The 263,999-nt window shown below is 34.8% G+C and overlaps 16 protein-coding genes across 22 annotated transcripts; 8 read left to right on the top strand and 8 right to left on the bottom strand.

Annotated features, from left to right (window-relative positions):
- Positions 1–30,987: 30,987 nt before the first annotated feature.
- LOC142979299 (insulin-related peptide 4-like) lies at positions 30,988–31,357 on the top strand. The gene has a single exon (XM_076124144.1). It carries the CDS (start codon positions 31,033–31,035, stop codon positions 31,303–31,305), a length of 273 nt encoding a protein of 90 aa, XP_075980259.1. The 5' UTR covers positions 30,988–31,032; the 3' UTR covers positions 31,306–31,357.
- Positions 31,358–36,240: 4,883 nt separating this feature from the next.
- Positions 36,241–36,530, bottom strand: LOC142979303 (insulin-related peptide 2-like). Its single transcript, XM_076124149.1, has one exon. The coding sequence runs from the start codon at positions 36,511–36,513 to the stop codon at positions 36,250–36,252; it is 264 nt and encodes an 87-aa protein (XP_075980264.1). The 5' UTR covers positions 36,514–36,530; the 3' UTR covers positions 36,241–36,249.
- Positions 36,531–36,941: 411 nt separating this feature from the next.
- Positions 36,942–37,223, top strand: LOC142979301 (insulin-related peptide 2-like). Its single transcript, XM_076124146.1, has one exon. The coding sequence runs from the start codon at positions 36,960–36,962 to the stop codon at positions 37,221–37,223; it is 264 nt and encodes an 87-aa protein (XP_075980261.1). The 5' UTR covers positions 36,942–36,959.
- A 1,882-nt stretch (positions 37,224–39,105) lies between these two features.
- Positions 39,106–39,399, bottom strand: LOC142979300 (insulin-related peptide 2-like). The gene has a single exon (XM_076124145.1). It carries the CDS (start codon positions 39,367–39,369, stop codon positions 39,106–39,108), a length of 264 nt encoding a protein of 87 aa, XP_075980260.1. The 5' UTR covers positions 39,370–39,399.
- Positions 39,400–39,773: 374 nt separating this feature from the next.
- LOC142979302 (insulin-related peptide 2-like) lies at positions 39,774–40,037 on the top strand. Its single transcript, XM_076124148.1, has one exon. It carries the CDS (start codon positions 39,774–39,776, stop codon positions 40,035–40,037), a length of 264 nt encoding a protein of 87 aa, XP_075980263.1.
- Positions 40,038–43,374: 3,337 nt separating this feature from the next.
- On the top strand, positions 43,375–43,730 carry LOC142979502 (insulin-related peptide 4-like). Its single transcript, XM_076124436.1, has one exon. The coding sequence runs from the start codon at positions 43,439–43,441 to the stop codon at positions 43,706–43,708; it is 270 nt and encodes an 89-aa protein (XP_075980551.1). The 5' UTR covers positions 43,375–43,438; the 3' UTR covers positions 43,709–43,730.
- Positions 43,731–45,691: 1,961 nt separating this feature from the next.
- LOC142979601 (uncharacterized) lies at positions 45,692–49,173 on the bottom strand. Its single transcript, XM_076124631.1, has 3 exons — positions 48,854–49,173; positions 46,488–46,648; positions 45,692–46,164 (listed from the first exon to the last, which is right to left on the bottom strand). Exons 1-3 carry the CDS (start codon positions 49,122–49,124, stop codon positions 45,742–45,744), a joined length of 855 nt encoding a protein of 284 aa, XP_075980746.1. The 5' UTR covers positions 49,125–49,173; the 3' UTR covers positions 45,692–45,741.
- On the top strand, positions 46,380–46,726 carry LOC142979501 (insulin-related peptide 4-like). The gene has a single exon (XM_076124435.1). The coding sequence runs from the start codon at positions 46,410–46,412 to the stop codon at positions 46,680–46,682; it is 273 nt and encodes a 90-aa protein (XP_075980550.1). The 5' UTR covers positions 46,380–46,409; the 3' UTR covers positions 46,683–46,726.
- Positions 49,174–82,064: 32,891 nt separating the features above from the next.
- Positions 82,065–84,265, top strand: LOC142979600 (ommochrome-binding protein-like). The gene is made up of 2 exons (XM_076124629.1): positions 82,065–82,069; positions 83,446–84,265. Exons 1-2 carry the CDS (start codon positions 82,065–82,067, stop codon positions 84,263–84,265), a joined length of 825 nt encoding a protein of 274 aa, XP_075980744.1.
- Positions 84,266–92,617: 8,352 nt separating this feature from the next.
- On the top strand, positions 92,618–93,056 carry LOC142979126 (tubulin polymerization-promoting protein homolog). Its single transcript, XM_076123883.1, has one exon. It carries the CDS (start codon positions 92,667–92,669, stop codon positions 93,036–93,038), a length of 372 nt encoding a protein of 123 aa, XP_075979998.1. The 5' UTR covers positions 92,618–92,666; the 3' UTR covers positions 93,039–93,056.
- An 11,358-nt stretch (positions 93,057–104,414) lies between these two features.
- Positions 104,415–105,402, bottom strand: LOC142979330 (oxaloacetate tautomerase FAHD2A, mitochondrial-like). The gene has a single exon (XM_076124188.1). The coding sequence runs from the start codon at positions 105,340–105,342 to the stop codon at positions 104,476–104,478; it is 867 nt and encodes a 288-aa protein (XP_075980303.1). The 5' UTR covers positions 105,343–105,402; the 3' UTR covers positions 104,415–104,475.
- Positions 105,403–113,752: 8,350 nt separating this feature from the next.
- LOC142979340 (uncharacterized) lies at positions 113,753–165,419 on the bottom strand. 2 transcript variants are annotated; one of them, XM_076124199.1, is made up of 9 exons: positions 165,068–165,419; positions 129,226–129,405; positions 120,517–120,677; positions 120,182–120,284; positions 119,672–119,860; positions 119,110–119,283; positions 118,603–118,724; positions 116,808–117,023; positions 113,753–115,220 (listed from the first exon to the last, which is right to left on the bottom strand). In XM_076124199.1, exons 1-9 carry the CDS (start codon positions 165,249–165,251, stop codon positions 115,014–115,016), a joined length of 1,536 nt encoding a protein of 511 aa, XP_075980314.1. In that variant the 5' UTR covers positions 165,252–165,419; the 3' UTR covers positions 113,753–115,013. The 2 variants fall into 2 exon arrangements, with proteins under 2 accessions (XP_075980314.1, XP_075980315.1); XM_076124200.1 differs by having other exon boundaries at positions 116,808–116,987.
- Positions 165,420–170,275: 4,856 nt separating this feature from the next.
- On the bottom strand, positions 170,276–199,717 carry Dlg5 (MAGUK family member discs large 5). The gene is made up of 29 exons (XM_076124693.1): positions 199,546–199,717; positions 199,089–199,143; positions 197,915–197,964; positions 197,199–197,500; positions 196,589–196,704; positions 196,197–196,322; positions 195,790–195,907; positions 193,955–194,100; positions 191,874–191,997; positions 191,380–191,492; positions 191,006–191,112; positions 190,502–190,641; positions 189,966–190,061; positions 188,330–188,491; positions 187,778–187,941; positions 187,094–187,272; positions 186,532–186,611; positions 186,183–186,316; positions 185,120–185,228; positions 184,144–184,234; positions 183,622–183,695; positions 182,422–182,485; positions 179,568–181,513; positions 179,016–179,290; positions 178,412–178,632; positions 177,785–178,014; positions 177,164–177,380; positions 176,787–176,872; positions 170,276–176,678 (listed from the first exon to the last, which is right to left on the bottom strand). The coding sequence occupies exons 3-29, from the start codon at positions 197,955–197,957 to the stop codon at positions 175,902–175,904; spliced, it is 6,240 nt and encodes a 2,079-aa protein (XP_075980808.1). The 5' UTR covers positions 197,958–197,964; positions 199,089–199,143; positions 199,546–199,717; the 3' UTR covers positions 170,276–175,901.
- Positions 199,718–200,537: 820 nt separating this feature from the next.
- chico (insulin receptor substrate 1 chico) lies at positions 200,538–242,332 on the top strand. 5 transcript variants are annotated; one of them, XM_076124443.1, is made up of 13 exons: positions 200,538–201,085; positions 201,182–201,609; positions 212,424–212,607; positions 216,794–216,919; positions 217,446–217,570; positions 219,504–219,605; positions 223,193–223,486; positions 224,739–224,840; positions 230,773–230,878; positions 231,964–232,155; positions 232,448–232,673; positions 232,933–233,503; positions 233,894–242,332. In XM_076124443.1, exons 2-13 carry the CDS (start codon positions 201,237–201,239, stop codon positions 234,088–234,090), a joined length of 2,598 nt encoding a protein of 865 aa, XP_075980558.1. In that variant the 5' UTR covers positions 200,538–201,085; positions 201,182–201,236; the 3' UTR covers positions 234,091–242,332. The 5 variants fall into 5 exon arrangements, with proteins under 5 accessions (XP_075980558.1, XP_075980559.1, XP_075980560.1 ...); XM_076124444.1 differs by having other exon boundaries at positions 200,538–201,609; positions 232,945–233,503; XM_076124445.1 differs by lacking the exon at positions 219,504–219,605 and having other exon boundaries at positions 200,538–201,609.
- Positions 242,333–242,464: 132 nt separating this feature from the next.
- Positions 242,465–248,984, bottom strand: LOC142979507 (serine/threonine-protein kinase VRK1-like). The gene is made up of 6 exons (XM_076124448.1): positions 248,622–248,984; positions 248,463–248,532; positions 247,638–247,834; positions 246,028–246,247; positions 245,540–245,713; positions 242,465–245,415 (listed from the first exon to the last, which is right to left on the bottom strand). Exons 1-6 carry the CDS (start codon positions 248,832–248,834, stop codon positions 244,667–244,669), a joined length of 1,623 nt encoding a protein of 540 aa, XP_075980563.1. The 5' UTR covers positions 248,835–248,984; the 3' UTR covers positions 242,465–244,666.
- An 819-nt stretch (positions 248,985–249,803) lies between these two features.
- On the bottom strand, positions 249,804–263,798 carry spz4 (Spaetzle domain-containing protein 4). Of its 2 annotated transcripts, XM_076124377.1 has the most exons (7): positions 263,642–263,798; positions 255,039–255,224; positions 254,456–254,789; positions 254,014–254,242; positions 251,206–251,367; positions 250,553–250,810; positions 249,804–250,193 (listed from the first exon to the last, which is right to left on the bottom strand). In XM_076124377.1, coding segments are annotated over exons 1-7 (1,200 nt in total). In that variant the 5' UTR covers positions 263,672–263,798; the 3' UTR covers positions 249,804–250,192. The 2 variants fall into 2 exon arrangements, with proteins under 2 accessions (XP_075980492.1, XP_075980491.1); XM_076124376.1 differs by having other exon boundaries at positions 254,014–254,789.
- Between the last annotated feature and the right edge of the window lie 201 nt (positions 263,799–263,999).

Here is a 263,999-nt window from a genome sequence, read left to right as displayed (position 1 = left end):
ATCCTTTAACTTGATACCGTAGCGATGAAAGGGTAAGATCGTTTTGAAATAAGTAGGAAATGTTAAGTGGGCTGTTTTTATGTTTTGTGTTGCCTAGCAACGCGCATAAAAGATTCCTTAAAAATCATGTCTAAATTTTGGGACCCTCGATGTTTTATAAATATGTATAAATGTGTCGATTCTTAATGTTTTATTTGTTGAGGTTTTGTGGATGATTGTAAGCATTTTAAAGGCAATTATTTTCAGTTTTCCTTTTCAAGGTAATAATTTTGACGACTTGTTTTATAACTAGTGCATTGTTGTCAAATGCCTTGCTAAAGTCCAAGTTTGGACACAAATTCTGGATAGCAAAGAAGGTTCTATTATACTAGTATTTCTTTGTTTCTTTAGTTTCAAACCAAAATTGAAATGTAAATCAGCAGTTGTTGCTGGATTTCTTCGTCTTATATTTGGTTCCTTTGACAATCTTTAGTTTCTATCACGAGTTTGATTACGAGAAACAAAACTTGACCTGATTTACCACTTGTTTTATTGTCTGTGCCACAAAAGATATATTAACAACCAATATCTTTATATATATAATTCTTCTGTAAGTGTGTATGTCACTGAACTTCTCTTAAACGACTGGACCGATTTTGATGAATTTTTTTGTGTGTGTTCAAAGGGATCTGAGAATGGTTTAGTTTGCCGGGTCAGCTAGTTTTCTCTAAAATCCTATATTTGCTTACCGTCATTCACATTGCCTCAACATCAACTTATTACCATATCGAAACTATCAATTAATTTTATTAATTTCTATACAAAAATAACGCATAAAAAATCTATTATACGCATAAAATGCAATAAATTTTAATGTTTAGATAGCACAGCATTTGCGTTGTAAAATGTATTTTGTATATAATTTAAGGCGTTAGTAAAAAAACTGTATTATAAATTCTGAATGCAACTAATTTTGGTAACTGATTTTCTACGTACCAATTTTTTCCTAGGGGCAAAGATCAATAATACGAGAATTTCTGAGCAAAAACGGATTACCTAATGAACAGAATGCCTACTATGGTTCGTGAAAACGAAATTTTGTAAAATTTGAAGGTGTTTATGTCCTTACTCTATTTTATTTCGACACGGAGTTAGCAGCAGCAGTATTATTGCCACATAGTAAGACCGACATTTTATTTTACGAACAGAATTGTGTTAATACAAATGAATTAATGTTCAACGAATTTTCGTTTTTGTTGATTATAGTAGGGCCTCAGAACCTTTTCAGACATAATATAAAGTAATACGGAGTAATTAAAAATGAAAGCCTTGAAACTCAACAAATATTTGCTAATGGCGTCTATACGAATAAAGCTGGTTGTACAATGTACTGTGACGGTTATAGAATAAAGCCGGGTGTTTAAAGGCGCGTGTAGACAGCGGATGAATTTGTTTGAAATAATCATGTGTGTAAGACTTAATTTATAAAGAGTCGTGCATTTCATCTATCACGTATCTCAGAAGACCACTATTTAAAAGCCACTATGCAGTACAATGCTTTTTCTCTTAGATAATAGTGACTAATACGTCACACCAAAGCAGCAATGTACTAAATAGTGACCATCAATCACGTACACTTGTTGTCAACTGAGATATATAATAGGTACGCAGGCCTTTAAGCATTTGGAAAATTAGCAAAAGTTTTCAGATTCACACAGTCTATAATCGTCATATACACGTATAAAAAGTACTATAAAAAACTAAAACAATAAACGGATCTATTTTTGGTCTGTGACCTTAGGAAAAAAATGGTTTCAGTCTGAAGGTTGACTCCGAATGTCAGAATCAATTTGAGATTGGACTTAGATCGTGAACTTAAACTTGAGTGTAAGGTTACATGTCGCAGGTGTAAGGTTACTCAAGGTTATAGAAGGCTGTATCAAATTAATTAGTCAAAAGCTTCGCTTGATATCTCGAATGTTTTTACTATAGTTGATCAATAAGTTCAATCGAACAACATGGGCAAAATGACTTTGATGATGTCAGACTAGAAGCAATCGTTACGGTTTTTGTTATACTAAAAATGAAGGTCTATACTTAACAGTGGGTACAAGTGGTTCGAGCAGATGGACAGGAATCGAAATACATGTAGATTTATTGAAGTTGTACACATATTTGGAAAAAATCATGGAATAAATAGACTTTTAAACACACAAATTTACTTTGAGTTTCACAGTCGGTCTAAAATATTATTGCATTTTTCACCATAGTGGTAGTTGTTTATAGTCGTAAATCGTTTTGCCCGAAATATTCAAGAAAATACAAAATTCATCTTTATGATAGCTAAAACAAATCATCTTAAAACTTCATCCTAACATTGTAACAATCCCACATCGTATCCCAAAACTAACAGAGAACAATAGCGTAACCCTTAACCCTGTGTTTTCACTACATGTACAGTCTGCAACAAAGGTTATTAAAGGTCGCAGTGCGAAATAAATTTTCAAAACCAAGAAATTTGTAATTTGTTGGCATTCAAATTTTAACGAGGTGACAACGAAATATTAGTTATAGCTGTGAGGTAAAACTCGTTTAGTTCAGAATTAAAACCGTTTTTTTTTTATTGTAAACGTTAAACTATGTAACCAATAAACCAAATAATTGTACAAGCTTTTGCCGTCAGCTTCACCCTCATAGACGCATGAAAGTGTTGATCACATACAAGTCTACTTTCGTTATTTTAATAATTTTCATTCCGACAGTTAAAATATATTTGTAAGTTTAATTCTAGCTCACAGTTTTGGATGCGCTCATATTGCGTACAGCAGGGTACAATACTTAGGCTCGAAAATATGAATATGTTCAATGACTTTTGTTGTCAACTGTCCTTACAATCGTAGGGTATAACTGGTAGAACATTGTGTCAGCGGTCAATGACCTTATTTTGTAATAATTTATGACCTCGCCCGACCTAACAAGGCTGCGTTGGGTATTCATCAGCTGTTCTGTTAAAATTCATATAAATTACCCAGAGGCCCTTTCGGTGTTAGGGCTCGGAATGATCGTATGCGACAAGCGCGATCTATTATAAAATTTGTGAAGAAATCAGTATCATTTAAAAAATTGTGACAGTATATGAAATCAAATTACATATATTGTTGGTTATATTTCAGGCAGCATACATTCTTTTTAATTTCTTTCCTCTTGAGGAAACCAATTTACTTTCTGCGGCAAACTATAATTCACTACTGGCTTTGAGATTTCCTTTGGAATGACGCAAACATGTGAGGCCTAAAACCCATCACACTAGCCCAGTATTGGGTACTTTCTGTCGTATGAGAATCGATTTAATTCTTCCAACTAAAATTCTAATTAAAGTAACACCCAACTGCAAATAAGGTCTCATTTACACTTAAAAATTTAAAAAACTGGACACTATCCAAATAACTTCACCTATTGTGTTGATTAGCCAACATTATTAAGTTGGCAAGCGAAACGTGTAGCCGCGAAATAAAACTTAAAACCAACTTTATCAGGAACTGCGGCATATAAATTACTTTGTTCTTACCTTTGTGCTGTTTTATTGCGGTAACTATTAGAAGCATAAAACCGTAACAATTGCTAAAAGTTATGACATAGTTCAGTCGTTAGGGAAGAAATATTACGCCTTAATAAGCTCAGTTATTAATGTTTTTGCTGTTGTCTTACTTAATAATGTTGCCGCGAACATAACTGCACAAATTGTACTTCTAGAATTTCCAACATATAACTATAGCGAGCCTTTGACTTTTAAATTCCTTAACGCAAATAGTTTTTGGAAAATACACTAGAGGCGCGTCGACAGCTACTCAATTGTCGAATGAAAGAAAATGGCCCGTAGAGGGTGTTTTCATCATCTGAAATAGGTAAAATCTTTATCGGTGACTCAATGCACTTGGATATAATCGATAATCATGCTGAATGCACAAGCGAAGCAGCCCAAGCATTAATTTCAAAGCTGCTTCAAATATAACGTGGTTAATGGAAGTCCCTCAAATTCACGATCTCTGTCCAATCTGTATAGTATTTAACATAAAGGCTCCGACACGTAGCGTAGTTATTTTCTGCTAATTTATGCTAAATATATATGTAAATAAATTTTAAAAGCGGATTTAGCGGACCACGGACAAAAACGTTTTATACTTAATTATTTAAGCCTACGATTTTAATCGCAAATTGAGTTCGATATCGGTAATTATAAGTTCGGTTTTTGCAATAACTTAAATATGAGATAGGATCTTTTTTAAAGGAATAATCGCGATTAAATAGCCCGCGATTTTAAATTTAAAAGCACCTACGTACATAATGTTAATCAAATCGAATATAATTTTAATTTTATTGTTAATTAAATATATTTTATACGAACGTTATTTTTTATGAAATTCTATATTTCGGACAAATATGTATTGGTATTTAGTTAAAGTGTGAACAAACAATTTTGATACTTTCAAATAGTCTTATTTACGAAGAGAAATATTACGAAACGATAAATTCAAACAAGTAAAAAATCTTCAAATAATTTTCCTTTAATTTGAAAGTATTAAAATTAATTTCACATCTAAAACCAAACGCTAAATTGTAAGCTGTATTATTTGGTTATTATGTAAAATACTGATGGTATACCAGTAGCGTTTTCCAACTGAGACACAGTGTTCAACACCGTGTCATTTAGTATGAAATTTTGAACCGCATTCGAAGTCTCCCACGACACGGTGAGACACTGTGTCTGTTTTGGAACACCACACAAGCAATGACGTAGGTATAAGGCTTTCACAGTGAGTAAACAGGGCTTTGATGTTATTATATAGCGTTCTATATATACATATACAATTTTGAACAATACAAAAACAAATTATTTGAAATATTGTTCATTAAACATGTGAAATTATATACTTGTTTCATTCTATTTACCCCAAAACATAGCTCAAAGTACCCAAAAATATTAAAAAAATGTGCATCAGACAGTTGCAGTAATAAATAAACGAAATATTACAAAGTACCTATGGCACTAAAATTATTCTTAAAAGTGGGTAGTTTGTTTCTTTTATGTCACCTTAATTTCTTTGGCTTTTAGCCAGTCTTATTTATTTCAGGACTATAATTTTTAAAATAATACCTAGTCGTTATTTAGGCAAAAATGTCAGCTACTACAATAAAAACATATGGGTCTCTAGTCCTAAAAAACCCTTTATAAACACTCTATCATAATAATTGACAAATTCATTTTATTAGTCATTTCTTCGCCAGCATAGCAAATCAGCATAGTAACATCCCACACTTGAAACTAAAATTAGATTTAATTTAGGTACCTACCTGACAGGGCTAGTCATAAACAACGGCAATACTGCCGTAAAGGGCCTATTACACGGAATGTTTGGATAGATAAGACCCTAATAGTTTATATATTTAGTAGCCTACAATTTGAATATTTCAAGTCTGTCTTCTACTAACTGGCTATATAGGATACTGTCGTAATATTCAAATGTTGAATTTAAAATTTTCAAATCAGTGTCTCCCAAAACAGGATTCATAATATTTTGCAAAGAAAGGCCTACTTGATTTATGATTTCTTTCCTTTAGTATCTGCCCACCCCTATCGAAAAAAAGCCATGATTTTACGTATGTATTTGTATGTATATTTGTACATGTTTTCAATCGTATGCTGCTGTTTTAATTTTATGAGATAAACTAGGGTAAATGAACTTCCAGAACAATGTTTGTTTTTGCCACTTTATGCTGACCCAACCAGACACACAATACCTACTACTACTTATGTTTCAAGAAGAACATCAATTTCTTCATCGATAGATAATAAAATAAATAAATTTATAAATTTAACCCATTAATGTCCCACTGCTGGGCAGGGGTCCCCTCCCGTAATGAAGGAGGGGTTAGGCCTTGAGTCCACCACGTTGGCCAAGTGCGGGTTGGGGACTTTGCATGCCCTTAATAAAAAGATAGCTTTCATTTATACGTCACTTCGCTGTTAGAGACCATCTACAGAAGACTGGACAGCACTTCGAAGTCGTGCCTTCGTGATGTAAGTAAAGCAACTTCATTAGCACAATAAAACAATGCTACTACGAGTACTATCTTCAAGGAAAACATAAAACAAGGCTCATTAGTCCACTTCTTTGGTTTCCTTTCTCGGACAATGATAGCCAGTTTTTATGTTGATAAAGTCTGCAAGACAGCAGTACTATGCCGTTGAACTAAATTAACAGTTTGTTGCAACACGCAACAACACGGACTTTTGTATGGTAATTACAGCTCCTTGTAATTGCGATACAACAGTATTAAAGTTAAATTCAATATAAAGTGGTACATCAACTCCGAATAATCAAAGATGGATCTAATACCACCAAATGTAATGCGCAACATTGTCTGTCTAAAAAAAAATATGTTCTCTGACCATTTGTTTGGCTCTCCTGTATGTATTTATCGTCAATTAATTATTTAAATATATATAACTCAAAGGTTACTGACTGACGTAGTGATCTATCAATGCATAGCCCAAACCACTGGACGGACCGTGATGAAACATTTTATTAACAGATGTTCGAGTGTGGTGTACATAAATCAATGAGTTTTCAAGAAGTGCACAGAGATGATAGATAAATAAAATCTATGAGCTTATAACCTTACAAGATCTAAAAATAACTACAAACGTGTACTCCATAGGTATTGAAAGTATCATGTCAATTCGTTCCCGACACAATCAGGTGAACATCGTTAGTCTCACGAACTATCCGCTGCAATCTTACTTGTCGGGCGACCGTCGTCGTGCCATCTGGTCTACACTCGGTTATACTTTGTGAGATGTAGGGTTAGCGACTGAAGATATTTTTCTTTTAAAAAGACTTACAGCTCCTGCAGTTTTTTCTGCAGTAAATGCACTCAAGGCCATTCACTCTCTAATGCTTATGCCTTTATGGAAATCCTTACGCAGCAATGGAACAATAATGGGTTAAATTTATTTTATTTTATTTACTGTACTAAGATCTAGTCTTGTCTTAAATACTTTTACTTCCTAACTTTGGGCAATATCCTAAAAAATCTTAACAGTACAACTCAGAACAGATTTTTTTACCCTACCCATATTCGAACTCGAGACCTCTGCACGCACGGCAGTCACATGAACTACCGAATGCGCCATTGAAGCAATCAATAAATTACTAAAGCAACTAAACAAAATCTAACTAAATCCATATAACATTTTACTACTAACGGCTATATTCAAACGTTTCTAGAATATTCCATTATGACGTCATTTCCAAGATCGTTCGATCTAGATTATAATCAGGTGTGAACGTCAAGTCTCGCAAACTGTCCGCTCCTCGACGACCACGCCATCTGCCGGTTATAAAGTTAGTTATACGAGTGGATTTACGCTAGGGCTGCGACTGCATTGAGCTTTATGATGATAATTTTGAAATTGTGTTTGTGGACATGTTTTTTGTTTTTCAGGAAATTGGAATTGATGGTTTTATGGTTTATTCTGTTACAGTTGTGGTATTACTCCGTAATGTTTATTTTGTAGTAAGTAGAAAAGTGTTTTTCTTAAAAAAATACTGAAAAAGCAAAGTAAATAGATTTATTGTTAAAGAAACAGACACTTAGATAGTAATATGGTACACGGTAAAAATAATTACTTTTAGCTACAAACCAGATTTATTGAAAAGGTAACAAAACTAAGGTACATAATCCTTTTGTCAGATAACGGAAGGCCGTGAGTTTCTTGCTAACTCTTCTCATAAGGCTCTACCCCCTTTCCGAGCTAGTGGTTGATCCAGTATTTGTAACGACTATCAAAAGTGTCAATATTTAATCTAAATGAATAAATGATTTGATTTTCATTTTGAAAAAGTGTGCCAAGATTTTTCTACGAATTAAAATGAGCAACAACTTAAAAGCACACTATGAATGTCCTGGCAGCCCTACACTCGGATAAGGCCGTCATTCAACTAAAACAGTGCAAATGATCGGATTCAGTAAGTACCCGTAGTTCACAATGTTATAACCGTAGCCGTGTCATAACTGCTACATTATCTACCAAATTACTACTAACTACTAAAATTACTTGAGAAAGATTTTCCTACAAAACCGTATTGATTGTGCCATTCAATTTTAAACCCTGGAATATTATTGGCTGCTGATCATGAAGCCTCGGGTCAATCATTACTTGGTCGGATAAAGGGCTTTTGGTCTTTAGAAATAAATATTAGAATATTTTCTAATAGTAGAGTGGGTTATGGTAACGTGCCCGGTAAATAGCACTAGGAAGTAGGAGTACTAGTAGGTGCTAACATTTTTAATGGGAAAACTTGGATTTTACACCCCTCTGTTTACACCGTTGGGTAGAAGCGTGATATTATCTATTGATTTAAGTAAGTTTTGGTAAGTTGTCCACTAAATGGACATATATGCTTAACCCCTGTTACATAGTACAAAAAAAAAGTGGAATTTATACGCCTAAGTTACACACACAGTAGTAAGTTACAGTTTACACTTTTGGGAACAAAGGCGTGATTTTGATATTACGTATTTTATGTATTTGTATATTTTCTTTAAAGCAAAAGGCTATGGATGATGTTTGGATTATGATTGAATACAAGATGTCAACCAAAGCCCCCAATCTTTCATCTCTTCATTAAAAAAACCTAAAACAAAGCCTCTATTCCCCGTATTGATCAAGTTACGTATAAAAAGCGAATTACCTGTAAATCCACGCCTCACTGAGATTATCCCACCGAGCTGACAGCTTGTCGGCTGCTTCCGTTGTCTTCTGTAATTGGATGTTGCTCTCCTTTTTTCTTTGATAGAAAAAGAGAGGGATGGAAGCATTGTATAGAGTAAGTTGTGTTGACTTACAAGAAAGGCGATTTCAAGGAAGAGTAAATGGATGCTGTGTTGTCCACACTCGCATATTTTTGTTATAAATGGTCCGGGAACGTTTGTCAGCCTGTCCGTAAGCCTGACTAAACTACCAAACCGTTTTCCATAAATGCCCGCAAAGAGATATTTTCAGACATAATCAGATCAATAAGATCGAATATAATGTGACCAGAAAAAAAATATCATGCTGACGAACTCGAGACCGTAACAAAACTTTGCAGTTGCGTTTGGCCAGAAGTGGAAAAATAAAGGGTTCTTAATTGTCTCACTGTTTCTTCATGTAATGAGAGAAGTTAGATTGATTCCACTACCTTGTCAAGTCTAGATTAAAGACTTCACATTCTTTCAAAAACCCAACATTTACTCAGCCAAATTTTTGGACTCTAGACGAAATCCTATCTCAATTTGGTAGAAGATTCTTGCCCAGTAGAACGGTAATAGATTTATAATTTAAAACTGAAGATCGATAGTCCATGTGAATTAGCCGTTGGACATCAAAGACATACAAATTAGCAAGTAACAACCACTTCAACTTACAAATTGTATAATGCAGTAACTAATTGAATAACATCTGTTATTAAGTTCTTGAAGGCTTTTAAACTGTTATGAAATATAGAATTATAAAAAATGTGTCAATGTGAGAACAAAAATACTAAATATGTACAAAATGTGCAGTTTAAATGCGTGCAAAATATGTTACTATTGGAACCATACCCATCTGTTCTACTGTTACAATCGGATGTTACCAAGGTGAAAAAATATGGGCTTGTTGCAGGGTCCTGTGTTCGAACCCATGGGGTTTGATTTCCAGGGAGAATATATTTGTGCAGTACACGTTTTAGTTGATGATCACTTAAATACTTTTTATTTCAGTTTTATTTTTATTTGTTCATTGTACTTTATAATTAGAACTTAGAACTAGTACAGGAAATACTCGCCAAACGTTATTTTTACTGTTGACAAATAAGTCAACAGTTTTTCAGCCATGCTGTAGATTTTTGAGCGACTTAAACAACTTCCGCATTAAAGATTGAACACTAACTAAACAAAACGAGAAAGAAAAATCATTTTCCCACTGGTATCTTTGCCTAAACCGCCTTTTTACATACAGATTAATATTCACCCCGCAGGTAAAAACTCCCAAGTAGCAAACTTCCCAAAACGAGAAGCGTCGATTTATTATAATCTCAAACATGATGTTCACTCATGTTTCTAACTTTTCAGGGAAGTCGTATATTAGAAATTTTGAACTCACGGGAAGATATCTAAAGTTTAATCTCGACGTTCGTGTAATAATTTGTTTTACGTAAATTGGACAAGTTGTTACTTTTATGTTGGGAAGGTAATAGGTATTGGTAGAACTGCTCTCTTTTGAATATTGGTATTTAACTTTTATTTTTAAGGTTAAAAACATTTGAACTGCTTCATGTTTTGATTATCCCAAAACATAACAAAGATAATCATTAGTAAGTTAATTTCAAAATTCTGTTAATTTACTTCTGCTACCTTTTTTATAATGTGTGTGAGTATATTTGGGACTAACCTATAGCATGTCCTTCGCCAGGATTTATTGGCACTAAGCAAAAAAATGTCTATTCAATCGGCTCAGTTGTTTAGCTGTAAAAACTTCATAAACAGACGGACCTTACTTTTACATTTAGAACGGGAATGATTTTCACGAGACTCGACCAATATCTAGTAAAACGTCAATTAAATAATAAATTAGCATTAAAGACAGACGGAGAGATACTTTTGCACTGATAAGGACATTTAGATCGGGAATGATTACTACAAAAACAAAAAAAAACAATTATTACCAAATCAAGCGTCAATTAATTATTAAATTACTCTAATTCCCAATAAAAATTACAACCCTTAACCCTCAAATGTTCGATTCAACCCCTAAACGCATCAATCATTCCGACACGAGGCTACAACTTTCTTAGAGGTACTTCCCACCCCTAGTTAATTGGTTTTTAATCAACGCAGTTATGAAACTATCTGGCTTTGTCAGTGATTATAAGTGAACTAGTTTGTTTATTTCTATAAAGGTGTAATCATTTTCTAAGTCGGGAAACTTGTTATTTTGTAATGTCATTTCTTTGGTAAATCATGGTCTATAAAAAGATTCAATGGTGTTACTTGTAATATCATTGTAATTTATACACTAAGAATACGATTACGTTTTTTTATTTATTAGAACACGCTTGTATTACCCAAAGGTGTAGGCAGTATAGGATAAACCCAAGTTACGCCATTTATAATCTCAATCCCATGTAATAAGGGGAACCAATCTCTATACACTCGGCACGTTACCAAAAAACCGGCTGGAGTTGAAAAATATTCATAAGAAAAACCAATGTTACTAAGCAGGATTCGGGAATGTAAGCCGATACTTGATTCCTATACAGACCACAAAAACAGTTTCTAAACTTATCGGTTAATATTATTAACAAGGAAATGAAATGCCTGAATTTCGTTTGGAAGCACTAAGTCAACAATAGAACAGGGTAAATTATTGACAATCTCAAGCATGATAATTTCCGTATTATTTATACAAACGTATACAGCAGAATTATATCGCCCACTACCTTTTTCCATTATAGAAAAGCAACCAGTACGGAACGGTCATTGCATGAGCAAAGCCGGCACAGAACAAATATTGTTACAGCCTGCAGCTATTTGTTTAGTCTCACTGTAAAGCCGTGGCTTGTAGCCGTTGTACTATGGGGTTGTGTAGGGTGGAAAATGGGTGTATACAATTTTAGTTGTAATTATTGTTCTGGGTAATTTGGGGTGATTTAAATGTCAGAAAATGGTGGAAAAGTAAGTGACTCTACAATAATTATGTTAACTTTGTAACAATATAGTTCAAGCCATTTTATCACTGATTTTTATTTGGAAATATTCATTTCCACAATGTTCTTGTTCTTGTGAAAAAAATCCCTTACATTCCTATTTAGTACATTAAAAAAACATTGTTTTAAGAAATTACTATAATAGTCTCAACACACCTTTTGCATATAACGTCAACGAACAACAAACAAAATTTCATTTATATCGATTTATACAAATTACTAATATACTAGACTATGACTATGATTTTGAAATTTCCAACCTTGTTTGCTTTCAGACACTTTTTGCTCTACCAAAAAAATATCAAACAAAAAAGCATTTAGAACCTCATACAAAACTGAATCCCATAACCAAATATCAATAAAACCCCACACAATGAAGTGCGGTTGTTATTTCAATCAGTTGTAACAACAAGCCTTGTACTTGTCTCAAGAAGGCTTCAAGTCGAGAGCCAACATTTTTGCGGCTACCACAATTTTGTTGGCGGGGTTACTTACACCGTTTACTAAGGTTGAACGCAGACTTTAGTTAAGAAGAAGATAGACTATTGCTTTACAAAATATCTAATTTAGTTATATAGTACACATAAAGCTAGGGGAGAATTCTCTATCTTATAAGAATTCTCTATCTGAAACAAGTTTGTCTTGCGCTCAAACTAACAGAACCACCGATATTCGTTGAATGAATTGAAACCTGAAGACGTTGTTATTTTACCGTATGGTTTGTGATTAAACTAGTGTCAAATTTACTCTAGCCTTCCGGAATTCTTTAAATGCTATCAGAAGCGCCGGTTTGTGATAGCAGGAAGCGAAACTGCTTAGTTTTGCTTAAAACTAAGCAGTTTCGCTTCCATATACAAAAAAACATAATATTAATGCGATAGTTTATCTATCTTATCTAAATTCACGACTAATTGTGCTGGAATAGAGATACTTAGAATTGAGTACCAAAGCTACGTAATATTTGAAATTCAACCCCTACAGTGTTCAAATAGGGTTTAAAATTTTCAAATCATCTCAAAAAATTTCTATTGAATTCTAATTTACAAAAATTACAATCACATTTCCCCCACCTACCCATATGATACCACTACAAATCCACATAGAAATATTCACAAGCACAACAAACCTCCACCTATATTGCGTGCACACCAGCGCCCCCTTTGAAATGTACGCTAAACTACGCATCCTATAAACAGAGGGTTGTTACAGTTAGCGTGACAAGAAAGGGGGTCAGGTAGCAGTGACGTCATAATTATAAGTCAATTGTTTTATTACAACAGTGTGTTGAGGAAAGTGGGTAATGCATTTTGTTTTCGTATTTTTATGGAAATACTCGTTGTAAGAATGAAAGGTAGGACAGTTTCAATGTTTACCCGACAAGTGCGAAAGCAATGAGAGTTATTAATTTGATTTCAACAAATAGGAATCGTTCCAGTCTGCTTTTGTGAGCACAGCGGTACTCTGCAATTGCTGATTACGAGTTAATTGGTTATGGACCATTACTGATGGAATTTATTCTAACAACAGCCTAGAGAAGATGAATAATTCATTTCCTTTAAACACGTACACCCTAAAACACTATTATCAACCCGGGAGTCAAACCCAACACTTCATGATCCGAAATCCCATACAATACCTGTTACACCAAAGTCCGAGGTACATAAATGATTTCGAATGATCAGGATCCTAATCTTAACACAGGAAAGAAAAATAAACACAACAGCTTTAAAACAAAATACTGACTTAAAACACGAAACTGCAGTTTCTCGTGTAATCTTATAAAACAGCGTAAGTAGAGAAGAAAGTGAACCAACGGAAAGTGCTCTTTGCTTGCAATTCTTGTTTTGTCTACTTGAATTGTGCCACAGGAAATGTGTTCAGTACTGACTTTGCAGTGTGTTAGCTTGTATGAGACGAAAACGGGATTATGTGGAGCTGATACTAAGAAATGTTGTATTGTAGGAAGATAATGTTTACTTCGTTCATTTAGTCTGAAGTTTTAGAACCGATTATCATGCAGCTAAAGCTTAATAAACTCGCAATTTAATTGATAAATATGATTGAAAATGTCGAAAATTAATATCACGTTTTATATCACGGACTCTAACTAGGTCGACATTTGTATAGTTCCGCGGACCTCTTTAAAAGTTATAATCGATATAAATAAACATTTCAAAAATAAAATCTGGGACACCACTTCTAGTAATACGTAACAATTAACAAATTTAAACATAAATAATAAAAAACTGCGTATTTAAATGAAACAAAGAAAAATATTTAGTCATTCAATATCGACAAAAAGACGATACAATAGATTACAATAAAAAAAGCATTCTACCTACTTAACCACGTCATATTATTGCATAACTAAACATATTTAACTTTACAAAAAATATCAGATTACAAACAGAACAAACATTCACAACAACACCCAATAGCCCTAGTTATAAAGCCACGTTGAGGTCATCGAGTGGAGAGCGATTGATCGGTTCAAGCCCACTCGCTTGTTCGAGTGCTTGGTACAATTAGAATCTAACCACTGTAACCAGCGTGCTAGAAACTTGATAAACACTACTTTATAGATGCTTTTCGAATTATACCATATGAAATATACCTATAAAAGGTAACATGAATAAACTTAAACCATTGCAATGTCCCACTGCTGGGCAAGGGTCTGCTCCCGTAATGAGGAAAGGGTAAGGCCAGGTAATAAAATTTGAAAGCAATGATAGCTGAGTGGTATAAGTGGTACCTCCCACGTAAGTGGCAGAGAGTTTGAACCCGAGGCAACATACCAATAACTTACCGAAGTTAGATGTGTATAAGATTAATTTTCTTTTGTTTCAACGGTGAAAGAAAACATCAGGAAATGTTGCTGTTAATGTGTAAATGACAATAGACCCTATTACATGAGACTAACATTGCAAACGGTGAAACATGAATGTATTTCATACATCTCTGCTAAACCTTCGGCTATAACAGGCGTAATATCTTATTAAACAAAAATGATTTAGCTGCGAACACTCACAATTACCTATTACAATAATCGCATTATATTTGTTACCTAAACCCACAAAGGGTTTGTCTCTAACATTATCCTTTAATCTTAATTAAACCAGCATTTTACAAACAAACAAACCGATCGATCATAATTTCTCAAACATTTGATTGATCATAATTTTTCCATGTTATTGTTTAACTTATAAATTTCGTTTAGTGTCCATCAATCAAACTGGATTTAATATGATCGACTTTTTCATTAATAATTCATGTTTATTGTTTGTGTTTTGGACAATGATTGAAGTGAAATATGAACCAATAACCAAGGACCAATTATCAAAGATATTAATGGAGATTCATTTCGGTATCAATGGATCATATTTCCGATGTATTTTTAGGGTTCCGTACCTAAGTGGTAAAAACGGAACCCTATTATTTAGCCTCAGCTATCTGTCCGGCTGTCATCAGGCTGTATCTCATAAACCGTAATAACTGAAGCTGAAATAATCACAAATTTTGAAAAAAAAAAAAAAGAAATACTATGATCATTTTTGTATTTTTTTTTATGCTACGGAACCCTTAGTGTGTGAGTCCGAGTGGTACTTGGCCGGTTTTTAAACTCTACGCTCGCTATTTCATACGTCAGTTTAGTAAACTTGAAGCTGGAATTTTGATGACCTTTAAGAACCGCAGCTTAATAAAGAATTAAATTAAGTTTTATTTTTGTTGGCAGTTAACTAATGACAAAAATATACGTAATTTTAGGCCACTCCTCGATGATTAGTACACAATAAAGTTAGTGTTCACGTATTCAATTTATTAACAGTATCGATATAATGTAACGTTAAATTTTATTGTGCAATAGATGCAAACTTAGTGCAAGATATTTTTGCAGGGCGACCGACAGTGTGATCAAATTTCAATAGGCGTAATCAGTCTAATATTTTGTGCGTTGTACACATATAATACATTATGGTTAATATGAAAATATGCGGATATGCATTATTTTGTATCAACACACAATGCAGCCTGACCAAAACTTCAAGCAAACCAAAATAAAAATAACTTCGCAAACGCTATAATATGAGACAACTGCAGCACATAAGTTCAAAAGTTATTACAACCGTGGTTTCTGCAAGTGGTCCATTTTCCTGTTTACCCAAATATTCAGTTCGTACGGCTCTTTTCTCAAAAACTTTTCAACTTAACTCAAATAGAAACGGTTGCACGTTTCGGTGTATTTGATAAGTTTTCTCCTTACTTATTACTTATGCACTGCATGTACTTCCGTAACTGGTTGGAGCAAACATTTTGGAGTTGTTTTGCAGTTCATTTAACTTTGGCAAGTGATGTCATGTTTGCGAAATGTATGATTCACACACATAGGATATACGTTTATATTTATATAACACTATGTTTTGTATATTTTTTATTCTGTCAATACCGCACTTGGTTAGCATGGTCCGAAGTAGCACCTTGCCCAGCAGTGCTACAGTAACGGGCTAAAAAAATCTATCATCTATCAAAAAACCTTATTCTCATAATATCAAAACGATATCAAATCTCAGGGCACCATTGGTATAATCCTGCATCACTTTGACTTATCCAAGTATATGACTTGAGACCTCATGATCAGTAAATTAGAACCCTGCAACAGCAGTAATCAAATGATTACATGCGATCTTTATCACAAAACTCTATTATGTTTATATCTGCACCAATATACATATAGCCAGCCAAACTGAACACGGAAGTAATAGACGGTTAGAAAACACCACCACTAACCACTAACTTTACCAACCAATACAGGAAACAAACCACTAACGATCCTAAAATTCTATTCCATACACATTACAAGAAAGCAACTACAAAGATTTATTAAGACACGTCTTCTAAGTCGTTAGTCAAGACAATTGCCTCTTTATTCGTGCCATCAAACAACAATTAGGCACCTAATCCCGTTCTACGAAGCAGTTTAGAATTAATTAAAGCCATTCAATTCGTAGACATACCTGTTATGGCTTGTGATTCATTTGTTTTGATTTTATACTTGTTTCCCGTGATTTGAGATTGAGTCGTTTAATTAATGAAGACGGTGAAGTTTTATTTATTATTACAAGTACTAGGAAAGTGTTGAATAAGATTGGAGTACGACAGGGGTCGATGCTGGGACCGACATTAAACGTATGATAGAATACTAATGCATTCTAGTCAACGTCTATGTTTTTAAATAAAATTATAATATGTGAGCTTTTGAAAACAAAATTTACTTTTAAGATGACGACTAATTAATGTATTATGCATAGGATTCAGAAAAACATATTATTATACCTGAAACAATTTTCTAACCTTCAAGAACAGATTACAATCTGAAAATTATTCGCTTGGTTGCTCTCTACCTTCTTATATAACCCTAAAGGTAGTATTCTCGACTATCAAGCCCAAAATCTCGATCTAATTCCATAAAAATATGTATAAGATTATATCTGGACCTTCCTATTATGTAAAGTTTAACCAGAAGTATAAACGTCCCATATTCTATTTTGATGCGGGGAACCATAAAAATAGATTTTACCCTACCTATACGTTTTAATAGTTTTGCTTCACTACGTGGTTCACAACGCCCATTTTGTTAAGAGTTCAAAGATAAGCCTCTCGAATGGTTTGCGAAGTACATCAAACAGCACACGCAAAACCCAACCCTATTCCCCAAACATAAAGTCCAAAATTCTTTGTAGTTACATCTCTGATCATTTTCAGGAATCAAGGTGAGATGCCATTCGAATTTGAACTTTATGTCCTATAGATAAGGGTTATATGGTATTTGAAGGAAAGTGGTAGAAAGGTAAATCTGGAAGGCGGAAGGATTTGGAACTTTTTCATCGAAACATCGTACGGCGGCGCCAATGTTCGCGTTATCTGACATGTGTAGTTGCTATCAATATCGTGTTTTCTTTGAAAAGTTTTGTGTTCGATATAATGATGTTACAGTTATTAATGTTGCTGGTTTAGAAGATTTTGGCCTTGTTTACTGAGGATGAGATATGGTACTAAGAAGTGATGTTTTGAAAATCAATGATAACGGTTATAATGTAGGTCGAGAACCGAGGGGGCAGGCTGATTAAGTACGATTGAACTTTTAAAAAATATATTAATGGAATGAAACTAGTTTGTTTAAAGCTAGTTTTATTTACCTTAATAAGAGAGAAGTGTTGGTAAAAAAAAAAAGGATATTAACAAAATGATTACAACATAATTACTAAGATACAAAATTGACTGTTTATTTGGACAAGTTGACATTTGTTTATTAAGTCTGTTGTTCAGCTACAGTTACTGTATTAACTAGCTCAAACATAAGGTCCGAAACTTTACGAAAGTGGTGTAAGAATATTACCTAACCTAAATCTGTGACCTTTCTTCTACGTCTATGTTTGGTATACTTTATAAACGAGTGCTGTAGTTAGGTCAGCCCACTCAAGGGAGACCGCAGTGTAATTTAATAAATAACTCTATTACTTCGTCTTTGAGGATACTAGCATCCATGACGATGTATGACTTGGATGTATTAAAGGCTTAACTCCTGGCTTCTGATGTACATTTAGGGGCAGTTTATCTATTCAATAGCGTTAAAACTCATACAAAAAAAAACGATAAACTGCCGCTAAATGTACCTCAGAAACCAGGAATCTTCTTAATACCCAATTGATGTGTAGAATGTAGACAGAGCCGACTGCAAGCGCTAAGTGATTTGTGCGTAAAGTAGCTGTTTATATGGACGTTTTATAGATGGGTGGCTACTTATTACAACTTAAACCAAGCGTGCGTTAGACTGGGTCACGGTTACTGTCATTTGATATATGTATGTAACTATTTTCAAGCAAAGGGAAAGTTTATGACCTTTTTTAACCCTTTACTGACCTACTGCCGGGAAATAGTCTCCTCCCAAGCAAGGGAAGTGTTAGGCCTTGAGTTGACTAAACTTACAAAAACAAAAATATTGTAAGGTTATTAACTACTACCGTAATTTTTAGTTTTAAATGCCGATATTCCTATGGCAATGTAATGTTTTCTACTGCATAAGGTACAACATTACTTACAAATAAACCTTATTAACTGTAGCACTTAAAGTCATAACAACAAAATTCGAAGAGACCCTAAAAAATAAGGCGGCCATTCGAAACCCATAATCCCTTAACTAATGCTCGAAGAACAATCAAAAGTACATAAAAACAAAGACATTTTGAAATGAAATAAAACAAACAATTCACTAAACTCGTTATTTGTTTTAAATGACAACGCTTTTCTTTAATTTCCACCGTTTGTTATAAGGCTTTGATGTCTTAGGGGCGAAAAATTGAGTCTTAAATGGTTGACTTTAGGCTATCACTGCATTTTGCTTCCGTATTTTATGTAGTAACTAATATAATATGAACTATTTCATGGAACTTTCGAGCACCCACATTTTAATTTGGTGTTGTTAACGTGGTCTTGGTATTTAGCACGCCGCGCCGCATGGGATAGGTTTTAATCCCATGCTGGATTTGTGTGATAAGCACGAGTTCTTTTTGTAAGTACGGATGTAAATATATCTGTTTAAGTATGAGTTTGAAATTATAGTATAAGTTAAAAAAAAAAAAAACATTGGACAACTCACACACGGTCATTTGATTCCAAACTAAGCAGAGCTTGTACTATGGTAACCAAATAACTGATAAACATACTTATATATTTCTAAATACATACTTATATAGATAACTAAGTAAGTAAGTAAGATAATGATAAGTAACTTTATGCGGCCAGGTAACCATAGTACAAACTCTGCTTAGTTTAGAATAAGATGTATCATTGATATTCATAGTAAACAATAGTATTGTGGAGGAATTACTGCTTATAAATTACATCTTTCAATATCCAAATTGTTAGAGGCATACTTGACTTTAAAAACTCTGCCAATCTGTTACCCATAATTCGGTAAAGTTTTCCGTTCATCGAACTTTGAAACTATTACTGTCAATATCACTTACTGCTATTGTATCGAGACGCTCAATTTCTTAGCCAATAATAATTTCCGCTTGGTTTCCCCCACACTTGGAACCAAACATATTACAATAGACACTTGGCGAAGACCCAAAAGTCGAATAAACTTGATAAAAACATGAAATAATGAAAGTTTCACGGTAAACTAGAATGAGAAGTTTAACAAACAAAATACTGATAAATGGTAAATAAATGTTTTATAAAGTTTTCTTTTGAACGTTTAAATTAAACTAGGTTAACTGTAATATTATAATGTAACGGGTCTTAATCGCGATTGAAAATTAAAGGTTAGAATACCTTATATGTTCACCCGACGTTTCGATCGCATTACAACGACCGTGGTCACGAGCTGACTGATGTGGCTGCTAAGCGTCGTCTCCTTGTGTCTCTTATGTGTACAAGTCGCGACAGTTTAAAATCGTTAGGTTAACTGTTTTTTTTCTCTGCTTTTCATTGTTATTTATCTGTTTCATCCGAATATCTTATGATATCTCATTTGTTTGATAAGAATTTGAAATAAAATACACGTATATTTTTAAAAGACTACTGAATTTCAGTGTTCTGCCGAGAAAATGCCACTTTAACGAGGAATCCCATGGGAACTAGGTATACAGCAACGACATCATTTCAGTTTTCAGTGTATTCTGTTCATAAAATTCTAGCTCAACTGTTCAAATCTGCTCTTGTGTCATTGGCAAACAAATATTTCTGTAAAAGTATCTAATTGATATTTGATCCAGAGCTTTTTACAACGTACGTACTCGTACGTATTACTTTTTTTACGGTTTTTGGTTACGCTGTTTGACCATAAAATATTACAGACAAGACTTATAATATTATTTACAGGCTTATAATATAGGTATGTACATTTAATTATGTACTACTGTAATGCGATTCGCTACTGTCGGTACTATCGAAAACCGAGAGATTGTCATTCAACGAGATAGAAATTTCTCGATAGCTAGCCGGTTGTCGATAGAGGTAGGGAATCAAGCTACTTGTATGGTAGGTGGTGGTACTACTCTAAATATTAAATAACAATCACTATAATTGCAACGATAATATCCTACCATTACAGTCGGACCCGAAAAGGTAAAGAAAACTTAACTTCAAAAGAAAGGGGTGATTGAGAATAAATATCGTTTACGAAGTGATTCAACGACGTAGAACATAATTAACAAACGTTAATTAGTTCAGAAAAAATACGCGGACGCTTGTAATGTTGCTAAGGGAAATTAATGTCTTGTTTTTATTTCATTTTGGAGGATTGCGGTTTAAAAATCTTTAAAAAACCTAACCCATCATGGTCCCACTGCTAGGCAAAGGTCTTTTCCCATAACAAGGAAGGGGTTGGGCTTTGAGTCCACTATGCTGGCTAAATATATGCCCCTTCAAGTCTCTCTTTTTAAAAGCCCCTAAATGTAATGTAACTAGAATAAAAAATAAAAATGTCTTGTTTGAATCCCGGATAGCTAGACATCTGTAATATAATAATATACAAGTAGAGGTATTTAGTCTTAATCCTGGATAATAAAAAGATATTCCTAAGATTATCGTCATAATAATAATAATGAAAAAACATTATTTATGTTTTTGAATACTACCCAAACTTTCACCTTTTATGAAACACACCGAATATTCTAGTCTACAAGTTTAAGTACATAAAACCATAAGTTGACTCTCCCGAGACAAACTAGATAAAGGAATAAACGAAATAAAACTCGTGCACGAGATATTTCTACTAAAGTTTCTGGTGATGCCAAAACATACGTTTCATTTTCGTTAAAGTCAACACGATATTTTATAAGAGTAAGGCTCTTAAAATTTAATATTAAAAATGCGAAATTGTATCGTTCTATTACGCTTTTGCTGATGAGCTGATGACTGTAGCTAATGATGAACTCTTGTAAGATAATGTAGTATAATGTTTTGTAAATTGTAGATACATATATGCTATTTAATCTAAATCACAAGCGAACAGAGCAGACTCGTAGCGCCATTCTGTATAATCTGCACTGTTGAGTATCGAGAGTCTGACATTTATAATGTACTACCAAAATAGTTTCTACCCGCTAGAAGCGCTGATCAGATTTTCATATAACATTTCTCGATTACAAGCCGGTAGTCGATAGTAGTAGAGACAAGACGAGACTTCTGACAAAAAATACTAAATTTTATTACTTAAATTAGTACAGTAGCAGAAAGTAGATTTTAAAACTTCAAAAATATGTCTATCCTAGAAAGATGTTACAGCACAAAATTAACACCGTAGTTATACTCAATCATTACTACCCACTATTATACTCTTACAAAGAAAAATATCTACATGCAAGTATGTAACCAAAATTCTTGTTCTCCTATATCAATCGATGTTACGAAATCTGTGCAATTTGTCTTGCCTGTACAAGTCACAATGACAAATAGCATCCGGGAAGTGTCCCATACATCGTCGACGGAATCGGTCACGACTTTTGATGGACACTCGAAATGTACTCGCAGTAATGATGTGTTCCATCATTGTTGGATTATTGTGTCTTTTTTGGTATTCTGATGTTGGGTGAGAGGATTTTTCGTGGAAGAGGAGTGGTGGTTTTGTATTTGTTTCTAGGAAATGTGATTTTGGTTGGTAGAACTTGGAAGCTACAAATGAGGTGGATAGAAAGAATTTCAATCAAGTTTTCGGTAGTTTCATATATTTATGGTTGAAATACAGCTATAAAAACGATTTTTTAGAACGTCAATATATTACGTTGGTTTTATCGGACCCTTAACCTAGACTAACGATAGAGTACGTGATAATTTCAGTGAGTAAGTTGACCAATTTTATTTAAAGGAAAACAGATGAAATAAATTTACATTTACATACCACCAATTCGATGTTTACTAAACCTAAGATCAGAATAATAGCTTAAATCATCGGGTCTTACGACATCTTTTATATGTAAAGTCAACTTAGTATCAAAGTATCCAAGTTACTTTATAAGTAGATCGACGCACTTTTTTTTTGTCATAGACCGGGATCAACTTTGAACCCACTCTTTAGCTTAAACCTTCGCTCAAATGCCACAAAATGCCTAACTATCCTACATAGTGTTAATAAAGAGCATTACTACCACAAACCAAAACTTCCTACAATCCGCAGGTATATCCCTATATTCCATTACAGTCGAGATTAGATACCAAATAATGTAAGGACATGCCCTCTCCACACTGCCATACTCCATAATGCATGGGACGGAAACGTATTGACCCGAAAGAGGTGTGATGTATGGAAACTATAGCTGTACGATGTGCGTGTGTTGTATGCAGTCTGTGTGCTTGACCTATAAAACTGCTGAGCTGATTTTGTTATAGTTTTGTTGGTGTTTTATTTGAATTCATTGTAAAGTTTTCCATGAATAGATCAAATATTGATAAATTCAGGTCTTGTCACAAACAGTTCAATTTTATTTTGATTTTAGTTTTTGTTCTTTTCTTTTGGCCTTTGACTTTGGCATGCTTTGACCTTCGTGGCCTTCAAAGCTTAATAGTAGGTACTCTGAGCAAACCCCAAGCTGGAACCCACCCATCTTTAAGGTGTTCACGCAAAAAGTTCCTTGATCAACTAATCGTTTACCTGTTTGCATAACTTATCGCGAACACATTTTTCTTAAGCAAGCAAAACGGAACGTGTTTAAAGTCATAACGCATGTACTGTCACGCATATGCAAAAATACAGAGTACTGTTTTCCTAAAAAAATCTGCGTAAACATAGCCTTACTGCTGCGAAAGCTAGTATTCAATTAACCCAAAATAAAATAATCTAAGCACTTAAAACAAATCCTGTTAACACTCCCCTACTATGTTAAGTGAAATCTCTCGTAGATAAGAGATATATTTGTTATCATGTCGATAACGTAGTTGATTGATAAACAAACATTGTGACATGCTGTCGCCAAATATTGAAGGGTTTGTGACGTCACTACAGATAATACAGGCACTGTTTTACTGGTAAGAGATAAATAGAAATTTGGTTTGAGAGTGTTACATTTTTTGAGTATTTTCCGTAACTTACTTTGTAGTAATACTTATAATAATATACAATTAAACAGTTATATGAAAATAGTAAGTAATCCAGCTTCGCCTATGTTAAACTGGTTCAACGTTGACAAATTATACTTTTAAGCTTTTTTTAAGAATCACTCTATCTATTGCTGAAAACCGCATGAAAATCCATTCAGAAGATTTTGATTTAAAGACACACAGACGCAGCGACGAGTCATTGTAATAGAATAATATGTAGAGATCGAAACAAAACCTAGCTGCTTTGAGTGTGCGATATACTTATCATAACTTATTAGTAATGAAGGTAAACGATGTGACCAAACTTTGCACTCTCATTTACAATTCTTGAGTAAATATGAATTCAAGAATTTCTTAAAACGAATAGTTAAAAATAAAAATACAAAGTAATATTAATGTCCAAATAAAGTACCAAACTTCATCATCCATCCAAAACACAGGCCAGTGACGTCACCCGGGTATGATAGTAATAATGAAGGGAGCTGTCGTGTAACACAGCTCCGGGGACACGGCGCCACGGTTGTGTTCTATTCTAGTGGGGAATTAACGGCAAATTGGTACTAGTTAGCTTCGTTCATCGGTGGACTGAGTTATGAGAGCTAGCGGTTTGAGATTACGTTTCAATTGTGAAGTAGAATTTACTTAATCAATACCATAGACGATTTGGTACAAATAACCAGCTTTATATACAAACTAGACATTTACATGTTTCGAAGGTAAACAAAAGGTTTGTCTAGTTGTACCTATTGCCTTTTAGGCGATGGTCATATTATGGACCTACTCGGTAATAAAGTTTGGCGTGTTACAGAATATATTCTAATCAAAATTAAAAAATTGTTCTAAAAATTCGTAATAACTTCAATTTTTGTTTACAAGCCAAAAAAATATCGTTTTTATTCGTAAAGCTAGAATAATATTATTTGAGATATTTTCTTTACATACATTTTATTGTAATAGCTCACCACTTGTTCCAATCTCCAAGGAGCGGGTAGTGCGAGATCATTATCTTGGCAGAATAGAAAAAGTAAGTGGTTTAACGGCAGCAAATAGAATGTTAGCGCAATATCGAGGACAATAATTTCATCAGTATTGTGCAAGCAACAGCCTCGCGCTGCAGAAAATTGAAAACGTGATTCTTATATTGAGACCTTTAGTTGGCTTTGAACCAAGAAATAGGCTAATAATGGGCTTTAAATTAGTAAATAGATATTTTTGTAGTACCAGTCATTGTTTTGTAAAATTATGTAGCTAATGTTTGCCCAAAAGTAACCATTTTCCTTTAAAATTCATACCATATTCTAAATCCCACACGATATGTTTTTTTATTTGTAATTTTTTTTTTATTTAAGATGAGAACATAATCTCAGAGCCCTATTGCTATTTTATAACCCTAATTTAGATTAGTAATCACCAGTATGGGCATCTATTATAATAGATGCAATAGATCCAAACATATGAGCATATGGATAAGTAAAAAAAAATAAAACAAAGCACATAACCCGGAAATATTGTCAGTATAAAAACCCAAGAACCCTTCCAAACACCTTCAAGTTGACAACAAAATGAACTTACCGCACAAACCACAGCTCAATCTAATTCATATCGAAAGAAAAGCAGTGCTCAGAACTCAGGTAATAATGGGTTAAACATTATTCAAAGAACAAGATCATTTTCTTCACCAAACAAGCAGTTGAAAAAGTAAAGAACTTGAAGCTATCTGTGAATAAAACCCTCTTCGAGTTTTCAGTAAAAAAACATTTTTATTTGACTTAAAAAAGTTTCAAAAGTTCGAGAGCTGTTTCAGTTTTCAGGGATTTTTTTCCTTCGCCCCTCAACCACAATTATTTAAAAGGGATTTCTGTTCCGTGCTGTATTAAAAAAGTTATTTTTTGTGTAAAGGTAAAAATGGTTTCCGTGGTAGATTAAAAATAATGATGCCAAATTATGATCACGTTAATATCTTGTAAGGAAACCCTGAAACACGGTGTTGTAGTGTACCCTTAAAGGTTAAAAATAATTTATATTTAAAAACAATATGGAAATACATCCTTTTTTTTCGAAGATAATAAAACACTACCTAACTAATAATTTCATGTTATACCTGTAATTTTTTACCGACCTCACAAAGGTGGCAGTTCTATGTTTAAAATATTGTTTTTTTCACATGTATTATCGCGACAGAGTAAGCAGAAGAAGAAATCTAGTCAAACCTTAGTACCCAAAATAAACCAGCTTAATTCTAAAACTTTCATCCCAATAACTTAACCCTTATCTCGTAATAAAACACCTCATTCTATTTTAAGTCACAAATAACTTTTAAGTTTTCCTCGCGACTCCGATTTCAGTTTCAGATAACATTTATAGGAATCGGTATCTTTTGAAAATGAACTACAAAAGGGTTTTGAAAATCACACTTAATGTAGCCTCTACCCTCACAATATTGCTTATAATAACCAGTTTGTAAGGGACAACACTAATGATATCGATATATTGAATAAATATCGATAAGGTCTTGTTTGCGCGATACTGTATAGGGTGTAGTGTGGGGAAAATTATTTCTATTATATCGATGTATTAGTTTTAAGTGCAAGTGGTTTCTTTATTTACCATGATGGTGATTGAAAGTAGTGCATACGACTGCCGCGCAAGAGGTCTCGGGTTCGAGTCCCGGGTCGGGCCAAAAAGTATATTCTGAGTTTTCTGTTAACAAAAAATTAAGTTCGTAGACCTCCGTGCCTCGTAAAGTCCTTTTTTGTTAGCCGTCCCACCGGGCTATGAGAGTGAAGGAATAGAGAGTGTAACTGTGTTTTGCGCACTCATTTGGTCTCTATAAACAAAGTCCTGCACAGTGTTTTCAATGAAACTTTGAATGAAAATGGTTTTCTAGCTACAATATAGAATTCTATTGACACTCAGATTAAGATTTGTGTATCCACGTTATTAATTCTATCGACACTATCCCCTCCCTAACATAACGATAACGATTCGCCACAGGTCCAGATGTTCGCACTCGACACAAATAATTTGTATGAAATGTTCAAACATCGACACATTCATTATTTTGAATGTATTTGCAATATTACAAGTACTTAGATAAAATCGATACAAGGTAGAAGAGAAGTATAGGTAAGTATTTCGAAGTACCAAGTTGATACTATCTGATTGTGAATCCTGTTCAAATGGTAAACGGTCAATAGGTTAAGTAATCTTTAGCGCGAACATCCCATAGATGGGTGACCGCTTAGCGGCATGTGAATTAAGTGTCACGATATTTAGAAGCTCTGCGTAAAAAGTCGGTCTTGATTGTAAAGATAATTTGTAAATAAGCCACTTGAAATGTTTTCCGATAGCTTAAACAATAATTTCACACTAAGTTAACCACTCAGTCATCATTGGTATAGCTGTAGAGGGTACGCTCTAGATGGTTAAGAGAAAAACGCGATTAAAGTACCTCAAAATGCCTAAATAGATAATAATATTGCTTTTTTTCACATTTGTATTCTAAAGAAAAATAAGCACGTATCCTTCCAATTTACGCTGTAATGATAGTGCCACAAAACTTCGTGAGCTATCGGCTGAACTCGGCAACGTTCGTCACCGCTCGGAGGGTTTGCTGTCACTCTCAATAGACTGCAGTTTGGACACCTTGATTGATTGAAGTATGGATGCGGCTGCAATTTTTGATAGAAGGTGTATTGCTCTTTTCGGTCACATGAAGTAGAAAGACTGGTCTAGTGGTATGGAGTAGTTCAATGCAACTATATACATTCATACATAATATTATGTATGTCACTTAAGTATTACATGGTAGACCATCAGCTAATGCAATAGGTATAAGATATGAAGATACAGCTACAAAAGCCAATTATAGGTCTACAAAAATATGAAACAGAATATTATTTAAATCATTATTATTAGTTACACCTGGAGATTTAAGCAAAGGTGCATAAAATGCACCCGCGCGCGTGGCTATCTTACTGTGTTAGTCCCATGTAATTGGGGCGACCCTAAAGCCTAATAACTTCATAAGGTTTGCAATAAAAGGATATTATAATAGGTGCATTTTATAATAGTTGCTGCATAATGGTCATTGATACAATGTCAATCTTTATCGTAGCTCGTAGCCGAAGTGCTACGCCTCGTAGCCTTTTCGTAGGCTGCGGCTACGAGAATCATTTTTAATATATAACCCAGATTTTAGTATTCATAAAATATACACGAAAAATATTCGTTATTTTTGACAGGATGGTCAAAAATAAAACAGATGCCGCATCTATTTTTAGTAAATTCGTATGAATCGCCGAATACTGGTTGCAATAGAAGATACGCCGATTGTTTGCAATTGAGTACGTTGTTTGGACAACGCCACGGTTTTGTACTATGCAATATTTGAGAGCACTACAAATAAAAATAGTTTTTTTGCCTTTTTTCTATGGGTTTGTTGATGACAATGAAAGAATTTAACTGTGGACTATTGTTGCCTACGTAGAACATTTACACATGGACTTTTTTTGGTTGTTACGAGGAAAATTGTGAACAAACACAATTTTATACATTTATTTTTAGTACCGGTTTTCACCAATTGACTGAAAAAACAATTTTTGGTTCACGAAAATATTTATGCCATGCGAGAATTGAATTCACGATATCCAGTTCACTAACAGAAGCCTTGCAACAATTGCAACTATATCACAACTAATTATAATGGTTATGTACAATAAAAGCATATACATCAGGTGCAAATTTTGAGTAAGCGTTAACGAAATCTATACTAATATTATAAAGCTGAAGAGTTTGTTTGTTTGTTTGTTTGAACGCGCTAATCTCAGGAACTACTGGTCCGATTTGAAAAATTCTTTCAGTGTTAGATAGCCCATTTATCGAGGAAGGCTATAGGCTATATATCATCACGCTACGACCAATAGGAGCAGAGTAACAGTAAAAAATGATACATAAAGGGGGAAAATTATGATTCTCTTATGTGACGCAAGCGAAGTTGCGCTTTTGTTGGGTCAGCTAGTAATTTAATCGAGGCGAGACAAACCACGATTCTTGGATCCTAATGAGACCGTCTACAAACACAAATTAAAACGCATGTAAAAAGTTCACCTGCATGCATGCAACTTACAAGCATGAGACCACATGTCACGCATACATGTACGCGTATATTCCCTCTACACGTCCATCCTAAATCCTGGCAGGAATTAGCCAGCGTGTTTACGCCACAGCTTGCCAATTCCCTTTGACCCTTTGTTGCACATTGACATAGCGGTGAAGCCTACGTAACAAAGGCATTGATAACCAATAGATTGATCTGCTTACTCGCTCTGTTCTATCTCTGTCTCGCTTTACACTTTGATGAGGTTACTTTGTTGCTAGTCTTGCTTTGATGGTTGATGAATTACTGTTACTGTTGATGTGATTGGTTCTTTACTGGATTAGTGCTGCATTGTTATCTTACCACTTTAGGGTAAGTCATCTATAGAAGTTACTTAACCCAGTTCCGGCTAACTATTATATTGTTTTGTTACCGTTTTCTAACTGGCAAGTCGTAGGTACTCTACTCTAAGATCAAAAACTTGATACATCTTAAAACTCCTCGCATTTATAAGCAAAATTATGAGTACATACAGGTACCTTCATTCAGAAAATTCTGTTTGAAACACTATTTGTTTTAATAAAATATAGGAAATATTTTATTGTTTCTTCTAGTGTTTGATTGCAGTGGGTTTTTTTGTTTACTTAATTAGTTGCACTGTGTACATTTGGTACTTTTATTTGAAAGGTTTTTTATTTTATAATCTATACTAATATAATAAAGCTGAAGAGTTTGTTTGTTTGATTGTTTGTTTGTTTGTTTGTTTGAACGCGCTAATCTCAGGAACTACTGGTCCGATTTGAAAAATTCTTTCAGTGTTAGATAGCCCATTTATCGAGGAAGGCTATAGGCTATATAACATCACGCTACGGTCATTAGGAGCGGAGTAGCAACGAAAAATGTTACAAAAACGGGGTAAATTTTGACCCATTCTCTTAGGTGACGCAAGCGAAGTTGCGCGGGTCAGCTAGTTTTATTTATATTGCGGTAAGCGGATGAGAACAGAAAATATTCAAGCTTTTGACAATGCGTTACTTTATAAAATGTTATATAATTCTGACTTCCGGCATTTTTTATTAACTGGATACCTTGAAAGACTATCTATGTATATACTATCATGTACTCGTACGAAGAAAATTTCTACTATTCTTTTTAACATAAACTCAAATAAATGGTACAGGAGTAGCAAACATAACCTACGTAAGTTCTAAGGCACACGAGACATTAAGAAGTGAAAATATTTATAATCTCGAGATGTATTTCTCGTCTTACAAGCACCTGTAGAAATACAAGCTCTAAACCTAACATAGTAAGCCTATTGTTGCTTATTAATAAAGATATAATAAGTACTACAAAATCTCCTCAAAGAATATGACTGTGTACATATATTAAGGCTCGTTTGATGTTAATGCGGAAACTTTATATACCAAAATGTAGGTTTGTCTGTGTGTCTGTTCTTATCCTATGTAAAAAAACATCGAATAATATAATACATATGCAACAACGAATATAGACATATAGTGCAGTGATTAAGGGTGTGTTGTATCGTGGTGGATTCTTAATTCGATTCGTCGAAAGAATATACATAGAGGTATATCCACAAAAATTCACAATCAGCGCGAGATCCCTATTTTTCGTAGCACCTTTCAAACCTCACCTCCAAACTTGCCTGACAACAAATTGACCCACAACGCTTTTCCAGACTTTATGATTTCATATTAAATCACAATTTCGAAGTAAGTCCCACCAATAACTACGTCATCACAAGTGCTTTAATATACATGACGATATGAACCCACCCACCACTCATTAAAACTCATGAAAAGATCTCGAACATCCCACATTAAAAAATGGTAACACCTTTTGACGACATACTTCCAATCGCCTATTCATTGACTCGAATAATCAAGGTTGACATTAAATATATTCCATACTTAGCATTAGTCTGCATATTAATGAACCCTTCAGGTATAAAAGGGCCACCTTCCAAGGTACAATCACATTCAAACCAGACCTCTGGAGCTGTAACTACACAGTACTTCAACATCAAAACTATCAGACATCATGAAGCTGTCCCTGGTACTGGCTCTGGTGGTAGTCGCGAGCGTGTTCTCTGAAGCTCAAGGATCCGGCAACGTGTACTGCGGTAGAAGACTGTCGAACATCCTGGCGGCGCTGTGCTACGAGGAGTCGTCGAACATGGTGAAGCGCGACGGCGGCTGGTGGCTGGACGCGGCGGGAGTGCGGGCGCTGGGCGGCGCGCGCGGCAAGCGCGGCCTCGTCGACGAGTGCTGCAACAAGCCCTGCACCATCGACGAACTGCTCACTTACTGCTAATATGACCCACTAACAAGACTGTATAATGTATTTATGAAAATAAATATGGGCTAACTGCAACGTTGTTTTTCCGTACTCAACTTTTCCTTGCTCATTGGTTAGTAACTCCTGTCAAGTAGTTTACTTTCTTCCTTTCGTCAATTTTTAATTCGTTTTGAAATAGGAATACTCTTGAATGTCCTTTTCGTATTTTTATTCTTCGATAATATTGACTTCCCACATGGCTTAAACAGTATGTATATACAACACGAGATCTCACTTATTTCTATTATAACTCTAGGTATTATAACAATGCAGGAGTGATAAAAAATATTCTGCAAGCATACCCAGAAGCAACACTAAGCGAAAAAATCGAATAATTTACGAGTGAGCCCAATCTCTTCATCCCATCTAATAAAGGAGGCTGGACAAACAGACAAACACCGTTATGTTATATTTGGCCACCATCTTTGTAAGGGACCGTCGTTGTCATCTACTTTATTAACGTTGATGAATATTAGGGATCCGCAGGAAAAACCCCTACGATTTTCGCTCTTGTTACAATGAACTGGTGAAAATGGTAACGAAACGAAGTGCTTTTTGATTGTAATCATTTTGCTTTGATTTAATTTTTCTATATGCCTTTATACTTAAAAGAGTACAGTAAAATGAGTAAGAATGCACTCAAGGTTTGCTGTATATTAAATGAGTCATTATCGTCACATAATTAACAAGCTGGCAAGCATCGGTTTATAGAAAATATCCCACACTTAATTGTGCACTTTACTTGAATCGAGAATTTATCCACAGATCTTGTGATCTGCTGAGTGCTACGAACCAAGTTTATTTTATTTATAACATAAAATTGAATCTTATCTTATCAATATAGAGAGAGTATAAGAGTTGCTCGATAAAGATTTCATAAAGAAAATTTATATTTCTATTCTGATATATAATCGCTTTAAAATGTAAAGGTATAATAACTGTTCTCACGGCCTCCATGTAAACAAAGTTACCGGCGTCAATTAGTTTATGTCAAAATTAATTATTCTCTAATTAAAACTTTCAGAATAACTGAATCTGAATTTGATGAATTAATTCGACAAGGAAAATTAAAAAGTTTTGTTATAACACTGAGAGGGTAAACGACAATATTTATCAACTGTCGTCATATTTACTGAAACTAAGAAAAAGGAGAATGCTCAAAATGTATGGGAAAAAAACCCAGGCCGTACACAAACGGTGTGTAACTCAGAATTTTAGTGATACTGAGTGATTCAATTCCAGATATTCGCCTCTATCAAATTCGATGGCTAAATACAATTTTTTGCTATTATCTACTATTTAAAAGTATTTAGTAAAATTTATTTATTTTTCGAACATTAATCACAATGATTGTTTTTTGAATAATATAATTGTATAAGTAAATATCTAATACCTACTAATAAATAAATAATTTTAATGGAACTGTGATTTTTAAAAAATAATTAACTATAAAATAATTATATTCTATAACTACATAGTACATAGAAGGTGCCAGCTGCATTTCTTCCCGTGCATACTGCAAAAGTCAGTAGAGGGATGGAAGGGTTTGGTGCTTCATAGGCTATAGGCTAGTAATCTACCACCATGACAACACTTTTCTACCTTATAATAGCCCTCCAATTGTCTGCCAACCCGCATTAGACCAGTGTAGTGGACTAAGGCCTGATCCCCCTCTTTGTTAAGAGGGGAGGCTCGTGCCCCTCAGTGGGGACATATATGACCTGGTGATGATGACTCATTTTTCAAAAATATATTTTTTAATTTGTAACTCAGTTACATACCTATATTAAAAATGTGTGACTCAAAACAGATTAAACATTTATATAGGTAACTTATTTAAAAAATATAAAAATATACTGAAAACCCCTACTGAAAAGTTATAGCAAAATAGTATGTTCAGCCATCGAATTTGATAGAGGTAAAACATTGGGAATTCAATTACACAGTATAACTAATTTTTTGAGTTACATAACTTTTGTGTACAGCCTGGGTTTTTTTTGAGCATTCTCCTTTATTGTAAAGAAATCTTATTTGACTTTTCAGCGCAAATTACACTGGTCGTCCATCAAACTCCCATTATTGTTAGATATTATCATAATGGTCATTAAATAAGCAAAAAATCCCCTAATAGAGATACAATAATATGTAACTGGGTGAACAGCAGAAAAAAAATATTAGTGATGCTGATATAAAATATCACTAAGCGGCCAACCATCTACGAAAATCGAAGTGTAAGTTTTCTTAATCGTTTAGGAATGTTGAGTGTAACTTGCTATGGGTGCCTCTTTCATTCACAAAAATCTAGACCCTCATTAGTATTTTTTTTATAATTTATTAGCTACCGAATTAAACCTAAATATCCCTTAAAAAAAACAAACAAGACGGAACAATGTTTTACAGCTACAATAACCCAGACATTTCACCTTAACCTTGCAATACTGTTATACGTTTCAAATAAAAGATAACATCTACAATGGATGGCCGTATTTTTCATACACTTTTAAATACGGATGTTTCATAAAACGTCAAAAATAATTTTCCCATTAAACATTATAAATGGCGCCCCGATACTTATTTGTCAGAACCGTTATTGTTTATGAATGTCAAAGATCCTATCCTGGAGGCCTACTAGCGATCTTCGAAGTAAAATTCCGATAAACGAAACGGTTCGACTTATAGCATAATCATAAGTTATAAGTGAGATACGGACATATTATCACGCTTTTTTCCAGGTTTGGTTAGGCAAAGATCAAATAACGCCACTTGCTGCGATCTTACAAATTTCCCTTGCCTCATTCACATCTATACAACATCTTCTCGTATAGGATCGCCAGCTAAGAGTACTACGTACCTGACCTTATTGCAAGATCGGAGATAAGTATCATAGTTCTACCTATTGGTCCTCGTTAAATTAACTAAACTGAAAATTATTTGAAAGGTTTGCCGTGAGTTTCCCGCCTCTCTCCTTTTGCCCTAAAAGGAAATTCCATAATTGTGACTACTACCATAGGTGTTAACATTCCATTTAAATTAATAAATAAAAACGTGAAATTATAATATAGAGGTATATATGGTATTGAAATATTTTCTCGAATGGAATGGTGGTAACAAACTCACAAACATCTATCAAATATTCGTTATTCGTGGAATCAGAGTAGACCCCCTGTTTACTTCTGCCGTGAAAATGTAGATGATAAATGATTTTGTCGTCGAGGGCTTCAATGGGGCATTTTTATGAATAATTCCGTGAAAAGCTTCTATGAGAGTGTTAATGAGAGGAATTTGATTATTAAGTTATAGCAAGCCGGGGCGAATGGAGACAAATAAACATACATAGTAGTAGTTAATTACCTATTTTTATCTAAAAATAATTGAAATTTCATCAGAGTTTTAACATTGCTATTATACGAATACTTATATTTGTCGGGGGCACGGTGTGTTGTGTGGGGTCTGTATCCTGACAATCCACTTCTGATATCGAAGGCATATGGGGTACCTCACTATCAGATTGGTCAGTGATGGTGAATAATCCAAAATAATACGCACTAGACTTAGCTCACTGGTGTATTTGTCCATTACAATAATCACAGTACAAAAATAGACTAGGATTCAAACGATTTAACTGGATGCAAGACAGAAACGCGGAGAGTTCGGTACAACGTGGCAATGACCGTCTTCCCTTGAGTTCGAATGTTGAATTCTCTAACCACACTAACGTTCCAACCATTATACCTCTGAATGACAGCTGTCTATTGTCACATGCCAACCGTCATCTGCCTGTGTTGCCAACATTGTACCGACCACACCCAAGTGTAAACACTTGACGTTTCCGTTACATTAAATTATTTCTTAACAATCAAATCAAGCTAATTTTAATTAGATTGTTAGAAGATATAGCGCCTCGATGCTGACGCTCCAACATATTTTATACAACTCTACACTAAGGCGATGGTTTTAGTTAAACAAATATCAATATGCGTGACGTCGTAGTATAAATGATTCTTTTTAAAAATATTTAATAATGTGATCTAAAAATCGCTTTTTTCGCAAACTAAATGGACTTGGTTAGTTATAAATATGTGTATATGGATGTGAATAATGCAAAGGAAGTTTGTAAGGATCGTACCATGTAGCGTTCTCTGGTCTCTTCTTACCCCTATGGGAAGAACGCGTGATTTTATGTATGGACGTACATGATTGTACATAATATATAAATGTGCCACAAAAATTAACCAATGTCTAAGCTTTTAAGAAATGTATATATATGTATGTAAACTTTACATAACAAATTCAAACAACACGTAAAATACATATTGTAACTACAACATATTGTAAAGTTTCTCATACATTACATTAAGTTTACTGCCGGCCAGTGTTGCGTCGAATCCCTCGGCGCGATAAAAACTGTGCATTAATCATTTGGGATCACATAAAATCGAATGGGTTTCCGTATCTATACTTGAATAAATCAGACGTAAGAATATTTTATCCTGTATTTTTTGTGTAACTAGTATTGTACTGAAATAAAGTATAGAGGACTGAGTTTCATCAGTTTTTCCACAGAAAAAAAATGAATGAACTAATACTTTATAGGGTAAAATATATTTTAGTTTAAAACATTTTATTATATCTAATGTCGGGAGGAGACCCATTCCCAGCACATTGATACGTTTAGTGAGTAAGAAATTGTCAAATATAAATAATAATCGTGACAGAACGGATTTTTTTTCTAACTTCTCAACAAGTCAAAAATAACAAGGCTCATCTCAAATTGAATCTTTAAAAACTTCAACAACAAAAAACTATAATTTCTAGATAATTTTACTCTAAGTAACATCTGAATAAAAACAATAATTTTATCTATTTAATAAGCGTATATTTACAACATTTTTGTACAATCATCACTTTAACCAAAGCCAATCAACAGTATGTGAGTAGTTCATCAACAGTACAAGGTTTGTAGCAGCACTCATCGACGAGTCCGCGCTTGTGTCGCGCGCCGCCAAGCGTCCGCGCTCCCGCCGCGTGCAGCGCCCAGCCACCAGCGCGCTTCACCACGTCCGCGTTCCAGCACAACACCGCCAGCGCGTTAGACAGACGCCGCCCGCAGTACACGCTACTGACTTGTGCTGACACACACACTAATGATACTAACACTAATACAAGAACTAGGGAGAACTTCATTGTTAGTTTTGTGTGTTGTTTGATGATGAAGACTGAGTTTTGTGTGTTGTTTGTTGATGAAGTCTTGATTGTTGCTGCTTGAAGTTTTCGGTTGGAATGTGCCTCTGTAACAGGTTTTTCAGCTTTTATATCCAAAGGTAAGTTCATTAATATGTAGACATATTTCGAAAGTGGGATGTGTGTGCGTATTATTTGAGTCATCTTGATTGAGAAGAGATTTCAAGCGAGAAGAAGACATTTTTGAATGATAATTAAGGCGTGGCTCTAGCATTTTCGTAATAATATATGTGGTGACTCCCACATGATGAGTTTCAAAAATGTCTGCATATTAATGAACTTCCTTCTCATATAAAAGCTGAAACACATTAAACAATAGCACATTCCAACCAAGAGCTTTAAGCCGTAACAATCAAGACTCCATCATCAAACAACACACAAAACAAACAATGAAATTCTCAGTAGTTCTTGCTTTAGTGTTAGTATCATTAGTGTGTGTGTCAGCACAAGGCAGTAGCGTGTACTGCGGGCGGCGTCTGTCTAACGCGCTGGCGGTGTTGTGCTGGGACGCGGACGTGGTGAAGCGCGCTGGTGGCTGGGCGCTGCACGCGGCGGGAGCGCGGACGCTTGGCGGCGCGCGACACAAGCGCGGACTCGTCGATGAGTGCTGCTACAAACCTTGTACTGTTGATGAACTACTCACATACTGCTAGTTTATTGTCGATGTCGATATGAAATGTTATTAATTAAGCAATAAAATGAAAAACTAGTCGCTGTATTTATTTTTATTGCGATTTGGGGAAGTTTGGTATGCTATATTGTAAGAAAAAATGTAAATAAAATGAAAGACTTCTTTAAGAAATGTTCGTGTTTTATATTAAATTCTTATTCATTTGCGTGTGAACTGCTATTTTCTCTTAGCTATGGAACCTGCTTTAAGGATAAATTTAGTTTAGATCAGAGCCACGGACTTTACTATAAAATTATTCTAGGAGTTAGTCTGTTTTCAGTGGTACAAATGCATTAACATTTGTTTTACGATAGATCACACACATTGACCTACAGCAAACGTCCAAATACAGTGTTATAATAAGTTCTGGACGTAATTTTCAGGATTTCAGTGTGTTAAAATCAAATACATGTCAGGAAATCTTATTCAAGGAGGCGATGAGTATCATAGTTAATTAATACCTTTCCCATTATTTTTCGTAGAAGACCTACTTAATATACATATTATTATGTACATACGTACATATGCATACGTGTGTATAATATTATCACGCCTTTAATGCCCAAAGGTGTAGGCAGAGGTGTATGAAATATATCCCGTTTCGTAAATACGCCATATACCGAGCACGAGACCTAACTTCGGACTACTATAGTGAGTAATCTAATAGAAAATAGGATAATAACAATAGCACTTTGTCCGACCTGGGAATCCACCCCGTGTCCTTGAGGTTGGCTCATCTAAACAACCTTTTTTCTTTTAACCACTGCTACAAAGCTGCTGTAAGTTTCATAAAGTCTGAATACTACGGGATAATTGTTATGTTATGCCATTTAATACACGATGACCTTCATATAGTTTTTATATTTAATAGAAACTTCACTTGATCTGTAAAGATTTTGTGTTTTGTTTGCAATAAATAGACACAAATTACACAAGACTCAATTATTATTATCAGCATCACTAAAAAGTCGTGAAACGTGGTCCGTTTCGAAATGTATCGGTCTAGCCATACTTCCAACTATACTGGGGTCAGCAAATTGTCTTAATGGATGTAGATAAATACCAGTACTTTACATGGAGCGAATGCCTACCGGACCTCCACAACCTAAGTTACTTAGGTTATAACACGATACTTTTCGGTAAGGCTGGTTGTCAGACTTTCAAGCTTCTGACTACAGGTAACTACTGATAGAGATCTTTGAAAATTATAGCCTTGACCCACTATTTAACGTGCCTTTTAAAACGCAAAGGAACTCAGTATGTAAAATATGGTCACTGGTAGCTAATCCGGAGAGATAATTTCACGTTTTTTTTTCTTTAAAACCATAATTCACCCGTATTACTTGATAGAAGTCCATTGTTGAAAGCTGTAACTCTATAATTGTTCCAAGCGGGCCTTAAAAAAGAATATAAAAAATGGCATAATGCAATTAAAACGCGTATTTTACTCTCTCAAGTTTTTTAGAAATCATGGCAGATCTTTGCGTTCTGGCACGCTAGAATTGTGTAAAACTCTAAACCATTTCAAAGATTTAAGCGATGGCAAAAATTATGAATTTCAACGTCAAACGACGTTTATTCTATTTTTATGAATTGTGCCATTGACTTCTGGCAGACTAAAACTAAACACCTATTTCTAGATGGAGAGGAATTTTCTGAAATCAGCTAAGAAAGAGTAATCTCAGGATTTATACTTCAACGTGAAAAGGTATAGATTAAAAAAGGGCTTTTTAAGATTAATTCATTTATTTATTTACGTATCTTCAACTTAAAAATACTTTTTACAAACCTCTTTATCTTACAACATTTTTTTCTATTTACACGTATTAATTTACATCATGAATCATAATTTCAACTGTATCTTATTAGCAATAAGTAAGTAGTTCATCAACAGTACAAGGTTTGTAGCAGCACTCATCGACGAGTCCGCGCTTGTGTCGCGCGCCGCCAAGCGTCCGCGCTCCCGCCGCGTGCAGCGCCCAGCCACCAGCGCGCTTCACCACGTCCGCGTCCCAGCACAACACCGCCAGCGCGTTAGACAGACGCCGCCCGCAGTACACGCTACTGCCTTGTGCTGACACACACACTAATGATACTAACACTAAAACAACAACTACTGACAATTTCATTGTTAGTTTTGTGTGTTGTTTGTTGATGAAGTCTTGATTGTTGCTGCTTGAAGCTCTTGGTTGGAATGTGCTTTTGTTAAATGTGTTTCAGCTTTTATATGAAAAGGAGGATCATTAATATGCAGACATTTTTGGACCACGCCATGTGGGAGTCACCAAAATCATTAGGTATTATGAAAACGCTACTTCAATTTTCTTCTCCTAACTTAAAATTTCTTTTCAATCAAGATGACTCAAATGATACGCACACACATCCCACATAACTTTTGAAATATGTCTACATATTAATGACTTTACTACCTTTGGATATAAAAGCTGAAAAACCTGTTACAAAGGCACATTTCAACCGAGAGCTTCGGGCAGCAACATTCAAGATTCCATCATCAAACAAGACACAACTCACAATGAAATACTCACTAGTTCTTGCTTTAGTGTTAGTATCATTAGTGTGTGTGTCAGCACAAGTCAGTAGCGTGTACTGCGGGCGGCGTCTGTCTAACGCGCTGGCGGTGTTGTGCTGGGACGCGGACGTGGTGAAGCGCGCTGGTGGCTGGGCGCTGCACGCGGCGGGAGCGCGGACGCTTGGCGGCGCGCGACACAAGCGCAGACTTGTCGACGAGTGCTGCTACAAACCTTGTACTGTAGATGAACTACTTACTTACTGTTGATTCGTATTAATTAAAAGGACGATTGTACAAAAATATTGTAAATATACGCTTATTTAATAAATAACGTTGTTGTGTTTTGAATAAGTTTACAACTTTCTGCTAGCTAATAAACATGATGATTGTAAATAATAATTTTAAATAAATAACTTGTATCTAACGAACATATTTATTATTACTTCTAACCTACTCGACATAAAATAATATTTAAACATGCACAATTAAAAAAAATGAGCCAACGAAGGCAAATAATGTCATAAATATCTGAATCAAACTGGCTGAGACCCTTGAATGGTACAAAGTCTTTCCTATTTTTCTGAAATAACTATTTACTGAATATTTCAAATTGTTTTTGGTGCCAATGTGGCTGGCTAATAAATTTTATTGCCATATTAAACTGGTGGACTATGAACAAATATCAATCAATCAATCTTTGTTAGGTGTCGAGATATGAATAGACCCTGAAATAAAAGTACGTATTTGTTGCTGACATAGCTGATACGTCAGTTCTTGCTAGTATGAAAAATATGTTTTTGTATGAAAAAATATAGTTTACGAGTAGTGTGTGCAGTTTAATGCCAGCGCTAGACGCTCAAGTAGACTTGCACATCTCTGGATAGGGATGCTTGTATTGAAACGTAATAGTTCGATCCAATAAATTTTTGTATCGATGCAACAATATTCGATCCGCTGGTGAATCAATGGCATTTTGATACTATTAATAAATTTTTTAAACGATTCGCTATGCATTTGGATAGATTATTGTATCAACTTAAGGAACATGAGGTAACTGAAGTGCGAATGCGCTAATTCATATAGAAAACATCTTTAAGGTCCTACAATGTATCGTGTATACCTATGTAGCGAAAGTTTGGAACTCGGAAATAATTTAACTGTACAGTATTCAGCAGTATTATAAGTGTAGTTCTTTCGTTACACAACAGGGTCGCTTATCAGATTTACACGTAAAATCTGAGTCTTGGCTTTTTGAGAGAACAATTTGATATGACTATTTTGTGGCAATGGCAATATCACATTCTCATTCACATATTTGCCACAGTTTAAGAAACACATAGTAGGTAAAAAGAACGATAAAGACCAATAATCAACAATTCATTTAATATATTTCTGCAGGGCAATTTTGAGAACTATCAATATATATTTATAATCTATACTAGCTGACCTGGCAAACGTTGTTTTGCCATGTAAATTAAAAAAAACATATTGTCACTTAGGGGTATGAAAAATAGATGTTGGCCGATTCTCAGACCTACTCAATATGCTCACAAAATTTCATGAGAATCGGTCAAGTCGTTTCGGAGAAGTATGGAAACGAGAACTGTGACGCGAGAATTGTATATTTTATATATATGTTACTGTAAAAGCCCAAACTGTGGTAAATCCTAAGATTTTCCGGTAAAACCTAAGATTTACCAACTCTCAATGGTAAAAGTCCGAACAAGCCAGAGTTTAAAAACTATGTTACGATATATAAAAAAATCCTCCTTCATAACTATGTTTATAACTATTTCACGGTATAATTATATACTGTGACATAGTTATAAAGAAGGAGTTTTGGGCAAAGCGACATGGGTAGGTTAGGTTAGAAGGCTAAGGTGGGAGCGAGCAAAGCGAAGCTCCCACCTTAGCCTTCGTGGTTATTTTTTTTTAACCACCCAGAAGGAGGAGCCCCGCGAAGCGAGGCTCCGGCGACATCTCGACATCATCAAGTGAATGTAGGTAAAAGTTCGAAATAAAAGAATTGTTCGGACTTTTACCATTGAGAGTTGGTAAATCTTAGGTTCTACCGGAAAATCTTAGGATATACCACCGATCGGGCTTTTACAGTAACATATATATTTTAAAATCTAAACCATTCTCAGATCACCTTGAACACACACAAAAAAATCAGTCGTTTAAGAGAAGTTTAGTGACATACACACTCACAGAAGAATTATATATTATATAAAGATTTTTAAATCTAACAGAAGTCCCTTATCTCGTCATCATCACAACTTTGTTTGCAGCACAGCGTCGAAAGACCATCAAGACGTTTGCTCCGGTTATCTTTACGAGCCAAGGTCTTGGCTGGACACCAGTTACCACGCTTACTTATGTAAGCTTCGAAACACACCATGCTATGTTTCATAGCCAATCGACGGCCGCAATACACTCGTTTATGAGCTATACGAAATTAATGGCTGTTGCCATAATGAGGAATAATGAGAGCTTCATTGTTAAAGTATAATAAGTACACTCAGTACACTCTAGTTTCTAGAAAAGTTAAATATAAGAGTGGAGATGCAGTTGATGCAATGCCGCTTAATAAAGATGCTTCTTCAAGAATGCAAGCTTTTATACTAAGTTACTAACTTAAGTTTGTAGTTTTGTTCGCGAGAAATGATTACAATTGATAAAAGTAACAATTTTAATCAAACCAAGCTATAAATAATTGGTATGCCATTATTTTGTTGGTCTATTCTGATTCCTCAAATTCGAAATTTTGTTATCAGTTTTTCTCGGTTTTGATTCCACCTGCATACCTACGGGGCTAATGATACCGAAAGAGTATTACAAAATATGTTTGTATCATGTATACGAACGAAATTTCGGTAAATTGAAGTTGTGATAATAACATGATTAAGTTGAATTCGAGTAGTTAAGTTGCTATTTTTACGTGATATACAGACATAAATTAGTATAAAAATACTATGCAGACTAGGGCTCCATATTCAGGCTAAACGTCACCTGGATTATTCACATGAATGATTACGTTGTTGGTAGGTGTTCTGAAGACATAGTGACCTAATCTCTACCCTTGTTCTTCAGTATTAATATTAATGAATTCTATTTTAATAACGCGTGTCGTTTTACTGTAGAATGGCCGTGAAGTTTGTAGAAAAAATTAAACATGCTTATATTATGTTACACTGAATTAGAATTTTTACATATATACATGTGTACATACATAAAATCACACCTTTTCCCATATGGGGCAGATTTATTCAGACTTCCAAACATGAGAAGCAGAAAAAAAAGATGACAGTTTTTTAATTTTTTTAACAACCTTGAGGTTTACATACAAGTCTCATCTTAAGTTCAAGATTTTTTAGATGTGGAAGGTTATTTTTTAACAGCTATACAATCCATGACACCACATGAGAAATAAAGACGTTCTAACTTATGAAGATGTTTATTCGGTATTTTGTTACCAGTAAAATCTACCAGTAAAGGTTGTAGGTCGTAGGTGTTAGCACATCAGCTTGAATACTAATGAGCTAGATTGAAGTATAAAAGCTTATCATTTCGGCGACAATAGCACATTCAACATTTGCTCCTTGAAGCAACTACAACAAGAACTTCTTCGCTTCAGAATCATCATACTTGGAAACCAAAAAGTCATCATGAAGTTGTCACTGGCTGTAGCTATGATTGTCGTCATGTGTGGTTACGTGGCAGCTAATACTGCTAACGTGTACTGCGGTAGAAGACTGTCGAACATCCTGGCGGCGCTGTGCTACGAGGAGTCGTCGAACATGGTGAAGCGCGACGGCGGCTGGTGGCTGGACGCGGCGGGAGTGCGGGCGCTGGGCGGCGCGCGCGGCAAGCGCGGCCTCGTCGACGAGTGCTGCAACAAACCCTGCACCATCGACGAACTGCTCACTTACTGCTAATATGACCCGCAAACTGTATATCATTTCCAGTAAATAAATATTTATGAAATGCAGTACTATTACTAACTTTTCTTTTAAAATATTTTCTATTATATCCTTGGTAGATCAAGATCAATCTTGTTACAGCTTATGTTTCTTTGCCTAAATCGTATTAATCAAGCTATGCAGCAGACGTATTTCTAACATTTTTTACATTATTTTTATTATTTCCTGGGTAGATTATTACCAATTATGTGACAGCTTATGTTTCTTTGCCCAAATCGTATTAGTCAAGCTTTTTAAAATAAGAATGAAGACGAAAAGGTCAGGGTACATTATGCAAACACGTCAACGGCACCGCTTCGACCAATCTACTAATCAATCTAATTTATGTTCCACTGCTGAGCTGAGGTTACTTGCCGAAAGGACTAGGAGTTTTGGACTTGACTTGTTAGACCTGACAGTGTCTACCACACCGGCCAAGTGCGGATTGGGGACTTCGCATTCATACAGAAACTGTGTTAAAAATATGCCTATTTATTTATGCAGGTTTCCATCAATGTATTTCTTCACCGTTGGAACAACTGATAATATTTTTATAATACACAAATAAATTCAAAAAGTTATTGGTAGGTTGCCTTGAGCAAACCATAGACCATTTGCGTAAAAATTGAATGCTTAGACCGCTTGGCTATCACTGCCCAAAATTTTAATCACCTCTATTAAACTTTTATTTGTACGTCCCCAAAATTTAGAATACATTAATGATTTTATATTCTTCTACATAATAAGCAGATCAATTTTTTTCTGTGAATTTCAATCTCTACGAAATGTAAAAAAAAATATATAATCATGGATTATTATCACATAATTAAATGCATAATAAGTATTAATTTAGGTTAAATAATCAGACAAATCATGTGACTAGTAGCAAATGATGAGACTCATTAGGAAATTGAATTCCTAGAATAACCCTTTTCATTAAATTAGGAAGACTCAAAGCTTAATCCCTCTCTCATTCCGGGAAGAGACCGTTACCCTGGAGTATAGCGTTAATGGGTGGTATTTATTCATTAAATACCAGTACAAAAAAAACCAACAAGGTGTCTTTCTTTGAAAAAGTTTGAAGGAGTCCGTAGCAAGTGGCGTTCCTTGGTCTGTACCTTCTTCCGCGGAGAAAAAGGCATTTTTTTATGTGCATATGTATATAAAAAAAAACATATTACTTACTTATTTGAACAAACCATATTAAAGAAGGACTACGGGATAAAATGCAGTTTTAGATTATGTTATATTGTATTGTAATATGGTGTCGCCCAAGGACTAAAGCTAGGACCGCATTTTTGAACTTCTTCTAAAGAAATTACTAGGTAATTCAAACAACTAATAGAGATATTATCTGTTTAGCTATTTAATAGATCTGTGGCAATATGACGTGTCTTTCCAATAATTGTCAGCGCCAGCTCTAGCCTATGTTTTAGATCTATCCCACTAGTTAGAAAAACTAAATTTAAATATGTATAAGTGTCTTACTTCTAAGCATCAATCAGTCCTAGATGTATAAACAGATAATAATTTAGCACAAAATATTGACTGCTTCTGTGGCACATTCCGTAGTGTAGGTGACTGCCGCGCAAAGGTCTTCGGTTCCAATCCTAGGTATTTTTATTTTTTTTCCTGTTAAGAATTTCAATTCTGGGATTGATTAGAAAGTTGAAGTCGTAGACCTCCGTGTCTCGGAGTGCATGGAAGCCGTCGGTCTTGCGCCTGATCTCTCACTAGTCGTGTCGGTTTGGGCGTTCCACCGGGCTACTAGAGTGAGGAAATAGAGAGTGTACCTGTGTATTGTGCACACACTTAGACACTATGAACAAAGTCCTGCACAGTTGACTATTCAGTGAAACTGACCGCCTCAGCCGAATATCGACATTATAAGCGAAATATTAGCAAAGAGGTCTCAGAAAACCAATAGAAGTATTGCAATGAAAAATTATATAGCAGTTAATAAATATTTATTTATTTGTAGTTATGTACAGTCTTAGTAGTGGGTCATTTTAGCAGTAAGTGAGCAGTTCGTCGATGGTGCAGGGTTTGTTGCAGCACTCGTCGACGAGGCCGCGCTTGCCGCGCGCGCCGCCCAGCGCCCGCACTCCCGCCGCGTCCAGCCACCAGCCGCCGTCGCGCTTCACCATGTTCGACGACTCCTCGTAGCACAGCGCCGCCAGGATGTTCGACAGTCTTCTACCGCAGTACACGTTGGCAGTATTGGCTGCCACGTAACCACACATGACGACAATCATAGCTAGAGCCAGTGACAACTTCATGATGACTTTTTGGATCCCAGGTTTGATGATGATGAAGCGAAGAAGTTCTTGTTGTGGCTGCTTCAGGGAGCAAATGTTGAATGTGCTATTGTCGCTCAAATGATAAGCTTTTATACTGAAATCTTCCTCATTAGTATTCTGTCTCATCAAAAACTGAACGTATAAAATAAAATCAGTACTTATTCACCTTGAACGTCACCTGGATTATTCGTATGGATGAACAAAATAATGAAAGGGTATTCTAAAGAGACAGGTTTCTATTTTATTTTCGCACATCGTTAATACTTAACATAATTAGTATGAATATTAATGAGCTATCTGGTATAAAAGCATGGTATTACTATGGACTAAGCACATTCAAAGTTCGTTCGTTAAACGATCTTCAACTACAAATCATCATGAAGCTGTCCCTGGTACTGGCTCTGGTGGTAGTCGCGAGCGTGTTCTCCGAAGCTCAAGGATCAGGCAACGTGTACTGCGGTAGAAGACTGTCGAACATCCTGGCGGCGCTGTGCTACGAGGAGTCGTCGAACATGGTGAAGCGCGACGGCGGCTGGTGGCTGGACGCGGCGGGAGTGCGGGCGCTGGGCGGCGCGCGCGGCAAGCGCGGCCTCGTCGACGAGTGCTGCAACAAACCCTGCACCATCGACGAACTGCTCACTTACTGCTAACGATTATTTTGACACCAGTGCTATTGTATAGTATAAAGAAAATAAATTAATTGTATAACTCTCAAACCTATTTTTCAATTTGGTTTCTCACCTAAAAAATACATTCAATATCAATCCTATTTTTCATAAGGGTTGGTAGAGTTACTTTCTACGCCACTAGCTGCGATTATTTAAAACTTTCCGTATTTCATTTATGTCCATTCGTCTTGTTATATATGACCACCTGTTATGAGTACCACTACTATTATTTCATACTTTAAAGTAACTAATTCTTGCTCACAAAAAGAAGTATTTTTTAATACTAGTACATTATAGATATATCTAGTTAATAGTTTATATGAAACACTCAATTATGCATATTATCAACTAAGTGTAGCATTAATCACTTCTGAGAATCAATTCAAAGCTATAATCCTCTTAATTTCAATAAGTTACACTGAGCCTAGGCTTTGTGTACACTGTACAGTCAGTTTCGAAAGTTACTTCAGAACTTTATATTTTCAAAACCTTTTTATTACAAAATACTAATAAATACCTGGGGGCCGCTTTGCTCTACATTGTTTTCTCCCTTAGACTATAGTGATTTACACGTTACGTCAAAGCAGCAATGTATTAAATGGTGACCATCAATTTTATGTACACTAGTTTTCAACTGAGATGCATGATAAGCCCACTGGACAAAATCAGGTAGAATTAGTTGGAATTTAAACCTGTCAATACTGTCCATTGTTTTTTTTACAGTAAATAATAATATGCCCACTTCAGAAGAAAGGGGTTCGAAAGTTTCAATAACATGTTCAGCGACTTTTGGAGTTGACTGTACATTGTGTATCCTATGCTTATTGTTAATTCATTCATGAAATGGTATGGTAGTAAAACATATATTATGAAGATAAAGTTGCATTATGTATTGGTAGTAAAACTCATTTAGTTGGACATAATGCTTGTGTTTAGATTTTTCTCAAGCTTCTCAAAATAATTTTAATATTTTTGACCAGTACCCGATGGTAAAAAAAAACTTACATACATATTACTACGCTTGTTATACCTGAAGGCATAGTTAATGCGCATGGCAATTACCGAGAAATATTCTAATTTAAATCAGAGAAGATTAATAATACTGTCCTGATCCGAGCACACACTAGCTCCTAATCTATACTAATATTATAAAGCTGAAGAGTTTGTTTGTTTGATCGCGCTAATCTCAGGATTTACTAGTCCGATTTGAAAAAATCTTTCAGTGATAGATAACCCATTTATCGAGGAAGGCAGGCTAGCAACGAAAAATGTTACAAAAACGGGGAAAATTATGACCTATTCTCTCTTATGTGACACAAGCGAAGTTGTGCGGGTTAGCTAGTTAATCATAAGAAAAAATATTATGTTCAAAATGTGCAGCTGAAAACTAAAAACGATGGAAGAGTAGTATTTGAGCGGCGTAGCTGACAAGTATTTTTTTTTATTGTTTAACTTCCATCAGTGTCTTTTATCTCAGACAACGCCTTTCCCGTAGATTTCCAGTGGCTTGTTTTTTCTTGCCATCCTTCTAGGAACTTGTCCAGATTGTCCCGTCATCTCCATCAAAGTATATTATTACGCCAATAGACGTGAAATCAGAATTATTTGATGTCAGTTTGACCTTGTCAAGAGCCATTTACCAAGCTTTGTATTTCGGATAAAGACTGACATAAATTGTTGTAATTATTACAAGAATAGCTATAAATAAGGTGATTTTAAACGTAAGTATTGACCGAACTCCATTGTGGGAACAATAATATAATAATCACAAGACCTTATCCCCCCGTTCACGATACGATGACGTGACGAGAAGCTGGTTTATCTACCACTATTCACTATTCCAAACTAACTAGCTTTCGACATGTATATAGTATGACTAACCTAATCAGCGCCGTCAACGGGTGCCTCATGAACTAATTTTTCAGTACAATTTAAAGTGTTGTAATAAGAAAAATTGTTCGTCGATGAGTTCTTCGGTCTACTTTTTTTGGTAGGTCTGACATGATAATATCACAAAAAAATGGATAGTTATGAAGTCTAACTTCTCAATTAATTGTTATCTTTCCTAGGAATGAAAATATAAAAAAATGTTATTAAATATATGAATTATTTATTCACATCAGGTAAAATTTTAAATAAATCATCAGGCATTTAGCAGTAAGTGAGCAGTTCGTCGATGGTGCAGGGCTTGTTGCAGCACTCGTCGACGAGGCCGCGCTTGCCGCGCGCGCCGCCCAGCGCCCGCACTCCCGCCGCGTCCAGCCACCAGCCGCCGTCGCGCTTCACCATGTTCGACGACTCCTCGTAGCACAGCGCCGCCAGGATGTTCGACAGTCTTCTACCGCAGTACACGTTGCCTGATGCTTGAGCTTCGGAGAACACACTCGCGACTACCACCAGAGCCAGTACCAGGGACAGCTTCATGATGTCTGATAGGTTTGATGTTGAAGTACTGTGTAGTTACAGCTCCAGAGGCCTGGTTTGAATGTGGTTCTACCTTGGAAGGTGGCCCTTTTATACCTGAAGGGTTCATTAATATGCAGACTAATGTTCTCAAGCCATGTAGAATAAATATATTTTCACCTTATGTCAGCCTTGATTATTCCACTGAATGAACAACATACTGGAAGTGTGTCATCGAAAAATTCTTACCTGTTTTTTACTGTTACGTACAAAGTTTTAATGAAAAAGCTGTATTAACAACGCCTGTACTTCCTCCTACACAAAACCTTACGCTTTTCAGTTACATATTATTGTGTACCTTTAATTCTTATGTGTACATAATACAATAATATAAAAATTTATAGCCAGTCAGCCAGCCCCACCAGTTAGTTACTAAGCTCAGTGCAACATTTTGAAAATAATACTTACTGAAATACTTTAACTTATGGATACATAAGATGTGTGACTTTCTCCACAGTTAATCCGCACCTTTAGTGTAATTTATAAGAACTACATTTTCTCAAATATAATGTTTAATAATGTCCTTCTAGCCGTTATCCAAGAGGCGAGTTCTTTTGAAACCGCTTAACAGGGCACGACCTTGTTAAGTTGCCAAGTGTGCATTTGAAAATACCATATACAGAGAACTGAACTCTTCAAAATAGACAGCAAAATATCTATTTATTCAACAGTACCAAGTATTGGTAACGGGGCTATCCAAAATATCTATAAATCCCTTATTCTTCACTAAAAATAGCCATAATATCATGAAATACAAAACGTAATTCCGTAAAGGTGTAACGGATGCGTATTGGAGGGTTGGAGTCACTCAACCAGGGGAAGCATTCACACTTGACTGCGTCGGTCGGAATCTGTGACGGTCTTCGCAAGTTATCACAGTGCGTTACATGGGGTAAGGATACACGGGTTATATAATAATATATGAGGTTTAACAATTATGAAAAATGAAGAAATAGTATTATTTTCCAACAGCCTTTAAAACAGTAATTTGAGATAAACTTTCTGTCGTTTTCTACAGTTTCCATTATTGCCTATGCCTCAAAAAAGTCATGGTTTTATGTATTAAGCCTATGAGGGGTGCCCTCAAATACACTGGTGCTGGTCTTGAAAGAGTAAAGTGGATGTAGAAATTGCGATCTATGATAAGATGTGTGTATGTAAGTGATGCTTAAAAAGTTTTTAGATATTATATCAAGCATTACTAATAGACACATTTTTATTTAGTGTTTTTGTGATTGTTTAAAAAAGTGGTTAATAAGCAGGTAGAATATGTAAGTTAACTGCAATTTCCAGAAGACATATTTTTCTATAAATGACTTTTGTGAGTCTGTGTTAGTGATATTGTAGCTTTTATTAGTTTTTATTTACTTGCCATTTGTTATTAAAATCATAAATACTCGTACTACTTATCTCTTTCCTTCGCCATGGCCATAAGCAACTTTGTCATAATACTTGCAGATATTATCATGAAATATTCAAGAGTTTGTTCAGAATCTGATTGAAAGTACTAACTTTGCGCTCGCTTATAAAAAATGCAAGCGATGCCGCGGTCGGGAAACTAGTTAGCGAGATATACAAACATAGCAAGAGATATATACATACTATATGTACGTACTTACGTAGAGATAAATTCATTATTATTTTGGTATTAATGACCAAACTGCATCTGAAACTGAAAATATTCAGATTTAACTCCTAGACTTCCATGAGTTAGGTTTCGCACAAGGCATCGTAATGAATACAAATTTACTTAATTTAATCTCTGCATCACTCTAAGATAAACTAGGAGAAAATAACCTCCGGCACTAAGTCCTGCAGCATGCAACTGAATAAGACGCATGAATAAAATAAATATTTTTTAATAATGACTCAAGTACACGCGTAAAGGGTTAAATTATCTGTCTGTAACCGTTAAGTCAATAATATTTATATTATTAAAAGAAAGCTTTTACTTAATCAAGTAACAAAACCCAAACACTCCCACACAATTTCACACAATTCCAAAAGGACACATATCTCATCAAAGACCCAACACATAAGCCTTTTCAAAAATACACAACTAAATTAATTCAAACTTCAATCACTAAACAATGACAATAAGTATTTCAGATCCATACAAAGGATCGGAGCGTTTTAAATCTAAGGCGTAATGAAGATTGCGGAGCGACAATCACAAAAGCGGAATTTCCAATAAGACGTCGAGAAGCCGGGGTCTTAATGAAATAACCGACGACGTTTACAGCTCACTCTGTGAATCTTTTTGCTAGTATTTAATAGTATTGTAGGGGTTTTTAAAGGGTTCAAACTACGTTCGGGGTGAGTTTGAGGAAAATTTGGGGTTGATTTGATAACTTACGTGCGGATTTTTCTTTAGTGCACAATTTTTTTTTTCTCATTGTCTTACTCCTCCTTCGTCTGGAAGGAGACCCTTGTCCAGCAGTGGGGACGGTAATGGGTTTAAATAAAAATAAATACACTTTCTTCGGTCCGGCAACCCATCTATGGTAGTAAAGTTGAAGGGCCACTGTGACGCAGAGGTTAAAGGTAAAATTTTTTTTTTTTTGGAAATAAGAATTATTCTATCTATATAGCGTACCACATACTGCACTAAATTTCATTAAGAGCTTGCGCGCATGTTTGACTATTTCCACCGTGACTGCAGTTATACATAAATAAATAAATAAATATTATATATTGTTGGACAACTCACACACGGTCATTTGATTCCAAAGTAAGCAGAACTTGTACTATGGTAACCAAATAACTGATAAACATACGGATACTTATATATGTACATACATTACCATCCAGGCTCAGAACAAATACTCGTGCTCATCACACAAAGATTTGTCCCGGGTGGGACTCGATGTTTTTTTATAAATTTTTAAATTATTGAACAATGGTTAAGTTTTTTCTAAAATAGCCCCTTCCCATTCCTTTGATTCCCACTTAATTAAGTAAAGTAAAGAGTTTAAAATAAAATGCGAACTAAAGTAACTGACAGACGTTTTGTTAAAACGCTAATTAACGCTTTGAAATGCCTTCTGTAATGGTAGTCTGGCCGTTACTGAAATAAGCTGGCTATTTCTAGTTCAGACCAAAACTGTATTTTTAATTTAGAATGCGAATTAGTGCTTTTTAACTGACTTTTATATGAATAATGTAGTAATATAAAATTTAACACATAAAAAAATCATAGATTTATCACTGGCTAAAACAGTAAGTTCAAGAGGACTCAAGGGCTAAGGCAGTTGTGCCCAGCAGAAATAGGTTGATTTTTTTATATTTAGTCATTTACACTTACAGTTTGGTCCGGAGTTTATACGGCACGTGGAAATCCTTGAAATACAGAGGTTAAAGTCACAGTACAGCTTTGTGTTCATATTCACATTTAGACATTGAAAATGGGAATCACTATTCTAAGGTGTTCATTTTGAATTAGCAACATTTTTGAGAGCCTAATATTAAAAATCTTAGTGGTGCATTCAATAAAATACGCATATAAACCGAAATATTCCAAACCTATGCTAGTAGAGAAGTATCCGAGCAGCAGAGATGAATGTTACGATACGCCACGACGATTGACGATACCATTTGGCACACACAAATGGTGAAATGTTGCTACAAATCAGGCAGTTTCATCTTTGTAGGCTATTTGTATTGGCTATTTCTAACTGTAGTGGGATTTTAGTTTGACTTTCTATCTAGAAACCTTCAGCGCATAAGGTCGTAACACCTTTTTTTATCGAAAATATTTTTTTTACTCTATCGTAGTTTAATAGATCGCTGAAATCAGAATGGTAAAATTTTAACTAACGAGGTTTATAAAGGCATATGGTGCTATATTTTAAAAGTTACCGCGCATAGGGTGGTTTTTGGAGGTTCGCACTTCTGATTTAAGAGATTTATTAAAGTCGTACCCGTAATTACGATCGATAGAGTAATAAATGGATTTTCGATATAAAAGGTGTTACGACCCCATGCTCCTAAGGATCTATCTATTCAGCCCGTTTCTATCCACGGTTAAATATAGGCACCCGCCCCTTGATACGGTACTTGACTGGAATGCAATTATTTTTACTGCTATACCGTTGTTAATATTTTGTAGCACCACTGGAGAGTTTGTTGGTTTTTTTGAACGCGCTAATGTTAGGAACTACTGTACGAATGAAGAAAATATTGTTTGGTTGAGTAGTCTATAACATTGTATAACGTCACACTTCCAGGGAAACGGGAAAACTAAAGTTAACGGAAGATAACGCCTTTGGCCGCTAGTAGAAAATAAAAGTAGATCAATATAAAAAAGACTGTTACAACTTTTAGGTATGCAAGATTTCATCACGATGTTTCTTCACCATTAGAGCCAGTGATAATTATTTCTAATACACTCATAACTTCGAAAATCTAGTCTTGGTCTATTGCCTCGAGTTCGGACCGTCGACCACCTGTGTGGGAGTTATCACTGCTTTTTACAAAACAACATGACATCCCCTTTCTTCCAAAACAGAACAAAATAATATATAATTTTCATCAAACATTTCGAATCTGAAGTTCGTATTTGTAAATGAGAATGTCTGTTTAATTATGTATGTAGAATCCATTTCGTTTCGCTTCCATTGAGACACATTTACAGTGGTTCCTGAGTGGTTTCGTGTACTACAGATGTATGATATTTGCATGATGATTTACAAGAATATTTAGGAGTCGATAACTATACGAAGTTTGTGTTACTGAGGTTTTTATGCGTATAACTTATGCACCACATTTGCCTGCGTTTTTTCTCTTCTTAAAAAGTGATCTATACTTTTCGTTTTAAAGAGAAAGAAGGACATACAAACATACAGTGCTCTCCAGCTTTCTTTAACTTGATATCTCTCTAAAGGTCCTATAGTCCAACAACTTAGTAGAGAGTTGCATACAAGGGTCGCAACTGAAGGAGGTATACAAAATTCAGAATTTAGAACATCAATTATTCCCAGGCCTATGCCGCTGACGGTGGCCTGTTTAAAACAGTTACTTTGTTATGGAAATACACAAAACTATCATTTATAATCTAGATTTAAAGCTCTCTTTAAAGTTGTCGAAACATAGCGCATGGCGCATTTTCTTCAAATCATTTGAAATGTCAGACGTTTGCTATCGACAATAGTAAACCAGGTCTATGAATAGGAACCTTAAACATACAGATAATCAAAGTGTTATGACGTAATAATCGCATGATCTGCCACGATACTTTAAGCCTACAGTGACGTGAGACGCCCACGAAGGCCTGCTTCCATTTTTAGAATAGACCCACACACAATTTTCATATGTTATACATATATTTTTGCTTTGAATGCTCAAAGTGTATTGTATAATTTTGTACCGCAATGAAACGTTCGTTTGTGTTCAAAAAAATATAGTTTAGGAGCTTTCAGCATATTTTTTTGGACCCTAGTATCAGCTATATGTCAATATACTTGGTTTGTTTAATCAGTATATGATTATAGTCCCTCGATAATGCCAAGAAGATTTATAAAAAATGTCAAATTGTTAACGTGTAGTAGATCCTTTAAACACACAAATTTTAGACATAATTAGACCATCACTTAAAATAACACTATAGTATGTACGCCATTTATGAATTATCTAACTAATACAAGTAGTCTATAAATGTCTATAACCATAAGAAAAGTTAAAAACTAACCCTAGGTCCTACAATCCATAAAAAGAACTACTAAGTAAAACTTTAACAATACAACAGTAACAGACGTTAGCACAAGTTCCCGCGAGTATCAACTATAAATCCATCGCATACAGTCACGCGGTACGTTTAACATGATGGCAGAACACTGTCATATTCATAAAAGAATATGTCCTCTACGGGACTCGCAGACTCGGTAGAATGGGCATAGGCAACAGTTAAAGCGGAGAGCGGGGACAACGAAAAAAATCTGTTGCTGTAGAAAATCAAGTCCAAATGAAAAAAAGAAATAACCTTGTTTAACTACAGAAATGTTGTCTCTAAAGAGATTTTTGCAGGTAATTTATTACATTCTCCGTGTAAACCTTTATCGATTTGTTACGCTCGTATCCAGAAATGAATGTGCTGAACGGCAAATCAAACATTGACAAAGATAAGTTTTGTATTTGTAACCTTAACTGAACTGAACTAAGCATCTTTAGTGTTTAAATAAATAATAAGACATTACAGTCATCCACGTCAAAGCCCTTCGGGCGGCTTGAACAACTTTGACACTAGGTTGACCACTAACCATACGATAAGAAGAAGACAGTCATTCACCATTTAACTTACTAATTTCAAACTTCTGCGCTACAGCACTATAATATAATGATAATTGTAATATTGTGAACATACATACACACTTTAAATCACGCCTTTTCTTGTAAAGGCTAGTGATAGAAACCAAAAAAAGGGTATTGGGAGCAAAAACTTAATTTACCATTCAGCTCAAACTCAGATTTAACAAAACAAATCAAGCTCTCCACAAAAAAATATAAAAAACGCTCTTTCCTCCGCTCACCGCTCACAATCGCACCTACCCTATGCATCAAAGTAATGGCACCATTACATGACATTAGGACATCAAGTTTCTAATCTCGAAGCCTCATGCGATGACTTCCGCTCTCTTCCGTCTTGCTTCACAAAAAACACTCTGTTTCCTTACATTCATGGTAGTGAGTAGATGTATGTATATGTATAGGGAAAACTCTTTAAAATAATGACTCCTTTATTCATATTTTGGTGTTATTTGTTTTTTGATTTTTTTAAAATGGTTTAAGGTAATTTGGATCAAAAATAAGTTCAAATAAATTGAGTGTGTCTGATCACCACAGTACATGGTCTTCTCAGTTTGAAATCAGATGACCAAGTGTGGGTTGTCCAAAAATAATTATATAAATGCATTTAAAAATGTCGTTAGATTATACAAGTAATGTAGTTAGATTACACAAAGATTTAAAACATTGAGGTCGTTTGTAACACGAATTAAATCCAAAGTATTATTTTTTAGCCTTTTATAACAGCTTAACCAATTCTAGCTATAGAAGAATTTTTTGAGTAGTTATACTACAATTTTTAACAACAAAAACATAATTATTTCTCTTCAACCTTAGGCAGTTGAAACTGCTAATCGCTTCTCGCTATCAATAACACCCATCCCAAACTAAGGCCATCTAGTACAGTGGCGCACAAAACACACCACGATATTAGTTGCGTCATCCTAGCACGTGTATGCACAACTCCCTAGAGCACAGGTATGGACGCCACTGTACATACGAATGTATGAAACGATAATAGTGTATGAAGTATAATACATGTATGTATATGTATGTATGAATTGTAAGTGGTTGTTATTCCTTTGAAGTGTTTGAGTGTGAAATTTAATGGTAGATACGATGTTTGTAGTAGATGTGTGGAATTTGAGTGCAGTTATCGTTTGTACAGTATAAAACAGTATTTATTGATTGGTAAATTATTTTAGTATCGTTTGATACTTATTCAAAGTGAATGTTTGAGCTCAAAGTTTTTTTAATACGAATTTTGCTTGAATTTGTTTCAGAATAGAGCGAAAATATTCTGTAGCAGACTGAATTATCATGTTACCAACAATAACGCAAATCGTTTTTGTATAACTTAAGACTTAAATCTAAAATAATTTTAGTGTGATTATAAGCTCCAATTCTATCCTTTAAGACTATTATTTAGTCAAGATAAATAGACAAACGATATGCTCTACGTATTTAGTATCCTAGTAAATTTCATTAACATTACTTAAAACGTACAAGACACTATGAAGACAAAGTAAGGGTATGAACAGGTTAAATATCGTATTTACGAATAATTTATTTGTCTGTCAATTGAATCCAATATGACATTGTTCGAGTGTAACATTAAGTGTCTGAATATAGTAGCAAGCCGCTGAAGAACTGAAGAGTATTGAAGCAGCAGGCATAAAAGAGGCAAACATAAGAACAAGAGACGGAGAAAAGAAGTTCATGTGACAGTTCTGTTATATTCACTTCTGTTCTACATTTTGGCTTACTGCTCAATTCAGAGACACAAAGATATTTGGCGTATGCGCACAAAAGGCAGCACCAGGCTTTTTTGTATGAAAACAGTAAAAATTATGGAAATATGGCTTCTGTCGACGCTTACCCTAGCTGTCCCTATTTTCATTAGGATTTCAAAAGAGTACCGCAAGAATGTCCAAAAATTTTACAGAACAATTCAGAACCGTAAGATTTATAACGGAGGCAGGTAACAACCTCTTTTATACACCCTCAAATAAATCCATACATTGGTCATCCAAACGGGTTCAAACAGAAGGCATGAATAAAAATATTTTTAGCAACATATGCCTTTTTAGCCGAAACGTTTGGTTTAACCTGGGTATTTTTGAATAAGTTGTGGAGAAACATTGAAAGAAAACCATACCATCCATTTTGCTTTTTGTTTTATATTGTAAGAATTATGACAAGTCGTTGTAAGGTAATTTAGTTGTTTATATTTTTTATTATAATTATTCTTAATTATTATTTACATTAGTTATCGTATAATTACTAGCAATCTAGTTACCTACATTGTTATTGAAACTAGCTGGAGAACACGTGTTCTTCGGCTAGTTGCTTTTGGCTGTTATGTTTTTGGCAGTAAATGAAAAAAAACAAAAACTTTATTTTTCATTTTCAACGTGCCCTCGTTCAGAGTAGTAGCAGTGTCCGAGCCATTCAACTGAAGTAACACTAAGCAGTCACCATAATCGTCAATTTGTCGACACATGTAATACCATCGACTTCACTGTCTCTTACAACAAAATTATCTTGGCGATGGCTGACTTTGAAACAAAGTCGCCTACAATCACGTATTGGTATGTAGACTCTTTAATCTATCTACATATCGTATGGTTAGTGGTCAACCTAGTGTCAAAGTTGTTCAAGCCGCCCGAAGGCCTTTGACATGGCTTAATGACTGTTATCTTAATTGACAACAACCGGGACCGACTACGTGCCCTCCGAATCACGAAGGCGTTCAGTTCAAATACTGCTAGGCGGTCACCCATCTATAGAATGGCCACGCCAATGGTTCCTTAACCCACAGGTCGCTTGCCGACCGGTGAGCACAGCTGGCTTTGAGCGCCTCGCTCTATATTAAAACGCACCTTTTATGTAGCACCCTTTCACCCTTAGCATCAGTTAATTTAACACTGTTACACCACCACCTGTTACATGACACGGTGAACTGCCAACATGAGGCAGAAGCTGCCAAACCTCGAACAATATCTAACACTCAATTAAAATAGCTGTTCGTTACTGAACATTTCTGAATGTTTTTGACGATAAAAATATATCTACAATTAATTCACCCTGGTAAATAAAGTGAAATATACATTTTAAATACAAAAGGAGTAAGGTAAGACAAACTTATTTTAGTTACAATATTGTTTGAGTTTGTTAATAGCTGAACTGCATAACCAATTCTAATGGATTTTTTCTTGGAGATAGTTTGAGGCAGTTGGAGTAGATAAGCTGAACTATAAACTGTATTACCACTATCATTATTCTGTTAAAAAGTAATAAATATATATTTTTATAATAACAGCAGCGTATTCGCTATCGTAATTTGAGACTATTTTTATCCAGATGTAAATATCTAAATAAGTTACATAATGAACATAAATGTAGGTATACTAAATAGGTACATATCTAGTTCTAAAATAATACTGTCATATTAAATCAGTAGAGACAAAACTGCGTGTCTCAGAATATATTTTCTGTTTCACTTAGCTCCCATTTAGGTCCCCATCAATCAAATCCAGTTGAAACCAGGTCACAAATATCTTTACATTTTCAGTCTACAGTTATAAATGTTCTCTAGACAACACGCACACATAGAATAAAGATATCTACGCAAAGAAATAAAATAGGAATGTCTGTCAGTGACTTTATAATACTATATTTTCTGAAGTGCTTATAATATTTTACATGCAGCAATAAGCTTCTCTTAGAAACTCTGTGCGACAATTTGTCTAGGTTATCTTTAGAAAAACATAACATGTTTTTATGGGACTTTTATGTGAAGATATTCCTCTATGTGCAGTATATATTTAAACGATGTTTGATAGTTAAAGGGTTTCAGTAACAGTCCCTAATCCAGACCACAGTCTGTAATTATGATGGACCAATTGAAGAAGTTTTCTTTATATAAGGCACTAGCTGACCCGCGCAACTTCGTTTGCGTCACATAAGAGAGAATGGGTCATAATTTTCCCCGTTTTTGTAACATTTTTTACTGGTACTACAATAGGAGCACCTATTGGTGGTAGCGTGATGACAAATAGCCTTCCTCGATAAATGGGCTATCTAACACAATTCTTTTTTAGAATTTTTCAAATTGGACCAGTAGTTCCTGAGATTAGGGCGTTCAAACAAACAAACTCTTCAGCTTTATAATATTAGCCGTCTAATGTTTTCTTTATATATTTATATAAAGAAAACATTAGACGTCTTGCACTACATGCCTTAAAATTTTAAATATTAATTTGTGTGGCAGAAAATGCTACAATGGTCTTCGCTGAATCTGAATAAAGCCGCAGGAATATAGTTGAGCAAATATACACCCACATACATACACATCACGTTTTAGTATTACTTACACATACAAGTCACAAAGCGATTCGATGAAAAATTGTCTCACATTATATCGAAGAGAAGTCGTGCGTGCATACTGTGTTCAAAACTGAAAAATACTTTTATATTTACTATTACAAATATGAGGAGTAAGTCATATCAAAGTATATAACTTTTATTTGGATTAAAGAGTTATATTTTAATTTTAAATACGAATAATCTTTTGCCAAATAACGTCAGATTTTGACCCACACTTTCATTGTTTTTTCCACCATTGATACTACATATTTCTAAGTAATTTTACAACCGTTGGCTGTTGACCACCGGCATTCATTAATTACATATTTTAATGCAAAAAAGTACCATTGAAATAAGACATATTTCGCTTTGTGCCCGTTAGATACTAAGGGCAAGAGTCCTCAGTAGGTTTAGTTAGTCCTTTCATTTATAAAAGAACTAGCTGACTCGCGCAACTTCACTTGCGTAACATAAGAGTGAAAAAAAAAATCCCCGTTTTTGTAACATTTTTTACTGGTATTCTGCTCTTATTGGTCATAGCGTGATGATATATAGCCTATAGTCTTCCTCGATAAATGGTCTATCTAACACTGAAAGAATTTTTCAAATCGGACCAATAGTTCCTGAGATTAGCGCGTTCAAACAAACAAACAAACTCTTCAGCTTTATTTATAATACTTTAATATTAGTATAGATTTGTTACACACTATGTGTAGTTATCTTACTGTATTCGTTCTTTATCATTAACAATATTTATTTCAAATCTCACACTCTCTCAACGGCTTTTCCTTCACATAATATACTCGTATAATATTATATAGAGATATTGTATCCCTACACCATTATACAAAACCACACACTATCAACACATTTCGTGTCCATTGTCTTACCAAACAAGCACCGCAGCGGTATTTGCCAATATTGAATCCGCTTTGATTTATAACTATGGTATTCTACGGGCGATATTGTGAGCTCCTATATTGTAGAGTGAATGGTAAATATCATGAAATTTAGATACTGAGACGATATTATATCAAGCTTGATTTTGAATAGGAGTAGATGTATGAAGAGGTTCGCAAAATTGTTGTAGTAGTGGCCAGATTTAGGATGATAGGACTAGACAAGTCTTTTGTTAAATTTGTTTTAGTTACTTAGTTAAATTACTGTTATAGGTAATACATTACCAATTACTACACTATCACGCTAGCTCACTTCTCTCCCACTATCGACTTCTGATAACCGGCTAGTTATCGAAAAATTTTGTATGAAAATTTTATCCGACGTCGTAGGAAGTATTTTGGCAGTACATTTTAAAAGTCAAACGTTCGATACTAGACAGTACCGACTGTAGAAAATCGCGCTACTATGCCTGAGATACAGCCTAGTGACAAAAAGACGGACAGACGGCAAGCAAAGTTTCAATAGTAGGGTCTCATTTTTACCTTTTGGATACGTAACCGTAATTATCGTGGTAATATTAGAGAGTAATGCAATTCCATACAAAACAGCGAAACTGACATAATACTAACGCACACCATCAAAACCAATCACCAAACACCAATGAAACCGAACATAACAAATATACCACCATCTTCACCATTCATATCCTAACACGTGTAACCAATAAAAGGCCCACCCCACTGCTTACTAAAGATTGACACTATCAACTAAATCATCCACATCTCCATTCCCAATATTCAACCGCCAATAAATATACCCGGTTGAATAAATCACTGTAGGTGTCAAAGTGACCGGATATCGGCTGGCGTCAAATCGGCCATCTTATCCGTATAGTAAAGTTCTGTAATCGGATTATAGGCTGTAATCTTATTGGAGACTTGGATGGACTTTGGTTGAAGCCTTGTCTTTTGTGATTTTGTTCAAGTTAAATGTTATTCATGAGGGTTAGATGTTTGTTCGTCAAAGTTCGGTTTATTTCGCGATTTACTTTCTTCTAAGTACTTTCAGGTATGCAAGATTTCGTAACGATGTTTTGTACCACGATAATTTTGAAATGTCAACGGTGGCAGAGCTTTTGCTTGGGTTTTGATCCATCGTGGGAGGTAATTACTTATACATAAATGGATGTGAATCAGGCAAGGGAAGTTTGTATAGATCGTACCTGCTTTACCCAATATTATTTTAACCTACATATCATGACTTGTTTACATGCGGTTCTGCAAAGAATCCTACAATTTCTGCAAACTTCTTTTGAAGATACTCAAAATATTCCCTCGAATCTTATTTTAAACGTACAATTTATTGTAATTCTAGATTCAATAAATTTTGTTCATTAACCTATATCCAATTTGAGTCAAATTAACAAAAAAGTAGATTTAAAAATCCATATATTTCAACCTCAAATTCATTACGACTACAAAACCCGTAGTGAACTCACAACTATGTTCACAACAGAACACTGTAGCACAATATTTTTCATTAATAAACTCCATTGAAAACTCCGCATTGTTTTCAGTTATTCGCACAATTTGAACTCATTCTCTCGCTGAACGAAACGCCGCCTTTAAAAGCTATACGTTGCTTGAATATTCATTTAATAAAAATACCGCGGGGTAATGATTCGTTCAATATGTAGGTTCCTACCTGGGTAACGGTAGCAGAATACGTTTCTTGGAATATTTAGGTTTGATTACCTAGTTATTTTACTATTAAATTTTTATTGTAAGTACTTACATGTCTGACAAAATGTATGCGAGTGTATTTCAAAAATAATGTAGAGATGGAAATGACATTTTATGTTTTCACTTCACTATACCATTGTGCATAGTAAAAGCTAAATAAAATATCATAAGAAAAACCTTGATGACAAAAGTGCTGTATGGCGTAAACGTGTTGTAATCAAAGCAAAGAAATAGATTGTTAAATCTTTAGAAACGTTTGTTAGCATCGGATAGACATCCCTCATGGGAACAAGATGCGATTTCATGCGTTTTTGCTCACAACGACGTGGTAGTGATGAAAAAATCTACTCATATACCTTTTTTTCGGTAAAAACAATTCCCGCACTAAGAATTGCACTTGTGTAACGGGAACTTTGACAAACGATCACATAACGAAACAATTATTTGTGGATTGCACAACAATTGTTCCTTGTGGGTATCGAACCCACTACCTCCCGATGATAGCTACGTGGCGACCTAAACCACTGCGCCACGGAGGCAGTCAATATATCTATTAGAATTTTAAAGCAAATTCGTATATTATATTCTCTTCGTTTCGTTCAGTACTAACGCAGCACGAACGCAATGTAAAGAATGTCTGTGCACGTGCCGCTGACACGTGTAGCGATGTATTGTACGCGCTATTAGTTCGTCTACCGGTAGCGACGTAATTGGGCTTTAAATTAAGAAATAAAGAAATTCAATCTTATTTTGGAACTGGTATTTTAATTACAGAAAACAAAAATATTAAGATAAACTAGTCTATAATATATTTACGCGCCAACTTCGCCATTGAATAAGGTTGCATTCTTGTCGTTGTGCTTTCAAAAGGTATAATATATCAACCCGTTGAATTTCAGCTATTTCAGTTCAGTTATTAACACACGAAAGCGTAGACCGCTTCCCGATTATCAATCTGTCTCCTAAATTAAAATTGCAATAATAAATTTAGATTACATGGGCAACTACACCACATCGAATAAAAAAGTACCCCCGATACCTAGGGCAATGCCATTTTTTGTTAAATATCGCTAGAAGTCTATATAGTTTTAAATCTTCCTACAAGATTCGTGAAAATCAATTCATTCATCCTGTTTTAAGTGTACAAAAGCACTAAGAGATGATATTAGGACATCCCCCCACCCTATAGGGGGTGAAATTCGCGGACGGAAAGCCAGTATACTATAGCGTAATAAATATAGACACACTTCTGCAATTAGAATATTGAGTCCAATATGGCTCGATCAGGAAAAACTCGTCTTTTATCGTCATCGGTTCATTGAGTTCTAGATATCACCGTTTAAACTTGAACAGTAGTAAGAAGTTTTCAAATGTTAGAAAGTTTCTGCATGTTTAAAAGTTTCTCGTTCACTGGTACTGATAAACTGTATATACCTCGGTCCTTTCCAGACTAGCTGTGCTCCCGATTTCATTAGCTTGGCTGTCAAAAAGTAACCTTGACACAAATTCGTCAACTATCTCACTGCCTATTTTCATCAATATTAGTTTAGAAAAAAGTCCATAAAATGGTCTCATATAAAATAAAATGGTACACAGTTAGACTTAAACATTTATTATATTTAATATATATTGTTTATCGCATTTTATAATCGAAGTATTTCATAACACGTCTAATATCCTGAAATTCAATCGGTTCTTTCAGAATAAAAATAACTCTGAAATATAATTTTAACTGAAACGGGAAGTCAAACGCGTTTTAAAAAGGATCGCAATTGTATTCAATGAAGTTTCAACTTTATTTGCTGACTACAGAAACTAATGGAGCTGAATTTTCTTTAAAGTTTTTTTGAATAAATAATTACAGCATGCATACTCATTTCAGTAATTTTGTTATAACAGTGTTGCTGCCAGTCAAATATTTTCCAAAGTTCAAACCAAAAAAAGACACAGACAAACGGCCATTATCTATATTTATAAAGTATTGGCAATGCTCACTTTACACAGCTTAAACATCCATACATACCTACAGAATGACAACAGAAATGAACAAAGAAGCTTAGTGCATTTGAGTTTACAACCTTCAAACCATAGAAAAATCGAATACCTACATCATAATAGTTATATTTATTATATAACCTTTTCAACTTCAAATAAACAAGCGTCAACTTGTGAACATCGTGTAACAATATTTATACCGTTCAAACGAAACTAATAAAAAGTTTCCATCACAACAAACTCCACGCCACTTGTGTCAACGTACAAAGTTAGTAAAAAGTCAACTCTATATATTTTTGTTTCATTTTTGAAACGAACATTATATCAGAATATAGCAGCCGCCCGCGACTTTGTCCGCGTGGACCAGTCCAATTAGTAGAAAGCCTTGTGTGTAAGGATATCGGCTGACGCAGGTATACAAAGTTAAGAAATTAGAACATTAGTGATCGGCAAGCTGATGCAGTTATCGGTAGCTTGTCTTATACAGTAACTAGCTTTTGTAACTATACAGAATTTTTAATTATAAGTTTGATAAATCGTGCATACGCAGACTCTCTATTAAGATATCGGACAAAAATTTTCCCGTTTGTACAACATTGTTGTTGCTGCTTCTCTTATATTCATACGTGATAAACTATAGCCTTCCTCAATAACGTCAAAACTATTTTTCAATTTGAACTACTGGTTTCCTGAGATTAACACGTTCAAACAAACAATCAAACAGTCATAAAAACAAGCTCTTCAGCTTTATATTATTAGTATAGATTGCTGTGTGTCTGTTCTCGATACAAAATTTATATTTTATTTTGTACGATGGTTACAGCAAGGGTTTTCAATTAATCGACGCAACGGCGTGTGTTAGTGCAGTATTTTATTGAGTGACTTTTTTTTCTCTTTGTGCATTGATTTCCAATATGAAGTACATATTTGTGTGAGTCTATCACGTAGATAGTTTAATTGGATCCAGTTTTATTTTATTTTTTGACACAAAAGCAGATCTAATTACTTATTATTTCTTATCTCTTGAATTAGTGATATATATTTGTACCTGCTAAAAAACTTATTTTAAACGCTAGAGGCACTGCTATTTTTTTAGTCAACAGCAATTGAAATATAAAAAATTTAAGAACTTAATAAAAAGGCCTAATTAATTATTTTAAACAAACTAATAGATTTTGTTGCTCAATAATGAAAATGTGATAGACACGGACAAAAGTACAATGTACCGTACTAGCCTTGCATGTGGCGAAAGAAAGACAAAATAAGAAAGGTGGTTTTCAAGTGGTATTTTTACCCCTAAAATTTATTTTTTTTGTCTAAATTTATAAGTCATCTTAATTTCGAGGCGCATATATGAAGCTACTCACAGACTTAGATCGGAACCAAAATAAGCTTTGAAGTTTGGCCAATGTGTGAAACTTGGCCGCAAATATTATATCCTACATTTAACTACTACACATACAAGCATAAGTATATAAGTACTATACAAATAAGTACATAAGAAGTCAGCCAAACGGTTATCAGGAAGTTTGGCACGGTGTCTGTGTATTTTTCACCTGCCAACTGTAGATTATGACATAACACCGACTGGCTGACTTCCAACACTTTAGATCGGGGAGACTCGTTAGCTTTGTTATGATAAAGGATTCTGCTTCTTTATACCGTATCTATATGTATATTTTCTTCAAAAATCGTAATTATACTATGAATTTTTCAATTTTTAGGTTAACTAAAAGGAAAAAATTGCAGAGCGCGACGGCGCTTGGTGAACATTCAACCAAGAGACCCCGTTCAGTTTGCTTCCTAAAACACCTACTTGATAAACTTTACTTTATTTGAAGAACATGCCGATGCATGCGAGCAAAGATAAAATAAAAATTAGAAAATTAGGGTGTAGCTGAATAACGCCGTTTTACATTTCTGAAAAATATAGTAGCCTATATTTAATTCCAGATAATCAAGTATGCTCTTACTAAACTGCATAAAAATTGGTTCAATAATTTAGGTTAGAAAGCGTAACAAACAGTCTTCGGCAACTTTGCATTTAAAATATTAAAAAAACAACCGCTGAACAGACTTAAGCGACAAAGCTATATATGAACGGATCCGTATAGATCAACATTTTTCAAATAAATCCTAAAATATATCCTCACTAAAGCATACTAAATAACTTTAAAGTGCAGTACTAGCGTTAAATACGTTAATTATAGCAGCTAATTACTAAATACGTTCACCTGTAGCTGTAACTGAAATAAATCTGGTCTGTGCTACAATTTGTCGACGAAACGTTTAGATTTATCTGTTAATGGATGTAGTACTGATGTTTAGGGTTTAAACTCATTGCCGTACGTTCTGCACTTTACTGAACGATATAGAAACTATCTTTGCGTTGTTTTGATATAAATACATACATGATATACCAGAAGGTGTAGGTAGAGGTTTAATACACCCACGTTTCGATGTTAGTACCATGTAATAGAGGGTGAGCCTTGCCTTAAACCAGGCACGTTACCAAACTCCGGACCACTATTGAGGAATATTTTATTTATTTTGATATATAAGGTGATAAAATTAATTTTACTTGTTATTTTTAAAAATATACTTTTATAAATAGCAAATATTCATTAAAAGTGAGTTAAAGACAGGCGGATGCTAGTATCCAAAGCAGAGGCTTGGTATATAATTTCGAGCTATGTATGTAGAATGATTCATGTTTTTTTTAAATTAAAACAATTACTAAAAATATCACATCGGTCTTTTTAGTGAACAACAGCAACGAGATACCATTCATATAACAAAACAAAAAAAATAAAATTGCTTAAAGATGCTTTGATGAATTTGTTGAACTTCAGGAAGTTTTGTTTTCTTTTCTTTACGTACAAAAACTATTTGATACAAAGATAGAGTTAAATTAGTATCTAAGGACATCAGTAAGTACACTGTAAAGACACGTTCTAGTACAAACTTACTTAAAGTTATTACTAGACTACATTGTCTAGAGTTACGTCATCACAAATCGGAATAACATACATCATACTTAGCGAAACTAAAGCACTTCGCTTCGGTAAATTGGTCTTGTTACTCAAATATTATCTGCTTGATATATTACCGGGATTTCCTTTAGAAAATTATTTGAAATTACTCGTCCTTGAAAAGTATTGGTGAGGTACCAAATACAAATTCAGTTATTTTTATTTTCTTACATGTATTCAAAATAGTAACAGCATTTGTAATATTCACGCCTAAAGGGAATAAAATAGGGGATGAAAGTTTCTATAAATCTTTTTAGATTTTTGACTGATTTAACTACGGGCAACCTTTTCACGTGGACTAAGTTGCGGCCGGAAGCTCATTAAGACATAAAGTTTCAAATTAACATTATAAATAAAGAACGCTGGTATGAATAAATTATTACAATCACATGGTTCATTCTAGTACAGATTTTTACTATAAGTGCAAATTTACCTTCTGTACGAAACATTTTGTGTCGCTCCGGTCAGCTTGCATCTGCAACACCATCTGTTCCGTCCAACGTCATAAACTACACGATGACATTGCACATATTAGCTATTTTCATCTCTCCGCTATTGCGTTAAGGTGTGATTTTGAATAGCAAATATATGTAAGAACTTTTGCAGTAGTAAAACTCTTATGAGGGTTCGTTGAGTGTGGAGATATGTAGTGTTTGGTTAAATACATACGTTTTGTATATTTTGTTGAAGTAAATTGAGTGACTACCATTTCATGGAGTGTATTAGTGGTTCAGATTTTTATTATACATATATGTTAATCATATCATATTATTTCAGATACTATAGTATATTTCTGGACCTAGTATGGTTGTTCTTTGCCATAACGCTAGGCTTGTCATCAATTTCCTACAAAGAGTTTGGTTGAAAAAATAGTTCCTCTTTAGGCTTATACTATGATATTTTTTATGATATGTTACTGTTGCACGATTCTCTGCACTTGCAACCATCGAGTATTGACATTACCTACATTAATTACATTTACCGAGTTATTACATTTGAAATATACTGCAAAAATTGTTTCTAATACGTCAGCTAGAGGCGCTCAACCGGTACAGATCAGATTTACGTAGAAATTTTCTTGATAGCTAGCACGTTGTCGGTGGTAGAGAATTGAGCTATAGGTATAGGTACCCATTATTTCGAGTCCATCTTTTATAATCAATAAAGATAGGAACCGAATACAAGAGGTAGCACCTCCTCTTACCCTCCTACCTCAGTACCAATATACAAGTTAGAGCAGTTGTTAAGTCGTGTCGCGAGGTTAACGTTGCAGTAAACGACTGCAAGTTTGACAATACGACGTAAAATGTAACTGCAGCACGATTCTCTACAATTGTAACCATCGAGTATCGAGAGTTTGACATTTAAGTACTGCGAAAATAGTTTCTACAACGTCCGCTAGAGGCGCTCTACCGGTGCTGATCAGATTTTCGTGCAAAATTTCTCGATAGCTAGCCGGTTGTCATCGGTGGTAGTAGAGAATCGAGCTCTAGGTACCCATTAATTCGAGTCGAAAGTTAATATCACTTTATTATCAATAAAGATAGGAACCGAATACAAGAGGTAACACCTCCTATTCTCCTCCTACCTCAGTACCACTATACAAGTTAGAGCAGTTGTTAAGCCGTGTTGCGAGGTTAATGTTGCAGTAAACAGCTGCAAGTTTGACAATACGGTGTACAATGTAACTGATACTGTGATGTATTAGTTAATGGTATTCACTTTGTTTGAACTTTAGGAAAATATTCTTGGTAAAATGTAGAAGCAGGTTTTGCGATATTTTGATATTGCATCAAAATATCGTAAAACCTACTTCTACATTACAAAGATGTATGATAAAGTTAAAACTCAAGTACCTAAATAAACCAAAATATTATGTGTGTGCTAAAATAGATCGGTAGTTCACAGTGCGTGTAATTTCGATGAAGCCTATTTTTGACAACGGTTCTAGAAATTTTGTGATAATGATTTAAGTGTTGACGATGACTCAGAATTTATTGATATTATAGCATGTGTGTTTTCGTGTTTTGGTTTTGTTGCATGCACGTTCTGGACTGATTTAGATGACAATTCGATATCAAATTGAAAAAAGCATAAAAAACATATCACACAAATTTTCTAGTAAAAAACACATATTTTATATTACACTACACAATATTTTATAACCTTAAGCTTCTTACTCCCACTGAAAACCAAGCCTAAAGCGCTTGTCAGTCAAAACACTAAACAATAAATCCTAACAAACTAAAACGTCTAGAAATTAGTCTTCCCACTTGTTTTATTGTTCTTCAAGCGTCAGAACTTTCTGGAATATTCGGGAAGTTTCCTTAACGGCTTCGGGCCAAAAACTTGGTCCAAATGAGTGTAGTTATCGTGGTCAAAGTGTACATATATCTGTTTGGAAGTTGGTCTTGAGATGTTTGCGGCTTGGTATGTTGGTAGGTATGTTGGACGTAGTTTGTGGATGATACTTTTGTTTAATGTTCCGTAGGGTAAATTATATTTCAACATGATACATACCTATGTTTTTTAAATGATTTTAACATCAAAATTACTGAAGCGCGATTCTGTACAGTCGGTACTGTCGAGTATCGAAATTTCGACATTTAAAATGTACTGCCAAAACATTTCCTACGACTCCCGTCAGAGGCGCTGATCAGATTTTCATACAAAATTTCTCGATGACAGGTTGGTTGTCGGTAGTCAATAGTAGTAGAAAATCGAGCTACTGTTACCGCTATTTTACCTAAGTTGATGGGGTATATTTATTTATTTCCCAAAATGTATCCTTTATATGTCATAAAATAAAATAACAATTCTTTGAGCAAAATTATGCCACCGACAAGTTTACCTCAAGGTCAATCAACCAGACCGTAATACATTATTAAATTAGATAATAAAAATATAAAATTATCCACTCCCGATCCCACAGATCCTTCCACAACAGTAAGAAAGTAATGTGTCACCCCATTGCCTCTCTAACATTCAAGAAGGCAAAATCATCTTGGAAACAATTCTACAAAAAATCTAACACGATTGAATCCCACCTGAACTGTTACGAACTTGTACAAACTAAAACCTAGAATCCTAGTGGTGAGCCCACTAAATCTATCTAGACCCGCGCCACAAGCTAGCTTAATTTGCACCGAAGTTTACCTATCTTGTACGCGCTGAGAATACTAAGTGAATAGCCAACTTAGGTGCCCTATTCTTGATGTGCTTAGGCGATTCTAGTGTTATCGTGAGAGAGAGAGACAGCGTGAGGGGTAAATAATAGTATCTCTTTTTAATTGTAAAGCGTTTCAGGTTTTACAATTTACAAATTTAGCGTTAACGATAAGTATCAAAGATGGATATCGATAGTATAAGATGTAAGATATAAGATTTTGATAATAACCGATCATGATTTTGATCGTACTATTAAATATAGTTACATAAAAAAACTTGGATCGTGCTCGGATCGTATCATTGAAATAACAAAAAATGCTTTAATCATGCCATTGAACGATAGGAATATTTTTCACGGATAAAAATGATACTTTAAACATAAATTGTACTTTAAAACTAACGAAGACATTGCATGTTTTTAGTTTAAAACGCTAATACTATTATCTACCCTGAAAAGTATTTTTTTTTCTAACGGTGTAACTAACATAGTTTCAACATGTCAGAATAAGGCTCCAACTGTTAGAACATTGCTGGCATCGCAAAATAGTTCCGACTACTAACTTCACTACAAATAAGAAGTCTACGAATTAAATGAGCTTTTCAAGTGTAAAAGTTGAAACGGATTATTTGCTTTTTAAGTCAGTTTCTCGAAATGGTTCAGGAGTTTTAGCTAAATCTTAGGTACTACATTTTATTCTGTGTTTGTTTGTATGTGTTTTTTTAGTTTCATTAAGTAAATACACACTTATCTCTATAAGAATCTATAATCAAAATAATAAATTCATCCAATTACTATCTCACTGCTAAGGAGGGTCTTGCCTTGGTGGACGTCATGCTTTGAGACCACCTGGGCTGGATCAAGCTTGGGACTTTTATCTCTCTAAGAACTGTGTTAGAACTCGAAGACATGCAAGATTTACGTAAAATGTTTTCTTTTGTCAAAATATAAAATTGAAAATATATCAATGTGTCAGTCCTTTAAAAATACCTACAAAAATCAAAAGTCCTACAAAAATATCTCTATTCCTAAATCCTAATTTCTAACTAGACTGAAGCGAAACCCGTAAAATCTTTACCAAAACACTAATTACCATTAGCGTTGTGAAGACAATTAATCAGTCAAACGGCTTAAGGCGTATTCTTGAAGGCAGCTGCTGAAAGATGAATTACTTTCGCTAACAATATTCTCATTAATTTTCGCTTACATCACCTCTTTTTTATGATTTATACCGCTTGTAATACCCGAAGATGTAGGTAGAAGAGGGCATGAAAAGCATCCACATTTCATAAATTTCAATAAATCCGTGCTTATTATTAAGATCCTAATGATACTTTATCCGACCAGGGAATCGACCCCGAGACACCGGGACCAACAGTGGATGCGGGATGGCATAAAATACCATCCACAGCATAAACATTATTTCTAACATAAGATAAAAAATATATCTTAAAAGAGACAACTGTAAAATCTTTAAAGAATGGGCGATTCGTGTTGGAATGCTGCAATTATTGAGCCTGCGAAGGCTTTTTATTTAATATTCGGCAAATAAGAAATACTATACTATATATTAGCTTACTAACGGCCAGTTTCTTCATACATATTATATCTAAAGGTGACAGCTTAAGCCGTTGACTTCTATTTGATATTTATTTAAATTCGTGAAGAAAAAATTTTAACTGACCTTTTTAATTTTCCCCTATACTTTGGCTGTTGTTTTTGATGAATAAACTGGCCGTTCGTAGTTCTTTAACAACAAAAACATACTGTTAGTAGAAATACAAGGGAAATATTACGTATTTAAGCAATAATTCAATACAAAACTGCAGGCTTTAACTCAATAACAGGTCAACACGTAGATCGTTGATCCGACATAATTAGCGGTTAAACATTTTTGTGCATATTTCGTGAATTAATAGTTAACTAGCTTTAAACTGCGAGTTTGTTCGCGCGGCTCTTGAATTATGTAGAAATTAATAGATTAGGGAATTACTATTATAAGCTGTAGAGGTGAATGGAGGTACTAAATGAAAAGGTAAAAGAAATATTACAAAAATTGCAGAGTCTATATTTGTTAGTTTAGAGTGAGCATAAAAAATCACACAAAATTGTATTTTACGGGGTTTCTAATTAAATACAAAAGTATTGCCTATTGTAAACATTATTTGTATTTTACAAATAAAATACATAAATAAGGTTTGATTCTCGGTTGATTTCACATTTTAAAGGAATTATCTACAGGATACTATTAGAAATTGAATTTTAATTTGCTTCAACAAAACAACAAATTTCAGGAAAATTAACAGACAGACAGTATTACACTCTCGTATTAACATATTGGATAATAGTGAATATTATCGGAAATAAACCACAGATATTGTAAACAAATGTTTGCTGAACGTGCTTCATCACATTTACTAAGTATTTATGTTTATATGTTGTGCGTGTTGTGCAAGTTTAAAATGAATGATATTCATCGGAATTGCGTTGGATGAGGAAAATAGGATCGTTTTCAGTGAATATGTGCTATAGTACCTCATTGAAATTTTAGCCTGTTTTCAATGTCAATTGAAATTATTTCTGTCAACGAAATAGTGCTCATATTTAACTTAAGTGGGGCCTACTTTAGTATGAATAGTGCATAAATAAAAATAAAGTTTTGTAAAATGTTAATTTTTTATAGTTCTTTAGTTATTTGGTCTCTCTTCCTTACCTTTGTATCGCTTTGTAGTTGGTGGTGGAGTTAGCCATCAAAATCACATCATTTATTCATTGAAGACAATTGTTAACACTTACCATTGATGTTACGATTACTGAATCTACTATTACTTAGGAAAAGGGAACAACCTATTCAATTTCCTTTCACTTCGTCATAAAAAGATATCAAAAAATTATACGCATTCTTTTTACCACATTACCTATTTAATTCAACTTAACCCCTACTCACTCAAGCACAGAACCCCACACAAATACTTTCCAAAAATACAATTAGCAGTAATCCCTTTAACTCAACGACAAACAATTAAGTACTCGTAGTAAAATCTCCAAACGGCTTGTAATTGGGACACAAAGGCCGCCATTTTAATTTAAAATGATCTAATTTGATGTGCACGTTGTGTGTGAAGTTTATTAACGGCCTGAGGGTTATCTTTTGGGCGTTATAGGGTTAAGGATTGAGATATTACGATGTAGATTGTGGGTACTTAAACTTTTGTTAGCTGGAGTAAGTGGCCTTCACTAGAATGGGTGTAAAGGGAAGCCTACTTCCTGTGAAATTTTTAAAACATTTTGCTTTAAGTAGGTTCTGCTTTAACGTCTGTGGTCTCGGGGTTTGGTGTCTGGTTTATAACTAGTGTAGTTTCTTTTGTAGGAAATGAATCATAACAGCTCAAATTTTTCCTAGAGTTTCAAGGGAAGCGCTTTTGAAAACAAAACTGGCTGTAGATGAAATAGCATCGTTATCCAATTCCGTACCAATCTAACTAGTTTTTATTTTCGAGAACGTTTCCCCTACACTGTGTATACATGTACATACATGGTCGTTTTTCGTGTCTAGTTCGGTAAAAATCTCTGCAATACAGGATTTTTAGTCCATAAAACATGACCTCCTAGGAAATCCATATTTTTCAGTTCCACCTAAATGTATAAAACGCCATTACGAGGTGACATTACATTCTGAACTTAATCTTAATTTTGAAGAGATTTAATTACTTAAACACAATTTTTCATGAGAAATATTCAATTTAACAAAATTCTCATTAAACCTCCACATTATACAACTAACGAACACAAAGTTAAAATTAAGACATAAGCCGGATTAGTTTGTGCAGTAAATTATGCATAATTAAGTTCAAACTTGCAGTTTTTCAACTCAATTATAAACAAGATTTGAAGTAAGTAAGTTTACAAGAACCTGTACATAGCATGGAGGAAAGTTTTGTAACTAAAGAAACGTTTACACAGCAAGTACTATGAATACTGTGAGACTTACAGTGTGGGTCGTTTTTTCTCAGTCATGCAATAAAGTTGAGAATAATACGGGATAATCAGTAAAAAACTTATATTGATTCGTATATTTTTTTGAAGGTCAAAACTTTTGTCAGTACTAAGCGAGGGCAGTCTTCTACTAAGTATAATCATGCAAGCATTCGAGAATTAAGTACTGAAATTATACAAAACTAATATTATTAAATTTTAAAGTCAAATATCGATGAGATTATACCAATGTTGTAAACTGCGCTTAAGAGGGGCGATTATGCACCAACATCGACGGCGTACTACAATAGAAGACTATGGAAAATCAATGGAAAGCTATCGACAAATTTTCTTTGAAAAGCTGATAAGCTTGCGGATTCCAAAAGAACTGGTTTTCCTGACGTAGTCAAAAATGTCAAGTGCTCACTTATATTTGATACTACAGGTCATACAAGATCGTGCTATCACTCAGGTGGTAATATAGTAAGTGGCATTTAGCTTTGTACGCTTAGAAGAAAAAATATAATACATGTAAACAGTTCTTAAACACTAAAACATATTTTTGAAACACTCATAACTTTTACAAAACGGCTTGAACTACGTAATTACAGACATTCACTACTTGAATAAGTAAACACACTTTTAAACTATTCAATAATAAAAATTCTTACTAAAATATCTCACTAAACGGTTCGCGAAAAACACAAAAAGACTAGTGAAAATACGACTTTATTTTAAGAAGTGTAAGGTTTATTTTTATTTGACCGTTTCGATGTTATAAATTGCTAAGTGGACATTTCAAAGAATCAACAGCGCATTTTATAAACACGCAATTATGAGTTTAAAATACTTAAATATTTACAAATAAAATGCATTTGCTGGCATTTTTATTCGTCTATTTTTTATTTGTCAGTTACGTTTGGTAAAACTATAAGTATTTAAGAAAGGCTTTGTTTTATCTATGAAAGTTTTGTAGTTGAAAGTAGTAACGAAGAAAACTCCTCTCACAGTCTTCTTCTTAACCTCTCCCGTAGAGTAGACCCTAGCCCAGCATTTGGAAGTATTCAATTATTATTCTTTGACATGTTTTCATCTCGTCGTTTCGCTTACCATTATGTTATTACGCAACTAAGCATATGCTATTTCGAGACATTTTTTCTTAATACGCCAATATTTTCAATTAAGTCTTCTATAATAACCAAGTCAAAAAATAAACAAACCAGGACTAAGCACAGAAGTCATATATTTAAAAACAACTGCAATAAAGTTTTAAAAGTTGTTCGAGCGAATCTTCAAAATGACTTGTGAAATGCAACAAAATATAGTACTCCGGGTATCACACGGGCGAGTCAGTCGTCCAGAAACATGAAACTTTTCACTTGCCTCGAGAATACCACCATTTGCAACTCCATACGTGCACTGCGTTTAAATTCTGAGAGTTACTCGAACTTGTGTGGTGATGTTTTGAGTAATATAAACAAATACAAATGTTAAAATAACGTATTAGAGGAATATGTTTTACTACAGATCATATCGGTGATGCAAAATTTTCAAGTGTGTAGTACTCGTTACCAGCGGTCTAAGATGAAGAAAGCAAAGGAAGTTTATAAGGATCGCACCAAGTGGCATCTTCTAGTCACTGCCTACCCCTATAGGAAATATGCGTGATGTTATGTATAATTTTTTTAGTAGCTATGATTTAAACGATTGTACTTAAAATTGAGAATCACAAAATCCTGATGTATTTTCCTATTTTTCGCTAAACTGTAAAGGCTTTTATTAATTTTCAGTCAATGAAAAACTACCAAGTACCCCTAGCGGATGCCGTGGGAATAAAATTCAAGTACGCTTTTAAATATTAAACTATCGATAAGCACACATAAAAAAACGACAGAACCACTGAAAAATATTTTCTCAATAAATTCCGCACGCTGAATTAAAATCGTGTTTAAAACAGGTCAAGTGTAAATTAAAATAAACTCAAGCCGCAAGTGATCGGCTATGTAATTGAACCGAACTGATCAACTGCATAATTGAATTGCATTTCAACCGATATTTTTCCTAGTAATAAGAAAAGATGGAGAAATAACGATCGCGCTATTAGCAGAGTTCCAACGGTAAAATAATATTTTATGAAAGACAATTTGCAGAAACTAAGGTTCTTTACTAAAGACTTTTGTTTGAAAAAATAATTGACGGATACTTTTATTATACATCACTTTTAACTTTTGCTTGCTTCTGTTGTCTAAATAGTAGTGTAAACTGCTACTGATCACAAGGCCTCAGGTTCAATTCCCGAGTCGGGCATAGTTTTGAAATAGCACCCGGAGACTGGCAATGTTCGCGGTATATGGCATTAGCTTCGCCTCCAAATGTTAAAATACATATAAAAAATACTATTATTTTTTATATGTATTTTGCCCCAAGTTTCAATACATGTCTATAGAAATAAACACTAATCATATGGTTTTTAGTAGAAATAAAAGACTCAAGATCAATAAAACGCGTAGTTAGAATTTATATTGCCTAAAATTGAGATTTTTTTTAACGTTATTTGCTTTTCGTTACACGATTTTTCAGCAATATTTTACGACTAAATTGGCTCATAAAATGTTCCACTTGAAAGGTTTCACACGTAAATATGAAGACATTAAGTTCTAAAATAATAAACATTTCTGATTTCGTATTCCATTTAAGTTTACATCATTTAATCAAAGTGACTGTAAATTGGCACTTTAAATTGTAATTTATTTTTCTTGTTTATTTGAAAAATGCCAAAAGAAAATAGACTTAACTGCATATTTATTTATGTTTTTGAAAGCAAAACAAGCACAACTTTAATATAAAAAAATAAGAATTGGCGTCCAATTTTTGTGCACGCAAGTGTATTTAAGTAAATATTGCGTTTAATTAAGTTTTTTAAAGTGCCTTTAATGTAATAGTAATTATAACAAAGTGGTACATTACACGGAGTACATGAGTATTTTAATAAAAGTAAATATGATAGGGTCGATCTATAAATAAATAAATAAGAAATTCCCGATACTTGTTAGTACCATTTCATTAGCCTAGCCTTTCTTCCAAACTATAATATGTTGGAGTCGGCTTCCAGTCTCACCGGATGCAGCTGGATATCAGTATTTTACATGGAGCGACTGCCTATCTGACCTCCACAACTCATTTACCTGGGTTATAACACGATATCCTTCGGTAAGACTGGTTATCAGACTTTCAAGCTTCTGACTATTGTTAACGACTATCAAAGATCGAAAATGATTGCTGATACTGGTTAGTACCAGTACAGATATTTGACAACAATTAGACAAAACCTTGTCAAAAGAATATCAAAGTGCAAATTTATAAAAATGCCTTTTATTACAAAAACAAAGTACATACACATCTATTATAATACACAATTACTTATTCTAGTTCCAACGCATTGGTCTCAGTGGCGCGGCGACAAACAAACCAATCTAACTTGTTCGACCTGCCGCTGTGAATGTGTTACATAGATGCGTAACATAATGCTAGGAATTGTAGAGCTATTGTGTTGCATATAATATGATGTTCAACAGGCGTTTCTAATAACCATGCCATGTATTAGATATAGTGCATAATATTATAAATCACTAAACGCGAAAGTTTGTTTGAGACTCTCTCAGTCTACCTGGTATGCTGTTTTTAAAAAATCGGTCAGATATGTATCATAATCCAGTTAAAAGCCAAAATTAAGGATATGTTACCACTTTTTAAAAGCGATTCCTATGGGTCTGAAATTGAGTACTAAACGTGTGTAAAGCCACACTGGTTGGCTAGTTTAACATACTTTGCCGAAAAATATTAAGCAAACAAAATAAAATTTCTTTAATCTTTCAAATTATAAACAAGCGTTGCAATTTTTTTCGGGTCCGGCCATTACGCTCTCATTCCACGACGCCCTCGGCCAGGACGCTCTCGAATAGAAAAAAACTGTTGGTCCACCACGCTCTCGGCCAGCACGCTCTCACTTTTTATGTTTTTTGGTAGGACACTTGAGTAAGTACAGTTTAGAACAAAATTGTAAAGAAGTTTTTAGTGTGTAGTAAGTAATAAAATCCTACTACTATTATAAAGGCGAAAGTTTGTAAGTATGGATGTATGGATGTTTGTTACTCTTTCACGTAAAAACTACTGAATGGTTTATGATGAAATTTGGTATGTAGATAGCTGGAATCCTGGAATAACACATAGGCATACTTTTTATCCCGGAATTCCCACGGGATCGGGAATTACGCGGGTGAAACCGCGGGGCGCAGCTAGTAATAAATAAAACCGTCTTTTTTTCTGATTGTATAAATATTTATTTTTTTGGCACACAGAAGACAGGATAATTATAAATTCTAATAATAACAAAACTATACGAGCGTGCAAAATCATCAAATAAAAACAAACTAATGACTTTTTAAAAATCACAGTTTTTGCTTATTATATACATAACGGATAATTTCTAATATTAAAAACTAAGTAATTGACTTTTTAAAAATCACAGTGTTTGCTTAAGTTGATATCGCGTCATTCACAATAAAAACTGATTATTTTATACGAAGCAGTTTGATTTATAAGTTCAATCCCTTTCATAGATGCATGTAGTTAGTATTTCACAAATGACGAGGCGTATCCTCTTTTCTCCCTTACCGGGGACGATGGCACTTGATTTGTGTCAACTGGCCCGGTAAACATATCACCGGGCCAGTTAAAACTTATTTTCCCATGTAGCCCGGCGCCGGGCCAAGTCACCGGGCCAGATGGGATACAGTCTTAATTTTAAGTAAAATAAAATTAGAAGCAATATATTCAAAATTAAATTAAATTAAAGAAACACTTTCGTTTTTAACAGTACTTGCTTCAGCATCCTATTAAAAAAAGGTTTATATAAAAAGTGAGAGCGTGCTGGCCGAGAGCGTGGTGGACCAACAGTTTTTTTCTATTCGAGAGCGTCCTGGCCGAGGGCGTCGTGGAATGAGAGCGTAATGGCCGGACCCTTTTTTTCCTTATAAAAAACTCACCTAAGTAATGTTCCGTTACTAATCGTCGTATCAATATCAACTCTAGCTCGAGTCATCAAGCAATTTAGTATTTAAATCTGTTCAACGCCTCTAACGGTCGTCGTAGAACCTATTTTGGCAGTACATTTTAAATGTCTAACTCTCGATACTCGACAGTACTGACTGTAGAGAATCGCGCTACTGATTTCTGTTTGTAGTCAATGTTACAACACGGTGTAAACGCAGTCCATACTGAATGTAGTTGTATCAGGGACCCCTGCCCTGATACAACTACATTCAGTATGGACTGCGTTTACACCGTGTTGTAACATTGTACGTGTTGCGTACAAAATGTACTACATCTATTTTGTTCATAAATTCTATTTGCACTCGTTTTAAAATTCTTCTCACAATTGACTGAGATAATATTTCAGAGCTGAATCGTAATGTGAGACGGTGGGGTAAGTTGGGGTTAAGGGTAAAAGGTTGGGAGTTAAAAAGTGTATTCAATTTACTTAGTGTTACATACATAATATACATAAAATCACGTATTTTTGCTATAGGAGTAAGCAGAGATCAAAGATCTCCATTTACAAGTACTACGCACCTGACCTTTTTGCTGCAGTATTTCGATATTGTAAGTGCTGTTTTATATTAATAATTTCAATTCCTGCTTGCTTTTCTGTAAGAAGTAGTTGTCTTCCTCGGTTTCATTCACGTATATAGTGATAAAACTTAATTTTCAAAGTTATAAGATATTACATGAGTCTTTCTCAAAAATAAAAAAATGTAGTGGATTAGCGCTTTAAAACAAGCATTGAATATATTAGCATCGATTAACGTACGACCGAATTATATTTATCTTTATAGTCATCGATCAACTTGTGAAATTGAATCCAAATCAATTCGTATGTTCTGTTCTGAAAGACGACTTTATAGTAGTAGCAGAGTAAATGATAAATTCAGATATAACCTGTTACAATATCCCAATGTATATTGCCTGCAACAATATATTTATATAAGACTACATATTGATATACATACTAGCCTTCTACGCTCATATAACGTGAAATAGATATCCACAAACACCACAATCAGCTTAGTCTGATTGAGAGTATCGCACGCTGTATGTAGATGTTGTAGATACACAGCCTCAACCTGTACGTCTATGAGATTATCAATAGATTGGTTTGATTGATCCCACTGCGTAATATTGATGTGTATTAAGATATGGTCCGTTACTGATTCCTTTTGTAGTGTTTTAGTAGTGTATGCTATAACTGATAACTGTGTAGAGATCGCAGACACAAATCACGGGTCTAGCTAAAAAAAAATCTCAAATTTTTCCTTGCCGGTTGTTGATTGCTGAAAGAAATAGGAGTTCACTAGTGACCGTGCCTTTAAAAGTACGAAAAGCCTTTTGCAAGAAATCACCGATAAATAAATTCTATTAATTTATCTGGCAATTTGCCTGAAATTAAAAAACGTAAACCACAGACTTCGTTGTTTGTTAAACGGCTATTGTCTATAGATATTCGTAATATTTTTTAACAAACTATTTCTACAACCATCAAATATCATTCTGACAAATTATTGAAACATTTCCATACATGTAACTATTAATCCATTACATCGCTATAATTTAGTAATGAACAAGCTACTTAGGACGTAACTACTCTGAATAATATTATGTATAATATACACTACACGTATATATAGACCATGTCATGTTTTATCCAACAAACGGGATTCGTAAACCCGCAATCACGATGACGCGAAATTATGTGCGATTTTCTGTCGCATAATCACGTAGGTCTAATTTAAATAACTAACATTATAATTATAGTTGGTTTCGCTTTTTATTGTTAAAAACTGTCTCTAATCAAATGGAAAAGTGCAAAATTCTATGGAGAGCGCTGATCAGACAATCATATAAAATTTTGGTTAGCTAACCGGTTGTCGTTTTTTTTTGAGAATCGTGCTACTACAGCTTCATTCTCTACTACTATCGACAACCGGCTAGCTATCAAGATCTTTTATACAAAAATCTGATCATTACCCTAGCGGGCGTCGTAGTAACTATTTTTTCAGTACATTTTAAATGTCAAACTTTCGATACTCGACTACACCGACTGTAGAGAATTGAGCTACTGATATATTTCTGCACTACATTTTAAACGTCAATCTCTCAATACTTTATAGTATCGTGTAAAAAGAATTACGCTATTGATCAAACAAAAACTAGTTGTTGCAACGGTAACCAATCAATAATTGTTAGCGATTTTCCGTCAAAGAGTACTATCATTTGATCCCTTCAGTCATATCAAAGAGTCGCATAACATCGTGTCAATACAAACACAGCTTTACAATGTTCTTGTGATAATTACAATCTCAATTTAATTCGGCCGTGAGTTACGAACATGGGGTAAGTATAACACCCTCTGAGAAAGGTAATAAGGTACCCAATCTACCTTAAGATTCCCGTAAAATTTCACAAAGTGGATTATGTTTGATAGAACATTATTTTTTGTGAACAGCTTTTGATTGAAAGAAAAATTAGGCATATGACTTTTTTTAAATTACTTTTTTGTTGAATACATTTTAGTTTAAATACTTTATGGGATAAGCGGCTATGTCACATACTGTTGCTTAATTGGTCAGTGGTCACGGCTTTGATACCCCAGCCTGACAATTTGTAATAGTAGACTGTTGTATATAAGCAAATAAAAATTTAAAATAAATCCGGTAAAAGTTAATAATTACGTGTTTAATATCGAAGTCTATATTAAGACAATTTTAACTTGCAGAATATAGCTATATTTTATCGTAAAAGAAGAAAGAATTAAATACGACTGCTGCAACATAATAATTACCGTGTAATAATTCTTGCTACCATACAATTATGAATCCACATAAATATCAATCTGCTAAGTAGATAAAAGACATGCAAAATTATAGCTCAAAACATTTTGTTTTCTTTAATTAATATTCAGAGAGTTTTGATTCCGAAAAAGCAGTAACAGCCGACTGATACACGCAATCGTTTCTCATGTAAATGGTAAGGAAACCACTCAATATATTTGTACCTATTAAATATACGGATCACGTTATTTCAATTAACTGGCTGAGGTAACTCAAAGGCAAGACACCGATGGCTTTCCTAAATTTTGTCTATAAATAATAATCACTCCCTTTAACAGAGAAAGTTGATATTAATGCATAGATTAAAGTTTTTTAATCCCTTGAAGGAGTCGAAAGTACTCATTGGTAATCAGAGTGTTAAATTTATTTTATAAAGGACTTTCCCAAGAGTGAGACAATCAAACAAAATAAAAGAAAATGAATGAATGTTCACATGTTACGTTCTACGCAGGAAATGCTCGTACTCTTTCGATACAACTCATCTCAATAGCCATAACACCAATGACACAAAAGAATTATTCATTTCCATCCGTTGTTTTGTTTCAAGCGACAATCTTATAACAAATATTATTTAACACAATATTTACGAATACTTTCATTGTTTGGATAAAACTACCGTTATTATGAACCGACACTTGTTACAAAGTCATTGTACGGCTGTTACTCGAACTGTGAACATCAAAAGTGTAATAAAAATAAATTTTATTCAACAAAAGGAAAGAGACACGTTTCAAATGAAAGATAAAAGAAAACTGCGGCTGCGATTTTGCAAGCTAATTTAAAGTTACCAACTCATTTTAACTTAGAAAGTGCAATCGTGTAAAATCTAGATTTCGCTGAAATGAAAATGAGGTTATATCATTTAATCTTCTTGATCAGAGTCGTAGAAGCGACTACCAGACGTAAGTACTGTGATATAATATCGAATGATCCTGGGAAGCACTGCTACTTGAAAGAGACTCTGACGAAGATCCCCCACAGTCCGAACCAACTATCTGTGGATAGAAGCACCAACACCTTGTACTTCAGCTTCGACTTCGGCCACGGGGAATACGTACCAGCTATTTTAGAACTGGATACTAAAAGCATAAACATTTTGAAAGGAGTCAAAGACGCATTTGCGATCTCAACTGATAATTCTACAGGAGACGTATATTTCGGCGGTAGTCATGGAATCTACAAGTATAATGCAAAACAGAAGAGCTTGCAGCGGTTAAACGTCAGCAATCTAGACATCTGGTGGCTATTTGTTAAAAAGCACATATATTTTATAAAATTTCCAAGTCTCAATGCTTATTATTATGAAGATAAGGTGATCAAACCTTTGCCGGAGCTGAGAGACAGTATAGTCCACCAGTTCGTGATTGACAAAGACGAGAATATTTTCTATATTAATGGTACTGGGTTGTTTGGTATCAAGCACGGTTACCATACATCAATTTTGTTAAAAGACCAGCCAAGATTTGTTGGTATGATGACGGATAACAACGGCCACGTCCATGTTTGCAGTGAAGACGGTATCTACGTAGTTACAAAATTAATCCAGAAAGTAAAAAAAGTGTTTCATTTACAAGGTATCTTAGGTTTCACGTTTGATCAATCAAATAATATAATTTATTCTAATTCTCAAGAGATTGTTAGGTTAGTTCCGGTTGAAGATGGTTTTATAAGAGAGCCTGAGGTTGAATATGTTGAATAAATGTATTTTTTTATAGTTCGACATCTTAGTAGAGAGTCTTATGCAAGGTGTGCGTGTGGCGAAGGTATACGAAATACAGAATTTAGAAACGTTTACCCGCAGACGGTTTTCTGTTTACTACAGCTACTTTTTTAAAATATAAATCAAAATCTTAATCATAGTATTGCTCATTTGTGCACTCCAAGGCTCTCTGCTAAGTTGTGGAACAAATCATATTTTTTGAAGTCGACGTCGCGTTGGTTTGAATATAAAGTATGAATGGTTATTGTTATTTACATTTTATACAATAAAATCAGTATGGAGATCGAGTTGGCATTTTTTATTACTTAAAATAATAAACCTTCCATTGTCGAAATAATAGTTGCTCATCAATATATTGCCTTCCTGTCTTTTCTTTTGTGAATTTAGATGCACAATATTTCTTTTTTACATTCCAGTGTAACTCAATATTGCTCCAAAGAATAAAATATTATTCTTTCTTGCCATTTTTGATAAACTACAATTTATATTTAAACTAATTGGCGTACGATCATTAAGCTTTCGCAAAGTTACTAAATCGTTAACTCCAAATATATCTTTTGTATATTTTACAGTGCATTTATATTTTGCGAAATATCGTTCCTAAGTGTACGTACATAACAGCATATTTTTATAAAAAAAAATACTTGTTAATCATTGCTATCGTGCTGGGTCATAAAGAAAAGCTGTCCTCCGTGATCTGAAAGTGTAGGATTCTATATCTCGCTAAAACAAAATGGCTTTAAGCTGTGTCTTTTGTAATATATTAACAGCGTGTCTATATGGCAATAATCTTAGCCCCAATTACACGGTAATGGGATTTTCAATAGTAGCAAATGGATTTATTTTATGTAGCTCTGCCTGCACTTTCAAAGTTAACAATTCCAAAAACTGGAAGTAATGCACTTTATGCTCGTTCCCCGACAATCAGTAAGTTTAGTATAGACATACCATTATAACACACGCTATATCTTCACGACCATACATCAGTAAGTACAAACACTTTCTACAAAGAGCGTATGACACACACGCACGGTCGTTATGCCAATATTCTAATATACGCCTGCTGAATGTTTCCGCATTACAAATAAACAGAACGCACTATTTATGCACTGCAAAACATTACGTGAAATCACATTGTATTTCTATATGAGGGGTACTAACGGTTTCGCAACTCGGAGATGTTTTCAATTCTGCGAAAGTTCAGTGAAGCAAAAGTCGAAATTGTAATTTTAGTAATGCTGTTTTCAGTCTCAGGTTTCCCTTTGAATTGGTTACTGCTGTTTGATACACATGAAATGCATTTTTGTTGTTTATATTCAAATTATTCATTCTCTTACATCAAATACTGACTAGCTATGGTTGCCAAAGTAACAGTCGTCGGTTTACCACTAGTTTGGGAGATAGAGCCAATTGGAAGAGCTGGCAAGATGCTTTGGGCCACTCTATTTACTCCACAGGAGTCATTTTCTTAAATTTTCACATTTAATATGATAATTTTCTAGGAACAATGGTATACCTCCACTACAAAGTGATCAGTAGCGTGTTTACAGGCACTGTCGACGCGGTTATTGCGCAGGCGCCTCTAAATAAACACCCTATATCACTACTCGTGTGTGTTCGGGAAACATCGGCTCTGTTTACGATTTAATGTCAGTGATGACAGTGAGGCGAGGTGATGCGAAAAATTCCATTTGACATGAGTATTAATAGTTTTTGAGACACAAAAAGAATACTATTTTAAAGCTAACCCCCACAGAATTGATCATGTGATGCGGAAAATAAAACTTTGAAACAACTATATATTTGTGGATCATTTTTTCTTTTTGGGATTCGTACCCTATCATTGCAAAGGGAGTAGCACGTTAGCCGTTCTAATTACTACGATAAATTTTAATTATTTCACCATTACAGTTTATGAGATACAGCGTGGTAACAAACAGGCAGAGAAGGCTTAGTAATGGGGTTCCGTTTTTACCTTTGAGGTACGGAACCCTAAAAGTGTAAAACAATACAATATTTAAGCCCCGCGGTTTGCTTTCAATATCGACATTTATTCTCTGAAACGATCCGTTTCATGCCAGCGACCGACTTTGTCGGAATTTCACTAATTAAAAACCTGTCGACCGGAATATATTTTAAATTTTTCATGTAGTTATTATTTTATATTGCTTTCCGTGATTGCCGCATATTATGCATACACGACACTATATAATGAATTTTATTTTTATACCTAAGCAAAAATATAATTCTATAAGATTTCTACACACTCATAAAAAAATCTATTATTAAGTTTACTTTCTTATCTGCATAAGTATTATGTATCTAAGTTTCCACCCGTTTGGTAATTTGCTTAAAATAATCATAAATTATACGATATTTCACCTAGTTCTTTTAGAAACCTTTCCTTTGGAGATTTCTAACGCTTATATATCAAACTTGATTATAGTAACTTCGAAATTACAGGCATAAAACGTATAACTTTTGGATTTCCAAAATCATAAATAAAACAATATATTATTAATACGTTACACAGTTCTGACATACAAACACACCATACCAGACCAAGAATAAACATCAAATCAAATAAAAGTAATTTCACAACAGTAATATCCTCGCAACCACTCTACCAATTATAACTGCATCAGCCTTCAACATACGGTTTAAATAAATAAATGATGAATGTTCGTGATCAGTGAACAAACTGCAATGAACTGATCGTGTCATATCTGATCCGTGGAGTATTAGCGAGTGTTGACTGTACAAATATCGATTATTGTGAGTGCAAGGTATTATTTATTTGGATGCCAAGCTTTTAATATTAGTGAGTAATAATAATAATATGTCAAAACTAGCTGATCCGGCAAACGTGGAATTGCCGGCAAAATAGTGTCACTTAGGGGTATGAAAAATAGAGGTTCGCCAATTCTCAGACTTACTCAATATATTCACAAAATTTCATGAAAATGAGTCAAGCTGTTTCGGAGGAATACGGTAACTAACATTGTGACATAGAAATTTTATACATAAGATAAGTACCAGTAGGATGTAATAAAAAATAGTCATCAGGCTTGGGACGACATGGAAAGCATCTCCTTTAAAAAAACATATAAATCACTCTAGAATCGCTCTCAGATCAGGTATAAGATAACAAACATAAAAAAACCAGACAACTTGAAAACTTCTGTCTTTTGTAAGTCGGTTAAAAGTAACAGATTGGTCCTTATACGTTTTCCCGTTTATGTCAATCGTGAAAAAAAAGTATAGACAACCACGTTCCACGGTAACTGTTGACAAATGCAGGGATTATTTCAATTAATGTTCTCTTTTTTTATTTAAAACCGAATGACCTTTAAGGACAGAAAACCTACAATGTTAAATACAATTGGTCTTATAAGAATTCTGAGTAAAGATAAAGCATTCTTCTTATACGTGAATCATTGCTTTCGTTATTTTAAACAGAAATGCTTTGCATCGCCCTACATAGAAGCTTGAACTTTGTATAAAATTTGTTTCGATGTAGTTTATTGCATGATATAACAGCTTACAACTTATCGAGTACGTTTCGTGCTTGACACAAATTCAACGAAATACTAACAATTAACTCTGCATACTTTCCAATCTAAATCAGAAATAGATACCTTATCTATTTAAGTAGGTAAAATGCTGACAGACTTGACTAGAATTAATAATATTTAATACCGGTTGCAATAACCATCGGTTAACTTATGAGGGAGATTCTTTTATATATTTGATATCATTTTATTTATTGAAAAGGTCATTTGACACTCAAACATTTTTAAAATTTATTTATAATATTAAGGTTCCGCATCGAATAATCGATTTGTACTACATCAAATGTTAAGGTATTTTAAGGTAAAATGCGTGTTCGCGTTAATTCCCGCATCCTATTATATATTAAACATGCAACGCGAAAGTTCAAAAGTTATGATCACCCATCATTTGATAATAACTTTTAAACTCTCAAAGGATGGATTCTCTTTTTGGATAGTCGACTGTCTGTCTTTTTAACTTCAGTCAATGGAAATAATGGAATCAATCGAATATTGGCAGTCTATCTTCGTCCATCTCATCTGCCTCAATCAGCTTATATAATATTAACATCCTAAAAACGACCGCTCTACAAATTTTTCAACGAACAATAATTTCACAAAAATAGTTTCCTCCTCAAAAATATTTATTACAGCAATTTTAATACGAAATTTCATTTTAAAACTATTCAGTGAGAAAAGAGAAGTATTTGTACAAAAAACAATGCGCCGTGCAGCGGCTAAACTTTCAACTTTTAATATTAAAATTCATAAGTAAACTGAACTGAGTGAAACTCATTTACATTGTTGTAACTACTTTGTTTTTTCACCCTTTTACGAGAAGAAACCTACTCGGTGTATTGCAGTTCAAGTTTTATATAAGAATATGTTAGCAGTTCATGCGTTAGTTAAGTATAACTTAGAAGCGTGATTTTCTAGAGTCGGTACTATCGAGTATCAAGGGTTTGATATTTCAAATATACGTAATGTATTTATGTTCAGAAATTTATTACAATAAAACTTAACTATAAGTAACTTTTTAAAAACTAAACTAAACTAGAAATAATTTAAAAAAACAAAATATTTACAATTATACAATATATTTACAATATAAAATATGGATACAAAAGGAGAGCGTCACGCGTCGTAGAATTTCTCCTCACCATCGTCGACTGGTAACGTACCCAGAATGCTGGCAGCATTGCCACGTTGGATGGCAATGCTAATTCTTTGACCAAAGTAAAGGCCAGCATTCTGGTCACGCGTAGCATCGACGAGACGCTTCGCAATCTCTCGGTAGAGACTACGAGCACTCGGTCGGGCCCCACGGTCCCAAGGTTTCAACCCCAAACGGCACAAATACGTAATTACCAATAATGTTACTATATTTGCGCCGCTTGAGGTTTTCTGCTGATGCGGCAGCAGCGCCCGCAATGCCCACCGTACCTGGAATATGGGAAGGCGCCAAGGTGTCGACACAGGTTGCATCCCAAACCAAGGGCCTGCCCATACTCCAAGGCAACAACGACATACCGTCCGGCCTCTTCCCATCGTCGCGCGCCAGCCCATTGGGTTCTAATAGAGCTGGAACACCCGCGGTGGCAAGAGACCGGCGAATTATGTCGTTTAGGTGGGCGTGACGCGGGAAACGACCCGCACTCTTATTACATGATAGACCATGGTGCCCGAGCTCGCCGACAGCTTCCCCGCAGTGACAACGATGCGGAGAAACACACGAGGCTCCTAAACGAAGACATGTGGCGATGCGGAACGTGGTATCATCGAGCATGGTACCTACGTTAAATGAAGGGAGAGCCTGAAGCCAAAGCCCCGATTCCCATTCTCCCACAGCCAGAAGGCGAGCACGCTCAGCAGAAGTGGAAGATGTTAATAAAATATTTTCCTTAATCAAACTGCTGAGCGGCGCGTCCCACTGTCTCTGAGAGAACAAGTTTCGAGGTAAATCCGTGTTTGGAGCGGCCATTTTCCAGGCGTTCATGGCATCGGTCTTACACGACACTTCAGAATTAACCAGTGTAGGAGCTAAAATTTTCCTGGTCAATTCTTCCGTGCCGTGGACCGAGGACAGGAACGCAGGCAAACTAAATCTGAAATTTTGCGGACGCCGAGGCCTCCTAAACGAATAGGCAAGGAAGCCTGAAGCCATGCACGGTCGTCCAAGGCCACATTGAGAATTTTGGTGAGTGTATTTCTAATGATATCATCAATTTTGAGAAATGGAACCGAGATTTTCCAAAAAGGCGAAGCTCTAAGGGCATGTGTAAATTTTGGGACGAAAAGACAAAACCGAATGATAGTAAATGCAGAATGAATATTAATTTTGATGAGGCGTTCCGAAATTTCATTAAAATTTTGAATTTTTTCCTCTATAAAAGGTTCAAAACCGTCTTCTAAAATAGGGGACCCAAGGAGGCGAAGAGAGTTTTGTTGCATAATTTTCAAATTAGGAGCCAAAGTAGTGAATTTAGAAAAAGCCAAAGATTTGTCTGGTAAGTTATTAAAAAAAATTTCGCATTTATTTGAATTAAGTTCTAAACCAATTCGTTTGAATTCATTTTTTAGGAAAGCCAAATCATTAAAAACGGTATCTACATCGCCCCCAAGGGTACCATCATCCAAATACCAAACGTTAAATTTTGAATTTAGACGCCGAATAATGGGGTTAATAGCCAAGCTAAAAATGACCGGTCCAAGAGGGTCACCCTGTTGACAGCCTACTGAAGACTCCAAAAGATTATCCTTAAAGAGTAATTTAGAAGGGTGCCGATAACATTGCCAAAGAAATTTAAATAATTTAGGTGTTTCTAATTTTGCCTGTGTCAACAGAGTGTCCCGATTCACAGAATTGAAGGCATTCTTTAGGTCAACCTTTAGGATGACCTCACCTTCACTGCAGCGAAGGTACGTCCTCAGCGCGTGTATGGCAGCCTCACAGCCCCCTTTTGATCCGAAACCGAGTTGAAGGGGCTGGAATTTTGAAGCCAAATGTTCTTTATAAAATTTACAACCAATTTTTGCTGCCATACGCCGATAGGTACACCCGACGGCGATGGGGCGAATGCCGCCATCCGACTTTCGCAGGGCGCATAAATTGGCGCCATACAAAACGTCAACGACGGCACCGGCCACACCGCCGGAGAGCATCAAGTTAATCAGAGCGGTGAGCTCCTTCAGCAGTTCGCAACCGGCCTCACCGGCGCCCGGACTCACAAGGTCTTTCAGGTGTTGGGGCGTTAGCCCGTCGAGACCGCCGGCCGATCCACTCCTGAAAGAGCCCACAGCCGCGAGGACGTCCTTCGAAGTAGTCAGGATATGATCCATGTCTGGATCGGGCGGATCTGGGAAAATGAGGTCATCAGGCGGCGTCGGATGCTTGCTCTGCAGACCAGCAAGGGTGTCTGGAGAGCAAGGCGCCACCGAATCTGTGCTGAAGAGCAGTCTAGACGCACCAGAAATATCACCCTCCCTCAATTTGGCCTCTACATGTCGAAAGACCGAATCATTGTTGTATGTGTATGTGTTTGTATATTTTAAAAATGTTGGGTCGAAATGATTGTTAGATTTATTACAATTTTGTTTAATTTTTGCTGTCAAAGTTTTAGTACTTCGGTCTTTCTGTACATGTAGAACCCTATAGGGGAAGGTTAAAAGCTGCTCCCAGGCACTAAAAGAGTTCTCCCGGACGGCGGAGCCCACACAGTGAGCCAAGTTTTGAGCCACTGCAGGTCTCGCAGCCCGGGGAATGCGCTTTAAAATTGGGACCGAATGTTTAAGATTTGCAAGCTTTTGCCAAAAGGGAATTTGTGGGGAAAAATTGGTGTGATCAGAATTGTCGGGGCTGGAAAGCACATTCTGGGTTTTATGGACTTTGCCAAAATGTACTTTCAAGCCCCGCTCGCCTTTAAAGTAACGAGCCTGGGAGCATTGGGGGCAGCGCACTAGACCGCGCGATGACACAGATGGTTGACTGGCACTCACTTCTGCATCGCCACTGTCTCTGCACTGTGACATATACTTACCTCTAAATATTTACACTTATTACTAAAATAATTATAAAATTAAAACAATATATGTAAAAAACACCGAAAAAATGTGACAATGTCACAGATTGACAGCATAATAATAAAGCGTTGCCGGGGGCACCGCGAGCGTCGCGTCGTCCGCCGTTGCTCGGGGCGCCGCCGCCGCGCCAATCGGCGCGCTGGCCGAGGCGTTGCCTAGGAGCCGGCGGCGCCGCGTCCTGTCAGGGACAGCGACGCAATCACGCCGTCCCCGCCAAATCCAATTTTCGCTTTGCAAAATGTAAGTCCGCTTTTCAGTTAAACATTAATACGAATCATATTTGATTGCTCGATGTTCGTCGTATCGCAACCAGATGCTGTGACTTGACACTTTTGGCTTTTTTTTAGCTTTAGGTAGGTTTATTATTTTTTCAAAAACTAGCCCTCAAAGCGTTCCTAATTATTAAAAGACGTGCTCGAAGTTTTATTTTTTTTTTCTGGTTCAATTTATGTTTAATTTAATTTGGAGTGGTCAACAACGTACCACTCGCGATAGTCACAGAAATTCAATTTTCAGAATATTAAGGTAGGGATTGAAATATTTAGCGCGAAATAACTTCAATAATTTTCCAATAAAAAGTCCGATCTATTTACAAAACTTATTTTTAACAAATTATTTTTCAGATACCAGATACCATTAATTACAATTTGACATGTTTGGAACACGCATTCTGTCATATTACAATTTGCACCGACGAAAATATACTCGAAGAGGACATTTTCTTTTGAATAAAGTAGAAAAAAGCCGCCATGGATGAAGAACAAGCTACTTTAGACGGTCAATTTATAGAATTCAGTAAATTCATGGACAAAGAACGAGACGGGACCACCATCACGCTCTGGAGGTCAGACTTCTGGATGCGCCAGTCCAAAATCTTAGAAGACAGGAAACTGACTATGACTGAAACTGGAATCCTATGGTTCAAGTACTGGAAAACGGAGTTAACTTTCGACGAATGGCATGAGTACCTGACAGATTTGTGTCAAACGAAAAAATTGGACCAAGAGGCGATAGAACTAGTTATGACAAATTGTGGGATTCCAGGAGTTTCTCCAGTCAATATACCACAGTTTAGAGACTTTTTTGATACTTTCAAACCTCGGTCTAAAATGATGTTTTAGTTTAATTTATGTTTATGGATATCTAAGCTTGTATATAAGACTATTAATTATGATTAAATGTTAATATTAAAGTGTTGTATAAAACAGCGTCTGTTATATTTTTCATCATTATTTGATGTCAATTATCGTGACACTGACTAATAGTAAAGGTAGTCCCTTCATTAAAATTGTTTTTGCAACAAAATTATGGAATCATTAAGATACTACTTACTACGATTGGGTTGCGGGAGTTTTTAAATTGTCTGTCTTGAGAAATATTCTGATGGCAGTTCAGTTAAACCCATGTGCTTCTATGTTTTATAAGATCAAGTAACAAAATACTAATTCGGTAAGACAATGGACTGATGTAGATGTGGAAACAGCGGGTAACAAATAACGTATTTAATTTTCAATCACGATGAGCACCCGTTGCATTATATTAAAAGGAGATGGGCCACAAGTTTAGTGAAAACACAATAGCAATATCAAATCATTTTAAATAAATAACACGGACTTTTTAAACCAATGACAGATATACAGAATTCACTGCTACCTATATGCTGAAATGCTCTTGAAAAACACAGCCGAAATCAAACGTCCTTTTACACAAAAGACCTATTCGACATAACATTGACACCTGCAGAAAAGGGACCATAACTCCTAATATCAAAATAGGACCTCACAAACGGCACTCCTAATAAATTTTTATATTTATGAGAGGTCTTTAATTAAAACACCATGACGTAGCGTTTTACGGTCGCCTTTGTTAAGTCCTTTGCAAATGGCGGATTTTAAGTGCGGGTATTAAAATTTGTGTGGATGAAGGGTTTGGATGGACTGTGTGGATGATTGTTAGGTGTGGATGTTGACAATAGGCTGTGTTAGGTTATCGGAGGGTGCCTGAAAATGGTGAATTGGTTTAGTATTTTAGCGGGCTTTATATTTATTTTAGATTTTTTTTTTTTGGGATATTCTGTCTGGTTTGCATGTGGGTTGGGTTATGCATCTACTGATCTAGGTTTTGATTTTTATTTCATGATTTCAAAAAGGGTAGGTATTTGGAATAATGTTTAAGCTTGATATTTGTACCGGGATGGAGTTATAATATGTTACAATATCTTTTTAAAGACTATATTTTGAAATAGTTTACTTAGAAACTATGAATAAATAACTATCATACTATAAAAAGATTTACAATGATGGGGACCTAACTGACATAAGGTCTAGGGGCTACCGACAAGGTAACTAGTCTAGCAAAGTAAGTAAGTAAATCTTTATTGCATTGACTGAGTATAGGTACAGGGGTTACAATACATAAATAATACGTTCTTGTATCAATCAGCCTGTTCAAGGCATACAATATTTTAACATAAAATAACTCCAATATTTTATCAAAAAACCATACTAACAATTTATAAAAACAAAACCATGCACATTTTTCTACCATTCTACTTAAAAGCTAACTACATTCAGAACTACCGTCACGTACATCAATAACATACATAACTACGCGTAACGCCGCGCTGTTCGCCGCAATTCCGCGTATTTCCGCACACAACGCGTAATTTCATCGGGCGCAACGAGCTAACGCAAATGGGAACAAGAAATGGAACGTTAGCTAAGGTATAGCTACACGTAGTCATACGTGCTGCGTTGCGAAAGATGTCTGTATTATAAGATATATTCGTTTGGACGAAATTTTGATATGTTGAGAAATACTGCTGCATTTTTAGTAGAATACGATAAATAGTACAATAAATCATATTTAAACTATTACTGTCTTGCTGCTGGACAGAGAAGAAGGGGTTAAGACATTGAGTCCAGCATACCGGTACCGAGTTGGCGCAATAAAGCAGTCGAGCAAAATTGGAGTCCTTGAACTATTGTATAAACGATTGTAAGTGCAAAAATTTGAGTTTCTTTGTGGTGAAGAAGCTTACCAATAACTTACTTTCTTGAGTTCCTGTAAAACAATAACCACGTCTGTTCAGCTCAGAAAAGTTTTGTTTTAGGTATTATGGGTTACTGTCCCGTCCAAAAAAAATATCGATTATTGTTTAAGTCCCAATGAAACTTTCGATTAGTTTTGATCCATAATTTTCATTATAAAAAGCCTTCATAAGTAAAGCAAAGCAAATAATGGGCTTTCCTTTTTATCCTGTCTTTACAATTAAATTATTTTTCAGAAGGAACAACACGACTTAGCGACAGCGGCTTCCCTGCGGCAGTACGTATCGTCCCTAAGCAGCGACGCATTACGAGATAATGGCGGCCAGAGTGATGCATTACGTGTAAAATAAAGTCGCCTCCGTAGACAACAAGGCAAAGACGGTTTTTTACAAAACACTGTTGCTATGTCAGAATAAGTTGGCCACAAATAAATGCTATATAGATTTCTAGACGGGTATTTTGAGTTACTGTTAATATTCAGTTGAATCGCAAATTAAATGCCCATAAATCAAATCAATTGTTGCTATGATAAAAGCATTTTTAACGATTGTGAACAACTTGTTTTTCCCGGAGATAATATTAAGTATCCTATACGTTCATCCAGGTTATAAACTACGTGTGCTAAAATTCATCGAAACCTAATTCTTGGGTAAAAGGATGACAAACATACAAACACCTATCAAACCCCCAAAATTTTTCGCATTAATAATATTAAAATAATGAGCATTTTAAAATAAATAAATTTCACTTCTTCATCGAAGCTCAAACGTTTAAAAAAGAAGTAAGCTCACATTGGTAACGCAATGGATGGCAATGATATAATTGTGAAAAGATAGTTCTAAAGTACAATTAACTACTATTTTCCTGAACATAGATATCCCATCAGTAACTTAGTTTACTACATAATAGTCTAATCACATTTAATAACCAATACCTATTAAATAACAAAGCATTATCTTGTATAATACGAACTATATCGCAGCCAATCGGCTTACCTCCCACGTCGAATATAAACCGATAGCCAGTATTAACCTCAATAGATATTATTATCAAGCCATTGAGTTTCTTTCAACATTTCCAATAAAGATTACATGTGGTAAGCCGAACTGTGAAACTAAAGCGCATAGCACACATGCAATTCTTTCGTAAGTAAGTAATTAGCTTTACTTTAGTTTTCAAATCGTATTTTTACATTTTCACATGCAATATCTGTAAAAAACGTTTAGCAAACGATGGGGAAAAGAATTTATGTACAATGTTCTTAAATCTTTGAACTTGTTCCTAATTCGTTTCGGGTACACATACCTGACATTTCTCGTTGGCATTAGCTCTATCTATCTATCGTAGGGTTATTGGTCAACCTAGTGTCAAAGTTGTTAAAACCGCCCGAGTTTTACCTAGTTAGGTTTTGTAAGTAGAGACTTTGAATTCAATCAGCGATCAAAGATAATTGCGTTCCCCAGCAAACATGTCGACATGATGAATTGGTATTTCAGTTTTGTACAAGCAAGGCTAAGAATGATTCGGTTATGATCAGTTTTCAAGAGGATTTGTGTGCTACGACCTTCACTCCAAGGTGAAAGTTTCGATAATAAAAGTTGGTCCGGATTTTAAAGTCGATTGGAAAATGGTTCGGGAACAGAAATAATACTTGTTTTATTCTACTATTCCATTGTCCAATGTTCAAGAGCTTTATCTCGGTGTGAGAGGAAATAGGATTTAGTCCGGTAACGACCATTTTCATCTCAGCATCTCTCTTATGGGATAAGATTACTTCAGGCTGGTTTTAAGAGCTACATTGTTGTATTTGAAGAATAATACTGTATTTAGACTCTAACAAGCCTATTTTTTCCCGTCATTTCATACCTGAGTGTTTCATATACATCCAAAGTCAACAATAACCAAGTATAATACAGACTTCAAACATCACTAATGAGATTTGGAGGCCTATTTATGTTTAATTATTGCCATCATTAATTGTCTCCCAACATTGTAACTGTTTCGTTCCCGAATGAGGGATTCGGGATGGAGGCCCTTGAGCTCATCACGCTGGCCAAGTACAACCTGCAAAAAGTAAAGACTGCATAGCATTAAGAACTGATTTAGAACACTTTCAGGCAAGCATAATTTTACCATAATATTTTCCATCACCGTTAGAACAAGTGATAATGATTTAACACACACCTCATTACATTTACTGCTACATGATTAATTGATTTAGTAGTCAACTTAGTGTCAAAGTTGTTCAAGCCGCCCGAAGGCTACTATTAACTTCATTGCAGTAAAGCCACAAACTGCAAATAAATAACCGTTCCTTCTCTAACTACTTACACGAACTACCTTTATAAGTCAGTAAGTTACTGCAGAAGCCTAAGACTTCCCCATGAAAGTGGGGATCGGTGTTAAAATGAAATATAGCGAACCTTACTACGTTGGTGGGTAATATATATGTGCAATTTTTCCTCAAGAGTCCCAAGCTTTGAGTAAAAGAGAAAATATGAAGCCGTTCTGTTGCTCAATCGGTTTTTTGACGACAAATACGAGGTGTTTTTTTGTTTGTCGAATGCGTATAGTTCGGTGTATGGAAAGGTTTTGGATTGTGTAGTTATTTCTGTGATTAGAGTTTTTTTTTCATATCTGTCTAACAGAAATTGCTACGTTATTGTAAGAAAAACTAGACTAATAAATTAGTCCTTAAAAAACTCTTACTTTGAAGTCCTTGGGTTGCACAATTGTTATCTAATACAATACTGGAAATAGAGTAAACTGTTATTTAACACTAGCTGACCCACGCAACTTCGCTTGCGTCACATAAGAGAGAATGGGTCAATTTTTTCCCCGTTTTTATAACATTTTTTACTGGTACTCTGCTCCTACTGGTTGTAGCGTGATGATATATAGCCTATAACCTTCCTCGATAAATGGGCTATCTAACACTGAAAGAATTTTTCAAATCGGACCAGTAGTTTCTGAAATTAGCGCGTTCAAACAAACAATCAAACAAACAAACTCTTCAGCTTTATAATATTAGTATAGATTAGTATAGATTTTACCTCGATTTGTTGGACGTCTTCATGCAAAAAATAAATCATATTCATTCAAATATTACAAAAAAATATCCTGCATCAATTTGCAAGTCAATGTAAGACAGGAAACTTGGGGAAGTGCAGGCAAACGTCGTATATTTTCAACTAAAATTAACAGAGTAGCGCTGACTGTTAACTATGCATACATAAATATGAATTACATCTTGAGCCGAATAATTAGCCGGAGCGGAACGTCCGACTAAGTGTGGAATCAAAGAGAATATCAAACTTGGATGTTTAAGCTATGTATTTTATTTTAAGGCGAGTGATAGCAGGACGTCCTTAGCATTCGCCCTGAACGGTTAAGAATCCAAATCAGATGTTATGAGTGAATTAGAAATAATTTTCACTCATTTACCTACTTATCCAACAAGGAAGGGAAATCCTAACAATTAAGGAAAACATACGTGAAAAATCTTTACATTCTTAAGAGCTTCTGAAACCAGTTTCTAGGATGCGAAGTGACGAAATCGCACTTGCTCAGCGTTATGGAGTCAAGGCCCGACCCATCTCCGCGTAATTATAAAACGAGAATCTTGAAACTTATCTCAGTCGTGGGAGAATAGTGAGATTATATTCATCACTATATATTAAAAACTTTACATCTCAATCCAACCTTTACGGTAACATGATGACAAAATCAATTAGTTCAACTGTAACTTTATACGGACATTCGAAAATAGGTCACTACAAAGCCTATGCCCAAGAAATAGTAGAAAATATAGGAAATAAATCGCTATACAGATCGTGGTACCTTTGGTTCACAAGTCGATAAATTCAATATCCGTTGCAGACGTCAACCGCACGCGACGTATGCACCACTTTCTGTTAGAAATATGTACTATTTAGATAAAAAAACTACTTATATACGAATGATATAATGGCTGTTTTTTGAATTACAAAAATCTTTTTTTTCATCGGCACGAGGATAAGTCTACAAGACTACAATGCAATTATTTGGTTGTCCAATGAGCTTTGGGTCATGTAGTTTTAGCAATAAGTTCAGCCAGCATTTAGAGTTTAAGGTATAACCCTTGTCTCAATTCAGGAGGAGACCCCTGCACCGGCTTTATATTACGGAATATTTTTGTCAATTTAGATAGAAACTAAAGTTAAGTTTAATTGTGCAATCAAATAAAAAATCTACAGCTGTATCTTCCTAACTCTACACTTTCTCAATTAATTCCTTGACACTAAACCTCAGGAATACATTTATGAATCAACTTGGGATTCGAATTCGATACTTTTGCGCGGCAGTTACATATGCCAGCGGCCATAGAGAAAGTCAATTATAATACTACAGATGTATAAAACAACTGCATGTTATAAACTTATAATAACGTTCAGGTTGCAATTCGAGCGTCCGAGTATTCTGCTCATAAAGTTAGTATCAGAAAGTTATATTACTGATTTAACTTTGCCATCTGATTTTGCGATGTTCATGCATGAACTCGACCTGTTTGACTTCATGTAGTTATACTAAAACTATTATTTTTATGTATTGGTACTCGTTTCAAATCTAAAGAAAGGCATGATCCTGCAGCTACATAGACAGTGTTAAGCTATCGAAGAAACCTATATTGTCTAAAGAGGTAAGATCTTTGGCAAGACAAAAATCTAAAGATAGTTGCCAAAGATAACGATGACCTAAGCTTTATGACAGCTCACCTTCTCAGCTGTGTTGGGTGCATGTAATGAGACTTTTAGTTTACGAAATAACGAAAATCTGTCAATCACGGGCTCTAGATATACTACAGATATAGAGTGATGATAAAGCCTGTAAATAAACTAGGTATAATGGCGTAAAATGAAGCTTATTGCTTGTATTTCGTATCTCAGGTGTAGTACGCAAACATAAAAAATATTACTAAGCCAAAATAATCATTGACTTCACGGCAGGAGGCGAACACCCCTTGGCTAAGTCACGCTATGGGGAGAACATTAAGCCGTCGATCTCAGTCCTAATATCTAAGACAACGATCTATACCCGGCGGGGGCTCAAGCGGCTTGAAAATTGATGGTCGGATTGCTCAGTAATCCTGCTTCTATCAATTCAAGGGATTGCAGTCGCATCTAAGATTGGTTTATCTTATTATTAGAAACTGGCTTCCATACAATGTTCATCACAACATACTCGCCAATATAACGGTTGGTTGGATATGGCGTCAAAGATTGGATCAACATGATTATACTATTATGTAGAAAATTTCAGGCTTTAAATAAACCAGCTATCTAAATAATATTACGGAATATGTTTTAATCAAATAACTAGCCTCCTAATTATTGATGCTCTTCGACAAGTAGAATTATGTGTAAGCAGCTCGTCAGGCTCTCTCAAGGCTTGACAGAATTGTAACTACTTTTACTAATAGAACTACTACTATAACCTTTACTAAGATAAAGAAAAAGAAAAATGACAGTCAAATTGTTGACATTTTCGTCACCTTATCTATAAAATAGCGTCCCAAAGTGGCAAAACCTACACACATCCCAATATTTTTAGAAGAAACATAAAAAATACTTTCCCAAAGTAAAATTCCACGTGTTCACTATCTAAGTACTCTCCATTACTCAAACATGAGCTCACCTGCCCCTTAAACTGGAAATGTGGGAAAAAAACTGTCACGCCGACGCATTTCATCAACGAGCGTGTCACATGGTCACGTCCAAACATTTTATTTGACGGAGCGTGACCGGCGGCCGTCATCAAAAATATATATTGACGTGCTTCAAAAATGTTTATTTTTGTGCGTAAAGCTGCGTTATGCAATGTTTAGAGCATGAGCACTTTTGTTTATATTAATGGATGAAGAATCGCCTCACGTTGTGGTAAAAATAGGTGTACGAACTTCTGTCTTTTTAGTTTATAATAATATAACTATATCTATTTACTTTCAGCCTTCGTCTAGACTAATATTTACATTGACATTTGTAGCTCTTTCTAAATCCTGCTCAAAATGTTAACTTTGTAAGCAAAAGCGAAGCAGACAGAACGACACGTACGCATTAATAATACTTATATGTAAAAGTATGTATAATTTAATGCAGAAGTCTAGACTTTTCTTTTACATACAAGTACATGTAGCGTACATACCTACAATGAAGCATTAATAAAACGTGTACAAATAGATTTAAATCCTTTGTGCACCTGACTGTGTATAGTTCGGTGTTGCAAATATAACGAGAACATTAATGGCCAACCCAATATATTGTTAATGGAAATATCACGTATTGATGCACCCATAAAATACGAATGTATTTTTTGTTATTTTAAATATTTTTTGTTCGAATATAATTCGTAATATGTTTCGTCCCACTAATGGGTGAGCAATGAGTTTGGTTTTTCATTCAATAAATGTAGAATAATTATGTACTAACTATTTAGTAAGTAACTGAAAAAAGAAACCACATTAACGACTTTCGAAAAATGTTTTTAGTAAATTTATGGCAAGACATTTTTTTTGTAGATTTATCAACAACTTTAGTTTAACAAATAACTAGAGAGCCTTACCTACTGTGATTAGGTTTATAAAGTTCGATGCTGATGAACCACAAGCTAATGAAGTTGAAGTTGGTCTATTTGATGCAGCTACTTTATTTTGGAAAACACATAAGAATTAATTATAATCTCAGTAAATCGAGCGTGCTCTTTACAAAACTTTCGGACAATACATATAAAAAATATGCTAGCTAATGTAATTTTAAGACTCAATTCAGTATTCCACATTAATCTTAATAATTTCTTTACCATCACATTTGGCAAGTTTATTATTCACACAGATATTTGCATGCATATCGTACCAAAAGCTAAATTATTCATGCATTCCTTCTCTAGCCAAAAAGACATATAACTTTGCAATTATCGCGTTGCATCGTACTTGGAACATAAATCACAGTTAATAATGCATAGCAACGCGCTTTGATGCATCTTGCTATTTTAATAGTGCAGGCGCTAATGTGAATTCGAGAAATTGTTTGGTTTGCTATTAATTTTGTGTTTGAGATATTATTTCATGTATATATGATTCATATTCCTATATAACTATGTAATGCATGGAGAACAAGGACCATGAAGAGTTACTATTAGGAATGGCAAGGTTTCCTTTAATGATTGTTAAAATAAGCTAATGTAAATGTTAATGATTTAAGAGGATCGGCAGTTTGATACCTACCACTGTTTTTGAAGTATTTAGAAGCGTATAATTTTGAAAGAATGATTATAAGTAATCGGGTCGCTGGTCCTGTAGTAGGTTGGTCGGACCTGTATTGATTGGAACCTTAACGACTGTGTACGAATTTTCCAAAAATATTTTATGTAAATTGGTTCTCTACCCAAAATGTTCCTATCATAAAATAGTAGATATCTATCCGTGAAACTATGTGACCTCGTCAACCGCCTCTACCGCAGGCTTATAACTGTAAAACTTATACTGAGTCTACAGAAATAGTTTCAAATACAAAAATGCATAAAGCTCTGTATCTCGACCTACTTCAAAACTTTGAAACATGAAATTTTCAAGCTAAAATTGTCTTCGAAATACAAAGTGGTTGCATGTATAGATGGTACAATGGTATGGATAGCCATGTTTTTCCATAATTTCTATAAAAAATGTACTCTATTAGTATTTTCAGCATGGTAAATTACGGCCTATTTTATTACCATGTTTTTGTTAGAATATGTTTTTGTATTCCACTATACCTACATATTTCGACGCTAACAAAAATTTATTTAGTTAATAGATGTGTATACCTTTTAATCTAAAAGTAGATAAGTGTTTATCAGATACCTATATGGTTACAAATTCTGCTTAGTTTAAATTTAGTTTTCCAAACATACTTATTACTATTCTGTAATTAAATCTGCTGAAAACTTATTTATCTTATTTTTGTCACTCAAAATTCCTTTTAAACTCTACACGTTGACAAATACTCATAACAATAATATTTTTAATGCTCCATCTTAACAATTTTTCATTCTAGAATCACAAAAATATACCTGTAAATAAGCTCGTTCCAGTAATTGTGAAAATTCGCAATTTTCTCATTAGACTCGTAAAGTCGTAAAGGTCTCTAAACCCGTGTCACGTAATTGCGTTTAAGCGCCTGTGATTTTAATGGCTGCAAGATAAATGTTTCCATGCTGGGTCAAAGTGGAATAAAAACATAATTTTATAAATGCTTGCTTAGTTAGCATAGAGCATTTTATTTATGCGCTACTCGCACAAACCTATAAAATGTTCGTTTTCATATTTTTTTTTCAAAAGAATCTAGATTAAAGAGTAGCTGGTTTGATTTGCTGTCCAATACCTCTTTTAATAGATAATATTGTTACAAGAAGCAAACATGTTTATCATTACGAAACAATACGTTCAGATAGCACAATGGCTTTTAATGAAGTATAGAACTTAATCTTTAACGAAAGTAAATGTAATATCAGATAGCTAAATCTCAGTATTCTAACAATTCGGCGACCTAAAAACCTTAAAGACCAACTAACTAATTGTTTACTATACTATAATATTAATATTACTACTAACGCAAAGTAAAGAAACAATGGCCGAATAGATAAAAGTTAGAACAATTTGATATAGGAATTATAGGAACAAGAACTACGGTTATGATTTCCCCCGGGACGTACGAAATACCTCGTAACATAATGTACCACTTCAAAAATTAATGACAGTACATTTTAGCTAAATTACTTCACAAGTTGGGCAACAGAGTTTGGAAGGGAATGTTCTTTAAAACATTAAATTGCGTAGAATTAGATCTCTTGTACTAACTATAAATATTATTATATTCATTTGTGTTCTCAGAAACGTACCGATGATATAGTAGTTATCACATCAAAGTAATGAAGAACAATTCTTGGCTGCTATCAACTAGCGACAACCGGATAGCTATCGAGAAATGTATAAAAATTTGATCGGGGCCTTTAGCTGTTGCCTTCGGAACAGTAAATTTTAAATGTTAAATTCTCGATACCCGCTAGTACTGATAGTAGAGAATCGCGCTACAATAGTTGTCAACTGAGATACGCCAATCAGTCTGTGTTTCAGGCTACGTGTGTATTTACATTTTATAATTTATTTTAATATTTAGTTATTGCTAATAATCTCTCTGAAATGGGACTCGTTAACAATATTCATTTCCGTTAATCGAAATATCATTACTATTTGATTTGTACAAATTGGATTTGGTTTTCTGATAGACCAAATTGTTTAAAACATCATAGTTAACCATTTATGTGCTCTACTTTATTAATGGAATACACAGCAAATTCTTGGCAAGTAAAAATGGATGATGAATAAATAAATATTGTCACTTAGAAACAAACACATGTTATTACTGAATAAAATATTTATTTATACAGTATAATACAATGAAAACAAGCATTAATACGTTTCTTTATTGCAAATCAACTAAAAATTCTCAACCCTAGTGATCAAAACTCCAATCTTTTCAATCTCACTGGCGATCACGTCACCTGCTTGCAAGAATTCTGGAGGATTCCTATACAGACCTACACCTCCCGGAGTGCCGGTCAGAATAATATCACCAGGTAACAAAGTAAACAGATTGGACAATCTTTCAATAACATCAGGAATTTTATGAATAAATTGATTTGTATTACTTTTCTGTTTCTGTACTCCGTTGACGATGCAACTGATGTTCAATGCTTGTGGATCTCCAATCTCATCACTGGTAGTTATACAAGGGCCTACGGGACAGAAAGTATCCATAGCTTTCCCAAGTAGAAGTTGTCCCATAGCTTTATTCTTCTCCCAATCTGTAGCACCGATGTCTTGAGCGATCGTATATCCTAGAACGTAGTCATAAGCGTCAGCTGCTTTCACTCTACTTGCTTTTTTACCAATAACGATAGTTAGTTCGACTTCGCAAACGACTTTATCAGATACTTCAGGTTTCAGTTTGACTGATTCATCTTGCCCGACCACAGTGCTTGGGAATTTACTGAATATGAAAGGCGTTTCTGGAGCCGGGAACTTCTGTTCTTCACAATGGTCTTTATAGTTGAGTCCCACGCATAGTACTTTATCGTTCCCGTGGATCGGAGCTTTGATAGTCACAGTAGATACTGGTATAGACACAGGATTGGTGGTCCGAAGTTTCTTGACCCTTTCGATGTCTCCATTCTTCAGGATTTCTATAAGAGTGCTAGGTATTGTTGGATCAGCTTTATTTATGTCTACTACATTTTCTTCCACTAAGTATCCGACGCGGATTTCTTGAGGGTTGTTTTTGTAAACGAACTGCACTAGTTTCATTTTGAGAGTTATTGCACTAGACGTGTTGTATATCTTTGTTATTGAGACTGTGAGTGGGTGATATAGTGTCTTGTATCTGTTATCTAGTACTGTTTATCAGTGATATGTCTCTTATGTAGATAAGATTACATTGTTATGTAATATAGTGTGATGAGATGTTTTTATCAGTAAATCTTGATAGGAAAAATTCGAAAGGGCTACCGATATTTTTATGAAATATGAAAAAATGTTTTTTTTTTATATATGCTACTACTGTATACACCTGAACAATCTAGGACACAAGCCGATAATGATGAGGAACATACTATTATTTAATACATCCGAAATAAGTATTTCTTATTGCAATATTTTTTCGAATCAGATATATTCCAATCCAATATTTGTTTGACCCATAGATAGTTATTTCAAGTTTTGCAAGAATCTCAGTCCGACAATATTTATTCCAAGTGCGGGCATAAAAAGAAAATATATGATACTTTTGTAGAATATCAATTCGAATATTTTCTTTTCGTTTCAAAATTCTATTCGAATATTAAAATAAAATACCATTATTTCTGTTTCTAGGATGAATTAAAGTTTTTCTTAAATAAATATAGTTTAGCATATTTTTTTAGTCAAACCTGAAATTATGCCTATAGTTACGCTAGATAGATTTTCGCCTGTTCCTAAGTAAGATATTATAAAATTATACTTACAAATTCTTATATTAAAGATCAAACAAGGCAGTTTAATTAATTCCTCAGTACTTGGATTTCTCGGTACTTTATTTGATTGTATAGAAAAATGTATTTTAATTATGTTTACTTTTGATAAAGAAGTTCTTTGTAGATTATGTGCCAACGTTATGTATAAATCCCTTTTTTATATTATTCATTTTCTAATGCTTGTTTAAAGAATAGGAAGGTCATATATGTAATGTACATTAATGTATATGTGGGTATACCGTACGTAATAGGTACACCCGAAAGTGTAGGCAGAGGTATACAACAATCAGCTACAAGGGTATCAACTATACGCAATCAAATATATCAACTTCAACGCAGAGCCCAAGGTAGAGGGCAAATCATGTGACGAACAAAACAATGACATAACGTTGCCTAATTTAAAAAATAACATAAACAACCAAATAATATAATCAAACAGTATTACTCTGTAACAAACATTCATGCCTATCATCTCGCCACGACTACAAATTATTCACTTACCTGTACGCTGAAGCAGCATCGGCAACGTAGCGAGGCAGCCTCGCGAGCTCGGCGCCGCCGCGCCGCCGCCGCGCCGCGGGTGCGTCTCGATCCTGTGACGACACTGACACTTCGTGCGGGTAGTTCAACATATCAATTATAATTCTTAATTAATATATTATTTACTGGTTACGAGACATTATCACTGAGGTGATATTACTTATTAACTACCACTAATCACTTTGAAGACTTAGACATCGCGAAAACAACACAAACACTCACTACCCATTCTACCTAATAAATAAAACTACCCGCAACGCACAACACAACACTTATCGCAGCACATTTACTAAACTATTTATTTTAATTGCATTAAATAACTAAAGCAAACAAATTACACTCAAACTTTCTGGTCGCGAAAATATAACCTAATATCAATAATGATTAACATTATTATAGGGACGCCGTCAACAACACTATGGCGTCCTTATCACAGTAGGCAACCACTTAAACATTATAATTAAAACGTATTTTTTCACAAATCACTAACTAGTTATGACTACATAATTACACTAAAGACTTTATCAAAAACAATAAATAAGCGTCCCTTATTGCAAAAAATCACTTAAAATCGAGTTTTTAGCGCGGGTAGTTTCGGTAACTATGTCAAGGGCGCAGGTGCACGCGGCACTGGCCATCTTGCGGGATGGAACAAAGTCCATCGAAGCAGCGTCGCGTGCGCCAACCAATAGCAGTGTTGCTAGGGAAGAGGAATTTTCTTTACTGTTTTCCTATTGGCAGGTTCCTTATTTGTAGTAGTATTCTTTTTTATTTTAAATATGTTGATTTGAATCTTATACGACACAAGTCCAGTGAACGAACTTTATGCTTTAGTTGATTACGAACAGGCTGTGGAAATTTGATTAGAAGACATTTTGTTAATTTTATAATTTGATAATTAATAATACAAATTGTTGTATTTTATATGACTACGAGGACCTCTAAGTCTTACATACACGTCAAAGGATCGATGCCTAAGAAACGACTCGTTGTATGAAACCAAACTTTAAAAACTTCAGTTTCCTAGTTTTAGTACAAAATGCATTTTTTTCTTATTTTGCGATAGATATTGAGAATATTATTATATCAAACCTAAAATAAATCTTCAAATAATAGCGTGTATTTCAACTTTGTCCTGTTTTATGAACAGATAATGATGAAATCAATACTCTTATATTGAAACTTAACAAAGAAATAATTAAATTAAAAGTGTATATCAAATTACATTGCGCTTTGATTCACAGAATTAATTCCCGTTGCTAACACCGGGTGTTTGCAACTTTTTAATTGTACACAAGGTGAATCATCCAGTTTTCGGCCATCGATGGTCCCGATTGATTCATTTCCAAAGATCTTTGACAGTCGTTACAAGTAGTCAGAAGCTTGAAAGTCTAACAGCCATTATCTCTGTAGTGGTTGCCAGACTTACCCCCTAGATACCACTCTAGCTATCGTGTTATAACCCAGACAACTGGTTTCTGGGAGTCCAATAGGCAGCCGCTCCATGCAGCCATATCGCTCCGCATAAAATACTGGTATTCAACAATATCCTTAGACCGGGAGCCGACTCCAACAAAGTTTTTAAGAAAAGGTAGGCTGGTGAAAAAATCGCGAACAGAAACGAAATATCAAAATCAGTATCAAATCATTAAAAGTAATTTTACTCAAACTAATACTTTTTTAAACGTTTTACATCTAAAAACTGGTTGTTTCACCTTATTTACAAATTACCGAACGAGTACACTGAACAGATGGATTCTGTGAAAACATCTGAAAGTTTCAGACGCTCGAACAGTTTTGTTATAAACGTCTTACAACAGACTTAGAATACTTAACGCGGAGACAAGCATTATTGCGAGAATTATTCAATAGAATATTATAAGCTTCTGCAATGAGCGATATAACAGACTGCTGATCATGGAGTTTTTGGTTTGATTCTCGGGTCGGAAAATTCCATAGAATGATTTTCTTACGCTTATAGAGGTATGTATGTAACACTGTGATATCGATATTTCAAAAATCATCCCCTGATGCTTCTAATCCTACTCCTCCTGTGACGTAGTGCGGTAGTGTATTTAACTGCTGATCAAGAATCGGTGAACGATTCATGGGTTAAGCAACCCTTGGCGCGGTCATTCTAAAGATGGGCGCCCGCATAGTGGTATTTGAACTAGACCATGTTGAAGGTCTTTCGGGCGCCTAAACCACTTTAGATCCAAGCTAGTAGTACATTCAGTAATTTTATCGACAATCATTATTGTCAATATTTAACCTAATAAATGATCTGATATAAATGTTTGTTTCTAAGTCTTTCCTAAACCATACGCATGCTACCGTATCTTTTACAAACCTAGTTTACTTAAAAGATATCGTGCAGTAGCTAAACTTATCTTAAGTTATATAAATTTCTGATAGCACCGTTATAACGTAATATTAAGATGATTTAACTTCCGATAGGTGCTTTAAAGGGTCGGCTTGAGAGGAAAAAAGTGGTAGGCAGGTTTTGGAGAGCGTTGTCGACATTATAACGACCCACTTGGTAAGATTGCAAAGGGCTATGTCAACTTAAAGTTTAGGATTGGTTAGTTGGGATGTATACTTGGTTTTGTATCTTGAATAGGTATTGAAAACTAAATAGTCAAGTGTGTATTTAATACTTCAGGATACCTCTTACAAATTTTAAATGTAGTGTGCATATTATAATTAAATAAAAAGTTTCTTGGAACCAAAAGTATGTAGGTAGTATTAGTAGTACCAGAAAAGAAAATTGATGCAATACTTATCAATTTTCATCGAGCTAATTCAAATCCGGTTGAATGTTTATGTAACACCCCCAAATATTTATCTTTTTTTTTTCACAAATAAAAATTACGCTGTTCTGTTCTGGGCTTTGTCAGTATTAACTTAGTATCCAAAATGCATGATATAATAAACTCATTACTACAAGCACTAGGTATTATCGTGACAACCTATCCATCATTGTCACTATAATTATTGTTAATCATAGCTCAGTACATTCCTGAGGTAATTATTATACCTAGGCTCACTCCCTTTCAATCAATTGAACGTAATTTGTCTACTTAAAGTGTGGATTACATTTGAAAATGTTTTATAACATGTTATTAACATTTTGCATTAGAAAATAAGCATTAGCTTCCTGCTAAGTTTTCCACAATAAGTTGTTTCTGTAGTGAATGAATAACGAACAACTTTGCTTTTCTTCTATAATATTATAATTAGTTTTTTGTTTTTTCGGAAAAGAACCCAACGTCACCCAAAAGAATCCAATTTTTTGTATTGTGCGTCTGCTTAACGTTTTGAAAATTGCTTTAAAATCAAATTATCGTACACTATAACCATTTGGTTTGTTAAATAAATAACCACATTTCAAAAACCAATTTACTAGTTTCTAATTAAACACATTATTTTAAACACACCTATTGCATAGTAAAATTTTCATGAATTTCCATTACTACATGTTAATTAAACATCGTTAATTACCAATAACTACAGTCAGTTTCAGCCAGTTTCAGGCTACACAAAGCACTAAATTAATACGTAGCTGTCATTATTTTCAACAACCAATTAGTGGTTCGGATATGTTAATGTGTGTAAATCACTATTGTATTCTATTACAAAATTAAAGTTACCAAATTGTGAATATTGGTGAGTACATTTTGTTAAATTGGTAGTTGTTTTATAGAATACTAGCTGACCAGCGCAACTTCGCTTGCGTCACATATGAGAGAATGGGTTATAATTTTTTCTCGTTTTGTAACATTTTTTACTGGTACTCTGCTCCTATTGGTCGTAGCGTGATGATATATGTATAGCCTGTAGCCTTCCTCGATAAATAGGCTATCTGACACTAAAAGATTTTTTCAAATCGGACCTGAGATTAGCGCGTTCAAACAAACAAACAAACAAACTCTTCAGCTTAATAATATTAGTATAGATAAAACTATGCAGCTCTATTAGATGCATATGTTTTTTTGTCTAAGCCGGTTTACATCCTCAGTGCCACTGCTAAGCAAAGATCTGTTCCCTTTTCTTCCAAATCACCATATACATTTCATCGTATAATAGTAGTATACGTTTTACTAATAAGACTGCCTTGTGCCTAGTGCATGTACACTCAGTCTTTTTTGTAAAGATAACTCCCCCACCATAAAAGAAATAATTAAAAACTAGTTTTTGAATCGAATCCCGCTTGCAGAGAAAACCCATACGGCACAACATAATGAACAATAACATTATCATCATCATAATACAAAGTCAAGCGCTTGTACTATTCTTTGTGTACAATTTCCTATTATTTAATATCAAAATAAACAAACTTTAAAATATAATTCTTACTATTCACCCGCAGTAAATAATTTACGAGCAATATTTCTGTACGCCGCAGAAGTAGTACAATAAATTATAAGTTTAACTCATGAATATTAAACGTTACTGCAAGTTTTGTACTCATTAATGCTGTGAGGCTTCAAGACCTTATTGTTATTACAAACATTAAAAAGAAAACTGAAAGACAATGCCTATAAAATATGTTTAATAACTTTTGCTTGAACTTTTCAGATGTACCATAAGTTAAATATATCTGACAGGAATAGGCAGAGGCACAAAATATGACAATACGAATTCTAGTTCAAAGTAGGTACAAGTAAAATTTAACAAAAAAATTGCTTGACATAAGGATCACTTCTTCTTCTTATCGTATGGTTAGTGGTCAACCTAGTGTCAAAGTTGTTCAAGCCACCCGAAGGACCTTGACGTGGCTTAACGACTGTTGTCTTGATTGACATTAACCGGGACCGGCTATTTACGAACCCTCTGAAGCGCGGACACCCAGTTGTTTTTTGAAACAAAGTATTATCGGTCTCTACTATTTCATATTAAATAGATTAATTTCAATACTAGGCCGTAGATTAAGTAACAACAGAGATGGATTCCCATGTTCCCCAGTTTACAATGCTTTTCACACAACACTACCTACAATTCGGGTATAACATGACATTATGTATACAGAGATAGAATAATAGTCCAAAAAAAAAAAAAAACAATTTCAGCCGGCAACGTCACCCAATAATCCATGTCAGCAATACATTGTTAGATAACTATCAGAGACCGTGCAACAAACGTGGTGCTAAGCAGTGACGCCATGACGCAGAACGTTATTGTCAGAGGTCACGAAGTCTCAGGTTCGATTCCTGGACAAAGTGCCAATTTTGATGCCGTGCCCGGTATATGTCGATTCGCTAGTCCTCTATTACATGGGATTAACATTGTAATAAATCTGTAAACGGCGTTAAAAGGGTGCATTTCTACTCTATCTACAATTCAGGTTAACAATAATATGTTAGATGTGAAAGTAGAACTATCTTTGTAAACACAATTATAGATTGTCTCTTCCAAAAAAAACACAATTTCGGCCAACAAACGTCGCCAAATAATCCATGTCAGCAATACATTGTTAGATAACTATCAGGGTCCGTGCAACAAACGTGTAGCGCTAAGCCGTGACGCCGTGACGCTGTGACGCAGAACGTTATTGTCCGAGCGAATCCAATATCCATTGCGTTATTGCAATGTGATTGGAATGATAACATGGGTTATTCATGAATGCTTTATGTATGTAGGTTTGGTTAGATATTTTGGAAATGTCGTTGGTAATTTATTTAAAGGTTGTATTTAATTCTAAGATAGATATTTTTTACATCTGATGCCTAGCCTCGTGTTTACCACGCTTCTGAAGTTAATTTAAGAGTTTTAGCAGTTGAAGTCGTCTTATCTAATTGACCTAATATTTTGATCAATAAATGCATGCAGCTGAAGCCTAAAGGAAACCTTTCAATTTTATTTTATACGAAAAACTTTCTTGGTATAAATTGGCGTATGTCGTAAAGAAGAAGTTAAGATTGCTTTCTTTGAAAAGACGGACACCGAAACCAATGGCGACCACAACACAGATATTGCCACTATATCCACTGTCGTAGAATTACCATGAAAGCCGATCGTACAGGAACGAGAAAGTTTGTTAAGATAAGGAAAGCTTTTACTCAGCAGTACGAAACGATACAGGCTGAAAAAAATATCAACAACAAAAACTCAAACTCAAAAACACATACTCCATTTTACCTGGAAAAAAACATTACCTACCACCCATTGGTATAAACGGTTCAATAACCGAGCCATAACTGTCAGTTAACGCACATTGTATCATTGATACTGGCAGTAAGCAGTTAGTATCGTCGTTACACAATCAGATACACACGTTATGTGGTACTGATGACTTGCTGATCGGAGTAATGTCTTGTAATTATGGCAAATTAGGATATATATGGTGTGAGATATGATTTAGAAACTCAAGAAAAAACTTTGGTAAGCTGCATATAGTCTTAACACTCTCATATCATACACCATAAACACACTATAAACCTATTTTAGTTAAAAAGCTACTATAATATGTTTTCTCTTTTTCATTTCGATAAGGAGTGAAAGAAACAAAACACTTTCATAACTTCGTGTATTTTTATGAACACATACACACACGGTTAATACATACATGTAATACCATATTGTGAAAGCATTTTTATTAGTTTTTTACCCCAAAACAGGTAAACTGATTGATTCAATTTGATGATAGGGTGCATCCCATAGATATTAGCATTACTGATTGAAAGAGAGCCGGGACTCTGCTAGCAGAAAAAAATATTTGTTATGAAATAAATAAACATATTTGTAAATAATTTATTTTGCATGTTCTCAATAAAAATATGCACAATATAATCAAATCAGGAACAACATCAAAATTTCTACTAAAAAATTAAAAAATATACCTTTTTACAAATAAATTTGATAAATAGCTAACAAAATAGACAATTGATCAAATAAACATTTAGTAGACTTTACACAAAAATAATTATTATTTGGTTATGCAGTATTTTTCTACGATGGCACAGCTACTAAAATAAATAATAGATATCAAAAACCTAGTTAAGGTACAATAAATTATGACAAAAGTTATAACAATTACTTTAATATTTATTTACAAAATGGCTTTGCCAAAACGCAAAATACGCTACACTAAAATAAATAACTTAGGAACCGAAATAACTTAAAACTATACAAGAAATAAATCGTAAATACTATTTTAATTTGACAGATTACAGAATAATCTACAAAATGTCACATGTTTGAAGAAATAAAATCAAAAAAAGATATACAGATTTGGGCTTAACAGCCAGACCCAGTCAGGGTGTGTTTCCACGGAAGCAGAGGGTAGCGTTCATAAAATCGACCGATGACAATTATGACATGTTTGATGTTTCTAACAGTGCCGGTGCGAAGAAGAATTTTCTAGCTTACTTTTCATCTGCTGAGATTTTTTCTAAATAAGAGACCTGCTAGTTATCCTCCCAAACGAGGGAAGGGGTTGGAATTGAGTCCACTACGCTTGCCAAGTAAGGGTTACGACTTTGCATGCCCTCAAAAAATGCAACAAAGTGAACAATATTTTTTTTAAATATGCAATATTAACTGACTTCAAAAACATCGGTCACAAAATGCATGTACTATGCTGCATGTCATTCATTATTTGAATTACAAATATTTCCGTTTACAAATCAGTCAAAATCGACAACTATGATTTGAATAGAACGACAATAGTGTAAATGGATCTCTAATAACAGGGTGGAAGTGATTAATTTGTAGTCAGTTAGGATTGTCCGAACTGCGGGCGCGAATTAATTCCTTCATTCAATTACAGGGTTCATGGTTCATTGTATTGTGTTCCAAGCCTTTGAATATACCTACTGTTGACAATTTCACCATTGAATACAATCTTATGTTTATCAGAGAACTAAAATTCATGGTCCAGCAACTTAGTAGAGAGCCAGTGTGCAAGGTTCCAGGTCAGAATTTAGAACATCGATTATTATTTTCGATGACCGACAGGGTTCTGTATTTGACGTGACTTTTGATACTACTTTATTTTGCATCGTGCATGCCAAAGCTTTCTACTAAGCTGTAGGGCTATAGTCATTCGTCATCATCATAATACCGACGAGAGCTAAATTCGTTCTTTCCCATACTTTGGAAGCATGTTACCACCATTACTTATACAGGTCTTTTTTGCGATCACACAACTATGAGCGTTAAATTATTCAGCAAATCTTCGTTAATATAATTTTACTAACTTCACAAAAGTCTTACTAACACCAATTTAATACTAAAGTATTGTATTACTGTATCACGAGCTCTCCACACGTTAGCGCTTGCCTTCACCAACTTGGGCGAGTCAGCCCGAATGATGGCGAGGCGAATACACTATTCACACACTCATGTTGGCCGTCACTGGCCAACATTGGCCGATATTCATATATTCACTGTCCACACATTTATTTCAAAACTCACTACTACATTACACTAAGATTCACAAGGTAACTGAGTATACCTCAAACACATGCCGATGTTTTCTTCCGGGCTGTTCTTGTGGGTCGGAGGGCCGAATTTCACGGACACCGCGAAGGGAGTGATAGAGGTCTCGACACGGCAGTTCTTGTGTGATTGGCCTGGACAGAAGTTGTCGCCGCAGTGGTGCGGGTCGCAGACTCCACCGCCTAGGTACGAGCTCTGATAAAGAAAAACAGGTGAAAGGCATTTTTAGCTGATATTTTTGTAAGGAGGGTTAAAATAAAGGGAATGATATTGTTTTTTTGCTGGTAACGACAAAATTATAGATTTCAATAGATTTAATATTGGGCCTTGTAATAGAATTAATATGTTTTGAAAAAACTTGAGAGTGTTTTCATAATTAAAATTAATTTAATGTAAGAATACAGGCACTATTTCAAAGATCATTTCCTAAATATAGTTAATTGTTTTTAAACCCAAACCCGTCCCATTGCCATACCCAAGGGTCTCCCCCAAATAATGTGATAAAAATCACCTCTATTACGTACTATTTGAACTTTTACAATAAATGCATCTTAACTCAGTAAGCTAACGATGCAATGCAGTTCATGAGTGTGTTGCAAAGAATTTAGTGGCAAAACTGCTCCCAATAGACGCACACGTTTGAAAGTTCATGCTCCAAGGGATTTGAGGTTACCGAACATAAAACTGTGTGATTTAAGTTAGTACACTTTTGTTTTTAGTGTAGTACCGGACTTTACATTTTCCAGTTTTAAAACCAAAAGCTGGAAACAACGCAAAAATGTTTTACACAAAAATTTTATCACATTTCTTCTTTATAACGACGCTAACTATCGGAAAAATGAAACGAAAAAACTGAATATTCTGTTAGGTATTGTATTTTTCCCGAAACATTAATAATATTCCTAATATTTTTGTAAAAGTAACAATCACCTCGTTATTAACCACGTTAAATTTTCTTTTAATTTCTGCATTATTTATTATGAGTTCATAAAACATAATGTGAAGGTTTTCCTTCTTCTAAGAAGAAACCCTTACCCAGCAGTGGGACAGCAATGACTTAATTTTTTATTTACAGAACACAACTAGTCTTCCAATTATTTTTAGCCATAGTAACTAAAAACTTATGTATTTGTCACATATTATTTATTGAGAAAAATATGCTAATCCAATCTTATTCGCTTATAAAAGTCATAGAAACAAACGCGTACAACACAATATTCCACATCAAACCGAGAGTCAGCGCTCCTTAGCAGTTCATTCTTAAAACTTTAACAATATTACTTCCGTTCTGATTATTAACTCGACGAGCGCCCTCCAAACTTTCGGTTTTATGCCAGCTTTTAATGGAAATACTAAGCTTTGTGCTAAAAGTAGGCTCTTCAAACTTTAATTCTTAGCTTTGATGACTTCAAATAGGTGGATTTATGGTGGAATTGCGAAGTTTTAGAGATCATTCTACTATTTATGGGTTTAGAAAAATCGTTTTCATACGAATAAAGCGCGTTTGACACATTTTCTGAAGTATTCACATGGTCTTTATAGTTACACTGGGCATTTTTTGTACACATAGTCATATTTTTTATCCCCGTATATATCTATAATTACGAAGATTCTACAAACTATCAAAATGTAATAAACAAAGTAGAATTTGCGGCTAATGTGTCACACTCTCAGAATTAAGACTTTATTTTTTTTATAATACAAATACTATAAAACGCAAATATCCAAGTCTTTTTGAACCTGTTCGACCACAAAACTAAAAATACTCTATAACAAACTCACCGAAACAAAATACTCGTTCTCACAAGGTATCGTGACTCTGTCATCACACCGTTGTCTTCCGAAGCCCATCAGCCTGTAGCCGTAGTTCCCATAGCCAAAGTACCGGAGCTTGTCATCTTCAGTGTACTGCTGGCTAAAGTGCTGCGTGTATGGAGACCACCTCCAGGTCGATGACCTCGCCTGACCCCACATCCAAGACCAGATATACGTCCAGATCTATGTGAGGTTAGAGGTTAGACTAGCTACGGGGTAAGCTTGGGTATAAGGGTAGATGAATTTGATATTATTATTTTAGATTGAAATTATTTTTTTAAAGATATTTGACAGTCGTTATTAGTAGGCAGAAGCTTGGAAGTTTGACAACCAGTCTCACCGAGGGGTATTGTGTCATATCCCAGGTTACTGGGTTGTGGAAATGCAAAAGGCAGTCGCTCCATGTTAAACACTGGTATTCAGCTGCAACCTGTGAGACTGAAAGCCACCTCCAAAACTCCAAACGTAAAGAATTTCTTTCCTTGCTTGGCTGATGATGATTGACATTTATTAAGCTTTGTATACTGAATTATTTAATTTATTCTTCGATCTTAACTGCATACCAGTTAGCGACTGTTCCAAAGTATTTTATATGTTTAAAATGTATTTTTATACAATAATATCAAACTTTTCCATTACGCTGTAAATAAATATCACATAAAGATTACATATAAAGGTATAACATAATATTATGAGTGTAGATACGTAAAATCATTTGAGAATGAGTAAATATGTAAGATTATTATAGGATCAATTAATCATTTTAAAAGTGTGTTTTGGATCGTAGCATTATAATTTTAATTGGGTACATTAATTAATTAATTAGGATAAGATACGCATTCAAATTTATATAATAAGGCTTCAAATTATATTAATGGGAATTAGTTGCACACACACAACAATCTTGTAACAGTATAACATTTCCAGTACTAACAATTAAGGTATGAAAAATCGAAAGACTGTCACTAATTCACTCAATAATCGTATTCAAATCGTACCTCAGTATCGAATTATACCAAACCTTCGACAGTATCTTATTATCCTAGCGACCAAATAATATTTATATGCAAAAACTCTTTTCAATTGAGAACACTAAAGAAATCGAAAAAATAACAGCGAAAAATAGTTCACGATAAGTCTCAGTCGGTAATTTTGAAAATAAACTCAAGCGACAAAGTTTCGATATAAACGCTATCTACGTTTTACGTGCAGTGTCTGGAGACCGATAAATTATGGAGACCAGCGCAATGCACCTGCTTTACGATGTGCTGACTTCAGAAATATGCATAACAGAGAAGATTGTGGAATTTGTTCGTAGCGAAGTAAAATTGTAAATGCAATTTGATTCAAACTGTGTAGTTGCGAGGATTGAATGCCAATTCATTCTTGGTTTCAGAAGGTTTATGATAAAAGTGTTCGTGCTGAAGTTGTAGTTAAATTATTGAGTAAGTCTTTCGATTTCTCTTGGCTTGATATTTTTAGCAAAAACTAGATTTCGTAAATCTTAACAATAACGAGATGAGAAGTAGATTCGAACTACTGTTATTATTGTTTTCTTATATTGGAAAAACAAATAATGTTATAGTCCAAACTTAACCAAGATGCAGTACTTTCTTAGCTCATAACTATTTTTACAATACGTCACTAAACATGTCTTCACAAATATTAAATAAGGTTACTTCAATATGAAAAGTTGAGTACATAAAAGAAGTTTTGACTTTAAACGACATTTACTCAAAAACCAACAGCGATTCTCTCTTACCCTGGATATGATGCCAGGTTCTGATTTAGCTGGCTCCATTCCCGGCTCGTCTCCTGAGCCTTCCATCTCATCGTCTTGCGTCACATCGTCCGCTGGCATCATCTGGTCGTCGTCTGGGTTATCTGAATATTTAGAAATGTTAGATTTAAGTTTATATAAGTTGGCTTTTGAGAACTAAATGTTAAAGTACACAGTAGTATTTTACGCGCTAGACAAATAAAATACGCCACTATAGATTCTATTTACTACACTTCATAAAAAGTGCTGTTAAAAGCTTACACGAACTTAGCCTTATATGTATAGCCGTGTTCTTAATGACTTTGTTTTCATCTTTTAGAATAGCCTGCGAATTATTATAATCAAAAAAGGGACGACTAATAAAATACGGAGTTGTTACTTCTCAACACTTTGGCTTCAATTTACAAAGAGTATTCTATTATTTATTACAGTCTAATAAGGGACAACTTACGGTAGTTTCGTGACCTATAATTACGAGTAAATTCTTACCAGCTGGGTCCGTAACAACCGGCTCCCCGCTACCAGGTCCTATCCTGAATGATCGCTGATCGCATGGTGTGTATCTGACTGAACAGAATCCGGTGTTTTTTCTGATACATGCTCTGTAGTCTTGTGATGCTAAGTGGCGTCCGTTTGTCGCAAAGTTAAAGGTTTTTATTGTACCTAGAGGAATAAAGATACTGTAGTAAAATATAAGGTTTCTGGAAATCTTGAGGATGTATAAAAAGTGTATTGATTGTCAATATTATTGATGGTATGTTGTTAGCTATACACACAGATTATACAATATTATTACACATTTAATATTACGAGTAAACAAATAAAAAATACACATAACTACCTATAATGGTCTCGATGACTATAACTGTCGTTTAATGGAACATTTCGTAACGACGAAATACTTGAAAACTTTTTTGTTGGTATTTTTGTCAATAAGAATGTTTCTTACAGACGTATTATTTTTTATTTTCAAGATTGAGGCAATATTTTTTTAAAGATTTCCCTACAGAGTAACCTCACAAAAATTGCTACAAAAATAAAGATGTTTTACCATTATCACTACTATAATACTGCAAGCACTGATGAGGTGCTGTATTGGCTAGAGGCATCTGCGCCAGGCGCATGAGCCAGAGCCGCGGCATGTCTCCGCCGCGCATGCGCATTGATAGCTTGATGCTCTTCGTTCCTGCCAGCTCGTCTGCTTCGCGTTTCTCGTTCGTTGTCGATAGGGTGTAGTATACTGGGAAAAAGTTAACAAGAATAACATATTTAGTAAAGTATCATAGCTTGTTATAATATGGATCATATCAACCTAGCCTTTCTTCCAACTATGTTGTAGTTGTCTGCCAGTCTCACCAAATGCAGCCGAATACCAGTGTTTTGCGTCAAACGACTGCCAATCGGACTTCCACAACCCAGTTAGCTGAGTTATAACACAATTCATCGGTAAGACTGGTTGTCAGACTTTCAAGATTCTGACTACTGTTAACGACTGTCAAAGATCTTTCTTGTTATCTTCTTCGTTACTATTGAGAACTAAGAATACAAATTAATATCTTACCATGTTGTCCATGGTTCTGTCCACATAAAGTAAACTTGCTGTCTCCGTCTCCCAGTATCATGGCATCTTCGTCGCAGTCTCCTGTACTTCTGTTTGGCTGTCCCTATAATATTTAAGATCATTTAAATTTGTGAAGCAAATTGAGGGCTACTAATCAGTACATTGCTGATTTGACGTAACGTGTCAATCACTATAATCTAAGGGAGAAAACAATGTACAGCATAGTGGCTTACAAATAGTTGTCCATTGAGATACGTGATAGGCATATATATATAAGGCCCACGTTTAGAAACTTTTGAAGCAATATAGGACTGTGTTGATAACTTAATACTCACAATGGTAAAATGCACAAAATCAATCCTGAGCTGCATGATGCCTGCGTGGGTCTTCTCAATGGTGATTTCACAGTCTTCTTCGCCGTCCCACAGCTCCGGGAAGCCGGGGGACATGAAGTATGTCAGGTTATTCTGAACCAACCCGCCGCAGGACACCTCGACTGAAACAACGTGTTTTGTGAAGAATAACCTTTAAATTGATTCATTGATAAAATCAAAACTTTTGGGCAGTTAAGTGTTAAAAGGGGAAAAAGTTATACACAAAAGTTTTTCATACAGAAAATGTATATAGTTTACTACAAAGACCTTAGACCTTCTGGTACTACTCCTCAAAAAAACCTTATTTCCCTTTTTAACGGCATCTCTTTAACGCGATCTCAATGAGAAGACAAAGACTTCAAACTCGTTAACAGAGTTTTTTCTCATAATACAGATGGCTCATCTTAACCAATTTGTACACTGATCTTATTTTTCTATCTCACAAAACAACTGCCAAAATAGCAGTCCCTAGTTTCTAATATTGTCTGACCTTTCCAACATAGACCTCTTATTTGTCCTTTTTTTTACAAAGAGCGGAATTATTCAGAGCCTAGCATCTCATTACGTACTGGCCAGTAGTTCAGGAGGCTGATCACGTGCCTCTATTACAAGAGGACCCTCACGTAACACGATGTTTTTCACCCTACCCGTCACGTTGTTACTTAGTTTGTCATTTGCTTTGATTAATTTTAAGTAGGTGATAGAGAGTATGAGCTGTAGAATTTTGTCGTGTGTGTCTATTTAGAGAGAGGTGTAATAATAATAACTTTAATTCATAATGCTGCCCCACTGCTGGGCAGGGGACGAAGCAGAGAGTCAGTTTAAAAACGATATCGAATTTAAAAATCTTTGGCAACCATTAATATAATTTCTGTTGACTTTCATTTTCGGTGACAAAAACTACAAGAATTGCTCCTCTAAGTTCTATGCTAGAAAATCAAAAGCTAGATGCTCATTTGCCTAATATATTCCAAAACAAATTTACCTATGAATGCGTGGCTCAGCTAAACACGAGGCGTTGCCACGTGTTACTGAGATCAGAATACTTTATACTAAAATCTTGCTTTCGTGATTGACCAGACATGTGTAAAATGCAGTAAGAATTATTCATACCATGTCAGTCTGCAATCCAAGTGACTGGGCTAGGAATGCACAATCATTATTTACTCGAAGGAGCTGAAGAGAAAATGAAAAGATTTGCTGATGGTTAGTTTCCTTTATCAATAATTCTATTGATCAGTAACTGTATCAGTTGCAGAGCTACAAAAGTATAATAGTTTAACAAATTCATATAAAATCAAATCCTCTTCACCATGAAATTACTTTACCAAAATCAGGTAGAATGACTTGAAACCAAAACCTTTAAATCAAAGTCAAAGAATTTTTCGGTAAAATAATATGCATGCTTCAGAATAAAGAGTTTCGAAAGGTTGATTCTGTTCAGCGACTTACAGAACTGATTATACTTACAAAAAATACAGAATACCTCTCTACCTATACAACCACCACCACCCGGTAAAACACATGCATACATAATATCATGCCTCTTTCCCGTAGCGATAGGCAATACCTACACACTTCGTTAAAACCATGAAAACAGCAAAACCAACAGTTTTATTCCCCACAATCAGCAAATGATCACAACCTAGCAACATTTCTTAAACAAACGCTCATTCCTGCTCTAACTATACGTTCATTAATAATGATATAAGGCGGAGTTTCCGTACCAAAAACTTTTATATTAAGTAAGAGTAATTAGGCGAGTTCATTATGAATTTGGCTTTGCGTACAACAAGTCATTAGCGAGTTTTTGCCGTAGAGGTAATGAGTGCGATACGCTCTGTGTGTTTTCAAGGCCGTGTTAATTTATATTTGGTCTTGAAAAGATAGTTGAAACACAGAGGTTTTTAATAAGTTAAGAGCTTAAACGACAAAATTGTTGTGATATTTTGTTAGTGCTGAGCTTCTATTATTATTCTATTCTAACCTGTACAAAGTTACGTTTTACATTGATACCTGTTTTCGAGTTTTATTCCATAATTATCGAGACAAAAAAGGCATCTTGTAAGTACTAATAGGTACTAGGTATTACACTTGGGTGTAAGAAAAGTGTTGTGTACATAACGAGCTACGTGCTACCAAAATAATAAAAATACGTAATACCAAATTAAGCACGTTAAATTGCGGGTCACGGCTATGATTTTCTTTGACAGTCGTTAACCCTATGATGTTAAACCGAGATTCAAACTTCTTGTATTGCACATATTATACTGAAGTCACTGAGTTGAAAATTTAACGCATGCACGTGCAACGTGTGTGAAATAAGGCATCTAAAAATCTCTCTCTGAACCTATGAACTTAAAATTTCAGCATCACATTTGAATAATTTGACAAAAAATCTACACGTACGTTATAATTTGATTGTGACAGTAACCCGTTTCGCAGTAGGGCAGTAGAGGCGGCAATTATTCCACTCAGCCATTAACATAACACACGAGATACGCTTGTTACCTCAAACGAGAGGAAAGTTGACTACATTGTAATAGTTTTTTATGTATTTTGCATATTTTGTTTGAACATGTTTGTGTTTTTTAAGATTTGTGTGTGCGTGACAGTTTACTTTTTCTATCTTATATAAAGACTCTATCTAGGATATTATTTAAGCCATATGCACTATGTTTCTTTTAATAAATTCAAACTGATTATTATACAATGTCTAGAGTCTTAGACACTCGGCTTAATATTAACCGAGCCATAGTTAATTTTACTCAAATTATAACTTATCACTGATGACTCGACAATCCATAAAGTGCCACTGGCTATTGCCTGCACAACAAACTTAAAAAAAGATTAAGAGTGAGTGTGGCATGTACAATACATTAGGAGACTACTTTTTAGAATATTAATACCAGACTTTGAAAGCTCAGACTTGATATCAATGGTCAAGACCGGTAGCCTCCAGGTCGATTCGAAGATTGAATCTATACACATGATACAGAACGTATAATTTCTAAAATAAAATAGTAACTGATTCTAATATCAAGTACCACCGTGCCCGGTATATAAAAATAGGCCTCTTTAAATAGGAATAATATTGTCAATGGGGCAACGCAAGTGCATTTGATACACCTTTGCCTACACCTTCGGGTATAACCGGCGTGAAATAATGTATGTATGTATTTATGACACTAATAACACTTAGGTAGATAGTGTAGATACTGAACTCTGTCCCCTACCAAGAAACGAACCAGCAGATAATAACAAGATCAACGACTTTAAGCAACAGTAGTAAAAAACTTCCATGTCACACGTACGTAGTAACTTGGACCTGTTCTTTAGAAAGTCTATTACTTAGAACAAGAGTATTGCAACTAGTTTTTGACAACTGCCTTGTAAAGTGCAGTGGAAATATGTCAGGGGGTCGGTGAGAAAAAAGAGTTGTAATAATGGTTCAACAGACTACATGTTAAGTGTCGAATACATCTGTAAAAGAACTGTCGAAGAATAAACTGTTTTTCTGTTACTCATTTATAGAAAAAACAGCAGTGCTGTTTTGAATGAAATTTTCACAGAGAGCTTCTTGATTAAATTCTTATGAAGTTATTGGATCCTTAAACCTTTGACCGCCACGGTCGGTTATACACGAAAAATCAGAACGTGCTCACGATGTTATACGTTTGTAATGACTAGACATGTAAATGAAGAAGACGTTTATTGCGTCTGATGTTGTTTGGGTCTCTGCCTTACCTCTTAGAAGGAAGAGTTAGTCCGTGAGGACCCCGATCCAGAGGCCCCCGTCCCGGAGGACCCCGATTTATTTTTATCTTCATTAATTATTAAAAGTTAGTTTAACTTAAACGTACCGTCAGCGAATGATATGTTAAGTACATTTTTAGACATATTAACCCAGGAGAAGGCCTGATTTTATATGTGTGATTAATAATAACGGTAATAATAATGAAATTAATTAGATACATGAACTATCAAACATGTCTGTACAAACAGAATGCTCTTAGTGTACACGTGAAGCCAATTATACTACAAATGTATACATCGTGGCAATTAGGTGTTTGCACACCGACTGATCGTAAAGGCCTATTCGCTGGCAGACAAATTAACGTACAACATGAAACGGCTCGGCTGAACATCGACGCAGAAAATATTTTTACAGTGGAATTTTTAGGTAAATTATCTTTACAAACTCGTTCAAGTAAGTACTGCTGTTAAGGGAATTGATATATAAAAACTTTCGATAGAACTTACGATGATTACGATTCGATACAACCAATTTCGAACTAAACCAGATTCGTCAACTCACTAAAAATTGCAACAGAAAAAAATTTACTGCTAGTGTCAATGTTATAGTTTTGAATATTGTTATAAAACTTAAACTGTAGATTAAAGGCTTGGTTTCTGTCATTCTTATTCAACAGATAATCCATTTATTCGTTCAAACTTAAACGATCTATCCATATGACAGCCCTGTGATTTTATTAATTTCAGCATTTCATCACATTGTAATGTGTATTGTATATCAATATTTCCTACTTAATAACTCATGACTGTCCTCCGGGAAGGTTTTTTTCGGTACGAGAGCGGTAAGAATAGTTCTTGAGTCTACCAATCTGGCTAAGTGCAATTATCTTGTTTTGAGTCAAAATATTTATGAGATCATCTTAACTTATCTGTAAACCTGACTTAGCAGACCTATAATAATAGCTCAAAAGTCACTGGACAGAATTGCATAAAGTCGTAGAAATTCTCGTAAAATTGTCCAGTCATATTACCTGGTGCGGGCTGACGTTTATTATGAGAGACGTGGCTATTACTGTCCCAACTACCGGTAACTTCACTCCTAGTTCAGACAATTTTAACGGGATGAACGTTTAATGGGATTATTATGGATATTTTCGTTATTTTTGAAAATATATAGTGAAAAAAGCACGTCGGCTTGCAGTTTGACTATTAAAGTTATGTTTTAGGCATGTGAAAAAAATACTAGGATTTTCATTCGAGAAAGCTTATTAAATTTATTTAGAAAACAACACTTTAGCGTTTGGAATTGGTTTTGGGTCGTAAGAAACTTATTTAACAAACATTTAACAATAGATACTACTAGGCATAATCAAACCCGCTAAGAATCATTTGGCTTATAACTTTTATCGGGATGTGTTGAATTCGATTTCGATTTACAATAACGTATCGTTATTAGTAACATAGGAACTGACAATCATCCATTCCTACTCATGTGGCATCTACGATCTAATAATTGTTTTTAATTATATAATGAGCGAAGCCTATTAGGCTGATTTTAGTCTCACGCTCACCGTCAGCGCTCATAGCTCAGCGCGTATCAGTACTGACCGCCTTACTGTACAGACGACCAAAATGCGGAGTGTATTAATTATTGCTGCTTTGTACTGTCTATCCCAAAAACTGTACGCACTTACGACGCCCGCTCCGCTCGACGCTAGAACGCTCCCTGAAAGCAGCTACCGGCGCTGACCACTGTGCGCGCTGATAGCTACGCGTCATTTAAAAACGCTTCCTAGAAGTTCATATATCTCGGCCATAAGCGCTGACGGTGCGCGTGCCGTCGACGTAAGACTAAAATCAGCCTAACGGATAACCACTGAACCCGAGTTTACCCTCAGACTCAAAATATCTTCAGTTCGGAACTTTAAAATCGCCATCAATAGCCAGTCTCACCGCAGGCGACGTCACTAAATCTGTACCTGTCGGCTATCAGCATGTTATTTACAGGAACATTCTGTAACGTCTAGCTGCAAGCGTTTACATCCGATCTTCCGCACGTGGGATAATATTTATAACACGAAATATGTAGTTCTTTGTGTTTTGTTACTTCATATTTAAGTTTTGAAGAATAACGTCCTCATGGCATCTTTCTATCAGATATTAAAAATTTGGAATTTCGAATGGTACAGTATAAGAATATTTGAGTAAATTATTTTATTACTAAATTCCACAAAAAACTGCTGAATGGATATTTTTTAAGCCCGATATATTGTTTACGCGGAAGAAGTCACTGGCATAAGCTAGAGTAGAATAATCATTTATAACACTAGCTAAGCTGCACGGTCAAAATTTTTAATTCGCCATCATTAGCCAGTCCCACCGCAGGCGGCGTCACTAAATCTGTACCTGTCGGCTATCAGCGCGTTATTTACAGGTACATTCTGTAACGTCTAGCTGCAGGCGTTTACATCCGATCTTCAGCACGTGAGATAAGATTTATAAAGTGAGATGTTTGTAGATTTCTACAGTAGGAATTTTGCCGGTTCATAATCGGAAGTGTGCAACAAAATTTTGACGGACAATTTTGACAAAAATTAAAGTAAGCATTGTAAGTATACTCGGACAATTACAAGCATGTGAATTACATCATAATCAGGACAATAGGTAGGTGCGAGTAAGAGAACAATAAAATGGCGATACACAGTAAGAAGAAGAAGACTGGGCAAATTTAGGGACAGGGACCTACTACAAAATTCAACATAAACACTATCGCAATTACTCCAACAGAAATTAGAAAAATCCAATAGCACTTTATCTGACCTGGAAATCAAATCGGAGGCTCCATGATCAGCAGTGGCATACACTTACACCAACATAGGTAGTAAGATAACAAAATCAATTACCAATTCAGCAACTAAACTGAAGTAGAAACTCAAACACAATTTGCATTACAATACAAACGCAGTAATTTTACTTCGTTCAATATATTAAAGAGGATTGAGGTTGACTTTCAGTGTGTTTTAGAAAATCGTTCTACAACAATGTGCAATAAACTATAGCATGCCAATAAACTGGGAGGAAAGTGGGACTACTGCCTAAATGTTTATTAAAGTTTTGTTGAAAGTTACACTTGACTTACTCATGTGAGCTGAAAAATGTTTTTACCTACAAAACGTTAGGTTATTCTTTTGGTATCGCTGTTCACGTTTGTTTGGGGTTATATTGCAATTTATACTAGTTTTAGGTTACTTTCGAGTAACCCAAATCTTATTTGTTCTTTCATAATAAAGTTTTTATTGATACAATAATACCTACTTATAGCTGAATTATTTAGTTTATTTAAAACTAAGCTTGTTTATTCTCATATCATCAAAAGAAAAATATTTTTTACAGTGATTGAAGAATTGAAGCTGGTTTCTAGCCTCACCGGATGCAACTGAATACTAGCATGTTACATAAAGCGACTACCTACATATACGACCTTTATTAAAATTAGCTTATAGCGCCAAACATTTGATTTCTTCTTAAGAACAAGGATTTTTAAGAATTCTATCTCACTGTATGTTCCAGAAGCTTTCAACCACTAAAGTGATGTAAGATAGTAAATGTTGACACAGAAAGCGATGTCCATTCGTTGTTTTATGTCAAGTGGTCATTAGCTCAACGTTGTACTAAACTGTACGTTTTACTACTGACGGATGGAAATGTCTGATGCATTGTGATGATTGCGTCGCATAACATACTATCGTGCTTAAACTATTGAACGGATTTTGATGGAATTCGTTTTCACAGATAGTTAATAACCTGGATTAACTTATTTAGGTACTTTTAACGAGTAAAATATTCACAGGGGCGAAGTCGCGAGCTGATGATAAATAAAGTAGACATTTAATTTTCCTTTTCGATGTAAATAAAATATGTCTTTGTTTAAATACATTGCATGCTTAGTAGCCCCCCTCTACTAGGGGCGGTTAATGACGTCAGAACTTAGTATTAAATACGAATGCATCACCATGGTTTGTTATTTAGGTAAGAAAGATAACGAGTTTCTTACTTATAACTTTAACCAAAAACATGACCGAATTGATCATGAAGTACGTACAAAATGGGCAATGCCTAAAGGCAACCAAAAATAAATGTTTCTCAAGTTAACGACTTACTTTAAACTGTGACATATTAGTTTAAGACAATGATACAAACTTCGGCGCGTGTTCTTGTAAAAATACGTCTTAGTAACGAAACGTTGGCGTAGTTTGTAAACTTGCGTAATATAATCAAGGGAGTAAAACTATTCGCGTATAGAAGTTAGATGGAAGTGATTAAACTAATGCCTGATGTTAGCGCGGTTCATGAGCCGGAAGAATGGCGTTCAACTTACGCGATACTGATTAAACTTGACTGTTTTATATAATTGCTTTATTCTATTATGATTATGTTTGTATTGGTTATGTTTGGAGTGTGAAGTTAGTCAGGAGTAATTTTTTAAACTTTATATTAGGGTGTCTACCTACAATATATAACTGTAGCTTCATTTTTATTTTAATCGTAACTTACTTTTCTTGTCTTTCGAACAGCAATTAAAAAAAAATTATAAATTAAAGTATCTTTTTTATTTTGGTTTCTGTAAAGTGTCTCTTATTCTAAAAGCGCCTATCTGTAAATGAGCATCTAATACGAAAAGAAAATATTTGACGGGGCGCCCATTAGTGACATGATGACATATTCTTTGGCATCCTAACATCTGAGCGAGCGCACACTGTCGGAAAACCATGCCTTGGCACGCTAAAAGACTCCTCGACACCCTAAGGGCGCTGAAGCTTGATTAATGATGAATTCTGAACTTCAAAGTACACCTTCAATGTCTACCTTAAAACAAGATACAATAGATCAAAAGTATTTTCTACTTCTACTTACAAACACAACACACGCCGAGACCATGCGCGCAGTCGCCCGAGGCCCTGCCGTCCCTCTGCCGACAGTCGTACTGGTTGAGGCAGATGCCAGCCTTCGCGATACTGTACCCTTCAGGCTGGCACTCCCTCCCACCGCCCACCGGGAAGAAGTTGAGGACCTTGCCGAGGGCGAATAGGCCTCCTGGAAAGAAACAGTTCGTGTTAGCAAAATATTGAGTAGGTACAAGGGCTAATTATGTATATAAATTCTGTTTATTCTTTCTGCCATAGATTTTGAGATTGTGTGGGTTATCTAAAGGCTTTTTTAGTTCATCTTTCTTTACAACAGTGCTCAACCTAAATACCCATGAGTTGACTGCATAAAACTTTTTCATTCTTTAGATAACACACTATGAATGAATCCTAAGCCATGAGACCTTTTACAACGAAAATAAAAATTAATGATGCAATAAAATAAAATCTACTAGACTCACACATATCATTTAACTAGTGAAGAAATCAAATCATTACCATTGTACCACTATAACTAATAGTACAAGCATCGTCAAGAATAGAACAAAATTTCTTAAGCAATACAGAAAACAATTCATTACAAAGGAAAATTTTCAAGTTCAATTTCTCTACCTCGTATTGTTACAAAGTGCGTGGGCTGACGTTAAACATCTGTTAGTATTTATAATCCTTTGTAAAAGATATTACTGACGATCCAACGATAAACTACAAAGAGCATTAAAGCATTATTTATTGTGAACAATTATCTTGAGTTTTAAGGGCTCGCTTACACGATCTTCGAAATTTTGCGAAAATCAATACAATTATCGGCGCAGCGATGAATTTGTGTAACACATAGACGCGATACAATGAACTCTAGTCAAGTTGAATGCTCTAACTATAGTCAGATATGCCTGCATATAAACATGCGTGTTAAAATTACTGTACCTATATTTTCTAAAGAAGATGAAGAAAATATAGAAAGATAAAACCCACGGAACAACAGACACAAGAGGAAGGGTCATGTCACACGCTTTCAATGAAGATGGCTGTCGCCAAACTCAGCCGTTAACATTTAGGGTATGCTTCTCGGAGCTTACTTTATATGGCCGGCTTGACATGCCCACATTTCCTCTTGTGTTAGCTATTCCGTGATAAAACCGCAGTAAAACATAATGTCAAGCGAAAATAATTCTATCGACAATCGACAACTGGTTAGCTGTCCAAATAATATATATTATGTATGTTGTATGAAAATCTGACCCGCGCCTCTAGCGGGCACTAAAGAAACTATTTTTAAGATAAGATAAGACAAGATATTTTTTTATTTTGCAAACATGAATACAGTTAAAAAATATGTTAAATGTCAAACTCTCGATAATCACAGACCGGCTGTAGAGTGTTGAGATTTGCGCTACATGAGTTTAAATATTTAGTTTTCAGTACAACAGTGTATGTACCACCTAAATACTTTCAGAACACGAAAGGTAAACTCGCAACTACAAGATAGATAAAGCTAACATCTCGAAGAAGTATTTAATTCACGCCTTCCAGCAATTTGCATAAGAAAAACATCTCCTTTGTAGGCAAAGTAAGACCTTGTTTTAAATAAAAAAACAACGTTTAAGGCCCTTGAAAGACAGCGTTAAGCTAGGAATATACGCGAAAAATATGGCTGTTTACAGGGACGGATTATAGCACGCGAAACAAAATAAACAGAATAAGTAAAATATTTTTATTGTTAACACCTGTAGCTCTGCCGGATCTGTTGTTTATATTTATTTTGTCTATGTGTAAGGAAAGATTTGAGAAATTGAGGAAAAGAAAAATATACGGGACGGATAAAATTATGGACTATAGAGGGAAACTATTTTACATATCTTGGATTTTTTAACAAAATAAAAGAAACAGTGCTTCTATTTCAAAAATTAAACGTTGCTGCATACAAATATTTTTTATTAATGCTCATGTGAATAAAGACTTTTTGTGTATGTTTCCTTTTAGCAAAATCAGGTAATTTTTTTTTAAAGTACGTTGTATCCAGCCATTGCCAAAATTTATTCCACCGTTTATAACGAGACTGTGTATGAAGCAATAAATAAGCATGCAAGTGATATCGTAGGAAGTTGCGTTTTTTAATCTTAACTTGTACCCATGAGAATAACGCGCGTTGTTTTGCAATTTATATGCAAAAATAATCGTGTTTCCTTAAACTTAAAACATGTTTTTGCTGTAATATACTCGAAAGTTAAACGTACAAAAAATAGGTTTTTTTTTTTGACAATATATTTTATTACGTCCATTGCGTAGATCATCAATCATCTTTTATTTAACACTCTCACGTTAGCTACTCAAAACTTAAGTATCGCTAATATATTTATTTTTATTTTAATAAATCACATAACGATTTCTTCTGTGGTCTGGGGGTTGTGTATAAAGACTGCTGATAATGAGGGCTCGGATTCGATTCCTAGGTCCGGCTATCGGTCTTCTCTTATCTATATTACCTACATTTTTTCCAATAGTAGCTATAAGTTTGGAAACAGATCCGGTATATACCTCTTTGGCATTAGGCTCACCTCCACGAACGGTGGAAAGTTAGCAATGGCGAAACGTGGGTGTATTTTATGCAACTCTACTCTTTCAGATATAACAACCGTTATGTTATGCATGTAGGTACGTCAGAACATGTTAGATACTGACTTTTGCCCCGGATAAAATCGGCCTTGATTCGGTTTGACGTCATTAGACTTAATACATGCCTACACAGTCTAGACGAATGTTAATTATTGTATTCAAATAAGGTGATGAACTAGATAGCAACGAGAAATATTCCTTAACAACATGCATTTAAAGCTAAGACTAAACCAACAACCGATGATAATTGGAAATGAGAGATTACCGTACATTTTATATTACCCAACGCTTCATATCATGAAATGCGTACAACCGCGATATATTGTTAAAAATCTCTAATTAGTGACAACTACAGTAATTCAACCAAAATAACACAGACTAAACCTTATAACAAATAGCCAAATTTTAATAAAAACACATAACATCTTTAACGTATAAATTACAGCAGATACTATAAAAGAACTTACAATCGACCATTGCAGCTTAAGCAACCATTTTTAAAGCTTTATCTGCTGCAGCTTAAATGTCATCTATCTTCCATATTCTAAACGGCTTCCAACGACCCATTAAAACAACTTACACTAAACTGCTCAAAACTTTAAATCTTTGCTCCTAAGTTCGTCCCTGATCGCATGCAAGTAATGCCTCGAGATACTCTTTGGCAATGCATGTCGGGTTTCTAGAAAATTCTCATGTACACAGAAATTTTTCCTATGACATTATCTTACGAGTTTTACAGCGAAGATTGTCGCATTATCTTGTGTGAAACTTCGTTCGAAAATGGTAGCAAAGATTGCGAACCGAATTTCGATGTTAGTATTTATTTGCGAGACGATTATAGATTTGCTTGTTCGTGTAAATGGTTTGTGCTTACGTGGAAAGAATTTGAAAAGGACAAGAGACAGAATGAACTAAACTTTTTATTCTCGTCTTTCCATCTTGTGCATTTTTTTTGTGTGTGTAGTTTAGGATAGTAAAAATGGTTTTTATCAGTTATATTTGTAATATATGTGTAAAAAATGTTGAATAAAAATAAAACTTGAATTCAATAGGCCCTATTTGGGGGCTCCACAGTGACACGACAGATTATGACACTTGTTAAAAGTATTTTTTTTCATCGCATACCTAATTTGTCCCTAAATTAAAAGTATCTTAGAATCCTCTTAACCATTGTTTTTCTAGAAACATCCTCTGCTTATATCCAAACTCAAAACTCTGCATTGTCACGCTTTCGATCACAGAACCAACGAAGCATTATTTTCTAACGCCTAATATAAAACTACACAGATCAAAGTCAAGATATAAATATTATTTATAATCTAAACAAAAAATTAAGGTTACACGCATTTTGTTCAGCGAAGCAATCATTTAATTTACATGGCAATGTAGTTAATTAGATTAGAAATGTATTAACATAGTTGAAATTAGAGCAATAATATGTACCTCTAGATATATCTCCTTTGATCCAAGCCGTTTATGCAGATGCCAATTACAAGATCGCAGGTTTGATAATCCGGTCGAGTAATTCGCTTCTACTAGTTATTCGATTTTTTCTAGAATATTCTTGGTAAAGTAATTGCCTTATTAAGAAGATTGGTAATTTAATACATGTATATGAACGTATTAGTAATAAAAATTAAAATAAGCATGAGTTGCTACTATTGCTGCTTTATCACGTATACATGGATGTAACATTTGGTTAAAACGTGAGAAGATTAATAGAAAAAAATACCCGTGAAGAGAAAATATAAGTTCCTATCGACATAGGTAAATAATAAAGTGGTACCATACGAATAGAGACATGACGAATTTATAAGGGTCCCATTTTTGCTGTTGAGCTAAGGAACCCTAAAAACAAGATGAAAATATGGGCCAACTCACTATAAATTCAACAATTTACATTGCCTAGTTCTACCTGCACCAGACTAATATGTTTTGTACTAAATCAAAACTCTACCTATTTAAATACTGCTAATCGAATTGTACCGCAAACCGCAAAATTAACAAAATATTGATAGAACAGATCACGTGTATTCTGCACTGTATAAACCGCTCGCGTAATCTGCGGTAACTGGTATATTTTAGTTAGTAACCTGAGGTTAGATTATTAATTAACGAACACGCAGAATAAACTATTGTTTTAGTTGTTAAGTTTTTAAATAGCCTGTTGATTATGTTATTGGTTCAGGTAGGTCTTAGACAATTCAATAATCATCGTTTACATCTTAGAAACACATATATTCTCTTTTTACACTTTTTGTAGTAATTTGTGTTCAAAGAAAACAGACATTATAATTGAATCTTCCACTGAAACACGAAAAAATATGATCTCATCATATAAATTTTTATACTCTATAGAATTTTTCGTTGGTGATTAAGTTTTATGTCGAAATTGTTTTAGACAAATGACACTAACAACATAATACTTTGTTCCATTTTATGAAGGTAGTATAGCATTTGTGCTGCATCCCGACCTTCAAAATAAAACTTGCCAAAGACTGAAATGCGAATGCAAACATTAATCATTACAAACTTATATTTGAGATAAAATTTGACTACAAATAATATTACTTTCACTACCACGAAATATTAGTAGCAAAAAACCTTAATCTGTGACTGTCATCAACATTTCAAACACTGACTTTTTTGTCTTACTACAGACGTTTAGTTTTTTGTGCAACTACAAAAAAGTTTACTCCAGTTTCTTCACTGTGACAACCTTGTTTTGTAGCAGGGGTTGTCAACCTTTTAACATTGACCGAGTAAGTTATACTAAGCCTCACGATTTGAGAGATATCATAGTAATTGTATATTGTGTAAAATCTGAAAATATAAAAGTATAATAATATGAGTTGTCACGTGAAACAAACGGTAAGCATTAATTAGCCGATGTCTTTCCAGCAAGAATAAGTCGGCAAATGTAGACACTTCATTGACTTATACTTGTATTTTCCATGCAGGATTTACACCACTTTTCTTATTAATTTGAAGAGCTTTTAGTAGCACTGCTATTATATGCAAATATTAGGTACTTTAATATTTTATTAAGATAAAAAAAAACATCCTACATATCTTATAATTTTTAAATAATTTCCCCCCCAAATATTTACGAGCCCTGCTCCATCATGCTACATTGAGATACACGAGCGGACAAATGACCGAAAGTATAAAAGATACATCGCCTAACTGTTTCATAAACTGTCCGCGTTGATTGGGAATTTGACGGCCGAAATAACATTGATGTACATAATATTATATTTTTTATATTCATATTTTCATAACCCGTTTAACCTACTAATATTATAAATGCGAAAGTTTGTGAGTATGTATGGCTTTATGTAAGTTTTTTACTCTTTCACAATAAAACTAAGTGCCAGTCACCGACATTTGTAAACCCATAGCTGTACTGCTGCTGAGCAGTCTGCTTTAGTCATAAGCCCGATATTTCTTTAAAATAAATTGTTCACGCAGAATTTGCTAGGGCCGCTGAACAATATTTCACCACGCCGCTACCATTTTGTCCGGAGTTCGTGGGTTCCTTTTCCACACGGGGCAATTATTTCTGAGATCCGCAAATAATTGTTTCGGGACTGGTTATACTTTGTATCAGTTGTTTGTATGTTTCTAAAAGTCCCCGCGATTAGTGCAGGAGTAGTCTTTTTAAAAAAAGAGAAAAAATACTTGGTTGTCGATAGCCAATAACAAGTCGCTCCGCTGGTCCTGGCCTCAGCAGATGCATAAACTACAGCTTAAGTTACTAGTATTACTAAATTTCAATGTACTACCTCCTGGAGTCTCGTTTTCACCTTAATGTATTCTTGTTATACCATATTAAACATGATATTTAGAGTGGAAACATAATAACGCGCCCTTAATGTAATTATGTATTAAGACTAAATACTAATGAGATGTTCAACATGTTTATTTTAATTACGTTGTTTTAGAAATATGAAAGAAAGTTTTATTGTTTTTTATACTTTGGCAGCATTTTAACATGATTGATGTGGCGATATAGCTTACAAAGTTTTTCAAGGTCGGATATTTTTTTATACGCACTAATAACTTATTTTTTATAACAATAAATACATAATACGACAGGTACATACGAAAAATCTTTCGTTCCGTGGTGTAATTAAAACCTTGATTATGTTTTGATCGATTTAAATTAACGTTTTTAAATTTCACACCAAACTATAATACTAATATAATATTTACAGCAATTAATAGATAATAGAACTATTCAGCTATAACATTTTATATTTACCAAACAGCAGTAAAACATATAAAAATATTTTTGCCGTAAGCCATCATTCTAACCTTATTAGTGAAAGTAAATTAAGGTCGTGTTTTATATTACGCGCACTCATTGTAGTAACGTAAGACATTAGTCAAATTACGTTACTTTAGAAGTGTGCAAAAAATGACATACCTAATATACAGTAGCTTAAAACTGTTCATTAAGGTCACGAGTCTATTTTTAGCATTAGGCTTAAATGTATAAACAAGAATTGATGAACTTAAATACTTACAAAATACTTAAATGGCATACCTTATCGTATATTTCGTCTGCAAATATTATTCAAAATGAAATCAATAGTCAAAAACTTTGGTCTTCCTATTAATGACTAAGTCTGACAACCAGTCTTACCGAAGAATATCGTGTTATAACCCTGGTAACTGAGTTGTGGCGATCCGATAGCTTCAAGTAAAACACTGGCATTCGGCTGCATCCGGTGAGACTGGAAGCCGACTCCAACATAGTAAGACGAAAGGCTAGGCTGATATATTATTATTATCAGCCCATTTTCCCACTGCAGGGCAAATGGCCTCCCTTCCCACTTTCCACCTATCTGAGTCTGACACTGTTTCGTGCCAATCTTTATTAATTTAGGCTGATATTATATTGAACAGAAATTACTACCTTTACTTGATTGCAATAAAATAATTTCTAAACAGTCTCTATTACATCACGTACTACCCATACTTTCATCTTGTTTAAGCGAAAATTTCCATCGCTACGTATCGAGCGCAACACACGATCAAACTACTATCTATCGAAATTAAATCACACTGCAGACCAAAATAAAAGCAAATAAACAACACAATGACGTCGACTTTCCAAACGGATTGAATGCTTTTAAGTCTCAGAGTTCCGTGTGTTTTTACTGTTGAATATTTGAACTTGAACAGTAGCATTCATTGATGAAAACATTGGGAAGCTTCACAATATGAGGCATAATTATAATTTCACATATTATAGAAAAAAAAAAAAAATAAGTACTTAATTACGCGTACGTTTTGGATTTATAATGTAGGTATTTTAACGTAAGTCATGATATTGATATAGATGATGACATACAAAGATAAACAAATTACCTGCATAAGTTATCAATATATGTATGTGCACCTATAAAGTAAAATATTGTAATCATCATCAATATGGGACCGGAGTCCTTCCCAAGCTCCTTGCACTATCTACACGTTATAAATGAACATGGTCTATTGCGTCAAGAACGAAAGAACAAACAATACGCATTTTCATTAGCACGTGGTCCAGATGCCATTTGAAACCCAACGGCGAGATCAAAACAACTTCTAATACTAAGCTTATTACCTGTCTACTCAAAAGAGAATATTCATCGATAATGTCGATGACATATAATTAAAGTGAGATAGCCATCGCAAGCTGTCTCGAATGTCAGGAGTCATAATTAGACGCTCGATCGAAGTTCGATAGTGTCAAAATATTGTAACCACTAAAAGTTAAATCGAGCACAATGATCGGGCGATTTTAATAATTAAATAGAAGATTTGATTTTGTAATTTTATTCTTAGAGGTAATTTATTTTTCTAATTCAACGCATAGATCCTATTTTCGTATAGTTAGACTTATAGAATTTAATAATATGTACTATTTGCTTATGTTCTTTAAATATTGCTACGATTCACTGGCGTAAAAAATGCTATTGATGCATATAGTTAGTGAGGCTGAGCACTTAAGTCTACCCAAGCTAATTCTAGATAATACTAACGGTTATAAATTTATAAAAAAGTACTATTCATCTTTTATTCTCCAATTTTAAACTCAAATCAATGGATTTATTACCTTCTAAGTTGACTATTTATCATCAAAGACCGAAAATACAAAACCAAAAAAGTCTTCAACCACCTAATACCATTCTAACTTTATAACACTAATTGACTCTATCCACAATTATTTATATAGCTGAACAACTCATCAAAGTGCCTCTCGATACTCCATTACGGAACCTCTAAAACAAAACATCCTATTTTTGTTTTTCCTAGCATTTGGAGATACCGGATCATCTGCTTCTATTTCGCTTTCACTCTGCGATAAGGTTGTCTGTTAAAAGGCATTACTTTTACTTGCACTAGAAGCAATTGCATTGATTTAATGACCTACTATTGTAGTATTCGATATCCGTCTAGATGGTTGCTCGAGGCTATTTTAAAGACGGTGAACAAATATGTTATTGTTTTGTTATCAATATGAATTATTGTTAAGTAGTAGTTAGTAACCGTAATCGGCGGAATGACAAGATCTATACCTCATGTTGAATGAAGCAAGTGAAGTTTGAAAGGATCGTAGCAAGTGGCGATCTTTCGTCTCTGCCGACTCCAGTGAAACAAAAGGCAGGATTGTACGTAGTCTTTAGTAGTTAAGAGGACCGGTCTATGTCCGCCCGCCGTACTGTGTACTTGTACAAAGAAACCTCAGTGTATGGGCACCAGAAACCAATTGAAATGTTCGGCAAGTCATAGTCATAATTATTTGTTATGCTACTTATTTCTACAATAGAATGCGCGAAAATGATGCCACAGGCGATAGCCGCCTACAAAAAAGTTTTATTTATTGGGTTTAAACAGAGTCAATTTTAAATAATGACTAGGTTTTTTTAGCAGGAATAATAGCTACTTGAAAAGTAAGGTGTGGTCAATCAATGAGTCAGCGTACTAAGAATGTAATTGTGAAGCGAAGATTAATATGTTAGTGCCATTAGCTTGGACTTTGGACAGTAAGTAATAAATTACGCTTAAAAGATTTTAAATTTTAGGTATCTAATGTGTAGTTTCACCTTCAAATCACTTAGATTTCTAAGCTCAACTCTCCTGAATATATATTATTATAACATGTTAGAATTAACAAAACGACGGTACCTTATTTATTCAATAATTCCGTCTTCTTATTTATTAAATTATTAGGTCTCTGTGTAACCCCGTAAAAAAGGCGTTATTTTAAATACGTATGTATTCAATGCGTCATTAAATAACGGTCCAATATTACACAATCATCGAAAAGATAACTCTACCGATTACTAAATATAACAAGCTCCCTTTAAACTTAATAAATTCTGACAAAAATACGCAAACAAAATGTAACAACGAACATCCTTTTGAATATCGACTAACCGCATTATCAAACCAATACATAAATCTACCGCATTCTGACGTCACAAGTCACGAACACTCACAAAGATCCTCGCACCGCTGACCACAGACGTATAAAAATAAATTTGAATTTTAACGCACTTTCGCCCTCCACTTCAAAGATAAAGTATTCTATTTGAGAGCTCATCATAAATGTATTGCATATTGAAACGTCTCGGCCTAAAGTTAAAAATCGTTTCAAAGATTTGTAACTTGATATATTTTTCTTGGTAAATGTATGAATATCTAAATTGGTTTGTAGAATGTTTAAGATTTTTTTGTTTATCATGACACTAAATACGTATACGTAATACGTAATAAAATGTGTAGAGAGAAGTGTATAATATACACCCACACACTGTCGTAAAGGGAGCGCGCCTTTTGCCTAATTTTAAAACAAAAATTTGTAAGGCCACTTTTCCGGACTTGGGAATTGAACCTTTTAGATAAGTCGTCGCATCACCTCAAGGCCAATCCACAGAGCTAGGCATTTCACGTGCGAAAATTAAAATATAAATTCGAAAAGTGTGAAGAACACCGCAACTTTCTAGAAAATCTCACTTCAAAATTTAAATAAGCCTCCCAAAATTAGCATACGTTGAACCGAAAAACAATCAAGTTAGGAATCCCTCGGTCATATTCTGTTATTTTAATATTGCACGATACATTAACCTTTATGTAATCGTGTTGGAAGCTAATGTTCCCTGACGATTTACTGTCCGATGTTCGCGTTATTAGCTCTGCGGGAGCGTTCCGGCGTCTTAGGACAGTGGTTAATTGGAAATGGAGCATGCCTTATTCTGTGGTTTAAAGCTATGATAAGTAAAATCTTTTTTAAAGCAAATGATATAATCTACAGAAATTATGCTTTAATTTTCGGTTATGTTAATCTAGAATAATCCATACTAATATTATAAATGCGAAAGTAACTCTGTCTGTCTGTCTGTCTGTCTGCTACTCAATCACGTCTGAACTACTGAACCAATTTGCATGAAATTTGGTATGAAGATATTTTGATACCCGAGAAAGGACATAGGCTACTTTTTACCCCGGGAAAATGACGCATTTCCCGGGAAAATTCATAAAATTCAACGAAGTCGCGAAAAATCAATATTATAATGACATTGAATTAACAAAATTCCGTTGCCATGGCAACTGTTTTAATGGCGGATATGCCTTAGCGCGACTTCGTTATACTAAGAGATATAAATAATTTTGAGAATATTTTTCGTGAAAAAAAAGCATATTTTATAACAGTAAAAAGTGTTACAAAAACATGGAAAATTCTGACCCATTCTCTCTTGTGTGACGCAAGCGAAGTTGCGCGGGTCAGCTAGTACATAATATATTACCGCAACGCATTAAAAGTGCAGGGTTTTGTATATTTATCAGCATCTAAAGGATATTGCATAGAAAGAAAGAAAAGTTTGATGACTGATGTTGTACTCGACAGCAATCAGATTGCTTATTTTACCATATTTTGCAAGATTAAAATGACAACTCAGCCTTACAAATCAGAACAACTAAGCCTTTGCATACTGTTACTTACAATGGTTGTTTCCTAACCACTGCATCCAAATATGTTTAATTATAAAGAATAAATGCAATTACTTTTGAACACACGAATTCAATTGAAAACCACGATTTAACAATACACATAGAGCTAACTACAGTCTATTGTGTTGAACGAATGATTCGATTTGTTTCTGTGTGATTGAACATTTTGCATGCAGCGGCAAAGCCAATGAACAAGCCTATAGTTGTGGCCAAACGGATTACTGATGCTCCGATTGATTTCCTAGTTCATTTATAAAGGTGTTGCTTTGTAGCTGTTATTTGGCAAAATATAGAATGACTATAGGACTATAGAATAGGCTTATTTTGTCTGCTATTCATATGAGATTGAACATAAAAGGTATCTGATACGTACATAGTTAACTTGAACTTTGTATTCAAAGAGTTAAAATAGACCGCGATAACTAATGATCGGTAATTACATATTATGTACCTAGGTACTTTTTGATAAATTAATTTTCCAAAAGTAAAAATGTACCAAAAGCCGTGTATTTTCTATTGCGCAGCATTTCCATTGCGCAATGGTGAAGGTTGTCGTCACGCGATCCCCACACGGAAAAAAAAATGTGCGATTCAGAAATAGGTATGATTCTGGTTGTAATTTGTCTCTGTTGTATGGCTGTAAAAGCCCCCGCGACATATGAGAAATTCTTAGCGCGGAAGATGTCTCTTTATAAAAAAACTTTAAATTATCATCAAGTGATAAGAAAAGCAAAAGCATTAATGTTCTATTTACTGCTGTTCAATGTTTACCGCCTAGGCCATGTGGTGACTGTAATAATTTCTCTAGGCCATAAATGAAAGTTATATAGTCGTGGTTTGTGTAGTCTAATCACAATTGGACGGCGACCGCAACACTGTTTCACAGCATAAGAAGACGGTACTTTCCACCATGACTATGAAAAATATTTCATGCTTTTACACATCGAGAGTTAGCCACTTTTGTAGTGTAGTCCGTACTGCATCTGACTGCTGATTATGACGTCTCGGGTTCCGTTCCCAGGTCGAAACGAAGTACTATTGATCTTTTCTAATTTATATCAACCTACCCTTTCTTCCAACTATGTTAGAGTCGGCTTTCAGTCTCATCAGATGCAGCTGGATACTGGTATTTTAAATGGAGAGACTGTCTTTCCGACCTCCTCAACATTAGTTACCTGGGTTACACGATACCCTTTGGTAAGACTGGTTGTCAGACTTTCATTCTTCTAGCTACTGGTAAAGAATGTCAAATTTACAAACGTGACATTCGAGGCCCAGAATTTAACGTGCTCTCCCAAACACGAAAATAAATGTATAACAAATCGCGTTACATTTTCAAAACAAAACAAACAAGAAACAATTCTGAGATACATTATCAAGCAAGAACGAATAAAGAACAGTCCACAAACATTCACGGAACATTAATCACTTGGAGACTCGAGAGGTTTTTTATACAATTATACGTCTAAGCAATTACCAGGGTGCCCCAATAAATGTAACCGCAAAATTAGTTTGAAACACAGTAATCTGATTATGAATACTCTTAGAGCCGGTTCCACAGTTAATTTTTAAGGAATAAGTGTCAGATAACCTATCCGGAACCTGTCTGCTAAAACAGGTGACTTTTATAAATAGGCCGACAACTTTGTAGAGGACCTCGTTCTAGCAGAGGTAAACATTTAGAATTTAGAACATCAGTGACCAACAGGTTTATGTAGCTGAAGGTTGCTTATTTAATATGGCTACTTTTTTTGGAAATACCCTAGATCTCTTAACTATAATCTAAATCAATCATGGATATCAAGGTATCTACAAAGTTGTCAGACTATATTTAAAAGTGTGGTCTCGGGTTCGATTCTTGGGTCGAGAATTCGTCCCCCGAGCAATTACGACGGCACGCCAATAAACGTGGACTAACCGCAAAATTAGTTTGAAAGACAGTAATCTGATTATAAATACTCTTAGCCGAATAACGAGGATCATCTTGGGTCGAAATTCTGTCTCAATCGCTTCGAGATTAATTAATAGATGATGTTGCGATACGATTGATGGGTTTGATCATTTTGAATGATAGAGTCATGTAGCGGTCAGTCCCAGATGCTTCGGTTCGTAATTACCATGCTTGCTTTTCTCTATAGTAACAGAAGGAAACAGTAAATCTGTAATTGCTCGAATAAATTATATTTAAGAATCACATAGAAAGGGGAGCATATTTTTTACCCAATATCTAAACAGGCATAATATGGTTGACTATGAATTTGAAAATGAATTTCCATTTACGAGTACGAGAGCTGAATTTACTAAATTGCAGGAAGTATATGTAAAATTAAGATTATATTAATATTCAGGAGAATACGATCGGGAAATTATTACTTACTAGCTGACCCGCGCAACTTCGCTTGCGTCACGTAAGAGAATCATAATTTTCCCCGTTTTTGTAACATTTTTCACTGGTACTCTGCTCCTATTGGTCGTAGCGTGATGATATATAGCCTATAGCCTTCCTCGATAAATGGGCTATCTAACACTGAAAGAATTTTTCAAATCGGACCAGTAGTTTCTGAGATTAGCGCGTTCAAACAAACAAACAAACAAACAAACAAACAAACTCTTCAGCTTTATAATATTAGTATAGATTCATGCACAGCGCCAAAACATATTTATTTATTAAGTAGTTATAGTTTAAACTACTAGCCCGACTTATAACTTATTTTACACGAAACCTCAACAAATTATACACTTTATCGGAAATTGTTGAAAACGGCATGAAATAATGTTCAGTAGATTTTGAGCTAATCGCGACAAAACAAACAGACGGACAGACACAGCAAAGGGATTTTATTTTATAATACGTAATGATAGCAATACTACTACTAATGTGATACTTTATGTTACGTTCAATTGCACAAAGGTAATTTTCAAAACCAGTGAACACAATCAGTAGCAGTAATTAGCAATTTTCAATAAATTATCGTATTACTAATTAATAATGCAATGTTATTGGTTGTACATTAACACATTATTGGTTTCATTTCCGGGCAATTAATTTGGTATATTCGGTTCCTGTGTGTTTTTCCTGGTAAAGCTACATATATATTGTACATATTAGTTGCTAGTATATAGAAATTAATTTCGGCTACGAGACGACGGAATAGGAGGCTTCTTTATATTTCGTACTAGCTTTTACCCGCGACTTCGTCCGCAACCTGAATTTTCCCATAGGAATGCGTCATTTTCCTAGGGTGAAAAGTAACCTATGTCCTTTCTCGGGTATCAAAATATCTCCGTACAAACTTTCATACAAATTGGTTCTCTAGTTTAGGCGTGATTGAGTAACAGACAGACAAACAGAGCTACTTTCGTATTTATAATATTAGTATGGATATGGATTTACGATTATTTTGGGAGTGTTCAGAGATATTCAACATACACCAAGATCTTATTGCAAGTCGTGATAGTTTAAAATCGTTAAGTACTATTCATCTTGCCATTCTACTGGTTAGTTAATGCAATGGCACTGGCAGTGAGAATTATTTTGATAGAGTCTTTATTCTTCTCATCGTATGGTTAGCGGTCAACCTAGTGTCAAAGTTGTTTCAGCCGCCCGAAGGCCTTTGACGTGACTTAAAGTCTTTACTGGTGAACACAAACAGAAAGTTCTGGAAGACGTAAAATATATGTGAACTTATCATCATCCCTTACATATTCAGTAATATAAGACTAGTTTTGTATATAATTAAAAACACTAAATAAGTTTATTAAACTCTTGTTCCACACCTCAAAGCAAAATTATATCAGGAGCAAAATGCAGTTAGTTTAATTATCATCTCTTTACAATATAATGGACTGATACTCGAACACTAAATGCTTATTGGCTTGAGGCTATTATTATGCTCTTACGAGCAATTTAAAGTAGATGACAGATATATTGACTTTTAAACTGTTTCAACGCAGCAAAAAGGTGCAAAAAAAATGTTTTATGTTGTCGAATTTTCAATGACAAGCTCCACTAGCTTCGGCCCGTGACTTCGCACGTATAAAAAGATTCAGTAAAAATCCAGCTTTTAATTGGTTATGCTTGAAAGAGTACCTACATATTACAATGTCATACATTCTCATAAAATTTCATAATTAGGATTTTATAGTATTAATACCGTAAAAACAAAAAGTAAAACATACTAAAGGGGCTTCCTTACTGGTAGAGAAATCTTGTCTTATTGTCACCTCTTACAATCTTTTTTAGAAACTGCTTATTAAGCTTATTATAAACAGGGAAAGCCCAGGCACTAAGTGGTCCTTCATCTTCATTTTGGTTATGTATTCGCAAAAACTTGATTGATTTAACAAGTATCAATTGACATATAAAAATTCAAGTACCATATAATGAAGCAACTCTTTCATCACTTGAGCTAAAATGTAAAAACAAGTTTCTTTTAATTCGTATAAAATATTGGTAAAGCATTAATAATGATGGCCAGTACTTTTCTTTTTGAATCTGGTAACTGAGGATTTCTTTTTTTGTGAGATTCGCGAATACTGACTTTACCTAATCTAGCTTGTTGATTGTGCGTAAGGTGTGTGATTTACATAGCTACAGTATTATTACAATATGTTTTCATTAGACATGGGTTAAGTTTTTTTTTAACCCGTTACTGTCTCTCTGCTGGGCAAGGGTCTCAAGCCGAACGAGGGAGAGGATTAGGCCTTGAGTCCACCACCTGTCCAAGGGTTTGACTGGCTCCGTGGCGCAGTGGTTTAAGTCGCCACGCCGCTACCATTGCATACACGAAACAATTATTTGTGCGATCGGCAAATAATTGTTTCACACACTAGCAATTCTTAGTGGGGGAGCTGTCTTCAAAAAAAAGTTGGATACATCGTCGAAATAACTCACCAATCTAAGAAATAATTTTTTTTAGGGTTTAACTGTAATCAGATAAAAAATACCTGAGACTATAACTGCACCTTGAAAGGTTCTAGCAGTATCTAAGGTAATAAATACAAAAAGCACTTCATTACTAGCTTGCCTTGTTCGACACTACCCGCATATCAGTATTTTATGTCCAAGGTATTTCCTAGTGACCTTTGTAAACTTTCACAGAGACCTGAGATAAAGCCGACAGTGTCTTAGGTCACGGGAACTAGGTAGATAGGGCTCACTTAAAGTCTGGACATTTATAGTGAACATTTTGGTAGAAAGTGAAATTACTGGTTAGATAGAGGCTGTAGCTGTAAAGTTTTAGTGCTTTAGGAATTAATACTAATTGGTAATACATACATACATAGTATACCTAACATACATACATATAAAATCAGACCTTATTACCCATATATACCAAAGACTTATAATATTGAGGCAGAAGTCTGTCTGTGACTTTTACGGTCAGAACCACTGATCTGATTTTGATGGAATTTATCATAAAGCTATGCCGCGACTCATATTGGAATCATACCATTCGTTACACGAGTGGATATCTTAATCTTTCTATCTTAAAACAGGAAAGGTTATAGAAGCCGACTGAAACTAGATTATGCGTAAGCTTTTATTTGCTTTAGCAAAAAATGCAATCTTAAAACTCTGATACTGAAACAATCTATACTAATATTATAAAGCTGAAGAGTTTGTTTGTTTGAACGCGCTAATCTCTGAAACTACTAGTCCAATTAGAAAAATTCTTCAGTGTTAGATAGCCCATTTATAGAGGAAGGCTATGGGTTATATATCGTTACGCTACGACCAATAGGAGCAGAGTACCAGTAAAAAATGTTACAAAAACTGGGGAAAAATATGACTCATTCTCTCTTATGTGACGCAGTATATAATAAAGTTTAAAATGAATTCAGTAGTAATAACTTCGAGCAACTAGGTTAACAAGGTTAATCTCAAAGCACAACTATTGGAAAAGGTAAATTTGTGACCAATATATTGTTTGTAGTATGCAGGTTATCAATGTACATACAATTAAGCAAATCGTCATAAATGTTGATAATCTTTTACACCCTAATTAACATGGTTGAATAGATTACATTGCTCACTAAGCAATTATTGACGCAGTTTTACACTCACGACTAATCGGAACATAGCTTAATAATATCAGTCGCTCTCTGTACTCAACCATTAAGGTGTCTGCCCAGAGTTTTAAATATCATAATAAACTAAAGCTAGTGAGACGACCCTCACACGGTCATTTAATTCCAAACTCAGAACAGCTTGTAATAAACTAGCCAGATAACTGAAATATACTTATAAAGATATTATTAAAATCATACAAATTTACAAATTTGAGCTTGTATACATACAAGCTCAAAACATAACATAAGTACTCGTAACATAAAATAAGTACTAGTACAACCTAACCTAGCCTAGCGTGCGTGCACAATGCAGTGAAGCTATTAAGTTATCCCTATTAGTTATTTGCTTTACAAAATACTATTAAATGATCGCCGTGGTAATATCCCGCCCCTTCAGCCGTTTAGGAAACCTAAGTTTGGAAACTGGTTTCCTAAAAGTATTTTTTTATACTTATACGTAACTGGTTTCTTAAAAGGATTTTTTAATACTTATAGGTAACTGGTTTCCTAGAAGTACTATGCTTATGTTAATAGCCACCTATACGAAACTACTAACCACATTTCAGTAGAAATCTTTACCGTCATTGATTATTTTGGCTTTTGTTGTAATTAATTTAAACCGTAATTGTACCATTTATGTGGTTATTTAATCAAATAAATAAACTCCTAAAACATAAATACAACTCTTCTTAAGATTAAATAAAAACAATTTCCTTAGTTAAATTAAAACAAAAATGCTTTAGGTGAAATTATTTCAATACAGTGCCCCGCAGTTATTACTCCATTGTTCAGGTCATTTATTGCGTTATCAATTTCATTATCTATTTCTAGGTAACCTTTCATTTTTTTGCAGTTATTATTAAAAATATTAGTAACTTTAGTTTCCTTAATCAAAATTTCTAGTAAATTGGCAACTGTAACATTTTTCTTGCCAATGTATCTGTTAATCCGGCTATGCCAGCCTCCCAAATTGTTCGTTGTCCTGACCTGTTCCTTACTACAGCAACAAGTTTTCTTAATGACACTATTGTTTAACCATTCTTTTTTAAAATATGTATTGAATTTTTTTATATCCTCACCAGAAGGGGACATTTTCATCACGTACTGAATACCACTTTCTATGAAATTTCGTGGCAATCGTGCGATCCCGGCACACCGTGAAACATGGCGTTTCTTGGCATGGGTTTATATTTTCAGGATTTTACTCTTTCTGATTAAGCATCTATTATAATGGAAATAGCATCCTTTAATTTTAATTCCTGAGTTAACTTGACGTATTGCGTTCATAGCAGATATACAAAAGAGGTTATTAGTTATACAGTTACCTATAAGTATTAAAAAAACCTTTTAGGAAACCAGTTACCTATAAGTATTAAAAAATCCTTTTAAGAAACCAGTTACGTATAAGTATAAAAAAATACTTTTGGGAAACCAGTTTCCAAACTTAGGTTTCCTAAACGGCTGAAGGGTATCCCGCTTACTAAAAACTCTTATCAATATGAACTTTAGTATAAATCGTATCGTATAGTATAAAGGATCTCATGATAAAGTGAGAGAGTATCTAAGTTCAACCGCATGGCAGTCCCTCAGGACCGGTGGCGATGTAGCGTCGCTAAATAACTAATACTGTAGTTTTCATGTCTCATATTGATCTTGCTCCGGGTGATATTATGTTGGTACGAATTACGGTTTAAGTCAATTTATTTATAGAAGAAACTAGGGGTAGTTACAAGCATTTATTTATTTTATTAAGAACGTGATGAAAATTACGTCTTAGTTCCCATTCCTTTGGAATGGATAAGGCAACGCAGAAAAGTAAACCCTATCGTAAACCGGGATTTGCGCTAGGAAGAAGACAAAAAAGGGATACTCTTTTTAAATACTAAATTGCTCTTAAAATTATATTGTTAAACAGATTTTCAGGAATTTTTCAACAACGGCTATTAAGAATAAGCGTGTTCATAGCTCTTGTCTCAATAACTAATATCAATTTCTTTTTATAAACACGCAAGTCACTAAATAGCTTAAAAATAACTAGTAGTAATACCCATCATACTACAGTAATAAATAAGTTTTCAACTGTCAAGGTGTCTTGAACTGGGTACTTACTAGCTAAAAATAAACAGGCTTACTTCACAACCTGTTCTAACTAGGTGACAAGGGATTATTTCTAATAGACTGTACAACATGCTTTTATATGTATTTCTATCTGACGTATGACATATGATGATGTTGTATCTTAGTTAAGGAGGTCAATACGGACAGGGGTTGAGTGTTCGATTCCGTAACGAAAATATTAAAGTGATTTAAATTGTACTTGGTGCTTTTTGTATGTAATTATATTTGTTAACACAAGACTCGCTACTTGTGCAGGAATTGTATTTAATACTATACATACAGATAAAACGACGCCTATTTCCATTAGGTGAAGGCAGGGACCAAAGATCGCCTTAGAAAGAATCCTTACAAACTTCCTTTGCTTCATTCACATCCATACGTCTTGTCATACAGATTTTTATAACAGGGTATATATTATGAATACGCACACGCAGACATTTATCGTATAAAAATTGGAAATGTATAAAATGATTTAATGCTAAGAGGATCATGACAAACTTTGCTTGACAAAATACGACTACAATTTTCTCTTTTTGTAAATTGCAACATTTTAAAAAGTCGTAAATAAATGTCAATGTATTAAAATGAATAATGTTGCCATGTATGAGCTGTCATTTTAAATAATAAATCTTTTTTAATATTTTGTGTCGTTTGCATTAGCCGTTCTGTATTCTTTAAACTATGTGGGGAAATGGGTCACGTGAGATATCTTTAAGACCTTAATCAGGTCATTATAGTAAAAGCAAAAGTGACTACTAATTTGACTACTGCAAAAGAGATTAAAGTAGCTTGTATTTTGCTTGACGTTTTGGCACAGGCTGCATTGGCCGTAGGTAGCAGTTATAGCAGCATTATAAATGTAAGCTAAGTTAATACTGAAGATAGATTATCGAAACGGGCCGTTTATCAACATTTCATATCTAGGTAACATTTGTGAGTTGCGTGTCCCAAGACATAATTGGACATCATCAAACATGTATTCGCAAAATATAAATAATTCAGAGGTAGTGCAAACCTATATCCCAAAGTAAGGGTGAATGACCTCTACAGGGCGTGTGACCGGGACCGGTCGGCGACATCGCTACTACTACTACACGTTTATAAAGAAAACTTGTAAATGTACTCCACTTATAAACCTACTGATGTTATCATATTATGTTAGAAAGTTTAGGTAACTTATTCCCTATGCGTTGCCAAAACTTCGTCTAATATTGTTAAAGGAATAGTATTTTATCTGTTGTGGTAAAGTTGGCTACCTACATATGTATTTCAATACAATTTAGCAGAGTAATAGATCGGCAAAGGACTACAATTTTAAACTTTATCTATTTTTATAAAAGCAATCGTATCTTATCTATATTTGCCAAAGTAAAAAAACTATTTCATTTTTTTTTTCAAAGTACAAAGGCTACCTTTTTGAAGCATTACAGGCGGTCTTAGGGAAGAAACCTTCTCTACCGTGGGAATCTAAGCTCATAAAAAGAACTTTTAGACATATTTCTTAAAGAAATATTTTGATTACAGTTGATAAATTAGTCACTAATATTAAAAGAAACTTACATAATGTGCCAAACTAAAATTTTATTTCTACTGAATTACATAATCAAGAAAAATAACTAATATAACAAAATTACTTTTATTTTACTTACACTAAGTACCTAAACCTTCACAAAGTCATTTAAAATTAATCTCAATATTAGTTTTGAAACGGCCATGTTTTAATTAATTTCTAGTTTTCATCTACAAGTTATTACTTGATTGAATAAGTAAGTTTTCTCAAAGGAATTAAATAGTTAGTGAATCAAGTCCCGGCATTGGTTACTTAATAAGTTAAGAAACTTAAACACAGTTATACGCTTCAGTTAAGTTATTACGATTCTGATTGAATGTTGCTCTTTGACAGATTTTGTGCTTTTAGTGATGATATTAGGATGTGACATCAGCCATGCATCAGCCCCATAAACTTATCTACGAGTAGGTATGTATTATGATATGGTAATAAATGCAATACATTTTATTTACCTTGATTTGCCTAGCGTTAAAATGCAAATTGTAATTCGGGATACTTTCTCTGTTTGTGCAATTAGCTAGGACCTCTTTAAGTATATACAGATGCTTATTACCAAATCACAGTTTGTCGGATTCCCTTATATTGCAGTGGTAAAATGTAAGCGAGAGCGAGTTATTAAGCGATAACGAGTAAAGTTATTATAGGAAACTGCTTCTTTTTCTTTTGCTTTAATATCGATATTCTGACAAAATTGCTATGAAACTATAATACTACTTTCATCACTATAGAAACATACATACACGAGCAATTATAACAAAAGTATATAGAGTGGATGAAGCAATATAACTGTATGGATCGTTTCAAATAACGTCCAGCCTCCATCTACCCCATGGAAAAAGAACCTTATTTAATGTAAGAACATATCTAGCGCCTTTACAAAGAAAAAAATGTTTCTTTTGACGACAAGAAACGCTCCCGCGACCGCCTATCTTTGTGCTCCATGTCTGCAGTCTACCTTCCTGCATCGATGGCCCTGACAGCATTCCTCGCAGATCCTCAACCAGTTCTCCTCACCCCGTGAAACACTTAACGTTGCCACAGGTCCGGTTATCTGTTTTGATCATTTTTTATGAACACTAGTGTTTACGGCCAGGCTTTCCCCTTTAAACATGTTGTGCATTTTCAATGTAGGTGAATTAAACTGGTATGGCTCGGTGATAAACTGTACCCGTTATGGTAAGGATGTGTTCTTAGTTTGTGGCTTCCTTGAAACTTAAGTTGTTTGGTTATAATATGCTAAAATTGTGAATCAAAATGTGAATTATATATTTAGAAGAATATTTATTAATTACGGCAGGTTTTGCAAAGTTTGACACTATATATTATGATCATCGTTCATTCATCTATGAAATCAAATAGGAACAATACCGAAGTTTAGTTTTCCTTAGTCTTTATTTTGGTGGCTAATTAGTGGTTTAAGGTTTCAAGACATTCTATTGGCTATGAGTCCCTAACCAGTCGTTTTGGAATTCGTCCAGGACATTATGTTCTTCTAAGTCTCCCGGGTCTGGTTTATTACGTAGCTTACTTGTAAAAAATAGTAATTAGGCTATTAGTGTATAAGTTTAAGTGTAGTGTTTAAGTAATTGGGATATTTTTAGGTGAAATTCCTAAAAGCTGGATAGGTTAGTGTCACCATCATTTATTTTAAAACTATTACGTTCTAAATAATGCTGTTGTTTCTTGAAATACAGTAAATAAAACAAAAACACACTGTTTATATTTTTGAATATTCATAACAAGTTCGAAAAAGCCTAAGCTAAACTTGATTCCGTGTGTCATTTTAACAAATTTAACGGGTCCAAATTCCTTGACCATTTAATCGTGACACTTTCACTCAACATTATTTGCGGTCAAAAAAGGTAATAGAAGCATGACTGTGACCAAAGATATGGACATTTTATATTTTTATAACATTACACCCGTTATACCAGAATGTGTAGGCAGAAAAGTATGAATTACACTCGTATTACAAAATTTTTTGCCTATTATAATATACCGGACAGGATACAAATCTCCAGATTACTATTAATAATAATCTAATTAATATAAATTACGAAAAGTACTACTATTATACCTTGTCCGAACTGGGAACCGACTCGAAGTCGTGGTCAGCAGTTGGATACTGTGTCGACTGCGCCACAGATGCAGTTTATTATTACTTCACTACACAATATAACACAACTCGCTTTCCTTAGTCTGTCCCTATGTATGATCCTTAGATCTTAAAAACTATGCAACAGATCTTGATGTGGTTAATTAATAGACAGAGTGATTCTAGAAGAATGTTTATGTGCAAAATTGTAAAGGTTTTTTTTTGTAAAATATCGATTTAAATCAGGCGAAGTCGAGGCGCGCCGCTAGTTAAGAATAAAATGTCCACATGAATACTGTTTGCTGCAGTTAAGAGTGTGACATTGTGAAGGTCGAGGTCGATTGGCGCTCTTATGTAAGTTCACACTTTCGATTATGTTAATGAGTTCAAGTTTAACGTTCACAATACTTGGTGAACAGTTTATTTTAAGACTAATTCCGTTGGATATATTGTTGACTGTTGTGTGTTTGATATTATTTGAATTGTAGTTTTATTTGTGCATACAATTTTATCTTTAAAAGATATAAAAAGTGTATTAAGTTCAATGTTATGATTCTCCGATTTAAGTGCTTTTTTGTTTCTCTACATTAGGTTTTGCGCTCACGTAAAGACGAGAAATTTCCTACAGCGTGATGGTAATAAAACATAATGTTTATGAAAATTACATAGACAGCGACAGAGAAAAACATCTATGTTTAACAGTTAATTTAACATTTGCTTTGTCCGAACTGTAGATCTAACCCGAGACCTTGTGCCAACCTATGCACTACCATCAAAACCACAAGACAGTCCAGATGTCAAAAAAACATTAAATAAACTAACTTCAAAATATTAGCATACCTACTCATAAAACCACACAAGAGTCAACGACCAAATATTTTTTAATTAAAAGTTTCGTCACACAGCTCGAACAATTAGGCATTTTCTGTTGCGTTCTAGCGATAGTGAAAACTGTTGCGCTTTCGAGCGTGACTTTGTTTAGATTCAAAGATTGGTATATTCACTATTGTGTACGTTTAGGAATCTCTTCACTTGCATTTTTCAAATTATAAGAAGTGAAGGGAGAAAATTGTTATGCAGTTAAGCCGGTATTATTGTAATAGGATAATTGTGTATTAGGGCAAGTGGAATGCAATTATTTAGATAGTCACGCTACAGTTGTTACAATGTTTGGTTTAAAAGTGAAATTGATAATAATAATAGGTGTACGAAAATTACAATAATTTTGGTATGTACTTGTTTAAATGTTGTATTCAGATTAAAAACGATTTTCTGGTTATGGAGCTTCATAAGTTAATTTGAGTTAATTTGATCTACAAAAATAACACGGAAGCTGCAAACATTATAAATTGGATCAATGAGTTATTATAAATTCCTGCAAGAAATCGTTAGCGTGGAATATCTCTCGAATTCGCACGTTTCCTACTAGCTTCACTCGTAGTCATTCGGTCGGCAAAAATGCTGCAATGCTCGATTCCTTTGACTATCAAACTTTGGTAAAACCAAAACCTATAAGTTATTTACGAACTTAAAAATAGCGCAACATCACTGTATAGGCTTGCTTTTGATGGTGAGGTTTGGTTCTCGGTATATAAATACTGGCAATATAACACTAGAATTCTAGTAGTTGTCTTACTAAGCCATACGCATTCAGTAGCCAATTATGAAACTATGAGGTTTTTGTCCGTTTGAGCATATTTCACGGCTCACTATCAAAAATGCTTGGATACGGGTGGCCTATGCTTTGCAATGCGTAGATGAAGCTGTATAGGACAATGGTGATGATTAAATATTGTATTCCTAGTAGGGATATAATTTACCTACCTAGGTTACCTTATCGTGAAGAAAGAGTAATTAATGTTGAAAGCTAAAGGACTAATACAAATAAATCTAAATAGCTATTATACCTCTTTTTCATAAATCAAGATTTCCGCTCAATTGCTAGCTAATTAGACCTTCAAATTCAACTGCTAAAGTCCCCAAGTCTAACTACAGCCAAATACTCGGAAGTCATGTAAAGACCAGTTTAGTCTCAAAGGCTTTGAAGGTAAGGTTCTCGGTATATGAACAGTGGTAGAACGCTTGGATGCACTGTGCAGACGTCTGATTGTGCAATGTGCACTCGGCAGGTCATTGTGAACTTTCGAGCTATGAGCTGTCTGTGTGCAGTGGAAAATGGACGTTTAGAATGTTCTCAAAAAAGACATTCAGGATTTGGGTATGATAGTTTGCTTTAAAAGTGTTTTAGACTGTTTTCCTAATATAATAATACAGTATAAAATCACACCTTTTTCCCTATAGGAGATGGCAGAGACTAGAGAGCGCCACTTGGTATGATCATTACAAACTAAATATTAATAATAATAAGTTAAATATGATATTTTTTTCTTTCAAGCAAGAAAAATGGCATTACAGTACCTAGATTTGTTTTCATTAGAGCCTACAATATACATAAAGAAATTTATTCACGCGAGCAGGTTGAAAGCGTAATATATAATTAGTCAAATAATTTACACCTCAACAAAATATTAACAAGATATTTTTATAAGCTAAGACAAATAAAAACATTATAAAATAAAAAAAAAATACAAACAAAGTAAAGAATGCGAAACGCATTAGTCCTCGTATCATAAAATTGCATTCTCTGCTAGCATATTCAATTGAAAACAGATCTAAATAGAAAAGCAAAAGCGTATAAAAAAACAATAAAGCAAAGAAAATCTCGTTATAATTAAAGCCAGCGTCACAGTTAGACGGTACAATGCGATTAACTCCTGAATGCAGTTCTTGCTGATTAATCTGATTGTCTGCTAAACGACAGTTTGTTACACTAGCAGTTACTGTTCTGCTCATTGGGTTTCTTTTAAATACGATTTGTTTTAGTTCTAGAAAGATCTACGTCTGGACTTTGACCTCTAGATTTGATTTGCTTTAAGTATTTTAATTGCTCTTTGTATGTTTGTTTCGATTCTTTATGTTGCCAGATCCAAACTTTGAAAACCACTGGTAAAATAACTTTATCTTTTAGTCACAGTTCTATCCTATTTTCTAACACAGCCTACGTCCTTTCGTGGGATGTGTCTATTTCTCTATCTATCTTAATATATCTCTTATGTTAATATGTATAGGTATGGAAGAATAAAAGGGGGTCTCTTTGATATGCATGTAACATCCGAGTCTTCAGCGTCACTTACCACCAGGTGAGTTGGGAGACTAAAGCCTAAGCCAGCATTGAAATAAAAAATAACTGTTTTTATGTTTAACTACAAAAGTCCACGCTTTCTTACGATGAATGAAAATTATAATCATGTCTTTAAACCTATATATAGGAAGAGATACGTGCGTAAACCGCAGCATAAATTGTGTGCGTCGTATACATTCATGTCAAAGTAGTTCAATGGCTTCACACTGACCTATTTCCTATAAACTTTTAGCAACATTGTTGTTATTCTATTCTTAGCAACAAAACACTACGAATGTTGAATGAACTTGGACAAAACTCTCCCAAACTTTGCTAATAAGAGTCGGGATTGACTTCAATCTGATTTAAATTTAATTTAGTTTTTGTTAAGTTTCGCTTACTTTGTGCATTAGAAGGAACTTTTGGACACGTTGACGAGACGATTATTTGATGATTAGATACCAAAGTTTTTTAATGTTGTTGTTGACTTTTTCCTAGACTTATATTTTTGAGCTAACGATAACAGAGCTAAGAATTCAATTGTAAGGCGTTGTATAATGAGTCACACCAATGATTTTTGTTATGAGCATATTTAAAAACTAGGTACTTCAAGGATAAAATATCAGTTTTTATTTTTTTCGTATCTTCAAAAATGACCGAGATATTAAACGTCAAAGTATGGCCTTCGCGCCAAACTCCGGCGAAGCGGCTGCACGGACGTGTGACGTCATCTCGCGACACTGCTATTTCGTCAGTACTTGCCGATACCTACATAGGCTCGTTGCGCTCTCGCGGTTTCGCTTTAAATAATTTGTTTTGCTTATAGTGGACAAACAAAATGGTTAGAAAATATTGTATTGTTCCTATGTGTACTAACTCCAGTGAAAAAACACCCCAAAAATAGTTTTTTCTTTACCATGTAAACTGTTTTATATTTTTGCAAAAGACACCTAATCTAAAACTTAAAGCCCGGTTCAGATACTGTCAAGCGCAAATGTTAAATAGAAGTTTATTGCCTTTTGAACACTTCCTCAAGATCAAGATGCCATATCATGTTCATACCTACCTAGCAATGAACTTCTACTAAACAGTTGATACTATTTAATGAGCAGTTCAATGACCTCACAGGCGGCGGCGAGCCGAGCGCGGCGGTTGAGTTGGCGTTGGTTTTTTGTTTTGAAAAAAGAACCCATGTTTATTAAATCTAATAATATCAAAATTAAAATGTTAGTTTAATTAAAAGTTCTCATTACACACCCAATCATATAAGACTACCTACAGAGTAGATTCATGCGTTCATATGATAGCCATCAACCTGACTAAAGTCAGAGGCAGGGGTGACAATTTTTTTTTTATAATATTATTTTAAAACTATGTTTTCCAAATTTACACTTGGTAGGTACGTAACACTCATTATTTGTAATGCCAGTTGTAACAAACTTTCAATTTTATTGTTAACTACACACGAAAATATTATTAGTAGTATACGAGTTCAACTTTCTTTACCTGGGTCTAGTTGATGATTGTGTGCGTGGCGATCGAGATCGAGGATATCTTAGTGGAGGCTTATTTTACAAAAAACACGATGATTCAATTTATGACACATACACATACACAGACTCTTTAAATATTAAATGTAAATCACTTTTCAAATCAAAACTCCGCATCACCCGCAGTCGAACAAGCGTGTCTGTCGCGACGTGACGTCAGCGCATAGCGCGCGAAGCAACGCAAATTTTAAAAAGCAGTGAAACTTTATAACGCTCTTACTTCGGTAATTTTGACCCGATTTTGATAAAGCAAAAACTATTATTATCAGCATAAGTACACAAATTAAATGCAGTATGTTTAATGGTCATATTTTGATGTGCTGGTGTGACTCATTCCAGGAAAGCTAGTTTTCAGAAACGCAATGAAGTAATAATGAGTTAAAAGTTAGTTAACGGGCACTCGAACAACGCAAAATACATCTTTACAATTTAATACATGATAACGCTTACTTTTTATAAGGGCTTATTTTTATAAGCATTATTTCGTCACACAGATAATAATATTGTGTTTAAACTAGCGTCTAGTAGCCCAAGTTTTAAAACATAAAAAATTGACTGTTAACCATATGTTTGAAGGGAATTGGGAAAAACCTTTTTTAAGAACTTTTAGTATATTCTCTTTATAGCTAAACCATTAATTTATCAAAGCAATCTATCCATTTGCTTATTCAGTGCTAAACTATATAACAATCCGTCTACAAACTTGCATCTAAATTAACTAACAACTCTTGACGTCTGAGTGCGGTTTGTAAACTATACGACGTTTGGACGTACTCACACTTGAGATGTACTTAAACTTTGAGTGTAGGATACTATAGAGTTGAGACTTAGTTATCTGTAGTATGTCTATTTTAGAATTTGTAGAAGGAATTTTGCTAATTAATGGACAGTCTGGCAACTTTTATCTGAATTGATAGGTAGGTACCTATTCTAGATTGTTGTATAATACCTAAGTACCTACCTAAGAATTTATTAAGATCATCACGTTTTCAAACTGTTAATTTTATTTGTTTTCTTATTGGAGGAAGACCTGTCAAAATTGATTGCACCGACTAGTACCACTACCAGACTACCAGTCTTTTCGGTAAAAAAAAGTTAACTTCTATACCTTTGTTTCCAATTTAGACTACAGCCAAAAACGTTCGGACGATTTTTATTCTAGGTGGATTTAAAAGCATTCAGAAACTAAAAGAAAATGAAATGAAAACGTATTCACAATAATTTACATTCCAGTAAAAAATATGTATTGTCCATAACAAAGAACACCAAAACATCGAGATAAAAGATATCATTTCAAAAATCACAATAAGCTTCTGAAATTCCAATTTAAAGTCGCAAAATCCACGCAAAGATAAATGCTTATAACTATTCGATTATGGTCTTATAATGGTTTTCAAAAATATCTTTTACGATTTAAAATAAAAAGCGTTATTGTACGCATTACAAAAGTAATATCGCCGCTTGAATTGTTTCGGATATAACTTTATGGCCTTTTAAATATTAACTGCTCAATATCAGTGGCGATTTTTGGTAAAAATATAAGTTTGAGCCGAGCGGTAAGCGTATGATCGCTGATATGCATTTAAATATCGATATAAAATGTATTAAAGTTTTAAATTAAGATGCCGCTTGCTGCCTAAAATGACTGGTTTTAAGTTTTGCGTGCCCGCAATGATTTTGTTGCGAATTCTTTTTAATCTTTTAGTATAATCTTGGTAGTGCGTGTGGTGCTATAATGATGGTGGCCACGCAACTATAACTATCAAGATTTGATTATGTGTTCTGTTAGCGCTATTACTTAACTATGTGAACTACAAATAGATGTCACGAGGCTAGGCTACCAATTTCGTGTTTGATATTTTTATGTTACTGTATACAAACGAAAAACTTACAATTGGATTTTAAAACAACGAGTTTTCTCTCATACTTTTGTTTTTTATAGACTTTAAGTCAAACGATAAATTAAATCACAGGTTCCCAAACTGAGCGAGACCTCCCCCTAGAGAACGCTGAAGACATTGAAGGAGCGGTAGTGAGTCCAATGACAAATGATAAATAACAAGAAAACAAATAATATAAACATCGAGTAAATTAGCACAATGTCACACTTTCGATTACTATAAGGACTTTTCAATCGGTAAAGCCTACTTCGAGAAATGACGCAATAACCCGTGTGAAATCAGCACGGCAGATTCCTTATAAAGAAGCGATATTTTTGTAATTTCACTTTTGATTCTCAATTTTATGGACACTTATCAACATTACTTAAGGTGCGGTTTCGTGGACAACCTTTAAGCCCAATAATAAATCTATCTGCAGTTGCAAAGGCGATACTAAATTAGATTTGCAGACTAAGATCTATCATTATTTCTTAGCGTGGGCTTTAACTTGAATTTATTGATTTATCTATTTCGAAATTCTAAAATGAGCCTAAAGCTGATTCTGGTTAATCCCTCGAGAAAAAGCAGGCACAAAATTACATGCATAGATACATAAAATCATAACTTTTTGAAGTTATGAAGCTAATTGATAAACACTTGAGTACCTAGAGGTACATATGTATGATAGTCCATTCTAATTAAATTGAATTACTGTGTTGACGCAAAGGCTCACTCAAAAAAAATGGTAAACAGTATCAAATTGCTATTAGGTACATACTTTCTGAATACTATGAAATGATCGCCGTGTCTCCAAAACCCAACTGCAAGTCTTGCACATTTCACAGTTGCATTAAAACCACACCTTTACCACCCACTTGAACAGTTACATGATTATTTATAGGACGCTCAAAATATATTTTGCTTAAAACGTATTTATTATGTTGTCGGACAACCCCGAAACCTCGATCCTCCGACGTTTTGGGATTCTGCAGCTTATGATGCGAGAACGGTTCTTTTGATGTATAAAAGAAAAGCTATAGATGTATCAAACTAAATGATTATCAAAGTTTTTCTTCAATCTTAAACAACCTAAACTCTCTGCAACCAAACCCAGTAGTAGATAACACGCCTATTATACCCGAAAGTGTAGTCAGAACGCCATGAACAACGTTAGTCCCATATAATAGGGATAAGCAAACTCCGAATTACTATTAAGAATAGTCCGATATTATTAGAAAAAGACCAATAGCACTTTGTCGCACTTGGGAATTGGACTCGGGACTTCATAATCAGCAGTCGGACACAGCGCTACAGAAGCAGCTTACTTGATAATAATATATGGATAAATATAACAATTTTGGATTTTCACAGACTAAACATTTCTACTCTTTTAGTCTATTTCCCGGTATATCAGTCTAGTAACAAAGAATTATTATATTTCTACAACTGTACCCAACGGTGTTAGAATACTAATAATGAAGGATATTTGGTGTGAGTTATTGTGATAGGATCAGTTCGTAAGTGATTTATTGACGTGTACCCTGTCTGTTGTCCGGACGTGGGGGGGAAATAGGCGATAATTTGAAACGATCAGAATGATCGTGATATAATGGAGCTGGTATTTTGAACGTTATTTATCATATAGGTTTCAGCATATTGTTGGCTTAGTGGCGTAGTGGTTTATGTGGCAAAAGTGGTAGAGAGTTACCTAATAGGGCGAAGGTCTTGGATTCGATTCCACAGCAAACAAATATTATTCCGGTTAACAAATAGTGGTGTCGGCTCTGATTGTACTTTGTGTCTATTGTTGGAATGTTTGGGAAAAACCCACGATACAAAGTTTGGGCGAGAGTTGCCCTTCAAAAGAAAGAATCTTCGAAGAAGTAGTGTTTCTGTGTGTGGTCAATGGTCAATGGTCTCCCATACACTATTATACTTCGCTATCCGCAGCCGGTTGATTCTGGATATAGAAGTCCATAACATTGCACTAATACAGAATTGATATAGGACTTTGTTTTATTATAATATATTGTGCTTAATTAGTGAATTGTAAATTGCATGATATATCCGTTGTTGAGGTTAGTTGGTCAAAGATTTTAAAGACTGTGTATTGTTTACTAGAAATTTTCTCTATTAGGCTGGTAGAAACAGTTAAAAAATTGTCTCAAACGGAACAAAAGTTGACAAAACTACTCAAAATTCGCATCCTAGGCAATTATAACAGTTAATTGATACAATTAAATTAAAAACGTTTTGCTAAATATACATAAAACGGTAATTATTTTAATTAAATACAAAAAGGTTTGTAGTTTTGATCTCACGATACAGTTTCCATAACTTTTGTCAACTTGGGAGGTTAAATACTTGAAAATACAGTTTCGAAATGTATATGGTCATTAAGACAATTAATACGGGGTTTTCTATATTTTATTATTTGTAATTTAAATAGACCAATGGACCTTCATATTATAGCCTTGGTAATATTACGTTAAAAATACCCATTCCGCCATTAATAATACCATTGACCATGATCATCCCAAATGGAACGAAAGCTATCAATGAGAAACTTCTGGAAAGTTGTAAATTATTATATTATTAATAGATAAACGATAAAAGTACCCGATACTAAAATCCAAGCAATTTTCATAAATCTACGTAATTGAGGCGAGTTAGAGCCGTACGTAAAATGGCCGGTAAACCACGCTAGATGCATTAAACGTACAATATAGACCACTTTCTCATTCAAATAATATTTTATTACTCTACTTTTGTAGCTTAATGCAATTCATCGGATTTGATGATGTGACGCGTCCATTCCGAGTTGCGCTCTCCCGTCGATCTGTGGGTTAAGCAATGCTCGGCGCGGTCATCTTATAGATGGGCGACCACATATTGTTTTTTTTAAGCTGATCGTCTTCGTGATTGGAGGGCCACGTAAAAAGACGGTCCGGTCTCGGTTGTTGTCTATGAACATAATAGTCGTTAAGCCATGTCAAAAGTTATTCAGACCGCTTGAACAGATTAGATACTAGGTTTACCACTAAACATACGATAAAATAAATAAAAATAAACTCTACTTCTGTATCTAAACGCAATTCATCGGATTTGATTTGAAAAGTTTTGAAAGTAAGTGGCTCGGAGACTTGGAGCCGCGAATTCCGATCTGTTTGTTTATTTACACTCTTTTGATTCGATGTTTCGCAGATTAGAAACTTTTTAGAACTTGCCAAGTTGAAAATCCCTGGGATTTTGTCGGCGTTCTGATGACATTATTCCTAAAGTTGTGTTTAAAGAACATTAGACGCTGTTCAAAGTTAATGTTTTGATGATATTGTAAGATTTATAAGGTGGTGCTATGCTTTTAAATTAACTCATTTTGATTCTATGGAGTTGAAGGGAATGTTTCTTTTCAAGAAAGGTAGAGTAGGTAACAAGTAAGTAGAGTAAGGAATTGGTAAGTTTTAAGTTCCAAAAAAGAAGTATCGTAATCTAATCCCGGTAATAAGTAGTGTAAACAATAATATAATCAGAGAAATATAAGTCGAATATCTGAACACTTATGTTTATTTAACTAATTTAGTATATGAATTAAATATAATAGCATGTATCCTAGTTCTTAAAAACGATTACGTTCAGAACTAAAAAACCAATAACTATCCAATAAAGACATGCTAGAAAACGAAAAACGGCTTCAAAATCTCCTAAATAAAGTAAGATAGCTACACTATTTCATTGAATTCTAAGCCAAGACGTAAACTCCCGTGAAAGGGTAACAACCTCACGCTGCATGCAAGCTTCAGTTTCATTCAATACGATTGCATGTGAGGTCTGTGAGACTAGGGGAAACAGGTCGCCCATTCATGGTTGTAAGTGCTATGTGACTTCTTATACAAATGTTGGAGTTTTCTTTACTTTTTGTTTGTTTTTTTAAGGGTAGTTTAGTGATAGATTTTGTTAAGTTGATTTGGATGTCAGATTTTATCAAAATGCTTTCATTGATTTTTTTTATGTATTAGGTAGATGTTTAGTTTACTAAAACCCTTTGAAAAAAGATTTGGTACTAAGAAGTGATTCTAGAGTTTTTTTATTCCCTACCTTGTTTATCATTTTTTGTTATTTTTAGTTAGATTTTAATCGATCTATCCATTCAATAAGTTTAGTATTTAATGGATAATGTGGATTAATAAAGATAAAAGAAACGTACCTAATAAGAAACTACTGATTTAACTATACAAACACGAAAGCCTTACTTATCTCAGTGAAGTTAGGGATACTAACAAAGACTTTAATTTCCTATGACTATAAATATTATTAAAATCGTTCTAGCCAGCTGCAGGAAATTAGCTAGCCATCTTCGAATGCAAATGCAAGTAGTTAGCACCTCATTAAACTTAAAAGGCAGTAGTCAAAAGTGTAAAGAGAATTGACAAGTGAGTTTACGATGTGCGAGGAAAACGTTACTTTGTTTTGTATTTACGGTTTGTAAATCTTGAGATATTTTCTTCAAGTGCTGACTATGAATATTAAAATGCACTTTTAATTTGTGAGGACACGAATAAGTATACTTTCGATGACCGGATAATCTTTATAAGTATAACAACAAAATTAAAATACCAACGATCTTATTTTTTGATTTAACGTAAGTAAGTAACGTCATTTTAAGTTATTTTTCTGAACAGTCGGTTATCGTGGCTTAAGTACACATATTACGAGTTTCTAGTTACCCTACTGACTCTACAATTTTTCTTTCTTATTATGGTAGATTATGATTATGTAAACTACTATCCTAGCTTTACAGAGAAAATATGCGAGCCAAAACCTCATCAGGAGTAAAAAATGTTAACATTTAGTACATTGATTATTCAATTTCACTTACATAAAAAAACTGTGCTTCACGAATTACAAGGAATCGTAAGTACGTATAATTGATGGCCATATTGATTGAGGAAAGTACAACCTTTCATCCGACAAAAAACGCAAAACAACACAATTGGCAGATGCAACAACAGGTTTTTAAACAAGGCGAAGGAAAATTACTGTCCCTGAAACATCTGGTCCCACTGACCCTATAACACGATGACACTGCCTTAATTTATGACCATTTAAAGCCGGTATTCGGGACGAAATAAAAATACGTTAGGTTATCGATGCTTCGAAAGTTATGACGGGGTACTTTATTCCGATTTCAGTGAGATTTGAGTAGCTCATTGCTTTTTATGTTTATGGGAATGGGAATTAAAGGATAATCGTGAATTTTAAACTTTTGCGGTGTATGAGATATAGGTTGTATTATATTAAAGAAATATATTTGTAAGTTTGTTTACTGAAGTAATTTTTGGAAGAATTATGTGGGTAACTTGTAAATCGCTCGGAACATAGAGCGTTTGTAGCGCAGTGGTTAAAGTGATGGCTTGACCGTGCCACAAAGAAGATCGTAAGTTATAATCCTATGTATAAAAGGTTGTTATAATATGTTCTTTGTATCCGGGAATTAAAGACTTGTTAAATTCCCCAGATCACCAGTTTAATAATAATAATTTGTGCGGTTGACTTGAATGTCTGTTCTAAAAAACGAATGCTCTATTTTAACACATATCTGTTACGATTTTATGGACAATTATTTATTATCGTAAGTTCACCTTATACCTACGAGAAGTATCTAACACTCAAAAAACTACCCTAAAAATAATTTATTAGGTATGTAATATGAAATATTTTTTTTAAGCTTGTAAATATAACTTACCGGCAAGTAAAAATCCTCTGCCTTTTTCCTTAACCGTGGTATTCTTGTCTTCACTACGCAACTGATTCCAGGCATGTTGCACTCCATTCCTATGATACTTTGTCTTCGCACTCCGACAATCAGCATGAACAATAACTAACACCACTAATAATATCACTTTGTAACAATCCGATTTCGAGCACATTTTAATCTTTTCATAATTGTAAATAGAAATATTTTTGCAAAAAAATATTCATTTCACTTCATTTACGATAACACATAATTTTTATAAAAACTTTTTCCGAGGAAAATATTTCGTTTCGCGCGCTAAGTTCGCATAGACCATTTTGATGCGCGCGGCGCATGCGCGGTGTCGTCGGTCACACTGCCGTTTGGATACGCGCACGTTCTAAAACCCAGAAAAGTCTTGCAGTGATAGTGAGTTCGGATACTTTTTTTACTATTTTTCTTTTTTGCCGTCTTGAGTTTTTTAGCGGTGTTCTATTTTTAACTACTTTTATTTTCGTTCAATGTATGTTGAATGGTCGTTCATCTCAAAGATGTTGCATTAAGATTAGAACATGGATTTCAGTAAAGATCAATTGTAGAAGAATAGGTAAGTGATTAGCAAATCGCATGAGCTACTCAATCGCGATCGGTGCAAGAGAATTAGATCGAGATACCAGCTGGAATGTTAATTAATAAGGACAGGTATATGATTGAAATTCACGAGCCTATCGGTGCTATTTATGTCTACGCTCCATGCAGGTACTAGTCTCACTTAGAATAAAATACCTACTATGTGAAAATTTATACAGAAAATGGATTTCATTCGTAAAGTGGTTTTTACAGTTTACGTGTTTCATTTTTAAAGAATCAAAGGCAACCTTAAATTCCTATGTTATAATATTTTCGTCAAATAAAAAGGTGCTTACTGACTTCCTATTTCTTCTTTTTAATTAAAAATAGATAAGTATTTATTGAAAATCGCGATCGCGATAAATTAAAGTTTGTGATGTAAACTAGGAGTTCTGCTTCCTTCCTTAATTATATCATGCGTGGTTTAAATTAATTGGCTTTCCTAATTGGTTAAGACATAAATCACAGATTTTAATCAGTTACATCTCACGTTAGCGACTTATTTAATTCGAAGAAAAAATATGAAATTAATTTATTATAAAAAACCTACAGTTTTAAGATTTTATATGAAACTTGAACGATTATTATTATGTATCATAGCTAAATATATCACTGACACGACGTACCGTCTTATAGGTAGGTACTAGAAAATGACTTTTGAACGAAAACTAATTTTTGAGATCAATACCACTCTAAAACTCACCGAACACCAAAAAAAACATCATCATAATAATAAAAAACTACCGTGACCAAACCCACACACCGACATCCGCATGTAGGTACCGAAAAATAAAGAAAAGTGTGGGCACTTTGTATCGAGAACCACATTCGTTTTATTTTTCCTATTGCGTGCGCGTACTGGCTACATAGAGCGCTTTCTCTAATTACTTTGGCAACTCGCGTCCACAGGATATGGCCGCTTACATTTGTAGAACGAAACTATTAAATACTTAGGTCCGTCATTACCTTTATGCGGTATAATCTGATGCTGCCTATGATCTTGACGGCATAAATGCTAATTTATGTAGGAAATCCGTATTTCACTTGAATTTATTTATAAGATACCTCTCTGGATGGACTACTTAGTATGTATTTAGTAGGGAATATCGTTGGTACCTATACCTAGGAACTGAATTTGTGTTTATCCTGTTCAGTGGTTAAATCTATTAATATGGATGTCAGATGTTATAAGGTCAAGAGGAAAACTACCAAAGACATAATTTGGACATTCCTACTTCATGATTTAAAGTTTGTCAAGATTTAAATAATTACCATTTTTTTGTATGATTAATGTTGTCAAAAGTCCTATTCAAGAGCAAGACACTCGACATAAAGAGAGAGCATAATATATGATGTTTTAAAGGTACCTATATCTACCTTGAAGCGATTTATGTTGCAGTACAATGGTACCTACCTACTTTCTAGAAAATATAAACAAAATAGACCCTAAAGATGTAGATTATAGTCCATTATTAGATAAATACTAGCGATAAACAATCATTTGTGGTACATCAGAAAGTCTCAAGGAAAAGGTTGAGCAGTTCCATTTGGAGGTTAAACAGTTTATTCTATTTTTGTCTAATATAATTCTTAGGAAATACCAGGTCAATGCACCCTTAGATGGCGTTATAATTGGTGATGAGTGAAAATCTTGACTAACTCTCGTTTATATGGAAAGACATAATAACACTAATTTGATATTAACTATGTTGATTATTAGAAATTAAATTGTGTCTTATTAGAACTTTCGAATGATGAATAATGATGGCACTACTCGACTAAGCAGTACCTATTGCCAAACAAACCAAAAATTATAAAAAAAATGATTTTACTTACATATTGACTTAAGTTAATTTGTTACCTTCCTGAAACGTCTGCAATAGATCAATCATGTTGATTCACATGACTGTTTTTGATAACGCAAGGCACCGGTGTTTTTATTTGCAATCAATGGTTTAGACATCATCAAATTTATAATTATTTAACATGCAGGTCAACTAGTCAACCCTACCGGTTTATTTGCATTTCTAGCTTATCAATAATAATTACCCTTCACACTCGACTCGAAGATAGGACATTACTTACTTAAGTAAATAAGTTTACCTTTCATCATAACCTAAGGCCTAGATTACAAGTACCTACCTATATACCTAATCATTGTTCAAAGTTTCCGATACAAAATATTCCAATATTCTGCTAATATCGCAAAGTTTCGTGCGCATCATAATCTGGATTACGTATAATAGGTGCCTTATGCCTGCATGCTTTGTTATTAATTGATATTGAAAATACCTGCGCTGCTACTAGCAGCAAAATATTTCCGCATTGAGGTATTATACTTGCCTACTTATTATGAGTTAAAATAAGTAATATAAGGGACTCTATATGAAGATACTATAAAGATACAAATAGGTACCTGTATTCCGAGAAAGAATGACATTTTTGACTCCTAACTACGTATCTATTTATAATGTAGTTTATCTCATAGGACCGTGAACACCTAATACGGCTTTTTAACGTGAAAATCCGTTACTTTAAAATAATAATCATGTATTTAACTTAACGGATAACGGTACCAACAGATTTGGACATATTACATACCCTATTTGGATAATTCCTAAAAGAGATAGGCATAATTATTAGAGAAAACTCTCTCTTTCTAATTTAATAGATGTACGCGTAAATTAGTAGACATGATATAGCACATACCTACATAGATAATGGGCCCTGTCACGTGGAACTCGAGATAATAATTATATACTCATTAGACGTTGCGTGTACAAGCGAAAGGAGCCTCACTTTCCGAATACATCGAGTTAATTGTACATAATAATTCTGTTTTGGATTAAAGAGCGAAGTTTTCTTGCTTTTCTTATACTATTGGTATTGTTCTGGTTATTAGACCTAATTAATAAAAACGAAAAACTACACGTACTTCTTTAGCACGTAGCAAACTAAAAGCCTAACCTCTCTCGGCAAAAGACACGGGTCAAGCAGACATAATAAATGACTTAAATTGACTCACCACCTACAGTAACTGTTTCTAAGATAGTTTATTATAAACGTAGGGTTAACGAATTTTTCCACTAATTTATATTATGGCCAAAGCAATTGCAATACAGCACCATCCGTGATTTAAGTATATGCAGACTTAAAATTATTCGCGTTATTATGCAAAATTATTCGACTTCCCCAGTCGATAATTCAGTTTCTTGTCGTCCGCGTCTGCTGCAAGACGTACTTAGATAAGTAATAAATAGATCAGATAAGCAGATCTATTTATTGCTTGCATACGTCTACAAACATTGATGAAGTAAAAAAACATAGGAATTTGTTACCAAGTTATGTGCTTTGTGGAAACCAATTGCTCTCAGCTCTATATACAAGCATCTATTCCTCCCTTTCTCCAGTCCACACTTAGCTAATTACATCTAAGAAAGATCGACACCTGCCCTGTACACGTGCCCAAACGTTTTACCTCCAATTTTCCTTAACGAGCCAGCGAAGAAGTGATTATTCTCCCTTTTGATACCAAGACCCTTCGTTCCCGCCACTCGTTATTATTCCACGCACAAAGTCATGGTTTTTAAATTCGAGAGGTTTTTTGTTATTTTAAATTGAATAGGCGGTTGGGCAGTATTGTATAGATAGGTAGGGTAACTTTTCGGCTTGGGTGAAATCTGACTTGCGTTTAAAACTCAAGTTAAAACAAAATTTTAATCTTTAGAGCAGACATACGTTAATATTTTCTGTTTTCTTCCAAATTTCTACGTAGCTTTACCTATGAACAAAGTTGTTCGAGCTGTCCAAGGGACAAGGCACTGAGTACTTTTACCTAAGTCCAGAATTTTATTTAACCCTAAGGCACAAAGCTAGACGAAATTGCCAAAAAAATATTGCCGTTTAAAAATGACACAGCTAACTTTCGTTAAAGCTTGTTCATCGCACTAATCGTTTAGATATTAGCTGACTAGCGAGTTTACAGTGCTACATATAGTTGCAGAGCAACCAATTAAACTGGTTACTTCTTACTACCATTTTTACTAACTGTAACTAATCAGACTACATACATCGTCACGAATTACTTTATATCCTCGGGCTAACAACCCCAAATACGTAATAACAGAGTTCAACTACATAACAACAGTGTCAAATACAGCAGCTATTATGATAATTATACAACAGTTATTTCACTAAATTAAGTACAGGTAAAAAAACGGAGTTAACTTTTTTTATCACTTTTCACTGGAAATCGAATGTCAAGGACTAATCTACGATCAAGTGAGCTTATGGGAGAGACGCATTGTCGCGCAAATCATTATAGAGAGGATAAGGGGACAATAAGTAACTAAAATATATATTACAAACAGAAAAAATACCATCATACTAAATTGTTCAAATTTTGACCGACTTACATCGATCTTGTTCGCAGGCGGACTGAATCTGATGTGCCTGCTTAGCGTCGGGTCGTCTCCGTGTAGCACAAGTTTCTACGCCTACCCTCACTGGGTCTTCATTATTTTCTAACTGTTCAGAGAAGAATAGAGTATTTTAAAATAAAAGTTCATTTGTTTAATAAAACAAGAGTCACTAGTTTCATTTATTTATTGCTTTGTTTTATATTGTAAACAATTCGTTGAATTATTCCTTAGTCACCTACTTGGCCGTAAAAATATACATGGGCTTAAAAATAAAACAAAAAATAATACCAATGAAAATACAGAATAGTCAAACATCAACAGATAATATAAATATATCTCCAAAACAAGAATATTGAAGGAATCGAGATTTATGCAACTTTTGTATTTATATCAAATTACACTTATAACGAAAAATCAAACTGTATGCATTTTTGTACGAACATAAAATAGCATTTAAGCAATAAAAGATCGCTTATAAAATGAATATTTATTCATAAGATAGATAAAGAAAAGATTTAACTCAACAGAAAGTAGACTTTAACCTCAACAGTTGACAAAAGTGGATTAATTAGAAAGATACTTTTTCATAAACAAATAAAAAATACAATAGGGTTTCTAAGATCAAAATTACATAGCTGTAGATGTTCCGCGTTCTTATGAGAATGCATACAATGTGCCGTCGATTTAATACAAAAGTTGCGCAAACCTCATCCCACTAAAAATTTACATTCAAGTTCAATAATTTAAATACTGCTTTTACTTTATTGTCAAATTTTTAAAATACATCAATCAACATCACTACTGTATAATATATTTAAATTTACAAATATCTTGTATAATATATGTATAGTTTTAAAAATAATGTTAGCAACATAGCAACCAACTAATGTTTAACTTAATCAGATCAAAATTATAGTTATCTATATAAAAAAAAAACTTAATAACTTGAACTGTTACTTTTGTGCAATGCGTTTGTAAACAAATTACAATATGGTAACTATTTTTCCTAAACCTTCTCAGATACGTCTGTTCCCTTCGAGCGGTGTAACCGAAATGAGAAGTTTGTCTACAATTGGTAAACAAATATGGGGTTGTCAGATTAAAAATCATCAAGAGATAAGGCTGGTAACACAATCAATACCATCTGTAATGATTTCTTAGAAGATTGAATCAACAAAAACGTAACATCTATTAATTTAGTTTAAATAATTTTATATTTCTGTAGACAAACTCCTTATACTTCTATCCAACAATGAGTATAACTTGACATAAGATTGTCCTGCTACAAACGAGTAACTGCGACCCTATTTCAATCAGTGTTAGATAAAAAACATTTGCTATAAATGCCTTATGGCTTTAAACTATAAGCTTCAAGCTGGAATAAAAAAAACTGCGAAAGCTTGAAGAATGTACTATGAGTGAGAATTTTATCGCAAGGTTTTTAATTTGTCTCACATTTTATACTAATTTGTTATAGATAGTATTTTTAATTCATGGTTCACGCAATGGTGTAGCCAAAATATTAGTAAGTTACAGTTACATATGCAACCGCCAATGAACGGCCACTTAAGCGCAATAGGCGGTTGCAAACTAAACTGTAACCGCGCGGCTAACCGCTCCTACGATTGACCGCTAGTAAGGAGGGTTAGGAAGCAGAAATATTTTTCAAATTTTAGGTTGTGTCACTCATAGAACATTCAATTATAGCGTCGAAACAACGTAATATCAAAAAAATCTGTACAAAAAACTTAACCACTACTAAAATGTGCTGAAAACTATAAAAAAAAACTGTGTCAATAAGCCTCATCACACGTTAATATCAATGAGATCGCATAACATCGCGCAACGAACACTGGACAACATAAAAATTGCGAAATTATCGCTTACATCACAGTACATTGCGAGCTTTCTATACAACAGTGAAGTTTATTAGAGAAAACGTCATTGAAATACCGCAATGTATTGTGTAATTAGTTCGTGATTGTGTTTACACAGGCAACAGTCCACTATGGGTCGATAAACAATCGATACTCAATATAAATCGTTTGGCACCTCAAATAGATATTTTTTGTAAAGTATATTTTAAATAATAAGTATACTAATGTCAGATTTCGTAAAGTATTATAGTAATTTTATAGGAGGCCTATGGAACATTGCTATTTCTCTCAAGAAAATTGATAATTTTCGAAATCTGATACTAGCATATGAAGATTTTCTAAGGTTCTCTATAAGAGAGGCATTATGTACAGTAATATATAATAAAATCAAGTAAAGACGGCGTCGTTAAATACATACTACATATACAAGTAGTTCTACAGTCTTAAAAAGTCGTATAATTTATATTAGATATTATTTATCAATTTTACCAGAACAAGTCTATGCTCTTATTCGAAAATGTCACATATTACGTGTTTCTAATGCGAGATATGCCGTTTTCGAAATTTGTCATACAATAGGGTACACAGTTTTCTATACTTTTAAATATATTTTACTACAATAACTATTAGTAGCGATTGAATAGGCCGATAGACAAGGAATACGTTATCATTCTAAGACATATATTTTCTCTAAGATAACTACACAGTACATAATATATTTTTCTCGCAAAATTGATAAATAATAATAATTCACATATAAGAAAACTATATATTTGGGGGCAAAATAATGTGTAATAAAACGTCTACACATCGAAATTACACAACTACGACCAAAATCCAAGTCGTTTCAGTGTTACCATACGTAAAATGTGTCGTAAAAAGTTTATTTTTAGAGTGGCAACACTGAAAAATTAACGGTTATTTTTAGTAGAAATTTGGAATCACCAAAATAGGTGCTAATTCATGCAATAGTGTGACTGTATAGTCTATAATAGTCTATATATTTAGCTAAAACACTATGTATAAACATTTATAAATAATAAAATGTTATTCGTCACTAAGTGATCCCTAATGTACTACATTGTTTCTGTGACAGCGAGGTCCACCCAATCGTGTTGTTTACAATATCGAGTCAAAAGCTTTTTCACTTGAGTAAAATATTTTATTGTACTTTTAAATCATTATTCATTACTCAGACATAATAACCTAATCGTAAATCGCTGATCAATGACCATGGCCAAAGATTAAACCAATCAAAAAGGAAATTAGCTAACTTGGTCCAAGTTATCTTTCAATTTCTTCAAAATGTTCTCGAAATATAGGTAGAATTGCAGACCAACACAACTCAACTTTACATAATTAGGAAATTCTCGACTTTGTAAACAACACGACATACGAAATCAACCCCTAACATGATATATTCAAGGACGCATGCACTCACTAATGGCCCGCTAAGTAATACTCGTCTATCAAGATTTTTACCACATAATAAATATCATAAAGTTCAAACTTAGACAACACCTATTTAACTTACAACAAAGAAACTGAGAAATCATTTTTTGTTTCGTCATCAAAACGCAATGACATTTTTATTTGTCGGTAATTAATTAGTAGCAGACATTTATTCGCATAAAATTTCAAACATAGTTTGTCAATGTAGATTTTCCTTACGTTTATTTGTGTACCTATACGCAATATCATTTTGGGTACACGTATTTATCGTGGCGTACACGTAAATTAATAGTTCTTCAAACTTCTTAATTATTGTGCGAATATCAATACTGCCTTTAGACATAAGTTAACCGGATACGTTACTACCAATCATCTAAGTTTGGACAATATAATATTTATTATGTGCTTCTACGCTAACGATACCTACATATGGACCAATCGGGTACTAAATATAACAATACTAATCGAATTCTTACTAAAAAGGTTCCACTACCACACACACTCGTACATTTAATATTCAACTCCTTTATATTTCTTGTGCAATTGAAATCTTGATAGATATTTAGGCCACCGCTAGACATACGATAATATTGGGCAATAATTTTGCCCAATTAATTGCACTATTAAATTTCACTTCACCTTGAATCAAAACGATGAAGAATAAGTACTCAATATACACCTTAAACGGGCATTTATATTGTGCAATTCTTTAAATTTGGGCAATATTGTTGACTGTCTAATTGCGGATATAGATATAGGCCTTTTTATAGTGTATTTCATAGACCGAGAATTATATTATAATGTGCAATAAGTCTGTTTAATATGTATGTATGTAAAAGTGATGATATTATATTCTTACATTTATAATTAAGTGAAAATGTTATAAATGTGTTTATCGGTTCATGTCACATAAAGTTTCTTTAATAAATTAGAACATAACAAGCATATAAACGTGTATTTCGGCTATAGAAAGCCGAGATACGAGGAAAGACATTTCGTAAAGAAATAGCTAATGATTCAGATTTTTTTCATCCGACCCGAATGTCGAACCGGGAACTATACAAACATCTATTATAATATGATTATAGTTTTTTATACTATTTAGTCGTTCATATTTTATGTATTTATACAATCTTAAACATTTATTACGCGGCACTTTTTATTGCTGGGACGTTATATATTTATTAACTTTAATAATATACATAGATATGTAATTAATATTATATAATATAAATATACTACTCATATATCTATGATAAAACTTCATTTTGTCCGTTTGGTTGAGCATTACGCGTAAACTACTGAATAGATTATAGTAAGACTTTACATGAAAGCTTATTACTTTAATTTAAATATTGGGATAAGTTTATTTGCAATTTTTACACGTATTACATTACTTTTAAGACGATCTAACACTCAATTACATATTTAGGCTCAAGATTAAATTACATACATACATAAAATCACGCCTTTTCCAAGAAAAAGAACGCCACTTGGTACGCTCCTTATAAACTTCCATTGCCTCATTTACATCCATATATCTTGTAATACAGGATAATCTATAGCTCTGGTCAAGAATAAAGAATATTTTTAAATTAGGTCTAAATTATGACCTAATTTACGACACGATTCATAGGCTCAAGGAGTTAGATATTTTGAATAGTGAGTTTATAAAATATCAGAAATTCTGTCTTGAAATGATTCCGATAACTTGATATGACATGAATCGATAAATATTAAAGTGATATATTATTGCACACATACGTATATTTGCCTATGTATATTGTGAAGTATATAATATTTATGTAAAGTTGTAAAACGCTCTCAGCACTTAGCACCGAAACCTTGGATTTCAGTTTCCTTTAGACCAATTATGAACACTTACGTTTTTATAAATGAAAATAATAATAACAAAATACTATACAGAAACAATATTCAAATTAAAAACATAATTTAAAAGAAATCGAACTAACGTTAATACTCGATTATTTAATTTAAATCAATACACAAAATCGATTCAAACCACGATTGTTAAAAACATGTATTATTAATTTGAATACTGCCATAAAAAGAGCACCAAAAAAGAAAAATAAATAACTTTGTACAAAAAATACAATCGACAGTTTGAAATTAGAACGCCTTTGACTGTCATGAAAGACCATCGAATAGCTAATTATACCGCAAAAGTCGAAAATCATAAATTTCTTATTTTTATTGTATGATGTTATAATCTAAATATATTTTCGATTTGCGCGGTATCCCTACTGAATCAATAATAATAGAAATGTGTAAAAAACACTCAAAAAGTTGGTATAAATTAGCACAATACAGGACATTACACACATCAGATCGACGTATTTGTATCTCTTTCTAGCACATACATAATCGCCTATCTGACTAGTGTTGTCCTACTCTCTCTTTGTACAAAATCTGTCAAAACTGGCAAAATAATTAGTTAAGTCATTTTCAGTAAGACTTCCAGAGACCTTTGATTGCTTTTAGCTTAGGCGATTTTTTTGTCGCCTCAAATTCCTGCTTGAAACTAGTAATAAACTTATCTCTCAAGCTTTGTCTTGGCGTTGAAGGTTTTAGTAAAAACTTCTTTAAATCATTAGTGAAGCTCTTAGCCGTGTAATTCGGTTCGTCTTTAATCGACTCATCGTTACTCGATTCGAGGAAAGATACCGATTTATTCGATTGAATCGAGTTTTTTCTCTCGCGTGAGTGTCGGGGAGTCGATTTAGAACGAGCGCTCGGTTTAGGTTGACTATAGCTTTTAGATACAAGAGAATATTGGTCGTCCTCTATAGAGTCGAGCGTTTCAGTTGATTTGTTGCAAATTTTACAGCACAATTGGCAGTGTTCCTTGTCACTGTGGTACCTACCATTGCAGTATACGTAGTTGTCTCGAAGCCGGGAGTATTTTGACGTTCTCGATTTGGTCGGCTTCTCTTTTGAATCTCGGTCGCAGCGCCGGGAACGTTTGCGGCGACACTTGGGACAGTTGTTGCGAGCTATACGACGTAACTCTTTGAGGAACTCATAGTCGATCTCGAAGTACTTGGCGTCCGGTTCGGAGTAGTAGCGAACATCTGAGTCTGTGGAGTCGCTGCGCGGTTGCTCCTTCTTTCTTGTCGGTTTCGGTTCACGGCCGGGGTCGGAGTAGTAGGAGGTGTCGCGGGGAGAGGGGGGCGGCGAGGTTGGCGAAGTGGGGGAGGTGCGGTGTGAACAGAAAGTAACGGCCTTGTGGCGGCGGGGGCGAGTGGGGCGGGTCGCGGGGCGGGCGGCGGGACGAGGCGGGGGGCGAGGGGGCGGAGCGCGGGGCAGGGGTCAGGCCTGCACGGACGGCACCCACAGCGTCTTGTTCTGCTCCTCCTCCACGGCCGCCTTGATCTGCGTGCACGTGTACGCGATGTTCACGCCTGCGGGGATCTCCGCTGGAAATGTAAAGTAAACAATAAAAATCTTATCAAAATGCATAAGATACTGATCATTGCATTTGCTACAAATATGAGGCATAAATCTATTAATTTTCTGTTTTTCTACAATGATATGAACTACAACTTTCGCTTGCTATAAAGCCAAAGACATGTCAAGCGAAGCCGGGTAGTTTCGCTTTACATATGTGGTGACATATATGTCCGAAATGACGAGCGTCATTTCGAGTAAAATTCGGAACACCTTAGTGTATTCCGTGGGTTTACTAAAAGAAAATCACTGCCTCTTACCTGATATGTAACTCCTATATTCATTCTCAACTTTAAGTCCATGCTCGTACATTTCCTTAGCAGCCTTAGCGGACACTTTGTCAGCGTGTCGCGTGTCCTTGAGATCTTTGATTTGCTTGAACGATTTGAACTTTATGAACAGCACGATAGGGTATATTTGTTGTTTGTGCAGCTTCTCTATCGTTGCCACGCTTATGTCTAGTATGCAGTGGATACCCTGGAGAAGAAACGGATCTTTTAATAGACAGATTTTTTGAGTATGTTTGTGATGTATTTTATAAAGGATGTATTGAACATTTTGTCGTGGTAGTGCATAATATGATTACATCCTTTAAAATTTTGTTTAGGTTATGTACTAAATGAACTTTTGTAATTGTGAAAGTTTAAAAAATTCTAATTTATGGAAAGATGGGTGTTTTGGTGATCGATGTTTTATTAACTTTAATGTATTTAGTTATTATTGGGTCACGCCATCGATTTGATGGCGAATGTTATTCTAGAGTAATCTGTTCCATTGGATTGTTGTTGGGTATGTTACAATCGAAATAGGGGAGATACGGTTAATGGTAATGTGAGTAGGTGAAATGTATAATTTGAAATGTAAACATAAAGTCGTGGTACCTTCTCGGCGAGTTCCCGTATGTTGTGCAACGGGATACAGTCGATGTGCGTGCAGTCGGGCCGCAGCCGCGGCTCCAGGTGCGTGCCGCGGGCGAGTGCGGGCGCGGCGCCGGCCACGGGCAGCGCGGCGGGGCGCGGGGCCCCGAAGGCGTGCGGCCAGTCCGACACCAGCCGCGCCACCACCGCGCCCGACAGCGGGCCCAGCACCACCACCGGCCGCTGCGTGCCGTCTGCATACCAACATACACTTTAGCTTTTGTATTTTAAGTCGATGTTACGATGATAAATATGAATAATATTGTACTAGAACTGTCACCACTACTAATGCTGAATACCAGCATTTAAATAAAAATCTATAAAAATATGATACCCACTACCCACTATGTGTATAAAACTCAAACTAAGCAGAATCAAAAAATCAAAAGCAACAAAATTACGACTCCCCCATTAATTCCACTTTACACCCAAATAATAACAACACGCAAAAATCATAAATAATAACATATAATTCACTACGATCCCATTATTATACACAAATCACATACTTTTTATAAAAAATCGAAAATACTAAAATCATAAAATAATAATAAAAAAACAGAACAACATACATGCCTTTAGTATACTCACAGTGTAACCTCTCGACCCTCTGATAGGACAGCACCGGTACATCATCAGCGAGGGTGCCGGAGTCGCTCCAGCATCCTAGCTCTGTGTTGGAGAAGGAAGCCAGCTCCTTGCTGTCCCGGTGCTTCTTGCGGCGGAAGAATGAACGCCGAGCCGTTGTAGAAGCCCTGCGTTGTGCTTCGCTTTCTAGTGTACCCATCGAGCGGCGAAGAATTTCTTCAACCCTGAATTTTTACATTTATTTGGGTGAGTATTTCTTTTTCTATTTTATCGTACCTTGCCTTGATTCAGTGAGAAACTATTTTAAAGAGTAGACCTGTTTGGTATATTTAGGTGCAAAATGCGTAATGGATCGACCCTACGAGAAGTAATCGGTATAATACGGGAATTTCTGATTTAGTATATGGTCGTTTGGACATTAAAGTTTGTTAAAACAAATTACTATTACATTCCTGGAACTAATTTGGGTCACAATATTAGCAAAATCTCATCGCAATAGTCTCCTGAAAATTGGTAGACTTGATGATGTATAAAAACACCCATATCACAGAGATTTGAGGTCTATCTAGCTCATTACCACAACTAAAAAGTACTCAAAGATACTCACTTGAATTTACTAGGAATAGTTCCCCACTGTCGTTTAGCGCCTTTACAGTCAAGCTGCCACGCCCTCCACAGTCCAGGCGAGCCATTAAACAGCGTATTGTCTATGAACAACACCTCATCCTTGCGGAACCATAGAGAGAAGTCGTCTATAGGGTCCATGCCTATTGATGTTATTTTAGCACAACGGTCGAAGCCCGCGCGGATGTAGAACGCGTCGCCTGGCTTGTCTTTTATTTCGTGGTACTGTTGTAAGTCGTGACGGACTAGAACGGATACCTGAAAAGATAGATAGTAGTTGTTTATAATATAACTTATTCTTATTATTATTAGTCTATTCCCACTATAGGGGCTAAGTCTCGAGTCTTTCAAGAGATTGTTTAAAGGCCAAGGCATGCAAATCACGACATTTGTAATACGCACGTTACTTAGAAAAGTGATTTGGTGTTTTGCCTTCTTAGATTGTTTTCGTAAACATATTAATTTTAGAACTTCTAAAAAAATTACTCGATCTACACAATGTAAAAAAATTACAACCAAAACAATTAGTACTCACTTTGTCAGCCGGCTTCGCAAGCTCCAAAGCAGCCTGTTCTGCAGTCGCCCGCCTCAAATCCACATTATTGTACTCGAGTATCTGATCACCAGTTCTTAAACCTGCGTTGTACGCGGGGCTCTCGATCTGAACGCTATGCACGAATATACCCACAGCGTTCCCGCCCACCAAACTTATACCTAAGTCCGAACAATTCCTCATCTCTATCAGAAGAAATCTTGGCAGGTCTTTGCTCGCTTGCGACTGTCTTAACGTCGCTACTTCAGTCGAAGGCGCCTCCATCCTTATACTCTGTTGAGGACCTGGAGAATTCCTCGGTGTAGGCGACCCAGATAACGACACCTCCTCATCGTGCGAGCTCTCCCCCGACGAAGAGCTACCAGGAACTTCGATTTCGTCCTTATATTTCTCAGGACTGTATTGCACCAACATTGTTATGGAGTTGCCTATTTGTCTTAATACCCTAGCGGCTAACTTATAAGTAGCCGATCGCATATTTATACCGCATACTTCTAGGAGCTGGTCCCCCACTTGAAGACCGACTTGGCTGGCAAGAGAGTTGTCGTTTACAGTCGACACGAACACACCGCCGCTGCTCGGTGGACAGTAGATCTGTATACCGAGCGGTTGCTGGCTTTTATCTATGTGTACTCGTCTCAATTCCCCCGGTAAAGGCTTGTTCCAGCCCAAACCGCAATACTCAGGCATAGAGTTTCTCGTCTTGTGAGTCAATTGCTTAGCACCTCTCCCCGGACTCAAGACTTCCACGTGAAATGTCGGCATCGGGGAGTTCCGTTCAGAGCTACGCTCTATAGAACCCGTGCTAAGCTTGCCGGCAGAGTTTTTTGAAGTCACACTTGGATTTGATGGGATACGAAACCTCTGGTTTTCTTTTTTACGAGGGAATGTTCCCCCTTCGTATGTATGGTGGTAGTCCCCTCCTCTAGTCGTTCTAGGGACTGGTTGGAGGTCTGACATGTTGTGCGTATGAGACGTGAACGAGTGCATGTCGTAGCTGGTTCCGATACTTTCTCCTGATTGGCTCTGAGGAATATTGGTTGGGCTCGCGAGATGAGGGTATCTGCTCGACGTGTGAGGATTAGAGTTCACAAAAGGTCCCCTGTAGTACTGATTCTGTAGTCTGGACTGTGAAGGTAACGTGCCCGTCATAGGAAAGTTAGCGTTACTGTTCAAACTGTCAGGTCCGAAGCTGTCGCTGTCCGAAGGATACTTGTTCACTGTTTTAGGCGATGAAGACTTTTTGTTGGAGTAGTACTGCTCTAGTAAATCCTTCCCTGGGTGGTTTTTTATCGAATGGTCGAGAGAACTGGGTGATTTGCGCGTGACGAAGTCCAGAGAGCTTGGCCCCTTGTTCACCATGAAGTCAAGGGAGTGAGGGCTCTTGGTTCGGTTTCTGGTCACTGGTTGATAATCCAACGAGTCGTCGGAAGGGTTTAGTACTAAGCTCAGTCTGTTGGGTGTGACGTCATGTTCTGAGTAATCACTGATGGACATTTTGTCCTTTTCTAATGTGCGAATTTTCTCGAAGTTCATACTGTTTGGTGAAGCGAAGGGGTTGTGGATGGCTAAAGGGGCGGGTTTGGGAAAGTGTTCGATAGCTGGGGATGATTCTATGGACTTGTAGACTGAATGCCTAGCGGGGGCGGTGACGTGGGTCAAAGGGGCGTGGCCTAGCGGTATGGGATTGGAGTTGCGGTTAGTGTTTGATCTTTGCGGTTCAGGGGGTAGTTTTGTCGGCGGACTGAGCAGGATGGTGAGAGCGGGCCTCTCTTTCCTCGAGCGTGATTGTACGATAGTGCCTGTTGAGTTTTCCTCTAGTATAAAGTTGGCGCGCGCTTTAGGCCAAGTGCCGCCATTTTTAGAGTCGTTTTGAGACTCTTTATTCTTTCGCCGCGAACGTTTTAGTACGCTGCCTGTTTCCTTAACTGGAAACAATAAAAACAGAATATTATAAGGTGATAACTAGCACATTTAGCATTATAAACTACACGGAAAACACAATTTAGTATGGTTAGTATGAGCAAAAATCTTGTGTGGTAACTTAAAGATCAATTTATCAATGACCTTATTTGCAACTGATTATAATCTGGTAATACCAATAAATTCAAAATTCCTCAAAATCATAAATAAAAATAACCGGATTCAAATTATCGCAAGCTATCACAACAAAGCCGTAGTTATTATATCACATTTACCGGTAATGTTTATAATATTATCTATAATATAATGAATCATTATACCATGTGTCATGGACATCTGTACGTTTCGATAATCTTAAGTGCAAATCAATGTATTTAATTCTTTGTTGTGCTACTTTAACTTGAACGATAATGAAGTTTGATTCATTATGCAAATATTTTAACTTTTGATAATACACTCGAATCTTAATATACTAGAGGGTAGATCTATGGGAGGATTAAAATTGGTATCTATCTAATTAGCCCGTTTCCACCCACTATTGAGTATAGGCCTCCTCCTCGCCACTTGATAAAATTGGTATGAAATTTAAAAAAAAATACAACCCATACTTTGTTCCTTTCATTAGTCTCAAGTAACATGGGTTACGAATTAATCGACGATGAGCTCAGTAATTTTGAATACCCTAATTGATATTGGAAAAATGCAATAGCTTATAACCAACTCGAAAACTCCACTCAATGAAATAAATAATACTGATTATTTAAAGATAATATAATAACATTGTAAATGGTAAAACGTGGGCGTATCTCATACGACTCTGCCTACATCTTCAGTTATACAAGACTTGATGTTATGTTATGTATGTATGTATGTTTGCATGTATGTATTTAATCAAATAATATGTGTTACTTACTCGTCTTCCCATGATAACTGTCTATAACAGAGTCCAACTCCGCTATAGCGTCTGATTCGGGCACCTATAACATAAAACGCTTGTTTATTATCTATACTAACTTATGCACGCAGAACTACCTGCGTTTTTTACTGAAATATTATGAGGGAAACGATATGAACGAACGAAACAAACCTCGATTCGATTTTCATTGAGAGTGATCTGTGATAGTAATCATTCCAAATACGTTGTTTCTTTTTCTTAAAGAAAAGATAATTCCCGCACTAAGAATTTCTCTTGAGTCGCGGGGACTTTTACAAACATACAAACAACGAACACAAAGTACAACCAGACCCGAAACAATTATTTGTAGATGGCACAAAATTAAATCATTGTTCCGTGTGTAAATAAACACGACCTCCCGAGGCAATAGTAGCGGCGTGGCGACCTAAATCACTGCGCCACGGAATGTAGTTGGCAACTAATCTATCTCACTGTAAATTTTATCCAAGTTGGTTCAGTTATTGGAGTAAAAGATTGGCGGGACAAACAGAGTTGCAATAAGATATTAGTATATAGATTTAGTCATCAAGTATCAACGTGGTAGATGTAGTAACATGAGTCATTAGTTATCAAACAATAACAAAACATTACGTGGCAATATCACGCGATTTTATTGTACTTAAAATATATCATCCGTGTAGTCGGTAAAAATCTTATAAGACTTTCAATTCACTGTAATAGTAGAGTTGGATTCTGTAGGCCAATAATATGTAATTTTTTTGGAAATTACCGAATATATCTATGAAAAGATCTGATCTACAAAGTAAAGAACATTTCTAGCGATCTAGCTTTGAATTTCCTCTATGTATAATGTATATAGCTTGCAATTAATCTAATTTGTATTAACCACAGAGCATTCGCTGACAAAACCAACTACTAGAAATTAAGTATACCCGTAGAATACCCAAGCCATAGCACTTATACTTCTTCAATTTGACCTCTCAAACAATGGATAATGTGAAAAAAAAGGTGGACCAATTTTGGTACATTAAACGTTCTTTTTTGAGAGCAATGACGCTGCAAGCATATTTTAAACACAAGTCAGACAAAAAAAACATAGCTTGGGAGCTTAAACATATAGTTAAAGAGATTAGAGATAGTTCGTGTATTACTCTACTTTAATCCTACAATATTTTAACACAAAAATAACATTCTTACCTTATTTTGTTTATCCTTCGACTTGCTGCGTCCAGTGACCGCTTCGATCTTACCGCGGATCATGTCCCATGTGCCTGCGACGTTATCAATTATCAGTGGTTATCACTTATCAATACTATCGGCTATCTGATAGCGTTGAGTACGGTTTGTTTTCGTTATTCTCGTATCAGTTGTGTGATAGAAATGTTACGTTTATTTTATTTATTTATTGTTGTAAAATATGTATTATTTTTTAAGTGTAAGAAAAGATATGTAAGGATTGAAATTCACAGCATGGGAGATCTCGATTCCGAATGATATTACATCATATTATTATATGTTTCGGATACGATACAGAAATAAGATTTTGAAGAAAACTTTCAAGGAAAAAACTTAGTTAATAATGTATCTTTATTGAATTGATAAACTACCGCTTAATGTACCTGGGAAACCGGGGGTGAATGATTTGATTTCAACCAGTTACGATTTACGGAGAAAAATAACATTTCTGATTTATTCAAATGTGTTTACAAAAGAACGTACCTCTTTCCTGTGGTATTTTCCCCTGACTGCCGGCAGCTACGTGGTACACGTATCTTCCGTCAAAATCCGGGATACCATGGTCGATATGCACCTGACAATACAGTCAGAAGTTAGCAAATTTTATAACTTTTTTAAACATTCCTGTGTTAGTAGCAGGTATATTCTAAGTTCAAAAAGAACCAGATTTGACATCGCTTGCGAATTTTATTATTGAACTTTATTTACATACATAATATGTCGCCTTTTCCCAAATTTGACTTTGATAGATAAACAAATTACTGAAATATTTTGTTATACTCATAAAATCTGAACATTCTTAAGCACAAAATTAAAAGTAAAGATTTTGTATATAAGACTATTTTGTATATAAGATACAAGACTAGTATTTAAAACACAATTTTCACTTACAACAGACGTCACATTATTGATGTATTTACAAACTGATGCACTCATTAAATATGTGTATCAACTGTATCAATATTACAATTGAGTCATTTCATTATGAAATAGTACGTCAAAATGCTTTAATAAGGATATAATTCTATAAGAGTTTTTATTTCTAAGTTGTTCATAAAAAATCTTTTATATAGGGTAAGGTAAACCTGCTTTTTATACATATAAAAATAACTAATTACAATAATAAGTCATTTACCCCCAGTATCTTATGTACATCTAACGGTAGTTTATCTATTCAGTAGCGTTTAAACTCATATAAAAAACGCTATTGAATAGATAAACTACCGTTAAATGTACTCAGGAACCGGGGATTAGAGGTTCAAAATAGAGATTGTGACCTATGAAACGCACTCGAGACCTCATCATAAAGAAGTTTGCTCATTATTGCATGTGGTCTAATATGGTCCAGTATCATGTTATACAATTGTACTGGCTTATTATTCAGGTCCACAACTTACGGATAAGTGCCCGATAGTTCAACCGATACTTATCTATAGGTAAAGAAACAGTTTATATTTACCTTATTATCGAGCGGTGGTGGTGGTACAAACTGACAATACGACTCGTCGGTCTGCGAGCAGATGTTCACCATCTTGCCGTCCGAGAACGAATGATCGTACAGTGACAACCTGCAATAATAACACGAGTTTAATGAATAATTACTTTTATACTTCATAGTTTTAAGGAGATATCTATTAATGTGTAGATTTTTTGTTTTTGTTATTTTGGGACTGACTTTAAATAAAATAAAAATAATAAAAAAAAGTTTAATGTATTATATATGTACTACATATATTAAATTTGATCCGTAGATTAACTACTACTTACGTTCTACTTATAAATAAAAACATGGGTCTTCACAGTAACTCGATATCATTTTTATCTTCATCGAAGATTTAAAATGAAAAATGATGATTTAGAATGAGCACAATCACTTTGCAGATGCAATACTATTTCAAAGAAAACTCAATAAATTAATTTGAAGAGTTAACTTAAATCTTAAAAAGATTCTCTTTTGCACTCCCCATCAGAGATGGAATGACACTAAAATATGAGATTGATAGTGAATTATCTTGAACTTATTCTCAATTGTTTGTAAAGTACGAATTCTTTACCATTGTCTCGTGTCAAACGGTGTTACGGAATTTGGATGTTATTGACAAATCAGTGTCATGTCGCAGAATTACCTAAAAAATAAATGTGACTACAGTACGCTCGTCGCGCGGATTGATCTCTGATGTTAAGCTATGCTTGCCGAGATTATTCTGCGGATGGGTGAACATATGATATAGTCCAAGTTCCGCTTTGTTACAATAGACACGTTTAATTGTGGGACCCGCCTAAAAAATCTTCAAAAAGGTCTTTGACAGTTGTTACCTATAATCAGAACTTTGAAAGTCTGGTAACCAGTCTCACCTAAGGGTATTAAGTTACCCAGGTAACTGGGTTGTGGAGGTCCGATAGGCAGTATGTAAAGTTATATTTATTTGTATCCAGTGCGGCTGGAAGCGGTCTCCAACAGTTGGAAGCCGACTCTAAAATACTTGGAAGAAAGCCTAAGCTGATGATTTAATTGTATATACCTGTCCCTGTTATTATTGCAGCACGTGTACAAGGGTCTGAGCAGAGTTAGCGCCACGCTCTCGTACTGGCACTCGTTGAGCAGCGCCATCGCCTCCGACACGCTCTTCACGCCCTCTAGCGACACGTTGTTTATCTACACATACAAACATGTTTACATTATATTCCGATTTACTATAAATAAATGCGTTAAACTTCTAAAAATATTAAACTAGTTTACTACGAAACGTAGAAATTTCACGTTTTTCAACTGCTGGCCAAAAGTCTTCTGTCAAACATTCTGTGTAACTTAAGGCAACAAAATGTAAAAATATCAATATTAATAAATAATTGACAATGCTCAATACTCACACTAACAACTCGGTCGCCGATGTAAAGATTGCTTTCCTTGGCCGCAGCGCTGCCGGTGGCGATTTTACTTATGAAAATACCTGGAGACAAACAGTTTACAATACAGACTAACTATTAGATTGAAGTAATACTCGCAGCATTTTATGTTTACTGCGTGAATAATTGCAATCGTCTGAGGTGAAGTTAAGTTACACTGACAATTTGATAGGCTTGGCAGCTGTTCTTAAGCTTTTACAAATGCGCGAACTACGTCCTAATCAAAAGAATCATAGGAATGTGAAAATGTGTCAGTGCAAGCGAGATACTCCGATAAAATTATATGAAATCTTATTTCAAAATACTGACTTCAAAATTTATATAGAAGACTTAATATCTATTGAAGAAGAAAAACTTGAGCAATGTTGCTCATTAACGATTTGTATGTTCGTTGAGGACTATTATACTTTGATTAAGCGCCGTGCATCATATCTCCGTTCTGTTCACTTTCTACCAAGACCACTCGATCAAATAGTATGTCATCGCTAACTCCGCATATATCGCGTACTACCGCGTTATAACATACCGTGGCACAGCGCCAGTCCCCTGGCGTCAGGCAGCAGTAGGCGGCACCTGGCGGCGCGGGCCCGCTGCACCCGCAGCGTGGTGGGCGCGCGGGCCAGCGCCTGGCGCAGCGCCGCGCCCGCCGCCTGGCCGCTCGCCCACACGCACACTCCACACGCCTCCATTATGCGGTCTAGCACCCTGGGTGACGATAGAAGTGAAATTAGTTCGACTTGGTAGTAAAATCGGCTCAAAAACTACTAAACGACCGCCCAACGTTTTGCGCCATGCCAAGGATAAAAATCGCGACCAAAAACTGCGACCGTTACTTGTCTTTAAATAATATATATGAAACAGCTGGCAAGCGAGACAGACAGAAGACAGATCGTAAGTAAAGTTACGGATACAGCCTCCGGTCGCGGTCTCCTGCAGTCTACATCGATCTACTCACACAGTTCTACGTCGGCGGTTTGAATTTCAAAGGAAATTTATAAGTATTTTGAAGACTTTATGGAGACACTTTATGGAGACTGCTTTAGTGAAATTACTCATTTATTATAACAGTCACTAAACCTCATATATATGCATATCGAAGACGCAAACTATATAAATCACTTTAACACTACTTTAAGTACTACTAAAATGAAAGAAAACAATAGATCCCATTCAACAACAAACTACAATAAGTAATATACGCTTTACTCACTTGATCTTGCCGTCAGCGACGGAACCTTTCTTGACAGCAGTAACATATAGACTGCAGTCGTTAGGATAGTGCGGTTCCTCACGACCACCTGATAACTCGAAGCCAAGGTCACCGTCCTTTGATAAGCCTGGCAGTTCTATGTCGATGATCTCCCATTCGAAGTCCTGCGGAACAAAAAATAATAATTTTACCTGTAAAATAACAGTTTTAAGTGATTTTACGATACCAATGCCCCATTTTCAATTCTCAATAAATCGAAAACCGTGACAAAAAAACCGTGAAAAAAGTTGGATCCCTTTACTGTGAATAAAATTTCGTAGCATTAAGTTCTAAGGTTATTTTTTTCGCATTATTATTACTATAAAATCATCCAAATATTCTGCTTTTTATTAACAAACTTTCAAAAAGAAGGTTTGGTAGTGGCAGTAGCTTAGGTAAGATTTCGATCCTATCACCTGCCATGGAAACATGTCATTCAAAATTAAGTCCTAAAACATAGATCTAAGGTTTATTATAGCCCTATACGTCTGTAGTCTTAACAGCTATTCTGACCTGCACATCAGCATCAACGGCGGAGTCCCTGGAGTGCAGATGTCTGCGACAGTCCTTCCTGTCATCGTCGTCCATGACTCGCTTCAGCTCCTTACCGTCTGACGACTTCTTGTTACCGTGGCGCCGCGCGTCCGCTAGCTCGCCTACCATTTGATCTCGTTCCTGTTACAAATATTGGATGGATGAAGATGTTGAATTTTAACCTCCTGCCTACCAGGGTCCCTTTTTTTGGAATATGCTGTTGAAATTTTAGTATTGTGTTGACAATAGGATATGATATACAGGAAAAATAGTTAAAAAAATCCTTCATCGGGAAAATCGGTTTTTCACTATGTCCTTTATGTAGGACAAAGTGACTATATTACTATGTGATTTGTGTAGGACATAGACTAGTTTTAAGGTAAACAATGGGTTTTGGAAAGGAATATAACACAAATTAAACATTGTTTTAATAGTCAGAATTATATGTCCGTCTCACAAAGTTAAAAATAAAACAAAAGGAAAACTTCATTCAGACAAAACTATCAAAATAAACTTTTCTCATCTTCAACAATTCTTGATAACCAATCAGTCGTTAATTAGGAACATAATTAAGGGATCAATCAAGTTTCATTAATACCTATACCTATAAACTACTCTATTTTTTGGTGGAAATCGAAAAAAACTATTCTTGTTTGGCGTAAAACAAAAATATCCGCACATATTTTGCTAAATACAGTGTTTTTTTATGACATTCACTCTTCTACATCGCGACTGTTTTGCTCCATGATCGGGTAAATGTGCAGCAGCTTTTGGACGGCTTGCTCTCTCCCTCTTGTGCTTAGACTCTATTTCCTCGTACTCATCGTCCTCCTCATAGTCGTCATCTCTTCCTTCATCATCCGAAATAAGCTAAATCCAACTTATATTTGCGCAGCTGCATGACATAACTCTTATGTTTACCCTTTTCAACCTGAAAAATGCTATGATGCAGCCATGCATTTACCCCGGCAAGGTCAAAAAGCTATGGCATTGTCATATAATAGCCACAAATATGTTGAAATATGTACTTACGTACTGTATAAAGTACATCAGAAGTCTAAGTACTAAAACTTTTATTGTCTACATTTGTCCTCTGCAAAGGACATAAAACAAAAAATCATGGTGTATTGAATATTTTATAAAATTATATCAAACTACCAGTGCACATCATCATTTTATAGTCTTAATTTATTAATAATAGCATAAAATCCAATAAGAACCAACATTTGAATATGATTCAAATCGATTAACTTATCCCTGCATGCACGCACCGGCACACGTCCATCTTCTGTCGCCATTACGCAAAAAGGGAACCACACGGCAATTGACATTTACCTATATTTAGTAACCTAGATATTCGATAGATGCCACCATCTAAATGTTTTGGAACTACCAGTTTAAAAAGCGGCAAAATATTTTTTTGAAATTTATCCGGTCTTATGTCCTATTTGTAGTACAAATGTAGGCAGGAGGTTAATAGTCTTTTATTAAGATTCCATTTACACTGTACAAATAGAGGTGGAATGAATGTCAAAATAACTTTTTAGAACAGAATGTCCGGAATAATTGCAACTTTACGTCTATTAGAATAAAACTTAAAATTTTAAAAGTATACCTTTCTCAGTCGATTACAGAGCGCTTTAACGCTCTCTCGCTCTTGCAGCAGCTTGTCTCTTTCTGAGAACGCCCAATCTCTTCGGCGCTTCGATACCTGCATCATTTGTATAAATTTTAATTATTAAGCGTCACCGTCAGAAATATGGAAATGGCGGCCTATTTCATAGGATAAATAATAGAATCGGCGAAATATATAGTAATGTAGTATTTCGTACTTTTCTGCCAGTTCCTTTACTGTACCATATAAGGCCGACGCACTTTGCACTCGCAACAAGTTTAAAGTTATATTATATTGTTATAATATTAGTCTCTGTCATAGATAATCTGACTCATATTAAATAAAACAGTTTGTTTGCAGGTTACTATAGGTCATAACAAGTGACCATTACTCAACATAAGACGGAATACAAAATAGATTATGTGCACTACTCAACTCAAGACAAAACAACATATGTACAAGTCGCGAGAGTTTAAAAACGTTAATAAGACAGAAAAGCTCTGCACTGATTGGTAGAATAGCTCAGTCGTATGTACCTCAGCTTCCCGCTGTGCATCAGCGAGCTCTGCCTGCAGTCGGTCGATCTGCTTGCGCAGTCGCTCCAGCTCCTGGTTGGCTTGCTCCAGGTTGTCCACGCGCTCCTTGTCCACCGCGTCCGCCACCATGCCCACTAGACCTGCACGCACAAGTTACGTATTAAGTGCACGTGTACGTTAGAAAATACGTACGTATACGATTGATTGACAGATTAAGTTTGATAACTTAAGACGATATTGAATATCAAAATGATCGTTGTTTATTAAAGGTGAGTCCAAATGTGAGCTTTCTAATATAATTCACAAAGCATGTATATATCGATTTATGGCTATCCAGTGCAAATGGATTCACGAAAAAAACGTCTTATTGGAATAAAAAAAATTACACCAAATAAAAGCAAACCAATTTAGGGTTACTGAAACTACGATTAGGAGTTTAGTTTATGAACAAACTGATACTACTGCATACTGATATAAGAGTAATAATGTAGTAGCAATATTTACCTTGCAACTTATCCAATGATGGATCATTGGAGTGTTGTCCGTTGAGGAATCCGTCATTGCCCACGCCACTTGCTAGCCCCAAGTGGTGGTACGCTGAGTTGTCTTGTCTATATTAATAAATACATGTAATTAGGAAATAACCACTTATCTCTACCTATAGAAGTATATTATTGTTAGATTATAAGTCTATCTGACAGTTCGACTAAAAGTTAGTTTTATTAACTCCTCTAGCAACAAATAAATTCTTGTAAACAACACATTTCGTTTTTTTTTTATAGTTATATCATTACTTTTGTGCAAACACCTTGAATCCGACAATAAAACTTTGTGCTAACTGTACGGTAGAGGTAAAAAATGCGGTTTAGTATATGTACCTGGATTTCCCTAGTGTGGAGGTGTTCTGCGGCGTCTTGAGGTCGGTGCACTCCTTGATGGCGCGGTCGCGGTCCAACAGCGCCGACTCGATCTCGCGCCTCAGACTCTCCGCCTAACACAACACACATAAATTAATATTAAAGGAATCTTTAGTTTATTATTTTTTTAACCCATGACTGTCCCACTGCAGGGCAAACGAGGGAGGGGTTAGGCCTTGACCGGCCTGGCATGTCCTCAATTGTATAAAACATATTTTAGGCATGCAAGGTTTCATCACGACAATTTTCTAAGGAAAAATTCCTTAGAAAATTAGATAAGGAAATATATTATGAATAATTATAGATGGTACAATTCATAAGACAGAAAATCCAGAATGTCATTAACGTTAACAAAAAAAATCTTTTTACTAACATTACCCTTATGTTACAATCTTAATGTAGGTAGAACCGAAAAACTTCAGCATCTAAAATATATTTATATGTAATGTATGTACCTGTAAAGCTGTAGCCCTCTGTTCCTCCCTGGAGGCTTGCAGCGCTGACTCAAGCGCGGCGACACGCTTGAGCGCCGCCTGCAAGTCATCCGAGAGCTTCTCCATCTCTTTGTGCACCGTGTCTCTGTAAATAACATATTATTATATCGTTATGTTAAGTTAAGACATAAGTTTACTCCACTTCTGTCCCACTGCTGGGCAAGGGACTTCACCACAGTGGCTAAGTACAAGTTGCGGGATTTGTAAGGTCCAAAATTTTTGCTATGTCAGTGTTTGGAAATGTCATCTTTAAGAAAGACCATTATAGTCTGCTAGTATTAGACTATTGAGTGACAGGTCCAAAGCACGGTTCATTTCAGGCGGCTGGCACTTTTCAAAATTAAAAAAAAAAGTAACGGAAGACCGAGTTTTTGTTGTGGGGAAAATATTTTCCTAAAACCAGTAGAATGATATTCATGACTCATCCCAGTAAAAAAACTTGAATACCTAAAAGATCTTATCATAAATTAGTGTAAATCAAACCTCAAAATTAAAATGAAAGAAAGTATGAACTATGAAATGTTACAATTAACCATATATACACAGAAATGGCAGCTTCTCATAAGCTTTTAATGACGATAGCTTGAGAACACCTATGAGTTCTAGTAAGCAATGTATACGAGAATATTGATGGGACAATACAATGAACATGTACTGCGTTTTGTTGCGTTGTTTAGGTATATTCTAGCGAATTCTAACGCTTGTATGAAGAGCACGCGGCGGGCTATGGTGCCTTCTTCACGAGCGAGAGAGTATAATTGAAGACCTTTCCATGGACATATTTATAGGTTTACAACAGACAATCTTACACGTGGTATCTTTGATAAACAATAATGATTGTTGTTGTCTGCAAATTGAGTCTAATAATATTGTTAAAAAGGGGATGTGAAGCGAATAAAATGCGTTATTTAATAACTCTAAGAGCAAATAAATTTCCAAATTCAAAAAGGTTGGAAGATGGGTTTCATTCCGTAACATTGCTATAAAACTGTTTTGAAAAAGAGGGACATACAATACACTCTATTATATCCCCTGAATGTTGAATTCAATTTGAATATTCGATACTACAAAATAGTCAATCTGCGCTCCTCAACGAAATGCAAAATTCAAATTATTCTCTCGGCCGTGAAGTTAGGTCCAAAGCAACAAAGTCCACTCCACTCAAAGTGTACATACTGTGCGAAGTTCGTGCACTTGACCGGCGCGCTATCCACCTCACCGCACTGCGCACACTCGCCCAGTACCCGCTCTCTGTGCTCAACACCGTAGTCATACATAAATATATCATCACTACATCACTCTGTTTAATAGAGTAAAATATATCTCATGTTCTTAATAGAAACTATTACTTAACTGTCAAATACTGACCCAAAACATGAATAAAGTTATTGTACATCGAATACGGGTGCGTAACGTACACGTGCACGCGTACGCTGTAGGCATTCAGTAGTTTTGTTACTTATCATGTACCTAACTACAATAAGGCCGTTACAAACGTGCGAACTACGTCGTAATCAAAAGAATGTGACAATGTGTAAGTGCGAGCGAGAGATTTAGTTCGCACGTTTGAAATGGCCCGAGTATAAGAATAGATTTGATCACATTTTTATGCGCGAGTACAATGTTCTACTGCCAGCTAGAGCCTACTTTTACGACAGCTTAGAATGCAACAACGACACCTGTAATCTTCCTTCGATGTCTGCTCTAGGCTTGTTGCCAATGCGAAGTTTATATCCAAAGCATCCGCGAACATCTGAATTAATGCGGATGTTTCGCGTTTGCGGTTGCGGATGCGAATATCCGCAACACCTCTGCTCAGCCAATTGCTCTGACGTATATGTGTACAAGGTAGAGGTGCTCACCGCTCGCTCATGATGAGCGTGTACTCGGCCATGGCGGCGTTGCGCTCGTCCGTGAGGCGCTTGATGTCGGCGCGCTCGCGGGCGCCGCCCTCCCACTGCCGCACCACGGCCGCCACCTGCTGCTTCAGCGAGTTGCGCTCACGGATCTGACGTATATGTGTACAAGGTAGAGGTGCTCACCGCTCGCTCATGATGAGCGTGTACTCGGCCATGGCGGCGTTGCGCTCGTCCGTGAGGCGCTTGATGTCGGCGCGCTCGCGGGCGCCGCCCTCCCACTGCCGCACCACGGCCGCCACCTGCTGCTTCAGCGAGTTGCGCTCACGGATCTGACGGGAAAAAAGTGAAATCATCATGTGATCATAACTTTAAAACTCTCGCTTTGCATGTTTAATATAATATAGGAGACGGAAATTAACGCGAACACGCATTTTGTCAGGCAGGCAGAGTAAGTCTGCGACCACGGCGAGTGAAACCTGCGCCGAAACGTTAGGCATTTTAAGGCAAAATGCGTGTTCGCGTTAATTCCCGTATCCTATCATACAACGTGCCGCTGCAATAGCTTATTTCCTTCAACGTATAGGTACGGCTAGAGGTCCTTAGTCATGTCAAGTACAACAATTTGTATTATTATGTATGTCTTTTGTATATCTCGGGACTATGGAGTCCCGGACATTTGGAAGGCATGCGTGGGGCCGAAGCCAACACTTAGACGCCCTTTTTAGACAGCTTTAATCTATCAATAATGTGTGGTGTCACAATCCGGTGATTATCCCTGTTTACACTATAAAATGCACCCAAGGACAATCACCGGACTGTGCGGAACTATGGCAAAACTAATGGGGAAAAAACTTCTCGGGCTATGGGGATGGGGTGCTGATGGACTGGAAAACTATGTATCTACGGGGACTATGGCGCCTGCCTATAACAATGTAAAACACGTATAAATGGCAGGCGGAGACTCGCCAACTCACAAACTGGGCCCCCCAAACTAGTCGCTCAGAATGCAACAAGGGGGCAACAGGGACGTGAGTGGCTGAAGGACGGAGAGGCCTCGCTGGACGTTAAACTCAGATCACTTGCTCCCTGAGGGTCCGGCATCACTGGCCCACTAGCCACTTACGCTCAGCATCCGTCCTCCGAACAGAGTGGGAGCTCTGCTCTCGCGACTCCACTCTGGACGGCCAATGAAGGCAAGCCAGAGGCGGGGGACCGCTTCCTCGTCAGTTTTCACTCCGACCAGCCAACTAAGGCAAGCCGGAGATGAGGAAGGGTGACTTCCCCCTGGAGCACTCAGGTACCGCGGGGTCGCTACTCCCCGTCACCTCGCCTCGAGATGCCCTGCGGGCTCTCGAGGTGCCCTGCGGGCTATTATTATTATTATTAATTCCCGACTTATTAACAATTAACTTTATTAACAAATTTCCACAGCCTGTACATAATCAACTCGAGTAAAGTTCGTTCACCTGGCTCATGAGTCATATGATATTCGAATCAATGAAACTAAAATGAGAAAGAATGTTACCACAATAAAGCCTCCCTTTTCTAGCGTCCTGCTATTGGACGGGAGGCGCACGCGACGTTGCCGCACCGTTTGATGTACTTTGATAGTTTATACAGAGTGATACTGTTTTGTTTACATTATTTCATTATTTTGTATGTGTGACATTTAAGTTTTTTTAATTAGCCAACAATATTATTTTTTTGTTTGTTACATGATTGCTAAACCCTAACCCTACCCATAGGTTGAAGGAAATAAGCCATTGGAGCAGCACGTTGTATATTAAACATCTGATGAATCAAAATCAGAAATCTGAATCGAGATACGCAAAAATCAATATAAGTATTTAACCCTCATTTGATTAACCTATGATTTGTGAAGAAAACATGCTATGTCGCTTTTGTGGTAAAACCAATAGAAATTAAAAATTTAAAACTTTCGAGTATGGCAAGATCCGATTTTTATAAAATCTAAAATAACAAGGGTCAAGTCATAAGAAGTATAGATCGCAACTCACCACAGCATTTCTCTCTTGTGTGAGGTCGTGGCATTGTGTTTTCAGTCTGCTGTTCTCGTCTTGTACGCTACGTAGCTTTTCTAATGTTGTGTTGTGGTTCTCTATTAGATCATCGTATCTGTAACAATGAACATAGTATACGTTACTTTCAGATCAACGTATACGTACACGTAACTACGTATACGTACGAACAAAAAGCATTAGGAAAATTTTCACGATTTCTCAAAAGAAATGACCACACATTTTTTATCGCTGTACATACAAAAAAAATATGATTTATAGTTTAAGTTTACAATTTGTCCACTATATCTCTCTGCTCTAAGATGTCTGTATTGCGGTTGAGCGACTAAGTTTCTATATATCGACAATTTTCTCCCTAAAATGCTTTATTATTATAACTATCTTACCTTTTCTGAAAGCATTCGAGTTCTTCTTTAAGTGCTTCGTATTTTCTAAGTGTGTGTTGTACTAACGCGTCTGAACTGCTCTCTGGGTTGCTGTTCTGTTGAAGATGCTGGACTTCACGCTCCAGACTATGGACAAAGAGACAAACAAAAAGTTATTTTTTAGTGTTAGATGTTATGAGTCGATTTTACATGACGACTGTTTTTTTCTAGACCTTTACAAATACAGCCCATTTAGCTCATTATGACTTTACAAATATGACTAAAAATAACGGACACAAAATACACTTTGTTTAGTATTCCTGAAGTCATTACACTAAGACAAATAAGGATCAATTTATGAACAAAAAACATTCCACACATTAACACGTAAAAAGTATGTGTGTTATGTTTACCGTTGATTATCACTGAGCAGTTCTCCATATTTGCCGCGGAGGCTGGTGGTCTCCTGCGCGGATGCGTCCAGCTGGTTCATCGCTGCTCGGTGCTGGCCGCGGAAGTACTCCAACTCCTGAAACAACAGAACTTGTTAAAACTACTTCTATCTCTCATAATCCAGAAAGGAATTTGTAGGAAATAACTTTGAAACTATTGAGGCCTTGAACTTCTACACTGAAAGTACTATTTGCAAAATAAATTCGTAGTTTCAGTGCACGAATCTCCAAACCGACCCGCTCCTTATGGCGTACGTTCGAACGTGTACGTATACACGTATACGTTACGTAATCTTACTGGTAGATCGTTTCTATCATAGCTATGAAAAAGCGCCGTACTGTTTTAAAAACGAATAATCTATACTAATATTATAAAGCTGAAGAGTTTGTTTGTTTGTTTCTTTGTTTGTTTGTTTGAACGTGCTATATCATCACGCTACAACCAATAGGAGCAGAGTACCAGTAAAAAATGTTACAAAAACGAGGAAAATTTTGACCCATTCTCTCTTGTGACGCTAGCGAAGTTGCGCGAGTCAGCTAGTTTATAATATTATGTAGCTAAGAAACGTACCTTCATAACATGTTCGCACCTCCGCGACGTCTCAGTATGCTGTCGTCTCAAATGATTCAAATCATGCAACGCCTTCTCGCATTGCTGCTTCAAGCTCTCATTGGTCTGTTTGTTGATGACGTCATACTGCAGCGGCTCATACGGGCCGCTCATAACGTGGGCACCGTGAGACTTCACTGTGTAGTTCTGCTTCTCATAGCACTGGTTTGAAGTTAGTACGTCATATTCTATTGGTATTGGGATTGTTGGTAGTTGGGTTGTGTTGTGGCGCTCCTGGCTCACGTAATTGTGGGATATCGATTCTGAAAGAGATATAAGTTTAAGTTTTTTATTTGTGGGTGCAAATGCAGTTACAAGCTACTTGCTCACTGCTGTTTAATTACATTTCAAAAAAATTCAAGATGAATGAAAAGATTAATATCTTCCTGATACATTTGATAAGCTCCTATGTGGCAGAGGTTAACAATCTACAAGGCGCAAAAAGGGTCTGACGTATCTGTCGAAAAATGTATCGGCTATTACTTTAGGGGGAACGTTAGAAAAGAGTTTATACATAAAATATTAAAACCTTTAATGTTACACATGTAACAGATGATGCTTTTAGGCAAGGGCAATAATGGATATTTAAAAAGCTCGGCTTGACGCATGCACATCTAGTACTGAAAAGTTTACATTTTAGCTGAACTAGGAGCTAAAATATTTGTTTATTAACTTACCATTACTGCCATTACTCTCTAAAGATGATGTCCCAGATGCCATAATATATCTGAAACAAAACAGATTTTTTATCATGAATCTTGTCTTCAAAAGTAAACAAAAATTTTACTTAAGTACAAAGTTCAGAAGTTTTTGGGGAAGACCTTTGCCCAACAATGGGACAGCTTGGGTTAATAATGAAGAAGAAATGTATACAGAGGTTTTACTGTTACTATCTTATGCTAGGTTTATTAATAACTGTTATGTTATAGTTATAGACAGTTGAACCTTGTATAGTGTATGTATAGAAAGATAGGAATTCAGACAATTTCACCTAAGACCTGAGAACTATTGTGAGAAACACAATAAGTATTAGATTCAGTATTTTATTGTTACTTTCCATTCATGGCTAATAATATCATAAAGAATGTTCGTAGGTGTAGCAATATTATAACACTTTGGAATCTTTATAATGTATTCTTATTATATCTAGAGATAATTTATAACAATAAAAGTAGTCTAAAAAAGATTTTTATGCATAATTTACATGGGTATTATGATGGCCATTGGATTGAAACTTTTACAAACAAGTTCATATTTCAACATACATATTGTAATGCACTTATCTCAGTAGACAGAATTCAATAAAACTTTTTTATCAATATCGTCATCAGTTTTGAGTATAGAAATACTACATATCCACGAATGAAAGTAGTGTTCTTGATATTGAATAGCTAAAACAATAACTTAAACAGAAGTCTAGTCCTCCATATAATGTGTCAAAATTTGCTGATTTGTTAATATTATTATAATGAAATTGTTGCTTATAAGCTTCAAATGGCCTTCAAAATAAGCTGACTTCAAACATTGTTGTCATATGCGGCACAAAGATTATGTTTATTTGATAAAATCATATGAGTCACTGTAGTACTACAGTAGCAATGTATTTACAAATATATAATAACTGTTTACTACCAACAATATTTCAACAAGCAAACAAACATAATTTGAGAGTGTTACTTCACACCAGTGCAAGTGTTATGTAGCCACAAGTACAATCACTTACAAAACACCCAGTTTTTACACTACAATACACCAATGTTATAACAAAAACACTTTTTACACTGACTGCCCAAGTTTCTTCCATTACCCAACACAATCACACAACAACTAATAAAAACAAACTGTTATTACCTTATTGATTAGAATTTAACATCCATTGTTCCACTTCACTGTTCAACTTTCGGACCTGTTAAACATATAACAACTATAAACCATTTAGCTAACTTGATTGTACACAGATAACACGACGTCTAGGAAAACAGATTACTGTAAAATTAGAATATTTAGAGGGGTCAATCCACTTGACATATTTTCTACGCTCTAATGACTATTACAAAATTGCACCGCACAAGCTCGGCTGTTGCGATTGCACACGACCGATGAACAACGAAACATGCAACACCTTTGTACTACACAATTATCGACTAACAGTACACAGACACGGTCTATCAACGTCCCCTCACACCCAAATCACTTATCAAACACAGTAAGCTCAACAAAAAAACTCTCCTTTCGCTGTGAATAAGGTTTTCACGGCGACAGAACTGTCTACGAACTTATTTCACAATGTAAACATATTGAGTATTACCAAAGCGGCACATAATCATCAATGAGCGTCCCGATTCATAAGTATTTAAGTAAAACAAAAGCAATAATAACTTGAACAAGAAAGATAACACGTATTATCGTCACTAATTTGCCAACATTTCTCGTTTCTATACCTTTTTTAGCAAGGCAAATGAATGAATGAATGACGGACGTCGGACATATTGAACCAGTGTCACCATGCACGATCGGATACGCACTAACATAATCTGTCTGAAAAAATGCTAATAAAGTCTGTGTTTATCTTCCAAACCCATAACAGATATACTTTAAACAGGTGTTAACTTTAAAACGTATTATCATTACAGAAAAATTACCAGCCTCATAAGTAGGGACATTGAAATTATTCATAAGAAAAATGTTGGTGAGATTTAAAATATGCTACAGGTGTATCCAAACGGGATATGTGCTGCAATGTGCTGTCAAAGTCCACGTTCCACATCTAGGGCCGTAATCGTCGCAATTAATAGCGTTAAATTTTAGCTATAACAATACTCAAAAAATTTAAAAGCAGCTTATCAAAAGCTACTAAGATGGCTAGGATGACACAAGAATAAGATTAGCAGGTGTAATAAAAATAAATTTCCCCCTTGTAGATTCTATTCTTATGAAATCTCTGCTGATATAGTTTTTAATTTGAACAATAAGCTATTACAGAGGTTTAACTAGCCAAAAAAAAAACTGCTGAAAGATTTTTTAAGTCAAAAATATAATCTTGAAATAAAATCTTCATCGTTATTAAGGTTTCTCACATATTATTCAATGTATACGTTAGTCTATACTTTTTGCAGTATACGGTCTCATCACAATCGATGCTACAGCTTAGGAATCGTAGACTATGATTGGCTAATAATAAAATAGCACGAAAATTCTATTAGACGATATAAGACATGTTTTATTCCGTAGTGGAATACCGCGCTGTGATTGGTTAGTTGTAACGCGACAAACATATAAAGATAACACGCCGTATACATAGTTAGACGGAGTACTATTTCGTCGTACAAATAAATGACACGCAATAGTGAAGAGCCAATAAAAAACGAGGCGCAAATACGTGTTTTTTTATAAATTAAGTGGTCAAACACAAAAACATTTGCTAGTATATCATTTGTAACGGTTTGCAAAACAGTGGTGTATGTTAGCAGTGTGTGATAGCGGAAAAATCGAATGTTTTGATGTCGCAAGGCATGACCACGGCATGACTTCCATGCCCTGCGTACCTACGGAAGGGCGTGCGGATTACGTTTACTATGAATGATTTTATCTCTTTCTAAACTCGAGTGTCTGTGAATGACCGCGAGTGTAACAGCGAGCGTACCAAATTATGGATTGAAATAGTGTTTGTTGTTGATGTATTATGATTATTTCGCAAAGATAAGATTTTTAACATTAGTGTTATCGTGTTAGTGAGAAATCAGCGCGGCTCTGCCCACGGAATAAATTCTTATGGTACTACGTCGGATTCGTTACGCCGTTCGATTTATCATAACGAGGTACTATTTACGCACTATATGGTGATTATTGTAAGTATTTTTAGTCGTGGCGCGTGTCCGCCGACGGTGTTTTACTATTCGTCGTTTATTAGGGTGACTTTCATCATCGGTGTAAACAACTTCAAGGTTATCGGTTGGCATGTGCCAGAGTCGTTAGCCGCGGGACTGGGATGCAGGAGTGATGTCGGCCAGTGTCGGCGGGGGCGCGGGTGCCGTGGTGCGCCAAGGGCACCTGAGGAAGTTGAAGACTATGAAGAAGAAGTTCTTCGTGCTGCGCGCGGAGACCACAGACTGTTCGGCGAGGTTGGAGTACTATGAGTCGGAGAAGAAGTTTCGGGCGGGAGCGTCGGCGCGGCGCGTGCTGGCGCTCAAGAGTTGCTACAACATAATGCGGCGCTTGGACCTGAAGCAGAAGCATGTGATCGCGCTGTTCACGCGCGAGGAGCAGTTCTGCATCGTGGCGGAGAACGAGCAGGAGCTGCACGCCTGGCTCACCGCCATCCTCAAGCAGCACCGCTCCGACGACGCCAGCGAGGAGCTCCTGCACCCCATACGTGAGTACTGCACACATTGTTATTGATTTTTTCGCCAGTGTTTACTAAAACATGAGTACATGCTGGTTTAAGGTTATGTAGGAAGTAATGTCAGCTTCAGATGAGAAAAATACTCAGATATCTGATTAATTCTGATAAGAATGCCACAACATGTGCCATTAAAATGTAATTGTATAATAAATTAAGTTATACAAGATGTTATGCCTAGGTTTTATCTAAAAATTCCTAGAATATCATTTTGATACACACATGAGTTATGCATTCTAGCTATGCTAACTGCAGAGATTGGCATTCTTTGCAAAAAGTCTTATTCTACTGTTGCATATTTGTACCACTATAATAGAAAAACCTGCTTATTAGAAACTTTAGCATTTATTTGTCAGTGTTTTTCTTCTGACTAGTTAAAGGTGTGCTCCAATACAGTTAGGTAACTACCAGGTTACCATGTTACTGCATAAAGTGTGGAATACTGTTTAAGACTGCATTGTTTACATATTTTATTTATTTTTGCTACTATTATGAGTATTCTAGTGACCTTTAAGTAAACATACACAACATTTCGCTAGGAACCTATCTCCAGAATCTTACAAAATGTGACTTACCTATTTTTCTCTAGTGTAGTAGGTAGGCTCAATAATGTAAATTATTATTATGAATGAATTGAATAGCCAATGATTTCACACAATTTTTCAATGATATTGGTATCTAATAAAACAAAATGAGATAACCTATAATATAGAGGTTTATTCATTTCTTCTACACTTTAGAATTCCATTACCTATCTTTGTTCCTATATTGTTCTGTTTAGAAAAATTCAACTCTCTAAATGAATTACTGATAAACATTGATAACACATAATTAGGTATTTATTATTAGGTATGTCTGCCCCTTTTGGATACTGTCTATAACTAGTCTGCTATAGAGGTTGAAATTACCTACTATAATATCTATCTATACTCTGTATAGTATAATACATTTGATATCTTAGATACAAGCGAGAAAATAAAATATTTCTTTCATATAAATTTTTAATCAGAACAGGCATTTCATAAAACTTTTCAGTGTAAAAACAACATTTTAGTTCCTTGACGTTTTGGCTAGTTCTTCTTACTTATTTTGGAACCTTTTTGGTAGCATCAACATCTATACAATTTTAAAAACTTTGTACAAAAGTTAACAGATTTAGAATCTGAATTACCTAGTGTGTTAATCCAGTTTTACGTAGGTACAACACATATATTTTATTTAGAAATGATTTCATCTGTATAATAATACTTTTCTTTTACAAAGCTTAACATAGCAGTTAACAAAAAATATTTATTACAAATAATAATAAAAAACAGCTTTACATTAAATAAACTTACATAACTAAATACAACATGTACTTATAACAATAACAGTATAAAAAATTGTCAGTTAAAATAAACAATTAAGAACTTTCATTAACACCAACCACTTAAGTGTAATATTATAAGTGATTGTGAAATTGTTCTCACAATTGGCTAAGAGGTTTAAATTTTTACATATCAAGGACATTATTTTTATGTAAATCATATAAGATAGTAAAATATGATGAATCATGTTGGAGAAACTAATTATTTGATACATGTAGGTTTTTATAGTAGTTTTTAAATTTATAATGTGTAATGGTCAAAGGTATTTACTCTTACAGGTAACCTGTGTCATCCCACTGCATAAAAAGACCTGATTCATGGTCTTACACTCTGCATTCTTATGCTATTGTGATCTAATTCTTCATAGTATTTAGGGCAATTTTCATAAATTTACATTAAAACATTTTAAAAGCGTTTTACCTAGGTTGGTTAATGGCAAAATATAGGATAGGTTAGGTAGGTAGATAAATATATTATTGGTACTTCTAAGATGTACTTAGTTTATGTCCTGAAGGTTAGAATAAACACGAGAACTTAATGATTTATAGCCTGTGGATGAATGAGTAAATAAATAATATACCTAATAAAAAGCACAATAAAATTCAATGCAGGTGTGTGTAATTAATAAATTCACTTTGATTTATTAATTATTATTGTGAAAAATAATAGCATAATAAATTAAATTAATTGTACTATAAATTTTCACATGATTACAATACCACAATTACTTACTTGTTGAATATTATTAATTATTTAAAGCAATATTTTATTTAAGAGCAAAAAAAATAAAGCAAACCAATTTATTGTGAAAGCACTATATATTTACATTATTTCAAGTTACTGGGTCTTCACTGTAGTAGGTCATTAAAGCCTTAGTTTAATATAGGTAAAAAACCAAATAGGTATGTTAAAAAACAAAATGTTCATAAGATAGAGAAAAAATTCATACAATATTAGAATGATTCAGATTAGAAATGTTACATTTTAAAACTGGGAACTAAGGTTTCAAATGCTAGCTAAAATTTAATCTCCTAGATTTTTCTATTACATATAAAATAGAACAAAATAACTGTATTCATCCTGTTATGTCGGTCACACAAAGGTAAAAACTCGTATAGTAGATTTCAATAAGATTTCATGAATGGTGCAATCCGTAACTGAGTCACCTCATCACCTGTCCGTACAAATTAACTGAACATGACCCGCCTGTTTAACAGATATCTTGTTTTATGTCTTTTAAGAACAATTATATTTGCACAGATGTACCTTTTATAAATATTTGGGTATTCTTTAATGTTGGTACAAAAAGGAATATATGAAAACATTTTTACTTGGTACCTAATTAATTGTTTAAAATACTAGTATTTCTTATTATTTCTAGATATGTTCATAGCTAGTTTGTTAAATTCAGAGTTTTAGCCACACATTCCACACTATTGTACTGTATATTTTAACTACACAGCATCTTGATCACTACAATTAATTCGAATCTCAAAATAATTGTGTTGACACCCATCAACTACTGTTGCATCAAACTACTTTTGGTTTTTCGGCTACTTACTTGTAGGGTTAGCTCATATTAAGATCTCTAGGCCTACAATAATACATAGCTAGTTTTTAAGGCATCTTGCAAGGACTATAGTACAATGAATCTGATATTTTTTCTATTAAGCATTAATTCTTATAGGTAGCATAGCATTTGTTTGAATATTTTCTATTTCTATTTACTAAGGAAAAATATTAAAATAATTTCAAAGTTGCGGAGAGTTCATATACCTACCTAGTTTATGTAGCATCTTTTCTTCTTATTCATTTGTTTTTTTCAATCTATCTCAGCTACGAGTTGGTATTATTTTCGATCTACCTCACTGAAATATTAGTTAAACAGAGATTTAAATACCTAGCAAGAGTAGCTAGGTACCTATTTGAATTTTTGATGAGCTAACTAATTAACAAATATTAAGCATTTACATTTATAATACAGCATTACCATTAAGATAAGACGGGATAACAAACCTATAAGTTATAACTCGAATTCTCGTTCATTCACAAAATAACAACTCAAAAACTGTTTAAAATAAATACCGTCTGCCTAAGTGGCGCCCTCTAAAAGCCCTAATACTTCTCATAAATACAAATACGACAAAATTACAATAATAAACGACTATTAACATTCCATAAAAAGGCTTATAATCACGTAGGTACTATGGAAATTTATGTGCGTACGTAAGAAGCGGTCATTCACCCGCCAATACCGAGATGCTGTGTATAAACATACGAAAATCGCTATCATTAATCTTAATAGCGCTGAGTTACGTATCGCCCTTTTCACACGAGTCTAGAGGTCATCGCTTGTTTTGATTCTAACTGCGAAGGGCACGTTTAAAATAAACAATGAGTAAATAATAATCGTCATAGTCATTCATTACTGTGTAATGACGTAACGGACTGTACTAGAAACTTTTTGTTGTTTAACTGCTTAGGTTATAGGCGGGAATTTCCCGAATATAGACCTGTCATACGAGTTCCTAGAAATTCAATTTAAAGTTTCAGTTTGAACTGTATTTTTTTCGTCGATATTGATTACTATGTCATATGAATAGGTATTATTCCAAGCCTAGTTTTTTATCAAGCACGTGCGAATGTATATCAATTTGGCGCCTTTACTGATATCGCTAAGGCCGAATATACAAACAGTTACTGAACGAAAGTAAATCAAATTTGCTCACTCATACTTTACCGAAGACGTGATAAATTATAGGCTAATTGTAGTAGTAGAAGGACTATACATCGATGGAACCCGCTAACCGCTGCGTAATAGTTAGTCTACTTCAGATCCGCGGGTTTTCAAAAGTCTAAACTTCGGGTATCTAATGATTCAGTTACATATAATATGTTACAAAAAAGTAATTAACTAGGTACCTACTTTACTGTTAATTTTACTGAGTCTTTTAGCAATCTGAAGTTTCAAATAAAATACAGCAACTAGCGTATTGGATCAAGATTGCTTCCAGAGAAATGCAGATTCTTTGCTAAGGCTCCGGAACAAAAATCAATACAAAACTGCGGTTACCGGATTTTTTTATTACGTGGTAGCAGGCTCTTAAGTTAATCCTATCACTTTCCTGCCTGATCCCACTAAAGGAAGAAAAATAATTAGTAGGTTACCCTCGTGTTGTTTACAAAAGTTATTTTTGTTGTGCGACCTTCAAAGTTGTTGCGCCGTAGCCTCGTTGAATTGGATCCCTATTACCACCCGTGGGTGTGCGTCGTAAGCGGGGGATGTTCGCATAACTTCGCAGTATTTTATTTTGGACTTTTATTTTTGTCACAACATGCTTTATTGGCATGGGGTGGGCAGATACTACGTCAAAGCCTCTTCAACGCCTCTTTGGTCAAGGGGTGTGTTTTCTACCATCTCTTGGGCAGATAATAGCATTATGGAATGCGGGAAGCTTCTCATACCAGAATTACGATTTTAGTAATGTAACCAGTAGAAACCGAGTACTTTAGGGAATACCCAAAGTATTTTAAAAATGCAGAAAGCGTACTTCCTGATTCGTATTTCGACCCTATAAAGATTTACGAAAGTAAAAACCAGGTCCATAAATAACGCTTAAATTAGCAACAATTGTTCGTGAATTACCCAAAGTACAATCTCAATTCTCAATCGGGGAAACCGTCTCAGTGAACGCTAAGTATAAGGCAAGGTGACCACTTTCCAAATTAACTTCAGGGTCCTTACTCCTTATACTTGGTAATTTAGGAGGAAAACCGTACTACCTGTAATGACTAATCAGTTTCTTTGAATCGCATACCAAAATGGCAAGGCTTCTGCTATACTTGGGTTACCTATTAGCATATTAATAGGTGGTTGTATGAATGAAGAGGTTCCATAGCGAGTTGTTGCTTTTGATTTGCTAGTTATTTGTATAAATTAAAACAGGAAGTAGGCTATTGCTCGGTGTCTGAGTACATTTAGCGGTAGCGTTTTTTTATATGAGTTTAAACGCTATTGGATAGATAAACTACCGCTAAATTTACCTAGGAAACCGGGGATAAATGATACAAAATCAAGTTTTGTAATAGTAACTTTATCATTTGGATGGCCACTTGAATGCTTTTGTGAGTTCCCTCTCATTTGTCGGAACATCGTCCTTGGTCCCGTGGGGATAAAGAGTGTACTTTTGTATTGCGCACTTGACCATTATAAAGGTAGGAGATAATTCAGCGCAAATGGCTAGTTTCAATAAAACTGGTCACACCTATCAAATAGTTTTGACGGATGGCCCGGATTTCCGGGATTGTCCCGGAATTTTGCGTGTGGTCCCGTGCCCCGTAATTTTACTTTCCAGTCCCGGGATGAAGAAAGACTAGTTTTTTACAAAGTTACGACAGTACGTCTGCAAAAGTCCGATTATGAACCTTTTTTTTGGTTATTTCTACTTAGCATAGTCGTGACTCCAGAAATGTTTAGGAAATTCCGATCGTGGCCCCAGTAATATTAAGGAAATGATCACCTTGGATCTGGCAACCCTACTGCCAAAGGACATTATTATTGTCATCTTTTTATATCTCTAAGGTTTTTATTTGGGTACATAATAATACTCTGACCGTCTCACGTTTCGACGACGTGAAGTGAAAACAAACATAAATTAGTCTCGTATTTGTTTGTTAATTAATTAGTGTGTTCAGTGATGAATTGTTTATTGATGCACACAAATGACACTGTTTGTTTGACACGTTGCGATGTTATATTACATATTTGTGTATCTCATTTAAATCTGTACTTGCGTATTGTTTGTCTGTACAGCTAACGTACTGAGCCGATTTTTGTCAGAATAAACTTTAGGATACAATATGTACTTTTTAAACTGTATAACACGTGGTTACTGATCTTCTTGACACAATTGGAATAGGGATCGAGTCTTGAGGTGCTGGTCAAGTGAGGGTTGGGCACTTTATTTTCCTTCAAGAACTTTTATGCATGCAAAGATTCCCTCACGATGTTTTCCTGGAAAACTGGTGATAATATGTAAAATAAAAGATACTCGTGGGCGAAGTCGTAGACATTAGCTAGTTGTTATTTAAGTAGTTCATAAACATGTTTTTCTCGTTTTCTCATAAATATTGAGTTTTAACATCGCCCAGTAAAAGGTTTCTAAACTTTTAGGTTTATAGTGATAGTTCGATAATAAAGACACGTTGATGTTTAAATTTATTACACCTCGCCTGTTTTTCCTGAATATGTAGTTTTCCATGTCCCATGTAAAAGGGTCGAGCCTTTTACCATATGACGGTTACCAAATTCCGAATACCGAAAACCAAACTTTATTTTGGGACCCAGGAGTCGAACCCGATACCTCAAGATTAATATTCGCTTACATTACGGACCGCGCCAGAGGTAGTTTAATTTTTGAATTTGTAAAAAATGCAAACATAATTGGGAATCAAATAAAAGATCTCGTGATTCCAAGCGAAGATATCGCTCGTACCACAAAGTCAGTCTATTACACTCGTATCTAGTTATTACGTAATTCGTTGAAAACAACAAATATTGATAAAGTGAGTAAATAATATTTGTTTTATTGATATATTGAACTTTATTATGCAAGATTGTTGTTTATTTTACTTTGTTTACTGTCGACAGTTCAGTACGTAGTTTAATTAATTACTTAGCCCGTGTATTTGTTGTTTATATTTCCGGATTGTTTCGAAAGTTTGCAATCGAAACTTTTGCTATTTTATTGTCATTTTTAAGTGCAAATTCCTCCTACGATAAACATAAATATTTTCATACATTCCAACAAAGTTATTCGCCTAGGTTCTAGGTTGTTCTAGGTAGATCTTAAGGAAAAATCAGTCTGGCCGGAGATTACCTAAAAAACAATTTATTTTCCTATTTTGCGTCTACCTAGTTGCCTAGAAATGTAAGAGGCACTACACAATTAATCACTGCCTTAATTATTAAGGAAAGAAAATAAAGTTTAAACGTCATATTTTATTATATGAACTATTTTTTCCGCTCGCGGCTTTTCCCACGTGGAATTTTGTCTTCTTCGGAGTAGAATCAGAATTTCCAAAAATCCTCTCTTAGTGCGCCTCTACATTTACTAAGGAGTCTTCATACCGAATTCCATATTTCTACGTTGTCTTTTCGTCATCAGTTAATCAGTAACGGAAGTTTTTCACCTTACAATCGTTCGCTAATGCTTTGCCGATGTCATTATATCCCTGACACCCACGCTTATCCCTATTTAGTATTTACTCACGTATGACGTCATCAGACCACCGGCAAACCTGCGCAAGAGTGGTATTTGACCACTGTTGACGTACATAACCCCTCACTTCTGAGAATTGATGCCTATTTATGTATTTTGCGGTGAACGGTGTATTACAAAAGAACAATTAAATGTTTGTGCCGATCTATAATACTGAGAAGTCATTAGGTGCATTTGTTTTGTGTTTACTATATGTTTGAAGTAAACAACATTAGTATGACTATGTACATATACCTACCTTCTTCTATACTAATTTAATATGTACATGGCCGTCAAAATTAATTAGTATGACGATTTCTTCAAACTGCCGAACTTAAACTGATTTCAAAAAATCTTTCTAACAATATAATCCTATATTATCTATCTTTATTATTCTCAGTAATAAGTATATACTTATCTATCAGTAAACAATCATTACAAGGGAATTCACGGGTACCTAGTCCAAAACGTTTGAACTTAATGCGGCTTCAGTCTTCAGTACTTTCCGATATGAAGATTCCGATGTAATACGGGGATTAACCCAATCGTATATTTCTTAACTTAGATTCGTTGATTGCGAATCAACTCAAGTCAGCATGCGACGACGGCTAGTGCAAACTAGCAGAAATGTCAAAGAAAACATTGTTATTCGTGTCCGTCTTGTCTATCTATGATGCCTTCACTATTAAATTGCTGAACCCATTTTCATGAACAGGGAGATGGATAGAGACCCGTAGTCAAACTTATGCGACTCAATTTTCAAATTTATATTGTTTGAAATTAAGTGATTTGAATGAATGATTATTTAAATCACACAAAATCGTCAAACGAAGCCAAGGCTTATTCTTAGCTAGTTTGGGATACAATAAATAAATTGTATTTGAAAAAAAAAACAATTTGAAAAAAATCAATAAAAGCCACTCACTATTTATTTGGACATGGTAAAGCATTTAAAGTTATGTAGACAAAAGCGGCCGAGCTTATAAATAGAAATGAAGTGCGTCACAAAACTTTAAATACGAGTATTTAATTAAACATTTGCTATTACAACTTAAAAGTACCTGTATTATTTTTTCATACGTGACGTTTATATCGACCCACTTACGTCAATAGTTTTTTATTTAAAATAAATAAAAGAGATAGATAGATGTTTAAATTGTTATAACACTATAGTTAAAATGAGAGGTAGTTAATACAGGTTGTAGTTAGAATACATGAATGGACGGCCACGTGTTATGTGCCTAGACCATAAATAACTGGCGAAAATCGTAAAAATATGATAATTACTTTTTTAAGTTATGCGTCAAAGTAAGTAATCATAGTATCCTTATGAAATGAATAAAACATTGGGTGCCTCCGCATTGGGCGGTACATTTCCTGGACCTTCTTTACGTCTGTCATAAAAGGCAAATTAGATAAACCTGGATATCCTAACCCCATATTCTTAAGTAACTTTCAAAGACCAAAAATCCGGTTTTAATTCTTTTACTTTAAGGGAAATTTACTTTTTTGAGAATTGCTTATAGATATATCAAGAGACGGGATGTTAAAACCTGGCAGCTCATATTTGGTCGGTATCGTGGACCAAAGCCTGAACCGTCATACGGAATAGACACTAGAGTCCAACAATACCCCCTATCGCTATAAAATTGAACTAATCCAAACAAACAATAGCAAATAGATAAAATAGATAGCTAATCTGTTTATCATACGGTGCAACATAGTAAGTAGGGGCTATGAAAACACGGTGGTGTATTCAAATAGACTTGTAGGTCATTAGGTCAGTGCTGAACACTAATGACCCAGGCATTGTATAATTATAGCTCTAGATATGAGCTTGGGAAAATTTCGTTTTGTAATGTTTTTGTTTGTCAGTTGAATGTTAAGTTTGAACTTATTGCTCTCGTTGCAGAAGCAATAGTGTTGATACTGGATGGTTAGAGTTTGATGCCTGGGTTGAAAAAGTACGTGTTTTTTTGGTACATCTCTGTTCAGATCGTCGGGGGTAAAAGGCGTTAAGTTATTAAATAATAAATGAATGTTAATAAATTCTTATCAGCAATTATATTTGTAACAAAGACTGTATCCTGGGGCTTGGGATAGTCCCCGCGATAAGCTAGGCCCCTATGACATGGGAATGAAAAAATACCCGCAAATTTGTAGGTAGGTGGTTTTGATGCATCCCATCTTCCTATACATACAAGGAAAAGAGATCGAAGAATGAAAGCGTAAACAGCGGTCAGCTTTGATATTACGACTTTTAATTATAGTAGATTAATCTTTTTGGGGCATTGACAGATCCATGAGGAGAGTGGTCATGATCATATGCCCCTAAACGGCTTTATAAGAATAGTTTTTTAATACTACTGAACGTAGAGAGGGGGGAATATTTTGTTCTCGCCATGTGCCCCTGTAGAAATTCTGAACCCGCTCTTGGAAGGCAAACAGAATAGTTATTGTGTATAGTATTTAAGTAGGTATATATTATATGTGTACTTTGTTTTCATGAGTTTCATCACGAACACACACATTGTTTTTATGTTTTCGTTGAGTATGACTCAGTTTTAAATTACCTATCCTTTACCCTGTGGTTGAATGAATAAGTAGCGATTTTCGTATTTACTCGCATTTTTCCTGTTTATTGTGACTATCTGCCACTTTCTGACGCAGTTTTAGAGGAAGTTCAAACGTTATATGGGGTGTTGTGGTTTTGTTAACCACATGTTTTAAGAAATATTTTAGTTTCTGTACCTATATTTGTATTCTATTCATTAAAATTATCTGTACCGACTGTACCTACTGGTGTATGCTATTAATTGCTATTTAATAATCTCAAGTTTTGTTATTTAGCGATTCGGCCCATGTTTTATATATAAAAAAAAATCCTTTTAATACGAAATCGAACCCTCATCATCGGCAGTCGTTCACACTTCGGCTCCAACCATAATATTTGTTTATTAATATTCTGTGAAAATTGGCTATGATGATATACTTATTGTATCTATTTATTTATAGGCTGGTAATAACATCTACAAAAAAAAGATATGCGAATACGCAACTTTTATTTATCCCTTGTAAAACGACATTTTAGACCTCTTTCTGCCAAAAATTTCTGTTATGTAGTTCAACTGATGCTTAGCATAATTTCAACAAATTCCAGAACACGTATGGCAAGTGAACGTGCAGAAGAAAGGTCTTGGAGCGACGAAGAACATCCAGGGTCTGTACAACCTGTGCCTCACGGACAAGACCCTCACGCTGGTGAAGATCAAGAGTCACAACAACGTCATCAGCGACCTCGGCATACCCGAGAGGGTGGAGTACTCCTTGAAGAATATTCGGAGGTACTGTATCGACTTTCTTTTGGATACTTTCATGACATTTGGAGAGCCGGCCTCACCGCGAACCTGTAAATTTGTGCGATTTTTGCTAGTGTAGGGTAGGGCCAGACTGTCTGTGACATGTCTTCAGACTTGCCCGTTGGCATGTCCGTCTAGTAATTTTTCCGCTTAATACGGAGATAGTGACCAAATGGGATTTTTTTATTAGTTGCTTACAGCATTTCCGAATGGCTTACCCGGAAAATAGGGTAACTGAGATTAATATGCATAGCTTATTATTTCCTAATGGTATCTAATACAAAGTACAGGCTTCGTGCGTGCGATCAGAAATTGGAGCACAAACTGCCAGTTCCATACATTTCTCACAGCTTTAGTAGGTACCGGTGTTCTCCTCTGCGCAGCAATTTTATGTCAGCTTCTACGTTCTTAACATGTTTCATATTTTTTTGCAATTATAAACAAAGTTTTAAATTCACCTGTTGACGGGCTATTTAACTAAATCAGTTAAAACGCAAAAAACTACCGCTAATATTTAATATGTTGTTAATTACATCCAAATTACACTTTATCGTGATATACCTTTGTACTTTGTACCCTGGTTTATAGTTCGCAAGATAATCAGCGTGGAATCGCAGTTAAGGTGGTTTTTTTCGAATTACTCTACGTGAATAGTTAAAGTAACAACGGGTCGTTGATACTCTAAAGTTTTGAAGGTTACTTATATAGTTAAAAGTCCATATTTTAACAGCAAAATTTGTTCAAATATTTTTTTATTCAAGACTCCTAACCCCCTGTTCTGGAATACGGCCTCAATAAATTAAGAAAATTGTTTCTAGGTTTCAACAAATGGGTCTTAACTCAAATATCTTTCTTGAACATAAATTTGTCTTATCATAATTTGAAATTCAGACTTAGTTAAATCATTATTCCTCTAAAAGATTCAACTAGGTATTGTCCGATAAAACAAAATGTATATTTTCCCGGGATTCCCCTTCTCCGCCAAGCCGTTAGTCCGATCCTGTAAGTAAAAATAACAATATTTATCATACGATTGAAGGAAACAATACTAAATTAATATTTGTTTGTTCAACCTGATGGGGAAATTCCCAGTCGTGATGTAAAACCCAATAAGTAATCTAAATATTAAATATATTTATAGATAAAGAATAACTGGTGAAGTAATGGTCGATTAGACGGTACCTTTAACTTAGTTTAAGATGTCGCTAGGCTACTGCCATGGCCCCCTGGAATCCATTTCCATCAATGATGTAAATATAAGATAGTAAAAAAAAACATATATTATGTATCCGACCAGATATGGTCTATCATATTAGTCTCTTGCATTTTCTAATAACAATAAGATACAAAGTATTTTCGGGCATAATTTTTCGGCATGGTCTCTTGAGGTTGTTTTTTCGCCTTAGTTTCTGATATTATCAAAATATTTGTGATATCCTCATATAAATCTTCCTGGTCTTATTTTAAGAGTAGGAGTGTACCCCCTTTCGACGCTTTACTAAAAAATGTATACGTACTTAAACACAAGGAAGTTGTATTTCACGATTATGTAGTAAATGACGCATAATATACTAATTGGGGGAAAATGCATGTAAAAGTTGATATATTTCATTAATACAGGATGTGGTTGTGATAATATTGTTTTGTCAATTTATCGGTTTGTATTGTTTCGTGTTATCGTTTACCGCCCAGTGTAACGTGTTTCGGGAAAATTTAATTGATAATTTCTACATCCTGTAGTAAACGGGATTTTCATGTCACGCGATTGTCATCACTCGTAAGTCGTAGGCAATCTTTTCAAACCACGTATAAATCAGGAACGGAAGTAACGTATGCTATATAGCGTTCACCCATCTATAGGCAGATTGTCTCAAAGATTACTTACCTTCCTAATCTAACGTGAAGTTTAACAGAACCACGGCTTGTCCCGAGTATACTCTATACTCGGAGATAGCCGTGGTTGGAAAATAACGAATTTAAAAGCTTTTTATTTAAGCTTTAGCTTACGATATTTTCCTTTTTTTAGAATACACACTTTTCCAATTATCGCTTCAACTGAACTAATATTTTTGTAGTTGTTAAGAATTATCTAGTATAATATTATGAGTAATGAGTGTTGTTTTGTAATCCTTGTTCTAGTCATTACGCGTGACAGTGGGCGCGGTGTTCCGAGAATTTAGATAATTTCTACAACTTGTAGTAAACAGGACCGACGTCATGCGTTTGACATTACTTCGTAGGCAATGTTTTTAAACCATGCATATCAGTCAATGTTTGGTTTGAAAGTGGCTATATAGCCTAAGAGGCTCGTCGCGCTTTCAACCACCCTGTTATTGGGGTATTCACGATTTTTTATTATCCTTGTGACTTAAAATGATGCGAAAACTATGAATGAATATATTAATTCATAGTCCATCATCCCACCTGTTATAAATGAAGGTGTTGGTGTATAAAATACACCAAAGTTTCGCGATTAACGATGTAAATCCCATGTAATAGGGGACGAGCCTATTTCTACTTTACTTAGTATTACTTTACTGTTAATAGTTACCAATAGTACTCGAGTAGTTGCTCGACTCGGAAATCGAACCCGATAGATACCTGATGATCAGCAGTCATATACCGACGGCACAGAGGCAGTTTTTTGTAATTGTTAAAGAGATAACTAGATATATTATTATTATTATGAGTAATAATGTTGTTTTGCAATCCTCGTTCGTGTGATTATGCGTGACAGTGTGAGATGTTCTCAGAACTTTGCATACACGCGCGTTTCTTGTCGATCGTGTGAATTCTCAATAAAATATTATTTTTTGTTTGTTTGTTTGCTTGCTTGCTTGCTTGCGACGAATAAATTGTTATGTGACCTTATGACGGTAGTCATAACTTTAAAACTCTCGCGTTGCATGTTTAATATCGGTAAATTATTAAAAAAAAAAACCCTTTTTTGGTGATGTTGATAAACTTACTTAGTAAAATTATTATTAGGGAAAGTAGTTAAGGATCTGATATAATTTTTCCTCCTACCTTTTTCGTATATTTATTCAAAATCTACGCTGAACACCAAAAAGTCATTTTCTATCAATCCGTTTGAAAAATACGTATACTAACTAATCGTTGTGCAAATCGCTACCCATTTCGCTGTCTTCATTCGTCCCTGAATACAACCACCCTGTACGCTAGCTACATCGTTTGGTATGTAAAACAGTAGACCTTGCCTCATACAAAACGTTTTCATGGTAAATGCAGCAATCCACTCAAATACCACTGCATTGCGTTTAATAGCTCAACTGAACAACAGCGAATAGACCATGTTTCTATGTAGCCCATTATGTGTTGAGATTCCTTGCGTGGAAATATTTTGTGGCTTAATTGAATAAGACGCGGATATTCAGTTAGGTCTGCAATCAAATTGGGTACTAATCGGGCTTCATTTTAGTTTTGGGTGAATACCTTTTACTGGTCTCATTATATGAAATTGAAATTCAGTTAGTTGCGGTCTAATCAAGCTTATTTTATTTCGGTTATTACATGCTACTTTAATGTAAAGTCGATTCGAACAATCGGACTTTACAACTGTGTTACCTGAATGACACATGCCTTAGCAACTGTCGTAGCTGTCGCTAAGTTCTCGATCTCGTAAACTACCATAAAATTTTCAGATATTATATCAACAAATTTTGAGGGATGAACCAGTGCCAATCATAGTTGAAGAGTATAAGATAGTCCGCCATTATTATTGCTGGTCTCTAAGGTTTTTCCGAAGGTGTATGCCTTGGACTTAAGGCTTGTAGCATTCAGATGATCCCCTATATTGATATTCAATTGTTAGCAGACCCTCTATAACATGATACTATCTATACTAATATTATAAAGCTCAAGAGTTTGTTTGTTTGAACGCGCCAATCTCGGGAACTAGGGGTCCGGTTTGAAAAATCATTTTAGTGTTAGATAGCTCATTTATCGAGGAAGGCTATAGGCTATATATCATCACGCTACGACCAATAGGAGCAGACTACCAGTAAAAAATGTTACAAAAACGGGGGAAATTATGACCCATTCTGTCTTATGTGACGCAAGCGAAGTTGCGCGGGTCAGCTAGTAATATCTAAACTTAAAATTCTCGTCCTTTACAAATAAAAGTGATAATAATGTAGGTGTAATGTTTCAGATGTGGCGATTCCGAGTGTTTCTTCTACATGGAGGTGGGGCGCCAGACGACGACCGGCGCCGGCGAGCTCTGGATGCACACCGACGACTCCAACATCGCGCAGAGCATGCACTCTACCATTTACCAGTAAGATAACCATATATTAATATGCCATTGATAATGTAGTTTGAAGGCGTATGGAACATTTTCTGTGCACCGATTTCGACAGTTTTCTGTAGGAGCGGTGTTCACGTTTTCTCGGCCTCAAATCAAAATCATATCATTTATTCGTTTAGGTCAAATATTGACACTTATGATAGTCGTTACTATTACTGAATCTACCACAAGCTCGGAAAGGGGGTAGAGCCGTATGAGAAGAGCAAGCAAGAAACTCACGGCCACTCTTTTCAATCGTCATCGACCTTCAGGCATTTAGGAGTTAAGAGAGTCACGTTCTTTACTTCGCTATTGTACCGAATATAGATTATAAAGGATAAACTCACAGAATAACATATTATTATTAACAATCTGTAAATTCTACAGGCAGAAATTAAGCGCTGTGGGTTAATATAAAACAGTCACTCTTCCTGAAACTTGATTTCTTTACATGACTTAACGTCATCTCACTTTTACTACTTAAACTTATCCTGAAACAATTTTTATGTATTTCCAGTGCGATGCGCAACTGCGCCCGTGAAACAGAGAACGAGCGCGACCACATCGTACTAGGCGCGGCTGAACCGCTGCCGGCGAGGAGACAGACATACTCCGACGGACGAGGAAGGGCCGGCCTCTCCGGTATGTACTACATTATCATTGTTGAAGGGTTACGGGGACTATGGAGTGTGGTCTGTGGTTTATACACTGTAGTTATGAAACTGTTGTTTAATATTATATGGGAATTAGAATCATGCATTCTTGCTACTGTTGGTTGACGCCTTATATTTCATTTATACTGGCGTTTATCCAACGAAGACATATCGTGCACGTATGCGTAGCGTAGTATCTGTCGACAATATGAGGTTATCACAGCGTTTTTTTACCATCCACAACAAAACTTAAGAAGAAACTTCTCATGAAAATTTTATCAGCGCCTCTAGCGTAACGCTTCAGAACTATTTCACTAAAGTAATTTTTAATCTCAAACGTAGATACCGAATAGTAAAAAGTTTAGAATATCTTGCTACATAACATGTGTGTTAGTAAAATGTTACGAAGAATGAAAAAATGCACGATTCGCGTTTATTCCCGTGTGATATTAGATAATAGTTGACGGTTAGATAGTTTGGGAAATACCTTGGGTAATATCGTTATGTGTTTGTTATGCTGGGAAAATTTTGTTATGTAGATATTACGATGCGAATGGGAATCGTTTTTTTTTCTATTCTTTTGATATGTGATTGGTATTGACTATTAAAATGAAGGGGTTTTGAATGAATGTAAGCGTTTTCACAACATAAGGCCATACATAATAAGGCTTTGCAAATCTTCGATATACAGCGATTTTAGTCTTCAAGCGACTATCTTCATACAAAACCAATGAGATTTTTACACGAGTTACTTGAAGACTAAAATCGTCAAACTCGACTAAAATCGTAAAATGAATATCGAAAATTTGCGTAGCCTTATTTACGATCGGCCTAAGAGTACAGTTATTGGAAATAAAACTTTTTATGTCAATATTTTCAATGTGAGCATGTTCAAAAGAAGCATATTATGTGTTCTTTACATAGATTTTAAAACTTATTAGAAAACACAAATACTTTTTTAACTTAGTTTCTGTTTATAACTATATACCACACTCCAGAACAAGTGGCCATCTTGTGTTTCATATAGTAGACCTTATTCACATCGTCACAAGGGCTAATTTCCTTTGTCAGTAGTTAGTACATTTCTGCTTGCTCTCATGTCACTTGTAGTAGAGATAGATGCTTTTTATTTAGAATAGAATACCTTTTAGACGTGACTAACATTTTTTTGTTAAATAAAATGATGTTAAAATACGGCATTTTGTAACTAAAATATTGTTTAAGCCCTGTTTTGTAAATGTGTCTCATTGATAGGATTTTTTATGTAAAGGTTAGGTTAGGTTGTTAATAGATAAGCTGCTTTGCTTGCTAGTGAAACGGTAATATGAATTATTTTGTGATCATTTCAAAGATCTTTGACAGTCGTTAACAGTAGTCAGAAGCTTGAAAGTCTGACGAACAGTCTTACCGAAGGATACCCAGATAACTGGGTTGTGAAGGTCCGATAGGTAGTCGCTCTATGTAAAATACAGGTATCCAGCTGCATCCGGTTAAACTGGAAGCCGACTCCAACATGGAAGAAGGGCTATATTCTGTGTACATAAATACAGAAATCAGAATCAACATAAATAAAGTTTAAATTCTGTATAACAGTCTGCTCAAAGTTAATTGAACTTATTGCGGACATCACGCGGGTCTATAAATACGCTTTTCTTTACAAAGAAACTTGCTGCAACATCAACCACGCTTTATATAAGTTGCTATGGCAACAGCGTCAACTTCATAACTATTATTTCGCTTACACCGTTTTCGCTCACAACCAAAAAGGCTTATCTATTCTAATTTACCAAGCGACATCAGTCCTTTTAGATTCATATACGTTTATATACGAACGTCTATGAATTTGTATTACTGATGTCGTTTGGAGGCAAAAAGGATAATGTACTCTAGGGCTAAGGGTTAAAGTAGGTTGTCCCTTGCAGACAAGGGGCTGTGTGTGGGCTCGTGCATTAGACAGTGCGTGTGCGCGAGCGCCACGTACTCCATCGACGAGTCGGCCGCGCACCCCGCACTGCCACTCAACGGTACTACTTGTATATATTACGTGAATGAATGCCTGTTTGGGCTTGGGATAGGCTAGTCTCGCTTCCGGATATAGGCACTAATACGCTTACGGATGCATGTAGTTTATAAGTTGTATAGGTTTTATATTCAATAGAGATTACGTTTGTCGAATGATAGGAGAGAAATAATTTCGTCGTCATTTGATATATCTTTTTTTGTATGTGATAAAAAAATTAGTTATCTTTGTGAATTTAAGAAACATTTAAGTTATCTAGCAGGTGTTTTACATGACTTCAAGCATGAAAATATGATGAAGTTAAGTTAATTGGTAACACCGAACAGTGGACAGTGCAGTTAAAATGTTGGTGTCGATTTTGATTACTGATTTTGGCAAATTATATCGCATACTAAATTAAAACTAGCCATTCCTAGGCCCAAATATAATTCTGAATTGATTTGTCATTGACAAACTGAATGTTGTACAGACAGACTGACTATTGTATTGGAGTTGATTTGATAGGACAGATTGAGGTTTCGTTTGAGTTGAATTTGTTAGTTGAATGATAGATCTTCCTGTGATCGTTGAGTTATATGTTCTGTTTTGTTTCTTGAGCACTTTTCTGTTGACCTTTTCACCCTTGTTTAGAGTAAAGCCTCTTATTCATAGTAAATATATGTTTAGCGACAGTTGATCAATGTTGTTGATGAACGGCGAGAATTGTTGCTGGAAATTTCGTTTCGACTGCCTCCGTGGCGCTGTGGTTTAGGTCGCCACGTCGCTATTGTATCGGGAGGTCGTGGGTTCGATTCCCATCCGGAACAATTATTTGTGCGATCCACAAATAATTGTTTCGGGTCTGGTTGTAATTTGTGTCCGTTGTTTGTATGTTTGTAAAGGCTCGAAACACAAGAGCAATTCTTTGTGCGGGAGTTGTCTTTATAAAAAAACATGCTTTGACAGCAATTCAGCAACACGTTGATTCAACTTTGTTGCTTAACAAATGTTTACGATGAAGGCTTTAGAGATGTTTTCATCAAGATGTGTCTTGCACTTACTTTCTTCTTAATACTTTGATGTTTCAATATTCATTCTTCGTTTTTTCTTTAATTCGGAGTTAATTGTTCTTGTCGAGAATTTTCGTATGATGATTAAAGTTTGTCGATTCTGTTTTCATCAAATTTTAATTTCTCTGCATTATTATTGTTGTTCATTTTACTTTTGAAATAAAATAGATTTCTTTCGTTCGTGAATTATTTTAGTTTTTTTTTGTGTTATACCTATTGTGGGTTACCAGCTATGATACTGATATTGCCACTAAAAAAAATGTTTGTTAGTATTTATGTTAAAAATGCAGTGAGATTATGAATTTGATGGTCAGAATCGACGATAATTAAATTAAAAAGCTTTCGCTAAAACTGACAGTGATTAATATTAAAGTGACTAAAAGTCCTTGCTTACAAATAATATAAACTACTAATAAATAAAGTGCTATACTAATATTGTAATATAAAAGCTTGTTAGGGTCAATAATTGTTTAGTATCATTTCATTATCATTGTTTTTATGTTTTTGTATTAGTTTATACTTACTTTCTCATATAGTAAATGTTATTGTGTATGTTTCTTATTATTATAAGAATCTTATTGAAGGTATATAGGTATTAAATAGTTGTGGATTCATAAGATATAGTGGGAATCTACAAGATCGTCTTATTAATAAACGTTTGTTTTAGTAAATAACAAAAGCATAGGCAGCCTTTTTGAAATGGGATCCGTAGGATCGCCGTAAAATCTTTATTTTATTTTAGTATATACCAATTTATTGACCCTAATTATAAACCAGTAATATTAAAATATTTAAATGTTTGAATGGGGGCTTAAAAGTATTAATAAATAATAATATAACAGTAAAAATGTGATTTAACATAAGTAATTATTAGTTAGAATATTAATAAGAATGGATTGTGAAACTAAAATGCTGAAATAATTATATACTGTATTTCAGGGCTTTTGATATAATAATACTTATGCTCTTCTAAAGCAACTCAGCAGGTACAGTTAGCAAGAAAAGTCACTTAGCAAATTCAAAATTCAATCACCTATTATTTATTGCTGTATCGTTGTGGTTACCACGTATCTTGAGTTTTGAATTAGTTGGACTTTTGTTGCTGACTGTACTATAAAGTTTGGTAAGAATAAAAGTGTCTAGACAGTGGATTTGCCAAAAAGAGAACTTTCCGCAATTTCTATAAATGCTAATAGTAATGGATTTTCACAATATGTCATATGACACATAAAAAATAAAGAGGTTTATTTTTATAAAATACTTAAGCTATCGACTTATTTCTTAAAGAAGTTCGAAATGGTAGTTTAACCTTGCTCGATAAATATAAAACAATCGACTTGCTGTTTAATAAACTGGCGATCATTACTAGCTCACCATAATCGTACCTGACTCTAGATTTTTTGGTAAACCGAGTAATTTGTTGTACAAAAACTTATTTTGCATATTACATATTGTGAAAACCTAAACAAATGCAATGAAATAATGAGAACAATTTAACGTTATTTTAGTTAAATTTGTTTTGCATGCATGGTATATCGTTGTCGGCATTTTGTATGCATGCATGCGGGTACCGGTATTGGCCACGAGTGTGGGTTCTCATTATACAAACACAACACATGATTATACATAAGTATTTATTTTTGAATACGAGTATGGCAACATTTATGGAGAATTTTGTACAAAAAAAATATTTGTTTTATGTCTTGCTCGCTATCTTTTATAAATTTTTGGGTTTACTTCTAAATAAATTAGTTTTGTTATTTTTAAGAGCCGTATTTATACATCAGTCACATAAATAAGGCTATGTTATTGAATGCAGTTGAACCTTAAACCTATTGAAGCGACAAAAAACCCAATTTTGTAGTACACAGTTATAACACAATCAATTTAAGGTTCTTCATAGATTTTGCCAAGCTCCAATCATCATTTTTAAAAGATGTGGCATGAATCATAGCTCCATGTTAAATATATAAATAAGTATGTGATAGTAATGTATAAACACAATTGTAAAATATTGTATTATAAATATAAAATGTATGCCACATTTTTAACATTGTAATATAACCCATTTTGCAAACGATGGTGTTTTCAAAGGTATAATATTTTTATACAAAAATATTCTCTATCAATCTGCAACATCCGTTTAAAATTTATTTTATTTTAAGTTAAATAATCAAAAAGGAGTTACTTTTGGGAAGAAAAATTCTTGTTATAGACAACTTCAAAGGACTTTTTCATCTTCGACTATTTTGTACAATAGTATACGTTCATTCGTATACGTTCGTACGTCCTACGGACACACATTCAACCGTTGCATCGAGACATAGTCGCTCCATCTGTACGAAAAACATTGACATCTATAGTTAGATCTTATTTAATCATATCGTTTTGTAAACAAAAAATTAATGATGCATAATATTAGAAGAACTAAGTACCTCAAATATCATCGACAAACGCCATCGTTTCCACCCATTAACTCATAACCTCGCACCGGGTGCCACTGGGTGCATAAGTTTTACGTGTAGCTTATCATTGTCTACAGCCGACAGCCAGAATAACCCACTAACAGATAAAACAGACGCGCCGGTGCGTCTCATAAAGCACCATAGAACAGAATCATTGCCTACTGGCTGTATCTTCCAAGAACCGTTGAAGATATCCCATGGAAGGACGAGATCCGCTCCCTTGACTGGGGACGAAGTAGATCGCGTTATGCTTGAGAAGAACATATCGCATTCGTCGTGTAAAGCCGTCAATGGAGAGAAGAAGACGCAATGGTCTCGCCGCGCCAGTACCGGGACTAGGTGGTCCAAATTGTCGCCGGCTCATTCTAAGAGTATGTATTTTTGGGGGCGTTCATAGGATTTTTTTATAACTTTTGGTTATTTCGTAGTAGTTTTGTGTTAACAAAATGGAAATTTATTTAAAAGATCACTAATATTGGTAATATTTTTTAAAGTAACATGATAAATAGAAGTAAGGGTTTGTTTAAGACAAAAATCTACTTGGTGTTGTTAAAATTACTTGAAAGTATTCTAGTACTATTTATTTAATACATTTTTCATTTGAACTTTTTAACAGTGGCTTCAAAGCCAAATAATATGGCATAGAAAGATCAAATTCTTCAAAGTTATCATAAAATCTATGTGTAATATGAGCGCTCCCTGAACTCATGCATATTTCATATTTAACCGTACATTGCATCGCACCTACTAACACTATCCTCGTTGTATTATTTCTACCATGGTAGATTTGATCCTACCATTTACTACCATAGTAGAAATTCTTGTTTAGGTGGCCCGTTGGAATGTTTTGTTCTTTTGCGTGTAGTTATAGGCGTGCTTCAGACAGACAGACAGACAAGAATTTGTTTGTTTGCATGTTTTCGTTTCTGCTTTTCGTGTTATTGTAAGGTGACAGTCTTGATTTGTACTCTTGTATATAGATTACGAGGTAAGTTCTTTGTGTAAATACATACTTTTTATATAATTTAAGTTTATTTATAAAATGTATTTTTTAATTATTTATATAATTTGCTGTTTAGCCCCCAATGTAGTTAGTGCTTCGCTTTTAAAATTTAACTGAAATATTATTTTGGCATGTTTAGATTTTATGCAGTACTCCCAAACAGTAGATTAATAATACACACGACTACAGAAGAGAAAGAAAACTAAACATATACTTCAAAATGATATTATTATGTACAAAATATTTCAAGGGATTTTAGACAATAACACACTTGCGAAATACAAGCTAATTTACACCTTATCTTTTGCATATAGAGTCACAATTTCCACACATTGCTATTGGTCTATAAAAACACAGCAACCGTTGAATACATATTCATATTAATTTAATGCATGAAGACACAAACACAACCACGTTTGCATAAAGTCCAATTCTGTAATGCAATACTATTCACTTCCATAGTATTGAACACAAATTTACACCTTATTACTATCTTCATAAGGTTCAATTTTGTATGCAACACAATTCACTTCCGTAGCAAGAACACTCTATTTTACACCCTATCACTGGTATTTAAAGTTCAATTTGGTACAAGTATTCATTGGTACATTTGCTTGCAGACGCGGGCACGTTAAGGAACAGGTGTGACAGTATGCCTTCTCGCTCGTGTTCGTCGTTTGAAGTCGAGAGACCGCCGGCCAGGTTCAATAATGATCTAGAAGGTAAGATTGACATTTTGTATAATTTTATGATTTTTTAAACGTCTCTCAGTCTAGAACTTTTTACTACTATTAAGTATCAAGTCAAGCACTCTATTGGTCGTGATTCTTGAAATTGAGTGACGTTTCGTTGTTAGTTGCGATTTTTAAGTTAAAAAGAGTTATTTGTTTTGAGATGAAAATGTAAAATTTTGTTTTTTAAGTTTTTTAGACTATAAATTTAAAAAAATATTTTAATTTGGATATTATTTTGTAAGGCCGTAAGTAAATAAACCAAAAGGTGTGTGTTAAACTGAAAGATTTTAATGTAAAAAATACAAATAATATACACGTTATCGCATAATTGAGTATCGAATGCTCTATGCATTCACTTTCGTCTGAGTTTTGTTCACGAATACGGAAATTGTTCTATTTCGTCTCAGTGTTGGAATAGTTTCAAAGTGTTTTAAACCTAATAGAAGAAAACCAATGGAAAAATACAAAACATGGTAAGTTAACTTTTATGTATTTCAGTATATTATTATTGCAATACACTTAGAACCGATGCGACCTGTCCACAGTTGATCGATGACACACGGCCTAATACTAAAACGTTACTGAAAACATTATTCAAAATTTTCTGTCTTCAGGAAATTGAGGACAGGGCGTAATGGTTCTTTAAATTTTATTTTACAAATATCGTAATAGAATTTCATGCTTCGTTATTTATGGATACAAAATACAAACGACAAGATTTATTATATCTCCAAAAAAAAATTTATATTGCAATTACTTCGGTTTCACAACATACATACACTTCTGGGGACCAATATTTTGGAATGTACCACAAATTAGTTTCTGCGAACAATTTCTTTGATCACAAAATTCAATGTAAATTTATTTTTAAATGTCCATATTATAGTATTTCTCCTTGAATTGGTCTTTCATTCGAATAAACCTTTCATAAAATCCAAGGGGAGGATTCTTCGCTCAGCAGTTCCCTTGCATACTTTGTAAGCTCATTCATTTTAGAAGAACTAGATGTCACTAGTATACCCACTTGTCATAGAACATACTTCATTTGCTGAACTTTTATTTTTAAAACGTTAATTATTTAGCTTGATGACGTTATAGTTTTAACGTCGCCCACTAGATGTCACTAGTAAAGTATTTGATCAACATTCCTTCACAGTTTAGCCAGTACAGTCCGACAACTTAGTAGAGAGCCTAACCATGTACTATTTATTTTGATTATGACTAGTAATTCAATGTATAATCTTAAATAAATTATTTTTAATATCAGGCCACTGTCAGTTTCTGATGTTCTAAATTCTGAATTTTGTATACCTCTGCGTCTACTTAGTTGTTGAACTATAATTGCTTCATCATTAGAAGCTTCCCTGTAGTTAGAATCTAATGAATACAAGTTATTGTTATATTTTAATTTCAGATGCAGTGCGAGAGAGATGGCATATATGGCGAACTTCATACAATAGAGAGAGAAAGGAACAACAGAATCGACAGAAATTCAAACATTTGGAGCGATTGTTATTACAATCTGTTATATCCAACGCTGAAGGAAATCTTTATACTAGTACAGAAATAGTCGAACCAGTTCAATCAGAGAATGAAATATTAATACCGGGGAATGAAACAAGGCATATGTATGCAAATCTTGAAGGTTTCAACGACTTGAATGAAGATGAACGATTCGCTTTGTCTTTAATACCTGCGTTGCAATCTATGACGTCAGAAGAGAAGTTGCAAGCGAAATATGAGATACTTGAAGTGTTTCGAAAAATAAAGGAAAGTAGAAGAGTCAATGTTGCGCAACATTTTGGAACTTTATGATTTTAGTATACTTTTTTTAACTTAAAAAGCCAGGTTCACAGTCTATAATAAAGTGTCATATAACTCATCTGCTAAGTGACAGAAAATGTATAAGATAAACTCTCATTTCATTGTCATAATTAGAGGCGCTCATAGCCAGTTGTGCTCACCAGTCGGTAAACGATCAGTGGGTTAAGCAACCTTGGCGCGGTTAAATGGGTATGGATAGGCGGGTAACCATATGCTGGATTTGAACGTAAAAATTCTGTCCCGGTTTTTGTATAGGTACCAAGATAACAGTCGTTAAGTTATGTCAAAGACCGTTCGGGTAACTTTATGTCACTAGGTTGCCCACTAACCGTACGATAAAATAAAATAAAAAGCTGTCAAACCTCCACCTGGTAGGAATTTAATACATATTTAGAATTGGTGAGACTGGGCTTTAATGTTGGGTACTCACATACGGTATTGCGTAGGGGTTTTGCTCGAACACGAGTAAAATTTTATTCGTGGACCGCAACACAATTCGAAGGAAATCATGATAGAGTATTTGACTAAATTAAGCTAGAACAACTAGTAAATCTATCGGTTTTGGTGAAGTTATACCGTGTGTGAGTATGTAGTATAAATATGTTTTGACTGTTTTAATGTAGTTGATTATTTCTGGGAGTAGAGTATGACTGAATTTAGTATAGTAGTCTAATTAATTTATTTTGTATACAAATTTCAATTAAATTGTGAGGATAATTAACTCATTGTAAAACGATTTTTGGAGTCAATAAAATAAATATCTATTTAGACTACAACCCTTTGTAGTATAAATAGATATTTATTTTGACTAAAGTAATTTATTAGATAATTTATTGAATGTGTAGTTTTAAATGTAGAAGTATTTATTTATATCTATGAAGGGTTGTTAGTAGTAGCTGGGAAGCGAATAAAAAGATAAATATACGTATACATTTTTATCTATAGAATAGACACGTGGTTAGACTAGATTCTACTTGGAATATAAGTTAAGTTTGTAAAATGATCTAAAGTAATAAAAATACTGTAAAATCAATGTGATATTTGTATTAGTAATTATTCAAATTATACCTATACGTACACGTGCACGTATGCGCACGTATCCGTTCCGTTTATACATTTTAATGTATGTGTGATATTCAGTGTTGCTGTATAAAAGCCTCTATCCTATTAGAATAAGGTTCAAATTGGCTTGTATAAAATGAGATTATATTTTATGTACTTATTCACATGTACCTTTACTGTCTTTGCACAAAAATTGTTAAATCAAAAATATATTTTTAAATTATTTATTAAAATGTGTTTTATTTTGACCTTTATTTTTGAATATTATAATGCGTTATTAACTGTTATTTACCAGTATTTTATTAACTTTATCAGGCAAAAATACTATTAATAAACTTTATAGTAAATATGTATGGTCGGGCTTATGCCAAAATTAGAACGATATGCACTAATTATTGTACCGATATGGTTTATCGTTGTATTACTCAATACCCTAATTAACGAAATAAACTAATTAAGCTATAAACAATTAACTAATAATGAAACTTGTTTTCAATTAATCACTTATTTGTTATTGAAAAGTAAACTTAAAATATTTAGCAGGGTAAAAAGTACCTTATGTGGTAATTAATTAATTTGTACTACCAAAAATCAAAATCTGTTTAGCCCCGATTGAATTAGTAGTAGCCATGCAAATTTTCAAACTTTAGTTTTTATAATATTACTAAGATTATTTTTACTCGAATAAAGCTATTTTCATTAATATTCATATATTATTAAGTATATAATATATTATATCAATATTAATGAAAATAGTAAATTAAACATTAGCTTTAGGTACCTTGACTTCTGTAAGAGAAACACACGTTTTCATTAACCTCAATACCTTACAAGGAAGCTACTAGAAATTAATTAATTCAAATAGAATCATATTTCGCAGAATCGTTGCTATTTATATTATTAAACAAGGTGTAAATTGAAGTGTTTGTATATAGGAGGAAATTATATAAACGGTTATACATACTTCAGAAAATCGCAAAAGAGCATATTTCAGGATATTTTAAGATGTTAATCTTAGATAAATTCTCATAATATCTTACTTAAATAGTTAATAATATTGCCTTGTCTATTTATTTTAATTCAAATAATCTTTACTAATATTATAAAGCTGAAGAGTTTGTTTGTTTGTTTGAACGCGCTAATCTCAGGAGCTACTGGTCCGATTTGAAAAATGTTTTCAGTGTTAGATAGTCCATTTATCGAGGAAGGTTATAGGCTATATATCATCACGCTACCTATAGGAGCAGAATACAAGTGAAAAATGTTACAAAAACGGGGAAAATTTTGACCCATTCTCTCTTATATGACGCAAGCGAAGTTGCGCGGGTCAGCTATCATACATACACAAAGGAAAATGGTCACAAAATAAAATCAATTTTCATTTCATGATAAATAAATTTTGTTAAATTTATTTCTCAATAAGGTATTGTCAAACTCGTTTTAACATAATATATAAAATTTATTCACAATACCGCGAAAACTAAATTAGTTCACTAAGATAACATAAACGCCATACAAATTAACGAACGATATTATTTTCCTTAAAACCATGACCCTAACCGATATGTAAAGGAAAATATAACAAATACATATAGTATAGTGGAATATTATGTGTATTGAAAGCCATTTGCAAAACAACCTCGGCGGGAACATGACTAGAAGAAGTTCTTTTTTAAAACGAGTGAGATTTGCAAGTGAGAATCTTTAAATTTTTATTCTGTGACATTTTGGCATTTGTTCCTCATTTTTTACTCTGTGACTTTTTGGCAATGATTGTTCTAAACTGTTTTGTGTTTCAAGTTTGGTGATGGCTTATTGTTTCAACATTGTTGCATAGCAGTCGAAAAGATTGAACTTTAAATATTTTGTGATATATTTTATTTAATGCTGTGTTATTGGCGGAATTAGACACAACCAGGATCACCAAGAAGCGAAACAAAAGAAATGGTGATTTTTGGTTAAATTGTGTTGTTGTTTGTAATACTATGATTCGTTCTTACACATTGTACTCGATTAAGCTGTGAGTTATACTCGCAGTGACTTCTTGATCGAGTAGAACTAGAGTTCTTTACGTTGGGCGTCAATTTGTTGATTTTGCGATTCATATATTGATTTTGACACGTGTTTTAATATAAGCCTCACAGAATACGATATATGAGAACTGGGTATAACATGGATGTGGTATGACATGGTTAGAAAATTGGTTAATCTTACAACAAACATAATATCACGTCTGTAATACCCGAAGATATATGCAAAGGTGTATGAAATACACCTACGTTTCGCCTATTTTCATTTACTGGACATATTACTAAACTCCGAGGGAGTACCAACATACGTAAAATCATGCTTTCTCTCCATATGAGAACCTGAGAAATACTAGTTTTTCCGAGGTAGATATATTCTTAGAATGTTTAGGTAACGACTTAAGGTTATTGCTTTGTTCATGTTTTGTAATTAATTTGATTAAGTCTTTGTATGGCTATTTGCATGACGCAGTACTGACGCGGAAAGTCAAATTAACTCAAACGCGTCTCTTTATAGGGTAGCATTTTATATGGACAAAGTTTATAATTAGTCTATCCTACTCATACGTTGAATTTATATAAACTTTGTATTACGACTACGATTATAAATATATTTATGTATTTGTTTATCACAACTAGCTTGGAGGAACGTAACGTGCCCGTGCAGATGATAATAGACTCTCCCCTATTCCATAAGATCATGTAATAAATGGTGAAACGTGGGTATATTTCATACACTTTTTCTACACATTGGTGGATCACACCTGCTATAACTGAAAGTGTAGACATCAGCAACTATACTACGGCATATCACAACTACGGCAACATTACTACGTCTAACACTACTACGTTTTTTTGTGGAGATGAAAGACAGTTTCGAGATTCGAGAATAAGGAGCTTCTAGTTATTGTGAAATGCAACGTCACGTAGCACTTGAGTGTTTTAGTCAACTACTGTATCTTATCTATAATAATATAGTGTTATAATGTTGTTTCCTTGTCACCCAGGTCCGGAGGTGTCCCGCGATGAGGCGGACGCGATGGTGGAGTGGTACCGCACTCCGCGTATTCCCGAAGAGCCTGATTGCTGTGACATATCTAGGGACTTTATGAAGTAAGTACACCATACCAAATATCCCTCTTGTAATAGTGAAAGGCCGCTTTTTTCACGAGGTCTATAAACTGCGCGCCAAAACAGAGATGGCGGGATGACTTGGACGTGTTCCTAGATGAATGGTCTGATGCAATAAACGACCAAGTGGCCTGCACATCCAAGGGTCTTTGCTCAGCTATAGAACTTAAAAATAGGCCATTGTGCCTTGCCGCTAAAGTTGTCATTATTTTTCGTGATTACATACAGATAAATTATATTTTATTATTGCACCATGCTCTAATCCAACTGTTAAAAGGATGCAGATAGTTACATAAATATCCTATAATGAGTAAATGTATTTTCTGTGACGTGTTACCTTTTATTACAAATTGTAATTGAAAATTCTCAGTATATTCAATTAGGAGCTATATTACGTGTTGATTTCTGCCCCCATGCGTCATGAGGATTATTATGTTACATCACACATAACAGTGATTAATGCGATTATGTATAATTTAACATTATTTGATTGACGTACGATCGTTGTCTCACGGATAACAAAATGTTCAAACGGTACGTATTGGTAACGTGCTTTACGTATACCAATGCGTATACATGGCGATAGGTTTCCCTCTGTTACTGGACACTAATATTGTTAATGGCAAAACTTTTTACTTCATACACCTCTGCCTACATCTTTGGGTAGGACAGGAATGATGTACGTTTATACATCTATTCATACATATTTCTACATAGATATAATTCCGCGGTTTTCTTATATGGGTAGGCGACCAAAGAACACCTTACTGAGTTCTCTACAAACTTCCCTAGCTTTATTCACATCCTTACATCTTGTCACACAGGATCGCTGGTTACTAGTATGTTTGCAATCAATATGTACCTATATACAACTCCTCCGTTATTGACTGACTGATGGTCAACACACAGCCGAAACTACCGAGCGTATTAAGTTGAAACTTGGTATGAAGATTCCTTAGGAAGTGTAGAGGAGCACTAAGAGAGGATTATTTTTTAAATCCATCTCGAAGGGGCTGAAGCGCCCCGCGGGTAGAAAGTAATTAGCTTAATATAATGATTGTTCCCAGTGCATCGCTAATAAGTGGCAGCTCGGTGGCGCACTCGCGCACGTCGTCGGTGGGCGAGGCGGGCTACATGTGCATGGAGGCGGGCGCCGGCTACCTGCCCATGGCGCCCGGCCACGACCCGCTCGCCGGCCTCGTGTCCGCCTCCAGCGGCTCGCTGTGCAGCGGCACGCCCTCCACCGACCCACGGTTCAGGTCAGTATCTACATCTTGTACATACTATTATAGCTCGGTGGGACAGTAACCGGCAATGACGGCAGAGATCTCTGGCGCCACATACCAAAGACAACAATAGTCGCTTAAACATTCGAGCATTTGCGCTCGTCATTGAGTTTAATTTCATTTACTAAAATGTTATACCTTCTAGGTTTTCTTTCACATCTTAATCATAGGTCGGAAAGTTGCCAGAATATTCTAAGGATCGTCTTCCAGTAAAACAGTATTGGGCAGCTTTTTAAAGAATTTCCTTGTTATTGTTCCCCAACAGCGAATACCAGCTGGAGCCGGCCACGTCCCACATCGGCATGGAGTCCCGGCCGCCGCGCGCCTACAGCGTGGGGTCCCGCCCGGCCGCCACGGGCGCCGCGCCCGAGGCCGGCCGCCACCGCGCCTACAGCGTGGGCGCCAGGGCTAGGCCTCCAAGACACCCGCATCCGAGGCAGACTGAGGACCATATGGAGATCGACTTCTCTAACAACTCGCCTGCCAATAGGGTGAGTCTATATTATTATCGTGTATTACTATTTATGTCAATAGATGTTTGATTTTACGTGAGTCAATAACCAAAATTTGGGGAAAAATTTGTAATGGAAAAACACATTGCGCATCAATGATTAAACATTGAGACTTTGACACAAAAAAAAAAATAGTAATTTCGTTTTAGTGTGTTTAAAAATCTTTCTTTCTTTTATAAACTCACTTTTCTGAATAAACTGTATTCTCTACAAAATACAATTTAACCAATCACTAAAGCCTTCATTCCAGGTATCATCCGTCGCCCGTACCCCACCAATAGCGTGCTTCGCCGACCGTCCGAAGACGAACGTAGACGAATACGTGGACATGTCGCCGCGTAACGCGGGCTACGTGGAAATGAGGCCCGGGGAGCCGCCCGCGCCCGTCACCGACGGATACGTTGAGATGAACTATGGCAGAGCACCCACGAGACCGATAGCAATAAACACAGCAAGACCTGAACGTATAACGAGGGTTTCTGCTGCCGCGTCGCCTGATGAACCTAGAAAAAGGGCTACTCCTCACGGCAGTCAGACCTTGTTTGATCTATCATTAGACTCGCCCGCCGATCCTCTCGATGCAACGCCAGCTACTCCTCCGATAGATTTAACGCCTTTAGCTGATGAGCCTGTGCATGCGTTGACGACGGTGAACGAGTTGTCGGAGGACGGTCGCAAGAGCCCCGATGTGGCGGCGTCGCCTCAGTACGTGACGCTGGCGCCGCGGAGAGAGGAGAAGGATGAGTTGTCGTGTAATCCCACCGCTAATAAGACTATTGCGAGGCTGCCGGATCTAGCTGATAGTAGAGGTGAGATTCTTTACTTATCTTCTAGCTTTATTTTTTTTTGATTAAGGAACATGTCAGTGTTCTTCTATTCGTAGCATTGTAGGTTTTTAGCAGTATTACGAAGTCTAGTAATTTATCTAACTTAGTTTAATTTTTTGGTATTATAACTTCGAGGTGAATTCATTTTGTCATTGACTCAAGTTTTGTTTGACTCAGGATCTTTAGGTTTCAGATAGAAAATTTTATTTAATGCTACTTTGTCTACAAAGTTAATTTATAGTTTCTGTCCGAAAATGTCTTAATCTCTGAATTGTTTTTTTTTTTCAAAGATAAATTGGATTGTGTTAAACTACTTACTTACTTAAAGTTCTAAGATGTTTATTAAATATTTAATTGTCCTTACATTTCCAGCGGAAACCACCACGACAGCCACGCTGGTAGTGGCGGGCGTGTCTGGCGCGGGCGGCGCGCGGTTCAGCGTGGAGGCGCCGCTGAACTACGCGGCGCTGGACCTGGAGCCGCGCCGCGCCGCGCCGGCCCCCACGCGCCCCGCCTACACGCAGATAGACTTCCTGCGCAGCGACAAGCTGCACGCCGACGCCACCTAGCCCGCCGCCGGCCCCGCCGCCCTCAACACTGCCGCCACTGTCGACTACACTGACATCAAACTCGACTGATAACTAAAACTGTGACAAAAATACGAAATATCAGTGATAAAATCCTTTCGTTGTGTGTCAGCGGTAAAAAGTGCAGTGTTAGGCGAGTGTTTGAACGCTAGGCAAATGTGATTTGTTTCGTGCTAGTGCGGACTCGACTGCCATTTAGTTAAGCGTCCCGGACTATGGACTTAGAGATAGTGATGGTTGCCGTGTTGATTGTGAATGTGTATGTGTTGTGCTGCAGCTTTTAATAAACATTTAATATTGATGATATACTATTATGTATGAAATTGATATGTTATGGTCATTTAAAGGCTACTAAAGTGGACAATTTAGTGTATTACAATCCAATTCCGTTACTTACTCTTTTAAAATAGAAAATTATACAAAATAATATTAAATATTTGGAGAAACGCTATACTTATCAATATTAAATTGTTAATTAAAAGATGCAGTATCAACATTTTAGAAGAACTCGACGCGTGCACGTACATTAATATGATTTATATTGTGACTATTGAGATAGGCCTCAACATGTATCAAGAACAATTAAAATTTTTATTAAAATAATCTTCTCTAGAAGAACAATTGAACGAACACGTGCGTATACGTACACGCATTTGTGCATGTACACGTACGAGATATAAAATAAAAATTTGAATTTTTCAATACATTAAGCCCATTACTGGCCCACTGCTGGGCAAAGGTCTCCCGTTATAAAATGTGTTTTATAAGTGCTTGTCTCAATAGTAACAATAAGTAACCGCTACTTTATCGTTCGTCAGCCTGTTATCTTAAAGAGGCAGTTTGATAGTATAAAATACAGAGCGATATCCTTCATACTTACTTTCTGACGTGTTCTATGAACTGTATACTGGTTTATACACAATGTATATTGTATACAACACATATGCTTCATTATTTTATATAGATTTCAGAATATCCTGCATTAATTTCTATCAAAAAGTAAATAATTGCCAAGAAATTCAAAAGAATCAAGGTAAATCTTGAAAGCAAATATAAAACTAATTAATAATAATCCTGATTTTTGTAATGAAGTTACCCAAAAAACGATATTACATTGTTTATTTCGAAGTACTATTTGAGTCAGTTATGCTTAGGCCCTTTTATTTAGTTCAAGTATAATATGCGCATAAATACATAATATATATTATAGCATAGCGCTAAAATATACCATATGTTATTGTATACATATTACATTGTGAATACATACTGTATCCAGTTTATAGAACACCATGTATCATGTATTAGACTTGATGTCGCTTGCTTCAGTTACTATATGATAGTACACACATTTTGTTATTAATTTTATTATTATTACATTTCTATTATTATTGTTACGAGACTTCAGTGATACATGTATAGCAACACATATAAGTATATAATATGACATTATAAGAAATTATACTAAGTCTTTAACTCCAAATGTTTCACTAAATTAATTAATATCATGTTATTTTATTCATTTATTATTAATAACATATTTATTTTCTTTAGGTCTTAGTATCTCTCTAGTACAATCGCGGATATGGGTTTGTTTTTAAGAAAAGCTATTCAAAATTCCTCTTATAAGTATCATTCAAATATACTTTGATAATAATTTATGAAGATGATTATGATGAATCTATCAGTCCTTGCATAAAAAGCATGGTATCGATATAAATTCTCCATCAATAAATTTTACTTTTCAAGAACAGTTAATTCCGGTTTTTTCACAATACGACATATTCTTTGGTCTGAAGTTCGCTCTTATTATTTTTATAACGTTAAAGTTTATAGCAAAATTTCACCGTTACATAAATATTATAGTTTCTATAACTGTGTAAAAGGTATATTTTGAATTCAAGATATAAGAGGAATAATCAGTGCTTTTCTTAAAAATAAACCCACAAAAATCATTATAAAAAGTAATAAAATGTAAAACTCGTGCACGGGATTGTTAGTTGACGCGTTGGTTCCGTCGTGTTATATTAAATGTTAATTATACGGTTGTGAGAGAGGCCTAACTAGTATACACTTCTGTTCCCGATAATACTGCCTATTGTGTTCTTAGAATACTTTGTGCAATTTAAATACACGATATATCGATGTTATTTCTACACTGTTGTTTGTTTGTTATTCTGTGTCCGTTCGAGATTTATCATGTGTAATAGAATACGGGAATTAACGCGAACACGCATTTTACCTTAAAATGCCTAGCGCTTCGACGCAGGTTGCACTCGCCGTTTTTAAGGTAAAATGCGTGTTCGAGTTAATTCCTGTACTCTATTATATATTAAAAGTTATGATGTTTTTAAACTTAAATCTGCTATGATTATTAAGCTTTCTACACAGGTATTCGGTTCGGCAGTATTTATCAGCGAGTGGCATTTTTCCTGAACATTCATCTACATATATTTGGTTTAGCCGCTCGGCTAGGATAGTTAATGCTGAACTGAATATGTGTGTAGGAAGCCTTACTGTTGCAATTTACTCAGTCAAATTTGTATAGTTGATATGATAATATGATATGAAATGATATGTAGATGTGAGACAGTGTATTTAATAAATAAAGGGCGAAAAAGTATAGTGAATGGATGGATTGATGGTCACTTTATTAAAGAACATATTAAAATATATAAAGTTAGTGGCAGTTTTCGATTAAATATCAGAGTAGTCATAGCAGATTTTAGTTTAATTTTATTCCACAAAAAATATAGTCAAAATAAATAGATAAAATTATATATTTTTGAATATTCAAAAGTAGCAGTGTTGTTGGTATTATATAACTGCAATATTTAACGGAATGTATATAGATTGTATATTGTGTATCCAAGTGATATGTATATTGTATACAAGTCTCGGACGGACAAGCTTGTGGGGTGACCGTTGTGATCACTTTACGAGTGAACAATCAAGTTATATGAGATAATATATTGTTTGAGCTTGATATTTAGATGTTGAGAATCAATTAATTGTTTTAGACATTCTTACAGACAGATAAAATACTTTATTATTATTAATGAACAATTTGATAACATCCTGATTTTAAAATATCTTAAAAATTGTCCTCCTGAACATTATTTGGTGGTGAAACCAATGGAACTAGCCATTTGTGGTGGAAATTGTTTAGTGTCTTAAGTGTACACAATTCACAGGTACACTCTATATTCCATCACTCTCGAAAACAAGTGGGATGGTACTTTGACACTACCAACAAGAGGTCAAGCATAGTACATAAGGCTTTGCGTGCTTTATAAGACACATTTTTTTTACAAAAGTCCACTGATTATTCTGTGTCTCAAAAATGAAGACAAAACAAGAATACTGACAAATTGTTTTTATTTAACAAACAATTACAATGATTGACATTTGTTTCTTTTTCTTTTTAATTATTTTGTTTATTTTATCATTAAGTTGATTTGAATGTTTGTGTAAATAAAATGTTAGCATTATGTTTTGTTGATTTTTAATTTGATGTGTCAATTTTAATATTAATTGATATTATTATAAAACGTCTATTTTTAATAAAGTTAATAATTATTTGCCTATTGTCGTCCATTTTCTAAATGCCAAGCTCAAATAATGTTCCACGTAAATTATGTGTTCAATACAAATCTGTTTTTATCTTATTACCGCTGTTTATAACCGAAAAATTATTATAGGGATATTTTTAATGAAACAATAAAAAAACGTTGACATTTTAAACACATAGGTAGATATTATTATTATTTTTTGTTAATTTCTTGGTAAAGGTTTTGCTGTGACGTACATTATATTATTATTATAACGAATATGTTCTTACCAGTTTGAAGCCGATAGATGGCGTTTCATGCTATGACATTTCTTTAAAGCTGTTAAGTGTGTAACTTTCATACAACCTTTATGCCTGTATGTTAAATACTTCTAACGTCAACCCTTATCAGCTCAGGGTGGTTAAAATAAGTACTAGGCATAGGCTTCTACCGAAAAAGATTACAGAAGCTTTAGCCCTCGAGTCCACCATATTGGCCAAATACGGGTTAGCGATTTCCACCGAGGAGGAGATTCTTGAGCCTAAAATAGCTATTAAATGAGCTCTTTACTTTAAACTAAAGTCCCAGCAAAACCTTGTACTATTGTCGAGTCGAACAACGTAGCCGTTGTTGCGTGTTAGGTGAAATATATCGTTATAGTTAGCGCTGTCGGCCGCGCGGTCGGCGCTGTCCAATAGTTCAATATTACATTGTTTTTACTGTAAAGTGCAATTAACCAGCGTGTTGGGAATATAGATATATGCGTATTAGAAAAATAGAACGAAATAGTAGATTATTTGCATCGGAAATATACTTTTGTCATTCATATTTTAGAAAACGAACGTAATTTAAAAGCGTTTCGTTATGTGATAAATAGTAAAATCGCTCCCCATTTTTGTATATCTGAATCACCATTAGTGCAAAGCTTGCCGAAACGTGATTTTACAATTCGTGATACCGTTATCCCCATGTAATATTAGATGATAAATGTAGAAATTAAACTGCGCTAGATAAAATAGTTCAACAATAAAATTAATAATTCCCAACACGCATCAACTAGACCCTCTCTAAATAATTAAAATAAACAATTGAGGCGATATTTCGAATGTAGTACATTCCGACAGAAGCGATACAACTAGTCTCGTGTTATACCACCTTAGTTTATAGTCAACTGGGTACATGGAAGGTAGTGTGTAATGTATTTATGTGACTAGTGGCGCCATCTATTGATGAGAAATTAAGTTAATGAAAGTAACAAAAGCATATTGTCACAGTTGATAAAGTATCATGAATAAATATGCTTTGTAATTGTCATGTATTAATTTAATAACAAATTCGTTGTTATTATTAACAAAATTAGTTTGAGTACACAAATCGCAATAATTTAAAAAATGCAGTGAATATTTTTATTTGTATGGTTATATTACTATTATTCTTCAGCCCTTAAAGGGATCATGACCTCACGATATTAAATATACTTATTCTTTTTGTGACTTGTAAATTGCAATACCAGACGGTATTGCTATTTACATAAATACATACATAGTGACCATATATGATTTCCTATCCTGTATTGTCGCCATATTGTCTCTTTATGACAAATTGTAGCTACTAGTAAATACATTACATACTGCACTTCTAAATAAATATGCAATTTTAAAAAGGGCACATATCACATTACAAAAACACAACACATGCGTCCTTTTCGAAATTACATGCCAGTACCAAAAGCTTCCTTTACCCACAACCAATTCAAGTAATGGGACCTGTATAAAATGCGCGACTGAGTGAACACCAAATTTTTATATTGAATAATGTAATATGTTATTTATTCAGCTAAGGGAAATGTTCGGTGGTACGTGTATTACTTTGTGTTAGCTTTAAACGCACGGTGAGCCACGTGGTCGGCACTACTGTGAAACATCTTTAGTTTGTAGTAACGCGTAGGGTACTGTTTGTTTTTGTTCTTTGTGAAGGTGTTTTGTTTGTATCGCCTGATAATTTGTCTTTGGACTTGTTGATTCTATAAAATCTTTAATAGAGTGTTCATTTTCTTATAATTGCTGACCACTCGCGAATTGTTCTGTTAGGTACAAGATAAAGAAGATTTTTATTACCATGTTAATTTTAATACTTAATGGCATAATCTCAAGGCTTAATTTTGAGTTACGTTTAAGGATTATGCTGTCATTGTTACTTTGACGTGTATGATAGCGAAAGAAATGATTTTAAGCATCACTTTAAATTGTCGTTTAAGTATTCAGTCGTAATAAGACAGGTTTAGTAGAATCTCTAGTATTTATATGAGAAGTTAAACTATCCGGCGATACAAACAAAACCCTGTAACCGTAGTTATTGGTAACCCGAACGAATCCCAGTTGTTCGCTGCTGAGCTGAGCTAGCGACATGTATTGTAGTATAGTACAATTTGGCATGGCCACTCTTTTACAATTTTGTATTTTAATATTTTAGTGACAATTGAGCTCGCGTTGAGCGTGTCTGTAGTACTGTGGGTAGATTGTGAATGACATACACTTGCGACAAGTTATATTTAAAAAAATGTTTTTAAACATGCTCTATAAAGTGAAATTCTTGAATGTTGTAATTGACTTTTGTTAATTTTGTTACTATCGATCAAGTTTTAAACCATCCTGTGAGTGTAAAAAGTAAAATATTGTAGCAATCGGTCTTTATGATTTGTTTTTTATTAGGACAGTTTTTCAACACAATGAATAATTTTACTGTCCTATGACTGGGAACAGGTTTTCGATAGGCTACGATTGAAATAATAGACAAAGTATCGAAAACATTATTTCGGAATACCACACTTTATTTAATCAAATCAAACATTCATATACATGTTATAAGTGTTCAAACATATTTAACCATTTTAATTAATGAATTATTTAAACATCACACTCGCTAACAAAAGTGAATGTCGATCACAATCTCTTCAGTTAATGTAGATAAGCCAATTCGCAGATTGCTAGTGCCACCTCGCAGTCACGTATTACCATATTTAGATACATATTGTAACACCTATTATATATATTATTGTATAATATACATTTACTTTATTCCACTTAGCGTAAGAGTGTTGACTTTAAATTAGCTTAAGGATGGACGGGTAGAGACCGGTGAAATTGTAAAACGTTTGTATTGAAACTCCTTTTATAATGTGCCTGAAAATAGCTAAAACATTAACCCCCGTTTCTCTTTACCTCAAAATAAGTACCGGTTAACTCACGTGGAATTTTGACCGTTATTTTTCATTAATTTGTTGTCTGTCTTTGCTTACCCAACACTCATTTTATAAGCTATTTTACCATGTTCTGTGAAACGGGGGCTTAAAGTTGAGGTAGGAAGTTCCGGATATCGCCGCATGGTGTCGCTAGTGTGGCTGGATTGATTTGTTTTATATGAATTGCTTATTCTAAATAGAAACTATATGAGAAAGGAAATATGTTTGTAATTTGTAATGGCTTTAAGTCTCGCTAGCGCCACCTGTTAATGAATTTAATTGTTTTACTGAACTACATCACAGAATAGTCAAGTATTTTTTCATTGATATCTGCAGTTTAACATTTAAATTTTTACCACGTCTATTTGAATTCAACTCCGGAATCAACTAACCATCTCTTCTCCAACACATAGCAAGGTCACAAAATACCGTGTTCAAGAAAATCATTCACTAAAATAAAGCATATTCTAAAAGGAGCTTTTGGCTACATTTACATTGGTGAGACTTGTATTATGCGACATCGAAAGCTAGTGTGAATGCGGCCTTATTTTAATATATTTATAATTATTAAAAAAATATACAAAATAATTTACCAAACTCCGCGTGTTACATGACAAGATGGAGTTGTTTTTTTAAGAAATCTATACTAGTCCCATTGCAAGTTAAACAGAATTTTTGCATAAAAATGTTCCTGTAAACGGCGTAAAGGTTTTTTATAAGGTTTAAATATAAGTTTAAAATATTGTAACGTCTAGAACAGTTTGTATAATAGTTGTTTAGTACCTGGGGATGTCGACACGCTATGCTGCGAGCGCTTACCGGGAGTGCGCGTCGTCGACCACGGCGCGATGACGCTAATTCTCTTGTTTTGAAATGGTAAAAAAAATATTTTTTTACAAATGGTGCTACCGTTTTGTGTTTTAGTCGAGTATAGCTTAGCCGCTCCTACTGCCATTGTAGATAACGTGAAGTATCATTGCGCGCGCGTGTGACGCGGGCGCTTCACAATCTATATAGATATAGAACATCACCACACTGAGCGTACGTTTAACTAGGTGTAGTTATAGCTTTTGTAACTTGCAACTTGTTCGCGACGGCTGGACTGTCACTTGTGCTTGCACGCTCACTTGTCGCGGGGACTTAATCTAAATTCATGTTAATATGTGCAGTGTGTCCGCCACACGCACTGCGCTGTACGTTTCGGAGATCGTTGTTCAAGTCCCGCCACAAGTGAGTGTGTAAAATGTTGAGTGAGATACAAGAGTATCACAATGTCAATCGTGTAGGCCCGTCGATCGGAGCGTGCCACTCGATCGACGAGTCCGGCGTTAAATTATATGAAAATATCTAAATCTAATTTCTTTGGTACATTAAATTTTGTTTACTTTCATATTATTGTAAATAAAAAGAAAAATAAAAGCTTTGGATTTGCGCATTTGTTTATTTATTGAACATCCTAGGAGATATAACCATAACTGTCCAATTTTGTCCGTTGAATCGTACTTTGTGAAACTAAAAAGCTGTAAGGAAGATTTTTATGTTGAGTATGCTGTAAAAGAAACGACAATTTTAAAGAAATACTGTTTATTTTACATAATAATTACAAATCGATCACACAAACAAATGCATCACTCCTTCACTAGAACAGTGCGCGTAACATACTTATTATGAAACAACTTCGAATCATATTCAATCGATAAAACAACAATCCGATACATGATACAATAAAAACGACCCGCGTGTTTTTAAAAACATCTTAATTGTTAACAAAAACATTGCCTTTTATGTGAATTCAAAGTTGACATGAAAACAGTAAAACATTCACAATAAACTGTGTTTTAATTATGTTAAGTTATTAAATCAAATGCAATGTGTATTTACAAATGCATAACTTACAACAGACATAAATTTGGCACAATTTGATCACATTTAGTCCAAAATATTAATGATTTTTCATCAACCTAGCGCGTCTACTTGTTCAATCCGCCCGAAGGCCTTGGAAGTGGCTTAACGACTGTAATCTTAAGAGAAAACAACCGGGATAGACGATTTACGTGTCCTCCGAAGCACGGAGGCGTCCAGTAAAAATACAACTATGCAGTCACCCATCCATGGAAAGACCGTGCTAATGTAATTGGCTATGATCGCCTCAATTTTCTAAGTACATTTAAACGTGAATTATAACAAAACACGCCTGTTTTAGTGAAAGTCAAATAGATGTAAAAACTTAATTCAACATTGTTATAACAAGATATTAAAAGTCAAGAAATGTAGCTATCATTCTATCCTTATTTATTTGCTCTAACAAGAGCGAGACAACATGACTTACGTACATAATTTTTATGTTTATTCGTCCTCCTTTTACTTCAAAACAAAGCAACAGATTGACATACATTTTGAGAATGTAGTCGGCACAAGAGGGTGAAATGGGCTTCTTTTACCCCAGAAAGATTCTTTTACCTTGCCTTGCGAGCAAAACTGCGGGTTACAACCAGCTCTTTATAATAGTAAGTAATATGTACCTGTTTTGTCACCCGTGACAAGATATTCGCTTGATTTTTGTGCTAAGGTCATCAGTGAATTGTAAAAAGTACAAGCCGCGACAATTGTCCACATAATTTCTTACAAAATAATATAATTATGTGTTGTCATTTTGGTATACGCGGTATATTCTCCTATGTAGTAGGTACTAGGTATTATATATTATCTAAATGCTAAACTATTAGAGTAAGTATCGGTATATGAAGCATATTATTATGTATATTGTTATTTCGGTGGAAAGATAATGAACTTAATTATGTATTGTGCAGTTTATAACCCTTTGAACTGATAAAAATAATTGATTTGTAATTTGTGTCTGAAATGCCAATATTTTTCTCAAAATTTGTTTAGTAATTTTGCAAATAGGTAATATGAGTGAATAAGGTCATTGGATAATATTATATTGTTACCACACAAACCGATGGCATAGATTAGACGCTAGCATCAATAGTTTTTATTACACGCTAATTGAAGTGTGGGTGAGTATTTTTCACTGCTCAAAGGGTTATAAATAAAAATAATCTCAAGAACTTTTTTGTACTGCAAGTGCAACTTATTGAAAGTTAAATTAAAGCAGTTAAAAGGTACAGTAAAGATGCTACTCAATTGGAAATTCTGAAATAAAGATGGCGCTAGTGTGACGGTAAAAAATAAAGTACTTAGCTAGACAGTTTACAATAAGTTAGTGATTACTTCATTAGCGGTCAAATAGCATGACGGATAACTGTGCGTGATTTATATGTATAAAGTCATAAATTACTTAGTAATGTAGTTATAAAATGTACAAAAACAGAGAAACGCCATCAGAATTCCTTTTTGAGTAATATAAGTATTGAGTTAAAGCTAATTAACGGTAGGTACAAATTAATGGCACTATTGTAATGAGTTTTGTCAATGGTCTATCAATTCTAGTCTAATGTATAAAAAAACTCTCATAAAACGAGTTTTTACTATTGTCCTATCTATTTTGAAATATTATATTGTATAGCAAAACTTCACGAACAATTTTTGAACAAATTCATCATAGAAAAGTATCGTAAAATTTTGCGGGAATTGACGCGATCATGCAATTAACTTGATTTGCTTGATATTTCGGCACGGTTATAAAGTCATAATTCTGCTATAAAATATAATATTACGCAACCAGATTGCTACACTACATAATACCTTAAAAATCGGATATGTATATTACATTATTACGTACACGCACCTGTTTACTTCAAACAATTCATGATGGAGGAGCTCTTCCATTCACAATAGTAGCGGAATCCTTCCACGACCGAGTTTTCTTAACACCGGCCACTTTTTTCTTAACTACCCTCTTGACAGTCACTTCTTCATCTTTCATAGAAAGCAATTTCCTCTTAGGCTTAACTTTAACTTCTTTGATAGTGAAGGAATCATCAAATATATCCCCACTGGAGTTGATAGACGAACTCATTTTACCATTACCGACAATTTCGGATATAGGACTGTCGAATGAAACATGTCTGGATGTGTTATTCCTTGGACTTTGTCTCACAGGTTTCTCTGTAGACGTTTGAGTTGCTATATTCGTGTGATTTTTCTTCGCTGGTGGTGTTTGAGTAGGATTTAACTTAGCTTTCTTCACTTTGACAAGAACAGCGGGCTCGGATGATTTCCTTTTGCCCTTTTTCTTGGTTTCTTTAACTGGTTCTGGTTCTTCATTCTCTGTGTCAACTTCAACAGTAACTTTAGGTTTTCTCCCGCGTCTTTTAGGCGCGTCTCCGTTCTTCTGCGGTTTAATAGGTTCCTCATCAGAAGCATCGTCTTCTTCAATGGAATTATCAATGGTTTTTGAGGCTGTTTTCTTAGGAGGTGCAAAGTCCAGTTTGTTTGTTCTTTTCACACCTTGTGCTTTGAGATAGTCTTCGAATAGTTTGCGGCATTTCGCGTAGTCCGGCACTGCTTTAGGCTTCAGCGCGTTGATGTGTTCGAAGAATTTGATTAGAGCTTCTGTAAAATTAAAATATCAAAAGTTAGTATTTCGATTCGATTTTGTGAACGAACACGCTCTAATCCTAAGGGTGAAACATAAAACGGCTCATAAAAATAATGCACTATAGTGAAATAAACTCACCAGGCACATCAGCAAACTGCTTAGTGATATTTTTCCGCACATCTTTCAAAAAGCTTTCTTTCATGTTTTGTACTGTGGTGGCTGTCTTGAGCACCTTCTCCCACGGCAGCTCCCCAGTCAGCCAGTGGAACATGTTGTAGCCTAGGATCTCTAGGTCACCGCGCATTGTAGGCTCTGAGGGAAAGTTTTATCATTCACTTAATAAAGACAGCAGGAAGGTACAATACTTTCATAGTTCTTCATCTCATCTTTTGGTCAGTGACTTAGATTAGACATTTAATTTTTTTTATTGTAATGTAGGATTTAGATCACAACAACAACCTTTTCAAAAATTTCTAACATTTAATAAAAAAAATTGCACATCGGTATTGTGAAACGCCGAATTTATAACTTAATTTGCAGTACTCAATATTACAGCACAACTAATGTCGTATCAAAACGCACATATTTAATTTTAAATTGATTTAAACTACTTGAAACTAACTGACCTCCTAAATGCGCATCCCTACTCGTATACTCAATCGTGCCATCATGTGCACACTTCGGGTTCGGAGTGAAGGGCTGGTCCTCCTTCACTCTGGTGGCCAGGCCGAAGTCCACCAGGTACACCTGGTTCTCGCAGCCCTTCTTCAAGCCGAGCAACATGTTCGCGCCTTTAATGTCGGCGTGCACGTAGCCGCGACTGTGTATGTATTCTAACACATCTAGCTAGAAGGGGAGACAAACTGTCATTAGGTTTTTGATATGCTACTGACTAATTTAAGAAACAATGGGTTATCTTTTTTATAAGGCATGTATGGCAGTCAAAAGTTTAATGGCTGACTCAAAGTAGAGTGTATTTTGAATATTGATTATTGTTAAGGTAGTTATTATTGTTAAAGTAGTTAAGAAGTAAAAAGAAGTAAAGAAGTTACAAGTAGTGCAAGTTATAACAGTAACAAGTTAAGTTAACAAGAAAAATAAAGCTATGTAGTAGAAAGAGAGAACTTTATATGTGACTTTCATATTAGTCTCTCCAAGCAATAATATTTTACTTCAAATACCATATTATTATGGCCGTACAAGTTACAAAAACAAAATCCAGAATTACATTAAAGAATTACATATTGAAAGAGTAAACCATAGATTTGTGTGAATATTTAAACATGTGTTCAATGCCAGACAAAAAATCTGCAAGCCTCTGTATGACCATGAATAACAATTATGGTTATTGTGATAAAACAATACACATAATGTATTTGTACATTACCATTCACATTTCTTCACATATTTAATGTAAATTTATTTAGCAAATACAAATCGTTTTTTGTTCAAAGTTCTATTTCCTTTTAGCAATAAAATAATGTTTCCTTCAAGTGAATGAAGATATCTTCAATATATGAAGTACTTTCCCTTCACAACCCTTTTTTTCACCTTACTATTAAATTTAACTTTCTACTGAATTCTATGTGTAATTTAACCAAGGTTTAAATCAAGAACAAGGACACCTAGTGAATGGTAAGTATAGGTTTATTATTTATTTCCCATATGCCACAGGGACAGTCTCAGTAGTTTTATGAACCAAATGATTACTAAATAATTGTTGCATTGGAAGGAAAATCTCAATATTTATTAAAACAGGCTAGGTATACAACATAATATATCACTTGTGGTACATTTCCACTATTACTAACAATGCAATGTATTAGCTGGGGAAGTAATATCATTTCAGCAATCAATACCATACACTATCTTATCTCTGAGGGTCAACTATGTTTATACAATAGAATATAGGTACTTATGATTATAACAGCAATAGCCTTCAATAGATGATATTTGACATTGGGAATTGAACCAAAACCACTTGCAAAGAATTTTGGCTTTAAGAACATGTAATTCATAAAAGCATGTGATTGGAAATGTCCCAAATGAACAATGACACAAAAATGTGGAGAATTTGAGGTTGACCAAATTTTAAATGTTAACACAGCTATAGCACGGTAGTCAGGGCCTTAGACAACTTTTTTGTGGGTTCCCTAGTGCTAAGGTTAAACTGCTAACACAAATTACTTAAAAAGGGTTACCATAGAACCTGCTTTCTTTAGAACAAAATGCTCACCATTTGCAATCCTAACTGGAAGACAGTAGCAGGCTGGAACCTTTTTCCAGCGTTATTGAACAGGCTCCATACATCTTTGCCATACTTCTCCAACACCAAGTATCTGTACGAGGTCCCTTTACACGCATGTGTGCCTTTACCATAGTATATAGGCATGCCAAGGTTTGACAGCTTTTTGCTTTTCATGTATTGAGTAACTGGAAAAAAGAAACAATTGATAACTATAAGGAACAGAAGAACGAGAGAAAATATTAACCTATAGACAACTGCTCCTAAAATGATTTTGTATTTAAGGAATATATATAGTTATTCTTTAGTGTCTGGTGCGGAATAACTGTGATTGAATAGCCCAATCACATATAAATGGGTTTAACATTTGAGATGGAGTGCAATAAAATTCAGTCAACATAACGGTCAAGAGGTTTTGTCAATTTATTAGTTTTAAACGCACTTTCCTCCAATTTATCACTTTTATATAGCAGTTCAGCATTAAGTTTATAAATACCTAAATAAGTGAATAAAATAAATCCTCATAAAATAGGCATTATACTTATCAATACTGAATACTAGTACCTAAGTGTACGGCAAGGCCATTTCATGTTTATTTATAGGTTTAAATGAAATTTTAACCATTAAAATACAGCATGGTTTGTAATTTAGTTTTTCAATATGATAGCATTATCCAGGCTTATCACATTTCCCGTTAAGTAGGGTATATTTTGCAGAGGCGTACTTATGTAGCGGACATTGATAACATGCTCCACTCCAATCCACAATAATTGACATTATACTTGCAGTAGTTTTAACCAAGGTTTATTTACTTACTGTCATCTTTATTAGCATTCCTTGAATAGAAGTTATTTTCTACGAAAAGGGGACCGTTCTCTGATGGTTCCTGAAATGTTTTTAAATTTAAGTATATTGGAATATTAATGATTGTATTTACAGTAATATTATCAACGTAATATTGCAATGTTTACTTACGATTTTAATCGCGTATGGATAGTCTTTCGCTTTGCTTGTGTTATCACAAGCTGAATATATCTCGCCGAAGCCTCCTACACCAATAGATGGTCCTATTCGCCATTCTTTTTTGAAAATAGTGTCTTTTATAACTTCTCCCGTGGGTATGGGATCAGGCATTTTGTAACCAGCGCCTTTTTTCTTCGGAGCCGCCTTCTTCGCTTTTCCAGCCATTGTGGTAAATTTTATTTGGAAACTATAAACTAATTGACATTTAATTACACTAAACACAGATTTAATTCTGATTTAAAATTTTCAAACACAACTAAACAAATAAATTCAACAATTGAAAACGTCGCTACCGTTGACAAGCGCGAGTGAATGACAGCCGCTACGGAATGGTTTGTGCCCGCCATTTTTTATTATGCTGAGTTTCGTGTTTGAAAATCACCATTTTAACGCATTAGAGTGAGATTGCATTATATTGCGCGCCATTAGTGTGAAAGAAAAGGCATCACTGCCATTGAACTGTCATATATATATGTTGGTGTAACATTTTTTTGTCAATTTTCTAATGAGTTCGGTTATTCGGTTAATGGCCGCAAATTCACTACCTACTACGACTGAGATCATCAGCCTAAATTTTTAGTAAATTGTTTACGTAATCTATTTATGAATAAATTGAGCCAGCGATATTTCAGATCAGAAAATAGGTACACAAAATAGTTTTTGGCTAGTGGGTACCTACCTACTGCGAGAATCGAACTTGGGATAACTTGAGTTTGTTTAAAATTTTGAGGCACACCTTAGGAATACATTTTTCTGATCAAAATTTTAGAGATAAAGAATTACCTGTCTCTTCCTATGTTCCAATACGAAATGTTATAAGTGGTTTCGTATAAGGCAAGCCTTAGCTTGTCAATATCGAGACTAACTGCTTCGTAGCAATCTTAAAATTCAAGGTTTCTAGAGGTGAATAACTACAAAAATTACTGGGTTACCTGCATAATATTAGGCTTTGCAATCAGTTAGAATCGTCGTCCATGGCCAGCAAGCAAAAAATAGGTAAACAGAATATAGAAAGTGATGTAGAAAGCATGCTCTAAACTTTACAGTAGAGCGACTTTAGAATCCAAAGTTCCAATATACTTAGATCTATACATATAGAAGACGATTAGGGAGAAAACAATTAACACACAAAAATAAAATAGAAAATATAACTTTATTAATAATATTTTATAAATCAACGTGTATTTATTATTATGTTAACATTTCTTTACAACATTTCACTAGCCTTACAAAATAAGTGTTATATTTTATAAAACTAATTAATTTATATAAATATACTTACATAATATTTATTTACATTTTACTACTAAACTATCAAGAGGAATAACAATTTAATATAAAAAAAATAACTGGGAAATCACGAATAAGTTAATATATTAAAGTGTAACATAATATGGGCACAACAATTTTAAATCAGCATCGGTTCGTGAGTAACGTTTAAATAATATATCCAGGTGGGCTCTAATAAATAATTTAATTTGCTTTTCTGTTCAGTCTGGTGGTTGATAATGGGATGGACAAAACCTGTAACAAAAAAATTAATTGGTTAAACAGATTGTACTGAGAAAGGTACAATTTCGCCGGAAACAGTAGGTAACTAGCTATGTATAATTGTTGCCAACGTTACGATGAATAAATAAATTATTTAATAGCAGACAGAGGTAATTAAATTGCTATGTTATTTGAATTCTTTTACATAATATAAGTATTTCACTAAAACTCACAAATAATAGACAAAATTTCATAAAAAGATGACACAGAACTCCCATTCCAATGAACGTGGTAATAACAGTTGTGTGATACTTTTGTCCATACTTCATCATAATAGACATTTACGTTAGATCAACAGCAAAAACATTACAAATAGATATCACATTACTTACTAGAACAAGTCATCCTCATCCCCATAAGCGGACATGGAGTACCAGTCCCTCGCGACATCCTCATAGATGACTCTCTTCACGTCTTCGTCGTACTGCGGGTGAAGGATCCGAGGAGACCTGGCCCTGAACTCGAGGGGCACGTCGTAGCACTTGCAGACACAGCACGAGGGGAACTTGAACCATTCGGCGAAGATGCCCCGGCATTCGTTGCGAGGGTCGTAGGCTAGGAGCCGGTGGAGACGGAATTGCTGTTCACATCTGCAATTGTAGAGAACGAATGGTAAGTAAGTGTTAATTAAATGTTTTTGTTGCGTAGTAAGAGATAATAGACGTATTTAGAAGTTTAATGGATCGTTAAACCGGTTTTTTGGCCTGTAATTCGATTTTAACGTTACCAAGCTCGGTAAACACACCTTTATACGTTTCTGGTAATACTCAAGATAATTATTCAGACTTAATGGGTAAGTATTCTGGGATCATTTCTTTAAAGTTACATACAGAAAATACAGAACATAACATGGTGTAATTGAATAGATTTTGTATTTTCTCTTTCAAAGAGTTTGTAGCCGAAATAGCCAACAATACTTTTGATTACTTGTAAAAACTTTTAGACAGTTTTGAAACTAGAGAATAATTGAGTCAAATTTATTTACCTGCACCCCTCCCGACAGTACATCTGCTTGCGTTCATGTACACAGGTCTCCAGATGTATGTACTGCTCATAAGGGTACATGTTCAGCAGCGCTAGCAGCTCACCACGAGTGCTGTTCGCCCAGAACGGCGCTGCTATCTGCTCTTTAGACTCACAAGCGTTTCTGGAAGTAAAGATGAGATATTTATGTATGTAAAAAGCAATGGTAACAACGTGGCCGCGCTTATAAAAAGTTGGGGCTGAAAATAATGACACCTTTGTTAAAAAAATCCATGACTGATCTTAAGGCTGTACCAGGGCGGATTTTTTAAAATGTGCACCATCGATTTTTGCTATGTCCTACGACTTAACATTTTTTTTAAACGATAACCATGATAGTATTTTATTTATTTTATATGTCCTCAGTAAAAACATATACTTAACTATATTTTTCTACTCAAATTGTCCTAATTACTTAACTGTTTCAATATTTTTTTCATGAATATTGTTTTGCAGATGTCGATATTTACCCTGTCCTACCGATGTTTTGTCACCAACAAATTAAAATTACGAGCTAATTACAAATATTTTGATAGCGAAACTCCTATCATTTGATAGCTTAGTAATTATATTATCTATATTCAAAATACTATACGTACAAAACAACTCAGTGAATTTTAATATTTTTTTAAATGAAAGTCTTAATTTTTTACTTGGGTGGAATTCCACTGAGAAACTGCTTCATAAAAGCGATATATTAAAAATCTACTACACCAGTAGTCTTTCTAATATATGCCAACATTATTGTGCACTCCCTGGAATATTTTTCGTCATTGTTTCGTGGATCATTCTCAAAAGAAATATCAATGAAAATGGGCGGTTTGTCAAGTGCTAAAAATATTTCCATTAATCAACGGCGGATTTTGGGTAAATGAACAATATTTCAAGTAATTTGCACTTAATATACGATAAACTAATTAATATTTTACTAATTTGTATCAAAGTTTCGTTGCTTTTAATGTGAAATTATGTAAAAAAATAAAAAACTAATGTCGTTGGTGCGAAATCGTAACGTTCCACTGATAAACTTTTTGAAAAACGTTAGTCATCGGAATGAATAGTAACTCAGTGGAACGCTAAAACTGCATGCACAGTGAATATTTTGTCAATCACACGAAACCGTTATTTTTAATAATTTATTTTATTTATTTTATCTTCCAAATTAATTTGATTGTATTTCGATAGTACGAGGGAGTATTGCGAACATCCCGCGCGAGGTAATAATACAAGCAATAACTATGAGGCTTACGATATAGTCTGTGATTTAATCTCTAGGTTATTTATTAAAACATAAACATTTGAACAATTTCAAATTTGTTTTTTTTCTATTAAGTATGCCTTTTCGAAAAGCCTCCTTTTCCCTTTTTCCAAATTATATTTTTTTTTAAACCGGGTTGAGTTATTTTCCCTAACCTATTGAGTCTATTGATTTTTCGAATTCTATAGAATTTGCCAAAAAAAGTGCCCATATTAATCAGAGCCTTACTTTTCCACTGAGTAATTTTTGCATTCCACTGATGTGAGTGTCCATTACTTTGAGAATACAAAAAAAGGTTTAATTACTCATTTATATTAGTTAGGTACTAATATCATTTATTATAATAAAACTAAATTTGTTGGTCGTTTTAATATGGACTTATTAAAGATAAACAGTTGAAATTAAAATAGTTACAAAGAAAAATAGGTTATCACTTTGTCACAATGTTAGTCAGGGGAGACAATAGGTCGATTACAATAGTTAATCATTCTTGTAGATGATATTAGTGCACTTTTTTTAATTCATTGGCCTTCATGTAAGTGAATAAAAGTGTGATTATTCAGTAAATTATTTTATGTATTTCATAGGAAGGTTTTGAATATGTTACTCAGTGGAACTGAGGCGCCCGTAGCCAGTTGCGCTCACCGGTCGGTAAACGATCTGTGGGTTAAGCAAACCTTGGCGCGGTCATTCCATAGATGGGTGACCGCATAGTGGTATTTGAACAGGGCGTCTCCGTGCTTCGGAGGGCACGTAAAAAGTCGGTCCCGGTTGTTGTCAATAAAATAACAGTCGTTAAGCCACGTCAAAGGCCTTCGGGCGGCTTGAACAACTTTGACACTAGGTTGACCACTAACCATACGGCAAGAAGAAGAAGTGGAACTGAAAATCGTCTACAAGAATATTTAATCGCTTATATTTCATTAACTAAATAATATTTGTAAAAACCATTAGTTATTAAATAAAGTTTATTTATTAAACAATAACATTTTCGAAAGAAATATTTAAAAATGTAACAAAAAAATTAAACTGCTAGTTTTAAAAAGGGTACACGTTTTAAAAAATCCGCCCACCAACGTTACGTTAATTAAAGAAAATAAACCGATTAAATAGATAAGAAAAAAAAGTAAACGTCATAAGTGTTATGTGTCAAAGTACCTACCGCCAATTTTGATTGTTATAAAATGTATCAAAACCAAGTGAGGGTAGAAAGTCGCTTAAGGAGACGACGCTAAGCAACTACCTACGTCAGTCAGTGCGTGAACCCGGTCGATGCGATTCGATCGAAACGTCGGGTAAACAAATAAGGTATCGAAACCTTTAATTTTCAATCGCGTTAAAGACCGTCGCGAGTGATCAAAATGCTTAAAATTCGACATTGGGTCAGCCCTCCACGCGTAAGAGAAACTATTTTTTTTAAGCTGTCAGGGAGTATCGTTCTTTAATCAATCATTATAAGTTTTGTCGAAGTATGCACTTCAAATGTAATAAAAGTACTGTAAAACAACTTACGCTCCTCTCAACTTAATGACAGCTGGTCTCACTGTCTCCTGATGCTGAACCGGCTTCGGATGGAACTCCTCCTTTTTGTCCGAGACCTTCGTGTCTATCCGGTCTATCTTGACCTTCTCGTGTTCAGAGAACAGGAGCGTGGGCGGTAACGTCGAGGTGTCAACGTTCATTGGTCGCCACGCGTCTTTCCCCGCCTCAGTGGTTGAATCATACCCATCAGTCGTTGTCTCTGTGGTATTAATATTTTCTGTAGTCGTTGAATTTCTCTCAGTACTATTTGTATCACTAACCGCCTCTATCTTAGTGTTACCGGAAAACTTTGGGTAAATGCTATTAGTCTCAATACTTTGCTTTATAACAGCTTCTAATGTAATAACGTCGGGATCTAAGTTATTAATTTCAATGTTTGCGATGCTTTCAAGTTTTGTTTTGTAAGATATACCTTTTTCATTTACCGTTTCGTTGCTCATTTCTGTTTTGTTGCCGTTGTCCGTGTTGTTTACTTTCGTGGGTGGTTCTAGAGGTTTTACTTTAAGTGTGTCGTTGTCTAGTTTTTTGTTCTTCTCACTGTTGATGGGTCTGAAGTGTGGTTTGTCTCTCATAGCTCGGCCTTGACTCATCTTGGTGTACATCATCTTGGTCTTGATGATGTCTTCGGCAAAATCAGCTGTTTTACCATCGAAGTCCTCATCATCGTCATCCTCTATGAAGTTTTCTAGTTCTGCTTTAATTATTGATATTTGTCTCTCTTCGCCGTACATTCTCCTCATCAGACCCTGAAATGTGATAATGACGATGTGATTACTTCATTATATATTCATATTTCAAATTGTTATTGATTTGCTTTATTAGGATCGATACACCACTTATCACATGGGCCTCAATAATCAAAACAATACTTTCGAAATACAGGTGTCTTGGTACAATTGTATCACCCCGGGGAAAATTTGCATAATGAAATAGCTGCAACGTTGCATAGGTCTATTATGCTAGTAAACATTTATGATAAAGGTATGTCAACAAACCTGGTTCTCCCTAACAAATCGTCTGATAGCATGCCAAGGATAGTTGTTCCCTGGGGTAGTGCAGTAGTTGTGTTTGCCGAGGTCGCAGGGCGCGTGCGGCAGCGCCCGGCCCCGGCTCGACCTGTTGGGCCGCGCGCACGCCGACGCGTAGTCGAAACCGCCGCATTGCCCTACTGTCCATGTCGCCTGAAATATAGAGATATTTGATGTTTAGTGGTCTGAAGGGAGTAATGTATGCTAAAGTTTTCGATGATATTGGTTGTGATTAGTACGATTTCTTTGCCTGTAGGATATTAATTTTCTACTGTAAAATACCCTTTTCAGAGGCTAGGTACCTCTGATCAGGATCTTACCCACACTGTGCTCTCTTTTCCAAATTTAAATTGAACCAACTTCGTTCTTTCAAAAATTTGTTCGTGCGTATGACAATATGCTATGAGAGCTTCCTCTACGTACTTAATGTTAATGCATAACAAAACCTTTGCTCCACTTTGCAAAATAATAGATCAGACATATGACATCTTATTCAAAATCAATCATACATCTGACTTCTTCAAATCCAATCCTCCATCCTTCTAGAAAGTGATTTTCTTCCACTTCCATCCTTTTCCCACACCCAACAACAAAAAGAGACATAACCAATATAGTAACAGCAAACAAAACATCTTATTTCAATTCTAGGCAGTCATGTGCCGTTGTTTGCACGTCGCGACTTGAAACCGATCGAGGCGAAGCACCCGACCACCTGTCCGAATGAAAGTTACGCCCACGACTACATTACCATTATAATATACTATTGTTGCTCTTATTTCATTTCATTTTGCTATAATTTGTAGGTTTTAAGCGTCATGGTGATGCCCTTTGAGAAAGTTTTGGTCAAAAACTTAATTAAGGTTACGAAGTGCTCTTGTGGAATTCACTGTTTTTAGGGCATCGTTTTTCATATTTAACTTAGCTCTACCTCTTTTGCTCTTCCTCTTTTGCTGCGTTTAGATCGAGAAAATATTTAAGGCTTGAGTAATAGACAAAACAGTGTAGGACTAGGACTAGGTGTATTATAATTGTATTTCAGCAAAACTTATTTGGTTCTACCAATTGATCTTTTGACAAAAAAATCAATAGCAATAACATTCTTGAGAAGTAAAGATCAGTGCAAGCGTAACAAAAATTTTAAATCCAAAAAAACATCAGCAAATCTAAACATTAATAAACCAAGACCATCTAGTGAGAATGAGAACAGACAGGCGCACTTGAAATCATCGTCAAACAAATTAATATCATAAGTGGTTAAAACAAGTGGTGAGTGAGTGAAGGAAGTGGAGCGAAGCCGCGGGCGGAGGCTAATTAGATCCTAGTCGGTTTCACTTTTGACGTAAGTACACATACTTTCTATACTCTCTTTACGGAATACACGTAGGGAAGTTACGCAAGGATAACGATGTTTTATAAGGATGTCCGCGAAGCTAAGAGAAAGTGTTCCTTCCTGATAGTGTACGTTATGGCGCGTGGGAATGGATTGCGTTAATGCTGCCTGAATTTGGCTGTTGAAATTGATAGGTTGATACAATTTGGCCGCCAGCTACTTTTTGGTTGGTGCCAAATAAGATTGTATTATGACGGTCCATGTTTTTTAATTTGGTTTGGTGCCTCGAACGAAAATAAAGGAAGAAAACAAATTTAAAGAAGCATAGAACAGGTATGTATGCACGAAATATATTTAATTTCTAAGATCCAACCGTCAATAGGGTATAAAATTCAATCCTCCCATTTTCAAGTATGTTAATCTTAACGCGTACCTTTTCTAAGTTTCGCTTTACACACAAATGTTTGTAACACAATCTGATAGAGACATACAATGATTGTTTGTTTATTCCTCAAACTTTCTCTTAGTGAAGTTATATCACTAAAGAACCAGTTTTGTGTTGTCAACTTTTGAAAAACAAAGTTGTTATTATGCAAAATTTTATGTATAGGATGTTTACTTTTACGAAGCGGGTGGCAGATACACTCCTTGTGACACACCAGACTGAAAAACTACTGAACTTAGGGGTTGTCACTCAACCCTATGAAATCTTACACTCGTCTATTATTAAGTTACATTTAGTAACGGCTATTATAAGTCGAGATTACAGCTAGTTGATCTACGAAAGAGGGTTTTGTATAGTCCCCATGACCCGAGGTATTTTAAATACTGTTTCTGCACCTATTTTTGAAAAGGATAAGTCTGCTGTCATTTTCTGCCTTTATTTATTTCTTTGAAGACCCGATTATCTCAATCTTGACTTCCCCAATGGGGAGTTTCAATGTCGCTTTTAATACAGTCTTTAAACGGAGTTATTACTACAAAAACAAACACAATTGCACATACACGCGCTATTAAAATACTGACACAAAGTATTACTTGTTAGCCTCATTCGAGTCAAAATGAAGATGTTTATGACAACGATCGCAACGATGGTGGGTGACCAAAAATCGCGACGTGTAGGCATGTCGGTACCGTTAACATAACAACAGTAGGGTGATGTGGGTTACTTTGTTTAATTGATTTGTCTGACGCTCATGATCTTTACTTTACTTGCCTTTTAAGTAAATACTTTCGGACTTTTTGGCAGCCAATAGCAACCGTTTTTGCTTTCGATCTCTTATTATAATGAGTTGACAAACTGACTTAAACTTTTTTATCGACGGAAATAAGGGTTTTTTTACACGTCAAGAACCACGAAGTTCATATTCCTAGATATCACTTGTGCTAGTGAATTCGTTATTACAACTATTACCTTGATTAGCAAGCATTAACCGTGACATGCTATTTAGGCGCGAGTTACTTTAACAAATGACTATGTTAAAAGCAAAATGAAGTCTAGTACATGTCGCATAATATTTCGTATAGCATGACTTATAACCGATAAAGAATACAGACCACGGAGGACGGACTACAGTAGAAGATTATGGGGGAGACTATTGTCAAACAATGTGACGACATAGGTTAGTAATAATAATAAACTTAACAATATTTAAAGCCATATAAAAGCACAAAGATGCATAATACATGGCACATCAACACATCAGTCCTAGTGCACGTAAGTATATCAGTATTGACAATATCTTGTTGGCGATATTCCACTGAACGTCAGCTATCGGTTTCCCTCGATAACTCTGGTTCCAACCTGGCTCAATGCCATTTACTTAGAATTGTCAGGTTCTTAAGATTATAGACTTTATATCTGAATACAAAGAATCTTTAACTTGGTCTTTAATCCTCATAAGTGCAATCCTAGACCCCAAAAATCACTACAATAAGTAAGTACTATACTCGTTAGAATATAAGCATGAGATTGTAATGTTGATAATTTGAAATTTGAGTAACCTTTCTGAGTTTGGCCGTCTCTACTGTATGTATTGCTATATCTTGGACTATTACATAGGCAGGAACACACGGCAGATAGTTTAATTCTGCCTGTGAATATGTTCAATGTTTAACAGTTTGCGGTTTGTAACAGAAACAAATATATACTTAGTTTTTAAAATTTTCTCTTGATAACATTTCTATGAAATGAATAGATGTGCAAGAAATTGAGAAACCTTTCTCGGTTTGTGAGTACATTTAGCGGTAGTTTAATCTATTCGATAGTTGTTTTATATTAGTTTAAACGCTATTGAATAGTTAAACGGGGGGTAAGAATTTAGCACTTAGCTAAACATTTAGAAATCCTTTGTTATTTATATAGAGTATATACTAAACTATAAGGCCTAGTGATATGATGGTCATGTACGGATACGTACAGCGTAGTGTCAGGCACTCAGTGAAAGTGACTGATTGTATTTGGGAGCAGGTTGTGTGACGTCACTCGCCTGTTTGTCGATCTGATCGTGACGTGAGTTTTGACTAGCGTGATATCGATACAGGTGTAGCCTAACAAGGTTTGATATTAATAATGTTAAACTATCGTTGATGACTTGTAAAGAGTTATAGCGTGATTGGGAACTTTTGAATCTTTCCTATCGTTTATTGGACCTGGCGGACTTGGACTTTAATATAAGCGATAATTTAATTACACATTTTCTTTAATTCATATAGGGTATAATCGAGTTCGTCTTGTTTACAGTTCAGTTTTAAAAAAGCTTAATGTTTATACTACAGCAGGTTTTGAAAAAGATTTACTCCCTGCCACATACAAAATTTACATATTAATTTTACACACTAAGTACAAATAGAGTCAAAACAGCCTGTAGATAAATAACATTTATTTTTTATTTTGGTCTAAACCCAACAGTCCACACAATCGTTATGATAAGATTTCAATGATTCCACTTCATACACATGGCCGAACTATAGACACCATAAAAGACACATAGAAGCTTACTAAAACTACAGTGTACACACTGTAAACAGTTTACATGTTAGTAAATAAGCACTATTTGCAATATACTGTTGTAAACACAAGTCTTCGTACCGGAAATGTTTAATAGTCACCGTCTTACAGAACACCTATTTACTTAGCCTACTGACATGAACGCTAATTGTCAAATCTGCATGCAAACCACTTCGTTTGAGACCAAACACAGGCGAGCGCACGAACGCCACATTCAAGTTGACAAGCCAGAACAAGGTTAACTTTGCTTGAACTTAGTACCTACTTGATTAAAGATATATTTTTTCTTCATTTTACAACGAATTTTTTAAGTTTTTTGAGAAATACTTCATTCTTTAGTATCTTGCCGTATTCTATTATTCATGTAAAGTATAAGGTCAATTGAAGGACGGTGAAAAAGAAAACCGTAAGATAATTATGAAAATTGCATGGCTGAGAGTTATTTTAAAAATTGCAAAGTCCCCTACCAAAGGCCCCAAGTCCCACACCGAGCGTGGCAGACGCATCTTTTTCTGGGAGAAGCTCCCAGTTCATTACGTAGCAATGAGTTTATAGTTTTTTACTTTGTTTGTGGCACGCATACAGTACCAGTAAGCTTATTTAAATAATTACTGTCACACTGCTAAGTAATGTGCTGTAAGAATGGTAATTTTTATTCAGGCAGTCGGTGTACTCTGTTTCAATTGAATGCCTGAAATCTTCCATCCCACAAGGCAACAGAATTATATGATATGACAAAGAATCACAAATCGTAAAGTTTATGTAAGTTTCCGACAATCCCGTAAATAACAACCTACGCAAAATTCACTTTCTCCACAACAGGAACATCTTTCATTTGGCATTATATTCTCTACCCTCACTGACCCAATAACCCAGCCGAATCGTTGCACGTTACTGAGAAACAAACCTACTTGAATGACAACCGTACCGCACTTTTTATACTTATGCACGAACATCACTTGAATTTTAAACTCACGAAATCGGTAGCAAATCGTGATGGTGAGATTTATTAAATTAAACTTCTGTTTTCTTGTGTTGAATAATAAATAATTTGTTTCAGTACTTTTTTAAAGAGTAATACAATCATTTACTTATGGCAATTTTTTCGCCCTTCATGAGTCCCTGTGCTGGGCAAAGACCTCTGTAACTTCTTTAGTCCTGTGCTATTTCGTATCTCGGCTTACACAAGGCATATCTTTCTGTCCAAAATGTTCCCCTTCTAACAAAGGTAGCGGATACGCTGATTCCTTAAAAGATGTATAAACTACCAATATTTATTAAGTTATTCAGTTTCATGAAGGCTTTAAACGCAACTTTTGCGAAGGCCGATTAAACTTACAAATGAAACAAATTCAATGTATTATAAAGCTTAGATCAGCTGATGCAAGCTTGTCTAAATTCTAAGTAATATGTTAAAACGGTCTGGTTTATTGGTAAGCCAAGTTTTCGTGGTACGTGTCAAGTGTCACGTAATCTATGTGGTGCTTTAGTTGTTGTTGTTGTAGTAGGTATAGCTTTTAAGGATTTTGGTTTTCTTTTTTGGTCGCACTTTTGTACAAGGGTCTCTTATTATATGAGCCTAGCTATCGACTGGTGAAAGTTTATATTGTTAGTATTACTAGATTTAGTAACTTGAAGTTAAAACAAAAATATTCTTTTGTAGCACTGTAGGTCTATCGAAAATCATCCTGGATGTGATTCAGAACTAAGATCACCGGCGTAGACGCCCAAGTAAAAGTTGTGTATCGTGATAATACAATCTTTGTTAGAAAAATAATAAATCTAATTGCTGGAATTCTTTCACCGCTTGTAACATTCTCAGCTAAATAATTAGCAAAGAATGTAAAATATTATAAATTTTATCTATTTAAATAATTACAAACTAAACCTGCTTCTTTAACAACGAGAATTTTAATGCAATTTTAATTTAACTTGTTACTTTTAACTGCGAAATTCTAATCTTATAATTAATCAGTTGGTTAACTTGATGGTTGTAGTGGTTCAGTTAGACTTAATAGTTTACTGGCAATTATGTAGATAAGGTTGTCTCTACTTAAATTATAAAGGACAGTGCTATATAACTGAAATGATTTTGGAAGGATGTCCCAGGAGACTGATTAGATAGAATAGTATTATTTGTATACTAGAATATTATTTTCAGTGATTTTTCAACTTTTCTCCGTATATGGGATGTGTTACCTTTTGACAATCTAGCTTTCTTTAATTTAACAAAGGAATAGTTATGACCAATTTTTTGTGGTTTCATAAACTGCATCCTCATAAACAAACTCATTTGTTTTCCATATTACTATGTAACTTAACAACCAGTCTATATAGTCTTTCTGCCTATAGCCATCTCTGGAGCTGTCTCATTGTACCAGATTTTGTTTCTTTTAGTCGAAATATATTTAGAAATGTATGAACTTGATTCATTAAAACCATTGTAACATTAATCTAGATAATAATATAGTAATAATTTCACAGCCCTGTATGGTACAGTGAGTGTGAAAAGCAATTAAAGTGGGTGAGTCGGCCTGCTTCCCACGCGCATGTGCGCATGCGCTCTCGTCCTGATTCTTTGACAGTCAGACTAGTTTTTACGAGCTCACCTCTATGGCTCTATGCCACTTGACTTATAGGATCTATAGTGTTAGTCTGTCGGTATTTCTAATGTGTTCAACTTCCACAATTTCTCGCTAAAGACATTTTATGGCTGTTTCCAATGACTGTGTGAACAAACAGTGCGACTGTTCAAGATTGGTTAGTCCATGTGATCGCCAGACACAGGCTTTCGGGCTTTACATCTCTTTGTTGGTCCAATAATTATTTATTTTTAGGGTTAGAATAGTAGTAGGTATAGGTAAATAGGTAAGGTCCCTAGTCAAAGGCTCTATTCAACATTGATCTTTTTGCTCTACTCTTTTCACTTTAAGTTGCCCAAAACGGAGGGTAGTTCACCCTTTCTTCCATGAAATACTTCGACATTTCTTCCATTAATACAATCGAAAAGATTACCTTTAACCACGCCATGATCGAATTCCGATTGTCTGCCAAGAGTTATTTAAAGTAAGGAAATTATTTGATCATAAGCTAGCAAATGTTGTAATGAATGTGTCAGTTCAATCACTCAATTGGGTGCAGAGGCAGAGCCCCTTTTATCTTCATTAAAACTTTCAAAATCATTTACTATTTGCTTTAACCTTTACATACTGTACATTAAGTACGCTTTTACAAACTTTTCTTTGGTCATTCTCTTTCATATTTAGATATTCTTCTAGCAAATGTATAAAAACATTCACATTATCATTTATAATATTAATATCCACCAAAACAGATTTGTAAGAAGAGCCGCGAAAGCCTAAACCAGTTTATTGTTTATGTATATCGCTCTAGAAATATTCCTTTACAAGTTCAACGATGTCTCATAAAGCCCGCGCGTGAACAGACACCTCGCGGACACTTCGGCCCACAATATTCCAATAGTTAATTGTCTACCTCATTACTTACCTACTTACGAGTATGTAGCTTCTTGTTTGACAACAATTGTTCGCGGAGTTCACTCACCTCATCTTCATTGTAAACGTCTGACCGACTGCTATCTATAATATCTTTGTTTAGACTATTCCTAATTATTCCTATTCATTGTCAAAGAAAGTTTGGACACCGTTCATGTGTTGAATCACGCGTGAGTTTCACTTAAGTTACCGACAGGTGTATTGCGAATCGAGTTTTGGGTGCTCGGTCACGTAATATTACAGTTAAAACTTTGATAGCTCAATTCCAATTCACATAATCTTATTTATCTGCGATGTTGTCCACCACATTACAGTTTTACCTGAAGTAGCTGTTCAACATAAAGTTCTGCAATGATATCATCAAGTGAAATGGTTTACTTTATTTCTATTTGGTTACATCTCTATCTGGCCAATTTCGTAGATGCCCCCGTTTTTTAATCGTACAATTTTTGCGCTAAGAAACACGTTCTATGAATGATATCTTTTGCCATCTTCCTATACAACACGAGTACAATGGTCAACTGTATTTCGTATTACTTGTGAAATCTTTTGCTGTTATCCGACGATCTCAATAAGACCTAATTAAAGCACTCGCATTTCCGTCAACAAACGCATCATAATGTTCTTGAGGCAGTAATCGTACATCAATCACACGACGTCCATTTGCAAAGAGAGAGCACCCTCCATTAACACTTTTAACGTAATTAGCACTCACCACAAACAGAAAGGCGATAGCACACCGCATTTCGCAACTTAACGAACTTTCACTGCGTACGCGCTCACAAGCATCGTGGAGACGCCCGGCCGCCACCACGGTTGCTCACCGACTGACTTTCCCATTGCCAATCTCAAGGACTGCATCGTCTGCATCTGTTGCAGTGGCCGGTGTCAGACGTGGTCCTTGAAAGGTTGCTGGTGCACTGTTATGGGTTTTATGATCGATTCTTCGGAAGGCGCCGGTAGCGTCGTAAACGGTTGCAAAATGAAAGTACCGCGCGATTCGCTCGGAATAAGGGCAGCGTGCACCTTGTCTGTGAGTGTCTCCGAGCAGTTTTATCACGTACTTGTCTTCG

Source organism: Anticarsia gemmatalis, chromosome 16 (assembly GCF_050436995.1).
Source record: "Anticarsia gemmatalis isolate Benzon Research Colony breed Stoneville strain chromosome 16, ilAntGemm2 primary, whole genome shotgun sequence".
NCBI classification, from domain to species: Eukaryota; Metazoa; Arthropoda; class Insecta; order Lepidoptera; family Erebidae; genus Anticarsia; species Anticarsia gemmatalis.
Note: the sequence above shows the minus strand (reverse complement) of the source record. Positions and strands in the feature narration are given on the sequence as shown.

What these genes read in the sequence shown, in the direction of transcription:
- LOC142979299 (XM_076124144.1), top strand. Translation starts at nt 31,033, where the DNA reads ATGAAGCTGTCCCTGGTACTGGCTCTGGTGGTAGTCGCGAGCGTGTTC.
- LOC142979303 (XM_076124149.1), bottom strand. Translation starts at nt 36,513, where the DNA reads ATGAAGTTCTCCCTAGTTCTTGTATTAGTGTTAGTATCATTAGTGTGT.
- LOC142979301 (XM_076124146.1), top strand. Translation starts at nt 36,960, where the DNA reads ATGAAATTCTCAGTAGTTCTTGCTTTAGTGTTAGTATCATTAGTGTGT.
- LOC142979300 (XM_076124145.1), bottom strand. Translation starts at nt 39,369, where the DNA reads ATGAAATTGTCAGTAGTTGTTGTTTTAGTGTTAGTATCATTAGTGTGT.
- LOC142979302 (XM_076124148.1), top strand. Translation starts at nt 39,774, where the DNA reads ATGAAATACTCACTAGTTCTTGCTTTAGTGTTAGTATCATTAGTGTGT.
- LOC142979502 (XM_076124436.1), top strand. Translation starts at nt 43,439, where the DNA reads ATGAAGTTGTCACTGGCTGTAGCTATGATTGTCGTCATGTGTGGTTAC.
- LOC142979501 (XM_076124435.1), top strand. Translation starts at nt 46,410, where the DNA reads ATGAAGCTGTCCCTGGTACTGGCTCTGGTGGTAGTCGCGAGCGTGTTC.
- LOC142979601 (XM_076124631.1), bottom strand. Translation starts at nt 49,124, where the DNA reads ATGAAGCTGTCCCTGGTACTGGCTCTGGTGGTAGTCGCGAGTGTGTTC. An exon ending in CGAACTGCTCACTTACTGCT is followed by an intron (nt 46,649 to 48,853) that starts AAATGCCTGATG and finishes TCGATGGTGCAG; the next exon opens with GGTTTGTTGCAGCACTCGTC. An exon ending in TTCGACAGTCTTCTACCGCA is followed by an intron (nt 46,165 to 46,487) that starts GTACACGTTGCC and finishes TTATACGTTCAG; the next exon opens with TTTTTGATGAGACAGAATAC.
- LOC142979126 (XM_076123883.1), top strand. Translation starts at nt 92,667, where the DNA reads ATGGATGAAGAACAAGCTACTTTAGACGGTCAATTTATAGAATTCAGT.
- LOC142979330 (XM_076124188.1), bottom strand. Translation starts at nt 105,342, where the DNA reads ATGAAACTAGTGCAGTTCGTTTACAAAAACAACCCTCAAGAAATCCGC.
- LOC142979340 (XM_076124199.1), bottom strand. Translation starts at nt 165,251, where the DNA reads ATGTGCTCGAAATCGGATTGTTACAAAGTGATATTATTAGTGGTGTTA. An exon ending in GTATTATAGTAGTGATAATG is followed by an intron (nt 119,284 to 119,671) that starts GTAAAACATCTT and finishes TTATTCCTCTAG; the next exon opens with GTACAATAAAAACCTTTAAC. An exon ending in GGTTGTTACGGACCCAGCTG is followed by an intron (nt 118,725 to 119,109) that starts GTAAGAATTTAC and finishes CTAAATATTCAG; the next exon opens with ATAACCCAGACGACGACCAG.
- Dlg5 (XM_076124693.1), bottom strand. Translation starts at nt 197,957, where the DNA reads ATGGCATCTGGGACATCATCTTTAGAGAGTAATGGCAGTAATG. An exon ending in CACAAGAGAGAAATGCTGTG is followed by an intron (nt 194,101 to 195,789) that starts GTGAGTTGCGAT and finishes TTTTCCCGTCAG; the next exon opens with ATCCGTGAGCGCAACTCGCT. An exon ending in CACCACCGCTCGATAATAAG is followed by an intron (nt 184,235 to 185,119) that starts GTAAATATAAAC and finishes CTGTATTGTCAG; the next exon opens with GTGCATATCGACCATGGTAT.
- chico (XM_076124443.1), top strand. Translation starts at nt 201,237, where the DNA reads ATGTCGGCCAGTGTCGGCGGGGGCGCGGGTGCCGTGGTGCGCCAAGGG. An exon ending in TCCTTGAAGAATATTCGGAG is followed by an intron (nt 212,608 to 216,793) that starts GTACTGTATCGA and finishes GTAATGTTTCAG; the next exon opens with ATGTGGCGATTCCGAGTGTT. An exon ending in ATGCACTCTACCATTTACCA is followed by an intron (nt 216,920 to 217,445) that starts GTAAGATAACCA and finishes ATGTATTTCCAG; the next exon opens with TGCGATGCGCAACTGCGCCC.
- LOC142979507 (XM_076124448.1), bottom strand. Translation starts at nt 248,834, where the DNA reads ATGGCTGGAAAAGCGAAGAAGGCGGCTCCGAAGAAAAAAGGCGCTGGT. An exon ending in GAATGCTAATAAAGATGACA is followed by an intron (nt 247,835 to 248,462) that starts GTAAGTAAATAA and finishes TCTTTTTTCCAG; the next exon opens with TTACTCAATACATGAAAAGC. An exon ending in TAGGGATGCGCATTTAGGAG is followed by an intron (nt 245,714 to 246,027) that starts GTCAGTTAGTTT and finishes ACTTTCCCTCAG; the next exon opens with AGCCTACAATGCGCGGTGAC.
- spz4 (XM_076124376.1), bottom strand. Translation starts at nt 263,671, where the DNA reads ATGCGGTGTGCTATCGCCTTTCTGTTTGTG. An exon ending in GTCATTAAGTTGAGAGGAGC is followed by an intron (nt 251,368 to 254,013) that starts GTAAGTTGTTTT and finishes CTTTACTTCCAG; the next exon opens with AAACGCTTGTGAGTCTAAAG. An exon ending in TACTGTCGGGAGGGGTGCAG is followed by an intron (nt 250,811 to 251,205) that starts GTAAATAAATTT and finishes CTACAATTGCAG; the next exon opens with ATGTGAACAGCAATTCCGTC.